The sequence below is a fragment of the Lycorma delicatula genome, chromosome 6 (genome assembly GCF_047948215.1).
Source record: "Lycorma delicatula isolate Av1 chromosome 6, ASM4794821v1, whole genome shotgun sequence".
In the NCBI taxonomy this organism is placed as follows: Eukaryota; Metazoa; Arthropoda; class Insecta; order Hemiptera; family Fulgoridae; genus Lycorma; species Lycorma delicatula.
This window is the reverse complement of record NC_134460.1, coordinates 2,581,058-2,844,034: the sequence shown is the minus strand read 5'-3', so window position 1 is coordinate 2,844,034 and position 262,977 is coordinate 2,581,058. Positions and strand designations below refer to the sequence as shown.

The following is a 262,977-nucleotide window of genomic DNA, read 5'->3' as shown; positions in this document are numbered from 1 at the left end:
GCCATTCCCGTCTGTCTAGGACTCCCGCAAAGTTTGTTATCTCATGGTTGTGGGAATAATACTGAAAAATAACAGAGTATTCAAGCTTTATAAAAATTTAAATTACGATTGTTAGAATAGTAGAAACTTTGGTAACATAAGCACAGAGACGTTTGACGAGGAAATTTAACAACTAATTTCTGTTTCCATAGTGACAGAAATTATTTAATTTTTTCTTCTTTTAATGAATATCTTTAATCAACAAATTCACTCCCAAGGAGGTTAGGATCTCGATGTATGTCTTAAAACTTTCTTTGGGATAACACAAATGTATCCTGCAAATTCGAAAGCAATCGGTCGTTGGTTCTCACGTGATGCGATAATGTACAAATAAACTTTTGGTTTTATATATAGAAATTACAATAATTTAATTTTCCCAGATAATTAAAATTATAACTTGGCAACCTATATTGACAATATTTTTAAAAACTTATTTAAAGATAATTTTCAAACCTTTTGTGTAGATTATGGCCTTTCAGATCAATTGCGTCAAATTGCAATATATTAATTTATTAATGAAAACATGAGGCGAGATAATGATTACTTTTGTTCTTTTGAATGGGTGATCAACAAAGATTCGATTGGAAATTTAAGAACTTTGTCGTCAGAAATAAATTAAGAAAGTAATTACAAAGTTATATTGAATGAAAAATTTAACAATTTTCTTAATGCTTTTTAGATCTTTTTAACTGCCCTTTGATAAAAAAAGAAACAACCTATGGATTACCAAAAACAATCTAGTTCTATGCTAAGAAATCTTGTGAATGTCTAATATAATTTCCAAAATTAATTGAAAAATTACAAACTAATTTATGCAAAGTTATTCATAATGCTAAAATATTATATTGCGGTAATTTAACATCTAATTAAGACAACAAATAGAAAATATCTATCAAAAGTAAAAGGCAGATTTTGAAGTAAGACAGGTCAGACAACTTCACCAAAAATACAAAAAGTAAAGTTCTATCAACCCATATCAGGTAGCAGAAGAATTTAATAAATTCTTTTCCAGTATTTCAAAACAATAAATTGATCTAATTCAAAAGTTAAAAATGTAAAAAGTTTATTAATTTATAAAGGGCTATAATTATTATTCTCATAAAATTAATTAACGAATCTTTCAACAACAGAAGATTTTCCAACTATAACTTAACACTTCCCTTATTCCCTCCATAGTAAAGGTTCAATACTCAATTTACAAAAATATAAGCGATTCATTTCTGTGTTTTTTTAAAGAATTATTAAATTAATATTTCTTGAAATAAATATTATAATATACTGACAAAATTTCAGTATGATTTTAGTTAAAAATTGTGTACTGATAGCCACTCACTGTTTTTAGAGAATATTTCTAATAGCTTAGAAATCAAAAAGTACAGTTTTTAGTTTTTTGGTGATCTCAGTAAAGAATTCAATTTAGTTTTACATTTTTTTACTACTGAAAAAAATTAGTAGTTATGGTGTCAGCGAGGGCTGATTACAACTGGTTTAAGATATCTTTTATCAATTGTAAATAAGTAGTTAAAATTTCATTTTTTGTCAAAAATGTACATCTAAAATATAGGTTCTTACTTCAAGATGTAGAACACGAAGTGCCACAGGGAAGTGTCCACAGTCCCTTGCTGTCGTCTATTGATTTTAAAGGCAGTGAATCTAACTTCAGCTGTTATTTTGAAAGAGTTGGTGTAAAACTGAAAGTAACAGTAAACTTTTAATTGAGAAATCCGATATCAGGTGGAAGAAAATTGAATATTTGCAGGTAATGGCTAAGCACAGACAAAGCAATGCTACAATTGTAACAATGCTACGATTAGTAATATGCAGTCTGCTCTTGACATCACAAGCTCATACATTGGCTGGGCCAAGTATAGTTACTTATTTAATCATGAGTATATATACTACTAAATTAATTAACTTTTTTATTAGATAATGAAATAGATATGTAATGCAATATTATGCAGACTAATCCAATGTTACTGTTACTGTTTGGGTCTAAATGCATTTATGACCACTCTTGCATTAACTCGCTCTTAGATTATGTATGAGGTGTGCTCAAAAAGTAATGAGAATATGTATTTTGAAAAAAGTTTTATTTATTCGTATACATCAATGTTATCCTCTTCAAAATAGTCCCAATTAGATGTTATACACTTATGTCAGTACTTTTTCCAATCCCTGAAACACTTTTGGAACTTGATCTTTATAATAGTGTTTAGCTCTTTCAGTGATTCGCTTTTAATCTTTTTAAGGTTCTCATTATTTTTGGAATAGAAAAAATCTTGGGCCATGTCTGTGAATATGGTAGCTGGGATATCATTACAGTGTTGCTTTTGGCTAAAAATTGACGAACAAGCAATGAAGTGTGAGCAGGCTCATTATCGTAGTGGAAAAACCATGAATTGTTTCACAAAAAATCCGGGCGTTTTTTTCTGATTGCTTCACACAAACGGTGTTGAACTTATAAGTGATACTCTTTGCTGATCGTTTGACCTTGTGGCAAGAACTCATGAAACACTATACTTTTAAAATCGAAGAACATGTGAGCATAACCTTCACATTCGACCATACTTATCGAGTTTTTTCAGTCTTGGTGATCCAGAATGCCTCCACTGGAGCAATTGAGCCTTAGTTTTGACACCATATCCGTAAACCCATGTTTCATCACCTGTTATGACACGTTTCAGTAGTTCTGCATTGTTGTTGACTTCCTTAGCCACTGTTTTTGTTTGAAATTCAAAAATTTTGGAACAAATTTGCTGTCACATGTTTCATACCCAAAACATCCAAAAACATTTCATGGAATGAGCCAATTGATATCCAAAAATCATCAGTGACTTCTCTGATTGTGATTAGACGATCATTCATAATCATTTCTTTCACTTTTTCCACGTTTTTATCAGTTGTTGATGTGCTGGGGCGTTCGTCATCTTCACAACCTTCTTGGAAACACTTGTAAATCGATTTGTAAATCCTTGCTTTACTCATAAAAGACTCACCAAAAGGAAAACTTAACATTTTTAAAACACTGCTACACTTTATTCCATTCTAATAAGTAAAATTTAATACTAATTTGTTGATCCTTATTTATACAAATAAAAAATAAATAAACTGGACAGTGGCTGCCGAGATATTATGGTGGCACCCCTCCCCAATTTCCAAATAGCGTCCTGGAGGCTCTTGAAAACCAATTTAATTTGGGTTGTTTTCCTCCTTCGTAACTGTATTACGATTGCGTTTAGTAGACAGAAGGAACAGGACTAAAGGATTTTATATATATATATATATATATATATATGTATGTCTTTATCGGATTACTGACAATAAGTAAATTCAATATGGATTACCAGACATGGAGATTTACATGGCAACAACCACGTGGACGTACCACACGTATACACATGATTGTCTGAGAACATTACTCCCTTAATCTCTACCTCAGTCCATCCTTAAGTATAAATACGGAGACAATAGCAAGGGCAGTTCATTAACAGTTCAGACATGATAAATGAACAAGTGATTGACTGCCTCATACAGACTGATTGTGAACACAGCAAGATGCTCTGCAATTGTGTGTACTATGAAAATCAAGATCAACAGTGCCTGGGTCGGTTTACTCTACTAAAGGATAAAAAATATAAAGAAGATGAACTAAAATACTTTTTTGACAAAGGAAGATCTTACGACAGCGTCGAAGACGAAATATACTGGAAGTACAGAGAAGAACTACAAGAAAAGGAACAACGAATATACAGGTAATCTTCAACAAATTATTTCTAAACATGAACAGACTGACAGAACTATACAGAGCATGGACATGGCCCAATCAGATGACAGACAAGATTACAATACCCAACAGATGGGGGACATAGATTTACATTGCTCTGAGACATTACGTGACACTACTAACTCTGAATCAGACAGCCACCAATGACATAAAACAAGTCATAGCAAACACCCGATCTCATTGCCATGGATCCACTGAGGGAACTGGATTCCATTTTCCAACTCCTGGTGGAAGGGAATGGGAAAAATATACTTACTCTTAGTGAACATGAGTTCTCAGATTATACGAAAGACAATTTGGTCGAATATACTAACAATTTTAGATCAAAATTATAGACCAACAATGACATGGATACAAGGACACACAGGTATTATGTTTGCAGACAGAAACGGGGGAGGAGACAATAACAAAATTGAAAACTGAGACATTAGGGACACTAAAGACATGCAATGTACTTCCACAATGGAAGTTCACGTACAAGGTTATACTTACATACTTAATGACAGACAAGGACAATCCTGCCCAACCCCCGGAACATCAGGTGTTACAAAGAAAATGTCCACTAAATGAAAGACAAAAAGCTCTACTGACAAAATGACTAAAACTAAATATAGAAAAATAGGAACGAACAATGACAGAACAACATAGACAAACCTGATGGACTCAGTGGACAACATACAACTGGAGGAATTGATGACGCAGAAGGAGAATGAACTGACAGAGATGATGAATGCAAATACACATTCATCATCCACCATAAAAACCAACAACCAGACTGGAGACGAACAAGCAGAGATACAGAAATGAACTGCAATTTGGACTATACGACTACAGTCACATTATCTATTTTGGAGACAAACGAGGAGGAAAGAGTACAAGAACAAGAGACAGGATTGGATGACATCTACAACTTGACCCTCTGGGACTTGCAGAAATGTATGTCATAATGCAAACAATTCACAACCTTAGTGTATACATTCTGTATCATCCACAACGGTATGGGAAGCTTCCATCAGTTTGGAGCTAAAAGAACAAATAGACTGATAGGGCTTCAAAGAAACTTACAAAACTAAATAAACGTAATAGACACACAAACGGACATAATCGACCACAAAAACTGTAAACAGTACTGGGAGGACAAAAAAGAAAATAAATAAATTGGTAAAACAAAAAATGTAAACGTAGTGGACATAATAGAAGAACTAATAAACAGACACAATATAACATCATGTACAGACCGGTTCAATAAAACTGATATTAAAATAAAAAGACAACTAATTAAAGAATTCGTACATAACATAGTCAACTACATACAAAAGATTATACATTACAACAAACACGAACGAGTAAAAAAATAAAAACAGAATCGATAACAAAAGTAATGACAAACATATACGAATCATACACATAAGACTTTGAACTAGAACAAGATGACTTGTTCAAAGCCAGGTGGATAGAATACATGCTACAGGAAAACAAAATAAAACCAACAGAACTAATCGCCTGGACTGAAATAATATAAACGAAACCGATACAAAAGAATAAATGGACTTGTACTATATGAACAGACTAATGCAGGAAAGTTGTTAATAATAGATAATTTAATAAAACTGGCAATCCGAGAGGAGATACCACGAGAACGTGACAATAGTGGCTTCCATCTAGACCAACTACATAATGCATCCGGGGCACTCTTTGAAGAACCAATTGTAACACCAATTAACATAGGGACATGAAAGCTACTATTAGAAGGGAAGACTGTAAAAACTGACATTAAACACACAAACAAGGAAGGGGTACAAAGATTATCTGTATATATATATATATATAACTACAGCAACACCAATAACTAACAATATAGACAGAAACGAAGAGATCCAAATATACCAAAGAATTAAACTGTTTACATTCGACAAGACAATTTACCGCAGACAAAAAATACACACTAAATAGACAAATAAAAATATCAAGAATACAAAAACCAACAGGAGTAATCAACCCGATCCACTTTGCCATTATATATATAATGTACGGTGAAGACAGTTTACAGAAGATAATAGACCTCGACAAAGTAAACACAATTGATGACAGTCACGACGAAATATATCAAGAAGAGGTAAGAATAACGAAATTATATACATTAATAAAAATATTACACAGCACATATATTTCAGTTCCCTCTGGCATTTGACGGTCAAGAGGAACTAGAGATATATAAGCTAATTTGTGCATAATTATTGTTATTCTTACAGGTTAACAAATTATTAACAATTAAGAAACAACTACTAGAATGATGGTAGAAAACAAAGAAAATAAAGGAAAAGCAGGAAAGTCAGACAAGCAGTCAGTTGCCATTGCAGGGGGTGGAGATTGCACAGGAGGAGAAGGATATGAACAATGAATGCCATTAAAGGTAAGCAAGCAATGTATTATGATTAGCAAAAAAATAATTCTAACAAACTAAATTACCAATAACTAACTATAATGCATCCGCTTTCTTAGGTACTAAACATATGTAACAGAGGAGGAAACCTTCTACAACGTAGTAAAAATCAGCCACTGCATGACTTTGGATTTTACAACAGACCAAAACCCGATTCCATTTCCATACCAATTCGCTGGATTTGGCCATCACTGTGGCACGAAAACAGAAACAACCAAACAGTAACATTGATGAACGAATTAAATAAACTAACATGGATAAAAGGGGAAATAATTATAGAAGTGTATAATGTAACTAGACAAAGACTATTACAACTGGGATCAACTAACTATACAACGATTTTGAAGGTTTACAAAATTTAGTAATAGGAATATACAATAGGTCACCACTAGTATTACAAACAAAAAAGAGGGAGGACACAGGTCCAACATATAATTCAACAGAAAATAAATTATTCAGTAGTGACTTAGATATTATAATAACTTCAGAAGAAATAGAACAAAGAAAGGAATTTAAAAAAAAAACAATTCATTTCCCACCTTTACATCGTAATTATTGCTACAAACCAACTACCTGAAATACTGAATGGTCAGGGTGTACAGATTAATAGATTAAACATAATACAGAAATGTTAGTAGATAATATAGTGGGATCAGTATTTAATATATCGGGACTGTTATACAAAATAGAAAAACATATTTGGGTATAGTATTAGGTCAACCCAAAGTAGAGGGTGAAACTGGTATTATGAAATTTAAATATTTTGTTAGAATATGTACATTATTATATTTAATACATCACATGAAGCTGGACAATAATAATATAGAAGTAGGAGAAACACTAAACAGACAAATTATTCTATTACCTAATATAACATTAAATAATAAAAATGATATTTTTAAACATGTTTGTATACCATACAAGTGGATAATAAATTAATTATATAATTATGTAAATTAGAATTAGATTATTTTATTATTGTATAAATTAAATGGACTATAAGATGTGGAATTAAACACTGTAAATATATAAAAACATTATGTAATAAATATATTTTAATCAGAGATATTTATTTGCTTATTTTCTTACTCCTGTTGTACTGATTTGTACGATGTAATCAATGTCTGTTATAATCCACGTGTTTATCACAAACTCAAGGTCCTAACAGAGGTTGCTTATTGTTAGTAATCCAATTGGATGATGACCAAAAGAAGTGATAGTGGTTGACCCTCATTGGGTCTTCCACTCACTTCTTTTTTTTGGGTTGGCTGAGTGCCTATTAAACACAACTGTAATACAGTTACAGCCAACCCAAATTAAATTGCCGGAGGCTCTTACCATCCGACGGGTCTGTACCACTGGAAGTGGATGAGGTTACCTTGTTATGGGAGTCAACAAAATTTTTCAGAGTGCTAGAACTGATTTTTTTTTTGTTGAGATATTTACGATTTTTGTTCAAAAATTCAGATCCGGTTAAAAAGTGGTAAATTTTCCCCAAACTTTGGTCGTGAATTTTAAATCCAAACTTACCGAAACAAGCTAGGTTATCTTTCACTAAGAAAATATGAATGTAAATGAGGTTGCATACGTTCAAGTGGCATTTTTTTTTACTTAGCAATGTAGGAGCATCTTAGCAACTTAAAAATGTTGCTAAACTATGTTGTCATCAGGAGCAAACTTGTATGCAAAATTTCAGAGCGAATGGACAGGTGGAAGTGCTACAAAATTCTACTGAAAGGTTCCGTACTATGAATCTGATACATAATCCAAAAGTGAGTTAATATGAGTTATAAAAAAAAATAATACTGTATATATACTGTAAAATTTATTATACTGTTTATATACTGTCTTCCACAAGTAGCATATTATAGCCCCATGCTAGATAGGCAACTGTCGTCTAGATAAGATCTGTGCCAATTTGGCTTGGACAAGCTATAAAAATACTGCTGTTACTAATGGTTATAATATTAATACTATAAATAAATTATACAATAAAATAAATTAATTAATTAATTTGACTAACAATACCAGATAAAAAGGAAAAAATATACATAAAAAATGAATGTACTCCGTTTAGTCAAAAAATTGAAAAAAAAGGTGTAAAAAAATTAACATAACACCTGCATATACTACAAATAATAAATAAATTAAATATATTAATAATAATTATAATAAAATATCATATAATAATGATGCTAAGTTTGATAAACAAGGGATATATAGTATGAGTTGTGAGGATTGCAATATGATATGAGGGTCATTCAATAGAAAAAGATAGAAAATCAAATTATTTTGTGTAGTTTTTTAAAAATTTTTAACATAATTCCTTTTAACTCTATACACTTTTTCAAGCATTTCTCCAACTTTTTTAAGCCGTCCAAAAAGTAGGGTTTTGGAAAGTTCTCAAAATAACCATCTGTTTGGATGATGACCTCTTCATTCAACATGAACTTGCCCGCCGAGCCATTTTTTCAAGTTTGGAAATAGAAAATAAAATCACTGGGGGCCAAATCTGGTGAATACGGTGGATGTTGTAATAATTCAAACTTTAATACCATAATTTTAGCCATCGAAACTGCGCAGATGTGCACTCATGCATTGTCTTGCTGGAAGAGGATCCTTTTCAAATGAGGACTTTTTTTCTTGATTTTTTCTTCGCTCAACTGGTGCAATAACGACACATAATACTCTTCAGTAATTGTTTGTCCTACTTTCAAGTAATCAGTGTAGATGATACTGCGTGCATCCCAAAAAACTGTGGCCATCACCTTGCTGGCTGATTTCACCGTCTTTGACTTCTTTGGAGCCCATTCGCCTTCAAAAACCTACTGTTCTTTTGTTCCTGGAGTGTAGTAGTGTATCTATGTTTCATCCACAGTTATATATCGGCACAGAAACTCATCAGGATTGTGACAGAAAAGCACCAAAACAGCTTCAGAGTTGACCACATGATTGTGTTTATTCTCTACTGAGAGCAAATGTGACACCCATCTTGCCAAAAATTTTTTCACACCCAATTTTTTATGCAAAATTGAAAACACTGTACCTTCCGATATGCCTGCAGCTTCAACTATTTCACACACTTTGATTTGTTGAACACTCAGAAGCGTATTGTGAATTTTGTCAATCGTTTCGGGGGTGGTCATTTCCACTGGATGTTCCGAACGATATTCATCTTTTGTGGATGAATGGCCACGTTTAAACTCATTTACCCAATTGTAAACAGTTGCAAACACAGGAGCACATGTGCCATGAACTTCATGCAATTCAGCTTTGATCTCTTTTTGTGTTAAGCTTTTTAAATATAAGTGTTTAATCACCACTCGAAACTCACTTTTTTCCAATTTTCTAAATAAACAATAGCTTGTTGCTTCGACTGACTATGACAATGAAACCACATGATGGATGCAGCTGAAACTTTAACTGGACTCTAGCAACAAATGACGCTTACTAAAAGCAAACTGTTTTTGATACTACGAGCGCCATCTATTAGATTTTCTACGGACTTATTGAACAACCATCATATATGGGAACAACATGGTCAGTATTAAAAACAATAAACCAGAAAATTCCTACTTTGCTAAACATATATTAAATAATGGTCATAATACTAATGGTAAACTAAAATGGTACTAAATAATGGTCATAAATAATATATATAGTCCTAATACTTTTATGAAAACCTTAAAACATTTCTTACAATTATTATAATAAATCTAATTTTGAAAAATATCACATTTACAGTAATCTTAAAAATCTAATAGCAAAAATTTTTTAAAGCTGAAAAATTGTTTAAACATGCCCTAAATTAGATATAAGAAATAATAATTTAATTAAATAAAATATAATTTCTGACAACATGGTTTTCTTTTTAATTACATTTCAATTCAGCAGAGTATCTTTATAATCTAACTGTTAGAATGCAAACAGCCATGACTGTAATAGTATTTTAACCTTTGATATTATTGTAGTTTTTTAACTTAATTAAGATATTTAACTCCTGATGATAGTTTTGAAATAAACCGAAAGATCTCAAGTCATACTTAATTTTCTGGTAAGGGTATTTTCATTTTAAAATATTCATTAAATATTTATTACGCCTAAATATATTCTTGTATAAAGAATAATGACATCTCTTGGGGCTCCCTAAAAAAAATCTGAATTAGTTTTCAAGATACAAAAATTGGCTTTCGTTTCATTGCTTGCCTTCCCAAAACTGTGAATCACTGATATTTAAATTAAATATAACTTATTCATGTGTTTAAATTTTTGAATGTTGAATCTTCAGTAAAAAGAGTAGTCAATTATTCTTAAAAAAAATAAGAATATTCATCTCTACTAAGTCAAACAACAAAACTGTTTTCATGTAACCCAACATGATACTTCCGGTTAGATGAAGTGGTCTTGTTATGCTTCCGTTGCCATTTTTAATAAATTAGTGAACTATTTAAAATAATCTTCCGCTGATTTATTTATAGTAAAGAAGATTTTATTTTTCAAACAATATTACTGTTGATGGATTTTTAAATAATACTAATTTAAAAATTAATAAAACCTTGGATTTTCTGCATTCCCTTCAATAGGTAAGTAAATTCCTTCAAATAAGTTTCATTAAAAAGCATGTAAATTGTAATATATTTTGTAGTTATTTTTTATGTTTAGTATCTTTATTTATTTGTCTTAATATTATTTCTTGTTTTTATTCAAAATAATACGGACTTGATTCATTTAATGTTTCCCTTAATCCATTCATGAAAACGTTGAGTGAAGTTTCTTTTGCATCCGTGAAGTAGAATATCTACCCACTGCTGATGGGTAGATATTCTCAAAATTCTTAGTTGACTATGAACTAAATGATGTATTATTTTTTTTCAATCAGAATAAAATATTTATTTGATTATTTTTGTGACATCAGTAATCCTAACATATTAATTACAACCAAAAGAATACAATTTTGATTTGTTAGACTTTAAAAAGAGTATAATTGTACAGTATGTCAGAAAAGAGGAAAATTATGATGAACAGGATTAACAAACAATTAAGGAGAACCTGTGTCTCATTCTCATGCTTATCAGATTTGGTTACTAAATACTGACAACTGGATGGCCGATTTCTTGAAGTAGTGGTCCTTAACATCATCAGGGCAGTGAAATCTGTGAGTCATTGCAACGCATCCTATTTCTTTTTTTCTGATGGCTGTTTACTGACGATTCTAAAATTGGAAACAAAGCTGTAGTTTTGGAGGAGAATAATTGACGCATTGCTGGAAGTTAGTAATGTTTAGTGGTTTTTCTAACTGTTTATGATGAAAAATAATCTCCACAATGTTCCTGGTGGACTCATGACACAGCTTCGATTCTGGGAATGTTTTCAGTTTTGAGTCCAGTATCGTGGGCTGATGATCATGCAGTGAGCCACTCAGGTTGATCTTGAAATCCAACTAAACAGCAATTCAAGCTTAAACTTTACTACGTAGAGCTATCATCTGCTCAGGCTATATCCTTTTTGCCACAGCAGGCCGGCTAATTACTGATCTTTGGAGAGGTCCTAAATAATATCCCGGAGGCAGTAGCTGATGCTTCCTATCCTGACCAAAGGGTGCTTGGGAGCCTTGACCCAAATCAGTAAGTTGTGTGGATTGCCAGCTTGCATGATCTTAATAGTACTAGCCCAAGAAGAGCAGCAAAATTATTTTCTAGTCACAGTGCTTAAAGCTGTTGTGCAATGCCAATTACTCAAGAAAGTTCACCTACCCTTTCAAATGCTAATAATTTTCATCTTGTCGGCAGAGCAGCACTCGTTCTCTAGGTACTGGTACTCTGAGTTTAATACGAATATTTATTTTGATTGTAACCTTTTGTTCGTAACTAAATTTGGTCTCTGTATTGACTACCACCATCCCATCTACACTTGAATGTGGCAAGTATGAGTATGAGTACGCTAATGTCAAGGTGCATTAGACCAAAGAGGAAATGCCTCACGCTGGTGAGACAGTGGATTAACTCTTTTATCAGTAAAATGCCAAAGAAAAGAGCAATAGTTAATGCTGTGGTTGAGAGTGTCTTCTTGCCCAGTCCAGTCCTCTTTACCTGCATCTTCAGTAGATGAACTCTAAGGACTGCCTCTGCATCTGCGACCACTGATGCAGCTACCACATCTTCTACAGCTTTGTCAGTGCTGAATTCTCGCAAATATCTTCTAATGTGGTAAGGCAATTGCCTCTCTCAATACAACATCTAATTCTTTCCAGTTTCTTCTTTAGAGTAGTAATTCTGCCATCAAATTTTCTCCTGTTGTGGAAGTTTTCTACAATCTTCTTATCAATATTAGGCAATTGATATTACCCGTTACAAAAATTATTAATAAATTCAAAAATCAACTCTAGATTCATACATCTTAAGTTCTGGGCTTGATTTTTAAAATGTGTGGAAAATTATGATTGCATTTGCAATCCTGATGTAACTGCAAATAATATTAATAATTGATTCAACTTGATAAAAAAAGGTTATAAAATTTTTTATTTCATTTATATATAATTTTAAAACATATTGTATATCACTAATAAAAAGAATAAAACAAAAAGCGACGAAGTGAAATATTAAGATATAAAATAAAAAATTAAAAAGATAATAAATAAAAAATTAAGATATTCAATTAATAAATGTAATTTATTAATATTAATAAAATCAGTAGCAACAACTACTGGCAAATGTCGAGATTTACAAGATGTCTCATTGTTGGACGACCATGTGGACAATTCTGAAACAAAAAATATTATTTCAATAAAGTATTAACAAAATTATGCATAGATTCATATTTTTATGTCAATGAGCAGATCTCAAAATTCTTATACTACGGTAAAACTACTAACAGCAATTTACACTATATAGATATGTACAATAGTAAACTAATGTGACTGACTGATATTCATGTAAAATATAAGTCATCTTCTCTTTTATTGATGTCACCCTTATCAGTAATGAGGACAGAAATAGTTGATAAGAAAAATAATCTAATTTCATACTATAAACTGAAACATCATGACTGTGGTTTATATGACAATTAGAATCTACCACAGATATCGACAAACTAATTTAAAAAAATCTGATGTAGCTAACAAATAATATTTTTACTAAGTAATTTACATAAATTCAGATATTAATTTCTGAATCTAATTACCGGGGCTGTAAAATACAAAATTTAAAGTCATAACTCAAGTTATTTTTTTTATTATATAGTAAAGAACAGAACCCTACAAACCAAACTGTAGGACACAATAAACGTTTTAAAGGTCTGATAATATTTTTTAATAAAATAAATAGTTTCTGAGATCTTTTTCACCCTTCCAACTAACTATCTGTAGAATAGCCTCTTTGCTATGACTAGGATGTTACTATCCTAAGAGTGAAGACATTGCTAGTAAGCTGAATATCATGTCTTTTTAGGTGGACCTCATATGATGATGTGCAACAGTATTATTTGGCACAAAGAAAATAACAGGAAACTACTTCACTCATCACTATTCTAGGAATAAATCAGACAAGAGATTCCTACTGTACCTGAGAATGCTTATGCCATTTTAAAGGAGTGACTGGTGTTTCATTTCAAGTTGCTTTCCCATATGGTAATCCATCTTAAATATGAGTAGATTAAAATAAATAAGTTATAAAATTAACTTACTAATGCTAATTTAATAAAAATTACATAATGTAAACATAATACAAACCCATGGTTGTTCAATCTCTCCCATATGAGTAAGAAGGGTTTCCATTTTACTTTGAGTTAAGGCAGTTCCAATCATCACAGATTTTCTGCATGCTCTTGAGGCAAACATAGCTCTCACACGAGATGGTCTACACAAAGTATGCGGACTATCCTAATAAAACATTAATACATAATTATTATAAATTATTTTTAAACACTTCATATCCAGAAGACAATCATGTGATGAAATTTATGACTGTTTGATATAGAAGCTAACAGAATCGACCATAAATATCACAGACCTTGCTTCTGATAGCAAAATTTATATCAAAATTAATATATTAATCTTAATATTAAAAAAAAAAATATTTAAAATATAATATACTATGATTAAAAAATTCTGTGTAACATTTCAATCAGTCATATTTCTCTAGCTAAAGTTTTTTTGAAATCGATCTAATTTTTCTAAAAGGTTTATTTACTCTTTTTAATCTTGTTCTAATTAAAGTTTGGGTTGATCAAATTTCATGTTCAACTTTATCAATAATTTTTCATAGAAAGAGAGAGAGGTAAATAACCCACTGGACCAACCTTTTACATTGAGAAAATATGAATAAATTGCGTTATGTTTCATCCTTCCAGGACCAATAGTTTTTTAGTTATGATTTTTTCTGTAAATCCTTACAATCATAAAAATAGGTGTGCGCACTGTAACAAAAATGGCCACCACAGGTAAACTGCTTAAATAAAAATTAAAAAAAAAAATTTAAGGTCCTGAGACATGTAGGAAACAAGTGGGTAAGTTTCAATTTTTTTTTGAATTGGTCAAGCAACCACTCTTGGAGTCACTTCCCAAAAATGTTGTAATCTGTCCAATTTGTACACATGCAGCTTTCAACGAATCTTGATGTTTTGACACCGAAGAACCCCAAAAAACCAAAAAGCCGAATGTTAATGTTTGTATGTACATGTGTGTGCATGCGCGCATGTGTGTGTGTTTGGGGTTGGCTTCTAGAGCACCTTGTATTGATAGCACCTCCAGAGCTATTGGATTGATTTTGACCAAAGATGATCAGATTACTTTTACATATGGGGCACTGAATTTTCAGCTTAAAAGATAAATGCGGCTGAGGCTACAAAGCAAGATCACCATCAGTATCTCAAGCTTTTGCCTAATTGAAACGTTACGATGTCAGTTCAGCAAGCAGGATCTACAAGACGTCAGTCAGTAAGAGCATTCTGCAAAAAGGTCAGTGAAGGAGCAAATTTTCAGTGTGAATTAAGTTTGACACAACTGAGGTGATGCCATGAGTAATTCCATATTTTTCTTAGGCACATTTGTTACCGATTAAAAAATAATAATAGTTGCAAAAGAAATGTTTTTACAAAATTGAATTCCTATCCCAAAAAATGTTATTGTATTCGTCTATGTTGTGACATCACAGGTGAGTGGTAGAACTAAATAAATAAATAATATTTAAAGTGTAAAAAAGTAACTTGGCCTGAATGGGTCTTCAACTTGATTGCCTGGTTGACTCAGTATCTGGTGCATTAAGCCTCATGGCTACACCAGTCTGTCGACTGCACAAGTGAAATTTGTTCGAAATAAGTTAGGAAATTACATTAGTTTAGTTAGTGCTGCTGCTAGTAGTGCCACAACTGCACAAATTAAAAATGGTATGCATATACGCGCTTATGAAAAAGTAAACGAAAAAATATTATATTTACATAAAATGATCAACATTTTAAATTAAGTTGTGTGTGTATGTAATATGTATGTGCCATGCATCATTAACAACCCACAGTTGTAGGACTTTCCTGACATGCAGCTAAAGCTGTGTTCCACGGCTTTAGCCACATGTCGGGAAAGCCCTACAACTGCATTACTAGCTTTTTTTATTTGTATTTCAACTGATTTTCTTTAATTTTGAATGCAACTACTTTGAATACTAGAATGAAACAGACCATGACTCATAATATGTTATCTGCCTGAAAGCAGACACCTTGGACCATATCCATTTCCATTCGCCTGTATATCTAATTAAAATTTTAATATCTTGTTAGCGATTTTTCTTTTTTTTGAGATTACTTATAACTTTTATTCTTTTCTGGCCTCCTTTTTGCACCTTCTACTGATCGTTATAAGTATTATTTCATTATAGTAATCCAAAACTAAACAGGTGACAATAAAAAAAAAAATTTAACTTTACATTACATTACAACAGATCTTCATACAACAAAATACAAAAACCATCATCAAAATCAGTTGTTAACACTTACATATATCAAAAAAAGAACATAAAATATGCTAAAACTTTTTGTTGAAGTCTACTGTATTTATATTAAACAATACATTTTTCTCTGTTTAAGGACTCAGGCAAAGCTGGTGTCATAAAAGGATGTTTTCACTAAATTACCATAATATATGACTAATTATTAATAATACATCACTAGCCTTATTAATTTATTAAATTCATAAAACTCAGTAGATAACAATAAACACAAAAAAGTTAAAATAATGAAAAATTAAAGGCGCTGATAATTTTATAAAACTAAGATTCATCACGGTTGATCGAGTATGAACATAACTGATAAGAGTTAATTTAAAATAAACAGATATCATACTTATTGAAAGGAGAATGAATTATAACATTTAACAATTTACTATTACCAAAAATACATAATTCCATTATATAAGCACATGGTTATAAGTCCAATGGTTTAATTAGAACCACATTGCAACTGACTGCAATGATCATAAAAAGATCTGCGGCCAATACCTAATATGAGTGCTGTTCAGAGAATTCTTGGCCAGACAAACAAAGCACAAGATCTTTCAGAAACTATTTTTTTATTTTTCAATGTAGTCATCTTGCAATTCAATACATTTAGACCAGCGACTCCAACTTTCTAAAATCCTCAGTACAATGCGATTTGTTCAGTTTTGCAAAATAAGTGGTTGTATCATCTCTGACTTCATCATCTGAAGTGAATTATCGTTAAGCGAGCCATTTCTTAGATTCAGGAAGAGAAAGTAGTCACTAGGAGCTGAATCCAGCGCAGGTGAAAGTGTTTCGAAGCTTAAGTCATCAAAGTAAAAAAAACCATAGCAAAATTTTTCTTGCAAATGTAACCATTTTTGTTTTCTTTGTCAAAGAAAGCAAAAATGGTTACCTGCTCCCATCCACTGTTTGGTCTCTGCTGAGTAACGCCAAATCCGTATTTATTTTATTATTAAATAACATAAAAGAAACTATTGAAATTGCATCTACATAAGTTTAATATCCTTGAGAAGTGTTTAGTCAAATGAATCTTTTTGTAATAAACATGACACTCATTGACCAGAAATCATTTTTATACTTAAAACATTGTGTAAAATGTAGTAGACACAATACGTCTACTGCAAAGGCAACAAGTTTGCATACCTTCAGTTGACAATAATTTAATATAAGATTGTGGATATTTTATGAAGATTCTGTCAAATACAATGGTTTTTGGGTGTCTTGAGTGTTCATCATCTTGAATGGATGTATACCCGCTATTAAATTCAGCAGTCCACTATTCTATCGAAAGAGAAGAATCCTTTAAAGTAGAATCTAACTCTTTTTGTAAGTCTGATGAGGTTAAATCTTTAAAACAAAGTACTTTTGATAAATGACCGAACATGTCCTCTGACCCTCTCTTTTTTCCCATCTTTTTTAGACTCCAACTTCAAATGTCAACAGTAGCACTGTCCCACATATAGCAGTCATATTAGGTTTGAAGATTTTAGCTCCAAGAAGCAATCCTGTTATAAACCCAAACAGACATCAAAACACATAAATGAACTAAATTAAAACCACTTTTTTCTTCACTTTTTGACTTTTCATTTTTTTTCACATTTCATGACTTTCCGAGACTAAAACCCTAAAAATGTGAAAAAGTGATTTTTTAAACTTTACTTATATACAATATTGTAGCTACAGATAAAGTAATAAAAGTGATGCATTGAAGTAGTTGAATTTGATAAACAATTTCTTTTACAATTTCAATTTTCCTCTTTTACAAATAGAACATTATACGGCTAAGAAACGCTTATAAAAAGATTATTTATTAAAAAACCCAACATAATAGTACCTGCAACATAAATAGAAGCTCATCAATATCTTCTTTACCAAATGTCCAAGTTTTACTCATAGGAATTGCTGTTAAGGATACTCTTTGAGTAGGTGGAGCTGAATCAATAATAAATAAAATTAGCATATTTGTTTAAAAGTTATTCTAATAGCAACACATTTGTTAAAGATACATTTTTTATATTGAAAGTTATTCAATTTTTATTTTTATATTACAGACATATGACCAACTTAACTGATTACTTATCTATTTCCAACTGAATTGGACAAATAACTACCTTACACAGACAAACTAAATTCAAGGCAAGTGCCAAGACTAGAAGCGTTCACTGCATTCTTGAGTAAAAAATGCCTAAAACTGAAATTCGTCTACCAAAAGTTTCAGTTTCACAGCGATGTGAGTAATTCAAACAGTTTTCAACTGGGTTATATTGCTGCTAGATCTCACAATGGAAACAATATTGCAACATTATTCATTATCATCATTCTGCCATCATAAAAGAAAATAAAACAGATTATTTTTAAATATTTAATTAATCAGTTCTGAAATTTATAATAGGTATCTATCTATTAATACTGACATTTTCAGTAGGATTCAAAGTTTGTTCAAAGTTGTTTAGTATCTGAGTTCTTGTTGTTTATGTACCACTTATCAGTAAAGTAATATAAAATGTAAACATAAAATAAAAAACTGAATAAAAAAATGAGAATCGGATATTACGCACCGATCAATAATTATATTTGTGCAAATTTATATAACAAAGATCAGTTTTAAAATCATTCAATTATTGAATTTATTGCTAATAAACAAAGAAAATTATTACAAAATGATTTAACTATTTCACTGAAAAAATATAAAAAAACTTGGACAGTTCTGCACAAGAAAACATACTTTTCGTCATTTTATTTTGTATAATATTTTTCGTACAAGGTAATTCAAAATGATAAGACTGAATTTTGCAACTCTGTATTCTAAATTAAGAACTAATGACAAATGTAAGTAAATTACATCTGATAATACTGACAAGTAAACAGATACAATTCATAAATATTCAATGTGGCCTTTTCGGCTGCATGGCACACATCTAAGCAGCAGCTGAACTCGTCCCACATGCGAGAAAGCATCTTGTGTTACTGAGTTCACCGCCGCAGTGATACGGTTCTGCAGATCAGCCAGATTTGTTGGTAGAAGTGATATGTAAACTGCAACTTTCACAAATCCACATAAAAAACGATCACTTGGCATGAGATCAGGTGATCTTGGAGGCCAGAACTGAAGATCCAGGTCTTTAGTCCAGATGCATCCTATCCTTCATTGTGATGGAGAATCATTCAGATAGTGTCAAACATCTAGGTGCCAATGAGATGGAGCTCCGTCCTGTTGAAAAATGAGTTTGTGAATCCTCATTTAGCTGACGAAAAAGGCAGTTTTCCAGTCTGTCCTGGTATGTTGTCCCAGTAACCGTGTGGTATGCAAAAAAGAATGGTCCATAAACCTTGTTTGTGATACGGTGCAAAACACATTACCTTGGGGAAATGTGTTTTCTGTCTCATGTTGTAATGTGTCATGGGGGTTTCATAAACCCCATATGTGAACATGTGTCGATTCATTTTTCCACTAAGATGGAACACTGCTTCATCGCTAAAAATTAAATGCCGAAGAAAAGTGTCATCCTCCATGTTTTCAAGCATTTGATCACAAAATTCAACACGCTTTTGGTTTGTCATCGCTGCAAAGAGCCTGTAAAAGTTGTAGGCAGTATGGCTTAAAAAGTAAATGATGCCTTAAAACACGCTACACAGTCGGTTGAGGTATTCCAAGTTCTGCGGGTTGACTTTCTTGGCCTTTGTACAAAACTTTCTTCAATTCATCTCACGTTCTCCTCTGCCACATGCAGTCATACAGAGACACTGTTTGTTCAAACTGTGAAACCAATGGTATATGCTCTTCCTTGCTGGAGGGTCAATGTTAAATCGGAGAAAAAATGCATGCTGCACTGCAGTTGCCGACTGAGATTTTCCGTACTCAAGATTTCATAAAACTTTATGCGGTAATGCATCCATCTTACTCACAACTTACATGTAATGGCGGTTCAAGCACTCTAGTGGTTGTTTACGCAACTACATGCTCACTAGCAATGTTATTAAAAAATTTCAGACCTACTCCCTAAATTACTACATACATCAGTCAGATACAATAAATAGTTCAGGTAATATAGAGTTACTAAACAGAGTCTATCATTTAGAATTGCCTCGTATAATTTTTTGTGCAAGAAATATACAAAATATAAATTAAATGAGTAAATTAAAAGAGGTAAATTTTTTTAAAATTTAATATCACAATATATTTTCTGTTATAATAAAATTAAAATATTATAATTGTAATTTGATGAAATAATTAAAAATAACAGTAGACCCTACACAAGTTTAAACTCACTTATTATTGTGGATCACTGTATAAGCATGTATGAAAAATGCACCAATACAAAGTCAAAATAACCTCAAACTGTGATTATGTTGTCTATTGTCAAACTTAAATTGATTTCAATTAAAGAATGCCTCAACCAATTTTCATCAAATTTTCACATGCACAACTTCAGATTCATTACTACAGCTTAACTAAATTTTAATGAAAATGATCTAGTAGTTTTGAAAATTTTCTAATAAAATTATAATCAAAATTTATATTTTATGTTATTTTTGAGATTTTCAAACCACAAAATTTTATAAATGAATGGTAGTTTCATAATCCTCATACCTCAAAACATTAAGAAAATTCATTTTAAACCTCCGATTCCACTGGGTAACTGAAACTAAAACCATTTTCTTTCTTTTTTTTAATTTGTAAGCTTTTCATAACATGTATGAAAACCTTTCACTATTTATAAGCAAATCTATATAGTAAAACAAAACAAGTTTTAAAATGAAAAAATAAAGGATTATTGGTTAAAAATGATTTTATGAATAAATAACTTATTTGATGATAAAAATTAATTAGACGTTAGATGAAATAAACAATGTAGAAAAGAAGAATGAGGTTTTTGGTCATATTTAATGAATGAGTGACAATAAACTTACAAAACAATTATTTAACTTTTACAAACATAGAAAAACAAAAATGGGTTGGCACTGGAAAATAAATCAAAACCTAGAAAAACTAAATAAAGATAGGAAAAAAATAATAACAGATAAAATAGTTTTGAAAGTCAATTGAGGATTCCAATCTAGAAGAAAAAGGAAAACTAAAAAATAGCTACAACACCAAGCACTCTCGGAAAGAATGAAAAAGTACTGGAATCTATAGAAAGAAAATGAACAAGAAAGGAAATGCAATGAGATCTAAAAAGGTCTAATCGAAAAAAGAAAATATGATAAAAACTGACCTTCATTGTCTATTTGAAATTCAAATCCATTTGCTTTGAAAATATCAATATTTTCTAATAGTACACTCTCATTAATAGCAGTTAGTTCTAATTTCTGTGGCCTAAAACACAATAAACAGTAATTTTTTATTATAAAAAATTTAATTATAAATAATTAAAGTAGTGCGACAGAACTGAAAAAGTATTCTGTCTATAATAATATTTTTTCCTTTCCTTATGAGAAAATTACAATTTAAAATTCTTACTGAAGCGGTGGATTTTACAACTGAAACTTTTGAAATCTATACTGCATAAAAAAACAACATAAATTATTCATAACTGTTAAAAAAAATATAATGATAATTAAATTAGGAAAACATTATACTTATATACCTTTTCTCAATTTAACATAACGTAGTGAAACTTTACAAATTCTTGAACACAATACGGTTCAACGTTTCAAAATTAACAAAACTCTAAACAGGAGTTGATTTCAAATTTATTTAAATAGATAAAAGATCATAAATAAAATGACCAAAAAAATAAGAATTTCAAAAATGAGGAATGTTCAGTAATTAACAAGACAAATTGATGTAGAGAAAAAACTATTCATTCTATGACAATGAAGCTTTTTTTAGGGTCAAGTTGGCAACCTTGGGAACACATTTAATCAGCTGTTTGATCGTAATTAATTTAAACATAACCACTTTTATTGATTCAGAAGTCTGCTTGAAACAAGTACGCCGAAACAGAAATGTTCAGCGATAAAATTTTGTTATCAGAAGGTATGAAATCGGCAGAAATTTACTCAAGAATGTTGAAACAGTACGGTGAAAAGTTTTAAACCGCAGTAATGAGAGTATAAGGGGGTGGAACAGTTGAATTCAAACAGAAAAAGTGTAACTGATCTCCATCACTCTGAAAGACCAGTTGAAGTTTTGACTACAACACTGTCTTAATGAATAAGATCATGAATAAGATGTACCTGTCTTCATGAATACGATCAGCAAGTCAAAATTTCCCAAATTACTAGTTTGTGTAATATTAGTGTTGGAACTGCACGTGCTGAATTATCACAAAACATGTTCGAGATGAGTTCCAAGACGGTTGACTTAAGCCCATAAAGACACCTGGATTCGCGTCCTGAGCTTGAAGCAGAAGGAAATGACTTTTTCTATATAAGAAACATGGATACCCCATTTCAAGCCTGAATCCAAATGGCAAAGTCTTGAGTGGAAACATCTGGATTCGCCCAGAAAAAAAAAATTCAAAACACGCGTCGCAAGTAAAGTAATTTTGAGTCTTCTGGGAATCACAAGGCCTAATTTTTAATGACTATTTAGAAGAAAAACATACCATGAACAATGAGCACTATTCTAACATGCTCCAACAGAAAGGCAAAAATGTCAACTGCTCTCTCAAAAGATGCTATTCTCTTACATGACAATGCACACCCCCATATAGGAGAAACACTCAGCAAGGTGTGGCCACATCCTCCTTACAGTCTAGGCCTTCCCCTGCTCAAGACTTTTTATGCAGTAAGAAATCTGATGACAATGAAGCAGTATACAAATGGTTCAAACAGCAAATTAAAAAGAATTATACACTGTGAGAATCAGAAAGCTCACAGAATGGTAGGACAAGTGTCTAAATGTTGCTGGAGACTGTGTAGAAAAATAGTGTAAGTTTCATTGTCACTGATTAATAGTTTTTCTCTACATCAATTTGTCTCATTAATTATTGAATACTGCATGTATTTTACTTAGAAGATCGATGGATTAATTAGTAAAAGGAATAAAGGTTCTGCCTCACCTAGCAGACATTTAGCCAGTAGTATTCATTTATGTGCAACCCCTGGATTAGAAATACATTCCTTGGGTACTTCCACAGGTAAACAGGGCACTTAACAATGCTTCAATAAACAAATGGACTCCAGTTCAGTTGGTACTCACAGCTCCGGCCGTATGCTGCTAAGGTGTAACCAAAATGGGTTACCCGGTATCTATGGCATTTTCCTAAGGAGAAGACATAAAGGAAAAATGTCTACCGGTCCACAAAGGGACTGCTTCAGATCAATCTTATAATAGGGTAGTTAACTGCCCTGCCCTGGTAATAAAGCAAAACATGTTCAAGACAAAAATGATGATATAAAAATACAATAGTAATTGCGATCATGTAAATATATTGTCGCGTGTGTGGTACTGGATATTGAGAGGTTGTTGACAATTATAATGTTTTTATGTTATTACAGTTTACCGGTTTAAAATGATCTTATTATGACGACGACGGCGGCTGCGGCACCAACGACAATGGTGATAAACACAATAATGATAATAATAATAAAACAATTACAGTGAACACAAATATTAATATGTAATTACAAACGCAATGAAATTCAGGATAATAGTAGTAAACGATAAGTACGTGACGTAAAACATAACATAATCAAAACAGTAAGCGTGACATAAAAACAGAGAAAAAATATATAATGTAATCAACAGAGACTAACAATCAAAATATTACACATCAAATAGTGATAATGTCAATAGTAAGTGATAAATACAGATTACACATAAGACAGGAGTTCAAAATAAATAATCGTTCGGAACTTATTCCAGGTATATAAACAGAAAACTAGTATTCAGACCGATTAACAAAAGAAACCGCTTGTTTTAACCCTTTTTAACCACGTCTTATATTAACAAAAAATCTTATAAAATTCACTTGCAAATCCCTTTTTGTTGTCTACCCTAACAGTTTATGAATGACGTCTATTGCATTATTTCTTTCACTTATACACATAGTTTTACTATAACTCTCCGATAGTATTTCCTATACACTTGGATTTACTTGTGGCGTCACCTTAATCATATCAAACTGGATACTCTACTCGCTGGACTGTTGTCGTAAAATGTCGCTAGACTGATTTGTAGAACCTCGTCGAACCCACACAACTTGTTGCCTCTCTTCGCTGAACTTCTTACAGAACTGTCTTTGTGGGTCCAACACCGTAATGGCTTGCAGAACTCTGTCGAACTCACACAACTTGCAGCCTCTCCTCGCTGAACTGCCCTTGCAGGACCGACGTCATAATATGTTGCTGGACTGGTTCGCAGAACTCCATTGAACCCACACAACTCACAGCCTCTCTTCACTGAACTGCCCTTGCGGGATCGACGCCTTAACGCCTTGCAGTCTGGTTCACAGAACTCCGTCAAACTGATTTTCAGCTAGTCTTACTGGACTATTTATACTGTTAGTGGCTTTACATGCCAGACCAGACTCAAGTTAAAGGTGAGAACAGTTAACCGAGGCTTTTGTTCCCATGAATTCCAAGCTTAGTCCCTTCTCACCGTACAACGGACCTATCTTTATAAAAAGGATTCTCCTTTTTATCCCTTTCTGGATTCTTTCCAATTATTACATTTTCTATTGATTTTATAATAATTGGTAGGAATCTGTTACTCAGGCCCGCTATACCAATCTTGTTACAATATCAAATTTAAACTTACATTATATGTTGGATACAATAACCAAACAGTTGTAGTTTATCAGATATGAGAAATTAGTCATTTCCAAAAATAGTGACATCATTTCCCAGGAATATTAAGCAACCTATACATAAGCTACCTAGGTAAAAGGGGGAGTGATGTAGGTTCTACTGGTTTATTTGCGCAACCAAGTATACTGTTGTGTATCAGCATACTAAATGAAATGCAGATAATAATCAGCCTTGAAACCTACATTTTCACTCAGTTTATCACAGGGAGTTGCTGCATAATGAAGATTAGTATCAGAGAAAATAACTGATTGTTGCTGTTTGTACACATGTGCTTTACAAGCATAACACCCAAAAGAAAGAATGTGTCAAGACAGTACAAACCGATAAATGAATATTCTATTTTATGCAAGTAACCAATATATTATTATATACTGTCACCACTTATTAGGAAGAAAAGTTAAGTAACAATGTAAAAATTTACCATGTGTACAATTTTACATCAGAAGGAATTAGAAAAAGCAAAAAAAAAAGGATTCAATAACTTTCCCAGCTTCACCCTTGACAGACCTTTATTTTAAACAAACATTGGGTTTTTAAATATTAATGACTATTATTTTTATTTAAAATCAATCAAATAAAACATGAAATACAAATAGAAAATGATTTTAAAAATAAATTTTAGATAATAAATCTGGTAAAACATTTTACACATCAGTTTCTACACTGTTCCTACAGTTTTGGCTGTATTTTACTAGCTGGTAATGAATTTAGCATTATTACCTCGCATAAAAATTAATAACCCATGGTGGTATATTTACCTTATAAGGAAAATATTATAAGAAAAATAATTAAATCTTATAAGAAAACCTTATAAGAATAATCCTTATAATAATCTTATAATTAAACCTTATAAGAAAAATTAATTAAATCTCGTGCATTAATATTGTAGTGTGTACACAGTTCAACCAGGATATTGAGAGACTAACACCTGTAAAAGTTTCTTACAAATACAATTTATTACCTTAGACATGAAAAAAACAACAAAATAACGACAATAATAATAATGAATAAGCGACATACAAAATAATAATTCAAGTAAGGACAAAATTTGATTAGACAGTTACATTACAGAAACCAGAATATAGCCTAATTTATTAAAACATTACAATGATTACTAGAATTTGATATTATATTAACAAGTTAATTCTAGAAAACTCTAAAGTTCATACAATTCTATCTTCTGCAAATATAATTATTTTTACTTTACAATAAAACTACTCTACGCTTCATGAAAGTGTAGAATACTGACACTTTCACTACTGTTTACCAATAACTTACTAGACAACTACCTGCATTCACCCACTGTCCAACCTGGAATACTTTAACGTAATCCTCACTTGTGGTTACCACATGCTTACTGATACTGCCGTCACTGCAACTGTGTTGAACTCAGGCTTGATAAACTACTCTGTTATTGCTTGTTATCATGATTATGCTGAACATGGCCTCGCAGAACTATTGGGTCGTTCACAGAGCCCTGGCATTATTTATATCCCCTGCAGAACCAGTACCTGCCTCATCCTTTTAATTATTGAAGCATAATAATTTTCATTGTCCATGACCTCAAATTTTTCTATAAATTCTTATTCCAGCCCGATAACCCTTCTGGCTGAACAACAGCTTTTGGAGATGCCATTGTTGGTATTACAAAGAACAGATAGTTAACAAAATTGTTACACTGAGAAAAGAATCCCTTTTAGTTCCTTCTCGATTTTTCTTTTCATTATTATTTTCTCTTTCTTTCTTTTTAATTGGAAGAAACCTTGATTCATTATGCTGGTCCTGTTATAATATAATATTTGTTGAATGATATCAGAAGTAATAAATGTGAAATCAGGTATACTTTACTTGTTTACAGGGGCACAGTATGGAAATTAAAGTCTGACAATTTTATGCCTGTTTTCATATATTTTCTTTCTGTGTTTTACTTAAACAAGTTTAGTAATATCGCAGCTATTTAACAATAAATTTGAATAAGTTACATGTCTTTCTGTTCATAATAAAGGGCTTAAAAATTTATCTGATAAAAACTATTTGATACTAATATTTATATAGTTATTAATGATTAAAAATCTAAATGATCGCTGTTTTCAATACAGTATTAACTAAACAAAAAACTAAAAAATTCAAAATAATGAAAACCAACCTCCCCTTTTTTAATTTTTCTCAAAATTTAATAATATCATCCTGACCCGTTTAGGGGAAGACATCCTGTGCCATTTCTTCCATTCCTAGCCCTAATGGGCTTTACTGGCAGTCATCTTCGAAATCTCGGCTTTTGACATATTCCAGTTCGCCTCGGCCAGGATGCGAATGTCACAAGTGACATTCCCATCGGTGTATTACTATTTAATGAACTCAAAACACATCTTATGAAGAAAGACTGAAAGGATTTAACTAAACAAAGGAACTGAACTACGTACCCACAGAAGGTAAAAGTGAGTTCAACACACACGAAACATAAAACCATTACATGGAACAATAACAACAATAACATTGAAACAAAACAAAATAAACGACAATAATAACAAAAAAAAAATTACTTATAAAACAAAACATCAACAAAAACATAATACAAGAGAAATCCAAGCAGAGTTCTAGATCCTCTCAGTGATCCTTTCTTTTGCTAAGTTACACTATAAAACTTTCCACTATTGCCGATTCGGCCTGGCTCCTCCAGTTTACAGAGATCCAATGGTGACCTGATAAGATCAAGCCGACAGATGGTGTCTGTGCAAATTAACTTGTACTTTGAGCATTCATAAAGAAGATGGTAGGTGTCATCAAATTGTCCACACTGAGGACACATCCCAGAATCTACCAAGCCGAATTTCTGCAGTCTATCCTAAAAACACCATGGCCAAAAGAAAGAAATTGCTTCAAATATTTATTTGGATGTACCCAAGAGGCATCCTGCAAACCAACAAGATTTGGAAAGAGATCATGCATATAATGACCACCCTGTGTCTCATCCTATCTGGCCTGCCACAAGGTATTGAAACATTGTTCAATTCTTGAACTTTATCCAAAGCCAACTCATCGGACTTGTTAGCAACATACCGCTGCTGCTTCTCAGTTGTAATGAAGTCTATCGGTTTCACATCTGCAATCACCAAGATTGCCTCTTGTGAAATAGTATGGTAACCGCATGTAACTGTTAACATATTAGGCGTTTAGCCCTTAATAATATGTTCCGATAGCTTTCATATTTTAGCCTATCTGTCCAAAAAGGCACTGCATATAACATATGCCTTTATACAGGATGCTCATGGTCTTAAAATTAGGACCCCAATCATGATTGACCACACGTCAAAAACCAAAGACCCACTTGTAGATATTTTTTGAGTCATTTTCAATGAATTTATTTTGAGCCAGTCTGGAGTATTAATCAAAATACAAGCTAACATACATACATACATATTCCAAAAATTTCTAAGGCATTTTTTTATGTTTTTGGGCTCAGGGAGAATAGACACCTGATACCTGAATAGACTCAGGAGAAAAAGATACTGGTATTATTGTGTATAAATTCCTAACCACCTCCTTTTTCTTACCTCTTAATAGATAAACAATTTTTTTTTTATGTCAAAATAAACGTGTGTTAAAGAGGCATTTGTATGATATTTTTTATATACAGGATCTTTAACAAATAAGTTTGCACACTGAATAAAATCTATTTATTTTTATTGCTATAGTTTTGGTATTTTTTTGGTGTCTTTAGTAAATTAAATATCTGATATTTCATAATTTCACATTTTAATAGTTTAAAATATTAACACTAATACTATGGGCCTGATGTATTGTTTGTAAAAAAAGGAGAAAAAAAGCCTTTACAATCCTTAAAATATGCACATATGCTAGTAGTATATATTAACATATACTAATATACTGACATATGCTAGTAGCTCCTTTAGTTTTTCTAATTTATCAAATAGGATAATGAAACACATATAAAATTTTCATATTATTAACAGAATTAATGGGAAAAAAATAACTGATAGAAAATCTGAATTTATTTAAATAATGAATATATATACTGTATATAATATACAGTAAAAACTAAATATTATATAAATCTGAGAGAGTTTTCTAAAATTTGAATGAATCTTGCATGATGGGGACCTAAAAAAAATCTCATATTTATTTAACTTGCATAAGACATCCTCTAATTGTGATAAACCGAAACATCTGACCAGTGATACTTATTTAGATATATAAAAAATAATAATTATGTATAAACAGAAAATTCAAGTAATTTAGGGTCATCTATGATCCCAAATGGTCTGCTAGTGGCATTCAGTTTCAATTTTCACTAAGCTTGTTGAATAACAGTTTTAATGATTCTTTAAGGATTTACACAAGCATCCACATAAAATTTAAGCAGTGCAGTCATTGATATTAGTCATTAATACTAGTGCAGTCATTGAGTTGATTGTATAATCTTTTATTGCCAACTCATGAATCTTCTAAACATTAATAAAGGTGTAACTCACAATATGCTAAATGCTAATAAGTGATAAATCAAATTAATAAGTGAATAAACAAAAATTAGACAACAAAAAATCCTCATGAAATGAACTAGTGATACTGCTGTATAGTAATAAAATCATTTTATGATGTGCATTGGCATTCTCTGAAATAATCTGGCTATATTTCTTTGAGAGACACTGCTACTGTCCCATAAGAACAATACATCAACAAATGACTGAAGAATCTCTGTCTCCTAAAATAACAGAGAACTTAAAATCAATCCAGATGAGAGATTTTAAGAGGATGGGATGGCTAGTCACAAGTTAGATGATAATTGAATTTCCAGACATGATATTCCTCAGCATGCGAGACATAGGATCTTACAGCATGGAATTTTTTCTTGTTACTTAAACTTGATTTGAAGCACATATGTGAACTGAAATAGTTACTACCACCTTCAGGATGCAGTGTTTGGAACTTGTTTTAAGGTACAAATAAATGCTATTGAGTAAACTGTCAATTTGTAGTAAAAATCTTTTATTAAATGTATAAATAAAACTTAAATTTCAAAAATTGCCTGCTTTATTAGCTCACTCATTATTTAATAGTAATTGTAGTTAAATTTGTATATTCCCGGAATATTCATATATTAATAACATTCATAAATATGTAAAATTACATCTGCTGCCAGTTGCTGTGCTTACTACTGGTGAGTGTGACGCTAGCTGGTAGATGTCAGGGGAACTTGCAGTTCACCTATCGGCCTGCACTTGTGTTCTTCCTGCCAAGCCAACTGACTGTGCAACAATTCCACCGGAGACACTGTGGCTCCATAACTTGCTGGCAGCTTTATAAGCAATGCAAGACAAAGCGAGAGTGATTCTCTCACAGGCCACCACCAGGAACAGACCAAGAAAAGGAAAAACAGAAGAAAGAAGTCTTCTGGCTGGCCCAACATGGGATCTTGTGGTTGATGCTGACATCTCAGCTGGAGCAGCAGATCTGGCCAGCTCACTGGCACCAGGAGGCATAGCAGAGAAGACAAAGCCATTTGAGCACTGCCTCGACTACACCGACTGAAAATGACCGTTGTCGACCCGACACTGCGGGGCTCCAGGGAGAAATCACTGTAGTGGGGGCCCAATTGCTGCTGAGGGAAAGCTCAGTTCGATTCCAATGGATGAGCTACACCACCTGCCAGGCTGAACTGATTTCACTGGAGACCAGCAATTGGACTCAAACAGCCCTTCTCAGGGCTTTCTTTCTTTCTCCTGTTTAGCCTCTCGGAATTACCGTTCAGGAATTGCTTCAGAAGATGAATGAGGATAATATGTATGAGTGTAAATGAAGTATAGTCTTGTACAGTTTCAGTTCGACCATTCCTGAGATGTGTGGTTAATTGAAACCACATCAAGCCCAAACCCAACCACCAAAGAACACCGGTATCCACGATCTAGAATTCAAATCTGTACAAAAGTAACTGCCTTTACTAGGACTTGAATGCTGAAACTCTCGACTTCCAAATCAGCTAATTTGGGAAGACGCATTCACCACTAGACCAACCCGGTGGGTAAAGCCCTTCTCAAGGCTACCTCATCAATTCACAAATGTCCCTTTTCAGAGCCACCACTACAAATCCCAAACAGCCTTTGCTACCTCAAGGTTACCAAGGTGCTATGTGTCGTTGAAACCATGCATCGACAATACACACCCATATGTGATATGTAGTATGATCATGTGTATTTTGTTTATCAGACTGATAAACAAAATACACATAACATAAATCAATATAACAAGCGCTTTTGAAAACGTTGGTTGGTCTAACCATTGTTAATCAAATCAAATAAGCTCAATAGCAACACTATTTACAACACTACTAGTGGCAATATTAACAAAGGAGGTTCATTAATACCTTCAAAAAGATATTCTAAATCATAACTTTCATTAACTTAGAAAGCAAGTTACTGTATTTCATAAGTTCCACCAATGAAATGTGTAAGAAAACAGCTACTTACATAACAAGCCTCTGATTATTAATTATTGTAGTTCTTTGGAGTGTTTCAAAATTATATTTTTCATCTGTTGCATGTTGATCTATAATAAATAAATCTGATTTAAGACGTGCTATGATAAATCCCAAATTAAACTGTCCAATAACCTCCATCTATAAATAAAAATAAAAAAATAACAATAATAATTTCAACTAGGAAGGAAAAATAGTAAAAGTTAATTAACAACTTAAAGAAGACAATCAAAAAATGGGGATGTTTATTTGACATGCATCACAATATAGAATTTATACAGGTGTAATGAAACAATAGTTGCATTTCACATAATAGGTTGCATTTCACATAATAACATAACAGGGGAGGGGTTAAAGATAATTGATAGGAAACAAAGCTCATGAGCTTTTTGCATTAAAAGTTCATGAGCTTTTAATACAAAAGCTCATATGTTAGCTTTTACATTAAAAACTAATATAATCTAAAAAACATAAATATGTTTAAAAAAATGTAAATATAACAGACACCTGAAGATAAAATGAAAGACATATATAAGTATATTACTTCAGCTGCTGCTAAAGGGAATTAAGATTATACTTCAAATTTAAATATTTTAAAATTGGAAAAAATAATAAGAGTTGACCCATAAGAGTGTTTATTTTCAGCAACCCCTTACATAAAGTAAATAGAAGACAAACAATTTTTGTTTAAATGCTTATTTCTAAACAAAGATATAATAATACTATAGTACCAAGTAAAGGTGTACAAAAAAAATCAGGGTTTTAATTTCTTATAATATGTTTTGCAGATTGCTAAATGAGAATCTGTAGTTGCAGTTAGATGTGACTACCATAGAAAACTTAACTGTAATTCTCCAAATGACACTTACTTTTACTTTCTCGTGTCCCAGTGATGAGACATTAAAACCTTTGTGACCAGTATTGTGCCACCGAAACACCAAAGCATTTCCTTGCCACAGATCTTCTTGTGTGCATTTGGTTGGGCAGAGGGTGCACTTTAGGAGATGTTCAGAGTCCTGAATCTCACCACACTCGGCAGTTCAGGTCATTAGGCTCTATTTGACGCCATCAAGTGCGGTTAACTCTGGTTGGTGCAACCCCAGTTCGAAGCTGGTTTAGTCACCCATGTTTGCCAGTCCAGGTCATGTCCTGGAGGTGTTGGGGCCCTTTTTGGGAACCATGGAGGGGGCTTGATAGAAAATCCCTTTCTCGATTTCAGTCTTGGAGGGGGTGGTCAATCCATCTGGTACATTGTATGTCGTGTATCGAAAGATTGTCTGAATCGTTCAATGTACGTTCAATGTCGGCTTCAGCTCGACGTATTCCAGGTTCCTCCATGCCCACTGCTCGGTGCAACTTTTCAATAGGAGTGGGTTTCATACATCCCGTTATTAAACGACAGGTCTTGTTCAGCGCTATATCAACCTTTTTGGTGTGTGTTGATTTGTTCCACACAGGACATGCATATTCGCCTGTTGAATAGCACAATGCTCTAGCTGTCATCGACAGGACGATTGGCTTAGCACCCCATTTACTGCTTCAGAGATTCCTCAGGAGATTGTTCCTCGTATTTACTTTCAACATTGTGCTTTGAAGGTGAGCGTTCCAAGTAACATTCAATCATCTTTTTGCTTCCCTGGTTTTCAGAAGGTAGGCGCATACAATTGTTTTCGCTGGATTTGGTTTTAAGGAGTTTGTTTTATAATACTCAGTTAAACCAATTAGGGCTGCGGTAAGTCTCTTCTCAACTTCTGGAAAAGTTTGGTCTTGAACAGTCAAGGCAAGGTCGTCCGTGGAAATCCAAGGTGGTAGCACTTCTCAAGCCGGGCAAAGCTCCTGAAGAACCCAAATGACAATAACATTCGTTGATGGCAAAATTGGTTTGAAATGACTGGATGTCTGTAAAAAGGGACGAGTACAGGAACAGAGATGTCTGAAGAAAATGTAGTACACATCAGAGAATCTTATCTCTGTAGTCCTAAGTAATCTGTTAGAAAAGCTGACTGCAAACTAATGATGCCATATTGAAATGTTTTAAGGAAATGCTTACAAATGCATCCATGCCATTTATAGTAGTTACAGGCTTTGAAGTCTACTATCTACTGTGCGTGGTGACTTAGAGATCAAAATGTTGCAGCATGAAGATGATGGACTTTCTTTATTATATTGTGTTCAGTGATGAGTCAACATTTCATCTTAATGGAAACATTAACATATAATGTATGTCCATAACTGGAAGTCAGAAAATCTCCATAAACTCTTACAATGCAAAAGGGTGCCCCCAAAATGAATTGTTTTCTGGAAGAATTCCCGGCCAGGATATCTCTCAGAAAATGTTTTTGTTAAAGCAAATGTAACAGCAGTTGCTAATTTGGATATGCTGTGTACACGATGGCTCTTTCCTCAATCCAACCTGACCCATGTGATTTTTTCCTGTAGGGTTCCTGTTAGAATCTTGTATATGTTCCTTTGCTATCTACTGATCTACCCAATTTGAGCCACAGGATTGAAGCAGCTGTCGCTTCCGTTATTTCAGACATGATGGTTAAAGTACGAGACAAACTCTCTTATCGGTTTGATGTGTGCCACATGACAAAAGGTGCTCGCATTGAACACTTGTAGGGAAAAACTGTAACTCTTTCATTTTATTTGTTATTCACTACTGAAAGTCAAAGTTAAGAGATATTAAATAGTTTTAAAACCCCAATATTCTTTTTTGTAAACTTTTCAAGCAGATAGATAGATAAGGAGTCTTGAATCTTATACATTACACTGTATCTTCTTTTTAATGTTTAATTTCATTTCATTGTCTAAAGTAACTACAAGCCTATGCTCAATTACAGGTCCTTATTCATATTTTTTTTTATGACAAGAAATGAATTGAATTCACTCATGTGAAAAAAATACCAATGGTTGGCACCTATTTTTTCTCAAGAATTAGAATTATAGTTTTCTATAAATCCTGGTGAACAAGTCAAACTTCATTCTGGTATAAGTTTTGGGTAATTAATGATGGATATTCTACGTACAAGGTCTATGGAGAAAATAATCAAACTTTATTTTTTTAATCTTTATTATTAACACTTTACAGATTATTGATCCTTGTCCCCTTCAAAGTACTTGCGTCCCCTATTTACACATTTTTCCCAGTGTGTTTCCACTTCATGAAGCACCTGGATAGTTCATTTAAAATGGCCTTCAATACCTGTGATGAATTTGCTTTAATGTCATCAACAGTCTCAAAATGGTGTCCTTTCATCACTGAATTTCAGAAATAAGAAAAAAATCTGGAGCCAGGTCTGGCAAATAGCGAGGCTGAGGAAGACAGTCATCTAATTTACGGCGTAAAACTGACAAATTAACAAAGCTGAACGTGTAGGCACATTGTTGTGGTGAAGGAACCATGAACTGTTTCACTAAAACTTTGGTATCTTTTTGCTGATTTTTTTCTGAAACTATTGTATAACACCTTAATAGTATCCACGATTCACTCTTTCACCTTGTGGCAAGAATTCAAAATGCACAATTCTATTAAAATAATAAAAAAAAAAACAGAGAGCATCACTTTGACATTGGATCGAAACTGACAGTACGTCAGTTTCGATCCTTCCATGCTTCCAAGAAAGTACTTCTTGGAGCATGGAGATCTTTTGCCAATTCATTGTGATAAATGAACTTTTATCTCAATATCATTGCTGTAAACCCAGCTTTTGTCTTCCATTATGATCCTTTGCATGATGTTTCATCATCACTGGCTTGTTAAAGAAGTTGCCAACAAATGTCCACTTGATCTTCTTTCTGATGTTCGGTCATCAAATGAGGATAAACTTTGCTACAAGTTGATGCATGTTCAATTTTTCAGTCAAAATGTCATAACATGATCCAATTGGGATGCTAGCCTCTTCTGCAAGTTCTCCGACAGTCAGTCGGCAATTTGCATACACATGCACCAAATCATTGATTTTCTGAACGCAGGTGTCATCAGTTGAACCTTTGACTTCAACAGAATAAAATATAAACAAATAGAAAATACCAAAATAACTCGTACGGGACAATTGCAAATTGGAATTTTATAATTTTTGTCGTCTTAAAGATTATTCTTTAACTTTTTTATCTGGTTTTACTGTTGTTATATTTTTTATTATACGATTGAAATAAAAGAAAAATGAAAATAAAATAATAAACAAAAATAAAATGCAGCATAAAAATATTTTATCTACTGTTATTTTTTTATTGTAATATTCTTTGATTCGATTCAAATATAAATCCGATGAATCTTGTGATGATTCGTTTGTCATTTTTTAACGTCATCTAATTTCTGCATATTTATCTTTTAACTTATTCTATTATTGAATAAAAAAACAAATAGTTAAATGAAATTTATTTTTATATATAAACTGTGAATAAAATGGTAAAACTATAAAATATATTAGTTAGATAAGCATCTCAATTGTATATAAATAGGATGTGATATTAAATTAAAATCAGTATTGTACATTAAGTCGTAAGGAACAATGGAATATTATACTAATATTATGTTATTACTGATAGTACTCATTGGATTTTCTGTTTTTGGTAAAATCGATTTAAATACAATTAATGATTTTATAAATTTAAAAAATGGTATTTATAGATATAAAATGCTTTCGCATTTTAATTTTAATAATTCAATATAAATATAAAAACAACTCAAATGTATCTATACATTATAGTTCTAAAAGTGTAACACTTCAAATAGATTCAACAATCAAAGAGTCAGCATTTATCATTACACTTGAAGATAATAATGGTACATGTATAAAGCACAAAACAAACATTAAAAATTATAACAATACCATAACTAATGTAACTTATGAAGATGTATATTGTGAATTTATTATAAATCATTACGAGAAAATTTTAATATCTGGATGTTATATGCCTTGGTATATAAGAGTTGATCCTGAAAACCATGCGTATGAACATATAAACTTTCTTGTATAATTTTTACTATATATGATGTTTGTTGAAGTTTGGGTGTCAAATGAACATTTAATATTGATTTTTAATAATAGATCAACACAAAAAACAAAAAATGTTAGTTTTAATGGATCTGATATATTCTCGGACACAGAATCATCATTTTATCATCGATTTTTCATAAATAAAGTTTCATCTACTGATGTTTGTGTATTATACGAAAAAATAAATTCTACTTGGTATCTATTTTGTTCTTGCAGACGAACCTAAAATTTCAGCATTACAAGCACAAAATATACCCGAGCATACTATAGATCATAAACGATTTTGTGAATTGTACGGCAGATGCAAATTGAAATAGAACATATAATAAATCATAGATTATGTTGCAAATTAAAATAGACAATTAAATCGTAAATTGATATTTTAGTTGAAAAATCTTCAAATAAATTAATATTTAATTTATTCATTATATTAATCCCACATTTAGAATATTCAATCATTCTCACAACAATTTCAATATACCGTTCTATATCGGAATACAAAGTATTAATTGTAGTTTTAATTTTGCATCGATAAGTCATTTCATGACTATAAAGCGTGAAAAATTTACAATAAACATTCAAAATAGATGTTATTTTGCTTTGAGGATCGAACAACTCAAATGGTAAATTCTTTTTTCTTATTACAAGATCTAATAGATTTTTAAATGTATTATTTGTAAATATATTTGGTAAATAATCGCATCCACTGCAAGCTAAAAGTACACACCATGCATTATACGAAAGTTGGTTTACTTGAAAATTTGACATATCAAAACAAGGACACGACCCAATAAGTGATTTTAAAGTTTTATTTGTAGTATACCAATAAATATTTTTTTTTGATTCCGTATGCCCATATTAGATAAAAAAGTATTATTTCTCCTATCGTAGAATACATTTTAATTTACGAATATAAAATAAAAATGTTAAATTCTAATAATCTATATAGAATGTAATGATAGATGATTCTGTATCTATTATAATTTTAGTGATTTTTATAGTGATTATCATAGTTATTTATCATTTTCTTTGTTCTTCGAGGGTTGATAGTTTGAAAACTCTGTTATTTAAATATGCGCAATCTGTTAGTCAAGACGCGTCTGCATTTACATATAAACGAAACAATGATGGTACATTTTCTAATTTATATTCAAAATATGATGATGGTGAATTTACATTTGTTAAAAAAAAACGAACCTCAACCAGTAATGACTAATGGTGTGTTGTACGTTAAAGATGAAAAACATGGCACTTTAACATTAACTGATACTGGTTTTATTGTTGAAGGTGTATTTAATGAATTTCCGTGTACAGATGAAGTGTTAATACGAGATTCCACAGGATGATGTACTATTCGACCAATTTGTGAAAAGGCAGATACGCACACAGGAATCAATATATATCAATATGAAGAATATACAAATAAATCGAACGCGTTAAGTAAACTTATAAAATTATACAAAATAAATTTACATTCTACCGAAACTAATTCCGAATCTCAATTGTACCATAAAAAATTATATGCAAAATGCGATCACTTTAAGATTCCTAGTATTTTTATATGTAACGAAAATGAAATGTTCGATGCATCTGTAACAGATTCTAGACCATGTAAAATTTACAATATATGCGTTGAATTACCGGATAATTATATACATAACATGCAAATAGATTCTACTATAGTACTTACAAATAAACAATATTACGTATGTCTTAATAAAAAATCACAATTGAATACTTGTGAATATGAATTGGTATTTAGTATCGCGGCTAAAGGATGTATAAATGTGAATCAATGTACATCGAAATTTGACTGAACTAAAATCAAAATAGATGCTAATCATTACATAATATGTAAAGGAGGTTTACCAGAAAATATATTCTGCCCTTACGGATTGGCTGGTTATGAATTTAAACAAACATTAACATGCAAATGTCCTAAATGCGGTCAATATTGGGTGTCGAAAAATTTCAACGGACCATTTGATACATTCGAATACCCTATAGAATTATATACGTGTCCAGAATACATTCCTACAATAAATAAAATAGCTCATTGTAGGTTGCAAACTGTAAATTACGATAAACTACCAAAATCTTCAATATTATTGAATAGATACACGCATTTTTATACTGCACCAAAATAATGACGGATAAATATATACAGTACACTGGACTAGGGTATTCTTCTGTAAATAATAAATATACAAATTAAGAGATTCTACGTTTGAAAAAAATTTCATAAAAAATAAAACATTTGATTATCATATGATTATTGTTTACCAATTATAAAAAATCAATGGATTTCTTGGATTGATCCAAACAATATAAAAACACTCTTTGATAGAATTTTATTTTCTGAGGGTTTTACATATTTCAATTATTTACGCATTATCTATAAATTGGATAAAATGTCAACTGTCAATCAAAGTGACTATTTTCCAGATGGAGTATCAAAACAAATATATAAATTGGATGCTGATGCTGATTTTTATTTATTCGATAAGGAACTTACGGGATACAAATATATATTTGTCAAACAAATAAAGAGTACATACAACACACAACGAATTACTAAATTTATAGGCGCTTGTTATCAAATATACAATTCAACTTTTTACAGATTAATATTATACGGACAATCAAATACATTATTTTTAATAGATGTTAAATCTAGTCTTTTTGACCCTTTAAAAGTTCGTATAACTTCAGATCAAATTCCAAATCCTAATTATTTACTTACAATAAATTGTACCGATATTAACAATAATAAATACGATTGTACGTTTTACATGAACATTAACGCATATCGTTATATTCAAAGTGATATTTTCAATAAAGGTTTAGATTGTAGAATTCCTCATTGGATATCTATTTTGAACGTAAAATCTAGTTAAGATCTTTTACATGCATATGTAATTTCTGCAGTTATACCAGTAAAACCCACAGACTCTTTTACATTTGATTTTCTTTCAAAGAATTTACAAGTAAACAATTTAATGACATATCCTAAATTAGACTTTACAACGAAGTTAGAAACCGTTGATGATTCTATTATTGACAGTTGCTATTAATTCAATCATAGATGAATATGACATTTACCGTATAAATGCAAATTATAATATAATTTGAATAGAAATGCTAATATTTTCGTGTTTAGTTTAAAAATGAAACCCATACATCCTATAGATTATTATAAAGAAAAAAACGCTGTGAATGTGATTTTAATAATATAAACGATAAAGATTCTATTGTACGATGCATTTTACAAATGTATTATAATTATTTAGTAATGAGAAATTTTAATCAAAAAAACATTTCATATATAAAAACTTTATTCGAGTATAAAACTTCAAAAAACTGTAAAATTACCTTTAATATAGAATATTCAAAATCAAATATAATATATAATCAAAAGGAAGACGGTATGATTTATATAGATTTAAATTTATTAAATGAAAATACATTTGATAACAGTAAATCCAATCTAATAAAAAAAACTGAGGCTTTATGTATTAAATCGATATTAATTTTAATTACCTCATAAAGAAAGTAAAATTATAAGTTACGATAATTATATGTGATTAAATTTCTTTTAAACACCTTTTCTAAAATTGTGAAAGAATTCGAGTCACAGACAGCTAATCTAGATCGCTTTTAGTGGTTGCACAATCATTATCTAAACACACACGTTTACCATACATCACTTCTATATAAATGAATAAAGTACTGCATAATATTGTATTTATATTATTAAATATACTACTGCGCACACGCGAACAAAACTAATTTACATTAAGGTCAATGCTATTGTTAATATCTATCTTTCATCGAATAAAAAAGAAAATAATGAGAAGAATTCCCTGACGTCATCGACAGGCATAAATACATTACAAACGCAAGATAGAGGATTCCAAGAATCAGACTGTTGTAAAAGATTAGAGAATCTCGTAATAAAAAAATTGTGATTGCAAAAGAGTGCGAAATATGTGAATTTTGCCTGTAAATGCTGCATATATGTAACTTTTTCTCTAAAACAGAGTGTGCGCAACTTAAGTAAGTTGATTAATAATAATAATTATTACAATCATTAATGAGAAAGATGTGTTTGCAAAAGAGTGTGAAATATGTGAATTTTGCTTGTAAATGCTGTTTTGTTAAATCGGTTCGATATAGTATTTGATTGCGAGCGGGATAAAATGTTCATATACGAGCTGGTAACGTAATCGTGTATTCTCCATTGATGTCTATACTAATTATTAGTTAATTAGATAATTAAATAATTATCAGAATCATTAATGAGAAAATGGTGTTTGCAAAAGAGTGCGAAATATGTGAATTTTGTCTGTAAATGCTGCATGATATGTAACTTTTGTCTAAAATAGAGTGTGCACGGCTTAAGTAAGTTGATTAATAATAATTAGAATCATTAATGAGAAAATGATGATTGCGAAAGAGTGCGAAATATGTGAATTTTGCCTGTAAATGCTGCATATATGTAACTTTTTTCTAGAATTGGACTAAGTCGCCTGCTCATTAACTTGAAAAAAGATGCTCGCAAAAGAGTGCGAAATATGTGAATTTGTCTGTAAAATACAGGCAGTTGGGTTAGGTTTGATGCAATTTTTTTAGGTTAACTTAGGTTAGATGTGATGCAAAAATTTGCGCTAGAAAATTTTGTTAGGTTTGAATACAATAAAGAATCATTTATATGAAAAATGATGCTCGCAAAAGAGTACAAAATATGTGAATTTGTCTGCAAAAGGCTGCATAATATGTAACTTTTCTCTAGAATTGGACTAAGTCGCCTGCTGCTCACTGATTGGCCCTTCTTAATGTATAGTAAAAATGCTGATTGCTGATTGGTCAGAAGGACGTTCATATACTGCAACAACCGACGCCGGATTCATTGTTGATTATTTAATGTATACCTAAATTGCCACTCATCAAAACCCGCTTTTACGTGTGAATTTGTCAGTGAAACCACTCTTTCATCGATAAATTTAAGGAAATAACCCTTTCATTTTGCGGAAAAAGGACCCTCATATACTGCGTGAGCCGACGCTGACCGAAACTGGAGGAGGTTCACGCAGTATATGCAGGTTTTATACTACTGAGAGCCAAGTAAGTATAAAATTAGTGAAAAAATTATCAATAAATAAAGAAATATACATCAAAATGGGCAGATGGAAATAAACTGATTGAGAAAGAACAGCAACTGTATACTTTTCTAATTTTATAAATCTGGAAAATAGATTATCTGATAATACATGTACTGATATTAAACTATGCAATGAAATAGTTGAAATTTACAATCTTCTATATTCAGAAAATGTATGATAAAAATATTAAAGAACAAAATAATATTTAAGTAACATGTAATAAAATATTACATAAATTCATATCAAAAGAGCAACATGGTAAATAGTGACTACAAAAAAAATTAATAACACAATATTTTTACTTCCTTGTATGAAGTAAAGGAAGTATTGTGTTTGTGAAAAATTTCGGTTTTCAGATTTCAATGGAAATATCCATTTTGACTAGTTTCGGCGTGACGTCTGCATGTATCTCGTGTAACTCAAAAATGACGGATTAGCTGTAGGATGTTGAAATTTTTCTTAGGACTATTGTAACATCTAGTTGTGCACCTCCCCTTTTGATTGAAATCAGCAACCAAAAGTGTCCAAAAAAGCCCAAAATCCCAAAACATTTGGATTCTGGACTTTTACTTAACTGCAGTAATAAGCCCTCATTGAGAGTTTTTCAATGATATATCATAAGTAGTACTTATTTTCACTGGTTCCAGAATTATAGTCAAATAAAATCTTAATTAATGAAATATTTGGATCTTACAAGGGAAGGGAGATCGATTCGAATCAGACCTCATCTCTTCTTTTTTTTTTTAATTTAAATATATTGATTTAATAATTATTAACCCATAAATGTAAAAAAAATTACAATAAATAATAATTCAATGATAAAAAAAAATCAGAAGTTATTGTGAAAAAAAATTTTATGTACTTTTAAAAATGTGATGTGTAATTTAATAGGCATTATTACATATGTGAATATGTATGTAATAGATTTCCTAAAACATCTGATTATGTAATATTAATTGAAAATTATAATTTTGAATCGTATTATTTTTGGATTTTCTAGTTTATTTCTGTTTAATTTTATTTAATTATTGAAAAATAGACCCTCACAAGAACAACATATACACTGATGCATGCATGCCTGATCTTTAATAAATTGCAAAAAAATTCTTGTTTTAGTTCATTACTCCTCTGATACTGTCGAACAATATTCTCCCTCGAGTTGATCATCATCTCGTTTATTTGTTTTTTGTTGTCAATCATTTAATTGCTCTTTGGTTTGATATAATTTTTCTGATCTTAATTTGTGTACATGTTCTCTAGTTTTCAAATTTTCTCTCTTATACAGGGTCATTTACGGGAACCGGATGTTTTTGAAGTGGGTTGTAATCGGGCGTTCGTGGTGGGAGGGGCATGCGGCTGGTGTCTGACGTTTCCTTTGTTCATAGCATTTGCATTTTAGTCATTGAGATTGAGCCGTGGATACTAGACCAACGCCTGTACGTGTATGACAGTTTTGTGCGAAATGACGAATCCGTAACTGCCGTTCAGCAAGATTTCCGCCGTCAGTTTAATATCCATCGCAATGCAAGTGTCCCTTCTCGTAACACAATATTGCGATGGGTAAACAACCTTCGAACAAGTGGTTCAATATTGGAGAAAAAGGCACCGGGTCCCCGACGAACTGCTAGCACTCCGGAGAACATCAAACGAGTAAGGGAAGCCATTGTCAGAAGCCCACGCTGCTCTATTCAGAGGCATTCAGCACCGCTTCAAATGAGCACAAGTATGGTAAGACGAATTCTGCATACAGACCTGCATTTCCATCCTTACAAGATAGCCGTCATGCAGCAGTTAAACGAGCAAGATTTCACGCAGCGATTACAATTTTGTCGACAAATGCTTACTATTTTAGAAGAAAATGAAAATTTGTTATTTTTAATGAGTGACAAAGCCCATTTTCATCTGAATGGCTTTGTCAACAAACAGAATTGCTGGTATTGGGCAGAAAGAAACCTACATCAGCTTCACGAGAGACCACTTCATAGCCCAAAGGTGACTGTCTGGTGTGCAATAGGAAAGGTTAATGGACCATATTTTTTTGAAGAAAATGACGCTGCCGTAACTGTAACAGCTGATCGTTACATTGTGATGTTGAATACGTTTTTCATCCGTGAGTTACGAAACCAGGGAATCGACTTTCAAAATGTGTTATTCCAGCAGGATGGAGCTACAGCGCACACAGCGAGGGCAACGATGGCTGTTCTCCGTAACTTGTTTCCGGAACGGATCGTTTCCAGATTCGGCGACACTCCTTGGCCCCCTCGGTTCCACGACTTGAGTAGTTGTGATTTTTTTCTGTGAGGGTTTCTGAAATTGCATGTGTACGGCAATAAACCGCGTAGATTGGAGGAGCTAAAGATCGCAATTCGTCATCACGTCACCCAGATTGATATAGAAATGCTGCAAAGAATTGAGGCCAGTTACCGTGAAAGGCTACAACAATGTATTGCCCAAAATGGACATCACTTGCCGGACATAATTTTTCGTTAATGAATAAGTAACAAATGCTTTAACAAAATGATTTAACAAGTGTTTCAGTACCAATATAACTTTTTTAAAGTAAATATTCAATTTTTTATGACTATTTTTAAAACATCCGGTTCCCATGAATGACCCTTTATATATGGCTGACTACCAACCAATTAAGGCTCCAAGCACTTTAATATGGTGGACAGGTACTTCCTGGCATTCAGCGACCTAGGCGTGGCAGCAAATTGCTGTCTAGATAAAATAAATTTTTATTTATGGATGTCATATATATTTTTAGTAGTTGACAGGGTGTGCCTGCCCATTTTAGTATGACAAGTGAGCAGATGGGACATGTAAGCCAGTGGTGTATGATTGTGTACTCTTAATCTTTTTATTCTTTCTTTGGTCTTAACATTTTCTTCCCCTTCATATTCATCTTCTTGTCGTCTTTTTCAGATATACGAGGTGCAACAATAAAGTAATAAGAATAATGTGAAAAAAAATGTTGCTTACCGTTTTAGTCATGTTTAGTGTTGTCTCCTTCAAAGTAGATCCCCTCTGATTGCAAACACTTATTCCAGCGCTTCTGTCATTGATGGTAACATTTCTGGAATTCATCTTCTGTAATATCCTCCAAGACCTTCGTCACAGCTTTTTGGACATCTTGTGTTGTTTGAAAATGGTGTCCCTTGACCGCCATTTCGACTCTTGGAAATAGAAAAAAGTCGCACGGAGCGATATCTGGTTAATAAGGTGGCTGTGGTAGTACTGAAATTTGTTTTGAGGTTAAAAATTGCTGTACTGACAGAGCAGTATGGGATGGCGCATTATTGTGATGCAGAATCCAATTATCGGCAATGTTGGCACGGACACGAAGAACTCGTTTATGAAGTCTTTCTAAAATTTCTTTGTAGAAATATTGGTTAACTGTTTGCCCAGGAGGCACCCACTCTTTATGAACAATTCCCTTGAAATCGAAGAAGCACACAAGCATGCATTTCACTTTTGACTTAGACATGCGAGCTTTTTTTGGTCTGGGTGATCCCTTTGAGCACCATTGCGAACTTTGGCGTTTTGTCTCTGTATTGTCTCGTATTGAAAAAACCAACTTTCATCACCGGTGATAACACGGCTCAACAAATCTGGATTGATTTCCGTTTGCTCTAACAGATTGGCTGCCACATTTTTCTGTGTTTCTCGCTGTTGTTGTGTGAGATTTTTGGGGACCATCTTTGCACAAATCTTTCTCATACCAAGATCTTCAGTTACTATTAGACGAATCGTTTCTCGATCGATGTTGAGTTCTTCTGCAATCATTTTCACGGATAATCTTCGATCAGATCATACGATTTCACGCACCCTGGTCAAGTTGACATCTGTCCGTAAGGTTGATGGTCGTCCACTGCGGTCTTCATCTTCAACATTCGTTCTGCCTTCACTAAAAATTTTATGCCACCGAAAAACTTGAGCTCTTGACATAACCTCCTCTCCAAAAGCCTTCTGAAGCTTACCATAAGTTGTCGTCGCGTTTTCACCCGATTTAACGCAAAAAGAAATGGCATACCATTGCGCAATATTTTGCGGTTTCATTTCTGTGATGAGAGACAGAAACACGTGTTCACTTATTACACCACAACTCACGACTGAGCAGTTGCATCAATGTGCCAATTGGACTAGAAGTAGCTTATAGATCAAGATCAAAGATGGTGTGCCTACGCAAGCTGCAGTGTTGCCACATCTTGCAAAGAGAAATCAGTCTCATTACTTTATTGTCGCACCTCTTATTTCTTCATGTTATCTTTCGTTATCCTGTACGATTGTTTCTTTTTAATTTTTGATTATTTACCAAATAACCCAATAATAAAAACTGAATATTTTACACTGTAAGGTCAAAATTAACATTTGTAACCAGTATATAAGAGTTCTCTAAATGGAATACTTTAAATATTATTAACTTTTATTTATATAACACACTAGAAATCTAACATTTTGTTAATCAGCAACTCATGAAGATATGAATAATACTGATCTAGTAATATGAGTAATAAAGGGACCTTTACTCTATCTTAATATTTCATGTAAATTGTTCCATTAACAATTGTATAAATATTTTATGTTAATAAAAATTAATATTCCAGCAATTGTGTAACTGTCCACTTTATTAAAGAATTGGAGGATTATATCTCACTTTCAACTGAAATAAGTTAAAATGAAGTAGAGCAAAAAATGTGTATTTGTAATTTAATAGGCGTATACAAGGAAGTCATATGGTGTCCAATCAAATTTTTTTAGAAAACGTAGAAGAAATGGCTATATTTAGTTATTATAATTTTTTTTTTTTGTAATTTGTCCAAGATGTTGGACAAAAATTAAATTAATTAACAAGAAGTAATAAAATAAAAATAAAAATTGAAAAGTAGCAAATCTTCAGGATAAGAAAATTTTCTAATTACCTGAGGAACTGCTATATCGGTAATTAGTAAATTACTAACCTTTATAATTAAATGTTCAATGATCATGGTTAGTGTTTTCAAAATATTTTAAAGAAGTTATCGCTTCCCTTTAAGATAAGAATGATGGGGATACTGAATATAGTACTATAATCTAACAAGACTTTTAGCAGCTTTCAAAATTATAAAAATTTATCCAGGTTAAAGTCGTAAACCATTTTAAAGAAATAATTACATTTTCTTAAAATTAGTTAGGTTTTCATAAGAATTTTCCGACATGTTCTGTTACATTTCACCATTTTTTTGAAAACATTCTACTGACACTATTAGGTCAAAGTTGTGATCTTAGTAAAGTCTTAGACTGTTTGAAACATTTTAATAATAGAAGTAAAAAAATAGACTTGTTTGTATCCTATCTAACTGCTGCAGAAAGAAGGGATGATATTATGTATATAGCAACTTTCATATACAGCAATACAGATGTACCATATTGATTCTGGGCTACATTTTTTAATTTACATTAATGTACGATTAAATGCTAAACAGAAAATGTTACTAGTTTTTTAGATGATATTATGGTTACCTGCAATTCATAATATCTGTAACATATTGTTTTAAAGTTTAAAAGCATTATTTGTTTTACTGATTTAAATGAATCGCTACAACTTAATAGTAGCATTCTGGAATAAGATATTCTCTCATAAAGGGGAAAAATGTAATGCAATAACACACTGGTAAACTGATTTGCCAGTCTTATGCAAATAACAGCATAACTGGCTTTAAAGTCAATTAAAAAAAATCATTTTCTAACAAGAAATAAGTAACATTAATATAAGTAAGAAGGAATGATTAACATTATATGAATTTAACCAACAACTATCTGATATGGATAACACATGACTTCCATGTACGCCTATATTAAATTACATTTACACATGTTTTAAAAATGATAATATATAAAATTTTATTTCATTAAAAACTTTGAATATTTTTTCTTTGCTATTATTGAATTATTATTCATTGTAAAACTTTTTTTTTTACAATGAGAGCTATTATTAAGCTCTCATTAATAAATTAATAAAGCTCTCATCAATTATTAATAAATTGATATATTTAAATTTAAAAAAAAGGGAGATGAGGTTTGATTTGAACCGATATGCCTTCCCCAAAGATCCAAATATTTGATTAATTAAAATTTTATTTGGCTATAACTCTGGAACCAATGAAAATAAGCACCACTTATGACATGTTTGTTGTTGAAAAGCTCTCGATGAGGGCTTATTACTCCAGTTAAGAAAATGTCCAAAATCCAAATTGTTTTGGAGTTTGGGGTTTTTTAGACACTTTTGGTTCAGGAGATTGCAATCAAAAGGGGAGTTGTACAACTAGATGTTACAACACTCATAAATCCAAAATTTCAACATCCTATGGCTAATCGCTTCTGAGTTATGTAAGATATATACATATGTACAGACATCACACTGAAACTAGTCAAAATGGATTTAGGGATGTGCAAAATGGATATTTCTGTTGAAATCTGGAAACTGAAATTTTTCACCATCACATTACTTCCTTTACTTCATACAAGGAAGTAAAAAAGCAATAAAAACGGGTAGAAAATTAATAATACATACCTGAGAAAACATATCCTTGGATATTTCTCTAGTTAGTTCTTGTTCAGCCTGTTTATTTTTTGATGGATCTATAAGTGCTCTAAAACGAATAGAGGCTACATTGCTCTGATTCTGTTGATTAACCCATTCCTTTTGTAATTTTTGGATATCATTTAAAGTAACATTAATTAGTTTACTTTTCTGAATAGTTTTAGTTTCTGAATACTTTCCACAGGAACTGTCAGTTACTGATGAATATTTACAGTCATCATTTTCATTGAAATTCTGACTAGCTTCAGTAGTATTATAACTAATACTGGTTTTATCATCTAACATTTTTGATTTATTGTAACTAGACATCTTTTCTTTTTCTTTCTTACATATAGCAGGTTCATGATTTAAATCATCAGTAATCAGATTTGTATCATTAGGAATACATTTTTCAAATTCAGAAATACAATCTATTTCTTCTTCTTTATCCACATTTTCATTTTTTGAGGAAAATTTTAAACTAAATAACTCATGTAATCTCTCTCTATATTTCTGTGCGTCAATATCCTTTAGTTCATTTATTTTTGTTTTTTCTTGAAATAGTTGTAAATTATTATCAATTTTCATTTCTGAAAATAAACATAAAATATTATTCAGTTTTTAAAATTTTAACATTTTGAAGTTGGAGTAAAATTATAAACAAACAACTTATCTTAATTTGGAACTAATACTGAAAAGTTGAAATTTAAAGAACTGAACAATATTATTCTTTAACATATTCTATTATTTCTATTAAAGTTTATTTTATTTGGAATATTTTCATTTTTTAAATTTATTTTAAATAAGAGTGGGCCATAGAAAACAAAATGAGAAAAACCATTTGCAAGAAACCAGCACCTTGATAAAAATGAAAAAGGAATGCAGAGGGATAATACTGAGTAAAAACGACAACTTTAGCTACATATATGTTAGAAGGAGAAATATATTATTTTACAATTTAATTTCTTACTAATCGTCTTGAAATATATGTAAATACTACTTGAATATCAGAATGACTTTAAGTTGTATTTGAAGGTAGTTCAATAATCAGAGACAAAGAGCAACAGCAGAAAAACTATTAATAGAATAAACTGAAACCATTTGCTGTTCAGGTTGGCTTCATGACATAGAAAATATAGCATTTCAAAAATAATTTCCTTTATTATAACCTCTTTTGTTTATTTCAAAATATTAGCTTCACGTAAAACAGGTGTACCGTGGAAGAACATTGTGCTGTGATAAAATTTTTATAATCTGAAGGTGTAAAACATCCATAACACATAACAAACTTTCACAATGGTTTTTAGCAAAAAGACATGCTTTATCAATCGCATAACTTGTGATGAAACTTGGATGTATCGTTTTGAGCTGAAATCCAAACATTAGTGCATGAAATGGAAATATCTGGATACACCTACCAGGAAAAATTTCAAAATCCATATGTCGGCCGGTAATTTTTTTTTTTTTTTTTTTTTTTTTTTTTAAGGGCGAAAAACGGTTGAACGTTATCATCGCCCGGAAAATAAATAAATAGATAAATAAATACATAAATAAATAAATAAAAATAATTTTAGGTTTTTCGATAAAATTAAAACTTAAAACTACTATCACAGAAACAAAATCCGGAATGGGTGTAAAAGGCCCATTCTCGGATAACAAAAACACTAATATGTAACTTAAAACTCTGTTAAAAACTATCACATTAAAAATAAATAAAACTTAAAGCTATGTTAAAAACTATCACATTAAAAATAAATAAAACTTAAAACTATGTTAAAAACTATAATTAAAAATAAATAAAACTTAAAACTATGTTAAAAACTATAATTAAAAATAAATAAAACTTAAAACTAAAAAAGGAGATAAAACTTAAAACTAATATCACAAAAATCTTATAACTAATATCACAGACGAATTTAAAAAACATACAAAAAAAAACAAAAAAATCCGATAGGGAGTGTAAAAGGCTCCCTACTCGGATAACAAAACAATACATAGGACAATACATACAATTACTAAAGAATACATACTTATTAAATTTTTTGCATTAACCCTATACTACGTAAAAATATAAACATGCGGTTTAAAACCTCCTTATCGTCACGCAAGATACCACGGATGTTACTAGGAATTTTAAATTTACGACGCAATGCCGCATAACATATGCAGTCCACGAGTATGTGGCGCACAGTCACGCGGCAGTTGCATCTTGCGCATAGAGGTGGTTGTCCTCTTGTAAACAGGTACTCGTGTGTGACTCTCGTGTGTCCTATCCGCAATCGACAGAGAACTACTTCCTCACGCCGGGGTTTTCTGTATGAGGAGTTCCATGGTAACACAGAATCTTTAATCTGACGGAGTTTATTATCAACAGTAGCTGTCCAATCACCTTGCCACCTTGTTCTTAATAATTGTTTTACATAGTTAATGAAAGCAGAAGTAGCGACTCGGGTGGTGAAAGGAGGCTGGGTACATGCTTCTTTGGCAGCGGAATCTGCATGTTCATTACCTGGAATCCCTACGTGGCTAGGGACCCAGCAAAAACTTAATTCTGTGTTGCGATTATTCAACTCAGCGATTGCGTTGTAAATTTCAATGACGATAGGATGTTTGGAATAAAAGTTCTTTAAGGCTTGGAGAGCACTACACGAGCCACTGCAAATAAGAATTTTTCTATATTTAGGGTTAATGATGTTTAGAGCCTTATTTATAGCATATAGTTCAGCGGTAAACACACTCGTAATACTGGGGAGACCAAACATATAAGTTCTCTCATTAACAACAAATGCACACCCAACTGTATCATTTTGTTTCGATCCATCAGTGTATACAACCGCGTCTGGTTGCATCTTGGAGAGAACACACTGAAACATTTGCTGAAAGACAATAGATGGTGTTGATTGTTTATTGCATGTGGTAAGGTCAAAATTAAAATTTATAAGGTTTATTCTCCACGGAGGATATGAGCAAGGATATATAGGAAAGAATGACGGTTTGTCAACATTTATATGCTGCAGCAGACGCCAGGTACGGATACCTACCGGTGCAGTACGACGTGGATGGTCCTCATACTTTCCTAGATTAGGATTTCTAAAGACAGACTCAAGAGCCGGGTGATTTGATTGTCCTCTGAGACGAGCAAAATACGATAATAAAAGCTGGTCTCGTCTATCCCAAAGTGATGGTTCACCACAGTCTACCAGTAAGCTTGCAATAGGACTAGATCTAAACGCGCCTGTGGCAAGCCGAAGGAAAGCATGATGTACACTATCCAGCATTTTAAGCACGGTTTGACGAGCTGATGAGTAGGCCACACAACCGTAATCTAAACGGGAGCGAACAAAGGAATAGTAAAAACGTATCATACATGATCTATCGGCTCCCCAGTTAGTGTTAGTAAGGACTCGCATCATATCTAGAATTTTGGAACATTTTGTTTTCAATTCTTTTAAGTGTTTGACCCAAGTAAGACGGCTATCAAAAATTAAACCTAAAAACTTAACGTAAGTAGAGATAGTAATAGTCTCACCGTTCAGAAAAATTTGCGGAATAGAAGGGTTTCGTAGCCGAGAAAAAACTACACATTTTGTTTTTTCGGGTGAAAATGTGAAACCAGTAATCCTGGACCAAGCTTCAAGGTGATGTATAGTATTCTGCAGTAGTCTCTCTGCTGTAGGTGCCGAACGGCTTGCAATGTAGATAGCAAAGTCGTCAGCAAATAGAGAGCATGAGACAGGAGCCTGAACACATTTGGTAATATCATTTATGGCTACAGAAAATAAGGTGGCGCTTAATACACTACCTTGGGGCACTCCATTCTCTAAGATGACACTATCTGAGAGCGAATCATCCACACGAACACGAGCCGTTCGGTGATTTAAGAATCCCCGGATAAAAGCAAGCATATTGCCCTTGATTCCCCATTTTTTGAGAGTGTTAAGAATACCACGTCGCCAGGCTGTGTCATACGCCTTTTTTATATCAAAGAAGATAGCGACGAGGTGTTGCCGATTGAGGAAAGCGTTTTGTATGGCTGTTTCTAGTGACACTAAATGGTCAATGGAAGATCGTCCTTGTCGAAAACCACACTGTTCTGGAGATAGAAAGCCATGTTTCTCCAAGTACCATGTAAGTCTGCGGTTTACCATTCTCTCCATTATTTTACACAAAACGCTTGTTAATGAAATAGGGCGATAGCTTGAGGGGTTCGTCTGGTCTTTACCAGGTTTTGGTACTGGTATAATAAATGCTTCTGACCAGCCGGGTGGGAAGACTTGTTCGGAGAATAAACCGTTGAAAATATTCAAAAGTTGTTGTAGTGCCGAATTAGGAAGGTGTGAAAGCATGGAAAGGCGAATGTTGTCCGGTCCAGGGGAAGTGTCCCGTGAATTTTTAAGTGCATGTAACAATTCTTTAAATACGAATGGAGTGTTTAATTCACCAACCGAATCACCAATGTTTAACGACAACACCTCCATTTGTATTTTGTACCGTTGAAAATCGTAATTATATGATGAGGTGAGAGACACCGAGCGGAAAGATTTTGCCAGACTATTTGCCACTTCCGATGATGATGAAAGGAGTTCTCCTTCATCAATAAGACCAAGAATAGATTGTTTTGGTGATCCGAAGATTGCACGAATTTTCTTCCATACAGTAGACGTGGAGGTAGTGCGTGAGATAGTGCTCACGTATTTCGTCCATGAATTCCTCTTAGCGTCCAAGAATACTCGACGGCACACCGCTCTAGCCTTGCGGTATAAATTTAGATGTTCCGTTGTAGGCCTACGATTAAATTTACGTAGTGCCTGCCGTCGATTCTTAATAGCATTTTTGCATTCATCGTTCCACCATGGGACGAAAGGACGTCTAGGATTACCCGATGTTTGTGGGATATATCTGTTGGCATTCTTAAGTATCATGGACGTAAAAGAAGAATATTGGTCGAGGATGTTCGCTCCATCGTCATACTGAGATTGGAATGCTTTACAGTATCCGTTCCAATCTGCCTTTTCAACAATCCATCTCCGTGGCCTTCTTTTAATCTCGCAGTCTACACCGAAACTAATAATAATTGGTCTATGATCACTGCCGTGAAAGTCATCACAAATCGACCAATTAAAATGAGGGAGTACATTCGGTGAGCATATGGAAAGATCCAGGTTAGATACAGTACCAGTTGATAAGGACATGAATGTATGTGATCCATTATTCAGTAGGCAAAGGTCAAAATCTTGTCTCAATTTATTTATCGTATTTCCTCGAGTGGAGCAGAAGGTTGAGCCCCAGGAAATATGATGGGCATTAAAATCTCCTACTATTAACGATGGAGATGGTATTTGTGTGAGGAGATTTGAGACATCTAAAGCACTGAACTCAGTGTTCGGTGAGAGATACAGATTGCAGATATGCAATTTGAAGGGAATAGAGACCTTTACTGCAATAGCAGGAATGACAGTGGTTAGTTGAATTCTTTTAGCTGACACCCCATTCTTCATGAAAATCGCTACTCCACCACTCTCCCTACTGTCTACCAGGCAGTCGTATCTCTCGCAGAAGTATCCTCTAAGTGTAATTCGGTCATGTTGTAGAAGGTGAGTTTCTTGGAAACACATGATTACTGGATCATGTGTGTGCGCTAGTACTCTGATATCTTCAATGCGGGACCGAATACCTCTAACATTCCACTGAATAATGTTCATAAGTGTAAAAAAACAAATAAAAAAAATAAATTTCAGAAACTATATAAATATTAGTTGTACGTGATTCGGTTTTTCTTTTTTGTATTTTTTATTTTAAAGAACTCCGATGCCCTAGGGTCGGGTGGTTCTTCAATCATATCCTCCAGTATATGAGGTGATGGTGGAGGAGATTTATTTGACTGGGATGCTGTAGTTGACATCCCAGAAGAGATAGTTATGTGGGTTCCCTTTATGGGGAGCTTATTAGGTGGCTTACTGCCAGCTGTGATAGTCGCTATTCGTGGCGGTACGGCTTTGGGAATAGGAACTTTCGTATGTATCCTACTGTTTGATTCACTAGCTGCGACGGAGGACTTTTTATTCATTTTTGTCAGCTCTGAGATAGTGGCTGTAAGTGAAGCTACTTGATCAGATAGCATCTGAACAAGTTTTTTAAGCTCATTGCAGGATCCACACTGCTGATTATTAGCATTTGTAGGAATTTGTTTAGTTGTAGCGGTGGCAAAAGATACGTCTGGTTTAACCAGGTTCCGTGAGTTGTTTATCTTTTTATATTCTCTACGTGCAGCCGGAAAAGATAGTTTTTGCTCCGTACAGATTTTGAGAATTGCCTTTTCTTCTTTAAAAGTTGGGCAATCTCGGGAGCGGGCTGTGTGTGGACCACTGCAGTTTGTGCATTTTTCACTTTCTTCGCAGTTAGTGTCATTGTGACCTTCTTTAGAACATCGAGCACAGATCTCTGTTTTTGTACAAGATGTTGTGGTATGACCAAAACCTTGGCATCTAAAACATCGCCGTGGGTTGGGTATGAATGGTCGTACCCGAACCGAGAGGTAACCCACTTTAATCTTCTCTGGTGGAACAGGGAGATTGAATGTTAATATAAGAGACGGTGTCGGTTCTTCTGTTCCGTTCTGCCGTTTCATTATACGTTTTACTTCAACAACATCTTGGTGGCAAAGCTCATCAACTATTTCAGAGATATCTATATCTAGAAGGTCTCTACAAAAGATTACACCCCGGCTCGTATTTAACGTTTTGTGGCATTCTGCACTTATATTTATGCCACCCATATTACGGAGCCGTAAGATAGATCGACTCTGTTCATCGTTGAATGTTTCAACCAGAATCGATCCGTCACGTAATTTCCTGATATTCTTAGGGGAGCCACTTACACCTGTTATGGTTTTGTTAATTAAGAAAGGTGAAACCTTTTGAAGGGTGTCACCTTCCTGACTATTTCTGAGTACAATGAATCTGATATTTTTATATTTTGATTTTAAGAAATTCTGTTCAGTAGGACTTTTATCCTCGTCAGACGAAGCTGATCGAGGTCTCTTCGCAAGACTTAAATTGGTGGTTTTTTCAGATGGACCACCAACCATCATAGTATTTATTATTGGAACTGAAATTTTGGTCCCACGAGTACCGGCGAAAAATGGACCACTCCAGCAGAGCGCACGCGTACTGGAGCTAGAGCTAAATACAACTGGGTTCGCCCTGGTGCCCAGAGGACATCGTTCGAGACTCACTACGTAGAGCCATTCACCCATCGGCACGATTTGTTCCCACCTTGGGTTACGGTTGCGTTTCGTAAGATGTCGCAACACCACCGAGTGTAAATGGAAGAAATATCAGTGTAGGTTGTTGTTGTGTAATTGTGTATGTGTGTATGTTGTAATTTATGTAGTGTTCTTGGTGTAGTATATGTGTAAAATGTAAAGTGTTCCGCAGCTCATTGTATAGTGGGAAGAAAAGCTGCGGAGGCTAGGCCCGTGGGGACGCCAACCCCCAAAGTCTTAAAGAATAAGACTCCCCGTCGGGGAAGTGTAGGTTGTTGTTGTGTAATTGTGTATGTGTGTATGTTGTAATTTATGTAGTGTTCTTGGTGTAGTATATGTGTAAAATGTAAAGTGTTCCGCAGCTCATTGTATAGTGGGAAGAAAAGCTGCGGAGGCTAGGCCCGTGGGGACGCCAACCCCCAAAGTCTTAAAGAATAAGACTCCCCGTCGGGGGTCGGCCGGTAATGGATGCTAACAATGTTTTGGGACTATAAAGACCCAATTTATTGTGAATGACTGATTGGTATAATCAATTGTGACATGCTAGAAAATAAAGTAAATCTCCAATAAGGAGGAGTCCTGGTTTTCTCTTACAAGGTATAACCCTTCTCCTAAGGCCACTGTACCACTCAAAAGTCACAAGAAACTATTCAAAAACATGGTTGGGAGCTATTGCCACATTTCACTTACAGTCCTGAATTTTAACCATTAGATTCTTTAGTTTGGTTTTGTTAAAGAATAAAAACGTGGCACCAAATTCAGCAACAATAAACATCATTTCCATTAAGAAAATGGAAAAAATCTACAGAACAACAAAGAACTGGTACAAAAAAAAAAAAAAAAAAAAAAAAAAAAAAAAAAAAAAAAAAGGTATATCCATACAAGCGAAGATAAGACATTACAACTCTGTCATCAAGCCAAAAGGATTATATGCCACAGAATGTTTATACACGAACAGAAAAGGGGATATCAAAGAGATCAAAAAGCAGGAACAAAATACTAAAATAAAATTTTAGGACCGCAGAAAAATAAAGGATAGTGGCAACTACGGAGCAACAAAAAATTCTAGAAGAAAACAGAAACTTTCACAACTATGGCAAGAAAACAAGAGCTAAATTTTATGAACACTTAAAGAGGATGGACACAACTAACTGATAATTGATCTTATTACAAAACTCGGAAACATAATACAGATTTAAGGAAATTCAGAAGTGATCTGGTGGAAATGGGTATCCTGGAAGAAGAGATGGTTGACGGGGATGTTTTCAGGAAAAAGATAGATAGTTGGAACCAATTTATAGAACAAACAGGTAGCCGGGATGGGTTTAAAATGGACTGATGAACAATGAACAGAAGGCTAGTAGTAAGCGAATCTGGGAAGCAAGAAAGATGAAACTCATCAAGCCAAGGTTCATCATGGTACACAGAAGACCTTAATACACGAAAAAAAAAAAAAAAAAAATTAAATGTAATGAAGATACTTAAGTTATTTTCTTACGTTTAGCTTTCTTTCCAGGTTCTGATAGTTCATTTGATGATCTTTTTGTACATTCATTATGCTTCCACATGTTAAAAGTGATCAGATCTGAAGATTTACTATCAGTTGAAGATTGTTTTAATGGTGCCTCTAATACAGTCTCTTGTTCAGTTTCATTTCTGTCTGTAATTTCTTTATCTATTTCTTTTTCATTTGTTGGATTACGTTCATTGACAATCCCTGAAAATTCTTCAACAGTTACATCATTTTCAATCAGCGATGTACAAATTTCCCTTCTAATTTCTGAATTTTTCTGTATAATAATATTTTTATCCTTTTGCATATTTGTATTAACATTTTCAGCAACAGAGTCGTCAAGAACAGATTTATCTGAAATTGTTGTAAATAGACTGTTCTGTTTTGCATTTTCTTTTAATTTTTCATCAGTAAACATGTTTTTAATCTGTTTAGTTGCTCCTTCATTACAGATTTTTTTTATTAAACTACTAGAGATATTATTCATGGAGAATGTAGATGGAATGTATTCATATAATTTTTGTAATGATTCCTACAACAAAAAAAAATATATATACCACAAGACGTAACAATTATTTCTATTCTCACAACTAGTAAATATCAGTATATCGTAAAAAATTAAGAGGTAATTTTGGATGTATACTCCAGGTACCTGAAAACTTATTTTATGTAACAACAGCCTTAATGGAATTCAGTACAGTTTGGCAAATAATCTTTCTAATCTGAAACATAAATCTACATAGGAATAATAAAAATATCTAACAATGATGCTCAGACATGTAGTAGTACATGCCAATCTTCAAAATAAATAAAAACCTTTGTTTTGGTAATTTTACATCATATCTAGGTTTGCTACTGATGAAAATGTAAAATAACTTTACTTAATTTCATAATAAAGGAGCTCTTTATAACACAATCTTGTAAGGAAAGCTTTATATGAAATGACCCATCAGAATATTTTTAAACTTTCTTTAAGAATATCCTTCAACATTGTTTTATAACTTAAAAAAACCTCTCTAAAGAAAATCTGCATGAAATTTCAAAAAACTCATTTCCCCCCAAACTTCGCTTTTATGATATAGTTTGAATCTTTTCCTTTCAGTGCAGATCCTCCCAACTAGCTCCAATAATATACAGGCTATTCCAAATCAGTCAGTTAAAGGCCAAATTGGTCAGTCAATTGGCCAAAAGTGCAATTTTGTTTTAACATTTATTAGAACAGAAAAAAATACAAAACATATTTTTCCTTTTCTATCTAGTCTCTATGAAGATCTATACATTTTCCCCAACAAATGGGAAACTTGTGGATCCATTCATAAAACATCTGAGGACCTGTCACAAACTAATTGTGCATGAATTTCATTACTTTGGTGATACGCCTTTGTTTACTTTACATATGAAGTCTGTTCAAACAATAACTGAACATTTTTAATTACGCGCCAATAGAGATATTTACTGACATGTGGTTGGCATCATTGTGATCCACATAACTTCCTCTGTAACCACATGTTTTTGGATTGTTGATATCTTCATTAGTTTTGTGTTGTTCTTATTTAAACGCAACATTTTAAGTGCTAGTAAAACTTTTACAAAATGTTTCAACTTTTGAAACAATCTTATGGGGATGATGCACTGGGTCGTAAGCAATGTTACAAATAGTTTTCATGATTTCATACGTTTAAAGCATCATCTGTCAATTGAAGATAACCCTCGACTAGGAAGGCACCCTCATCTTCAACTTATGACATCCGCGTTCAGAAAATCAATGATCTGGTGGGTGCAAATCACCGATTGATTCTCAGAGAAATAGCAGAAGGTTAGCATCTCAATTGGATCATGCCAATACATTTTGATTGAAAAACTGAACGTGCAGTGAGTTGCAGCAAAGTTTGTTTCTTGCTTGATGACCAAACAGCAAACAGAACATCAAGTGGATGTTTGTGGGCAACTTCTTGAACAAACGATGATGATGATTCATACAAAGGATCATAACGGGAGACAAAAACTGGGTTTACGGCTAGAGCATTGACAAAAGTTCAATCATCAAAAAATTGCACATTACAAAAATCACTAACACTTAAACACATTGCGCTTAAATAACAATAACACAAAAAATAAATGAGATATCAACAATCCAAGAACATGTGGTTACAGAGGAGGTTATGTGGAATACAATGCTGCCAACCGCCTGTCACTAAATATCTCAGTTGGCGCATAATTAAAAATGTTCGGTTATTTTCTGAACAGATCTCATACTGCTGTTGCAAGATCAGTGACCTAACCAATTCAAGGTTAGCCAATTTTAGTAATTTGCTTTTCATAACTCTTTAGGGGGTTTTATCATTTTAGATGCACTTTTGTACTTTTGAAGCAGTTTTTATGAAGCACCAACCTTCTTCAGCATCTTATGTAATTCGTCTTCCTCACACAGTATTGTATTGCTTTGTCTGTATGCTTTGTCTTAATATGTGTCCCATTTTATAGGTTGTGCGAAGGCTTTATTTTGAATGTTCAACTGCAAAATTCTTTGCCACCTAACCTATGAACCAGACTAGTTGCCTAATGTCTCTTGACCCTTACCTAACATGGAGGTCTGGCCGGCTACTTATGCTTTGAAATCAATTGCAATTAAAGATTCACATGAATGAGGTTAGTAGTAGTAGTAGCAAAGTATGAATAAGGTAACCAGGTGGTTTTGGAGTTCAAAATTTTGGAGTTCAAGCCCTTGATAAGGGGCTTGTAAAAGTCATGGCATAAAAGTGTCATAATGTGAGTGGTGACTTTATTGAAAAGAAATATAGATAAATAAATACTTTATCCACATAATAATGTTACTATTTTTACCAGCCAATTTAATATCACCTTAGAGTAGCTCTTATTATCTCTCCTCAAATTTCTTCATATCACATTCAGAATGAAATGGTTAAATAATTCCAGTAATTTTAGGTAGAATACATACTGAATAATACTTCTTGGAATCTTTTTCTAAAGTAGAAAAACTGACCCGTGTGGAATTGTCTTCCATCAGGCGCCTTCCCAGGTTGCGGATAGGGAAATGTTCACTAGATATAGTGGATATCGGGGATTATTAATAAGAACACTTTTTCTTTGCTTATAATACCTAAAATACTATATGTCCTAAAATACTATCTGTTCTTAGCAATAAAACTGCATTGCAACATAAAAATTAAAACTAGAGAATTCTAGACAACAAAAACGTGTAATTCTTAACAATAAGTAAAGTAATAAGTTATAAAAGCCCACATTATTAATATAACTTCATTTACAAGTATAACTCGCTTTAAATTAAAACGATACAGTAAATGTAAAATAATAACTTTAAAAACACTGTTATAATTCTGACCTTGATAATGTCAAGTAAAATTTTTTCCTGATCAAGAAATATCTGCCGTTTATCAGGAGTAACATTTACATCAACAGAATCTCTTGGTACTTTAATATTTAAAAATACAAATGGACTTTGATGAAGATTATACTGATGATACACCTCATTTACAACTTTAATTACCTGAAAAAATTAAATATTCAATAAATACACAAGAAATTTAAATACCATCAAGAAAATCAAAAAGAGTAAATAAAAATCTAGTTAAAATTGTGATAAAGTGCGTTATCAACCTAAATTTTAATATATTTATTTTTTCAGTTTCCTTTTTTTTACAAATCACTAAGGTAATACAGAAAGTAGATCCTATTTAAACGCTACTGCGAAGTTAATAAAAGTGAAAACTGAGCGGTGAGTGAAATGGGATCTCTTATTTGATTTCTTAAAAATATGCAAGTGTGCGATTTATTTTGTTAGGTTATGAAAGATAATTATGTTTTGGATGAATAAAGAGTGTGATGATAATACTGAAAAATTAATGCAGATGGAAAAAATTGCATCTCTGCATTATTAATGAACAGTGTATTCAGTTATCATTACAAATTTGTTCTGTCTTGTCATCTGTAAAATATTTCCACATGTTTAATTGTTTGTTTGTTTTGTTTGTGCAACAGAACAGTTACACAAAACCTTTGTATGTTGCACAATATTACATAAAATCACAGAAGAACAGCCACAAGTCAACAACTCACATATACATTAAAAACACAATATTCAAAATACAATAATAATAATAAAACAATAATAACAATTATAATCAAATGCAAAAAAATAATAACTAGAACTTTAAATACGGTAGCCGTGGAGTGATAATAAAAACACATAGATGAAAACATACAAAATCAAAAACACAATATTACTAATACATTCCAAATAAAACAAGTTATAAGTAATAATCCTTAAAAAAACAACAATAATTTTAAAATCATAAAAGTGAGAATTACACCAAGGATAATAATCCATCGCCACGTAACCCTCTCAAATTTTTAATGAAGGTCGTCTCATCTTCCCAAAAGCTTAGCTTATCCTGGAACTCCACTGCAACACTGGTACATCGCTCAATCGGAGACACGTAGAACCAACCGGTGTCACAAATTGTCTAAAAGATCTCACTGACCTAGCCTGGTTTCGTAAGACAACATGGTAACGCGTCGGAAGTTTATTGTGCAGAGCTTTATAAAAGAAAACCAAGTAAAACAAAGTACGTTCTTCTATCAGATAACCTGGAAAGGTCTAATCGCCTCAACATATCCTCTCTACTAGCGCCAACAAAACAATCTCTAAACTTAAAACGCATCCAGTTCAAGAATCTATTCAGACTCTAAACCAGATCAGAGGCAAAAACTCGTGTACTATTCCACACCACGGTTGAGTACTCCAAGCGACTCCTTACCAAAGATTTGTACAGCAGGTTACAAGTGGAAATATTGTTAAACCGCCCACAAATCCAAAGGACAAGACCAAGGTCCCGGCGTGCTTTATTGACAATCCGAGCAACATATTCGTGATAATACAATTTCGTGTCAAATAAAATCCTGAGGTCCTCAACCAATGTAGTTTGCGTAGGAAAGTCTTGGTATACTGATTGAAAATATTCACCAAAATGCTGACAACTCAACCGAGGATCAGAAATAGTCCGTCCATCGACAATAAGGGCTGGAGTTCTCAGAGAGTTAGACTTCTGTCGAGAAAGATATTTCCAAAAATTCCTCGGATTAGAACAAAGGTCAAATTCACACTTCCGAGCCCAAACCACTCCGGCATCCGCTATCGCGTACTTAACATCTCTACGCAGCCGAGAAAATAGAAATAATCATCTGACAGACCAGAAGATTTAACCCACCGGGTTGGTCTAGTGGTGAACGCGTCTTCCCAAATCAGCTGATTTGGAAGTCGAGAGTTCCAGCGTTCAAGTCCTAGTAAAGCCAGCTATTTTTCCACGGATTTGAATACTAGATCGTGGATACCGGTGTTCTTTGGTCGTTGGGTTTCAATTAACCACACATCTCAGGAATGGTCGAACTGAGAATGTACAAGACTATACTTCATTTTCACTCATACATATCATCCTCATTCATCCTCTGAAGTATTATCTGAACGGTAGTTACCGGAGGCTAAACAGGAAAAGAAAGACAAGAAGATTTAAACCTGTGATGAGCAGCCTTCTTCCTCTTGAGAAGATTAACAATGTTCCTATTGAACCAAGGTGGAAATATGGTTGACTTAGAACGAAAGGCAGGAACATGTTTATCAATCGCCGCAGTAATTATTTTCTGTAAACCCAGAACCGATTCTTCCAAATCGACGGTTAAGAGAATATTACACCAATCAGCAAACTTCACATCATCATATAACACATGATAGTCACCACGATCATAGCAAAAAACCAGGCCCATTTCTGCCACATCAACGGCTGTGACTTCAAGGAACCCAATTGCATATGGAGGATGGAACTTATCAGGGCAAACAAGAGCCTCAGCATCTCTAGTGAAAATCCTGCAGTTAGTCAAAATTAAATCCAAACCATTATTGTAGAAGGAAGGATCCATTGTTTCATGTGTAAAAACGTCCAAGTTCATCATGTCAACAAAATCAAAAACCAATCGTGCCTTACATTTAGCATAAAACCCAATATTTGCAGGAAGACTTCTAGTAGACCAGCACACTCCAGATACATTAAAATCACCTACAATACAAATATCAAAACATAAAATATCTACGTGCCTATACAGAAAATCAAAATATTGGTAGAGGAGAATTGAAGCTAAAAACGGAGCAGCATACATAACACAAACCAACAAATTCTTCATGCCTGGTCGAATTAGCTCAACCCACACAGCTTCAGGAAACATCTCGAGGTCCTTCCTCCTTGTACACCTAATGCTTGATTTCACAAGAATAGCCGAACCACCACCACGCTGAAGTAAAGAAGCAGCATAATCCCAGTCAGCTCGAAAAACATGTTAACAGTCTGGAAACAGATTGACATCACAGTGCTCATCGCTAAGCCAAGTTTCAGTCAAGGCAACCACATCGAAGTGAAAATCAATCCAAGGACACGAAAATTTCATCCTGCTTAGTCCTTAAACCACGAACATTCTGGTAGATCATCCTCAATTTATCCATCACTACCGAGCTGCAATCCATCCTCCCATGAACCTTTTTCTACAAACACTGCATCAGGCCTCAACGGACCATAAAATGTACTAACAGGCCAGACCTCAGGACGAACTAAGCTGTCAAAATCCGAAGCACAAACTTCAATGATAATAATAATAATACATGAAATTATTATTCACCCTCAACAGGATCGGTTCACAACTCAAGAAAGAACTAGGAGAATACCAGGGAGGTTTCAGACCCTGGAGGAGCTATCCAGACCAGTCTCAAGCTAATAATGGATTACAACAGGAAAATAAACAGAAACATGGAGATAACATCGGTAGATTTCAAGAAACCCTATGACTGCATCCACAGAGAATACTCGACTAAAAATTACAAGCTACCTCAGACTATAAACCAAATTAATAAACATGATAAAACCGACTCACAAACACTAAGTCAAAAGTAAAATTCAGAGACGAGCTCTCAGAATTATTTGAGATTAAAACAGGACTGCACCAAGGCGATGAGCTCTCACTGCTATTATTCAACTATGCTATAGAAATGGTAATGAGGAAACGGCTTAAAAAATGCCCCCAAAATTAAAAAAAGGCAGAAAAATCAAAGCAAACTGTCTTAGTTTTGCCAACAACTTAGCACTGCTAGCAAATGACATCGATGAAACTGAACCGCAGATATTAGAACTTCAAAACATTGCAAATAAAACTGGCCTCACAATATCATTCAAAAAGACAGAGGTTTGCCCCCAAAACCAACACGATTAAAAGACGTAAACATAAATGGTAGTAAAATCAAAATATTAACCCAATTTAAATACCCTGGAGAAATAATAACAAACAACCTCGAACCAAATAACAAGAAACAAACTAGCTAAAGCACAAAAATTAACCTGGTACACTTAACAATAAAAAATGCCTATCAATAAATGGAGAATTAAGGCACTGCAAAACAGTTACCACAGGTTAAAACAGTAACACTTATGCAGCAGAAACACTCCTCCACCTGAACAAACAATTAACAGACTCCATAAAATTGAAAGAACTGGAAGAACCTGCATCAATAAAAAATACCAGAAAGATGAGCAGTGGTGGAATGTGCCCAACAAAATCATGTACAAAGAGTTAGAACCCATCATTGATACCGTGCATTAGAAGAGACTAGGATTCTTTGGATATACCATGAGGATGCCAGATAAAATTAAACAAGAAAATCAAGAACAAAAACACTCACTTCACATTCACACGAAAAAACTCACAACGCAAACGTTTTAAATACTACAAAGGGCACAAAAGATTGGAATGTATGAAAAAGTACTGGGAGGACTGCAAGGCCCCTAACAGTCCCATTGAAGAAAATTGGATAACGGTCTGACTAAAGTGATCCTATGTGATTGTAAAAGATAATAATAATAATGTAACTTATAAATGTGGGAAAAAATTAGATCAAACATCTACTCCAAGCTGACACCGATTTTGTCACTTCTGCTAACTTCTGATTGCATGAAAGTTCGTGTATACTTGCTTGAATCACTATTAGTCCTCTCTTTAACTTTAGGTCATTCCAGCTCCATTTGAAATTCACAGGATGCCGAGCAACCTAAATTACCCGAGTAAAAAGAATTTTTTTCATGAGTGCATTTCTAATACTGAGTCTCAATCTTTTTGAAGTTAAAAAAGATACTTAAGCGTTGTTAGTGAGAAAACTCATCTAATCCAATTATGTATGAAATTCAACCTATTCAAGTGAAAAAATAAAAGTGAAAATTAGTAATTCATTAAAAAACTCTAAGCAATGTTGAATAAACTTATTTTTTTTAGGCGTGTCAATTTTTTCGACAGACAGGTCAAGTATGGTCAAAGTCTCGTGTGTTTTCGATTGAAAATAAATCGAGCAATGATGCGGGTTACTTTGTCGATTCCATTTTTCTATAGGGATTCCATTTTAATAAGAGATATATTTTTTATCCTACAACAAATTTTACAGGATAAATTCAGTAAAATATGAAACACTATTACGAATACTATTTAAAAATAAGTTGCAACAGATTTTGTTCATCATATCTCTTTCGTTGTGATCTAGTATATAAATGGTTTGCAAAAAACATTAGCTCATCGTAAATATGTTTAGGCATATAATAATAAGAAAAAATGTGTTATATTGAAATGTAAAAGAAACTTTACATAGTAGGAAAATGATCAAGTGAAAGTTTAGTCTTGACAAAATGTGTTTTGATTCCATTTTTTGCACAGAGTTGAAGATGTATGTGGAGGTAATAAAAATGATCTTATATTGAAATAAAAATGAAACTATGCAGAATGAAAATAATCAAATGAAAGTTTAAGTTGGACAGAATGTAGTTTGATTTTATTTTTTGCAAAGAGTTGAAGACAGAATTGTCCGTGGAGTTCCATGCACATATTCATACTTGCTCCTAAATAATCTTTTTTGTATAAAAAAAAAAATGATCGCTAAATTTGAAAATAAATTCAGACAAATTTCTGTTTTTCAAAAGCATGGTCATATGCATGAACAGTGTTCATAAATATTAAATAAATCATGAAACATACTTGAAGGGATGTATTTCATATACATATTTGACTATGTAAAAAATTTTGAGACTCAAAATTCTCCAAACTACTACATCAGTTTCATTAAAATTTACATGTGCATGTTAAAATTTGATTTAAATCAGTTAAGTTGTTCTTTACTGATCAGAATCGGTTGATCTTGGTCGGACCACTTTTGAATGCTAATCAAAAAACTGTTTTGCGCATTAGTTTACATTTTTATTCAGTATTGTTAAACACCACAATCATTCATAAACAAAACATTCTTATTTATTTAATAAAATGAATTTGAAGGTACAGAAGATGTCGAAAAACTCTATTTTAAAGATTATAGAACTAGTGTCGCTGCCTCTCTGTCAAGTTGTGATGCTTGCCAGAGGAGGGCTGGCGATCCCCCTCAATGTTTCAATTATTCCAGAAACACTTTTCTAATAAGCTTATGAGTACATCATGTTTTTATTCAGATTTTTAGTCCTGAAAGCACTGACTAAATTATTTTAGAAAATATGATAATTATTAAAAACTATTAATCAGTTTAAAACTTTGTAAGATGGCAGCGTCAAAAGTGTTCATTTTCTTATTATTCACTAGGGTGTTATGCCTTTATGATTGCTTGATCAACTGGATTTTCCCATCAACTGATTATTCTTTTCTAAAAGAATTATTTTGAAAAGAATAAATTATAATTTTCATTCTTTGTTACTAACCGATAAGGTGAACATCTTTCGTATCTTAATACAATCACACCATAAGAATTATGCATAAGTAATTTAATATATTAACTCTATCATCATGCAGTATTATATATTATAATTTCAAATCAATAAAACCATCACAGTCTACTTTATACAAATTCTTTTATTCATTCAAACACAATACTAGTATTTAATGATAGCAATCCTAGTATATTTCTAGGAAGATTGTTAACATTCTGTATATTAAAAAATATATATTTTTCAATATTTATAACTAAACAATACTTATAAAGCTCACTTTAATGAGCCTTAAATAGTTTAGTTAAAAAATGAATATAAATTTTACATTTAAGCTAACCGCATATAAAAGAAAAAAAAAATCATTAATGAAACAATCAAAATAACAAAATAATTTACGTCAAACAAAAACAGTAAATAACAAATCATACTTTTGATGGTTCACAAGGGCGAGAGTTGATATAAAAGAACTGTCTATCAGTTGTAGAACGTCCGTTTCCATGTGAACAAGATGATATAATGCCATCAAGACGAAATAACGATTTATTATCTTCAGATGGTACGTGCTTCCATTCAAGAAGGTTTGTCAACTGGAAAAACCCATTAACCTTAGTGTTAATAATACATCATACATACACAATGCTTTAACAACATAAGTAATAGGGATATTATTTCTGTCTTACCAATTCAATGCATATGTCACACACACTTTTCAGAAGGAATTAATTAATTACGAAATCCAGTTTTAACCAACAAGAATTTCATCCATTACGATTATTATGCCACAAACAGTCTGGTCTCTATATTATAGTGAGTCCAAAAGTTCAAACATTTTTGGTACGCAATAATAAGTGTTTGACCCAGATTCAAAGAATGAAACAAGAAAAAAGGTTAGAGAATAAGATAAAGAAATTACTAGTGGGAAAAGACAATCAAATCACAGAGAAACTATGCCATGAAGTAAACACCTCTAGTCAATAGAAAGCCTTAAGGTACCATATAGACATGGATATCCATCCCACCCACTGAAATCAGGAGATTAATAACCCAGGAATTGTGTTTGTGTAACACAATTCTGATACAAAAACTTGCGACTGATCAAATCAAAATATATACTACATCAAAACCTAAAACTTATTATCCTCCAGAAAAAATGTAACCCAAAAACAGTAAAAGAACTACTACAAGAACATACTTGCCCACCTCTTGAATTGTTTACTATGCTTTAAAAATTCTACTTAACTATAAAAATGTTCAGTTTACCTCTTCTACAGGGTTATTCTACAATCAATTTGACTCACTGAAGTCATTGTTATTATTATATTACCACAAAATGAGACAAGTGTGTTTTAAAATCAAAATTTGACAATATAATCAGAATTTCTGCATGTTGTAAGGTAGGAGCATACAAAATAATATACAATTGGGAAATTCATTAACAAGTGATTTTTAATCCAGAAAACAAATAAATATGTTGTAAATTTTTACAGAATTATGAAATGAAAAGTAAAAAGAAAAGACTATTTTATGATTATAAATTTATGTGCACGTCTGTGTGATTTGATATGTGCATGTGTGTATGTATTTCATTCTTTCTCTTTTCGGTTGTTTATGGTCTTTACTTTTGCTTGTAGTCATTTACAACCAGTTTCGTATACTTGCCCCTACTCTTGAAGAGAATAGTAAATAGGGTTGTGTTTTTTAATACTGATATGGTTGAATTTATTTTACTCGTGGTACAGCTTGAACAGTGCATATATGGTACTGTTTTTATTTTATTTTTGTTTAGCATTAGCTTTTCCTGAAAAGACATGCTAACAAAAAGCCTCAAAGACAACAATTTGTTTATGAATCAGCAAATTTGACAATTTAAAATAAATTCTGTACCGCAACAAAATTTGATGGTTTGAATCAAAAGAGCGATGAGTAGAGGTTATAGAAAAATAAAGAAGTGGAAAATCGTACGATGATGAAATACCGAGTAATAAGTGGAAACACAAAGAATCGATTGGCCAGAGCAAGATATAGATATAGAAAAAAGATGAAAAATACCAAACAAGAGTAAGATAAATCAGATGCAAAATGATTTAGTGATATTGGGAATGAGGAGTTGGAGGTAAGGAGGCCAAGATGATTAAGGACCACAACGATTAGAAGATATATTTAATTAATGATGCGCTTCAAAATATGATTATTTCAGAATAATCAATAATTATTCTTAATTACTGCATATGAAACCCAAGATGAGAGCACAAATTAATGAATTACAGGCATATTACAGACATAAGTATTTGAAGATAAAATTATAGAAAAGACTAGAGAAATGTAATTCCTAATCACATATGATAGCAGTCATTCCTCTCTCTCACATACTTAAACTAACATCTCTTGACACCAATGTCACATGAATTGTAAAGGTAATTCTTGGGCTTAAAATTTTCCTGGGTACTGATATATACAAGGTCTGTAAATAAAGAAATGAGACTAGTTTTTTTTATCGTATAGGTGACAAAAAACTAGAAAACTTTTGTGTGTATATAGGTTATGACCAGGTGATTTATATTAGGTATTAATATTTTTAGTCTATTGTTGCCATGTGAGAAGTAAACAAACTTTTCATGAAATGAGTTTTTGTTGTACGTTATATGAGTGATACTAATTATGAGCAACATTGTGCAATCAAATTTTGTGTCAAAACTAGGTGAGAATGCTACTGAAACTTTTTCAAAATTGAAAAGGGCGTATGGAGATGATGCTCTCTGTTATGAGCCCAAGTTTTTCGGTGGTTTAAAACATTTTCAGATGGCTGGGAATTAGTTGTGGATGATCCGTGCTCTGGAAGACCATTAACGTCAAAAAGTGACGACAATGTTGAGCAAATCAGACTTAATACAGAATGACCAAATAACTGTCAAAATGACTGCAGAACAATTGAATTTGAACCGTACCACAGTCCATAAAATTTTGACAAATGAATTGGACGTGAAAAAAGTTTGTGCAAAATTGGTCCCAAATAACCTGACAGTTGAACAGAAGAACAACAGGGTTGAAGTGTGTCATGATCTTCTAGGGCAAATTAAAACCGATCCTGATTTTCTAAAAAAAATGTTATTACTGGTGATGAATCTTGGATATTTGAGTACGCTCCAGAAAAAAATCGCCAGAGCAAGGAGTGGCACACTTCAAACTCACCACATCCCAGAAAAGCAAAAACAAGCAAATCAAAAATCAAAACCATGCTAATTTGTTACTTCGATAGTAATGACATTATCCACAAAGAGTTTTTGCTTACAGGACACTGTTAATCAATATGTTTACCGAGAAATTCTTGAAAGATTCCAGAAAAGAGTTGCCCGGATGAGACCACTCATCAACAACTGGATGGTGCATCATGACAGTGCACCTTGTCATACTGCACTCTCAATTAATGAATTTTTCGAAAATAAACACATTCCTGTTGTTCCTCAACCACCTTATTTACCTGACTTGAGTTCCTGCAACTTTTTCCTGTTCCCAACTTTTAAAAACACCTCAAAAGGACACCGTTTTGGAACAGTAGAAAACAAAAGAAAAATGTAACCGACCATCTGAAGGATATTCTGGTTTCTGAATCCAACACTGCTACGAAGAGTGGGAAAACCGTTTGAATTGTTGCATGGCTCCCGAAGGGAACAATTTTGAAGGCGATAAGAGTCCACGTATAATTGGATTGTAAATAAAAAGTTTTTCTGAACTAGTTTCTTTACTTTATTTACAAACCTCGTATTTTCTTAAATATTCTTGAATTACATTACCCGTTTACATCGATAACTGTTGCTTTAAAAACATAATATTTAAGGCAAAATGTAACAGCAACATAATACATTTACAAAAAATCTGCTATATCAATAATAAAAAATGTAATTATTCTTAATAAATAAAGTAGACTTAAGCAGATGAAATTCTTTTTAAAAATTAACTACGGTTTATTTTTTTATACAACATGCTGCACTGCGGGATCAATTGGTGCAGAAAATTCTTGACACTAATACCATTTATTTAATATATACCAATTTTAATTAATTTTTTTGTTTTATAAAATTTATCTAACATACAAAAGTTGTTTTCTTCAACCACTTTTCCAACTATTGCTGGGTATGAGTGTGTATAAATAGGCAAATGCAATTACCATTACTGGAGGCCTGATATAGGTCAATGTAAGTGTAAATGAAATGTACTGGTGAACATGTAGTCTGGAACAGAATCAGGTCGACTGCTCCTGCAATATGTTGTAAATTGAAACCCAACCACCAAAGAACACCGGTATCAACAGTCTAGCATTCAAATCCATATAAAAACAACTGCCTTTACAAGGACTCAAACCTTGCAACTTTCGACTTCAAAAATCAGTTAATTTTATGATAACAAGTAACAATATTCTGCATTATATATTATTATAAATGTTATGTTCATATAAAAAATAAAAGTGTTTGTTTTGTCCAGTTTTCGCTAAATCCCAGAAAATGTATGTAAATATACTTATGAATTATCTACTCTATACAACTATGGCAGGATCTGTCGAATAATATGCCACCTTAGTTCAATATCTCAATTAAGTTTAATTATTCTAAATATTTATTTGCTGGTCAATCAAATAAATAAAATTCTTTAATTCATTTATAATATAAATTATTTTTATTTTGCTTTGAACTTGTAATTCATATATATATATATATATATATATATATATATATACACACACACACACACGCGAGATGCTACCCAAAATTTCAAGGAATTTGAATTTCGCGCGAAACCATTGCTGGTACGACCTGCTGCCGCTAGATGCGGCTAACAGGATTCTTTGTGAATCAGTATTCCAACAGCTGTGACGGTGAGAGGCTGCATTGTTGAATTTTGTGCGGTTACGTAACGTTGTGTTTTACTGCTTCAAGGAAGTTGTAAATGGCAGATTTTAAAGAGCAAAGAACCTGCATCAAATTTTGCTTCGTGCTTAAAAAACCGGTGCAGAAACCCATCGCATGCTTTTGGAAGCATTTGGTGACAATGCTACGAGTAAAAACAAAACTTTTTTGTAGTACAAATGATTCAAAGATGGACGAACAACAATTGATGACGATGAGCGATCAGGAAGACCATCAACATGTGCAACACCGGAAAACATTGCGAAAGTGGAGGCTATTGTTGCAGATCGTAGACAATCAATCCACGATGTTTGTGCAATTGTACAAATGTCATATAGGTCTGTGCAACGCATCTTGTCGGACAATTTGAACATGAGACGCATCGCTGCAAAATTTGTACCGAGACTGTTGAACAGCGACCAGAAACAAAATCGCACAGCTGTCTGTAGCGATTTGAAAAATTCAGCAAGAGATGACCCTAACTTCATCTCCAACATCATAACCGGTGAAGAGACATGGGTGTACGGGTATGACCCTGAAACTAAGCAGTCGTCGCTGTGGAAATCGCCAAGTTCACTGCAACCAAAAAAAGCACGCCAAGTTCACAGCAACATGAAGTCCATGATGATTGTTTTTTCGACATCAAAGGCATTATCCATAATGAATTTGTTCCTCTTGGTCAAACTATCAATGGGATGTTCTATTGTGAAGTTTTGAAGCGGTTATGTGTAAGCATTAGGCGCAAACGTTTAGATCTGTGGGGTAACAACAGCTGGGTTTTGCACCATGACAACGCGCCCGCGCACACATCGTTAGCCGTTCGGAATTTCTTGGCTTCCAAAAAGACGGTAGCGATTCCCCATCCACTCTATTCGCCTGACCTTGCCCCGTGTGACTTTTTTCTGTTTCCAAAAATAAAATTTCAATTGAACACTTACACCTGTACACTTCCAGGGATGCATGGAATCATGGGAAAAACGCTGAGATCACTGTATCAATGCCCAAGTGGATTACTTTGAAGGAGACAGTGGAAATTATAAGTTATGGTAAGCTATTTTATTTTTATGGTAAAATTCTCTGAACTTTTGGGTAGCACCTCGTGTATATATATATATATATATATTTATTGTATCAATTAATTATACAATCGTAACAAACGCATGTTGAGTCTTTGAATCATGGAAGAAGACTGACAAAAATTAGGGCATTAAACCAATTCAAATAATAAGAGTAACAAAAAAAGTGAGAATTTATACAGAGTAAGAAAAAAGTGAAAATTTTTATTTTAAAATTTAAAAGTCCTCCATTAATAAAATTTAAACTTCCTTCTTTTAATAAAAAAGGAGCAAATGAAACCGGAATCTTAAGAAGAATCTACGGCTCTTTGAAATGAACCATTATCAAATTATGATTAAAATTTAGTTTATGATTTTAGAACACTTCATCCTACTTTAGCCATACTTAACATAGTTATTTATAAATTAATGGATAACTATTATAAAAATTATTATGTCAGAAATATCATCACCTAAGTGATTATTAGAATACAAAAATGCAAAAAAAAACCAAAAAAGTAAATTAATATGATAAAACAAAAAAACTTAATACAACAAATAAAAAACAAACATGATTTATTGAACACATTGTCGCATGTTCATGGCTTGATCAGGATATTGAGATTAACAATTGAAAATGTTTATATAATTACAATTTATTAAAAAAAATAAGACAAATCAATAATAACAATAATAATGACAATGGCAATAATAATAATAAATGGCAATAATAAGCAAATAATAATCATAGTAATCACAACATTAATAATAGTAAACGGTGGTTACATACAAAACAGAATTTAAAGTAATTGTCAGGATTTACTTACAGGTAGTTAAATACTGAAAACCAGAATTCAGTCCCACTGACAAAAGACATTAGCATGACTGCTATTTTAAACACTTTTAACCACTAGTCTTGTATTAACAACAATAGTACAACAGATAAGACAAGTATACCATTCTTTCACTGAAAATACCTTGGCTTTTCACACATAAAACTACCCTAACAATTTATAAATGAAATTTAGTACAGTATCTTTTTTTACTTATAGTCTAACAGGACTACCTGCAGGACTGGATGCAAGTCGAAGTGTGAGTAATGACCACCCACCCTCACATTTTCCCCATAAGATCCCTACACCGATCCAGTAACCCTTCTCATGAAACAACATCAGTTTAGGTGTGTCAGTGAGCAGTATTACAAAGGACAATTGTTAAACGGAACTGTTAGCTTTACTAAAAGGGTTTCTTTTAGCCCCTTTCTGGATTCCTCCAATTATTTTATTTTCTGCTACCTTCTTCTTAATTGACAGGAATCTGTTACTCAGGTCCGTTAAACTGGTCTTGTTATAATATGTTATTTCATTATTATAACAACATTTACTACATCAATAAAGTAATATACATTTACAAAGTAACATAAAGTAAATAATTGATATGGTCAGGTTTTTTGTCATCAAATGCTTACACTCAAGAATTCCAACTTAAACATTTTGAACTTTGACAAATTTCATCTAGAAATAAATAAAATTTTAATTATTATAGAAATCTTTTGCGAAAAACCAATTTCTGAAGGATGTCACAAAAGGCGAATGGTTGTTCATAATTGAATTTTACTGTTAAAAGACGGCTGGCTTCCCCCAGTTGTTTTGAGTAGCACAAACGAGATATGTGTGTCTTCTGCCAACTGATGCATGTACATCAGAACTGTTTTTTGTCCACAGCAGAGCTATAATATAATGTCAATTAATTAACTGATTTATAATGAAGTAAATAAATGCTCTTTTAATATTTTTATTACCTGTTTTGCACCATATACACAAGCTATATTTTCCCTGACTGTTTTACAACTTTGTGTTGAAACAATTGTAGATCTCTTTTCTTTTTTTGACTGATTTGTACAAGTAATTCTGTAAATAAAAATAGAAACAATCTATACCAGAAAATTAAAAATGTCGGTTAAATAAAACTAATATACAAAACAATTATGTTATGTTTTTGATTAAGATGTTTGAGGGTAAAAATTATTTAAAGCTATCAAAACTTTTGAAATGAGAACCGACACCAAATTTTATAAATATAATTCTCTTAATAATGTATTAAAAACATTTTCAGAAAATCTGGAAGCACACTGTTTCTCACTCTGGCATCAGCTGATGTTATGGCTGATGATATATTTGAGTTTAAAGATACATTTTGAATACAGAGGAAAAGAGTACTTAAACTTTTTATTTACCACATGCACACACACATCTGTGCCTCTATCAGCATGCCCAGTAACAACTACTGAAAATAATTTTATGAAATTTGTGTTTCTTAGAATGTAAGTCTACTCTAAGAAAGGATTTCTTGAAATTACGAGTTTAAGGGGATAAAATGGAGTAACAATGAAATCTACTATTTTTTTCATTTCTTCGTAACAAATGATGATATCAACTTGATTTTTGGTATTGTAATGTTCATGTGTGTGGCTAAAAACTAATTTTTAAATTTTTTAAAATTCCGAATATGAAAGGTTAAATGAATTTTGAATTGATTTTTGATCTTGACTATTTTCTTTTAATTTCTTGATAACAAATGATATCAACTTGATTTTTGGTGTCTTTAGTTTTCATGTAAATATCTAAAAATTAATTTCTATATTTTTTTGATATTCGACCTTGAAAGGGTTAAGAAAGGTAAAAAAAAATTCAGCAATGATTGCAAATTTTTCTGATTTCCACTACACTAAGCAATATATTCACTAGATTGGAGCTTCCAAATACTCTTGAGATAAATTTCTAAAATCAATTTTTGAGTTTTTTTTGGGGGGTTTTCATTTTTAAGAGATGCAACGGTGTACAGTGTGGCTACTCAAGCAACTCAAGGCACTGTTAATGTATTTGTGACATGACTGGCACCTACCCCTGATTACTTGACAAAAAAACCGAAAAACAAAATTTAATAAATAATGATAAGTATGATGACCTCCTAGTAATGTTTCTGAGCGTTCACAATCGGGCAAAATACATTTTTTATCCATACGAAATACAGATAACCGTTCTAACTAATATTTTAAGATGGGAGGCCAACTGTTTTGAAACCCAAATTCTTAGATGACTAAAAGTTTCAGGTCTTGCACTGACCGAAGTGTTCTCTAAAGAAATTGCAATACGCTGATATTTTAAAAAAAATTGAACAGGCTTTAATTTTTATTTAATCATTATTATTCTTACAAGCCTGAGTTTAACGAACACAGTGGAATCCATGAGGAATTAAAGCCCTCTGGCTAGATAGGATGGGTGAGTGAAGCGAACCATGACTGGCTAAATATCCCCTGACCACGACCATAACTATAATGGAAGAAATGAGGAAAGAATGGCAGATGCAGTGGGACACTAGTGATAGAGATGGACACACCGCATAATTGGAGACCTGAGAAGTTGATGCGAGAGGGCCTATGGCTCACTGAATTACTGTCTCACACAGTTTCTAGCGAGCCATAGGGGGTTCAGAGAATACCTTTTTAGGTTTAAGTTAGATCACTCTGCTAGTTGTCTGGTGTGTGTAGACGAGGAAGAGACAGCATATCGCATCTTCTTTCGCTGCCCTCGATTTTAGGATGCGAGGAGGAAAATATTGGACACCATAGATAAAAGGGAAATGTTCTTCTCAGAGGAACTGCAGCAGATCATGTTGGAAAGTGTGGAAATCTGGACGGTTGTAGCAAGGTTTGCTAAGAAGATCATGAAGGAGCTGTACGTCTGGGAGGAGTCTTGCAGAGGTAGATGAAGGGGTCATCGGAGTGTGCGGGGACAGACAGGCATGTGGCTGAAAACCTAGGGGGTTCCCCATACATGTAGGGATCGCCTGGGTATGATGAGGTCATTGGCACTCCACTCCTGCGTCCGAAGATGATCTGTGAGGTAAGTATACTATAGTGTTTGATTGTCTGTGAAGTGTTTGTTTATGTGATTGGATGTGACTGGCTTTGATGTGATGTGTGGATTGTGCGGTATGAGGCTGTTTTCTGAGTGATGATTGGATGTTGTGGAGTGTGTGATGAGATTTAGTCTGATGTTTGGTATCTTGTGGGTGTGAGGTCCGTCTCTGAATGTGTGCGAGGGTGTACTCTTCCTGGAGTAATGCACAACAGCTGTACCGGGAAGAGTGAGTAGCCAGGGGTGGAGGTTTAGTTGCTAGTGCACAGGAACACATATGGATTTAATAACATCTTGTGGAACCTGTTAGCGAGCCTGAGACTGCCCAGGCGCCCATAAATGGGGTTCCTCCACCTCTTTAAAAAAATAGTATTTATTTAGTGGCTGTTATAATTAATTTGTTTTATTAATGGACAGAATTATTTGCTACATTCCTATCCTTTAAACCGAAGATCTTTATTTGACTGGGGCTGGCCTTTGGGAGACTAGTTCTCCCAAAGAGCTAGTTGGGCTTCGTTCTCCAGGTGTGATTCCACTTCAGTCCATTCGCTGAAGTCCTTTTGGTGCTATAGTCTAGCAGGAGTGTACCTTTTTGGAGCCCTTGTGTTTGGAGGATGCAATGTGTTGCCCTTTCCAGAGGAGTTGCATGTGCTATTGGTGACATAATTGTAAGAATTAGGGAAGGATGATGGATGACTGGTGAGGTAAAGTTAGGGAACTTTCTTCACTCGGGCTGTCTTACGGCATTAAAATATTTACTGAAATTGATTTACATAAATAAAAAAATTTTTTTCAATCTTTAAAAAAAAATTGGGAGTTCACAGTCAAGGGGATATTAAGTTATTTCAACGACATTTTATTGTTTAACAAAATATGTTCTGAGAATTAAAAATTTTAAATTACAAATTTTTTTTTCAATTTTGGAAGCTCCCATTGACAAGGGGGAATATTTGGGTAAAATTAATTTTTAAGAAAACTATCCTTAAGCGGTGATAATAAATTTAAAAAACTTTTTTAAGACTGTTTAAAAAAGAAAAAAGCTACAGCTGTAATTCTACATAAACAAAGTTGTAATTTTCTAAGAGGAGGTACAGATTTTTGGATAATTTTTTCTTTCAAAAATACTAAAGAATAAGGGCTATTAAAAAATTAAGAATTTTACTAATTTCAAGTAATGGGTTACTTATGAGAGATGGATTTTAATTAAAAATATTTTTTAAACTAAAAAATACTCTGTTCCACAGATCATTGGAATGGAATGGAAAAAAAATTTATAGTGGTTTGAAAGCCAAGTGATGAGAAAATACGGATTCAAAACACTCCCATTAACTCATGTTCTGAAGCAATATGTAGATAAAAAAAATATATATATAGTCATTTTTTTGAGGAGGGGTAAATATTAAATAAACAATTTTGGTGATTTGTGATCTTGATTAAAAAAAAAAAATTTTTTTTACATGCCCCAGTAAAAATTTGAAATTTTATTTTGTAGCAAAATACCCCCATCCCTTTTCCAATTTTTGAAAAATTTACTAATTCTTTCCCCTGAAGGTATTATTTGTCTACAAAGTTTGAAGAAAACTGGTCAATGGGGTAGAAACGTAAAAGACCAAATACAGGCCAAGATACATATGTATATATATATATATATATACATTCATCTGACAAAAATGAAATTTTTTGGAATTAAGAGCATTGGAATAAATTTTTTTTGGAGATTATTTACAATTTATTTAAATCTATTTTTTTTGTTAATTTTTTAAAAAAATTTCTCCTTAAGGAACAAAACTAGAAAAAAGACCAATTTTTTAGATTGTATTTTGACTGATTTGTATACTTTGCCATTACAGTAATAGCTACGACATCAGAATACATCACTATAGCCAGGAAAGATATAAACGAATCTAAAACATCATCTGACAATATTCCCTAACAGAGGAGACATGTATTACAATGCGTTATTTTCTACAGAAAATATTAGTTTGTTGCTTAATATTATCTGGCTTAGGTTTTAAGACTGAGATGAATATAAATCACAGAGGCACAGAGTACAAATCAACAATTTATTTATCTGAAAGTAATGATGTTCATTGCATAGCACTAAAACCTGTCATAATGAATACAACAAAGGTATTACTTGCAGAACCAAGTGCCCAATTGTATTTCAATGGGCTTGGCATGTTGATGTCCAATAGTATGTTTGGATCTACAGAAGAAGACAGCGGGAAGCAACTCCTAACCTTCTTTAAAAAGTAAACCTGGAGTGGGTTACTGACTATATGATTTATCACTGTTATGATAAATCAAATCATAAATATCATAAATAAATGATATCACTGTATGATTTTTTTATGGAACAATTAAACCACTGTGGTTACAGCACCAAAAACAGAAAAATTCAACAATAAAACAAACATAATAATTGGTTGAATCTTTAACATTTTTATACTTACTTTACATCAGTTGCAACTAAACAGTACGCATTTAGTAAATGTATCATTTTTGCGAATTCTCGTTTCAAATTTCGTTGAAATTCTTTTTGTCTAACAGGTACTGTACTGAAAATATTTTTTAATGAAACAGTTGTACCAACCTAAAAAATCATATTAATTTTTTAAAATTTAAGCAGAAGCATTTACATTCTAAACAAGGTGATATTTCATAGTTAAGTTCTAAAACCAATAATGATTTTGGGTAAAATGTTCGCCATCTTCTACAACAAAAGCATGCAAAAAAGGAATTCCTCCAAAAATTATCATTGCACACAGACAATATGTGACTATTTTTTTTTTAGACTGACATTACAGCTATATTACTGATGTTATCTATCAGAGAACAATGATTTTGGTTAAGAGAAAATGTGTTTTTAAAGGGTGTGCTAATTTAAATTTGACTATTATACTTAGTCAAAAACAGTGGTGAGGTCCATTTTTTAAAATTTTGTTTAAGCTTTGAAATTAGCACAAAGAGCAATGATTAAACTTTATGTAAAATTATGTAAAAAATCTACCAAAACAATTTCAATGTTTTAAATTGCATAGAGTGAAGGATATTTATCGAGAAATACTGTGTTTGAGGCCATAAACAATTCAAAGAGAAAAAATCAGTAGAGGATGATAAACAAACAGAATAACCTTTCTGAACAAAAATTAGCATAACTTATTCAAAACGTATTGGCTGAAAGTCATACTTTAATTCATTAGTACCCAGATTTTTTTTGTTAAATTTCTGTTAATGTTTGTTCTAAATGTAGTTTTGTCCTTTAACTAATTTTTTTATTTGTAGTTATGTATAGTAAATTTTTGTTGTCTACAAATATTGACAGTGAGTGTAGTTGGGCACGTATTCTATATATCAACAGTAAGCATAGTTGGAACGTACTTATACCTCAACAAATGCCAATAGTAGTCTTGAAGGGCAACAGTGGTTATACAATCATGTCTTTATAATTAAATAAATTTTATTCAAAAATATATTATATATCCAATACTTTCACCAATAATGAAAATACAACTTTTATAAATAAATAAACTGAACTATTTCTACTTATAATTAGGCCACAATTTTACATAAAAAAAACTCACATATATGTAACACTGATATAGATATAAATACATTAATGTAAATAAAAAACATTGACAAAGATATAAAATACAATATTCTCTATAAAATTTAACATATTCAAACTCACTAATGAGAATGAATTAGTATGTTGCAATATATATGTAATCCAACATTGCATTCTTTGCGCTTTTTCCGTGCAGCCTCACCACATTGCGCACAACGAATTTGAGTAGTGCTAGTTTCATGGAAATTTTGCCTTCCATAGTACCAGACTTCGGGTAACACCTGAGAAGATACTTTTGTACTTGGTCGCCCTGCTATTGGTTGATCTATTGAGTATCCTGACCCATAGAGGAAGACACCTCCATGTGACGGTTTTGGTCACCACGCCTAAACCATACCTAGCCTTTATGTGTATCACATCTATTGAGTATGTTCCAAAATATGACCGTACAACTGATCTAGTAAATGTCAACAGGTTTAGGCTGTCTTCTTCCCCTTTTATCAGTTAATAGAGTAGCCATACAGTGTTCATCAAAGCATTTAGGAGAAATTCAATCATTGGCCAATACCACTTTTTGCTTCTCATTTTTATTCGATAACAGCTGACATTTCATTCAGTCTATCGAATCCATGCATGTAACTCTTAAAATAAAATACACACGATGGCATAGGTACTTGTATTTTCTTTTTCATTACATTGTTTCATCAATTTGTGCGGCCTAGAGGAGAGACACTATTCACTGATAATGCTACTGTAACAATATTGTTACTCCCCGACAGGGAGTCTTATTCTTTAAGATTTTTGGGGGTTGGCATCCCCATGGGCCTAGCCTCTTTTCTTCCCACCTCTGCAGCTTTTCTTCCCACTACACACTGAGCTGCAGAATACTTTACAATGTACAAATATACTACACCAAGAACACTACACTAATTACAACATATACATTTACTCAACTACACAACATCCAATTCAGTTTTCTTTTCATTTATACTCGGTGGTGTTGCGACATCTTACAAAATGCAACCGTAACCTAAGGTGGGAACTATCATGCCGATGGGTGAATGGCTCTGCGTAGTGAGTCTCGAATGATGTCCTCTGGGCACTAGAGCAAACCCAGTTGTATTTAGCTCTAGCTCCAATACATGTGCGCTCTGCTGGAGTGGTCTATTATATCGCTAGTACTCGTGGGAACGAAATTTCAGTTCCATCAGTAAATTCTATGATGGTTGGTGGTCCATCTGAAAAAACCACCAATTTTAGTCTAGTGAAAAGGCCTCGGTCAGCTTCGTCTGAGGAGGATAATGTTGCTACAGAAGACGAAGGTAATGTCAAGTGTAAGAATGTTCGCTTTGTTGTTCTTCGAAATAATCAGGAAGGTGGCTCCCTTCAAAAGGTCTCACCTTTCCTGATTAACAAATGTGTCACCGGTTGTATTGGTTCTCCGAAGAACGTTAGGAAATTACTTGATGGAAAATTCTGGTAGAAACATTTAATGATGAGCAGAGTCGCTCCCTGTTACGTCTCACCAATATGGGCAGCATAAACATAACTACGACATGCCACAAGAACCTAAACACCAGCTGAGGAGTAATTTTTTGCCGCGACCTTCTGGAAATGGATTTAAGTGAAATTGCTGATGAACTTCTTGCTCAAGGTATTATAGAAGTGAAGGGTATAATGAAACAGCAGAACAGAACAGAAGAACCAGCACCGTTTCTTATACTGACATTCAGTCTTCCTGTTCCACCAGAGAAGATTAAAGTAGGTTACCTCTCGGTTCGGGTGCAACCATTCATACCCAACCCATAGCGATGTTTCAGATGCCAAGGGTAAGGTCACACTACAACATCTTGCTCGAGAACGGAGATCAGTGCTCGATGTGCTAACGAAGGTCACAATGACACTAACTACGAAGAAAGTGAAAAATGTGCTAACTGTAGTGGTTCACATACAGCCCGAACCTGAGATTGCCCAACCTTTAAAGAAGAAAAGGCAATTCTCAAAATCTGTACTGAGCAGAGCTATCTTTCCCGGCTGCATGCAGGGAATATAGAAAGATAACTCACGGAACCTGGTTAAACCAGATGTATCTTTAGCCACCGCTATGTCAAAACAAACTCCTACAAATGTTAATAATCAGCAGTGCGGATCCTGCAATGAACTTAAAAAACTTGTTCAGATGCTTTCTGATCAAGTTGCTTCACTTACAGCCACTATTTCAGAGCTGACAACGATGAATAAAAAGTCTTATGTCGTAGTTAATGAATCCAACAGTGTAATTCATACAAAAGTTCCTGCTCCCAAAGTCCAACCGGTACGGCCAGAGACTATCACAGTTGGCAGGAAACCACCTAATAAGCTCTCTGTAAAGGGAACCCACATAACCACTCCCTTTGGGATGTCAATTGCAGCATCCCAATCTAATAAGTCTCCTCCACCATCACCCCATATAGTGGAGGATGGTTGAAGAACCTCCTAACCCGAGGGCGTTGGAGTTCTCTAAAATAAAGAATACAAAAAAGAAAAACCGAATCACATACAACTAAATTTTATATAGTTTCCTAAGTATATATATTTTATTATTATTTGTTTATATTTTTTTTACCCTTATGAACTTTATTCAGTGGAATGTTAGAGGTCTTCGGTCCTGCATTGAGGATATTGGAGTACTGGCACACACACATGATCCAATAATCATGTGTTTCCAAGAAACTCATCTTCTACAACATGACCCAATAGCACTCAGAGGATACTTCTGTGAGAGATACATCTGTATAGTAGACAGTAGAGAGAGTGGTGGAGTGGCTATTTTCATTCAGAATGAGGTATCGGCTACAAGGATTCAACTGACCACTCTTGTTCCTGCTGTTGCAGTAAAGATCTCTATCCCCTTCAAGTTGCATATCTACAATTTGTATCTCTCACTGAACACTGAGTTCAGGGCTCTGGCTATCTCAAATCTCCTCACACAAATACCATCTCCATCATTAATAGTGGGAGACTTCAATGCCCACCATGTTTCCTGGGGCTCGACCTTCTGCTCCACTTGAGGAAATATAGTGTACAGTGTGAGACAAGACTTAGACCTCTGTTTGCTGAATAATGGATCTCACACATTCATGTCTTTATCATCTGGTACTATGTCTAACATCGATCTTTCCGTATGCTCACCGAATTTACTCCCTCATCTTAATTGGTCTGTTTGTGATGACTTTCACGGCAGTGATCACAAACCAATTGTTATTGGTTTCAGTGTGGACCATGAGGTTAAGAGAAGGCCATGGAGATAGATTGTTGAAAAGGCGGATTGGAATGGATATCGTAAAGCCTTCCAATCACAGTATGTCGATGGTGCAAACATCCTTGAGCAATGTTCCTCTTTTACGTCCATGATACTTGAGAATGCCAGCAGATATATCCCACAAACATCGGGTAATCCTAAATGTCCTTCCGTTCCATGGTGGAATGATGATTGCAAATGTGCTATTAGGAATCAACAGCGGGCACTATGCAAATTTAATAACAGACCTACAACTGAGCATCTAAATTTGTACCGCAGGGCTAGAGCGGTATGCCGTCGGGTCTTCTTGAACGCTAAAAGGAGTTCATGGATGAAATATGTGAACACTATCTTATGCACTACTCCCACGTTAACTGTGTGGAAAAAATCCACGCAATTTTCAGATCACCGAGACAATCTATTCTCGGTCTTATTGATGAAGGAGAACTCTTTTCATCATCTTCGGCTGTAACAAATAGTTTAGCAAAGCTTTCTGCTCAGTGTCTCTCACTTCATCATACAATAATGATTTTCAAAGGTACAAAGTACAAATAGAAATATTGTTGTTAAACATTGGTGATTCGATTGGTGAATTAAACACTCCATTCGTATTTAAGGAATTGTTACACGCACTTAAGAACTCACGTGACACTTCCCCTGGACCGGACAATGTTCTCCTTGGTATGTTTTCACATCTTCCTAACTCAGCACTACAACACCTTTTGAATAATTACAATGGTTTATTCAAACAAGTCTTTTCGCCCGACTGATCAGAAGCATTTATTATACAAGTACTAAAGCCTGGTAAAGACAAAACTGACCCCTCAAGCTACTGCCCTATTTCTTTAACAAGCATTTTGTGCTATAATAATAGAAATAATAGAGAGAATGGTAAACCACAGGCTTACATGGTACTTGGAGAATCTATCTATCTTCAGAACAGTGTGGTTTCCGACAAGGATGATCTTCCATTGACCATTTAGTGTCAATGGAAACAGCCATATAAAATGCCTTCCTAAAGCGCCAGCACCTCTTTGCTATCTTTTTCGATATAAAAAAGTCATACGACACAGCCTGGCGACGTGGTATTCTTAACACCCTCAAGGGATGGGGAATCAAGGGCAATATGCTTGCTTTTATCCGGGGATTCTTAAATCACTGAACGTTTCCTATTCGTGTAGACGATTCACTCTCAGATAGTGGCGTCTTGGAGAATGAATACCTCAAGGTAGTGTACTAAGTGCCACCTTATTTTCTGTGGCCATAAACAGTATTACCAATTGTGTACAGGTCTCATGTTCTCTATTTGTTGACGATTGTTATTTACATTGCGAGCCGTTCAACACCCACAGCAGAGTGACTACTACAGAAAATTATATTTCTCCTTGAGGCTTGGTTCAGGACTACTGTTTCACATTTTCATCCGACAAAACAAAATGTGTAGTCTTTTCTCGGCTACGAAACCCTTCTATTCCACAAGTTTTTCTAAGCAGAGAGCTTATTCCTATCTCTCCTTACGTCAAGTTTCTAGGTTTGATTTTTGATAGCCGTCTTACTTGGGTCAAACACATAAAGGAATTAAGGACAAAATGTTCCAAACTTTTAGGTATGATGCAGGTCCTCAGTAACACCAATTGGGGAGCCAATTGGTCATGTATGATACGTTTTTACTATTCCTTTGTTCGTTCTCGTTTAGATTATGGTTGTGTCGCCTACTCTTCAGCTTGTCAAACCGTGTTTAAAATTCTGGACGGTGTACATCATGCTTTTCTTCGGCTTGCCACATGTGCGTTTAGATCAAGCCCTGTCATAAGCTTACTTGTAGACTGTAGTGAACCATCACTTTGGGATAGACAAGACCAGCTTTTGTTATCTTATTTTGCTCGTCTCAAAGGACAGCCAAATCACCCGGCTTTTGGCTCAGTTCTTAGAAATCCTAATTTTGGAAAGTATGAGGACCGTCCACGCTGTACTGCACCTGTAGGTGTCCGTACCAGACGTCTGCTGCAGCATATAAATGTTGATACTCCATCATTCTTCCCATCATATCCGTGCTCATATCCTCCATGGAGAATAAACCTAGTACATTTTACTTTTGACCTTACAACATATAATAAACAATCAACACTACCTACTGTCTTCCACAAATGTTTCAGTGTGTTCTCTCCAAGATGAACTCAGACGCGGTGATATACACTGATGGATTGAAACAAAACAATACTGTTGGTTGTGCTTTTATTCTCAATGAAAGAACTTATACGTTTACCCGGTATTACGAGTGTGTTCACCGATGAACTACTCACTATAAATAAGGCTCTATATATCATTAACCCTAAATATAGAAACATTCTTATTTGCAGTGACTCGTGTAGTGCTCTCCAGGCGTTAGAAAACTTTTACTCCAAACATCCTATCATCATTGAAATTTACAACGCAATCGCTGAGTTGAATAATCGCAACACAGAAGTAAGTTTTTGCTGGGTCCCTAGTCACGTAGGGATTCCAGGTAATGAACAACCAGATTATGCTGCCAAAGAAGCATGTATTCAGCCTCCTTTTACCACCCGAATTACTACCTCTGATTTTATTAATCGTGTAAAACAATCACTGAGAGCAAGGTGGCAAGGTGACTGGATGACTACCGTTGATAATAAACTCTGACACATTAAAGATTCTGTGTTGGCATGGGACCCCTCATGCAGAAAAACTTGACGTGAAGCATACCTCTGCCGATTGCGGATAGGACATACGAGGGTCACACACGAGTACCTAATGTCAGGAGGACACAAACCCTTATGCACACAATGCAACTGCTGCATGACTGTGTACCACATACTCATAGACTGCATATGTTATGCGGTGTTGCGTCGTAAATTTAATCTACCCAGAAACATCCGTGGTATCTTGTACAATGATAGTGAAATTTTGAACCGGATGTTTCTGTTTTTGCATAGGACTAGGTTACTGCAAAAAATTTAATATTGTTATGTATATTTTTTATGCTAGAAGGGTTTTAATAATTTTTTTCCTTACTTTCAATTTTGATTTTTTTGGTTCTATGTCTTTAAATTTATTATCTTTATTATCTCTTTGCTCTCACTATCGGAATTAGTTAAGTTTTATATAGTTTCTTTTTCTATTATTTTAGCTTTTATATTTTAAAGACTTTGTCTGTGATATTAGTTTTGAGTTTTATTTACCTTTTTTTAACCTTTGTTTTTATCTTAGTTTTAAAATTTGTATTATATAATATATATTAGTTTTAAGCCTTTACTTTTATTATTTTAGTGTTATTTTACCTTTTTATTAAAAAAAATTCTGGGCGATGATAACGTACAGGTGTATTTCGCCCCAATAAAAAAAAAATTGTTATCATTGTATCGAACTAAGTTACACCAGTTACACAAGGTGCTACCCAAAAGTTCGAGGAATTTGAATTTCGTGCAAGAATCATTGCTGGTATGACCTGCTGCCGCTAGATGTGGCTAACAGTACTCTTTGTGAATCAGTGTTCCAACAGCTGTGATGGTGAGAGGCTGCATTGTTGACTTTCGTGCGGTTGTGTAACGTTGTGTTTTACTGCTTCGGCAAAGTTCTAAATGACAGATTTTAAAGAGCAAAGAAGCTGCATCAAATTTTGCTTCATGCTTAAAAAACTGGTACAGAAACCCATTGCTTGCTTGTAGAAGCATTTGGTGACAATGCTGTGAGTAAAAGTAAAACTTTTTTGTGGTACAAACGATTCAAAGATGGACAGTTGATTCAAACAAATGACAGTTGATGACGATGAGCGTTCAGGAAGACCATCAACAAGTGCAACACCGGAAAACATCGTGAAAGTGCGAGGCTATTGTTGCAGATCGTAGACAAACAATCCATGATGTTTGTGCAATCGTACAAATGTCATATGGGTCTGTGCAATGCATCTTGTCGAACAATTTGAACATGAGACGCATCGCTGCAAAATTCATACCGAGACTGTTGAACAGCAATCAGAAACAAAATCGCGTAGCTGTCTATAGTGAATTGAAAAATTTAGCAAGAGATGATCCTAATTTCATCTACAACATCATAACCGGTGAAGAGACATGGGTGTACGGGTATGACCCTCAAACTAAGCAGTAGTCGTCGCAGTGAAAGTTGCCAAGTTCACCACGGCCAAAAAAAGCACGCCAAGTTCGCAGCAACGTGAAGTCCATGATGATTGTTTTTTTCGACATCAAAGGCATTATCCATAAGGAATTTGTTCCTCTTGGTGAAACTGTCAATGGGATGTTCTACTGTGAAATTTTGAAGTGGTTATGTAAAAGCATTAGGCACAAACGTTCAGATCTGTGGGGTAACAACAGCTGGGTTCTGCACCATGACAACACATCTGCGAACACATTGCTAGCCATTCGGAATTTCTTGGCTTCCAAAAAGAGGGTAGCGATTCCCCACACACCCTATTCACCTGACCTTGCCCCGTGCGACTTTTTTCTCTTTCCGAAAATTAAATTTCAATCGAAAGGCCGTCGTTTTAACACAGCTGGGGAGATTCAGGAAGAACCGCAGAACATGCTTCAAACACTTACATCTGTAGACTTCCAGGGATGCATGGAATCATGGGAAAAACGCTGGGATCACTGTATCAATGCCCAAGGGCATTGAAGGAACAGTGAACAAACAGTAAGTCCAACAGTGGACTTACTTTGAAGGAGACAGTGGAAATTATAAGTTATGGTAAGCTATTTTATTTTTTTGGTAAAATTCCCTCAACTTTAGGGTAGCACCTCTTATTGTTTGTAGCCTGGTGATAACTGCCACAAACCTTTTTTTTTACATAATTTTACATCAGGGAGGGGCGTTTTTCTATTCGGATGAGACGCACACTTCCAGTTGCATGATGGCTTTTCAGTTGCAATTGTGAGGTAAAATAATTCTTCCAGTGCCTAGTTCTGGAATCGTGTTTCCAGTTGCTGCTCCCTGATAAGGTTCTTTTTGAATAATAGACCCTAGTCTTTTACAAAGTGACCAAACTTTGAACCCAAATTAATAGGTTTCTCACACATACATTGTTTGGCACCATGTCTACCTAAATAAAGCACCACAAACTCATCCACAGATAGGTAGGCAAACATATAAAAACCAAAGATAAAACTTAATTCAAATATTAGCACCAAAACACTATGTACTCCCAGCAGCAGGAGATTCATTTTCAACTCGGCAAAGATGAGTGTACCTCCCTCAAGCGGTAAAATAAATCTCAAACAAGATATTTCTAATAACTGTCAACTGAATTGTGTAATACAAAGTCAAATTATCTTTACATGCTTGTATTAACAAACATTAAAAAAACTGTTCATCTAATTCACCGGTTGATAAGGCAAACCTTTACTAGTAAAGGAATGTAATTATTTTACTTGGGTTGCAGGTAGTGATGAGAATTAAAAAAAAATTGCATTTAATTAGATCTGTTCCTCAGTCTAAATTTTTAAGATTTTAACACCTCTCAACATTTTGTGATTGATGCTTGTGCAAGGAAATCTTGTAAGTTCCTATATTTATGAATAATAAATTCACTCAAATATACTGATGTTACATTAAAAGCTATAAGTTTTATTACGAACCATGTTTCTGCTCCATATGATATTTCATTTTAAACCTGTGCAATCTATCAGCCAAATGCCATTTTTTATTTAAATTGTAACATAAACATTTGTTCCATTTATGGTATCTTCTTGAAGCTATGGGACAGGTGCTACTTTAACGAAACTAAGTGTTTAGGTGGCTATATCTTCTACCTAGGGGTTTTAAAATACATTAAACTAATGGGTTTTTATTTTATACAAATTTAAATTGTAATTGATGATTAATTTTTGGTGTAATGGAATTCTGAGTCTACATAGTCATATTCTAAAACAGAGGAATTAGTTTGTTGATTGTAAATAAAACTAAAAAATAAATCTAAAAAGAAATAAAACTGAGCTCATCTAAACTGCACAACTGAAAGTCATCTCTAATCATGAACAAAAATAAAAATCACTTAAATACGTAATAAAAAAATTTCTGTAATACACTAACCTGTCTTGCGATTTGTTTAGCTGATGTTATAATTCCATTGGCATCAAATATTAAATGTGTACCGCACTGTGATGATGAGTGTCTTGTAATAATGGAAACCTCACTTAATGCACAAAGAGAACTAAGTGCTTCACCACGAAAACCAAATGTTTCCACACTAAGGAGATCGGAAAAATCTTCCAACTTTGATGTATGATGCTTTAGCGCTGTTAAAAAAAAATCAATAAAAAATTAATTACATTTATGTACAGGTAATAATCCAGAACACTATTAATGTATTCCTACTGGATAATAATATAGTGTATAAAGATGAATGAAAATAGAAAATTAAAAAAAGTGACTGATAAATAAATTGACAAGTGCAAAAAAAAAAGATTAAATAATAAAAACTAAATACATGTCTAAGATTAAGAGTGCACAAAGATTTTTGTTAATAAATATCAGTCATGTAGAAAAAGTGAAAGAATTGTTAATATCTAGGAGGAATAATATCTAAGAAAGTGGATTAGAGAACTCCACCGTAGCTGATAGGATTCATAGAATGCAAAGAGCCCATGATCTTAGAATATCTATAACAAAAAATTAAAAAATAATGCACGATAACATTGTTATTAAAACAGAATGTTTATAAGCCTGTTGAATGCCTATCGTTAAATAATAAATTAGAATTGTTAGAAGAATTAATAAGAAAATATTAAAAACCACTGATATGGACCATAGGGTCCATTAAAAACCAATGAAGGCTGGCAATTAAGAAATAATGATGAAGTATACAAAAACATACAATAAAATTTCTGAAACAATGAGAAGAAGATTGATTTTCTTGGAGAACTGCATCAAACCAGTCAAATGATTGAAGACAGAAAAAGTACGAAGTGAAGGAAGTATTGTGATCGTGAAAAATTTCAATGGAAATATCCATTTCAACCATTCCTGAATCCATTTTGATTAGTTTCGGCGTGATATCTGTATGCATCTCACATAACTCAAAAACAATTAGCTGTAGGATCTTGAAATTTTGGATATGGGACTATTGTAACATCTAGTTGTATACCTCCCCTTTTGATTACAATCAACTAAACCAAAAGTGTCCAAACATGCCCAAAATCACCAAAAATTTTTTTCTTAACTGCAGTAATTAGCTCTCATTGAGAGATTTTCAACAATATATCATAAGTGGTACTTATTTTCACTGGTTCCAGAGTTTTGGCCAAATAAAATTTTAATTAATGAAATATTTGGATCTTAGGGAAAGGCATGTCGATTCGAATCTCTATTTTTTTAATTTAAATATATCGATTTATTAATTATTATTAACTTCTAACTATAAAAAAATTTTTACAATGAAAAATAATTCAATAAAAAAAATATATATGACAAAATATCAGAGGTTTTTAATGAAATAGAATTTTACGTACTTTAAATTTTTTTAAATGTGCAAGCGTAATTTAATAGGCGTAAAGGAAGTCATGTGCTGACCACATCAGATTCTTTTATTAGACAGCTTTTTTTCATAGAAAGTTTTAATAAAAGTTCATCTATTCAAGGATACAGATGGATTCTGGCTGAAATCTAAATAACATTAAATTTACTTCTAATTAAATTTAAATGGCAATTTTACTAATGCAATTTGGTCATTTTAGTTGAATTAACAACACCGATTCAGCAGCCAATATATGCCAGAAACAGCTATAACTTAGAACATGTAAGTTGTGATTAACATGTGAATGTGATTAACATAATCACATTCATTTTATAAAATAGCTTTAATACTCTAATTTATTTTCTAATTCAAATTAAAATTTGAAACTTCTAATTAAAGAAAAAAAGAAAAATTAAACTAATTTGAAATACTGTTATTTCACATTAATAAACCAGCTTAAAACAATAATACTTACTTAAAAATTGAAAATTATCTGCGTAAACGCCAGAACCATTATCAGATACTTCAACAAGTTCACTTCCATAATCTTTCAATCGAACATCAATTGCTGTAGCTCCTGAATCTAAACTATTTTCGACAAGTTCTTTGACAGCTATTGCCAAATTAAGAACTACCTACAAGTAGATAACAATTATTACAATTTATGAACTTTTAATACATCATCATGAATAGTAAATTAATTCTAATGCTCCTACAACAACAGAAATTTTTCTAGTCAGTTACCAGTTAACCAAAGCCAGTAAGAAAACGGAACCTTAAATTAATAAAACTTTAGATATCTCATGTCAAGACGTAAAAGTCTTTTGTCAACCAATTATTTCAGAATTTATCTTTTTTCGTATGTTTTATTTAGATAATTAATTTTTTTCTGACGTCCCCAGAGAACTCCCTGCTGAATGATGTTCTCTTCAACATCATTTCATTTCTTAATTTTATTAGTTGTTATTAACCTAGTTGTAAATTAATTTAAAAAAATAATCAAATTATAAAGTGTACGTACATATTTGTTAACTTTGAAAACCTTCAGTGTTCATTACCACAGAATTCTTGATAAAAAAAATAATTTAACATCACAAAATAGTATTCGCATACTAAATACATCGTAAAAAAATAAATATTAGCGTAAAGCAAGCAAATGTTACCATGTCTAAACTAACCTGTCCGGAACAAATACGATGTACTACACCTTTGGAAATCGGTTTTATATAAAGGTTATCTTGCATGGCTAACTCCATTTTGACGCACAAGAATCATATATACTTAATTATAACTAAAATTACATTTTATTTCAAAATAATCATGAATCTATAATACCCAGGATAAATACAAGTGCCATTAGATAAACTGAACTGCCCATCGCACCAAGAACAGCTGTATCGCCTTAAAGTCTTCACAACAGTCACCAGAGGCGACGGCTGACTTTGATGGATCGCTAATCTTTAAATTTGCTTTGATTTGTGTAGTAGATGCCGGTAAGTTTTTTTTATTAATTTACGTTACATACATTAATTTATTTATTTTTTTTCAACTTTACGTGAATAGATTATACTAACAAATTTTCATTCACTTTATAACAAATTTTTTGTCCTATTTTACCAGTTGTATTTAATCTAACCTAAAAAGTGTCAATTAATGGGATGCCGTTATTATAATTTATTGATATCGGTGTTTCTTTTATAATCATTACGAATTTTAATTTCATACAGAAGAGAATCGTTGAGTTTTAATTTACGAATGTTGCGGTATTCCGTGAATTATTTTTCATTGGTTCTCGAAACATCTCGTTGATTGCCTTCATGGATTGATGATCCCGACATGCTTATTATTTTTTAATCTTTTCTAAATTTAGTTTTTCCACCTTAAAAAAATATTGATAAAGTATCTAGACCCTTCATTTTAAAAGTGAATTACACAATACGTTACTGATGCATGTAGGTTGTACATGATAATTAAAATTAAATAAATTATTTTCAAACAGATTGAATTACTATAATTTTCCCATTTTGAATCCGTACTGTATTAAAAGCGTTTGTTACTCTCTTATTTTTAGGTATTAGAAAATTTCGTAATTTACTTTGTATATCACTCAATTTTTACTGTTTTATGATGAAAATACATGTTCATTGAGCCTACACTTTTGATTATTTTATAAGAATTCAGTAACCATTACTTAAGATTTACCTTATATCTCTGAAAGTTTTAATGTTTATTTAAGTTTACCACTAATGTCATTTATTAATTGCTTCATATTATAGTAAAGTAGAACTGTTATATAATAAGAGTCTGCTTATTTAAATCTGTAGATCAGGAAATTAAAACATGAGAAGAAGTTGGAATAAATTGCTTAATGAAGTTAATAATCACCATTACAAATAATTAGAACAGATAAAGATAAATTTATTATAATAAGTTTTCATAAAGGTTGATTCATTAAAACAGTATTATTTTATATTAAAAAATAATTTATGAACTATAATCATATAATACTACTGTAGGCATTTCACCCATGTGGAGAGATAGAGTATGTACAGGCCGGTTTAATAATAGTTAGTAGACCTATCCCACCATTAGTGAGCGGTCATGATGTTAATAATAATTCTAATGTTTTAAACGGAAAAACCTACAGTTAATATTGTATTTTATTTATCATATTTTATAGAAAAATGTTGCAAAATTGCGCTCTATACTGTAAATATTTAGTCCAATGCAATTCTGAAATATCTCTGATTTAATGTCTAATTAAAATTAAAAACAAAAATAACTTACTACCAGGCAAATATCACACTACTCTTCTTCACTCACAGCTTCAGCACTACTATCCGGATCGCTGTTGTCTGTATCACTTTTGTTATTTTCGTCTAAAAGATTTTTCTGCGTTTTCTAAAATACCTAGTTTAACTTTATATTTATCTTCACATCATAAGTGATATTGAATTTTTAGTTTTCATTGTTCAGGCCCAATAGAACTAAATTTACCCACACAAAGATTAACATCGTTTTCATGTATGAAAGTTATGTTGGGTTTCTGACAGGCAGATGTGAGAAACTCCTGTTTATCACATCTCCCCTGTATCGGTTCAAAGGGATTTAGTTTGGGTTGGTAGGGAGACGATCTTAAAACTTCTTGATGTTTTTCTTTTAGTCTCGTCAATGGCATGTTTCTTGACGCGCTTTCTGTTTTCCTTGGAAATATTATACAACTCCACTTTCAAGCCAGTTTGAGGTATTGGAATTTTATTAAACTGAATCAAATTTTACCATAATTTCCTTTCTAGCATTTGAATTAGGAGCTTTATTAACTTAAACATTGTCATAAGGCACATTGTCTATCACAGTTACAGAGTTTTCAGGTAGCTTAACAAATAATTTATTTTGAACCCATTTAGAGAAGTTAGCGTAATTCATATCACGGTAGTAATCCTCTGTTGTCTTACTTGATCTCCACATCGTCAAGACAATTCGATTTGAATCCCATCATTCCTCATGCGTTCAAAATTATTTTCCTTTTGTTTTTATTAATAGTTTCTTCAAACATTCTGCCATATTAAATTTTCCAACCCGCATTAGTGTTTTTTTGCAAATGATTGCTATGAATGTACATCTCATCTACAAAAACTGTCGGTCGATTTGCTTTTCTGAATTCAGAAATTTCTTGTAAACACGTAAATCTTTGGTACTGAATATTAAACCTTACAACCAATATGGACTTATTAGACAGAATTGCAGTTCATTTATACCCTTTTGTTTTAAGAATCTTATTTAATCAGCTTGAACCATAAAACACATTATCAACCTTCAGTTTTTTGAGTATTTTATTAACAGAAGGTAAACATTTTTTTGAAATGTAAAAGTGGTTGATTGTATTACAGATAACATGGATATTAAGATCATAATGCCCTGTGACAGTTTTCAACAGTTGAAAAGTTTTCCTTGGTGTTGAAAAAGTCACTATGAACCTGCTGCAATTTTTTTATTAATTTTTTATGCGAGATCTATTTGAGACACTAGTGGCTGCGCTAACATGTTCTATAATTTTCTTAGGGTGAATTATAGTCATCTTTCTCTGTTACCTCTGTCATGAACTTTATGACATTAACCACAATTTCATGGGGGTGTGACAGTGAAGTCGTTTAGTTTCTCCAATTTTTGACATTTTAAATTTCATTTTCCAAATAAACTATTCAAATATAATATAACAATATTAATTCACAAAAAAATGGACAGCTGAAAATGGGATACAAAAAATGAACTGTTATAACCTTACTCAAAAAGTATACAGTGAAAAGGTGAACAAATGCTTGCAAATCACTGAAGCTGACAGTTGTGTGGAACAAACTGAACTGATTCTTAAGATTTGCAATATGTGATTTTAATACGCTTACGTTTGAAGAAATAGGCAATGTTTCAACAATGACTAATTTCTAAGTTTTAATTATTAAGCGAATTTTAGTTTCTGTAATATTTTATTACCATATCTTTTTAGCAATGAAAATAAGAATCAAAACAAACATGATGTAATTAGTCATTTTTACATGACTTAGTAAACAAGCGATTACAGTTATGCGTTATAGTTGTGATGATTCATAACTAGTTCTTATTTCGGATTTGAATACTAGATCGTGGATACCGGTGTTCTTTGGCGGTTGGGTTTCAATTAACCACACATCTCAGGAACGGTCGAACTGAGACTGTACAAGACTACACTTCATTTACACACATACATATCATCCCCATTCATCCTCTGAAGTATTATCTGAAAGGTAGTTACCGGAGGCTAAACAGGAAAAAAAAGTTCTTATTTCAAATTACTATAAATGATGGGCTGGGGGCATAAGGGAACAGGGACTAAGCTGAACAAACCATGCACCAAATGAAATGCCTGCAACTGTACACAATTCCTATTTAGAAAATATATTTGTTAACTAGCACATAAACTTTTATATGAGATATGGTGACGTTTGAAAATATACATAGTAAGTGTTGTGTAATATTAAAAGTATTATCTGATCATAACACTTAATACTTAATTTCTCAAACACGGTTACCGCTGATATATTTAATAAATATTTAAAAATGAAAATCCACCTTACAAGCAAAAATGTGACTCAAGATCTTTCAGTTTATTTCAAATCCATCATTAGGAGTTATAATATTATAATTAAGTTAAAAAATTAAAATAATATCAAAGATTAAAATACTTGTACAGTCATGCCTATTTGCATTTTAATAGTATAATAGTATACTTTCTTTCTTTTTTTTTATTTATCATGAGGTGGGGGAATACCATTTACTTACGCTCCGTAGGGACAGTGTCGGACTGGCAACGGGTTCCGCTAGATGTTATTAAAGTGCGTGTGTACCTACGCCCTACCGACTAAACTTAACCACCTCACCATCCCCCCCTGGTGCTGGATCCGCAGTTTAGCATTACTCAGCCCCGGGAGATGCCTTCGAGCTCGGGGGATCCCCGTAAATCATCACCGTTACGCATTTACACTACGCGGACGAACGACGGCTCCTCAGGGGTGCTGTCCTTCACCCCTTCGCTCTCCGATCCGGTTCTTCACCTTAGCAAGGATGTTTTAGGTGTTTCCTCCTCTCATCTTGGTCTTCTCCTGTGTCACTCTCGCGATGAAGTCGTTTTCCAGCTTCTTGAAGATAATGTTCTCCACCTGCAACTGACCCGTTGTTACCTCACAGTCGTATCTTGTATTCATCCAACGAGAACACTGAAATATCACATGCTCTGGGGTGTCCATATCTCTACAGTATGGGCATCCCTCATTCTCGGCCCGTCTCCTCTTATGCAGGTACACCCGAAACGCACCGTGGTCGGTCAGAAATCGGATGAGCCAATGGCTCAATTCCCCGTACCACGGCGCAACTCGTGGGATGAGGCCCAACGGTCTTTATATGAGGTATCCTATCTGGATTGCCAGTTTTCATCTTCCATTGGCATTTCTCCCGCCATCACGCCATTCGGTCGCCGTAAAACATTCGACCAAATGTCTGTGCCACAAACGGCTACTGGGCCTCGAAACAGTTTAGCGACCGGTATCTTAAATAGCTCGTAGAGCTTACCTAACAGCGTGAGCGGGCTGAGCGCGGTGCCATACACCACCGGTTTACGTGTCCCGACCGCTCAATTGTCATGTATTTGCTAAAACGGGTAGGCCCTCCCCGTCAACTACTAAAAATATATAACATCCGTAAATTAAAATTCATTTCGTGTAGACAGCAATTCGCTGCCACGGCTAAGTCGCTGAATCCCAGCATCTCAGCAGGTACGTCCACACCATATTAAAGCGCTTAATTGGCTGGCGGTTAGCCATATATAACTCTGGCTGTGGAAGTTAGCTTCCCGCAGCAGTGCGATAGGAGTCATTTCCCCTTAGGTAAACTACTGATGTTAGTCGAACAAACCAACCGCATCAAGGAACTCCAACGCGGCCCGACAATGCGGCTCTCACCACATTGACTCGCCAAGTGGCGTGAGTGGCCAATTTTCCCCTTGGCCTCTAAGTTCCAGGACGGCCCGGTCTCTGGCCTTCCCAAAGCTGGGCAGTCAAACATCAGATGTTCATTTGACTGGACCTCCCCGCAGACGCACTGCTCATTAGCTGCCAGGCGGAACCGAAACAGATATCGGTTCAAATTAACACGGTTGGTGAACACCTGGGCACCCGTTGCCCTTAAAAACGAACGAACTCGAGGCATACCATTCCCCCAGATTCCGTATAAACTTTTACAGAGATCTTCTCTTAGTAGTGGTGTCCTATTTCAGCCGCCATGCTTCCATCACGAGGCCCTGCAGCCTCTTCCGCAGGCGGGAGGAGGGCAACTGAACGAAATTTAGATCCGCTGCATTATTATCACCGTTCCGTTCCGGTACTGGCCCTGCCCGAAACCGCATCCAAACTAGCTCGGCCTCCCGGCTTCTTCGCAATCCCCTCATGGCTGCCCAAAGTTACATCTACATCTTTGTAAAGTTACAAAGCTACATCGATCGGGAGAGGCTTTCCCAATACAGTGGTAGTCTCGTAGAAGGTTGTTTTAAAAACCCCAGTGCATACAATTAAGGCTCTGCGCTGCCTCTCCTTAAATTTTGAAGAAGTGCTCTATTCATATCCAACCTATTCGCCCAAACAGGCGCCGCATAAGAGATCGTGCTTTCAAAGACTCCTCGGTACACCGTGTAAATTTGACGGCCAGACAACCCAGAGTCCTTCCAAGCAATCCTCCTAAGTTGGTGCATCACTGAGACGGCGTCCGCCGCTACTTGCCTAATGCGGTTGGTAAACAGCAACTTCTCATCAAACAAAACACCTAGGTACTTACGAACCTCACTCGGCTGATTATACAGCCTTTATGCTTAATGTGGGGGTTTCGACTGTACGATAATTTGTCTGCACTCTTGAGAAGCATAAACTTCGTCTTGGGCACAGAAATCTTTAAATTTTGAATGTCCATCCAGCCCTCCGCGGTTGACAAGTACCCTTGCCTCGATATTTCAGCTGCGGTCGTGAATTACCACGAACTAAAAGGATGCAACATGGATATCTAATTTTGAGTAAACTTGTTCGGCAATGAAAAAGAAACCTCCAGGCCATGAGCGAACCGTCCGTACACCACAGAATGTTCAAGCTTTACAAGATGCTGTCTCACGAAGTCCACATAGGTCAATCCGTCGTCTCTCAGCTTCTTTACAATCGCATAGTTCAAGTTTTCGAAGAATGTTAGTGAAGAACTTGAAATTCCATCCGTACAAGTTGCAGATCGTCCAGGAACTGAAACCGAACGATGCAGTTGTGCGAGCACAATTCTGTAATGTAATGATTGGAAGATATATAACGAAGAGTTTGTTCACGAACTGTGGATGTCAGACGAAGCGGATTTCCACCTCAATGAATTTGTTAACACGCAAAATTTCAGATACCGGGCACAAGAACATCCTACGCAGCTACACCAGCGTCCGTTGCACAGCCAGAAAGTGACCGTGTGGTGTGCTATGTCATCTTACGGTGTTATAGGCCCTTATTTTTTTGAGGATGACAACGGTCTTGCGATTACAGTGACGTCGGCTCGTTACGTAGAGGTGCTTGAAACCTTTGTTGTGGAACAACAAAAGAGATTTCCACCGATTCTTAACACAGCCTGGTTTCAACAAGACGGAGCAACGTCACATACTGCACGAATATCGATGGCAGCTGTATGCCGATTGTTTGGACAACGTGTCATTTCACGAAACTGTGACATTAGGTGGTCTCCCAGATCGCCTGATCTCTCAGCTTGCGATTACTTTTTGCGGGGTCACTTTAAAAGCAAAGTGTTCCACAGTAGACCTGCTACGACGGAAGAACTGAAGGCAAAGATCCGAGAAGCAATTGCGGAAATTCCAGTCGAGATGTTACGTCAAACCACGATCTATTTAACGAAGAGACTTCGTGAGTGTTTATGGCGAAGAGGAGGTCACCTGGAAGATGTCATCTTAAAAAAATAAACTAAAATGTATGTATCCTAAAACGGCAACATTTGTACAATTACATGAAATAAAATTCATTTTGTAAAAAAATTTTTCATTAACGTTATTTAATTTTTAAAATTTCCCGTTTCTTTGAATCGTCCTGTATTATAAATAAATTATTTAATAAAAGTAATACAACTTGCAATGTAAAATTATTAGCAGGCAAAAAGAAAAAAAAATACATAAAAAATGAATATCTCCCTTTAGTCAAAAAATTGAAAAAAATGTACATAAAAATTAACATAAGACCTGTCTATACTACAGCTAATAAATTAATTAAATATATCAATAACAATTGTAATAAAATATCATATAATGATGATGCTAATTTTGATAAACAAGTGGTATATAGTCTGGGTTGTGAGGATTGTGATATGATATATGTCGGTATGACCGATCGTAAATTATATATTCGTGCAAAAGAACCCACGGCCAGTATTAAAAACAGTAAACCAGAAAATTCCAACTTTGCTAAACATATATTAAATAACAGTCGTACATATCGTATGAAAATCTAGTAAAATACAAATAATTTAGAAAAAAATCACATTTACAGTAATCTTAAAAATGTAATTACGAACAAAAATTTTTTTAAGCAGATAAATGTAGATATAAAGAAATAATAATTTTATCAAATAAAATATAATTTCTAGTAACGTAGTTTTTCTTTTAATTACATTTCAATCCACCGGAGTATCTTTATATTCTTTCAGCGTACTATTAGAATGCAAACACTCGTGACTGTATAAGTATTTTTATCTTTGCCGTTAATTAATTTTTTAACTTAATTATAAAATTTTAACTCCTGTTGACGGTTTTGAAATAAATCGAAAGATCTCGAGTCGTACTTAATTTGCCGATAAGGTGGATTTTCATTTTTAATAATTTACTTCCTTGTTCGAATTAAATTTTAGAGAGGGAAATGTTATATGTGGTATTTTGTAATCGTTAACAAAATCATGTTAACAGCCGATATCAAGTTTAACACAAAGTTATCAATTTTTGTAAGAGTACTTGTTGCTTCATTTAAGGGAAAATAACCCTTATATAAAGTGGAGACATCAAACCAAAAAATCACTTTTTGTACGAATCGGTAAGTTAAATAAGTCGGTTTAATAAGTTTAATATCGATTAATTTTGTGTAATAAATTATTTAATTTGGTTGTCGATAGGGAATTTTTGTCAATAATTACTCGTCGTAACACATTAGATCGAGTTATTCTGTAATATACAAAAATGTTAAACGGTATTTTAATTTACATTTTTCCTGAATTTATAATTTTTTTAAGCGACGATTAATTTAATGATATTTTCTTGTTTTTTTCAGAAATGCCGTATGTAGTATTAAGAGGAAATCTTGGAATGGCAAATACTAAAGTATACGGATTACCCTTACAAGAAATAGAAAGAGTAAGTCCTCGTTTAAGAATCGGTCCGAAAAATGAATCGAAAGACGAGCTTACATTATATAATTCTGTCGTGTATGTAATGAATCAGTTGGAATATTTTCTCGGATATAGAGTTGTTAGTAGTACTTGTCAGTGGGATAACGGGCAACCGATGTGGACTTTAGGTCGACCGATCAGGCATCAGTGAGTATTAATATTTTGACCAAAGCGAGAAATAAATTACGTATTTTATTTAATAATCGGGCAACAGTTTAGTTTTGAATATTTATAAAATTCAGGTTCCAAAAGGCGGCGATACAAATCGACGACTTATTACTGTTGTTACGTAACTTATTTCGATGATTTAGGTTTATGAAAAACCTTCTTACAAGAATCTAAAACGTACGACGCTCGTATTAATTATTAAAACAAATTATATCGTGCCAAAAATATTTTGAAGTTTAATAATTATTCTGGTTTCAGGAAGCAGCGGTATAGAATATATTTTACGGTAATTTGTGTGTACAATATATTTTGGTTTTTGTACCAAATTCAACTTCGGAGGAAGTAAGCTTTAGCAGATAAGAGAAAGTGAAGTACAACGTTAATTTATTTTTATTCTTTCGCGCACTGATAAAATACATTATTTAATTTTTAGGAAACGTAGATCTTTTAAATTAAAACCGACTTAAGTATTTGGAGGTAAGGTATTACCGTATCGTCTTTCCAAAGTAAGATAAACTTATGTCATCGAGCACGATCGTTTTGGATTGAAGATTCTTATTTTATCATACGCGTACGGTAAAATAAGAATCTATGATTTTTTTTCTTATCGCGTATTAAAATGCTACGGATTTAATACTTTTATATACGATCAATTTTTGCACGTATCAATATAGCTTGACACCATATTTAAATAAATTTTTGGAAGACCGCTTGTGTTGGCTCTTAATTTTACACGAGGAGACTTGTAGACTCCTAAAAGGCAGATTTTTTTTTGTATAATTTAGATTCAACCGTATTAGAGGATATTGACTAACAATCCATACCTTAGAAGGAAGTGCTTCCTATCTCTGTCTGCTAACTCTTGGTCTGATGCATCTCTTTGATCTACTTAGGTTCCGTAAAACAGATAATAATCTTACAAAAAAATGTTTTAAGTAATAAAATTAGCTATTTTGAAGTTTGCATCAGCAATAAGCTTAATTTCACGATTCAATTACCTTTATTCTTTCAATAGATGCTTTATATTTATATATATGATTCTTATATAAATAAATTATTATTATTATAGAAATAATAATTTCACATTTATAATTAATTTTTAAATACGTTTCATCAATCTTGAAGTGCTTTGTTATGAAAACCTAAATTTTTATTAGTAAAAATTTTACTAGAATCTTTGTGATCGTACTTTGGTTTGGAACCTGAAATGTTCTATAATTGTAATTTAAGTGATGTTCTGTCATTATTTTATACATTTTTAATTGATTATTGTATCAATTTTATATACAGGAAAATGTTATGAATGATAAATATCAATGTGATGAGTGCGATTACTTACCGTTGTAATAATTTGTAATAAAAGTTTCATTTTACTATTTTTGTTTTTTTCCTACTTCCAATCTCCTCTTTAGGACACTAATATTCACAGAAAAATGAAAAAAAAATTACAAAAATATATTTTATTACATATAAAAAATTATTTTTTAAAATAGCTTTTATTTAACTTATATTAATATTAACATTAATAAAAAAAGGAAACAAATTAGAAAAACCCTCTAAAAGTAAAAAAAAAGAATTAAATCAAATTGAGAATTTAAAAAAAAAAAATAATATATTAACAAATATAAAAATGCACTGAAAAGTAAAAAATAAATTATATAAATATCTAATAAATAACCGATAAATAAATGTAATAATGATTAAATTAAAAAATTAACAGTTATGAAAATATTTAGTTAAAAGCGTGGCGCAGCTTTTATAATTTATTTAAAACAACACAACATTTATTTTTATAACAATTAATCTTCATTTTTATTTTCAATAACGACGCGAGGAAGCGGAGAGGTCTGCTGGAACCTCGCCAGTTGAGACTGACTAGCTACAAGTAACAATCTGGGAAAATGCACCCGCTCGCTTTCTTTGTACTTGTTCTCGCATAGTTGAAGTTCATCTTTGAATTCAGCTTGTAATCTAAGCCAAATTGAACGCACTCTTTCCGCTAAAAGTTTCATTTTAATTAATTATGAATTTTTATTTAACGAATTCATAATTACGATTACAATTATAATAACGATAATAATTAATAATTATTCATATTACCGTCAAAATGTAATAACTTTGTGCAAGATTTCTAAATTTATTTTTAATTTTTAATCTTATTAACCCTTAAAGGTCATCTCGGTGCAAATTTGAACCGTCAAAGAATTAAAACTTGAGTTATTTTATTACAGATAAATAAAGTATATACATATACTAAACAACCTCATTAAACAAAAAATATATTTTAAAATAAATACTATAAATACTTATTCGAAAAGATTGTTATAAAAACTGCGCCACGCTTTTATCTAACTAAATATTTTCATTACTTTTATTTTTAAAATTTAATAATTATTACATTTATTTATCGGTTATTTATTACATATTTATATAATTTATTTTTTACTTTTCAGTGCATTTTTATATTTGTTAATATATTATTTTTTTTTTTTAAATTCTCAATTTGATTTAATTCTTTTTTTTTACTTTTAGAGGGTTTTTCTAATTTGTTTCCTTTTTTTATTAATGGTAATATTAATATTAGTTAAATAAAAGCTTTTTTTTAAAATAAATTTTTATATGTAATCAAATATATATTTTTGTATTTTTTACATTTTAGTCTTAATGAACAATAAAGTTTTTGCATCCAAAAAACATGTTCTTAATAATATTTATATCTGAATATTATTGTTTTTGTTCAAGTTTGGTTGTTTATTAAGATTAAAAAGTAAAAATATTTATTTTTATACATCGAATTTGCATACGTGTACCAAATATCATTGATTTTCATACGATAGATCAAAAGATTTGATTGGTTGCAAGATTTGATTATAACTAAAGCGAGTTAAATAAAAGCTTATAAAAATTGCTGTCAGAAAATTTGTTTTAAAATTATCACACACGGCATCTCTTTTATTTCCTCTGCACTGAAGAGGGTACTAATATATGTAATAAAAAGTTAAAATTTGGCATACGCATTCCCTTAACTAAAATAAGTATAGTAACAAATTAATTAAATCTATTAAAAGGGAATGCAATAGTAGTGAGATTTTTCAGCATTCTAAATTTGTTAAAATAGGTTTATTCCCTATTCCTGCAGATTTAAATCGTATTTATGAATATATTTTATTTCCCTGATTTTTTTCAAGTAATTTGAGTCTATATTTACTTGTTTATAAATACATTTGTGGCCTTAGTACGCATCAATTTGGAACGTGCAAATACATTTATTTTCTATATAAGTGTAGGATTAACCCTAAGGAATAAATTTCAGTACATAAAGGTGAAATATTTACATTAATAAAGTTTATATAATATACATATATATATATTTTTTTTTTGTCTTCAGTCATTTGACTGGTTTGATGCAGCTCTCCAAGATTCCCTATCTAGTGCTAATCGTTTCATTTCAGTATACCCTCTACATCCTACATCCCTAACAATTTGTTTTACATATTCCAAACGTGGCCTGCCTACACAATTTTTCCCTTCTACCTGTCCTTCCAATATTAAAGCGACTATTCCAGGATGCCTTAGTATGTGGCCTATAAGTCTGCCTCTTCTTTTAACTATATTTTTCCAAACGCTTCTTTCTTCATCTATTTGGCGCAATACCTCTTCATTTGTCACTTTATCCACCCGTCTGATTTTTAACATTCTCCTATAGCATCGCATTTCAAAAGCTTCTAATCTTTTCTTCTCAGATCGTCCAAGTTTCACTTCCATATAAAGCGACACTCCAACATACACTTTCAAAATCTTTTCCTGCCTTTGAAATGAATTTTTGACGTAAACAAATTATATTTCTTACTGAAGGCTCGTTTAGCTTGTGCTATTCGGTATTTTATATCGCTCCTACTTCGTCCATCTTTAGTAATTCTACTTCCCAAATAACAAAATTCTTCTACCTCCATAATCTTTTCTCCTCCTATTTTCACATTCAGCGGTCCATCTTTGTTATTTCTACTACATTTCATTACTTTTGTTTTGTTCTTGTTTATTTTCACGCGATAGTTCTTGCGTAGGACTTCATCTATGCCGTTCATTGTTTATTCTAAATCCTTTTTACTCTCGGCTAGAATTACTATATCGTCAGCAAATCGTAGCATCTTTATCTTTTCACCTTGTACTGTTCCTCCGAATCTAAATTGTTCTTTAACATCATTAACCGCTAGTTCCATGTAAAGATTAAAAAGTAACGGAGATAGGGAACATCCTTGTCGGACTCCCTTTCTTATTACGGCTTCTTTCTTATGTTCTTCGATTGTTACTGTTGCTGTTTGGTTCCTGTACATGTTAGCAATTGTTCTTCTATCTCTGTATTTGAACCCTAATTTATTTTAAATGCTGAACATTTTATTCCAGTCTACATTATCGAATGCCTTTTCTAGGTTTATAAACGCCAAGTATGTCGGTTTGTTTTTCTTTAATCTTCCTTCTACTATTAATCTGAGGCCTAAAATTGCTTACCTTGTCCCTATACTTTTCCTGAAACCAAATTGGTCTTCTCCTAACACTTCTTCCACTCTCCTCTCAACATATATATATTTATATATTGAATATTGTGCTGCTGCTATCTATAATAAATTAACTTTTAATTTAACAATGCTATGTTGTACACACTGTTGAAGCCACAAGATGGATGAGTAATCATTGCTAGCTAATTTCATGAATATTTACATTTCGCTTATGTAAATGGTAATCATCATTAATTGGAAGTCTATTATTACACGATTACTATATCCCACTGTACCGATTGGTAATGACATGTATTAGAATACCAGATATAATATCAAGAGGTGAGAACACTTACCAAATTGTAGCGCTTTCAAAAAATATTCTCGTCGGTGAAAAATACGTATAAAAATTACGATAACATTAAGTTAAAAATATTAAATGTCAACTGGATCGGCTTTGTCGTGGTTTGTGGATTTCTATCTATACCTTGAATAATGAAATTATTAATTCTACAGAATCTGAAGGTAAAAAAATATACGTTAATTTAACAAATTTAGTGTACAACAGTTTACCGCAGTTAAATAAAAATACAAATGAAAAACCTTTAAAAATCTAAAAATGAATCTTCATATTTCTACAAAATGGAAATTAAATGTTTTTTACTTATTTTGAAAAAGGGTATAATATATTAGTAAAGAACAATTGTAAAAAAGGATATTTCTATATTTAAAAAATAAAATACTTCTTATGTCAATAATTGATCATAGGTGTTTTTTTTTATTACACATTCCTGTAATAAATATAACTCTCCTGTTATAATATAACGGTTTTAAATTGTAATCAAATTTTTCTTTACAAAATCGATATTTATTCTTGTGCCAAGGAACAAAAACTTTTTTGGGATATACAAAATAAAAATTACGAGCCTGATACACTGGATTTAAAAAATATATTTTCTTATCTATTACTTCCAATAAACTTTGTGTAACTATTTAATTTATTTCAAGGAAGAAAAATAATTCGCCTCCAAAAATTAATAATTCAATCTCCAAACGTAATGTTGGGTATAACAACGGAAAGATTTTTTCCTAAAATGTATTCGTTTATTACATCGATAGAAAAATTAAAAGTAATTCTTATTGCCGATCTATTTTATAGTTAATTAACGACATAATAGAGAGCAATTTCTGTCGCTAAAATTATTCGTGTTCGTGAAAGTTAAAAGCTTTTCTAAATATAATAATCTAATTGAAACGACAGTATTTAAAATTTTTCTTTTGTTTATATTAGCTTGAATTACAAAAAATATAAGTCTGTTTCTTTATACAGAGTGTCCCACGAAGAAACTGAGAAAATATCAGAACATGTTCTACTGGCGAAAATAATGAAAAATGTTCACGCAAAAATAGGTCTGAAAACGCTTTTTCTTTTCAAGTTACAGCTAGCGAAATATTTCGCTTGTATTTCAACTCTTGTAACAAAAAGAAGCGCTACTGTAATTTTTAGGACCCAAATTAAGGAGTGAGGTTGGTGGTTTCTTATGTAACTTGAGCCGGGAAATAGGATAAAACAGGCCCCACGACTGTAACTGTAGTAGTTTTAAGATATCCGATGTAAAATACAAAATTTGGTGTCGAAAAACAAGTTTTTTTAAGGTTTGTAATTACATAACTTTGTTAAACGATTGATAAACGCGGTAAAACGCTATTTTAACTGTGAGGAATGAAAAATTACGAGAAAACTAAATTGAAATGTACGTTACCTTAAAAATATTTAAAAACGTTTTATCGTACAGACTGGCAGTAATAACAATCGGTCAACAATGAAAACGGTTAATTCGTTTGAATATATTGTCGTAAATTATCATACAGTTAAGTAAGCGTAGAGCTATATCGTAGTGTAAAAATGCCGATTCAGTTTTCTAACGAGGAATATGCAGGTGTAATTTTTGCTTACGGAAATTCCGAAGCTGCTCGACGTGAATATCAGGAAAGATTTCCTGGAAAGCGGATTCCAAGTACGAAAACGGTTTCTTCGGTGTATCAGCATTTACGAACAAAAAGGGTCATTTCGAACGTGTTCGTTTTCTGTTGGAGGCCAAGTAAATCACGTGTTAATGATGAAAATCGTGTGGTTCAGCGTAGCCCTAACTTTAATACAAGGGGAATTTCATGTCGCACTGGTTTGTCAAAAAACTAAGTGTGCCGCATCCTATGGAAAGAAAATAAAATCTTTATCCTTTCCGCCTGCAGACGGTTCAAAATTTGAGGCCGACATATTATCCCCAGCGGTAAAACTTGTCGTTGATTTCAAGACAACGCTGATGATAAGGTAAATTCAATTTTATTTGCCGATGAAGCCACTCTTACGAGAAACGGACAAAAATTTTTTAGAATTTATTCAGTTTTAAAAATAGCGGTTTATGGAGGAAGGACAATCCACATGGCACTGTGGAAACCACTTTCCAATATAGATTTCACATTAATGTTTGTTGTGCCATTATTTATGACAAAATTTTGAAACCGTTTGTTTTCAATAAAAACCTACCGGACATTTTTTTCTTTTTCAAAATCGCTTTTGCATTATCATCGCTCAGGTTAAAAAATATCAAAAAAGCCCCTCCCTTCTCGAATATTAAAATAAGGTTGAAACTAAGATAATAATAGGATCAAAACTAAAATAATTAAAGAAACTTAACCGTCAGGATAAAATATACAACACGAATATCGAAATAAAATCAGATTTTATGGATGCTTAACGTTAAACTTTACGAAGTATATTGATTCTTCTTAGAAGTAACGATAGCCGGTCTAGTACATTCTTATAATTTCCTAGGATGCGACGAATGTCTTTAGGGCCACATAACATATACGGTCCACAAGGATGTGGCGCACAGTTAAGCGGCAGTCACATTGTACGTACAGTGGTGCGTTTCCTGCTGACATTAGGTATCTGTGAAAAGCGTCCTTATCGTAATCGGCATAGGAATACTTCCGGTCGGCGAATTTTTCTGCATGAAGAGTTCCACGGTAACACCGTATCTTATTTTATTATCTACTTTAATAGTCCAGTCGCCTCCTTCAAAAAGTATGTTTAATTGAATTAATAAAATCCGTAGAGCAGCTCGAGCGGTGAAAGACGGCTGACTTCGTGCATCTTTAGCAGCGGAATCCGCAAGTTCGTTACCCAGGATTCCCACACGGCTAGGGATCCAGCAGAAATTCACTTGTGTGTTATGACGATTCAACTCGGCGATTGTATTACGAATTTCGGTGACGATAGGATGTCTAGAATATAAAGTCTTCTAAAGCTTGGAGTGCACTACACGAATAGCTACATATAAGAATTTGACGGTGTTTTGACTTAATGATATTCAAAGCCGTAGTGATGGCGTACAGTTCACCGTTGTATAGACTTGTAATACCAGGAAGCTCAAACACATAGGCTCTGCCGTTTACAAGAAAAGCGCATCCAACGGTATCATTCTGCATCGACCCGTCTGTGTATAATACTGCGTTTGGTTTTTCTTGGATCGAAAATGGTTTGCGGAAAGACGAAAGGAGTTTTTAATTTTTTATTGTATATGGTTAGGTCATAATTAAAATTTATGGGGTCGAGTCTCTACGGAAGTGTCTCCCTAACAGGGAGAAGGTGTATCAAAATTTAAAGTTCATTAAACGCCGGTACGGACACTCATTGGTGATGTATTACGTGAACGGTTCTCGTATCGTTGGAAATAAAGTTTTACGAGGACTGCTATAAGAAACGGGTGATCTGGTTGTCCTTTAAAACGGGTATTGTAAGATACCAGCAGCCGGTCCCGTCTATCTCAAAGTGATGGCTCACCGCAATCAAGTATGCTTACGAAAGGGCTTGATCTAAACTCACCGGTGCGGCAAGATGAAGAAAAGATTAGTGTACAGCATCCAGCATCTTAAGCACGGTATGACGCGCTGAAGAACAGGCGATACAACCTTAATCCAAACGGGACTGAACTAAAGAATAATAAAAACGTAACATACATGATCGGTCATCTCCCCGCTTGGTGTTGCTAAGGCACGCCAAATATATCTACTTTGTATATCGTAGCGTATCTACAATTTTTAAACATTCGCTTTCAACTGTCGAAAAGTAAATATAAAGATTTAGAGATAGCAGATGGCTTGTGGATCTCGTAGACGAGAAAAGTTTATATATTTTGTTTTCTCAGGTGAAAACGTGAAGCCGTTGACCATGAACCAAGTTTCAAGGCGAGATATAGTGTTCTCTCAGCTGTAGCTGTTGAACGGGTTGTCATACTGTCGCGTGTTTCGCGGCTCGATCAGGATATTGAGAGGTTGACAGTTTAGAGTGTTGTATGGAATTTGGACGAGGAGATTTTGTGTATCTGGTGCATAAAACTCTGAGTTCGGTGAGAGGTGTAGATTGCAGATGTGGAATTTGAATAATATATCTCTATGGTAAGTTGCAGGGATGTGGGTAATTAGTGGTATCCTTGTAGCTGATACCTTGTCCTGCATGAAAGTAGAAAGTGGTGAGTGTTCACCATGAGACAATTGTATCTCTCACAGAAATTGCCTCTGAGGATTACTGCATCTTGTTGTAGAAGATGTGTTTCTTGGAAGCACATTACTGAAAGTTCTTGTGCACGTATCAATACCCTAACATCTTCAATCCGGGGACGGAGACCTCAAACCTTCCACCAGATAATGTTCATAAATGAAGATGACTATAGGTGTATGGAGGTATAAAATAAAAGATATATATATATATATATAAATTATTTATAGGTGATTCTATTGTAAATAACTTTGTGTTCAGATTGTTTGTCGAATACTATCTGGTTTTTCTTTTTTGTGTTTATTACTTTTAGGAAGCGCTTAGCATCTTCGGGCACTTCAATCCCCCCCATATCCTTGAAGAGACCTCAAGATGGTGGTGGGAATTTGGAAGCTGTAGATGCCGTACCAGATGTTGATTTTTTGATAGATCTCTATATAAGGGATCTTGGTAGTTTGCTGCAGTGGGAATTTTATTTGGCGGTGTAGCAATTAAAGTGGTTTTTTGGTAAACCATTGTCGGCCTTTTCACTAATGATACCCTTTTCCTTACCTGTACTCTTACTTAGCTCTGAAATAGTTGCCTAGAGTGGGGAAACTTGATTAGACGTCTAAACAAGATGTTTTAATTCATACCAGGATCCACACTGTTTATTTACCATTTGGCTTGATGTAATGGCAGCAAAAAAGACATCTGGTTTAACAGGTCAGTGTCTTTTTGTATTCTTTTGGTGCAACCGGAAAAGATAGTTTCTGTGCGGTACTAGTTTTGTGAATTGCTTTTTCATTTTTAAAAGTTGGACAATCTCATGAGCAAGCAGAATATGATCTTCCACAGTTAATACATTTTCTTCCTCCTGACATTTAGTATCTTTGTGGGCTTCTTTTGCAAATTTATCATACACTGCGGTGTTTGGACAAGAAGTTGGGGTGTGGCCTTACCTTTGACAATGGAAACATTGTGGGGTTAGGGAAATGGTCGTACTCTACCTGACGGGTATCCTTTAATTTTCTCTGGTTGCATGGGAAGGTTGAACGTTAAAATAGGGGAAGGAGTAGGTTCCTTCCATCCTATTCTGACGTTTCATAATTCTCTTCACCTCTATAACACCTTGAGAATGAAGCTCTTCAGCAGTTTCACTCATTCCATCTCTAGAAGATTCTGGCAAAAATTTACTCCTCTGCAGTATTCAAGATTTTATGACATACCGTGCTTATACTTATACTGCCCATATTGGTTAAACGTAATACCGATTGACTCTGTTCATCACTAATAGTCTCTATCAGTATCGATCTTTCTCTCAATTTTCTTACATTCTTGGGGGAACCAGTAGCTAATTATTAATCACGAAACACGGCATCTTATGAAGGGTATGTCTTACGCAACATCTACCTTCCTGATTATTCTGTAGAACTACAAATCTGATGTTTGCATATTGTAGATGTGATTTGTTACTATTTTAATTATTATTAATATTGGAACAATTATCGTCATCGACAAAGCTGATCGAAGTCTTTACACAAAATTAATGTTGGTGGTTTTTTCAGATAGACCGCTAACCGTTATGGGGTTTTTCTGTGGAATTTTGTCCCACGAGTACCGAGGAAATACAGGACCACTTCTGCAGAGCCCATGTGTACAGAGGCTAGAGCTAAATACAACTGGGTTCACCAAGGTGCCCAGAGTACATAGATCGAGACTCTTTACGTAGATCCATCCACCCGTTGGCACGGTAGTTTCCACATGGTTTACGGTTGCGTTTCGTAAGACATTGAAACACCACCGAGTGTAAGTGAAGAAGAAACAGTGTAGAGTGTTGCTGTACAGTATATATGTTATAATTTCTGTAATGAAAGTGCATAGTGTAAACTGTTCAGCAGCAAGGAAAGCTGCAGAGGCTAGGGCCGTGGTGTCACCAACTTACAGGAGATGCATACGTTTATTTCTTGAAAAATAATTTGCCAACTCTTTTGGAGAACGTACATTTATTTACAATCTAGATTGTAAATGATTTTCCAGCATGATGGTGCAACGCCACATTTTTCTTTAGTAGCTAGAAATCACCTAATTTCTTAAACTGGATTATACGTGATGGACCAATCGATTGGCCACCAAGATCACCTAACTTGACGCCACTAGATTACTTCATTTGGGGCCAAAACGATAGGATACAGACAAAAAATTAATACTAAAGAAGAGTTACTCATTAAAATATGAATTTCCATTGAATTTATATGAAACAGTACTGGGATGATAAGCAAAGCCACTGGAAATATCTTACGTCAGGCAGACTGCTATGCACGCGTACATTGTGAAGGAGGGAAATTCAAACAATTACTGTTTTATCTTGTTTACATTTTATCTTTTCAAAAATTTTCTTTTAGGAATATATTTTGTAACCTAATAACAAATAAAATTGTATTTTGTATACATTTGTTATGAAGATATTTAAATTTGTAAAGTACCGGACAATGCATCAAAAGTAAGTTTAAAGATTATTATACCTTCGCATGAGACTTAAGAGTCTCATTATAAATTATAAGAAAGTTCCAGAAATTAGATTCCTGTGATTTTCTTCATAACACATCAAAAATCATTTTAACTATTAGTGTATATATATATATATACATGAATTTATTTTTTTTAATGAGATTTTTTTTTAACCTCCGGGTCTATTATTAGGTATTGCTTCGGAGGATGAGACAAATGATTTGTAGCATTCGAAAATGCCGTGCCTGACCGGGATTCGAACCTGAAAGGCCGAGATGCTATCATTCGCACCGCAGAGGCTGGAAAATTACTATTATTGTCCATGCACAAATTACTGCTGCTGCAGTTTAAGGAACAAAACAAATCAAATTAAAAAAAAAGCAGAAGTGATATTAATATAAACAAAAGACAATGTTTAAAGCATATATCTGAGAAAGAAAACTAAATACCTTGTTAAGGCATTGTGAAGAAATCCATAAAAATAGAAAGAAAGCAGCTGGAGGAGATAAACTAGTTACTTCTGACTCACAATAATCAATATACGTAATATACATTTGCTAAAGTTTATAATATATATATATAAGCTAATTTCTAACTAGCTCTTTTAATTAAAAGTTCTATCTATAAGAATGTGATGAAACTATTATTTACCATTAAAGATGGTAATTATGTGTAGACATAGTACTGTATCAAAAGAGATAGTATGTATTTTTGTATATAAACAATAAAACTAATTTTTACATTGTGAAAAGTTTTTTTGTTGGCCATGTAAACTTTACTTTATTAGAAAAACTGAAGTTATTGCTAGAGATCTAAATGGAAGTTGGTAATGAAATGTGTTACCTGTTAGAGAAAGGAGCAATAACTTCTACAATTAAAAATTTGTCACCGACACATTATCTTAAAGTTAGAAATTAGAAACGCATAATATGTACTCATATATTTAATGAATCTTTAAGATTACAGAATAGAATGAACATTATTACATCTAAATAACTAAAAATTTCTAATTTGCTGCATATAATACTGCTTTAAAAAGTAATAAATCTTATTAATACAGTACAAATGTAACCCATAACTTTATTACGCTATATAATTCATACGTGTATTTATAAAAATAGAATTTAAAAATATTTTATGAGCTAAATAATAAAAATAAAATATTTTACATTCTAAATAATGCATAACCATTTAAGTAAAGAATGCATTAAACAAAACACATCTAATCAAATATGTACTCTTAAATACTTGCACTGCAATGTCCAGAAGAAGAATAGTCAGCCTGATATTCTTTGCAGAAACAACAAATTTTTGAACAATAGCTTCTTACTGTGAAACCATTCAAGTTCATGGTAGTGGTAACTGAGTACAAAGTAAATAATGCTTGGATTGAACAAGATGGTGCGACTGTGCATGCAGTCAGGCAGTCCACATGATTACTGCATGAGGCTTTTGTAGATCGAATCATTTGCAAGGGCTAGTGGTTACCTCATTCTCTGGACTTAAGCTTAATGGATTTTTACTTCAGAGTTTATGTGAAAAGTAATTTTTATCAAGGAAACCTGTACAGCCTTCAGAACTTCAAACTATTATTTATAATTTCACCAAGAACATTCTACATGAACAATTTCCATCAACTGGAAGGTAAGTATTGAGCTAGTGCATGACAGATGTATAATTACTTCTTGAATACGTAATTAATTTTAAACCTAAATTTTGCATCATGAAAATTAAAAAAACTTTGTCTTTAAAAAATTATACCATACCAAAGCTTATTGTCTTTAACTAAATGATGATATTTCAATTTATTTGAAGAAACCTTTATGAATTATGGTAAATAATACAATACCTAAACAAACAGTAGATAAAAAACTCTATCTTTAAATGAACTTAGACTAACATTTTTTAATATATATTCTCTGTAACAATAACATTAAATTAACATTACTGAGAAAACTGGAAATGGATTCCTTAATTTATTATACTTCCCACCAGTTTTCTTCAAATAAATTGAAACTTGCAGCAATAATACAAAAAAGAATGATTTAAATCTCTTTTACCTTCATATAGTTGAATAGATATGAACCTAACAAGGATTTTCCTTTCATTACCTAATTATGAAAACACCTAAAAATATCCTAAATTTTTATACACAGTAACTATATAAATGTTCCACTGAAACTAAAATATCCTGAAAATATATTTGAAGAGAATTATAATGCATTATTTAGATCTTATAGCTGTAAATGTGTGATGATCATAACTTATCTACTTTTCCATGTAATCCACATCAACTTCTCTACACTTGTCCTGTCTTTTTATGAGTCTTCTTATCCCCTCAGCAAAGAATTCTTCACCTTGATCTCGAAGCTAGTTTTGTACTTTTTCTTTACTTCTTCGTTGTCATTGAACTCGATGCCATGCAAAGTTTCTTTCATTGGACCTAACAGATAAAAAACCAAAGAGGCAAGGTCAGGGCTCTAAGGTCAGGATGAGGTAGGAGCTCCCAACCCAGTTTGTCAATTATTTCCAGTGTCAGTTGTGCCATAGGTCAAGTGTGAGGTCAAGTGTTGCCTTTTAGAAGAAGCACGCTTTTCCTCTGTCATCCTAGACATTTCCTCTTTAACAACAAGCTTGACTTTGTTCTCAATCAGTGCTAAGTTGTATATACTGTTGATAGCGCATTGCTCCACCAAATAACCACAGAAAATCGGACCATGGGCACTTCAAAACATGACCTTACCAGCCAATGGCTGCATTTTGAATTTCTTACGGACATGCGATTTAGGGTGTTTCCACTGCATGTTTTGACACTTAGACTCTGGTTCAAAATTATGCATTCAAGTTTCATCACAGGTTAAAATCCTGTCCAAAAATGTGTCACCTTCGTTATTGAAATGATTTGAGTTCAGTGATCTCCTCTCAGCTTTGTGATGAACGGTAAGCTATCTGGGAACCCACCTTGCACAAGTCTTATGGTAGTTCGGTTTGTTTTGAATGAGTTGTGCCAACACTTACTCAACATTTTTCAGCAATTTGTTCAACTCTAAGTACTTGGTATTCTTGGATAAGTGAATTAATATGAGAATCTAATGCCGAGGTCGTACCTGTTACCAGATGCCCGAAGCGGTACTTGTCAGTCACAATTTTGCTGCCACTTTTGAACTTTTCCACCCACTTGTAAAAACTTACACTGTTCATGCAACTACTGCCGTATTATTTTTTCATCGAAGAGAATATTTCTGATGGTTTTCCAAAAGTAAAAATCTAATCACAGAATGCTGTTCTTCAAAAGTGAGCAGACACGCCATCGTAACTAAGACTTAGAGGTTATGCTTACATAAATATTAGTTGAACAACTGATTAACACTCTTTGCAAGGTTGCCAACTAAGACTTACAAAATTTTCAATTGCCTGCAATTGAATCCTTCACTAAAAATGTTAGTCTGTTTAATTATTAATTGGCCATTATATATTTACCTTTCAGAGGTATCAAAATAAAAGAATAAGTTCATTACTCTGAAATATAAATAAAGTATTATGCAAAAAAGTAATTGAAATAAATATGGAAACAAGATTATAGTTAAAAAATAATTTAAACATTTTTTACTTAAAATCTAAAATTGTCATCTTGGTTTAGATTTGAAGTATATTTTTTGTAAACAGTCTTCAAGTGTAATCTTGTTTTTAAATGAAAAAAGAATTTAACTGACAATTATCTAAGTACTGAGCAAATAACTATTATGTATATTAAGTAGTACCTGAAATTAAAAATGTTTAAGTGGATATGTAAAAACAAAAATAGTTTGCATTACATTCAGTTTTTCACATGGGATTCTAGTTAGCTTTAAGAATGTGAGAAATATACTTGAAATATGATGAATTAATAATTAACTAAAATAGCTTTTAAACAGGTTTCCTGTGATGAAGATAGAGTTAAATTTCAAATAAAGATAAAGGAGTTACTTTTATTGGGTTTGAAAGATCTTTTCTGTTAAAAGGTAAAATTAAATGTTAAATATTCCTATACTTCTTACTCCTCTGCTGTAGATTCATTTTATAAAACAAAATCAACGCAGTGAATGGGGTACAAGTCCTGAGACTGACAAATATTGATTCCTGCATATTTGAATTTATGCGACTACAAAACATTGATTTTTTGATAAAATAAAAATCATCCCACCTTCGTGAATGTTATAAATGTTAGGATGCAAATAGGATTAAATAATGTAGTGAAAGTAAAAATAAAAAATGTAAAAGAGTTAAAAAGTCTAAATAGATAATGTTATTAAAGTAAAAAAGATTAATTAAAAAAAATAAAAAAAAGCTATTTGAGTTGGAAGTCTAACTACTGAAATTTGTACGATGTATAATTATAAAAATTACAACTAAACTGTCCTTACACTTTCATTAGTAGAAAATACTGCCTACAAACATAAAATATGATATGAAAAAATACATCATGAGTGAACTTGTTTATTGGTATTTTATTAATAAGATTTCATAACGAATGGATGGATGGTGTGTGGGCAAGTCTGTCAAATTTTGATTATACAGGTGATTCAAAGAAAAGGGAAATTTTGAAAGTTGTGTTTGTAGCCGTGGGCGATTGGTACCACTTGATAAGTGGCGCCAGCCTCTCTAACCTAACCTGCCATTTAGTTGTCATGGATCCATAGTGGTGCGCAACGTGCATTTGCTATCAAAGCGTTTTACAAAAACAATGACAGTGTGGAGGGAGCGCGTAGAGAATTTCCCCGTCATTTTAATCTGGGACGGCACGACCGTGTTCCATCAGCACATGCAATTAAAACATGGATATCTAATTTTAAGGAAACCGGTTCGGCAATGAAAAAGAAACCTCCAGGCCTTGAGCGAACCGTCCGTACACCACAGAATGTTCAAACTTTACAAGATGCTGTCACACGAAGTCCACATCGGTCAATCAGTCGTCTCTCGGCATCTTTACAACTGCATAGTTCAAGTTTTCGAAGAATGTTAGTGAAGAACTTGAAATTCCATCCGTACAAGTTGCAGATCGTCCAGGAACTGAAACCGAACGATGCAGTTGTGCGAGCACAATTCTGTAATGTAATGCTTCAGAAGATAAACGATAACGAAGAGTTTGTTCACGAACTGTGGATGTCAGACGAAGGGCATTTCCACCTCAATGGATTTGTTAACAAGCAAAATTTCAGATACCGGGCACAAGAAAATCCTACGCAGCTACACCAGCATCCGGTGCACAGCCAGAAAGTGACCGTGTGGTGTGCTATGTCATCTTACGGTGTTAATCCCTTATTTTTTTGAGGATGACAACGGTCTTGCGATTACAGTGACGTCGGCTCGTTACGTAGCCGTGCTTGAAACCTTTGTTGTGGAACAACAAAAGAGATTTCCACCGATTCTTAACACAGCCTGGTTTCAACAAGACGGAGCAACGTCACATACTGCACGAATATCGATGGCAGCTGTACGCCGATTGTTTGGACAACGTGTCATTTCACGAAACGGTGACATTAGATGGCCTCCCAGATCGCCTGATCTCTAAGCTTGCGATTACTTTTTGCGGGGTCACCTTAAAAGCAAAGTGTTCCACAGTAGACCTGCTACAACGGAAGAACTGAAAGCAAAGATCCGAGAAGCAATTGCGAAAATTCCAGTCGAGATGTTACGTCAAACCACGAACAATTTAACGAATAGACTTCGTGAGTGTTTACGTATAAGAGGAGGTCACCTGCAGGATGTCATCTTTAAAAAATAAACTAAAATGTATGTATCCTAAAATGGCAACATTTGCACAGTTACATGAAATAAAATTTATTTTCTAAAAAAAATTTTTCATTACGTTATTTAATTTTTAAAATTTCTTTGAATCACTCTGTACAAGATTGCAATTGGCAGTTGGTTAATAGGCTGCACTTTACAACTAAAACTTGTCTGAACATGTACCTAAATATAAATACTTTATATTTTTATTTGTCCTACAATAAGGAAATTATTTAAAGGATTCAGCTTTTTCACTATAAAAGTTTTTTTTCACTGATTTTTCAAAATGGTAAAAATCAATGGATTTTTTAATCGTTAGCGTTTGACACTAATGTTTTAATAGGTATTACAGAAAGAAAACTTTTATACCTCTCCACATTTATAATATATTTTACTTGCTAATTTCTATTAAGAAGATAGTTTTTGTTTCTTTCTTTTTATAAAGCAGACGTTTTCTGTGTTTTTAAGAATCGTTTTCTGAAAGAAACCAACAGTATATATATTAGCTTTAATACTCAAGATAAACAATTGATCAAGCTATAGGTGCTACACAAATTAAATAATGGTATTGCCATTTTAAAGATGGGAGAATAGCTGTCAAAAGTGATGATTGCTCTAGCAGACCTTCCACCAACAAAAATCCTAAATTAATGGAGCAAGTTCAGCAAATGTGATTAATGATTGTTAAATAACAATTAGAGCGCTTGAAGATGAAGTAAGAATTTAATTTGGCTCATTGCAATCAATTTTAATAGAAGATCTTGGGATGTGACATGTAGCAGTAAACTTTGTCCAAACACTTCTCACTCATGAGCAGAAACATCAACTGCAAGTTGTACAAAACATGCTGTTATGCAATAATAGTGATCCTGATTTAATGAAAAAAAGTATTAAGAGATGAAACTTGGGTCAGTGCCTATGACCCTAGTAGGTAAAGACACAGTCATCCTATTGGAAACTTCAAGTTCTCCTAGGCAAAAGAAAGCCAGGGGATCAGAAGGCAATGAGAAGGTCATGCTGACAGTGTTTTTTGATTATCAAGATGAGTTCTACATGAGTATGCTACTTTACAAACTGTCAGTAAAGAGTACTAAATTAATATTTTTTGCCAGCTAAAAGATGCTATTTGACACAAGAAACTACCTTTCAGACAGAGTGCTTTGGGAAAATGGCAGTTGGAAAACTCATCAAGACAATGCTATACAGTTCATCCATCCCAACCTATCCCTTGGTTTATTTTACTTCCGGGTCCGCAGTCAAGCAATTCATTCTGTAGAGGATGAGATGAATGTGTTGTAGCGTGGGTGAAAAATGCCGTGCCTGACCGGAATTTGAACCCAGGACCTCCGGGTGAAAGGCCGAGATGCTACCACTTGTGCGATGGAGGCCGGCATCCCAACCTATCCAGAAATTCTAGGCAGAACGTGGGCTTGAATAACTTCAGCAGGCTTTTTACCCACCAGAAATTTTTTCGGTTAAGTTATATATAGATTAATTTACTGAAATTAATCTTTTTAAGATTTATATTATTCCTTTGTACTGTTAAGTTATATTAAATAAACCACTAGTACAGAGTATTGAGGTAAGACATATCTTTCTTTAATTTTTCATGAAAGTACTTTCGCAGGATTCCGCATCCTCAAGTCATGATTGAAATAATTCTGTTATCGCATAATAAAATCTAAAAATAAAAATACTAAAATAATGAAAATCGCATATTAATTTAAACGAGTGCTGCTATACATATATATTTGTGTATTACAAAATAACTAATATATATATAGATTATTAATGCTGTGTAAAGAATCAGATAAAACAATTAGAAAAAAAATAATTCAAATTTGCCTTGTAATAATTATAACATATATACTTAGCTTCATAGAATGTAATTAGCAATTTTTACAGTGACTGTTTACAGTAAATGTTGATTAATTTCAACAAAGAACATAAGTAATTAATATAATATAATAATAAAATGTTAGCAAAAATAACAAATTGCTTTCCAATACAAAATTATAACTCAGAATTATTTAATAACTAGCAGATATACCACACCTTTCCTTAAGGGTTGTGTACTGTGTAGTCAATAATACATTACATATGTATTTTCAAAAACCTATTCACATTTTTACAATAACAAAAAATTGATCGGGCCAAGTCAAATCTTAAATAACTTTTTTAAATATACTTACCTTCTATAAAGAAAAAACAAGGTAATCGACAAACAATATTTCTCACTATTAAAGGAATGGAAATCTAATAAAAACCTTTCTTTGGTTATTGTTAATATAAAATATCATTGTTATAAAAAATACTCCTGTTAAAATCTATGTATAAAAAAATTAATAAAGAATATGAAATCTGTTAAAAAGAGTCGCTTAATAAAATGTCAGTTAAACTGCATCAAATAAAATTAAAATTGTAAAAGTCAATAAGACCATCACCAACTTTTAAGGTTAATGATTTAATTATTTTTACCATCTATAATCAAGTTCAAACTGTTTTATGTTGACCTACAATGCAAGATAAGATATTGTATAAGAATTAATGTTAATTTATAAACAATCCCTAAGTACTCCTAATAAATTCTTAATAAATCCACCTTGTTCAAGATTTATGCATTTTAAATTCACTAGGAAAATACTGATTAATTTCACTGTAGACAGGAACATCACTGTTTCTACAAGATGATCAAACAGGACCTTGCACGTGTACGGCAGATTTGTGGGCAACCACAGCAAATTATTAATCACACCATGATGAAATGCTTCAACTTGGTGATATTTAATATAAGGTAGAATTTAACATAATTTCAATTTTTTGTATTTTGACCGTATATTAGTACAGTACTATATTTTACAGTATGTTAAATATACATAAATAAAGTAATTCAAGTGAATTTCACAAATGTTTCCTACGAAAGTGGCTTAAGTTACATTTCCTTTAAATTTTATTCCTTGAAATTTTTAAAAATGTATCTTCAAATAAATAATAAGAAATATCTCTACTGTAAAAGGGACAGAAACCACTATCCAAAATTTAAAAAAGATATGATCCCTAGAAAAATTGAGAGATGGGTGAACCCAATATTAACCCAATATGGGGAAAAATAAATAATGGCTTTCATTTTATACTTGACAAAAAGAAAAATATGTAAGTATTTTAATATATGTATATTACAATATTTTAAATATGTAAAATGAAAAATTGTATTGTCAATGTATAATCACTGAAAACTATAAAAAGAATTTGCTATGAAAAATTAAATCATTTGCCTGCTCATGGAAAATAAGATTGTATGTAATGTTTATTATTTATGTCATCTCTATAACAGATTGACATAATGTTCTATAACAGGGTAATGTTCTTATTTTATAACCTATTTATATTATGGTAATTTTTTACCCAGAAGAATCCTTGTTAGAATCGTAATGAGGAATGACATTTTCAATGTACTAAATAAAAATTTATACAAACTTCATCTCGTCATAAAATACTGGTAGAATATAGCTATTCTACCAATATTGGACAGGAATCGGGCTTAAATTGTTATTGTCATTTATACTAACAAATAAGTAAACACAACTGATCTGAAAACTATCCATTCTGGAAATATTAAAATACTCAATAAGAACAAAGAACTGGAGAGGCTAGGTCAGTTTTCTGAGATTACACAAATCATTATGACTGAACTTTCTTAGGGTGTTTGTTCCTGCTATCTTCTGTAATCATAGACAAAAAAATAAGAAGTAAAAATTATGTAAATAAAAAGTATTAAGTATTTCAAATTCTCAAAAAATGCATTTTACTAGAGTATTTTTCTTCTTTTTTTTTTTTGTTTCTCAACTCAATATAAAATTTGCATAATGTAAACGTGGTGACTGCATTAACCTACATCAATTTCAATACACAATTGAGCTTGGAATAGGATTTTTTAAAGAAAATTTTTGGGTAATTAATTCTATATGGTTCAAAAAATCCTTTTTGGAAAAGATTACAGTATAAACAGAGTAAAGTAATTTAAAAAAATTACTGTTATTAAAATACACGTATTTTTACAATTATTTAATCATAAACATGTACATCTACATATTTTCATTATGCATTATATAATTTAAATATTAACAACCATAAAATGTAAAAGTCTCATTTACTACTAAATCTATATCACAATTAATTTTACAACGAACAAACACATAGATATATTATAAAATAAAAAATAAAATTACCAGTTACCAGTTACCTCTTTACTAATACAGTAATTATAAAATATTGATATATTATGTAAAAATACAACACTGTTCTACGAACATACAGATATAAAAATATTTATTATTTAATAATATTAACAAGATTAAATACCTAAAAAATAAATATTATATAATTCTGTACTTATACTAAGTATTCTATAATAGTTAAACCTATTAAATGCATCCAATTAATTACAAAAACTAAAATTACTGGAATGTTAGAGTTAATACTTCGTATTACCATGTGATCAAAAACGTTACTCAATCTAACAGATTAATATGTAATTTATATGCTCAGGTTATGTGACTTTGCAATCTCCCTTTTCAATGTACATCAACATTCATAATACATAGTATCCTAAAATAAAACTAATTTTCTTATTTGTTGCTTTTAAAAACTCCCAATAATATTTGATTTGATATAATAAAATACTATATCTATAACACCTAATAACTACATACCAGATTTTATGCAACATAAAATGCTTGAAATATGCATGAAGAATGCTTAAAATATACATGAAACGTGTCAAAATATGCAACTATAAATAATTAAAAAAATAGTAATTTTTAGTTTTTTTTTTTATTTCAAATCAGCATACAATTAGTAAGTATTAAGAATCGGGTACTGTTTCAAATGTTCAGTAGTAAGATTGTGTCTTCGAACACTCAAAATATTTTTATAAGTGGAAAAGGATCGTTCCACATCCACTGAGGATGTGGAACGTCAGTTCCTCAGTGTGTAACTGGGCAGTATTTGAATTTAGGTGCTATGTTAACACCTATTATTTCTGGCAAAAGTTCACCCGTCTCATTAATAAAACTATCAATTTTACACAAAGGTTCAAAGCCTGGGTTATTATTCAAAATGTTATCAAATTTTTCTTTAAGTTTACACGGGAATATCTCTGGCAATGCGGAATTTATTTGGTTTTTATTCATTAACTGAATAGATTCAGTCAATGCCAAACCTTTAGTTTCAAGCTTTTTAATACTCACAAGTATGTGGGAAAAATGAGTGTTAATCACAGCTATGTTTTTTTTTAATACTAGAATCGTTAAATGCTCCCTTGAACCGACAAACAGCCATAGTTTCTGCACTATCGAAGTCATTTGATGGCCTCGAAATGTTCATTGTGAAACAGTACAGCTTCAATCCATGTTTTCCATCGAGTTATCACTGGTTCGGAAGGTAAAGAAAGGCACATTTGGCAGTTTTTCTTTATAGGCCTTATTGCGAGCAGGTGCTTTAAGAAACACTTTCTTTATTGATGAAATTGGTTTATTTACATTCCCAAACGTGGATTGTACTTCTTGAGCGAATCAACATACTCAGTGAGCAAAGTATGTCAGATGAATCAAATTGGGATAAAATACTTGGAGGGCTTTGCTTGCCTTGATCATATAGGGAGCAGGAACTGAGAGAAATATAAACACTCTCATCTGCAGAAGTTTCAGGAAATATTTTTTTAATACACTCATTTACAAATCTGGCGACCGTATAATGATTTGTCTTTTCAAGGTCTTTGTAGGCCATCAGATAGGAAGAAGCAGACTCTAGGTTTATTGCACCGACAATTAAATTCACAATGTAACAGCCACAACTGTTGATAGTTTCGTCAGCTGAAATCCAAATAATGCTATCCTTGAATTCATTGCATATTTCTTCCAGAACATGTAGGTAAATTGTCGGTATGCAGTCTTTACGGAATGTCTGGTATATTTTAATTCAAGCAATATTTTTGCAGAAAATCTTTGAAGGTAGGATTTGTAAGTGTGAAGAGGAATATTACTTGTAAGCAATGCTTCACATAAAGCCATGCTGAAGTAGTTTTTTTGTTTACCTTTGGAAGTGAAATCACAGCTGCTTGCCGCTTTTATAAGTTGTTCTCATGGGCCTTTCTTTTGCAATCCTGCGATATGAAGACTTGTCTTGACATGCTGGCTTATTTGAAACTTTATTGTGCACAAAATATTTTTCTTGCAAACTTGACAATATAAAAAATTTCCGTCATAAGTAAATGTTCCAGGTAGTCTGCTATTTATGAAGAGGTACTTTTTTTTGGGAGGCATGGTACACATTAAACCTTGCTCAAATAAAAAAAAAAACTAAACTAATGGAATCAGTGCGTCAACAATAACTTGCATAATTTAATTGCTTAGTGGGAGGAGTGCAATGCAGAACGGTATTGTCTGTCTTTGTCTCACATGAGTCTGTGTTTTATTAGGCCTCATAATAATATTATCCTACCAAAACCATAGATGCGCAGCTGCTAAATTCGCTCTAAGAGCTGTGCGGCTAATAGGTTTGGCCGGCTACTACGTAAGATTTCATTTATTAACTAGGTTACCTACCAAAAATATTGTAAATATAGCAAAAATATGCATCATCTCTAGATTTTAAGGAAAATATAAAATAACCGGTGAGAATGGGCTTAATATGCAAATGCATATAATTCGGTCTCTACTAATAACAATATTATGTACATAAAAATATATCATGAAAATTTAAAATAATTTGATATAAATAAACAACTGTGAACAAATATATCTGAGATTAAAACGGTCTTTTAGTTGTACAGAATTAAGATTACTTAAAAACAAAAGTTATACTGAATGACAACTCATAGTCAAAAAAGCTATTTTTTATAAATTTTCACTAATAAACAATATTAAAGTATTGTGCCAGTTATTATCGATATATTATGTTCTGATTAACCGATTAAATTTTTAATATTGAATTAATTAAAAAGATTGTTATAATAAGCCAGATTAAATCTATAACTAGTTTAAAGGATTTTTATCCTTTATGTATGTTAAGAGCAATAATAAAACAACTAAGCGTCCTGATATGACACACCAATCACTTAAGAAAAGAACATATACATTCTCAGGAATAACTCTGATTATCAGTTAACTTTTGAGAAAGAGGAGTAAAGTGGTTTTCCATCTCTGGGCAGAAATTCTATGGCATATTGGTAAACAAACCAAGCCCGCTGAAATGCATGTGATATTTACCCTTAATAAATTTTATTATTCTGAGATAAAAGCGACTCTTAGTAGACCCGCTTTATCTCATATACTTAGCATATGTTGCAGTCATAAGAAAGACTGACAGAACAGCATAAAATAACATAATGAAATCCATTATGTGCGAAAAAATACCTTATATCCACTTGCTACACTCAAGAAGGGAATGTTAAAACGTAGTTTTAAATAAACAATTTAAAATATACAAATAATATTAGTGAGGCATAAAGCTATAAGAAAGACAGAGGAATGAGGAGTGTCACAGTCTTCGCAGCACATGAAAGTGACCAATTGAAAAATAAAATAGAAATAAATAAACTTAATTGTGTGACAAAGAGCTTTCCTTGGTTACTCTACTAAAAGTGTGTATCACTCATGTAAGTTATTTTAGACCAATTCTTTTTACAATTTTTTATAGTAAATTTCAAAGTTGCATAAATACGAAGTGTGGCTATTAAAAATAACGAGACTAATGCTGCTACAGAAGAACTGTGCATGTGCCAAATTCGTACGACCAACAGCTGCTGTGTATCGTGTGAAGTCTTCTCTTTCGATTGTTGCCACCCAGTTTCTGTAGACATATTAGTCTGGCTGTGGCCTTCGTTTGGATAACATGCTTTTTTGTTTTACTGAAAAAATGATAAGTATTTTATTACAGCAAAGAATTGTTGTGAGATTTCATATGAGACTTGGAAAAACTGCTACTGCAACTTATCTTTTATTAAAAAACGTATACGGCAATGAATGTTTATCACATGTGTGGATTTTTGAGTGGTTTAAACATTTCCAAGATGGCCGAGAAGACATTGAAGATGATGTTTGCCTAGGTCACCCTTCCACGTCAAAAACAGATAAAAATCGGTAATATAATCTGATCTGACCATCGGTTAACTATTTCTGTGATTGAAGCTGTAGGAATTGACAAAGAATGCCAAGGCAAATTTTACATAACAATTTTAACATGCAAAGTGTGCGTGAAAATGGTGCCTAAAATTCTCACAATCGAACAAAAAGAAGGTCGTGAAAATGTTTGTTCTGACACTTTGAATGCCTTGAAAATGACCTAAACTTCTTGAAAATAGTGATAACATGTGATAATCTTGGTTTTTCACTTATGATCCAGAAACTAAGCGTCAATCCATGCAATGAAAGGCCCCAACTTCACCAAGAGGTAAATAAGCTTGAATGAGCAAATCAAAATTCAAAGTGATGATGATTGTTTTTTTCAATATCATGGGATTGTGTACCTTCACTAGCTTCATGAAAGGTCAAACTATTGATCAACATTACTACCTTGAGGTCCTTGCTTAACTCCATGAATAAATAAGATAAAAACAACTTGAATTGTGGAAGAATAAGTCATGGATTCTTCATCAGGACAACTCACTGGCTCACATTGCATTGTCTGTCAAGACATTTTCAGCCAAGTATAATATCCCCAGTGTTAGACCATCTGCCTTATCTGCCTGACCTGGCACCATGTGACTATTATCTATTTCCCAAGGTCAAATCTGCATTAAAAGGAACAAGATTTCAGACTGTTGAAGCTGTGAAAGAAAAAGCGGAACGCGTCATGAAAGAACTTACAGAAGAAGACTTCCAGCACTATTTTGAGCAATGGAAAATTCGCATGGAGCGTTGCAGGGATAGAGGAGGGGTGTATATTGAAGCGGATAATAACTAAATAAGTATAAATTTAAAATAAAATATTTTACAGCATTATCTTTTTATTTAATAGCCACACCTTGTATATATTATCTATGGTCAATATTTCCAAAATTCCAGGTGATATTGTAATATGATTTAAAATGAAAAAAGTTTATTTCCCCATTAATTTTAAGAAAAATAATTACAAGCGCTAAAAATTTACAAAGATAACAAATAACAATTTAACAAATCAGAATGCTAAACATTTATGAGAAATTGAAATCTGAAATCAAGTATTATTCAGTTTATTGAACAGCATGATAAAATGTGGCGACACTTGTTTTCAAACTGCATGGAAATTATTCTTCCATGAAACTTTTTAATTAGCTAAAAAAATTGCTCTGGAATTCTTTGTAATTCTTTTATAATTTTTGACATTTTAAATTATAAAAAAAATTCTTTATGTTTCAATTACTAACACAAAAGAAAATCAGTTACAAAAAAAATGTAGCATTTACACAATATAAAAAATTTATTTAAGTAGTATAAATTGTTTTAAAGAAATTTGGATTTTAAATTTTGTAAAATAGTGAAAGCTTTTACATTTGATTTAATAACAACCTGATAATATAAACAGTAATAAACAAATTGACAATAATTCTGTTTCTTAATGTGCGATATGTGAATTAAGTTTTTTTTTTTTTAATGCTGAAAATAAATTTTAAGCCAAATTTTTTTCCATCCTTCATCTTTGAAAAATTCCAAAATTTTGATTTTGAAATTTTTATATATATATATAAATTTTTACACACACTAAACATTTTTATATATATATAAAAATTTTTAGTGTGTGTGTGTGTGTGTGCATAAATTTTGTATGCTATTACTAATAATTCATTTTATGAACTTTATTATATTTAATATTTTTGAGGACTGATGAGCATTATAATAAAGCAACCACTTTAAGTTTATGATAATATGTAAATCACATATAGACAATGGAATATTTGTAAAGAAGTTCATATATTTAAAGATAGACAAAGTGGTATACATTGCTACTATTTTTTATAGTACTTATTTATTCAATCTAAAGTTGGTAAATGGAGTGAAGTGAAAATGTACAAGAAAGTTAGGCCAGTTTTCTTTATGTGGTGATTTTATAAAATCATTAAAAAAAATTACACCTTTAATTATAAAATCTTTTGAATTATAATTTGGCTATAGGTGACCAAGATAGGACATAGGATTCTTATATAATATGTAGTCTTTTTAAGAGGTTGGCTAAAAGACCTTCCTATTTATCATCCAAAACATCACGTTACTAATATCTGTTTATTCCAACTAATACATCTAGAATTTCAATAATATCTTAACATATAGTAATTCAGCAGCAATCCATCAGCAATTCTACCTGAATCTTAAAATAAAGGTGTCTGCATTTTCCAAGAGTCCAGAAATATCTAATTTAAAAATAGTGGGAACTATGGAAGAAGGCAATAACAATATAGACTTTTGAAATAAAATTCAATAAGCCATATCATATCATAAAAGGATGTAAATGATTTGGTTAGGAGTCAAATTTATCAAAAAATGAAATTCAAGTTTTAGGATTAAAACTGCAAGGGCGCAATGTATTTCAAAAAGGTGCAAAGATCTCAATATTTCATAACCATCAGAAAGATAATCTTTTCAGTACTTTATTGAAGAAAATAATTTGTTTCTTTTTATAGATTAGTTTTAACTATGGTTTGGTTTCAAATGAAAATAATAAATACTTCTTTATCAGCCGATTATGTTATAACATGAAGTTGTTATAATATAAAATGTTATAATATGATGTAAACCTATGATGTTATAAAAACGGTGACAAAACAGCTTTTTTGTCAGGAAAACAATTTGGAGATCTTAAGTACTATTGTCCCTGTTTGTGGGATCGTCAAGCTCAGAATTAACATTACATCATTAAATATTACGGAAAAATACGGTAACTTATCTCAGGGTGAAAAAAAATTGCGCTTGAGCAGCTAGTTATAACTGAAAAATAATTTTTCCATGCCTTACATTAAACTGAAATTAATTGAAGAGTGTGTAAAACAATGAAGACGTATTCATGATTTCCTGTATGCAAGGCAAAAATTTCCAAAAATAGGTGAAGGAAAGATAAAATAGAAATATACTCATCGGTCTACAAGTAAGGGATCTAGGCTAAGATGATATGTTTAACTCCTTGCTGAACAATATAGAACTTATAGTTTGGACAGCATTTAAGGACACTTGCAAAAATTTCCCAGAAGCCAATAAATCAAAAAAATTATCAGGGTGTTGAGAACAAATTGTAACTAAGAAAAATAGTATGTAATATATCACAAAAAATTTATTTCTTGCTTTCGCAAGAAACTTCTCTGATATTTTAATGATGAAAAACTGCTGCATATATAAGTGGTGTAGAAATATGCTGAACAGTATTCTGGACATTAATTCATGGTGTACCCTGAACTAACTTAAAAAAGAGCATCTATTAGACAATTTTAATGTTAAGAGTACATGTTGATATCATTTACCGCTTTTAGTATGACTTTAAAATAAATTTTTAGAGTTTCATTACTTAAAAAAAGGATGATAGAAAATTTTACAATAAAAGGTAATAATCGTCACAAAAAGAAATAAAAAAATATATCTTGTATATCAGTAATAATTTCTTTGCAGATAGAATATTTATTCTATTTTAAAATCTAAAACATATACAAGTAAAGTGATAATGCCTTACGGCATAAATACGACATCTAATAAAAACTGGATTATAATAAAATTGTATAACCGGTTCAATATTTGACGCTAAACTGTAAATTACCAGGAAGATTAAAAACTAGTAATTTGTTATAAGCATTTTATGATTATTTTTGCCTTCTTTTCAAGTTAATCTAAATTTAGCACCTTAATTCTGAACAATTATTAACCAATATATAAATATTTTCACAAAAAGAGTATATATGTAAATAAATATAAAGTATACATTATTTAGGCCAGTAAATTAATAAACAACCTGTCTATTACAAAAATATCCATTAAACTTCTTAAATAACCAAACACTTAATATTGATAACAATATTTTATAAGGCAATTGAAACCTTTCAGATGGATGACATCCGGGTTGGACAGATGGAGAAGGTCAAATATCTATATATGGCTCCAGGCGAATAGAGGATTTGCTGAGCATATCCAGTAGGTTTTTGAGAAGGAGGGAAGATCTACAGAGGTGCTGGGCAAGATAATGCCCAGGACCTCAAGGAGGATGTTGATGTCAGGGACAGTCTCAATTATCTTGTATGCTATGCCAGCTGGAGGCTGTACAGCACAGGGTGGTGCTGTGTATAACAGTGGCATACAGAACGGTTTTGGGGCAGGCGGTCTGAGTAGTGGCAGGACTAGCCCCCTGGTAAAAGAACAAGCCCAAAGGCATAGAGCAGCGACACCGGAAGAAGCCAGGCAGCAGTTTACAGAAGCCTGGCAAGCCCAGTGACACACAGTGGAGAAGGGGAGGTGCACCTGTAGGCTCATCGCAGGGATTGCGCCATGGCAAAGAAGGCACGGGGAGCTGAATTACCATCTCACACAGCTCCTCACTGGCCATGGTGAACTTAGAGCCTATAGGTTCCGCCTATGTGCAGTCTCTGGGTGTGTCTACTGTGGGGAAGTAGATACTCCAGAGCACACCTTCGACTGTGAAAGGTGGGTGTTGTTATGATCTCAGGGTCCTCCAGTAGCATACTTAGCCACAAGAATCCTAAGAGAAGGAACAAAGAGAATAACTGAACAGACAGAGATGAAACAAGAGGCAGTCAATATGTCTAAGGTGCCATGGCTACACACACTCCAATGTGGAGTCAAGGCTCCCAGATGATGATATGTAGACCCTCTAGGAAAGCTCAAAGAGCCAGCAAAACCTCAAGGAATGAGGTGAAGATAACTGGACCAGAGAGCAAGGGAGAGACAGACAGCCCTCTGTGGAACTGGTGTTTGCTCGTGCTTGCATGGATGGGTGATGGTGATGATGCAGAGGGACTCTGAACACCTTGAGCTTGAAGGCACCTACTGGGGTTGACAAGTGCTTAAATGCGGTTCAGGTCTCGGTAGTGGGAACTGGTGAGGAGGAGGTTTAGTCGGTAGGGCACAGGCTACATACGCAACAACATCTGCGAAACCTGTTAGTGAGTCCAACACTTTGTCCGTAAATGGGATTACTCCCCTCAGCAGAGGAAGAAAATATCAGGCTGGTATGATAAAACTCATAGTGTGCACTCAATATCATCCGAATGCATTACTGTTACTATACATAACTTACAAGGATGTACATTTTCTAAGGGAATAGTTTACTGTTTTACTCAGGACTCCTAAAAATCATCTATTAATGCGTAAAAAAAAAAATCAATATTATACAAATGTTTTCCATTTTTAGTTATCTTTTTTCTGTGATGAAAATAAAATATCAGTTTGTTTATTTTCGTGAAAAATACACATTGAAATATAAGTTGTGTACAAATTTGTTTTGATTTGCTTCAATCTTTCTGTTATAAATAATTGTACTTTACAAATATTTCTAAAGTTTAACAATATTAGGAACATTTCTTTATACTAATGTAAAAGATATTTTTATGAATATTCATTAAAAATGTTAATAAGAGTCAACAATATTACAAAATTTTGCTGCTGGATAGATATAAATTATTTAATTAACAAAGCCCAAATGAAATCCTAAGATAAATTCTTGTAATTAATGTCTTATTTTTTTTAGCTAACATTTTTTTATCTCTGATAAATATTATGTTAACAACTGGGCAGCTTATAGCTTTATTATTATCACAATTTCATATTAAGTGAAAAAAAGTCATAACCTTTTTACCACCAAAAATAATGTTAATGTTATTTACAAGTAAGTTTATTGTTATTATTTTTATTTAATAAAAATATTTCAATTATACATCAAAGTCAATGAGCTGCAAAATTTCACATTTGTTAAACAAAACATTTAAAATAAAAATTTGATGGAAAAATATTACATTTAAACAAACAAAATGGAATATATACAATATATGCATGTATGTACGTAAGAAAATGAGAAATAGAGTATGTTTATACCAAGTGATTCAAAAAAGACTGCAAATTTAAATGCATGTAAAAATTTATTTAGGTAACTTAAAGCTTCAGTTGAAGTCTTATTTCATAGAAAAATACATCAAGTTTTGACTCACATAATTCATTAGTACCAAATTTGGCCACCAGTGTTTTTAAAAATTGATATATTTACTGGTGTAGATTGTGGTTGCTGTATGTTTTGGTTTCACTCAGTTCAACTTAATTTTTGTAGAGAATATGGTAGGAAGCCTATGGTAGAAGGCATACAACTTACTCTTGGCAACAAACCTTCATTGAGATAGATTATTTTGTTAAACATCTAAAATCACTAAGACACCTACATGTCCCGGAAGCTGCTGCAGAACAACTCAGAGAAAACTTTACACCTAGTCCAAAGAAATCAACTCGACATGGATCATGTGAGACTGGCATTCCACAAATGTCTGTTTGGTGCATATTATATAAAAGATTGCACTTGAAGCCATACAAACTAACCATGGTTTAACACAATACAGATGACGACAAAGTTGCTCGGCTGCAGTTTTGTGTGGAAATGATGGTTAGAATTGCAGATAACAACTATACATCTTTAGACAATGTAATTTTTAGTGATGAATCAATTTTTCACATCGTGGCAAGGTGAACCGCCGAATATAAGGTAGCAAAAACCCTTATGAAACTTTGCAGCACATTCATGATAGCCCTAAGGTGAGTTTTGTGCATGTCGTAGTCTTTGCCCTTTAAACATGTTTATCTGAACATGTTTAAAGATTTTCTAATTTCTCAGTTAGATGATGATGACCAAGATGAACGTCATTACTATCAGCAAGATGGGGCACCACCTAACTACCGCCTTGAAGTCCAAGATTTTCTTGATCCTCAATTTCCAGGTCGGTGGATCGGTCATGGTCAATTGCATGGTCCCAATGCTTCTCAGATTTGACCCCCACCAGATTTTTCTTGTGGGGTTTCATTAAAGATTGGTTTATGTACTACCTTTGCTTACCCATCTTGTGCTAAGACTTCGAATTAACGCCGCAGCTATAGAGCTAATCCCTAACTTGCTGGCTAAAGAGTGGAATGAAGTCAATTGCAGGTGGAATGTATGCTGCTTTACAAATGTAAGCCATATCGAACCAAAGTGAATGTTGGGTGACAAACTTTGTTTTTCTATGAAATGAGACCCCAACCAAATCTATAAGTTATCTCAATACATTTTTATTTACTTTTAAAAATGTGAAGTCCTTTTTGGATCACCAAGTATTTTTTCTCAAATATATAAAAATGTACATGCTAAAGTATAGATTTTATAAAATTATGTACACTACAATTGTAATATAATAGGCAAGTATACGATAATGAACATATTGAATATGGTATTTTAATTTACTGTTTAAATTTGAATAAACATTTATTTGTGATATAATTTTTTCATAATGTTAATCATAATTTATATATAAAAATATATAATATTTTATATATATATTGTTACAATTATATATTATATTATATACAAGAGTCATTTGAAAAGTTCTTGGTCTGATATATCGATGGCTCAAGTATGACCAAATGACTATGATTAATATTTGTCAAGTATTATCCGTCAGATGGTGTGCTATGAAGTTTCAGATGTGTATGTTTAGATGCTTGTTTGTAGCCATCAAATAAGCAAACTAATTTTTTTAATTTTCTGAAAAACGAATAAGGTTGAAGTTTGAGCTGTTACAAAATACTTAGTTTTAAAAGGTTTAACTCTGACAGACATAAAAAGAGTCAGATCCCACTTTATTAAAGGAGCTTGGTGACACTGCAAACATCTTGATAGACTGTCCATTACATTTTACTCAATGTTTTCGATAAGAAAATTCATTTAAACACCATTGAGAAGTGCGTCGAATGCATAAAGCAATTCAGCTGAGTTTCCTCAATGTTTATAGCAGTTATGAAACATGGATTCACCATTACCTGTCACAGACGAAACAGTGGGTGAGAACAGATGAAAGTGGAAAAATCAGGATCATCATGAGAGAGTATTATGCATCACTACTGGACTGACTGAAGGATGCTATTCAGGAAAAACGTCCACATCTGACCAAAAGAAAAGTGCTCTTTCACCATTTAATGTGCCTGCACACAAGTGCAGTTTGTTGCCCCAAAACTCCAGGACCTATGCTTTTTTAAGTGCTTCCATGTGCACTATATTTACAGGATTTGGCTCCCAGTGATTACATCCTGTTCCCAAACCCAAAGAAATAGCTCACTGGTGATTTCTCAAGTGCTTTGGATTCTGAAAAGCACTTGAGTGGTAAGACAACTACTTACTTTGCAGAGTTGGACAAATTGCATTATAATTGTAGTGTTAAAAGTTGGAAAATTGTTGGTATAAATGTGTCGAATTGAAGGTGACTATGTTGAAAATTAAAAAAGTTCAGAAAAATCTTCTGTTTTCATTTTCAGGCTGAGAACTTTCCGAATGACTCTTTTGTGTGTGTTAATGTATATAGAATAATTATATAAATATTAAAAAATAAGATTTATCAAAATAATACAGTATTGATAAATTGTACATTTCTTTTTCTTTACAAATACAAAATAATTATTATACTGTATTTATAAATCAGCCTGAAGCCAAATAATAAATAATATTTTAAGACTACTTAAAATACAGCTTAACAAAAACCTCACATGAAAAAAAATATCATAATTGTACTAGTTTATTCACAACCAAACCTCTATCAAACTTAAGAGATATTATACACCATAATCAGTAATGTGTAACAAATTACAGAATGAATAACATTCAATACACCTACAATTCCCTAACTATTTCTCAGTAAAGACCTCTTAGAAAGTACATCAGTATTCCTGTTCATAAAGATATTCATTTAAGAAATTGTATTAATATCACTAACACTATTTTTCTCAGTAATTATAGATTGAAAATTATTTCTTCATATATTTCTTTAACTAATTTTTACTTTGGAATGTAAAAGATATGATTTGTTAAAAAAGCTAAATTTGTGTAATACAGTAATCCTTGAAGAACGATTTACTATTAAGTTGTTTATTTATTTAGCTGTGATTATTAAAATAATCAAACTATTTCAGTTAAAAACATTTTTAAATGATTAAGACACCACAGCAGTTATGATTTAAAAAATGTAATATAAATTCATTTAGTGGAAGCCTATCCATAAAAAATAATATTTCATGCTGAACTCATTTATATAAAAATACATCATTTTCACATAAAAGAATCACCTTGGTGTTTGGAAATCAATGGGAAATTATGTAGCAAAGTAGATAGACCATATACTTCTGTCAACATGAGAACTGTTACACACACACACACACACACACACACACACACACACACACACACACACACACACACACACTGCCGTTTTCATAATAAAGGATGAAAGAACTTATGGAGTCCTTCATACACACAGTAGTATTTAGACAGGAGATGCAGTCATGTTGCTGCTATCTCTCCCGAGGACTGAACATGGCACCATTGCTGATCAGCAGTTTTTAAATACACCCTACAATCCATCAAAAGTAGCTGAGACTTCTACAGAGTCAATGGACTTCACTACATAAATTATGTAATTTTATAATTTAATTTCATTAAACATTATGAAATAAACAAATAATCTTATTTCAAAATTAGTTTTTTCTATTAATTATATTGTTTAATTTCTTCAAATTATTTTCATCACTCAATTTACATTGTTTTGTATAATTAAATTGAATAAAATCATTAAAAACAATATCTTCTACTTACTTGACTGTAACCGTCAACCTTTCCATAGATTGGATACTTTCTTTCATAAAACTGCTTTTTGTGCTGTTGAGAATCCTTCAATTGTTTATACAACTGATCAAAAGTCGATACACTCATTTTAAAATAAGTGAAAAAATAATTTTCATTATTCCTTAGATCACTAAAAAGGACATAAAAACAGCCATAACCTTTTCTCTTCATATTTATTAGATCAACTCATTGAAGTCTATTCCTCCTTTGTTTTTTTAATGCCAATATAAAAACATCATACTACAATGCGTTTGCACTCCATGTACAAAATAAAATGTGACTAACCGGAGTATGAACTGTCCATGTGTGGAAGAGCATGTTTACACAGCATATTATGTAAATGGCGCCAAGCTCATGTTTGAAACAAGCCTGAATCTCTTCATAAAAAAAAAAATGGATAAGCAGGGGAAATAAAATGAAAATGAAGAGGGAGAGAATTTACTAACAATTCATGAGGGAAAACTGCTGGAGGTTGAAAAATTATAAAGCCCTGAGGAAACATAGCAAATTAGTAGAACTTGTTCAGAAGAACTACTTCTAATTTGAAAAATTCATGAAATAGTTTCTGTAGTCAGAGAAAGTAGGAATGAGTTAGGCAGATGGAATTCACACTGGAATTATATGCCGGATACATATAAAGTGACAGGTGGGGTCAGAGGTATCATGTTTTCAGAATGATATATGAAATTCGTTCTTTCATTCTTGAAGAAAGAGTTAATCAATGTGTAAAAAATATTGCTGGAGTGTTGGTTAAGGCATGTAAGAGCACTACTGATCAACTTTTCTTTCGCGATAATGACATCTTTGTGAATTTTAAAAGATATGAAAATATCAACAAGATTGAATTTAATAAAATTTTAAGTGGACATGTTTTATTAATGAAGTTCATAAGAAAATCAGTAAAGATGATCCTGGAAGCTCATAACTACCATTTAATTGATAAAAATGTACGAGGAGAATTCTACTTTAATTACCAGTCCTATTCAACATAGTTTGGCAAAAAATTACTCATGAAATAGAAATGGAATCAATCATATTTTATAAGTTAACTTAAAGTTACGAATACACTGATGATGATCACAGCAGTCTGAATGGCCAATCATTGAAAGATATCATCATTCAAAGAATTGAGAAAGGTTGAGAGTGTAGAACAAGTTCAAATAAAACAGAAACCTCAGAACATCTCATACAGATTTGTCTGGTAAAATTGCTTGAATGAAAAAATAAAATATTTAAAAATCTATTCAATATTTCATAAAGCTGGAATGCAGTGTGATAAATTTGGCATTCACATATTATCAATTATGGTATATCTACATGCATTAAAGATTTAAGTCAAATTTTTTCTTTTTATTTCATCACATAACCTGCATCTTTATGTTTTTACTCAATGTTTTTAATTGCACAATTGCCTGAGTGTTTATTAATTAAACATGACCATTTTATTATTTAAAAAATAGTAACAAAAAAATGAAGGTAAACTGTAAAACTTATTTCTATTTTAAGAACATATACTTTAGTGATAATAAACACAATATTATTCTTTTAAAAAATTTAACTAAGTAAGTCATCTACCAAATCCAATAACACTTTGTGTGAAATAATACATATGGATCACAATTTTATTCATACACAATCTTGTTATACATTTCTAATTATCATTTATATAAAAATTGTTTACTTATGCAAACAACAAAGTAAACATTGTTAATGCAAGTGATTTTACAGTAATCTTCTAGCAAAAAACCATAATACTATAAAAAGAATACTCTTATTTTAAATAAATACAGTATATATTTAATACAATTTATAAAATGATATGAACAAAGACAATAATACTGAATGTTTTTCCTTTAAATAATTAAATGAGCAAATGTTATTTTTTTTTTTTTTTTTTTTTTTTTTTTTTTAAATTTTGATTAAGATATTCATATAAACAGAATCCACTAAAACTAAAAAGTTACAAATAGCACACTGAAAGTAAATAAAATTACACATATAACAAGTAAGTACATAATAAGTGAATAAACTATTCAGTTTTTAAAATAATCTCACACAAATACATGGAAATAATTATACTGTTACAGTGTTAGAAATTTCTAATTACATTTAAACTTAACTTCATCATATTTTTACAACAAATAATAAAAATGAAATTTTCAATGCCTAAACAAGAATAGAAGAGACAATGAAATATGGCACTAGCACAATTATTATATCAAATGTAGACTTTACTCATAAACTTAATTATTTTCTTAAAATTATTTAAACCAATTACATCTTGACTAAAAGAACAAAGAAAATTTTTTTTTATTATTAGATGATTAATTCACTATATAAGCTCAAGGGTTGTGCATGGAAATATGATATGAAATATTTGAATCCAGAACCTTGATAAATATGTTACCACTACAGCGCAAAGGCTGTACTTAAAACCAGATGGAATATGAGAAACCTTAAACAATAATATTTACAAATGGTTTAAAATAATAAAAGTTAAGAGTATGTAAAACAAATATAGTATTGAACATATCATCTTACAATTGGTTGTTAGATTATAGGTATGGGTAATGAGTACTGCTTGGAATTACATTTTCCTTGTTATACACACTGCTATGTGTAAAAATCTATTGAACTTCAATGGATTAAAAATAAAAATAAAATAAGAACCTGCTTAACCAACCTCAAGCATCAAATGCTAAAACATATTATATTTAAATTGACATTACAATCGAAATTCAACCTTTTTTTGATAGTTTCTAATGAGAAAGCAATCAGATTATTTTGCTTGGAAATTATTTCTTTTTAAAACTAAAATATTTTACTAAATGAATATTTACTATTCTTAGGGAATAGAGTTTTACTGCAATTCATGCAAAACATACAAAAACAAGCAATATAGTTAGGTTAGTATAGTAAAATATTTCTGTTACAATGGTATATCATTTTGCAAAATAATAATATATATTCTATATATTTTTTAATATTATTAAGTGATATTTGTAAAAGAAGACAATATTTAGTGCATTAAGTAACCTCCATCAATTACCACTAATTTGGAATTTTGCTTCCTTAACATACCAGTATATATTACTTTATTATGAAATACCTTTTCAATCTGAATGGAATTTTTTTATATCATTACAAGGAATAGCTGAACATTAACATAAATGCCTAATTTGTTTTCTGATTTTTTTAAAAGTTAAATAACCAATCTTTCGTTAAAATTAAATTCATTTATTTATTGTTTGTACTTGTTTTCAGCACTTATACAGAACTTAAGTTATAACCTAACATAAAAAGTTTAATTAAAAATCTACAACAATTTATTACTATTGCTTTAAATCAATTAGAAAATTACTAAAATCTGTTTATAAAATACAAACTGCAGAAACTAAGTGCCAAGCTCATAATAAGGCAATATCATTCGTTAGTAAGTTTATAATATCAAATGATTATAATATTATTATTAATAACAAATTAATTAATAATAAACAATAAATATTCGTAAAAAAATAATCTGAGGTTATACATAAAAAAATTAAAGCACATTTATATGAAAGAAGAAAAAATAAAAAATAATAAAAATTAACAAAATATCACATTATTTAATGAATTTGATGGCATAGAAATATTATAAGTTACCACAAATAACAGGTAAATAATAAATTATAATAAAGGAGCATAAAATTAAGAATATTATGTTAGTTTTATCCGAAATCAAAAGAATGTGGTTGTCTATGTTGCAAACATGTTACCACCCTGTCTCTGAATGATTGTAACAATATCTATAATTATGATGTGCTGTTCTTAGTACAGCAGCATTGTGCATTATGATCTGATAATTTTAAGTGATGACAAAATCCTATTAAATTAAATTAGTACATTGGATCAAAATTGCTAATTTGAGAGTTTGATATCAACATTCCCTTTAGTCTAAGTATGTTATTGTAAATTATTAACAAGGCCTATTTTTTGATTAATTAAATTTTTAATGAAAAAATCTAGCTCATTTATGAATTTAACAAAAAAAAAAAAAAAATTATTAAAACTTTTGAATGCCAACATCTGAATTTCCAGATATCAAATCCAAATACAAAACTTTGTGCATAAATTGCTGATATCTAATTTTTAGATGTATGGAAAATAAAAAAAATATGAGCGTGTTTTAGTTTTACATAAGTTTTGTTAAAAACAAACTTCTTTCTGAAATAACATGACAATGCTATATATATATCATGACAGCGTCATGGATGATATACTATAAATCAATTCTCAAGAAATAAGAAATTTCAGGAATAATATTTTAGTAGACTTCAATTTCTTTATTATGAAAATAGCTAATGGAGATTTGTATATTTATGTAAAAAATAAAATTCCTTTCATATTGTGAATAAATTATGCTAATTGTTTTTATTATCAGCAATAATCTGATGATTTTTAAGAAAAAAAATTAAATGATCGATCATGGAAAAGATAAACAATGAAATTGATGAATAAATAATAAAAATATCTTACAAATTAGAAGAAAAAAGGTTGGTTTTTTTTGGGAAAGTGCTTTTAGGATGATGCCTCGCACTTTTGGAAAATGTTTGACAATCAAAAGAGTTATTAAGATTATTGATAACAATACTTCAAAAGCAGAATAGAATGTTATAATAAAATGATAAATAATAATTAAATAAAATTACATTTTTTGTAAACTCTGAAAATAGGCGTTCCTAATATTTAATGATTTTTTTTTAGAATAAAAAATTTCTTAAAAAACAAAGGGGAAAAAATCACAGCCATATTTTATTATTATTTTTTAAAACAAATGTAACATGTAATTAATTAATTTAGGAACTATTAAAAATATACATGTAACACTGTAACAGCATGACAAAATACTAATAATAAAATAAATAATTCCAACATTAATGACAATAATACTTAAGATACAATAATTTAAGAGACAACACAACAGCGTCTAACTCTAGTATCTCCAATAACATTATCGCCAGTGTTACCTGCAAACCTTTTAACAACCGGTGAACCGATTTCAGAACCGGCATTTGATGAACAAACAGAAGACTGTGTTTGAAGTACTGATATATCAGGACTAGAATTTCTATTCTGAGCTCTTTGCTTTTTTAATTCTGCTAATGTACCGGCATTTATTGTAACAGATACATGTATATTTATTTTACCATTACCTTCTGTTGTGTAACTAGCTTCAGTGGGCAACTCTGAAAAAAAAGTAAGTAAACAATTAATAGATGAATAAATTTTTGCTATTACTTCAAAATGTTTTTGGTTGTCTTTACAACCATCCCCAATGACCGATTCTGCTCTTTTTACAATGGCTTCATGTCAATGCAGTTGATTTTTTTTAATGTAATTGAAAAGTGCACACACTTAAATTTCTCCTCTTGTCCGTAGATTCAGTTGCTATCAGGGAGTTTAATGACATGTTCATCGCATAGATTCTTTTTTATAATGATAATTGAAAGCATTAAACAAAGTATTTGAATCGGTTTTTTTTAGAAACCGTATAATATCCAAGCAGAGATCATAAAAGAGATTAATAACATCGGCAATGATGACGTAGACGTTTAAAAAATTCAAGCGGTATATTTCCTTTGAAAAATGGCTGAATTTCATTAGAGAATAACACATGTTCAATGTCCAATGTAAAAATTACTGAAGTAATTTAGCGATGGATAACGACTGATTTTTCAATAAAAGAGGTTATGAATGAAGCGAGCATGAAGTCTGACTTCAGTGCAACTTCTTTCTTTCTTTTTCCGTTTAGCCTCTGGAACCACCGTAAGGTATTACTTCAGAGGTTGATATGTATGAATGTAAATGAAGAGTAGTCTTGTACGGTCACAGGTTGACCATTCCTGAGATGTGTGGTTAATTGAAACCAACCACCAAAGAACTGAACCCAACTTCAGCGCAACTGATGTTGATACGCTATCTTCATATACGCTGTATCCTATAAAACTTCTATTTCTTCTCACATAATAGCAAAACTCATCTCCTGGTTGCCAGACACGGTAGAATTTGTTAATCAGCCCAAAACTTTCATTGACAAAATGTTTACTACTCGTGTATTCTCATATCTGTTTTAAAAAATTAAAATCGGTTTTTAGAATATAAAATGATTTGTCAGAATTTTGTTTTGCACCATTAATTACGATTCATGTGGAGTGATTCTTATAAATTAAAAATTATAAAATTTCTATACGTTTATAGTTATGAATACGTAACCGCTAAAAAGTCATTTATTCCTAATCGACAAAAATATTCATATATAACAAAATTATTTTCACGTTACATATTGTAATACGTCAGCGAACAAGAAAATAACCTTAAAAAACTTTACTTGTTCTTTTTTAAATCTTTTAATACTAAAGGATATTCAAAGCGATTAATTAAAAATTAAATTATAGGATTCATTTTTATAGAATCAACGCTAAGATAAATCTATATTTTAATGAATAATTGTTTGATAGAAATTCTTTTGATTTAAATAAATAAATAATATTTGCATACGCAAAACCAAATAACAGAATTTATTTTTAGTAGGAATACAGCATTTAATAGATAATTTTTGCATCTGAAGCACCTCAATATGTAACAGCAACATAAATAATCACTTTCTTAAGTGAAGAGGCAAAAAAAAAAGATTAAAAAAGGGAACCGGCAAGTTGTATTAACGCAAATTAATATACTAAATCGATCGAAGAAATAAGACAAAAGGAGTAATTTTGAAGTGTAAAGAGGAACTCTGAAAGGAGCTTTAACTTTATATTCATTCATTAATCGCACAACCTATTTATATAAATTTTACATTTAAATAAAATATAACTGATAATCTCTTTTGAAAAATTAGTTCCATCTCCTTCTGAGAAATGCTTCTACTGATGCTAATTTTTACATTCAATTATTAAAATTTCTATACCATAACTACAATGACTGTATGCGCATATGAATTTTATACACCTTACACTTAGAAGCCAAGATGTTTATAAAATTTAGTGATAATATTACATTAAAATTTTACTTTAATAATAATGAAATTAATAATCATACCAAGCGGTGGGGTTTTAGAATCCTCAAATTCAATAATGCTGCAGTCTTTCCCTTCTGGTTCTCTCCTAGCCAATGGAATGTCACCGTTTTCTTCTAAATTTTCTCTTGTCATTGGTTCTTGTGATGCCATTTTTACAGCTACATCAGGCAAATCAATTGGTGGGGAAATAAAAACCTAAAAAAAATTATGTTTAACAGATGTTTAACCAGAAAATTGATTGTGCACATATGATATTTTATGATGTTAGTTTAGAAGAGCATGTAAAATGACTGGTAGAGTCTATTTAACAGCTCAACTGAAGATATTAAATATTATTTGGAATCTTACATTATAGGTTGAGGTTTAACAGCTTTTGTAATAAAATAATTATTTTGCTTCAATTATTTACTCATAAATTTTCATTATAATTAGTCAAGAAAAAATGAGAAATCTGTACAGCGGGAAACAGATGATCTGCACCATTTAACTAACTTTTTAGAATCTAGGTGTTGTATTTTAAATATATATAACATACCACTTATTCACTTATAATTTTACGTTAAAAATATTTTTAAACCGATTAAATTTTATTAAAAATCTTTATATTAAATTTAATTTTAACTTATCGTACTTTAATTTTATATAAACAATTTTTAAAACTTTTATTTTAATTTAAATTTAAAATGTAAAAATATAATTAAAATGAGGTTAAAAATTAAAACTTTTAAAGTAAAAACAAATACTTAAGCAAAGCAAAACCATGTGCCAGCCATTTCACTGAATTTACTCTACTAACCATATTGAAAGAATAATTACTCAACATTATCATCAAAACAGATAGTGCTACTATCTACTGCAGTATTTATAATACAGTCATCCTCGTATTCTGACTGAAGGTTGATCATATTAAATTTATTCTTATGAGATTATACATATAATACCTTTCTAAAATGTCAAAACTCTTATTATTCCTATCCATATTGCATTTTTTAATTTCTAATATTTTTAAGTTTGTCTGAATATCTGATATTTTGTGCTGATTTTTAATCAAATGATCTGATAAATTTGAAAAACTCTGTTTACCTTTTAAATAACTTTTAAAATGTTCAATGAATCTAGTTTTAAAAGATCTAGCGGTCTTATAAATCTAAATATGGTCACGATCATTATATATGAGTTTATAAATACCACTCAAATTGTATACATCAGAAATATTATTATGTATATTACTTATTAAATGTTTTATTATGTGGTTATTTGTCTGGTACGCGGGTTTAAACTTATTATTATCCTCATAAACCTTTGTAATGTGTTCAACTATTTTATCAGTATATACACGTATTTTAAATATACATTTTCAATTTTTTGTGTTATTTATTGATATTAAATTTGTGTTATTTTTAATTTTTACCGTTTGGTTATTATAAATATTATCTAACCGACCTACTATCATAACCGTTATATTTAGCAATCATTTTATAATATTTAATTCTTTAATTAATTTTTATTTACGTTATTTTTCGTGTAATTAATTGCTCTATTTACCGTATTTGTAAAACTGCTATCAAATTGTTCCTTCTTTCTTTTTCCTGTTTAGCCTCTGGTAATTACCTTTCAGATAATACTTCAGAGGATGAATGAGGATGATATGTATGAGTGTAAATGAAGTGTAGTCTTGTACAGTCTCAGTTCGACCGTTCCTGATATGTGTGGTTAATTGAAACCCAACCGCCAAAGAACACCAGTATCCACGATCTAGTATTCAAATCCGTGTAAAAATAACTGACTTTACTAGAACTTGAACACTGGAACCCTCAACTTCCAAATTACCTGATTTGGGAAGACGCGTTCACCGCTAGACCAAGCCGGTGGGTTTATCAAATCACTCCTTTCAAATCACATAAATATCAAGGACACAGTAACTTAAAAAGTTACTTTAAAGAACAGCAGAATCTCATGTTCTTGAAACTGATCCGTTGAATGCCTAGTAATAACCCAGAAAATACCACTGGAAAGGGAAGCATCAAAGATAAGGAAAAGTATAGTCTGCTTATTGAGGAATTGAAAAACAAGAAATATAACATCATCTAAAAGAGGATTTTAAAATACTCTCCTGGGAATGGGATCCATCCTACTCACAATCACTCAGAAGATCATCAAGTATTAAAATATAATATTGAAACAGCTTACCAATATATTTAATATATTGTTAAGCTGTTTTAATTTTATATTTATAATAATTATATTTTACCAACGGTGCCATGTTTGAAAATTTTTATCAAGTATCTTTACTGAAGATGGGAGTAGTACAATACTGATCAATGATTTTGAGTAAATTAGCTTAAATATATGCTGTAATAATAAAAAATTGCTTTCTTTTCATACAATAAAGACTTTAAGTGAGTCAAGGCTTCTTTAAAGAAAACGCTTGCTTATCCCCAGAACTGTATGGTGACTGAACTATATAAACAGCTCAGCCAGATCTACACAGTAAAATGTTTACTATGTAATATTTTTCATCTAATAAGCACTTGATATTATCAGTTGAAAACATTTTTACTACGCTCAACTAAAATGAAATGAATAATACGAACCTCTTGTGCTTGTCTTCTTAATCTAGCTTCTTCAACAGCATCTTTCTTCGATGTTAATGTTTTATCTCTAATAGATGTTCTTCTAACAGACTGAGTTCTAGTATTATTACTCTGCGTCCTTTTGACTCTTCTTCTTTGAGCTTCTTGCAATTTCTTTGTCTCTTGTTCACTTCTCAGTTCTATTATTCGTTCTCGTAATTCAGGATCCTCACAGATATCTAAAATGAAAAATTTAACTTTAAAAAGAATAGAAATAACAAAACACTTGACTTTTGAGATCGAGTCGATGCTCTCAACCGGGAGAAAAAGCTTTTTTCAGTAATTCTGCACAGACTATGCTCAAGGGCCAATAGTAAAAAGCGCCTAGTTTTGTAAATATGATTCTGTGATCTCTATTATTCTCTAAGTTAAAAATATCGCTTAAAATTTTACTACACAAATGACTAGACATTAAAATATCCTGAGAACTGGCTTGTCTACCTTCCTACCATAGCGGAAGAGGCTTGAGCAACAGTCACTTCATTTCAGTTATGTTTTACATATAGTACGATTGATATGATCATTAAAAACCGAATAAATTTATCGCATCAGTTCAGGGTAATTATAGTCATGCACAAAATGCTAATAATACAAACATTACAACTAAAATAAAATTATCTCGCACATTTATCGCAACCATTTGTGTCATATTGAGCACAATAGAGGATGAAAACAAAAAACAAAAACTGCTGCCATATGTCTGCTTGAGTGGAAACTGTCTTTTATATGTTTTTAATTGCATTTACAAACTCGATTAATGGTCAAAAATCTAAAAGAGACTTGAATGTACTACATATTGCATCAGAAGTTATAGTAAATATAATATTAAAAAAAAACTCAGAAAAATTCTACACTAACCAGCTGGTGTTTCATTATGTTTTGTTCTTGCATTAAGATCAGCACCATTTTGTACTAACATCTCTAAGACTTCCAACTGAAAAAAAAAATACATACATGATAGAAAAACAATGAATGATTTGTTTATGACTATTTGGCAATAGTCATAAAGTGTTAAAATAATTACATAATTAATAAATACAGTATGCCTTATATCTATGTTCAATAAATTAAATTAAAACTGTACCATATAATTAATTCAATTAATATATTAATATTCGATTTTTTGACATTTGAAATTTAACAGATGCAGTTTGGACAACTGTTTCCTTCCAGCACCTGTTGTACAATGGAATATAAATCCCGTGAGAACCGTGATGAGTGTACAGAATGGGCGGGAAGTCCGTTTATGGTAGTTATGAATTATTAGGATAGATGCAGTTTACATTCTATGGATCTAAAATGTCTGTATGGGTTCCACTATGTTCAAAGCACAGCTGCATGCGCATCCATGTCCGGTTGTTCTTCCGCAACAGCATACAAGCTGTTCGACTGAACAGTGTCTTGGAGTTGCTTGTTATTGATATATCTGCATTTTTGGATTTCTTCTTTTACAAAACCCCAAATTGCATTGTCAGGTGTGGTGAGTTCAGGGTTTCCTCCTGGCCAAGGCTATGGTGGCAGTATTGCATCTGATCCATGTCTGATCCAGTGATTTGGAAAAATCTCACTGAGGTGTCTGTGGACATCCAAAGCAAAATCTGTTGGAGCACTGTCTTGCTGAAACATAATGATGTCGGTGATCCCTTTTGCCGTTAATTCTGAAAGTAACCGCTTTTCGATCATTCTCAGATAAATATGTTGCTTAACTCCACCATCAAAGAAATAAGGACAAAGGAGATATTCAGCTGTCATCCCAGCCCAAATCATATTTTCTCAAAAAAATGAGGATTGTCTTTCCCAGAAAAATAAATTTTGGTCATGAGAGCTTCGATAAATCGCACAATTGTCTGAGATGTTCTTTTTACTGCTTACTCTCGGAAAGGTTGTTCAAGCAATAATTGACACGCATAAACATATCGATGAAGGTCATTGCATTAAACTCATTAAATGTGGCTGGTCAAAAACATTTAAATTTCAAGTCCTTCCACATATGGTCTTGCATTGTCGATCTTGGAATGCCTAATGCTGCAGAATGTTTGCGCATTTTTTTCATCAGTGATCGTTGAATCAATGTTTCCACAGCAGCACGAAGTGTGTTTGGCCTCCTCTGTGCGGTGCACCAAGAACACTTTCCATTGCAAAAGCTCCCATGACAATAATATTTCCATGATCGTGACAATTTTCCAAAACGGTCAAAGAAGTCATTCGCAATGTTCTCCAATGTTTTATCAGTGTGTGGATGTTCATGGACCCACATACAAGCTAACAAATGCTCTTTGACAGTGAACGTACTCATATCTGCCATCGCTCCTCACTCAACTATGACTAAGGTCATCCAACTACGAATTAACACGCCGGACAATCCTCACTACAGTTTATCCATCCCATTTTTCCCAACAGCAGTGAGCGATATCAGTGGTGAGATTAAGCTGGATTTATTACAGTGTAAAGGGACTTCCTGCCCACATAATATAATGTGCAAATGGGCAGAACTGTCATTTGAATCATATATTTAAAAAAAAAACACATTGACATTAACTACATTTCAAGATATAATACATAAAAGAAGATATTAGAAATTTAAGATAAAGTAGATATGTTGGAATAAAAAAAATTGTTCTTGAATGTAAAAGAATGGAGAAATGCATCAAATCTCAGTCCAATGATTGATGATGCAAAATGTTGTCTTCCTTCTCTTTTCTTTTTTAATTTATAAAATATAGCAGCCATATACAAATCTTAGTATGGCTATATGCATATGAAAGCTGTAAAAGAATTGTTCTTTGCAATTAACAACTTTACTTTATGCTGCTCATCTACAATGCTGTATAACTAGAACAAATATAGATTAATTTTGGTAATAAAACATATTCTAATATGAACACGTTGTACCAATGTATGTGTAATATAACATCAGATGTTCTTTTTGAAATAAATTTTTTAATTAGACAAAGAAGCTATTGCAATGTATTTTATTACATTACAATAGTCTGATGAAGCCATTATTTTTTTATTAATAAAATTTTTTTCTCTTAAGCGTTACTATAACTTGTATTATTATTGTCATGTCCTGAGTTAGCATTTCCTACAATACTAAATGAGGGTTGTCGGCAAAGTTTTGAGCCTAACATAGAAAGCTGTATTTTTTCTGTCTAATATAGTTTTATTTTACAACAAAGTCTCTTTTCAAGTAAATACACTTTTTCCAGCGATGTTCTAACCTGTTTAACCCTTCCAAATAGTGGTTATTGTCTTTCTCCGCAAAATAGGCGCTTATGTATGTGATAAACTCCTTATCGGATCCAAGTGAAACTTTAAGGTTAGGAAACAAGAAAAAGTCACTTGAGACCAGATCTAGTGAATACGGTGGGTGATTAGTCAATCAATTTAAAGTGAAATTCGTGAATTTTAGCCGTGGTGACTGCTGAAGTGGTGAGCAGGCGCATTGTCCTGATGGAAAAGCACTTTCTTTTTCTTCAAATATGGTAGTGTTTTTGCAATTTCTGCCTTCAACTTGTCAAGTAATGATGCATAATACTGTTCGTTATTGTTTTCCTTTTTGAAGATAATCGATAAACAAAATTCCATTGGTATCCCAAAAAAAGAGTGACCATCACCTTCCGGCAGTCCACTGTTTCAAACTCACCAGGTTGGTCTAGTGGTGAATGCATCTTTGCAAATCAGCTGATTTTGAAGTCGAGAGTTCCAATGTTCAAATCCTAGTAAAGCCAGTTACTTTTATACGGATTTGAATACAAGTGTTCTTTGGTGGTTGGGTTTCAATTAACCACACATTTCAGAAATGGTCAACCTGAGATTGTACAAGATTACACTTCACTTACATTCATACATATCATGTTCATTCATCCTCTGAAGTAATATTTGAAGGTGATTCCCAAAGTCTAAACAGGAAAAAAAGTCCACTGTTTTGACTGTTGTTTCATCTCAGGAGTGTAGTGGTGGATCCACGTTTCATGTACAATTATGAATCGATGCAAAAAATTTGACTTGTTTTGCTTAAACTGCTCCAGCAGGGCCTTTTAAATTTTCATTCGAATGTTTTTGATCGAAGTGAGCAAACACAGCACCCAACGTGAGGATAGCTTACACATATCCAATTCTTCTGTTAATATATGGCAAACATGTTCTTTTGATTTGCCCGTAGCCTCTGCTATCTCTCTCACCTTAATTTGTCAGTCATTCAGTACCATTTGGTGAACTTTTTCGATGATACTGGTGATGGTTACGGTTACAGTTTTTGGCTGTCGTGAATGCTCATCATCAGCCAAGTTGGTACGACCATGTTTAAATTCAGCTGCCCATCTTTTCATGGTGGCAAATAATGGGACAGAGTTCCTGTAAACGGTGTCTAACTCAGTTTTAATTTGTGTAGGCGTATTGTCTTTCAAATGCAAGTATTGAATCACAGCACGATATTCAATTTTTTATATTTTTACAAAAACACTCACAATGACTTACTCAAACAATTATCAAACAACTGAGTGTCCAAAATGGCAAAAATTTTAGTTAGTACTTTTCAACACATACGTGAATACATTCCCTAACTTTTGTTGATGAGTACTGCCATCTTCATGTTGAAGCTCAAACTTTTAAACAATCTTCGTATTTATGAAAGCACATGACCAATAATATATGATAATTTCTAATATAATCAATCATTTTGATACTTTTTAATAAATCATTGAAACCTTTTTTGTTACATAATCTTTTTGAAAATCTTCTTCAAAATAGTTTTCAGAAAAAAAAAATTAAATCCATTATTGTGACAGATTGTTTACATGATGGCTTTACTACTTTTCTATCAATTTAAACATTTTTATAACTCCACTAATAGTTATCCATCATCAACAGTAATTTAAAAAACTACACCACTAAATACAGCAATTAAAAATTATAATAACAAACATAACATAGTATAAAAATGACCCTAGAGTCAATGTTCTGTTATTAACTTTTGTCGAAAAATAATAACAATTTCAATGTTCTGTACTTAAAATTATCAAAAGTTTTTTAATTTTTAATATATTTTACAGATGAAACTCTGCTCATGAAAAATGTGAAAGAATATTGGTGTCAGTTCTAAGTAATCATGGTATGAAAGACAATGCACAAGCTCTATGCAAAAAAGCAATCGTAAAAGAGTTACGTACTTTTTTACCATCAATTATTTTCTTTCCAGCCTTTCTTTAGCCTTCCCTATCATCTATTTTGTTGAAAATATAAAAGTTTTATGGAGATAGAATGTTATCCATCCTTTCAACATATTCTTCTATTATTTAGTAAGTTTTTGTTTTATCATGGTTACATTAAAATCAGCTATAATAAACATATTTTTTAAACACTCAAATCTGGAGACCTATTATTACTGTAACAGTCTCTTATTTTCACTATACTCTTTCATTAGACATCTATGCACTGTTTCTAGAGAGTGTTGAGGAACAGCTGTGATATATAACTCTGGCCGACTAAGCTTCAAAATTTATTCTTTAGAAGTCTATAACAGATCAATTTTTTTCAAATAAAACAGATAATTTCTTCCCTTACTTTAAACAAATGCTCAAACAGCAGTACATCTATTCTAATCTAACATAGGAAACAAAGCAACAAACTGGAGTTGTCTTACTCAGTGTAACCTGTCAAGCTGTTGAGTTGATGTGTTCTTACATTTTCACAAAAATATTAAAAGTTCACAAAAAATACCAAGATTCCAAACCCTTAAGGAAAATTACAGTAGAAAAAAAAGATAGCATTTATACAATTAAAAAAAATCTTGTTCATTTAACAAAATTATGAAATATAAAAACTCATTAAGAAATTTTTATCTACTTTATTCAAATTTATTTTTGATGAAAGGAATATTATTAAAGTGAAATTATTAAAAAAAAATCCAATGCATATGATGGTAAAAAAAATAACTTACATGACCCCAACATGCAGCTGCATGAACTGGTTGCCAGTCATCCACATCTTTAACATCTGTTGATACATGGTGATCAAGAAGGAATTCTACAACTCTTAAATATCCGTTTGCTGCTGCAATGTGTAACTGGAAATGCAATAATTATCAAAATATTTTTCCCCTTTCAATAAACTGTTTCATGAACTAAAGTCACAACTTATTTTTATTTTACAATGTCCATTCTCCAAACACTGTAGCCAATATATGAAAAAAACTAATAAATAAAGACTAGAATTTATACAAACTGTTCCTACCACACTCACTTTTTCTAAATATAATTGAACCTTTTAGGTACCCAAAAGTAGTTCTGTTATATTTAGTTAAAGATGATAAATAAACATTGTTATAAGAAACCGGGTATAAATAACAATACAAAATTAATTAGACTTACAGAATAATAAGGAAGACAATGACACTATGGTGACCATTCTACAAAATTGCAGGGATTTTATACATTTATACAAATATTTTTCTGATTTTAGAGGTGAACAACAGATGACAACCTACTTTACCAGAAACATGGTTGTAGTATTCTTTTCACCCTACACCAAAATACAAAATATAAACTAAACTATTTGAAATAAAATCATCAGATATTAATATAAAGAGATTTGGAGTCAAAAGATAAACTTATTAATGGATTTGAAGTCAACTCTTAAGTTACTAAAGTAGCATCATAACCAATCTACACCTACATTTATTTCTAGTAATACATTAAATAATTTACAAACCAAACAAATATCATTTCACCTTATTGTTAATTATTACAGATATTTTATGAATGAGAAAACTAACAGAACATTAAAAGTGTACGGTTAACAATCAGATGCTGAAAAAAAAAACAATGGCCTAAGTAAAATCTTAATGAAGCCACGTATTTTGAGGAATCAAAAGAAAAAATATTTTGAGGAAACCAAATACAGGACAAAAAATCCACCGATGAAAACAACTGAATTTATCAAAATTTTTCTTTCAGCTGGTTGGAAATGTTTTACAGTGGCAATCATATTCCACAAAAACTGCAATTATTTAGAGGTTTCCTTAAAATATACTCATAGATAATATAATATTTCTGTTTTATTAAACAGCTGATTTCACTTTATTTAGCGTTTATGTTATTTTATTTTTTTATACTATTGTTATTTTTTTGGATCACTTGATCAGTTTTTACCTCTCATGTCAAAGGGGAATGAAATTAGAAATTAACTTTAAAGTACAAGATTAAGCTTTAAATGTATTTTAAGATAGTGGATATGTAAATATTGTAAGATTTCCTTAGTCAAATATGTAATTGTTCTTCCAGAAATTTCCAGGTAAAAATTTAAATCCTTACAAGATGCATCAAGTAACAATTTGGTTAATTGAAGAATGGCAAAATTTTAAAGAACCTTACTCAGACATCTGACACTATATTGTACTGCATATCAGTTGATACCATATCACAATATGGATATCATATCAATTTTTTTTTAATTAGGATATTTAAATTTAATGGGATACATCTGATTCTATTTTTCAGAATTATACTACAGCAAGTTCTCAAAACAGCACCAGTATTATCATGTTCTAGTTAAATTATAATCATAATTTATTTAATATTTTTAACTCAAAAGTATTAATAAGTTTACTTTGTTACAATTACGAGTGCTATGGAATTTTGTAACTAACTAAAAGGATATTTTTAATAAGCATATGATACATGTATAGTTTATTTTATTGATATGTCTTTTATTTACCATATGTAATATATTTTACCTACATAGTATGCATACTTTGATCTTTTTTTCAAGAATTATGTTAAAAATTTATTAAATTGTTTTTGTAAATTCTAATATGCATAAAGCGACACTGGCTACTGTACTTTATAATACAAATAAATAAAAAAATTATATGTAACCTAATGGTGAACCAAAAAGTAACAATTTTTTTTTGTCTTCAGTCATTTGACTGGTTTGCTGCAGCTCTCCAAGATTCCCTATCTAGTGCTAGTCGTTTCATTTCAGTATACCCACTACATCCTACATCCCTAACAATTTGTTTTACATATTCCAAACGTGGCCTGCCTACACAATTTTTCCCTTCTACCTGTCCTTCCAATATTAAAGCGACTATTCCAGGATGCCTTAGTATGTGGCCTATAAGTCTGCCTCTTCTTTTAACTATATTTTTCCAAACGCTTCTTTCTTCATCTATTTGCCGCAATACCTCTTCATTTGTCACTTTATCCACCCGTCTGATTTTTAACATTCTCCTATAGCATCGCATTTCAAAAGCTTCTAATCTTTTCTTCTCAGATCGTCCAAGTTTCACTTCCATATAAAGCGACACTCCAACATACACTTTCAAAATCTTTTCCTGCCTTTGAAATGAATTTTTGACGTAAACAAATTATATTTCTTACTGAAGGCTCGTTTAGCTTGTGCTATTCGGTATTTTATATCGCTCCTACTTCGTCCATCTTTAGTAATTCTACTTCCCAAATAACAAAATTCTTCTACCTCCATAATCTTTTCTCCTCCTATTTTCACATTCAGCGGTCCATCTTTGTTATTTCTACTACATTTCATTACTTTTGTTTTGTTCTTGTTTATTTTCACGCGATAGTTCTTGCGTAGGACTTCATCTATGCCGTGCATTGTTTATTCTAAATCCTTTTTACTCTCGGCTAGAATTACTATATCGTCAGCAAATCGTAGCATCTTTATCTTTTCACCTTGTACTGTTCCTCCGAATCTAAATTGTTCTTTAACATCATTAACCGCTAGTTCCATGTAAAGATTAAAAAGTAACGGAGATAGGGAACATCCTTGTCGGACTCCCTTTCTTATTACGGCTTCTTTCTTATGTTCTTCGATTGTTACTGTTGCTGTTTGGTTCCTGTACATGTTAGCAATTGTTCTTCTATCTCTGTATTTGAACCCTAATTTTTTTAAAATGCTGAACATTGTATTCCAGTCTACGTTATCGAATGCCTTTTCTAGGTCTATAAACGCCAAGTATATTGGTTTGTTTTTCTTTAATAACAATAAAATAATGTTATAAGAGGTGGCAGAAATCTAATGATAAGTTGCTCATTACTCACAAATGAAAAGAGATAATCAAATGAAACAAATATGCCACAAAAGTAAATTTTATTTGCTACAAAAACTTATATTTATTTTTTTCATATAGTCACCATTTGCAGGGAGATATTTTTCTGATGGTGAACCAGTTTTCTAATTCCATCAACGGAGAATGTTCCAGTCTTTCCTTGATCCACAATTTTGTCACTGCGTCCTTTAGGTCATCATACATGGTGAAATAAATACCCTTAATATTGCTCTCTTTTAATTGTTGAAAGAGGAGAAAATTGTAGCTTCCAAATTTAGTGAATATGGAGGATATGGAATGGAATAAATTCAAATTTAAACCTAACAAGAGCTTTGGTGGTTGCACGTGGTATGTGTGTGTGTAGCTGAGTATTATTGTGTTCCATCGGCTCCATCGATTGTCAAATATGACACACATGTCTGCAAAGTGTTTTAACACCTCTATACATATCTCATAGAACTTACTTCAACCCAACTTTCAGGCAGTCGGTCACATACTTGAGTTAGGAATCCCAGAACACTGTCAAAAGATCTTTTTGCAGAGGGTTGTGTTTTGGGTATTTTTAATTATGGGGAACCTTAGTGCCAGTATTCCATGCTCTGATCTCAATGTTTCATCTCCCTTCACAATATTGAAAAGGAAGACACCTCCATTGTCTTGATAATGTTTCAAAAGCTGTTCGACATTCCTTTCATTGTTCGTTCTTTTCTGCGAGTTTGTGTAGTACCCTCCATGAACAGATTTTACAGTGATTTAATTGTGCAGTAACGTGTCCTACTTGTTCTTTCGATAAGCTTATCTGAATGGTGTGTTGTATGATGTGAAGGTCATTTTGAATCAATTCATTCACCTCCTTTTTATGCTTCTCATCACTGACAGAACTGCTTAACCGCTCCAAGGTTCATCTTCAATATTTGCCTTACCAGTTTCTGACAAACAAATGTTTTCGTCCATGTCATCTCATTGTAGTACATAGCTATCAACAATTTCAAAACCGTAAATGTCTTATAGACGATGAGAAATGTCACTATTATTCATTTTTTCTGCTGTTAAAAATCACTGCATGTTGTTTTGATGCAGCAACATAGCAAGTGCACCTGACATAACAACTGTGATTGATAAAAAATGAGAGGCACAGGGACTGTTAGTTGTAGTGGAATGAAATTACAAGGTGGCAGGACTTATTACTTTGCATGACATTTTGTAAGTATACAATATATATTTTTTTGAAATCAATTCTTTTAAGAATCATACTCCTCTGTACTATATACAAATATACCAGGTGTGTAAATATGAAACCGGAATTTACCCATGGATGGCCCTAGCTGTCAGTGTAGTTACTGTCAAACCGCATCATTGGTGTCATTTTTTTATTTTGACAGTTGACAAAGATTTTTAACTCACAACAATACAAATTTCATACAACAGCATAATTAGCGTTGAACATGTCAAATTTGATACCTACAAACTACGATTTACGGACAGCATTGATTTTCTGTTTCCATTTAAAGAAAACTGCTGCAGAATCACATTGAATGCTTGTTGAAGCTTACTATTGAAGCATGCTATTGGTAAATCACAATACTTTACATGGTTTAAAAAAAAAAATTCAAAAGTGACGATTTTGACAGTTAAACATTGTTAGATGAGGATGACGCTCAAATGCAATAACAACTTGCAGATCAATTGACTGTAATAAGAAGCTGTCTCCATACGTTTGTAAGCCAAGGGAAAGATCCAGAAGATGGGAAAATGGGTTCCACATGAACTGAATGAAAGACAGCAAGAAAACCAAAAAACCACTTGCGAAATGCTGCTCGCCAGGTACAAAAGAAATTCATTTCTCCATCAAATTGTGACAGGTGATGAAAAGTGGATATATTTCAAGAATGCTAAGCGTAAAAGATCATGGGTAACTCCAGGCAAACAAACATCGATTTCAAGGCCAAATCGCTATGGAAAGCAGATAATGCTTTGTGTTTGGTGGGATCAGAAGGGTGTGATCTATTATGAGCTACTAAAATCTGGTGAAACCAGGTACTGCATGTTACCGACAACAAATGATCGATTTGAATCAAGCATTGCATGAAAAACGACCAGAATATAAAAAAAGATAGATAAAGTAAGAAGATAAAAAGAACATAAAGTGATTTTGCTTCATGATAATCCATTATCACACACAGCAAAACTGGTCAAGGAAACGATTGTGACGTTCAGTTGGGAAATACTTACGCATGCGGCTTACTCAACAGACTTAGCTCTGTCTGACTACTATTTATTTACATCGATGGGACATGCACTTGCTGAGCAACGCTTCATTTCTTATGAAAATGTACGAAAATGGCTCGATGGCTAGTTTACCTCAAAAAAGCAACAGTTTTTTTGACGTCGCATTCATAAATTGTCAGAGAGATGGGAAAAATTTATAGCTCGTGATGGACAATATTTTGAATAAAATATTTTTTTCATTTTCATACAATAAACGTGTATTTTCTATACAAAAATTCTGTTTCATATTTACACACCTGATATTTATTTTACTAGATCAACCAAAGTACAGAATAAATAAAGTAGGATGACTTACCTTATTCCACTATATGTGCAGGAGCACTTTCCCGATTTACTGGTATAATCAGCTGCATTATTTATTCATCTCAAATTACATTACAAACTTCATAAAATATAATAACATATCATGCATTTATTTATGTTATTTAAAATTTAAAACCTATTCAGTTAAATTAAAAATTAAAACAAAATTTAAAAATATGAAAAAAATTAAAATTAACATCAAAAATTAAATTAAAATTAAGTTGTAAAAATGTTTACATACGTAAAAATATGATGTCAAGACATGAAATAAAATTAAAATTAAAAGTCAAAAATTAAAATTAAAATCAAATAAAAATAATTTTTAAGTAAAGCAATTATGTATGTTGTCCATTTAAGTGAATTTATTTTACTATCCTATAAATTAAAAAAAATAAATAGAAAGATTAAAGGTTTTAAATTTTACATAAAATAAATAAATTCATAATATGTTATTATATTTTATGAAGTTTGTAATGTAATTTGAGATGAATATATAATGCAGCTAATGATGCGAGTAAATCGCAAAAGCGCTCTTGCATATGGAATAAGGTAAGTCATCCTAATTTATTTATTCTGAACTTTGGTTGATCTAATAAAATAAGTAAATATATATATCTGTTTCTTTTTTGCCTCGCTTATTACTGCAATAAGCGAAACAAAATAAGCAAGGCAAAAAAGAAACAGAAATGCTATAAAGAAATCGGAGAGTTTATATAATTGTATAGTGGAGTAGGTGTAGATAAATGGGCTGTAGTAGGGGTTGCCATTGTGATAAGCATAAAACTTAAACAAAATATTGACTCCTAAACTTTTATTAATGAGTGAATTGTTAATGTTCGTCTAAAAATAGGAAAGCAATTTTTAATGATTTTTGGGGATTATGCACCAGTGGAAGGGAAGAAGAATGAAATGGAGGAGTTTTATAATGTCCTACAGTCAGCAATTGATAAGTTGAATTCCCATGATTATCTCATAATTGCAGATGATTTTAATGCCACGGTAGGTAACAAAGTGGTGCAAGGAGTCATGGAAAAACAAGGAGAAGTGACTTTAAATGTTAATGGGCAGGGTCTTATAGATTTTGCATCGATGAATTCTTTTAAAATCGTGAATACTTTCTTTCCACATAAGGATATCCATGAATACACACGGGCAGCACATGAGGGAGTAGCTAGATTATTGCTTATGTAATAGTGAATTATAAACTATTTACGTTCATTCAAGATACTAGAGTTTATCACGGATATGATCTGCAATCGATCACTTTCTTTTACAATCTAAAATTGCAGTACCATGTAGATGGAAAAAGCCACAGGAAAGACAACTGATTTCTGAAGAAACATTAAGAGTTAATTTACTTGAAGATCTAAGTATTAGCGATCATTACAAGAGGAGATTAGATGAATTCCTTCAGTTTACGCCAAGTAATAGTAATATTAATAAAGAGTGGGAAGAGATGACAGATGTATTTTATTAAAGGCAGCTTCAGAAGTTTTGGGGAAGTGGAAGAAGGGGAAGATAGCTACTCTTATACAAAATAAAAAAGCTGCTTAAAGTATTTACAGAACAGAACTCCCAAAAATGATAGCGTATACAACAGGAAATTGGTTGTCGTGAAGAAGGAAATATGGAAATAGAAAAGACAAGGACTGAGCGATTTGTGAGTGATACTGAACATGATGTACATGGAAGGTAGGGGAAAGCATATAAAATTTTAAATCAGTTGAACTCTGGTAACAGAGATACCGTACAAGTTAATCTGATATCAGAGGAAGTATGGTTGAATTATGCTGGAAGTTGGGAAGTGTATTGAACTCTTGGGCTGAATCTCCGATAGTTCCTGTTTTTTAAGAGGAGTAATAGGCAAGATAGTGATAATTATAGGAGAATAAACTTGCTGAATACTGGATAAAAAGTCTTTGCTAAAATAGTAGTGAACAGATTACAGAATATTGTGAAAGTAAAATTAGGAGAGGGACAGCATGGATTTCGCAGAGGACAAAATCTTGCATTGGGACAGCTGATTGAGAAACATCGCAAATTCAATATTCCAACATTTGTGGCTTTCATTGACTACACAAAAGCTTTTGACAAGGTGTCTCAAATGAAGCTGCGGTAAGTTTTAAAAAAGAAAGGTGTTCCTGGATATTTGATAAGGATAATTCAGTCTGTGTTATAATACCTGCATTTGTGTAAAGCTGAGTGAGCAAGTTACTGGAAGAATGCAGGAAATAGACGAAGGAGTCATACAAGGGTGTCCATTATCACCTAAATTATTTAATTTTTACACTGACAAATGTAATATAAGATTGGGAAGAAGTTCTAAAACGCTATTTTATGATCAGTGGCTTCCCTACGGACATAATGCTGTTTGCTGGTGACAAAGTGGTTTTAGCAAATTCAGAGGCAAATTTGCAATTGGCAGTTTTTAGGTTGCAATCCATACTTGTGGTTACAATTTGGAAATATCTATTAACAAAACAAAGGTTTGGGGCTTCATATGTGAGAAACCCTTACGAACAAAGACAGTCATTAATAATGAGATATTAGAATAGGTAATGACATTTAATTATCTGGGCTGTCATTTGTCCTTCTTTAAATCAGATGAAGTAGATAATAAGCTGCATAAATTTCAGATGCTGCTGGGTACTATCCAAAGGACATTGGTTGGTAAAGCAAAAAAGGAAACAATAATAAAACCAAGCTGTATCAATGTTGTATGAATCTGAGATACGGATTCTTACATCAAATCAAAATTGTAGAATTGAAGCTATGGAAATGAGATTTTTATGTAGAGTACTGGAAGTTTCAATGAACGATCATATCAGAAGTACTACAATATGAGAACAGTTGGGAGCTGGCAGTATTGAAAATATGATTGCAAATTATAGTCAGGGGTGGATGAGTCATTTAGATAGGATGGATAGGACTAGGATTGCAATGATTATCTGGGACTACAGAACAGTTGGTAAGAGTGGGATAGAATGGCCAAGGAAAACACAGAGGGAACAACTGAAAAACCAAGATATGTGAAGAATTTAATGAACAAAGTTTAACAAGAGAAATGAATTTCCAAATATCACAGGCTAAAGATAAATGATGTAACAAGTTTTTTATGCAACACACATATAATAATTTTAATGGCACATAATTTCATTTGTAATAAGTACAATATGACACCACTTACAGGAGTAGCGCCATTTTCATCAACCGGTTCTAAATCTTCTCCAAGATTTGCACAATGTTGAAGGTCATGTAACATCTGGGTTTCAGTAGCAGCCCTAGTTTCATCAATTAATTCTTGTGTAACACCTCGCCTTGCCATTTCACTTTCAATATGTTCTAAAGCTGCTTCATCTTCACAAATATCATATGCCATATTACCATCAGCATTAACTGCAAGTAAGTTGGCACCACTGTATAAAAAGAAGAAATCCTTTGTTAATTTGACAAAAACAAATGAATTATGCTGATTTATTTAAGATACATTACTTAATCACCAATTTTTTTTAATTATTAGATTATTGCAATAAATTAAAGATCTGATATTAACAATAAACAGATCCTAATTTTTAGTAAAAACAAGTTCTCACTGGATTTTGGATTTTTCAGTGATACAGACATCCAGTGAGGATTTAGCCACTCAGTCATCTGAAACCTGGTGTTATATGAAATAAAATGCCCAGATAAGTCACACCATACTTCATCTAACATGAAATTCAGCATCAGGTCTATCTGTCCATTGAGAATGTTTTCGAGAAGTCAGTCGCAATAATTAAGACGTTTTCATTTATCTGTTTTCTTAATTTGTTGCATAGTTGTTACACTGCACAAAACTTAATTTGCTAGTACGGTTTCAAATTTAAATCATGAAGAATCTTACTGCAAGAATTGTATTTTACACCGGTTTGTAATTATAATTTATTTTTTTAGACTGGCAGAAATTTTTGTTTAATTACAGACTACAGCCCCTGGGAACCTAATTGAAGGTCACCTATTTTGTTTTGCATTTGAAACCAACCCTGTTGTATATAATTTTTAACCAAATTGTGTATGCTATTCTTTGATGTGATACTGTGCTCAGAAATTTTTAATGCATTTCTTGAAAGGATCCAGAACGCACATAAGATGTAGCACAACCCTTTTCTTAATAAAATAAGGCATTTTATAATTACACAACTACAAATAATTAAATTATATTACAATGAAGCAAGAAAAATTAACAACTTACAACAATAAGCAACAGTAATAATGGTGCTAGTAGTAGCAGTATTAAAGATGATACTCAAATTACTGCAGTTCAGGCCCAAACCGATGAACCAATATTTTAGATATTGTTTCAGTTTATCCAATATAATTTAAATTTATACTTAAAACCAGTTTAAATCATATTAAAATTAAAAAAAGGAAAAGACTTAAAAATTGGGGTAGTAGTGAAAAATATCATTAATCTAAATCTTCTTTAGAATTTGACTCATTGAAATTGGTCCAAATTGAAAACTAACAACTAATAAGAAATTACTAATCCCTAATCTGTATATAACTTTAAAAAATTAAACTCCATAATATAACTGAAAAAATATATTCTTTTTTTAAATTCTTTGAGAAGTCTTTTTAAAAATATAATTTTTTTTAAAAAGCTTAGTCTTCTTTTCTTTTTGTTTAATTAAAATGTGAATTAGCCTAAATATATGAAAAAGCGATGATTACAAGAAATATAAAGGGTCAGAAACCTGTACCTTGATAAATATAAAAACAGAGAGAAACAACTGAGAGACTACTAATGGAAGAAAGTTAAGGAAGACTACTGGAATAGTTACTTTTGACTATCTATTGTTTTAATAGTTTAAGTAAATTTTAATACTTTATCAACTTACTTATTTTTAGTTAATGCTTATTATTAATTATTTAAAAATATACTGTATGACTAAAAAAAAAACAACCCCTGTCAAACTCAACTTTCAGTTTATAAGTTTTTTCATGAGTACAATTAAAAAAAAAATATAGTTTTTCAAAAACTTCCTTACAAATAAACATTTAATTTTTACTGATACAATAATATAAACATAAACCAATATAAATCAAGTGAAATTCATTGGTTGTATTCAAAGTGTCATACAATGAAATTAAATTATTTTGTTAGAAAAAAGTATTAAGTTAATATACTAGCAAGTTTTAACTGAATGAGTACTACTTTCTTTGATTATTTATAAAATAATAATTTATGTTTTGAAAATGCAAAATATATAAACTACAAAAATGCTCTCAAATAGAGATAAGGTTAAGTCATGAATAAACATAACCCTAATAAAATACGGTAGTAAAGAATATGCAATTAGTTCTACAATTATAGAGTAGAAACATATACTTTCTTAATCATTTCCCTGTTCCTTTGTTACATGAAAATTCCATTTCTAAACTACTAACAATAAAATAGAAAAAATCATTTAATTTGCATTCTATTAACGAACAAATACATCATGGAAAAGTAAGAAAAAGTTTTTACATTCTAGTATTAATTAAACGCTTTTTTAAACTAACCTCAGCACGTTTTATAAAATCATTTTTGTAAATAATAAGTATACCAAATAATAATTTAGAAAGCTTAAATGCAATTTATTATGCATTAAATCACCACACTGATTATTTTAGATAAGACGACAATTCTGCTTGTAATGTATCTCTTACTTGAATAAATAGTATATCATTAATATTATACAGCATTTTACCTTTCTTTTTATTATTTTTTCCTAATAACTGATAAAATGTGATTTGCTTTGCCTGATAAAAATAATACATTTTTTTTTATTATTCAATTTAGGTGAACTGTAATACCAATAAGTATACACACATACTTTACTCTGTCCTTGACTAGAGAATACTTTAAACATTTAACCTTAGATTGCAAGTCCAACTTTAATGCACTATTCATTTACTTAAACATTGTACACCCTTTCTATGAGAAAAATAATTATAGACATAAATGTAAAACAGACTATATTAAGTAGAGAAGGTATAAGAAAGTCTGTTTCGTTTATGTTTGGAACCGATTCAAATATACAGTGTACTTGATTATCGGCAGAATCCTTCAGCTCATTGAAAATGAGTAATGGAGTGTATCCCATATTATTAAATTAGACAAATATATTTTTAATACTAATGCAACATCAATTAAACTATCTATTAAGAAGTTGGTTTCTTAATTTTTCTTTTTGCTGCTGATGGCTAGTTATATTGGAAGGTAAATGATACATGCAGAAGGCTGTCAGCTACTTTAACTTGTGTTAGATTTCTCTTTTTCATCTTTCTCAAACATAAATGAAATGCACTAAACTGAAATTTGGTATAGTTAAAAATTAAAGGAATTTACAGTTGTAGTTAAAAATAATAAAGAAAAGTATTAAGCCAAAATTTTAAGATGTAGGTTTCAAGTACACAGTTTTAAGTGTACAGTTTAATCCACTCTAGAACTATCATCCTACATGTTTAAAATTACTGTTAACTAAAAGGTAATCCTAGAGATTGAAAATATAATAAGATAAGATCAGAAGTCGGCAACCTTTTTGTCAGTAAAGGTGCAGAATAAATTCAAAAGTTATTGGGAGCATCACAGTATTATTACACAATAAGCAGATACATTTGCCTGACGGGTTATTTATAAAATCTGTTTAACCAATACGATACGTATTTGATAGTGAAAAGTGCGACTATCTTGCATGATATGGTTACGAATAAGTAAATAATAAAATATAGTCAATAATAATAACACTTAAAATATATAGCACCAGAATACGGTAACATACTAGCAGATTTATCAAGCGAGAATATTCCTAAGTGCTAAGTAGGAAGTCTGTTTGACCTTGATTGCTATTGCTGACACTGAGCTTGCGCAATTATGTTGTCTTATATACACATGATGCTGATATGGTTAGTGGGGTTAGTAGGTGTGTAATATAGTGAGGGCATACAAAAATCTCATCAAGGGTGCCATGGCACCTGAGGGCTCCGTGTTGCTGACCCCTGAAATAGATGACAAATTTAACTAAAGTGACCTAATTATACAGCAATTTTTTTTATTTCCAGATAAGCAAATCATAAATTTTTTTCTATTACTTCATAGGTTTAGCCATTAAGATAAGATGCTGATACAAATATACACCAAGAAGTATAATTTTGGACAATAGCATCAGAGATACTGAATAAAGAAATATAAAGTATTAATACTTTCTACAAGCTATTAGTATTTCTATCTCTAAACAAACAAGTTGTAAAATTTTATGTACTATTTCAAAGGCTTAGCAATTAAAAATGTGTGGCGCATAAATATATAACATTAAACATAGTTCTATGTAATAGTAATGCGAGTGTGGAATAAAGCAATACAACGCAACACATAGATATGTACACAAATTACCAGTTTGGCAAAACAAACATCGTTTACCTGGCGATTAAATATTTAACTAAATGTAAATGCCCACATGTAGCTGCAGCATGTAATGGTGTCCATTTTTCACTATCTTCAGCATTTACATTTGCACCAAACTCTAATAAAAGTTTCATCATTTCTTCATTATCATCAATACAACACTGGGAAACACAAGAAAACAAAATTAACCTACGTTAACATGAAAGTAACAATCAGAAAACAGTGTTTAATATAATTAATGAATCTAATAAACATTTTATGACTGAAAGATCTAAATAAAACCTGTCATTGTAATGCTCTCAATGAGGGCTAATTATTGCAGTTAAGAAAAAGTCCAAAATCCAAATTTGTTTTTTGGATTTTGGGCTTTTTTTGGACACTTTTGGTTCAGTCAATTGCAATCAAAAGGAGAGGTGCAGAACTAGATGTTACAACAGTCCCAAATCCAAAATTTCAACATACTATGACTAATTGTTTTTGAGTTATGCAAGATACATACGTACATACATAAAAACGTACGTACAGATGTCATGCTGAAACTAGTCAAAATGGATTCAGGGATGATCAAAATGGATATTTCTGTTGAAATCTGAAATTTTTCGCAATCATAATACTTCCTTTACTTCGTACAAGGAAGTAAAAAAGACAGAAAAACCATGCTACATATATAATTAAGTATATCTTGCCTAGATAATTTTTTTTTACCTTTTAATGATAAAATAATTACACATAATTATATGTATTTACTGATTTATAAATAAACATAAATAATAATTCCATTAAATTAAAATTAAGTGTTATACAATACATAAAAAAAAAAATAAATTAACAATTTCCATTCTGCTCGTCAAGACCATCTTTATCAAGGAAGAATGACTCTGATGTAAGAGCAGTCATATTGTGGAACTATTACATACACAAAACTCTGTTCCACTAAGTAATTTTATTTTTACTTACTTTCATAAGTACTAATTATCTAGTCTAAATATAGATCCTTCTTCTTTTGTTTTGCTTTTTAGTGAACTACTTCTACCGTGCAATATTTCTAGTACATTCATTTAAATAATATATATTTTTTTTTATGTTTCATTCCAACCACTAAGGATTGCATTTACATAATTTGAACTTCTTTTTTTTCTAAAAAATCTTTGATTCTTTCGCTCAATCGTTGTTTCCTTCCTTCGGTTCATCAATTCAGGTATGTAACTTTTTTTTTTCTTTCTGGAGATTTAGATTATTGTATCAATTTTCTAAATTCTTCTGTCTTCAATTAAATCTTTAGAGATGTACAATGTTTTTAAATCTTTATACATTTCTTTAAACTGTGAGTCTCTGTGGTTCTGTTTTTGTAAAAATCAAATATTTATTTTGTCAATTTGTTGTTCATTCTGAAAAAATGTACATAAATCTTAATCTTTTTTGATTAAATCTGCAATTTTTTTCTGTATCTTTGTAAATTTCTTTTTCACATTTTAATTTGTAAATTCCATCTTCATATTTTGGTTTGTACATTTTTCTAAGAATTTTTTTCTTTACTTAGGTTATTCCTTTGAGTTATATGATAGGAATTTTTGTTGCACATGTTCTTCACGAGAAGATAAGTGTCCATTTTTTAATTTCTGCTCTTCATGTTATATTTTTCAATGACATTTGGTGTAATGCAATAAGATTAATAATTAATTAAGATTAATTATTTATTTTATTTCAATATAATAAAATAAAGTTTGTTTAGAAACTGGAATTCAGTTTAACCAATTTTGTTGTTTGTGATAATTACAAAATCTAACCTCCTCAATTCAAACAAGTCAATATAATAAGTTTATATCACTAAAAAAAAAAAAAAAAACAATTCTAACCCATGAAATCCGTCAAGTTAATATATTAAATATGTAGTATAAATTAGGAATATTAGTGAATTTAAACAATTCACAGTTTTACCTGACATTTACGTGGTGAAATTCTTTTATATTTTTGTGGTAATAATTTTTGATAAACATATTATCTTATTTAATTTTAGTTATGGCTACATATATTATTTATCTGCAATATACGTTGGATTTCCTTCAAAAAATTATTACATAATTTTTTAGGATATAAAAATGGGCTGTTTTATTCACAAATATGAATCATTTAGTCTGATATTTAGAAAATTAAAATTTCTAACATTACTAAAAATTTAATTATATTACAATTCTAATATTTGTATGTCGATGAATGCACTACAGTTGAAAATAAAAATATCTATTACTCTAAAAAAAAAAAAAGAAAAAAGAAAGAAAAATATCTACTTCCAGGTAACGTTACCATTTTTGCCTAATACTTCAGATCACAAAAAAGAGCCCTATTATACTATTTTAAAGTAATTACCTTAAGTGTTTCAGAATATTCAGAATATTTTCTCTTATTTAAAATTAAATTAAGTGATTTTTTTTTTTTCAATAAATACATAATATTACTTTGCTCTTCATTGTTGAGTTAGAAATAGTAAGAAAACAGTTAAAGTAAGAGACAATCAAATAACATTTTTAATCAACAAAGAAGTGGGTGGGGTGGATAAAAGATGTGTCACTGAAAAATCATTTTCAAGAGAAGCATTTTTTTTCTTCACAACTGGCAGTCCTTGTTTTAACTTTATTAAAGTTATCTTAATTATTTTTATTCATTTCAGACTAAGATGCCATCTTTTCTTGCATATTTACATATTTTTTTTTTACATCAAATTTTATGCCAAATCATTATTTTTTAAATTCTATTCTTTTTTTTAAAATTAAAAATAAGTCCTCTCTTTTTATCAGGAATCACATAAAACCAAGCAAGAGTGCAATAAATTTGGGATAGCATCAGTTGTGCTGTATCAATTTGATATAATTGGCAAAGAAATGAATACTGTTTCACTGCTGGTCACTTTACTTTCTTTTTAATCTGAGATTGTGTAGCTAAGTATACAACAACATTAAATGGGGAGTAGAGAGGCTAACATTTTGTCATCGTATGTTTTTCCACAACTGGTTATATACTTCCATAAAAACAACTGGTTATTATACATTATATAGTCTTGAAAGAAGTCTTTTGTTTAGGTTCTTTTAGTTTCAACTCTTTGAAATAGTTAATTTTTCTACTAGTGCATCTTCATCATCTGTGTTTTCTTAATTTCCAAAACTTTCAAAGTATTCTTGGAAATACTGTTGTCAAAACATGGAATTCTCTTTAAATATCTCTTACAAAAATATATTTTTTTTTCATTGTTTGTTTAGATCAGTGATATTAGCTTCACAACCGCAAAAAAAGTAAAAAAACATATATAATGAATCCCAACCCAATGAAACTTAGTTAAATCTATTTAGCTGCATTGATAGTGATGCATGTAAGAAGTATATAAACAAAAAAAATTTACAAGTTCCAACTTCATGTGAACATACTGCTTATAATTTGGTCTGCTTGCATAATGTTCGCTGTGAGGGTCGCGTTCAAACATGTAGGAGGTGTGGTTATTAAATAATGAGACTAATACAGAAGAACTGTGCATGCGTCAAATTCATATGACCGACAGCTGTACAGCATGAAGCCTTCTCTTTCGATTTGCCATTCCAGTTTCTGTAGACATATTAGTCTGGCTGTGGTCTTCATTTGGATAACATCTGTTTTTTGTTTTACCGAAAAAAATGATGTGTTTTATTACAGCAAAGAATTGTGAGATTTCATGAAACTTGGAACTATTCATATTAACTATATAACTATTCATATAACTATTCATATGATTACTGAAACTGTAGGAATTGACAAAGAATGCATAAGACAAATTTTACATAACAATTTTAACATGCAAAGAGTGTGCACATAAATGGTGCCTAAAATTTTTACAATCGAGCAAAAAGAAGCTCGTGAAAAATGTTTGTTCTGACACTTTGAATGCCACTGAAAATGACTCAAACTTTTTGGAATAAGTGACAACATGTGTTGAACCTTGGTTTTTCACTTATGATTTAGAAACTAGTCAATCCATGACTAGTGTCAAAGATAAGTGTCAATCCGTGCATTGGAAGGCCCCCAACTTCACAGAAAGCTAAAAAAGCTTGAATTAGCAAATCAAAATTCAAAGTGATAACGATTGTTTTCTTTGATATTCATGAGATTGTGTACCTTCACTGGGTTCTTGAAGGTAAAACTATTAATCAGCATTACAATCTTGAGGTCCTTGCTCAACTCCAAGAAAAAATAAGAAAAAAATGACCTGAATTGTGGAAGAACAAGTCATTGAATGTTTCATCAGTACAATGTACTGGCTCACACTGCATTATCAAAATGTTTCTAGCCAAGTATAACATCCCCAGTGTTAGACCATCCGCCTTACTCACCTGACCTGGCACCAAGTAACTTTTATGTGTTCCCCAAGGTCAAATCTGCATTAAACGGAACAAGATTTCAGACTGTTGAAGTTATGAAAGAAAAAGCGGCACACATCATGAAAGAACTCACAGAAAACTTCCAGAACTGTTTCGAACAATGGAAAATTCACATGGAGCGTAGACTCCATTTTGTAGAGATACAGGAGGTGTATATTGAAGGGCATAATAACTAAATACATATAAATTTAAAATAAAATATTTTACAACATTAGTCTTGTTATTTAATAGCCACACCTTGTATATGATATGTCTGAACATGTCATGTTCACAACAGTATAAAAGAAGCGAAGGGGCTGCAGAACATCAGTTAATTTTAAAATGCAACATGTGCATCTGATGCCTTCATTTAAGTTTCTAAAAGCATACCATTCAAAACAATAATAATAATTCCGCGGCAGAGGGTTCATGTTTTGGAGAACCTCTTTCTTTGGTAGCGAAGAGGAGGAAGAGTGTTGAGTTTAGTGATGAGGAAGAGTTTATAATTCTAGAAAAGAAGGATCGAACCAAGCTTCGACCTACGAGTGGAGGACCTATTCCTAAGTATTTAATAATAAAGAAAAAGGATGGTGACTTTTCTAAGATCAGCCCCTTTGTGATAGCGTGTGGCATCACCAAAGTGGCTGGAGGATTGGTTAAAGATACACGGAAGACTGCGATGGGATTATTTGTTGAAACCGTTAACGACTTACAGTCATCTCAATTATTAAAAGCAAAGAAGATTGGACGACTTACTGATGTTGAGGTTCTACCACACGGTACTCTAAATATCCCTAAAGTAGTTGTGTGCAGAAATTTGCTTAACTGTACTGAAGATAAAATTGTTGATGAATTTTATGGATAGGGAGTCATTGCATGTCAATGGCTAAACACTCGATGAAACGGAGAAGTCTTACTCTCCGTGTCACACATGTTAACATATAATAGACCTAAATGTCCAGAGAAAATAAAGGTAGGTTTTCATAGGCTTGATGTGTGTCCGTTCATAAAAAAATTGGACACAAGGCTGTGAGATGCACGAGGAAACAGATTTGCACGTCTGGCAACCAGTTGCACCCAGATGATCCGTGCAGGGACCTGCCGATATGTGTAAACTGTAATTGACAACATGGCCCAAAATCAAGGAATTGTCAAAAATATAAGGAAGAAATTACACTCAGGAAGGAAGTAAAGACCGTTTAGGACAGTTATTTTGAAGCTAGGAAAATCATGCATAGCAGAACGCCAAAGGCCACGACTTATGCACAGGGTGCTGCTCCTGCAGTCACTGTCAAACCTAAGGACGTGATAACAGAACTGGCGCCAGTCTTAACAACATTGGTTGAAAGAATAACTGATCAGAAATTAAAAAACCGAACATTTAGGGACAGCAGCCCAAAGTCGTCTAAAACAAAGGCAGACTTGTCAAAACAACAATGTCTTGCTTCACCGAAAAATAAACCTGAGACTAATTCAAAGGCGACACAAATTCAAACAAACATGAAGGAACCTGAAACTAAAGTTCAGATTGCACAAATCCCAACTCCGGGACCTGCGAAACCGGAAATACCAATCTAAGAATGGGAAGATTCAAGGAAAACTACAGTGGAGTCTCCGAAATTACAGAGGCCTTTAGTTAAGAGGGCGAGACACTCGGCCGCCCCACACGTTCTTGCATTGAGTATATCCAGTCTCAACTGTGATGTGCTTCTGGCTGGGCCAATGAAGCCGGTGTCATCCGATACCGGCAGCAGGAGATCCTCCGCGTTTTCCACCGGAGAAACTGAAGGATCGATCTCGGATGTATGAGACTCCACAGAATTGGGATATCTAGGCCTTCAGTAAAGTGGAAAAAGAAAAAGGATGGCCTAAAGGGAAACCAAGACGATAGATTTAAGCAAGAGAAAGATCAGATATCTCAATCGAGAATTTTATAATTAAATGTATTTTTTAATTTTTTATTGATATAGATTTTTGAGGTGTTAATATAAGTGTTTTGTGTGTGATGTTATATGGCAAGGGCCCTTTACACCCTTGTAATACTTTTTTTATTTTTCATCACAGCCTAGTTTCTGTTTTGAGAAACAATTTTCAAATAACACGAGCTTTTACACCCTTTTTATGTTGTGTTTTCGAGGTTTTCATTAGCCACTGACCAGTTTTTTAGATGCTCTTTTTGACAAGACTAGTCCTTGACTATGTCACCTGTCAACGCTAGCTATGTCGCTAGCGTTTTTTTTTTACCGGGAGGGAGTAACACGTTTTTCTTTTTAGTTGAAGAAGGGGCTAATGACCGCAGCAGTCGATGCCCCTAAAACTTAAAAAAATAAATAAATAAAAAATAATTCTCCGGCTAAATCCAACCCCACGTTCATGCAACAACATCTATGCACACATCCGGGGCGGGCAACGACATGTTACTTCGGTACCTGATCTTATGTGGGCCAACGGGGCAATGGTTTTCCTCAGGAACTCCTTTTGGAGTACGAGATTGGCAGTCCCGAGCTATCCGAGATGATTGCGGTTGTGCTTCTCGGTTTTGGTGCTTGCAGCGAGGGTGAGAGGCATGACCGTCACCTGTTTTGCCGACGTTGGATGGAGTGCGGACGGGGAGTGCTCATTCCTCTTCTCGGTTGTGCAGCTGGGTTGAGGGTGGGCTGCTGTAAGCTTCCTCTTCCGAAGTCTTAGGCTGTCTAGCGTGTGTCAGTCACTTCGGCCCTTGGCGGGGATTGTCCTAGGGTAAGGGTATCGGAGCCCTTACTGCTACGTGCAAGCCCTGGGATGTCGGTATCGTGGGTCAGGTAGTACCTGACCCCCCGGTCCGGGTTAAATTTGTGGGAGGCGGCTGACTGGGAAACCCAGGCAGGATCTACGATCCAGGGCACGCCCAACCGTCTCTCCGCACCTTACGACATACTGACTGGCAAAAAAAGATTTTTGTGGAAAAATCTATTTCCGCATTATGTGGCAGAGGTTCCGCACAAAACCCCTCGTCTTGGAGAACCTTTGGTTTCAGACCCGAAGCGAAGGAAAAGTTTCGATGTTAGTAATAAGGAAAAGTCGGATGGAACTAAGTTTCAGCCGAAGAGTGAGTCAGTGATACCGAAGTATTTGGTTGTACGAAGAAGTGAAAGAGATTTCACAAAAGTCAGTCCTTTCGTGATTTCGCGTAGAATCACGAGGACCAGTCAAGGAGGCTAGAAAGACAGCTGTTAGTCTGTTCGCCGAAACTGTCAATGATTTAGAGTCTACGGGACTTCTTAAAACTAAGAAGATCGGCGTAATGTATGTTAAGGTTACATCTCGTGGCACTTTGAATACCTCTAAGGGAGTAATCGTGTGCACAGACTTATTAAGCTGCTCTAAAGAAGAAATTTTCGAACAGGGTGTTGTAGCGTGTAGACGACTGAATACTCGACGCAACGGAGAAGTTGTACCCTCCGCGTTGCACGTCCTCACCTTCAACAAACCACAACGTCCGGAAAAGATACAGCGTGGTTTCCACAGACTTGAAGTGTGTCCGTTCATTCCGACTCCACTGAGGTGTTTCGGATGTCAAAGGTTTGGATACACGACAGTACACTCGGAGGTTTGGACACACGGTGTTTCGGAGGTTTGCTCTTGTGGATTTCCACTGCACCCACATGAAGCGTGCAAGGATCCACCCGTCTGTGTGAATTGTCATGGGCATCGCTCAGCAAGATCGCGGAATCGCCCGATGTACAAAGAAGAAGTAGCCATCCAAGAGGTAAAGACCATGTAAAAGGTCAGCTACTTTGAGGCAAAGAAGATAGTTCACAGCAGAATGCCTAAGTCAACGTCATATGCTCAGGTTGCAGCTGTTCCTGTAACTTCAATCAAGCCAAAAGACGTCATATCTGAGCTAGTATTAGCCCTAGCGAATACGGTCGAAAGGATTCTCAACGAGAAACTTAGGATGCGACCGATCAAAGAAAGTAGTTCTACGCCGGCACCAAAAGTTCAAGACGTAATTAAAGGAAAGACTAATCGACGAAAGCAAAAACCTACGGCCAGTAATAGCCGAAAGAAAATCAGGAAAACTTTAAAAACCGCAATTTAATCTGAGACAAGTCGAAGTTCAGATAGAAAAAGTCTAAAATCAGGTAAATCGGAAAGATAATGAGAAAGTGACCGAGAGAAAAGAGGTACAAGAAAAAGGAATAGAGACTTACAAAAGAGAGGGCGAGCATCATAGCCGCCCCAACATTAACCTTGGGGAGTCCATCAAGGATGGACTTAGATGTAATGCTGCCCGCTCGATCTGGGTCGGTATCATCGGATGCCGGCCGCAAAACATCCTACCCACCACCATCGGTGGCATCAGAGGGGGATGAAGAGATGGTAGAAGGCAATATCTCCGAGGCTGCGGACACCTTATCTTCAGAGGTAGAAGCTGTGCGAAGAATGGAGAAAATATTTAAAAACGGTTGCCCTAAGGGAAAATCTAAGCGATTAAACTTTATGTGCAAAATGGTCTGTGCAAACGAGTCGATCTAGCAGGAACATTAATGGATGTTTGTCGAATTTGAGTGAGTTACGGCTGCTAGTGAGAGAGCGAAATCCTTTATGCGCTTAAAAGGTTACAACATAGTTAAGCTCGATCAAGCACCTAATCGCAGATCAAGAGGAGGAGTTCGAAGAAGTTCATCTACTCACTGATTTACAAGCGGTAGGTATACGAATATACCGCTTAGTAAACGCGACATTATGCGATGTATATCTGTTTAAGTTAAATTGGAGAGAAGAAGATTTACACAACCTAGCGGAACAATTGCCCCCCCCTATCACTTTTGCGGGGAATTTCAATGTTCATAATCCTCTTTCGGGATCCAATCGCTTGGATCCTGCGGGAAGTTAAGTTGAAATTTTCTGTCGACTTACAATTTTGCATTATTAAATACCGGTACAGGAACCTTACATTATGTACCTGTCGCTTATATTACGTACACGGTCGGTATGTACTTATAAATTAATAAGTAAAACGTTTATAATAATTTTTTTTCTCTCGTAAAATGATTTCATTATTGTTTACTTGTAGGCTAATTTTACAACTCCCCTTTCATACGACCGTGATCCCCAGATTCAGAAACGCCGGTTTATATAGTCGCATAAACAATAAGAGGCATTAGCAAAATAAAAGTAACCGTTCATAAGTTATCGGGCAATAAATACCAAACATTAGATAACAAATACTGAAAACAAGAATGACCGACTAGAATATTTTCACTATGCACACAGTATTCTGTAAGGGATCTCGCGTAAGCAAAACCGCTAAATCGAGTTCTTCGTCCCGCTATTAAAGAGAACAGGTCGCTTTCCAGGTTTAATCGACGATGAATAGTCCTGAACATCGGGCGATGTAGGAGTAAGCGGGTTACAGACCGATTTACATTGCACACCTCACAGTTCTGTAGAGGAGAGCTAAATAGATGTATGCGAGTATGCTTTGTGTGCTCGATCCTCAGCCGCATTAGGATGTCTTGGTCTCTTCTATTGTTTGGAGTAAAAGATTTCTCGAAGACTTTCTCCCGGATTCCATGTATTGCCGCGGGAGGACTCAGCAGCCAAAACTTACCGCATTGACTGTGCAGTTTGATAGTCACGTCGTTTCCGATCAGAGGCTGATTCCGATCGAAAAAAATATCGTCGAACGGCTATTAAGAAAAATGCAATTTAATATAAAAAAAGTATAAACAAAATGAAGCGATGCGCGTAATTATAATATTATAAGCGGAAATAAAATAAAATAAAATACAACGAAAGACAGATAAAGTAAACGGGCTAGTATTAAAAGGGTACAAAACACTTCAGATTGAGATGGTGGTTCGTATAAAAATGAGACGATGAACTACAACGCATCGTGTTTAGTGAAAAGGCAGGATCGTATGGACTATGTGAATACGTTGTCAGACAACAGAAAATAAAATTCAAAAGAATAACATATTCTTTCAAGAAGGATTACTACACATCTAAGCGGTCTTGAAACTATTCTCCATCTTACCGAAACATACAATTGTTTTGAACGTTGAATATAAAGTGTAACAACTCTAAAGCTACAGAATGCTGTTGTATTCCCAGAAATATTGTTATATTTCAGATTTATTAAATGCCGTATAAAGATTGTAATATTAAATATAAATTTTTTTATAACTGCTAAACACCAGACACGGCATAAAAAGAGAAAATAACCCTGATCAAAATGTAGCGATTTCAAGAAGCCATCTCATCAGCGTAAAAATAATATAACGTTTCTGGAATCGCAGAAATAAATAAAACTAATAATAACGAAAAATAAATTTTACAGTACGTAAACATTTTCAACGATTCATAAACAAATGATTTTGCGATTAATAAAGCGGCCAAGTCAGCTAAATTGTTACGACTAATTATATATGTGCAACTAATATTATATATTTTATTTTAAAGTTTAAATCATTCCGTCATATTCCACGACATTAATAAAGAATTTTAATTAACGACAATATCAACTAGGACGATTAAACATAAAATTACTACGTTTTTTGTAATCGTGTTATTTTATAAAAATTTTACATTAACGATGAAAGAACTACTCGAAAGTACTAAGCTTTGCTAATTACACAAAATTTTAGCGTGTAGAATTAACGATTACATAATTTTAGGTAAACGACTGAACAATCTATTTACCTGATGTAACGCTGTTAAACCATCCTCATTGGTAGAATCTGGGCTAACACCTTTCATCAACAATCTACGAACTGAAAAAAAACAAACAAACGTTATAGAATCTGGAAAAATTTTAAATAAGCTGAAATATAAAAATTTATTCTGAGACATTCGTACAATTTTTTTTTAACCGATCGGCGTTTTAAATAAAATTTGTTAGTAATAAAAAAATATTTCAGCGCGTAATAATTTTATTTTATAAAAAGGCCATTCCGCAGCAGGAATACCAGGAAAAGCAAGTAACTAAGAAGTTTCCTGGTCGTTTCTTTTACTACAGACTCGGGTAAACTGTTGCTCGGTATACCAAGCCCACCAAAATTCAGCCTGACATGCATTACTTTCAATATTCGCTACAGGGGTTGGTCGTACGATTAACATCATCACTCTCTGTGAAAGGGACTTGGGCATTTTTTCTTATTGTAATTCAAGCGCTTTACATTCATTTCAACATAAGAACGACAGAACACAAATTAACGTATCGATTTCCGTTAAGAGACAACCTACATCATAAGGGTAAATTTTAATCTTAAAATGTTCAAATCGAAAATCTCAATCGATTAACTATTTTTAACAATTATTTAAGATTTACCGGTTTCTTTTACGAGTAATAAAATGCGGAAATACTTTTCTAAAGTAACAATAAAAAGTTTTTATTCGTCTTTTACTCTATATTTAAATAAATTTATAAAGTAATAATATTAATTTACAATAATTTAATCGTGTAAAAAACAATGCCATCAGACTATTGTGGCGACACAAACAACTTATTAGTGCTGAGCTTCAGCTAATTTAATTACACGAAATTGTAAACAAAACACAATAAACAAAATAAAAAACTATTTCATAACTATTGTTATTATCGTACTTAATACACCAGTACGACTGAACATCAAAAGTTTTTTTATTTCAATTATCGGTTTTTATCAACGTTCATCGGTAAATATAAACGGTTTTAGAACTCTTAAAGCGGCAACAATGAAATTTTCCTATACGTAAATTATTATTTTTTTCATTCTTTCGTCGAATAAGATTCACCTTGGTTAATACTTATTATTTGTTTTTAACTAAGAGCGGTGCCATACACCACCGGCTTACATGTACCAACCGTTCGCTTGTCATATATTTACTAAAATGGATAAGCGCACTCCGTCAAATACTAAAAATATATATGACATCCGTAAATTAAAAAAATTTACTTCATCTAGACAGCAATTCGCAGTCACGCCTAGGTCGCTGAATGCCAGCAAGAACCTGTTCACCGTATTAAAGCGCTCGGAATGTTAACCGTCTCTAACTTAGCTTCTCACAGTAATGCGGAAGAGTCTTTCCATTAAGTAAACTACTGATGTCGGTTGAACGTAGCAACCGTATCAAAAAACTCCACACGGTTCGACGATGCGGCTCTCGCCACATTGACTCGCCGCTTGTGAGCGTCCAATTTTCTCCTTGACCTCTAAGTTCCAGGGTGGCCCGATCTCTGGCCCCCCAAGAGCTGGGCAGTCGAACATCAGATGTTCATTTGACTGGACCCCCCCCGCAGACGCACAGCTCATCAGCTGCCAGGCGGAACCGAAACAGATATTGGTTCAAATTTACACGGTCGGTGAGCACCTGGAACCCGTTGCCCTTAAAAACGAACTCGTGGTACACCAGCCCCCCCCCCCAGATTCCGTATAAACATGTACAGGGATCTTTCCTTAGTCGCGGCGTGCCATTCTTGCTGCCGTGCTTCCATCAGCGAGGCTGTAAAGCCTCCTCCGCAAGCGGCAGATGGGCAAATGTTTGACACTTAGAACAGGTCCACTGAGATCACCGTTCCGCTCCGGTGCAGGCTCGGGTCGAAACCGCATCCCAAATACCTCGGCCTCCTTGCTTATTCGCAATCTCCACATGGCCGCCCGAACTTTCACCTCTAAATCGATTGGGAGTGCCTTTCCCGATACGGTGGTAGCCTCGTAGGAGGTTGTTTTAAAAACATCAGTGCATACGATTAAGGCTCTGCGCCGGGCGCTCCTGAAATTTTGATGAAGTGCTCTATTCATATCCGACCTATGCGCCCAAACGGACGCCGCGTAAGAGGCGTTTAACGCGTTTCTGATTGATTTGCATGGCATTTCTCCCGCCACCTCCCCGTTCGGTCGCCCTAAAGCATAAGACCGAATGTCTTATGACAAACGGCTACTGAGCCTCGAATCGGTTTAGCGACCGGTGTCCTAATCGGCTCCTAGAGCTAACCTAATTGCGTGAGCCGCACACCTTCTCCTTCGCGTCCCACCGCTCACTTGACATATATTCTAAAATCGGTAGGCGCACCCCGTCAACTACTAAAATATATATGACATTCAATAAATTAAATTTATCTCCTCATGATAGAATTTCGCTGCCGCGCATAGGTCGCTGAATGCCAGTACCGGTCCGCTAATATTAACTGTTTGGAGCTTTAATCGTTGATGGCCAGCCGTATCTCTCGGGTAGCTTCCCGCAGCAGCGAGGTAGAAGTCTTTCCCTTAAATAAACCACTGATGTCGGTTGAACAAAGCAACAGAATCAAGGAACACCCAGACGGTCCGGCGCCACATTCGCTCGCCGCTTATGAGTGGCCAATTTTTCCCCTTGACCTCTACGTTCCGGGGTGGCCTGAATCACTCGGAGGACAAAAGGCCGGTCATAAGGTCGGCGACCAACCGAGGGGCTACGTCACAAGCCCCTTGATCACCTCATCAGGCTCCGGGCCGTTACCGCTACTGAGCCTACCCGCCGCAGAGACGACCTCATCCGTAGTGAAACGCCTGATGTCACCCGCAACTAACTCTGCTCCAATTTCACCGACCGGGAACAGCTCCTCCACCGCCTTTTTCAAGAGCCCGGCCGGCAGAATGGGAAGATACCTCCCAAATTTACAAGTCACAATACGGTAGACGTCTCCCCCAGGGTCCCTGTCCGACTTTGGACCTTTTTTCTTTTCAGAGGCAATTATCACCGGTCTTGACGTGTTAGTTACAACTGTAGTCGGTTAAAACTCGTATCTTCACACATCAGTTAATTTTGTGCACCCTCAGATAAGACATCGACACCCAAACCTGCTCTTCCGGCAGGATGGAGCACCTTCACACTGGCATTTGGAAGTCCGGAACACACTGACAGACGAATTCCCGCAAAGATGGAGCGGGAGAGGTGGTACAATTCTCTGGCCACCCCGGTCGCCTGGATTTCTTTCTGTGCGGGTACGTTAAGGATAAGGTATACTCTATCAAAGCGACAACTCTGGAACAACTTCGTGAGAGAATCGGTGCTGCTATCGAGATAGTTACGATTCAGATGCTTCAGGCTACTATCGATTTCGGCCGATTTGGAAGTCGAGAGTTCCAGCGTTCAAGTCCTAGTAAAGCCAGATATTTTTGCACGGATTTGAATACTAGATCGTGGATACCGGTGTTCTTTGGCGGTCGGGTTTCAATTAACCACACATCTCAGGAACGGTCGAACTGAGAATGTACAAGACTACACTTCATTTACACTCATACATATCATCCTCATTCATCCTCTGAAGAATTATCTAAACGGTAGTTACCGGAGGCTAAACAGGAAAAAGAATGAAAGGCTACTATCGATTAGAGATTCTCCGTGCAACTCGTGGGGCACATGTAGTATTACAGACAGTTCAAATTAGGGCTTTTCGTCCCGGACACAGTGCGAGTATGAGTGTGTGTGTGTGTGTATATATATACTAGATTCCCGTCGCAGCTTCATTCGCGCTATACTTGCGTTTCCCGTAGCGGTCGATGTTTTTTAGTCAAGTAACCGGATTCAGATGCAGCTAGTCCCACAAACAGTAACGGTGTCAGTGGCTGTATTGGTTGAGCCACAGCACCGTACACCTTCGCACCCCTTAAAACAAATCGAAATTTAAAAAAAAAACCAAAACTGGTTTTATAAATAGTTTTCTGAAAAGTATTTACAAGCCCAAATCTACTGAATATTCCGTTTATTATAATCGGGATCGGGAAAATTTACAATCTTTGTTCAAAATCTTTTTTACTTTTCATCACCTTTCAAGGCCGAATTAAAAAAATCTAGCTCGGTTTATCGACACGAACATTACACCCACCAAAAATCGGTTGATTTCTTTATTTGTGACCGAGAGATCAGAAAAATAACAGGGTTCCAAAAAAAATTAAAAAATTCTTTTAATCATTGAAACTCGAAATTTCAAAAATCTAGAAATTGGTGTATAGACATTGTATTCATAATAATTCAGTCAAAAACCACACGGTGATACTCAAGAGTTCTCAATTCGTTAATTCAATTCATTGAAGTTTTGTTTTAACCCGCGAAATCTCCGCTACTACATATATATTTTTTTTTCGAGATAAAATATGTCTAAAAAATTTCTCAGTTACGCTAAGAAACACGGGTAAAAATTTGGTTGGAATTGATCGTGTCGTTTTTTTTGTTTATCCCGATCAAAGAAAACCCCTCTTCCTCTTTATATATATATATATATATATATTAATCAGTTAAAAATGGAAGGTTAATTTCAAATTACACAGAATGTACATCATTTCCGTGCTTAGCCCCCTACTACTCTTTTTTATATATAATTAAAATTAAATTTTTAATTAAATCATATTCATTTAATTCTTTTACTTAATATTTTCACACAAATTATCTTCTATAGGATGAAGACTAATTTACAGTTATAATAATATAGCGTAATAATACGTAAGAAAATTACAAAGAAATATTTTTCACGATCGAGGATGCTTGCAATGCATACATAATACACATTTATTATTAAATAACAAAAATCGGTGAAGTATTTTCCTGTTGATTTCTCCTCATTTAAATACAAACCGGACCGTTATACTGAAGTTATTGCACATCTTATAATAATCATTACTATATTCAACAATCCAAGAAAAAAAATTAATTATAATACAATTTAGATCGCACTAAAAATGTTATTTCACAATCGGTAGCTTTCATATAAAATATTAGAATTTAAATCCTACTAGGCTGTCTTCCATAAAACCGGGAAAAATATCAAAAGCACGTGTCCTAATCTCGGAAGACCGGATTATTTTTGCCCGTATAAGAAGAACGCCACCGATCGATGATTTTGCACTGACAAATTTAAGTGAAAGAATCACGTGTAAGCAAGTACGCACTCGTACATATCGTTAGTTTCATTCGTCGGTTGATTTTCCTAAAACTCAACAGACGGATGAATTTGAATGCGGTTTTAATCAAACGATTTACATTTACGTAAGGTTTTTGTTATTGAAATATTCAATTTGTTTGATCGATATGTAAAAAAGTATTTTTATTGAAAGCACGACATTTTCTTTTTTCGACAAAGTTTTGACGATTTATTCACCGCTAAACTTAAAGCTTGCGCAAAGGAATATCGAACGAACATGTTTTATAGCGTATGAAAAACGCCATCTCTGACTGGAATTCAGATCTACGACCTTTCAGACGAAAGGCTGAAAAATCGCTCTGGCCACAAAGGTCTGTTCGTATACGATGCTTTTTCAACAATTAAACCGGGCACCGATCGAGATGAACACTTCTCTTCGCAGCACGAATATCAATCTGTTTGCGTGCTGTACACGCAGATAGTTTACAGCGGTAACTAAAATTATTAAGTTTTTTTTTAATAATTACAGGCCATCAGGGATTATATATACATATATATTTATTTTATTTTTGAAATCGTTTATTAGGTTTACATTAAACGTTTCTACATTTACCGTAAGATAAATCGTATTTTAATTATTATACATAGCGACGAAATCTTATTCGATAATTGAAAAGGCAAACGACAACAGCGAACAAACTGAAACCGTATGACGATCCTACTTGAAATTCGTGAAAGTCTACTCGACTTTCTATCAGATCCTTAACGTATTTGAAAGTCTACTTGAACGTCTGTTCGAAAAAGTCTCCGTTGTTAAAACATATTACTTTATTTCAAACGTGTACTGCGGAAGATCGGCAAGCAGCGATAAGTTTTTTTTCTGAACGTGTAAAATCGGCCCGAATTCAATGGCGGATTCTAAAATACTTTGAAAATCGCATTAACGATTTAATTCGCAAGGACAGACCCGTACGAATTTGGAAACGCGCTGTAATTCGCAGTGCGAATATCGGCACTCTCCATTCGTTATTCGCGATAAGCAGAGTCGCCGTAAAACGTGTACGAAGTGGATTCCGAGGCTGTAAACTCAAAATGGCAGTCGGTAAGAGCGATAGTTGTAGGGAATTTAAGCGACGGTTTTTAGTTAAAGGTAAGCTTTTTTAAGGTTAAGTTCATCTTAAAAAACTCACGATAAAATGTGAATTCACCATTTTGTACCGGAATCCAAACGTCGGATCACGGAACGGAAACATCAAAACAGTTCGTCCGCCAGAAAAAAAACATCCTGGCTGTCTTTCTCTTTCCAAAGGCGTAATTCTTCTGCATGATAACGGCCACCCGCACACGCTCAAAAGACAGAGAAAGCTATTCAGAACTCGGGTCGGCAGGTGTTGCCGCATCCACCTTACGATCCCGATCTCACGCGATCAAATTTTTTTGTTATTAAAAAGTTCTACGCGCACAGAGTTTGGCTACGATAAGAAGATCAAGAATGCGGTAGAAGAACGGTTCGCACATTGAGGTGCCCGATTTTTACTACCGGAATAAGAAAGCTCAAAGAAAAATGGGACAAACGTCTAGAATTACGTCGAGAAGCAGCGTTAGTTTCACGGTCATCGAATAAATAATAATTTTTCTGCGGTTTTTAATTATTACACGATCCTCTTATAAACACAAAAATTTTAAAAAAGTGAAAAAATAATTTAGATACAACAAAGAAATCTTTTTTGTTTTACAAAATAAAATCAAATATCATCAAATTTGTGAAATACATTTATATAAAAAATTATTTATTTTACGTGCAGATATATTCTATTCGTAAATATATATTTATGTAAATCGTGTTTCGTCATGAAACGTTTCATTGTGGAATACGAACCGACTGTGTCGGCAAATCGCTCTATGCATTTTAATGGAAATTAAGCGAATCTTTACGGCTGTTCTTTTAAAGGAATGTTAACTAAGGTTACATTTCCTTTTACCGTTGAAAGAATGTACAATTTTACTTACTACCCGATGTTATAAATTAAATAACAATAACGATGTCAGAAAATCATCAAGTTGGGAAATATAGATGGATAATGGAAAATATTAATATATTTATTACATTTTTATTAAGTATAATAAATAAATATACATTTATTCCTAGAATTCACCAGTCATTCGCGTAAACAGAATAATAATAGTTAATCGATGTCGATAATAAATAACATTTATTATCGACTTTATTATATAGTTAAACATTTACTTTGCTCAATTTCCAATATAATAAACGTAACCGGATAAAATAACATTTTATTATTGTAACACGCAATTATAATGATTTCACTTTTACATTTCTTCAAAACCTTGAATAAATAAAAACATTTTTTTTATCTTTACATTTTATAATTAATTTTTCTATAAAAGACAGTAACACACACATACGTACATTCATTCAATGAAAAATAAATTGTAATGAAATACTAAGTTTATTTTATTTTACAGGCAATTTTCTACAGTTGTGACAGCTATTTCTCGCATCTTGCTCTACATCTACCTCGACTCTGCCGTTCTCATTTCTCCAAATATCTCAAGCGTAGCTATGAATACTCGATTTGGGCATCGCTTTTTTTTCAACTTCCTTTGTCGTTTCTACCGCCCTCATGCTTTCTGTCATAATCTCGACTCTTCCATCCACCCGATTTTACAATATATCAGGCTCAAATACCAAGAGCCATGTATTCGGTTTAACTAAAATTTACTTTACGAGCTACCGTCGTTTATCTTCTTCCACCCGTTTCTGCAGAAAGTAAACTAGGACATCTTTGTTGCCAGCCGAGATAGAACGATCGTCATCGAACGATAGTTATTTGTAAAACGGTCGATTCGCTTCTTCGCCTGTACGCTGGCGTTTTCTACTTCTATTTTTTTAAAACCTGCTGAAAATATATCTTATAAAGCGTAGGAGAAAGGTATCGACGCTACCTAACACCCGTTTCACGAAGAAATCCATCTGACAGCTTCCTTCCTACCCTAACAAAATTTATGCGATACCGGTACAAGGCTTTAACATCATTTATAATTTTATCGACGTAACTACATCGCGTAACCTCTCAAAGTTTAATATGAGGCGTGTAATAAGTATTAATAAAACATCTACTACGATAATATATTTAAAGTTAAGTACAAACCTTCAGCGACATCATTCCGCGAAGCCGCTTCTAATAGCATAACATTATCGCTAAATCTTATACCGGGTTTGTGAGATCGTTCTTTATTAGCCGTACGTCTATTCCATTCTTTTTCACGCTGACTCCATATTTTTAATTGGTGCGAACGTCTTCGTCTCGCAAGATGGAGACGTTCTTGAGTACTCATATGTTCTATGCGGCTCATTTCTCCAACCAATTCGGAATGCTCCATCCTTTGCTGGAAAAAAACAAAAATCACAATAACGTTAAAATAAATAGTCATTAACACACTTTAATATAAGAGTCGTTACACTTTTTTAACTTTATTTATTTTTTAATAATAATAAAAGAATTCTATCAGATTCTTTGGTCGATCGATTGTCTGATAACAATAAAGATTAACGAAGAAAGAAAAGGAAAAATTAGGGGTGTTACACATCTGAACAGAAGAAACTAGGTGGATGAATGAAGTATAAACTGATGCGATTATTGCGATGGAATCGAACGGAAAGAAAAACAGTATTTGATACGATTCACAGAAGTGAAAAAAAGAGATTATTTGTTACGTAATCTTAGTGAAAAGAGACAAAGTAAAAGATAGACTTAATAGAGGTACGATGCAGATGACCACGAGGAGGACATGTCTTTGTAAAACATTAAACAGTATCCTCTTATGAGGAGATTGTTTCCTAAAATGTGAATACTTAACAGTTACATCCTGAAATAAAAAAAAGCTATATGAAGTTAAAATTCAAACAAATACTGTCGCGTTTAAGTTTCCTTACATCACCAAAATTAAACACAACATTGCGATTTCTGTTTTGAAAGGTAACAAAGCTACTGCTGTAATACGTAATAATGATCCAACAGTCGATGTCATTATGTATTTTCATATAAAAAATTAAAAAAACTTATAAAAATAATATGAAAAATGCTTTTAGTGCTTGTAAAGCTTCTTAGATATTATATTTACTCCATATTATATTATATATTATTTTGTATTCAGTCATTTGACTGGTTTGATGCAGCTCTCCAAGATTCCCTATCTAGTGCTAGTCGTTTCATTTCAGTATACCCACTACATCCTACATCCCTAACAATTTGTTTTACATATTCCAGACGTGGCCTGCCTACACAATTTTTCCCTTCTACCTGTCCTTCCAATATTAAAGCGACTATTCCAGGATGCCTTAGTATGTGGTCTATAAGTCTGTCTCTTCTTTTAACTATATTTTTCCAAATGCTTCTTTCTTCATCTATTTGCCGCAATACCTCTTCATTTGTCACTTTATCCACCCGTCTGATTTTTAACATTCTCCTATAGCACCGCATTTCAAAAGCTTCTAATCTTTTCTTCTAAGATACTCCGATCGTTCAAGTTTCACTTCCATATAAAGCGACACTCCAAACACACACTTTCAAAAATCTTTTCCTGACATTTAAATTAATTTTTGATGTAAACAAATTATATTTCTTACTGAAGGCTCGTTTCGCTTGTGCTATTCGGCATTTTATATCGCTCCTGCTTCGTCCATCTTTAGTAATTCTACTTCCCAAATAACAAAATTCTTCTACCTCCATAATCTTTTCTCCTCCTATTTTCACATTCAGCGGTCCATCTTTGTTATTTCTACTACATTTCATTACTTTTGTTTTGTTCTTGTTTATTTTCACGCGATAGTTCTTGCGAAGGACTTCATCTATGCCGTTCATTGTTTCTTCTAAATCCTTTTTACTCTCGGCTAGAATTATTATATCATCAGCAAATCGTAGCATCTTTATCTTTTCACCTTGTACTGTTACTCCGAATCTAAATTGTTCTTTAACATCATTAACCGCTACTTCCATGTAAAGATTTTTAAAAAGTAACGGAGATAGGGAACATCCTTGTCGAACTCCCTTTCTTATTACGGCTTCTTTCCTATGTTCTTCAATTGTTACTGTTGCTGTTTGGTTCCTGTACATGTTAGCAATTGTTCTTCTATCTCTGTATTTGAACCCTAATTTTTTTAAAATACTGAACATTTTATTCCAGTCTACGTTATCGAATGCCTTTTCTAGGTCTATAAACGCCAAGTATGTCGGTTTGTTTTTCTGTAATTTTCCTTCTACTATTAATCTGAGGCTTAATATTGCTTCCCTTGTCACTATACTTTTCCTGAAACCAAATTGGTCTTCTCCTAACACTTCCCCCACTCTCCTCTCAATTCTTCTGTATAGAATTCTAGTTAAGATTTTTGATGCACGACTAGTTAAACTAATTATTCTGTATTCTTCACATTTATCTGCCCCTGCTTTCTTTGGTATCATTACTATAACACTTTTTTTGAAGTCTGACGGAAATTCCCCGTTTCATAAATATTACACACCAGTTTGTATAATCTATCAATCGCTTCCTCACCTGCACTGCGCAGTAATTCTACAGGTATTCCGTCTATTCCAGTCGCCTTTCTGCCATTTAAATCTTTTAATGCTCTCTTAAATTCAGATCTCAGTATTGTTTCTCCCATTTCATCCTCCTCAACTTCTTCTTCTTCCTCTATAACACCATTTTCTAATTCATTTCCTCCATATAACTCTTCAATATATTCCACCCATCTATCGACTTTACCTTTCGTATTATATATTGGTTTACCATCTTTGTTTAACACATTATTAGATTTTAATTTATGTACCCCAAAATTTTCCTTAACTTTCCTGTATGCTCCGTCTATTTGACCAATGTTCATTTCTCTTTCCACTTCTATATTTACTCCAACAGTAACAATTCTAACTCGAAAGATACGTTTCTGAAAAGAAACGCGTATATCTTTGTTGAAGAGATAATCGGTTTAGTAGTTTATTTGATTTAAGCGTAAGTTTTCAAATTTTCTATAAACGGAAGCAAGAAAAATGAAATCTTCGAGAGCTTATGCACACAAAATAAACTTAAAACTTCAGTAAAATCAACCTAAAAACGTATTTCATTTCAATTATTCTTTAAATTATAAAAGTTAAGCGAATTAAATTCAGATCATCGCTTTTAATTTTTATCCGAATTCAAAGAATCGGAATTTAATGAAGCGAAAAAAATACTATTTTCTTCTACTTTTAGAGGAACGTTTTTTTAAAAGCTTTAATTTTATTTAAAACCTAGTAATTTTGTTTAAAATTACTATAAGCTACAAACAACTAAAACCGTACAAAACAAAAACAGGCCGTATGAAAACAAGTCGTTCGCAAGAAACGCAAAGGCAAGAAAACCGTGTCAATAAAAATGAGAAAAGGGATATAAAACATACGAAAGGTCACTGCTACTGGTCTTTAGCTAAGGCTCTCCAGATTACGGTTAAATGAATTACGTTTTGCTTTAATTTTTCAATAACTTTTCTTACGAAATCTTAACAGAAAAATGCCGTCAGCGAATATAATTATTTTTATATAACAATTAATTTATTACTAAACAACACCGATAAAAAAAATAATATTTTAAATCGTGTAATTCTTTGTTTAAAAACCTTTCGCCGATAAACAGAGGATATTGCAGTGCAAAATAAAATAATTACCGTTAAAATTAATTCATTTGACAAGAAGTAAAACTTGAACGTAAATAACATTAAAGAATAGGGTAGATTAAACGCGTTCTAAATTTTTTATATAATAAAATTAATACGAAAAGTTTTAAAACCTTAATTAAAACCTAAGGCTAAAGCGGGACCGGTAATATGCAATATAATAATTTAGAATACTTTTTATTTTATCGTACGTTTGTTTCATAATTCAGTATCGCGAGCAAATAAGAAGCTAAAAAACCTAATTTTGGCAAATCGAGTAAAAGAATATTAAACGACAAACATTTTTTTAAATTAAATCACCGGTAAGCTCAAAATCTTGCTAGGAGGATACGGTATGGAATTTTTTTTTAGTACGCAAGAAAAATGTCAAGTGAGACTACGGTTTGAATGTCGGATCTTCCAGACGAAAGGCTGAGACAGTATCGATCCGTTACGGAAATAGTAAATTTAATAGAACGTGTGAAAATTTCACGATATTTATGTTTAATTACCGATCGTGTAACGTAATTTAATTTTACGATATAGATGCATTTTTGTTTGCTTTAGTAGGTGTAGTCGATCTCTAGATGAAACATAAATTTTCAGTAGAAATGTTTTTACTTGTTTTCGGTCCGATTTTAATTAATTAATTTGAATTTACCCGGTTTTAATTGAATTTACGGACCGAAAGCTTCTTTTTAAAGAAATAGGTAATTCTAAGAACGATAACTTTTTAAGATTATAACCGGTTAAAAGTATAAATAAAAAAAAGCAAACCAAAAAGCAGCCAAAAATATTACGAGTACTTTTCAGAACTTATTTTCTGAAGAATGACAATTTTTCTACGCTTTTAATTTGATAATTTTAAGTCGCATCGACTATTAAGATCGTTCGTGACTATGTTTCGGGTAACGGTATAAATCTTTCAGACGGTAGCTGTGAATCAACGTAAACAATATCATGGAAAAACGATATCGTCTGTACTACTAAAACGGTAAAAAATTATTTAATTTAGACATTTAGAATACATTATCCAAAACATCTATCCACCAGGCAGCGGATATATTATTAAACTGAAGATCACGTCTAAAAGATTTGGTTCATAGATATAATCAGAAAATTATAAACTATTATATCTTTTCATATCATTTTGAATCTATTCTAAGTAAAATCAATTTTCTCCCTGCATAGTGCTTACTAGTTTTCTAATCGTCATCGATATTACTACTTCTGCATTTCCTTTATCTAGTTTTTTATAACCGATGAATAATTTCCTAATCAAACTTTCTAAATGCCAGTAACTTATCCGTTTTTCCTAAATTATTTAATTTATTACTCTTACTTAAGTATTTAAAATACATTATACAATCCTTCTGAGAATATAACAACAATTCTTATATTTCCTAGCGACCTGCTTTTGAATAATCTTACGTGCTGATCGTATTGGAGACTGCTTAACCTCTGGAATGTTGCGTCAAAGAGGACACATACAAACCGAACTACCAGAAAGAGTAATAAATAAAACATCTTTGGAAAATAAATGTATAGTTTTCATCAGCTAAATCCTCGATATATATAAAAAAGGCAGAGCTTATCAGGCTTAAATTTCCATAAATCGCACTAATAAAATTTCAGTTACGTTACATTTGTAATTTAACTATATAATTCATCGATGAAGACCACCGATTGCAGGAATCAGTTCTTTTTTGGCTAGCTGTTTAACGACACAACCTCCTTAAAGAAAATACCACTTAGGACCACCCAAATATCGTTTATTTGTAGTTTTTTTCTCTTCTTTCGTACGTCTCTCAACTTTTCGGCACGGCTTCACTTTTGGTTGTCTGTCCGTTTTCCTTCTTTTTTCTGCCACAAGAACTTTTATATCGTAAACTATTCTTCAGATGTTATTTCTAAGCAGTGATTTTCTTCTTTCAAGTCTATCCTTTGGAGGTCTTCTTCCATTTGTTTAAGGTAATTTGTATCGTTTTTCACGTCCCACACTGTTCCACGATCCAAACGTTTGTTTATTTTGAAAATAAACAAGAACAAAACAAAAGTAATGAAATGTAGTAGAAATAACAAAGATGGACCGCTGAATGTGAAAATAGGAGGAGAAAATATTATGGAGGTAGAAGAATTTTGTTATTTGGGAAATAGAATTACTAAAGATGGACGAAGCAGGAGCGATATAAAATGCCGAATAGCACAAGCGAAACGAGCCTTCAGTAAGAAATATAATTTGTTTACATCAAAAATTAATTTAAATCTCAGGAAAAGATATTTGAAAGTATATGTTTGGAGCGTCGCTTTATATGGAAGTGAATCTTGGACGATCGGAGTATCTGAGAAGAAAAGATTAGAAGCTTTTGAAATGCAGTGGTATAGAAGAATGTTAAAAATCAGATGGGTGGATAAAGTCACGAATGATGAGGTATTGCGGCAAATAGATGAAGAAAGAAGCGTTTGAAAAAATATAGTTAAAAGAAGAGACAGGCTTATAGGCCACATACTAAGGCATCCTGGAATAGTCGCTTTAATATTGGAAGGACAGGTAGAAGGAAAAAATTGTGTAGGCAGGCCACGTTTGGAATATGTAAAACAAATTGTTAAGGATGTAGGATATAGGGGGTATACCGAAATGAAACGACTAGCACTAGATAGGGAATCTTGGAGAGCTGCATCAAACCAGTCAAATGACTGAAGACAAAAAAAAAAAATCTGTTTGGATTCAAAATTTAACGTTCTTTTCGTTATTGCTTTTTGCAAGTCTTCTTGATGTCGATCGATTTCGTTACATTTCTTTCTTCCTCTGTTACTCTAGGTCCGTAGATTTCCCTTAATAAGCTTCTTTCGATTTCGAGCAATTTTTCAATCGCTCGAAAAAAAAGGTGTACCTAACCGACCTTGAAAAATTGTTTCAGTCTATCAGGTTACCGGTCTAAATGCAGTTGAATGTCTTAATTTCATAATCTTGGAGAGAATCTTCTTGTTGCAGATGACATTGCTGAAAATCTTAGGACTTCCCGGTTTAACATTCTATCTACAATCGACGTATTATCCACTCTTGTTTTGGTAAATAATAATCTACTAATAATTATTATTATCATAATCAAAGTTTTTTTTTTAATTTTAGAAAAAAAAATATTTTTAAGTATATAGTAATCCTGTAATTCGTAAAGAGAAAATATAAACTATCGCTAAACGGCTTTAATAACTTTTAAAATTCAAAATACACTTAATTTAAAAACATCGCTTTACATAATTAACACTTATACCCGTATAGAAATAAACATCGGGAAATTCCCAAACGTAAAGAAATAGATTTCTAATTAATATGTACATGCGATAAACATTTATAAATTTTGAATTAGTTTTCAGTAATTATACTGTTATTATAAATACTTTATAACATGCTACTTTTCCCTAATATTTTAAAAGTTAAATACCACTTCTATAGTAAAAGAAAAAACCCAAAAGCAAACAACAGTAGAAGGTTACTGCGACAGAAATGGTAATAATAATAAATATTTCTGACAATGAAATCGAACCGGGATAATTTTACAATTTTGTTACATAAAAAGGTAAAAAAAAAAAAAATACATTTAATTTTACATATCTAAGCTATCATATCAGCAAAAAGGGAATGTTTTACTTTAAGTTTCACAGTATTCTTCAAAATACCTTTTAACCTCCTCTCTAGCGTAAAATTTATATCATTCAAGGTCACAAGTACGGATACATGAATTCTAAGCCCCAAAATTCTTAATCTATAATCAACACAATCAAAAAACCGATGTAAGTGATATTTCGTGTTTTAATATCTGTATTCATTGAAAGCGATACGTATATTTCTTATCTCGATTGTACATTAATATTGTACTTGGTTTTTTATTGTTTGAAATAGTTTGTACTGCACTGGATTCAGGTCTACTTGTTTGCCCTCTTATTTGCAATTTTAATAATAGTTACCAGACGCAATATGCGGTCTAATCCGATGTTAGAAAGAATATAAAATAAAAAATAAAAAAAATCTGATTATGGAACGTCGATATAATTATTTTTATTACCGATGTAAAGAACTTAAAATCTGGGGTATTTAAAATTTACAAACATCGTTTAATCGATTAATAATGTTTTTAAGTTCATTAGCAAATACGGTCGGTGGTTACTTCAGTAAGTAACATAATGCGGTTGTGGAGAATAAAACCGTATTCAAATTGCTGAGTAAGACCACCGCAACCTATCTGTAAGCGATTATAATATTAGGCTCGTACAATAGATACAGAAAATACGGCAGACTGCAATAAAAACAAACAGCAAGTACAAAAAGTACGATGGACGCTTCAATTAACCAGAATCCCACAAACGTTTTCTAAAATTTTAAATAGCAATCTCCTATATAAAAAAAACTTAAATCGCTTATGATATATTGTACAGTAAAACCTGAGTTAACGGAATTTCGCGGGAGGGAATTCCCGAAGGCTAAAACAGGGGGAAAAAGTAACGATTTACAGGGCAGTTTTAACACTCCCTGTATGTCTGTCGTTGCCTACTACGATTGGCTTTGAGTTGCTGATGTACACATTTATGTAGTGTTAAATGCGAATTTATCAGTTATAACTCTGACACGATTAATTTTTATTTTTGTTTACAAAGGGTAATTTTTAACATAGAAAGGTACAGTATACTGTATACAGTATACGTATTCTTTTTTATTTCGTGGGAAAATTTAGTACTGTACTTTATGTTCAGCATTAATCGGGTATGCGTATTTTTTTTGCATAAATTACAGTAGTCTACACGATTCTCAAAAAAAATTTCCGCTAACTATGAGATTTTTTTCCGTTTCCGCGTTAGCCAAGTTTCCGTTATTTCAGGGAAAATTAACATCATATCTCACGTAAAATTCACGGTACCAGGGAAATTTTCCGTTGTAGACAGCGTTCCGTTAAATTCAGGTTCCATTAACTCAGGTTTTAATGTAATTGTAAAATCGATCTTAGAAGAAATAACAAATTGCATTTTGGTTTTTAAATTGTTAAATTCATAAATTTGTACAAAAAAGAATCGGTTAATAAAATTTAAAGAGAGAAAATTGTTTTATAAAACCCTCCTAATTTTTTACGGTACGTTACAGTTTAAAAAAATGGGGAATAATTAAATTATTTTTTATATTCAAAATTCAGCCCGACATCGATCTCTTTCAAATTTTCAAAAATATATCTACCGTAGATGGAGATTACTTCTTAACAGAGCTTGTTCCCAAAGCTTATTATTCCTTAAGTTGGCTTATTTTCATATTTTATATATATATAATTGATGTTTCAAAAAGGACACTCATTAGAATACGGGTGCATAACTTAAATTTGGGTAAATTTTACTTTACTCTGATTGCCAGATCGCAGCACTTCACCGAAAGTTAGCTGCAATAACCTTGCCACGTACTAGTATCATTTCTGAATCCGTTCCTTTGCGTTGTGGTAGTTGTATTATTTTCTAAGGATGAGTATGTGACTATTGTACGGGCTAATAAGTGAAGATAAGTTTCAATGGAAATCTCTTCCTAAACTACGGTCTAGAATTCTTCCAATAATTCTCTACAATATCATCTCGTTTAGATAAAAATTTAGTGAGACTAGAAGTGTGTGTAGTGTGTATGTATGTGTGTGTGTATATATATATATATATATATATAATCATCATCATTATCATCACTTCATCCATTATCGATTCACTGCAAGAAGAATGTCTCTTCAGCGCATTTCCAACTAATACGGTCTTCTGCACTCTTCTGCCAATTCAGTTGAGCTTTTGGTTTTTTTCACGGGCATTTAACATCTAGTACTATCCATTCAAGTGCTAATTCAGTTCATTTGCCATTACAGTCCTTTTTGCTACATGGCCTAACCACCATAATCTTTTTCTTTAACTTTCATGACGATATCATGTACTTTCTTCTGTTCTCTGATTCATTTACAGGTTTTCCTATCCCGTCTGGTAACTCCAAGCATACGTCATTATACATCATTCCATATTTCTTTGTATCATTGATCGAAAACTATTTTTAAGGCAAAAGGGGAGTTTGTTCTTGAATACTCAGTTGAGTCTTTTGAAGCCTGTTACCCGAGCTTAACTCGACATTAAATTTATTTGATTGTATCACCTTCAGTTGACATCTGTTGGCCAAGATCTATGTAATGATCTACTTGTTGAGTTAATATATATATATATATATATATATTGTTACCACATATATGCCTAATTTAATATCGGCGGACGAACATTGTAACAACTCAGATGTGAGCTGGCGCACAGTACACGTAGACGCTGATACAAGCATCACTACCGCCGCGAGTTCTTCCACCATAGCGGCGTTGCGGCCCTCCCTACTCTCAGGCTCCGATAAAAGAGCGTGCACGAAAGTGAATTTTCAATTCATCGTCGACCACCACCTGGAGAAGACCAAGAGGAAGAAGACGGAAGTTCCCTGGCCGCCTCAACCTGGGACTTCCCGGCGGATGCCAACATCCCCGCCGAAGCAGCAGGCCTGCCCGGCCCGCCGAGGGAGCCGCTAGACGCGGACGCTACCTTCCCGCTCCAGTTCGCCGGGCTTTAATCGCCCTGGGCGGTGGACTCAGCGGCAGTAGCCTGCCCGGCGTGGAATCGCTCGGAGAGAACCGCCTCGGCCGCGCCGGCGAAGGACGACCGACGCCGACCCGACACTGCGGGGCTCTGAAGGTCACCGCTGCCGCGCTGTAATGGAGACCCAACTGCCGCTGAGGGAAAGCCCGGTCTGACTTCAATGGACGAGCCGCAACTCCCCGACTTCGCCGGAGACCAGCTTCCGGACCCGACACCTCTTCTCAGAGCTAACGCAAAAAACGGCCCTTTTCAGGGCTACCACAAGGTTATGAATTACGAGCCATCGAAGCCATTCGACGACAACAGAGTTACCATAAGTTTAGTAATTACAGTGAGCCGTCAGAGCCATTCAGTGGCAATATATACATAAATATAGGGAATTTTAACAAAAAATGGAAACGATAATATTTCTACAAAAAAAAAAAAAAAATGGAATTTAGAGTATGTTTTTACTACGAAATGATCTAATTTTCTGTATGCCACTACAATACCCTAAGCAAGGTATAACGACTCAAAAAATTTAAATGGAAAGGGTATGGTTGCAGCACATCATTCTAAAGATAACTGAAGAACACACCCGTGGTTCGGGTGTGTGCGTGTATAAAACCCTACACACCCGAACCCCGTGAGTTACAGTCAGCCGTTGTTATGTCGTGAGTGATTCATAATCAATGCCTAGAAAAATCTTCTATAGATAAATCTATGAAAATTTGTATACAGGTTTTTCTAACGGTATAAGTGCGCACTATGAAAGGATTTTATGAAATTCCGAGTTTAAATGGAGTAACGATGAAATTTACTATTTTTTTTAACTTCTCGGTAACAAATAAAGATAACAAACCAAACCAAAACTTGAGTTTTGGTGTGGTGTAATTTACATGTGAATATCTAAAAACTAATTCCTGGGTTTTTTAAATTTCAGGTATAAAATTGTTAACATTGACTTTTGATTTTTTTTGAAACCAGACTATTTTTTGAATTTCTCGGTAACAAATGAAGGTATGAATTTGATTTTCGGTGTGTGTAACCTTCATGTGAATATCTAAAAAGTAATTTTTAGATTTCTCGAAATTTAATCTTGAAAGCGGTGAATAAAGTTAAAAACTTTTGAACAACGATTGCAGATTTTTCCTATTTCCGACTGGACAAAAAAATGGACATATATTCATTAGATTTGGGCTTGCAAATACTCTTCAGATAAATATCCAAATAGCACTATCGGTTTTTTGATTTCGATTTTTAAGGGTGAAACCGTGTACGGCGCGGCGGCTCAAAGCCAACACAGCCGCTGCTACTGTATATGCAACGCGACCGGCCTTCACCTGCCTCCGATTACTCGACTAAAAAACATAAAAATAAAAAATACTGACCGCGTCGGGAAACGCAAGTAACCGTAAAGCGCGGTTGAAACCGCGACCCTGGATGTTAGTATATATTACTTTCCCGTCCAGATAGCGGCATATCAGAGCTACAGCTCTAGAAGGGAAAGTATTGTAATCGGCCGATTTGGGTATATGCGGTTTTTACCGGATCCTGATGTTTTGACACCTAAGGAACCCGAGAAACCGAATGGAAATTTTCCGGATGTTGTTCGTTCGTATGTACGCGTGTGTGTTCGGTTTCGGCCTGTAAATCATCTTACATCTCCAAAACTGTTGTACCAATTTTGACCAAACTCGGTTAGATTACTTCTAGGTACGGGGCATCGATGCCGTTATATCTTCAACTTCGAAGATCAAGGGGATGAGGTTGTATAGCAAGGTCACCCTCAGTCTCGAGATTTCGCCTAATTAAGGTCGTATTTTTCTTGGGCGCGTTTGTTAACGACTAAGAGATAACAATATTTGCCAAAACCTTTTTTTTGAAAAATCGCAACCCACCCGAAATCTGCTATTGTAGTCGTCTGCTATGTTGTGACTTCACAGATGACCGGTACAATTAAATAAATGAATAATATTTTTGAAGAGTAAAAAAGTAACTCGGTCCGGCGGTGTCTCGAACTAGATCGCCTGCTTAACTCGATACCTAGTGCTTTAAGCCTGACAGCTACACCAGTCTGCCGATCGTACAAGCGAAATTTGTTTTATGTAAGTTGTGAAATTATATTAATTTAGTTAGTGCCGACCGTCGCCGCTAGTATTCCCACATCCGCGCTTATTAAATACGGTATGCGCACGCGCTTTTGTTAGAATAATTAAATTAAATAAACGAAAAAATGTTATATTTAAATAAAACGATAAATATTTTTAATTAAGTTGTGTGTAAGCCGCGTGACGGGAAGTCCTACTACTGTGTTGTTGTCAGCTTTTTTACATATATATATATATATATACATATATATATATATATATATATATATATATATACATATATATATATATATATATAATTGGAGGTGTAAATACCACAAATATGTGAAGTAGTAGCTTAAATCAGTAGATAAGCCGATAGGTGCAAATTTTATCAGAAATTTACAAGGTAGTATATATAGATGAAATTTAACTTTTGATTAGGAGAAACATAAATGACATTTTACTATTTTTGTAAAGCAATATTGCAGTTAATAACTTTTAGTCCATTAAAATAAATTAAATTTTAAATAAATTACTAACTTTAATTCATTTAACATTCTACACGAGAGTAAAAAGAGATCGATAAATAAATACGAATAGCGGAAGGGCGAGAGGCATTAACGGGCAGTCGTACGTGTTGTCTCTCTTACCACCCTTGACTAAAATAAAAGAAAATGCGCTTAACTTATAATATGGAAATTCTTTTTATCGTTAAAAATTTGATTCGGGAGATCGATTTAATTTATAAATATTATTTTATACGTAAAATAATAATTTTAAAGGTTTTAATATAATAGGAAATCGATCGAATAAAATATTAAATGTTTATATACTAAAGAACACAGTAAAAGTAAAACGTAAATAAATATAAAAAAAGTCATAGCTTGAATGCAAAATCTTCTTTTTTTTCAATTAATCAGCAATGTAATTAGCATTTTTTAAATTTATTATAAAAATGAAAACAACAGAGGTTTACCTACCTTAACTACAGACCTTTAGGTTATATACATATACATCCTACATTTATTGAGCGACTAAACCCAAATTACAATAATTCACATTTAAATAATCCATTTATGGCATTATAATGCATTTTATTGAAATCGTTTTGTAAATTGTAATTAGGTTATTTAATTAATTATTAATACATATTAAAATTTTTGTTTAATTTTTTTTTTATTTGAGAACTAGTACAGATTAAAAACATTAGATATTTAGTATATATAAAGATGTTTTATAAACAAGTATATACGCACATATCGCGTGTATCACCCAGTTTATATCGTATCGATTGTAGTTTGATATATCGTCCTCTAAACTCAATGAATCGATGTTTTCGCGCGCAAAGTGCCACACCCAATACAATTAAAATATAAATTATCAATGTCTCTCGCTACTTAAAAACTAAAAAAACGTATTCTTCTTATTTGTTTCAGATACTGACGCTGTGTAACCGGTTACCGATAACAGCCTTACATAAATTTTCAAGTTTTCCATCGATAATTAAAAAGATATTAAATAACATAAATAACAAAACTAAACGCAATGTCTGTTTAAATAGAATACAAACAATTATATTTAATTTGCGTGTTTAAGCATGTACGAAATTTTTTGTTAGTAATAATATGCAAACTGAATATCCTATAATGATATCAAGCGGTAACCTCATCCGTTAACCGATTTTTCAGTAATTGTATGTTTTACAGTTCCATTGCACACAGATCAAATTAAAGAAAATAAATATATTTACGTTGCGTGTGAATAAATAAAACAAATCCGTGCTTCGCACAGGTTATATAAATACAATTCTGTATAGCTCTCTAACGAAACACGTTTTAAAAAATTCAAACAGTATTGTAATCTACACAAGCTAAGCTATAGACTACTCGTGCTTCACACGGGCCACACAAAATATATCTCAGGAACGGCATGTACGTTTTAGAGATTCTTAATTTATATCAACTACTTTATAAATAACTCATACCTCTCTCACTTTTTCCTGTTTAGCCTCCGGTAACTACCGTTTAGATAATTCTTCAGAGGATTGATATGTACGAGTGTAAATGAAGTGTAGTCTTATACATTCTCAGTTTGACCGTACCTGAGATGCGTGGTTAATTGAAACCCGACCGCCAAAGAACACCGGTATCCACGATCTAGTATTCAAATCCGTGTAAAAATAACTGGCTTTACTAGGACTTGAACGCTGTAACTCTCGATTTCCAATTCAGCTGATTCGGGAAGACGCGTTAACCACTAGACCAACCCGGTGGGTCAAATAACTCATACCTAGTACGAGTCATTCCAACCCCCGTAGGGGAAGATACCCGCCTTATGACGATTCCGGTCGCCACACCCCTCCCGTTACTAACCCTGATGGGCTCCTCCCTGATACGGGTCAGTAAATTCCATAACTGCCAAACCCGATTTAAAAATCATAATAAAAATATATACAAATGGAAAAAGCCGAACGAGACTGATTCAGATGGATACCACAGTTAAACAAAAACTTAGAAATCAACTCGTAAAAATATCCAGGAAGCAGACATATTCAGGATCAGACATTGAGAGCGACCGCAATTTAATGATAATAAAATGTAGACGAGTTTAAAAACCCGAAGAAAAGGTGCGAGATGAATCGGTGGAATTTAGAGAAGCTTGAGGAAGAGGAATTTTGAAGAGGACGTCGCAAGAGGTCCGAGTAAAAACTATAAGGTAGAAAATATAGAATAATGTAAAGAAGGAAGTTAGCATCAGCGAACTTAGGCGGAACAAAGAGAACCGGTAGAAAACTTTGGATATCAGAGGATATATTGCAGCTAATGGATGAACGTAGAAAGTATAAGAATGCTAGCGATGAAGAAGGTAAAAGGAACTATCGACAATTGTGAAATACTATAAACAAGGAGTGAAAATTAGCGAAAGAAGAGCAGATTAAAGAAAAGTGTTCAGAAGTGGAAAGAGAAATGATCACTGGTAAAATAGACGGAGCATACAGGAAAGTTAAGGAGAATTTTGCGGTACGTAAATTAAAAATCTAATAATGTATTAAATAAAGATGGTACATCGATTTATAATACAAAAGAAAAGGTCGATAGGTGGGTGGAACATATTGAAAAGTTAAAGGGAGGAAATGAATTAGAGACTGGTAATAGAGGAAGAGGAAATCGAGGAGAATGAAAAGGGAGATACAATACTGAGATCTGAATTTAACAGAGCATTAAAGGATTTGAATGGGAGAAAGGCTCCTGGGGGCCTTTCTGCAAGGCAGAATTACTGCGCAGTGCGGGTGAGGGAGCGGTAGACAGATTATATAAACTGATGTGTAATGTTTACGAAAAAGGGGAACTTCTGTCAGACTTGAAAAAGAATGTTATTATCGTGATACCAAAGAAAGCAGGAACAGACAAATGTGAAGTAGATCGATTAGTTTAACTACTCGTACGTCAAAAAGTTTAACTAAAATTCTGTACAGAAGAATCGATAGGAGAGTGGAAGACGTGTTTGTAGAAGACCGATTTAGTTTCAGGAAAAGTTTAGGGACAAGCGAAGCAATTTTAACACTCATATTAATAGTAGAAGGAAGATTAAAGAAAAACAGGCCTACATACAAGGATGTTCCCTATCCCCGTTACTTTTTTATCTTTACATACAACTAGCGGTTAATGATGTTAAATAACAGTTTAGATCTGGAATAACAGTACAAGGTGAAGAAATAAAGATGCTACTATTTGCTGACGATATAGTAATTGTAGCCGAGAATAAATAAGATTTAGAAGAAACAATGAAAGGCGCGGTTGAAATCCTACGCAAGAACTACCTCATGAAATAAACAAGAACGAAACAAAAGTAATGTAATACAGAAGAAATTTGTTATTTGAAAGTAGAATTACTAAAGATGGACGAAACAGGAGCGATATAAAATGCTGAATAGCACAGGCGAAACGAGCGTTCAATCAGTAATTTAATTTGATACATCAACAATTAATTTAAACATCAGGAAAATATTTTTGAAAGTTTATTTTTAAAGCGTAGCTTTGTATGGAAGTGAAACTTGGACGATCGGAGTATCCGAGTGCCTGATTGTTGTTGCAGGAACATGTCTGTAGAATACCGTTATAAGAAGATGAGACTCTGCAAGTCAGTCGGTTCACCCTTGTTGAAAACGCATTCAATTGCAACCTGTTTTCATACCTGAAATCGGTTGAATAACGATCAACCGATTCAGACAGCGTCGAAACAATTTCAACCTTTACAGAATTTAAAAGCGGTCGCATGTCCTCGTTTGTTTGATCGTCATTCTTGCAGTAGTACGGTCTAGACTCGCACGCTCGCTTACTAGGTTGGTCTAGTCTCGCACGGGGTGTCGTTTTGCTTCATCAAGCCTCGCGCTGGGGGTTCCCACATGCCGCAGATCACCCGGCGGCGTCGTTACCTCTTCAGTGATTACGCAAGTAAGTTATCTTCGCGTGAAAATTACTTGCCGTTTATTATCATTAACTTACGTATAAAGTAATTACGATTTACGAATTTAAAAACTTTTAAATCGTAAGTAGATATAATTTATATAAATTTTCTCCACAAACCCGGTTAATAATGTATCATACAGCACGCACACGGGCTAACTTATACGAATCGAGCTATGATAATTATAACAGAAGATTAAAACTTATAAAAAAAAGAATACATATTTTACAAGCCGATTAAAAAATGTCCTTGCAAATAAGTGCACCAAACTGGTTACTATGCTGGAAAAAAATTTCCTCGAGTTAAATACGGTATTAAAAGCCACTTGTACGACATCTAAGATTATTCTCGTAAGAATAAACCATAACTAAGAATAAATCAATGAAAAGTCTAGTATAACTTTCCCTAAGGAACATCATTATTATTAATTATATTTCTTAAGCGATTAAAGCTATACGAACAAAACTTTCACTACAATTAACAAAACTGTGAGCTATTTATTGTACATTAAGATCACCTAAGACTTTAAGGGATTATTTTTATGTTTTAATGTTCCCTTAGATCAGAATCTGTTACGATTAAAAAATTACACATTTTCTAATTTTACGTTAAACATATTTAAAAAAATCTGCTGGTGGCGGAAACGAGTTTGTTATGGTTTTAATAAATCTCTGTTGGAGTCCTACATAAGTCAAGTTAATATACTCGTAATTTATTTATGTCGTATTTTAGCAGTTTTACGGTATATATTTTTTCAATTATTAAAATCGTTTATCCGCCACTTTGTGGTCTTACATGGTGCGTTTGAACCGACTTGATAGCTTATAGCGTTATCGCGTAATTATTAATACACAATTTTAATTTTGCAGGCCATTCGTGTATTTTTTGTAATTCTATAACGATGCTTAATCCGAATCCGAAATTAAAATCAAAACCGAGACAAAAAGTGTTCATACAGTGATTGTTCGTTGAAAATCGCATAAAATTTATTAACGTTAACTTACACGTGTTTGAGTATATTTATTACAAAGCATAAAAATAAGTTTTACTAAAGATTTTGAATCCGCTTTAGTTTTAAGATCTAGGGATTTCAAAAAAGAAGGTCAATCAATGATCCTTTGACCCGTTGACCCGTAAAATTTCATTTTACAAATGACATGCGGATCAGAATCTCAAAGCGTTAAGATTATTGGTTTGGCAATGTAACGTTTGTAAGTTCGATTCTTGTTTTAGTACAGAGAAATTCTTGATTGTAACATACTGTGCAAGATGCTCCTCGGTGTACTTAGCGATTGTAGAAAAGCTTTACAGAAAATTTAAACATAACGAATGCGATAACCACAAAAGAGGTAAACCGTTATAGCAATTTTGATATGAGATTGAGAAGATTGAAAAACTTCAATGAAATTATTAACTTTTTTTATTTCAAAAAGGACGGTTTCCAAATATTGTTAATTTATAATAAGATGAACGACGGGAATTTTGAAAGACGATAAAATTTAAAGAAATATATCGGTTTGACTAAAGCCGATTTTGTTAGTTATTAATCAGGAAACGGTTAATTATAAAAAAATTAAAACAAAAAGTATTTTATTTTACACAGAATAAAATACATCAGAATAAAATGTTGCTCTTCTGCACTCGCACACATTCGCGGAAGCATTTAACAATTTTATTTCCTTTCCGATAAAACTTTTGATTCTATTTATAACATCAACCGAGTTTTCAATCTACACTTACAGGCGGTTCAGGTCATTCGGATTTGAAGAAAACACGTCATAGACGACTCTCTAGAATGGAAAACTGCAAGATATGAAATCGCATAAATACGGTAACCGTTTTTCTCCTCTCGGCTTGTTGTGCATTCACAAACGGTTTGTTCGTGGTAGTTTCTAACTCGAAGAATAAATATGAGGAATCGCCCCGTGTTGCTGACAAACATACGGAAAGCGTACTTCAAACACAGGTTATTTAATACTTCGGGAATAGCAACTTCTCGTGATACGAATAACCTGTAAACTTCCGTCGAGGAAATAAGTTCCTTCTACATAATTACGTGCGGATTTTCATCAAACCGATAAAGACATTTACGAAGCTTTTACTAGGGCGTTCGACGTGAAGCACGTTTCCTCAGATCGTATTCACTAGCTATAGCTTCACGCAAAATTATAAATTCCTCATAACATTCCATCTCTTTGTCGAAATCTCTTCACGAAGTACGCGAAATAATCTTGGAACGATAACATTTAAATAGCAATTCGTTAACTTTTTCTGTACATTTCCAGTAAAGAGGAAGCATTTGCGGTTGACGTTTGAGAGCCGTTTACTATTGTAACGGCAATTAAATGTATCTCTAAATACAGCTAGTTCTCGGGCTTACCTGATCGTGAAACGTTTTCAAAACGCCGTTAGTATTTAAACATTTTACGTTCGGCTTTTGCAAACGTTAAAGTTTCGGCAGTAGAGAATGAGGAAATCTCGCGTGAAATTTTTCACGAATCGCAGCAGCACCCGATTTCGATAATATTTTCTGCTCTTTCTAGCACTGTCACTCTAAGGTTCGTAGCGCCTGCATTTTCAAAACTGCTTGTAGCATTCTTAGTTTTGAGAATGGAGGTACTTCGAAGCGCGTCGACTACGATTGCTAGGAAGGGCAGAAAATAAACAAAAATCAATTACGATAAACCTAGCGGAAATATAAAATATTGTGAAAATTTTCGCAGCGGCATTCTTATTACTTATCTAACAATGAAGCGTAAAATCTCGTTCTTGTTTTGCGTACGTACAAGTAAACTCATTATTCTAAAAACAAATACAAAAAAAAATCAAACGATAATCGAACAGTAATTAAATAAGGGGACTATTATAAAGTGCTCGATCAAAATTTTCCACCTGTTAACAAAACTTAAATTTGCACGCAAGGGAAATCGACTAATTGAATTTTAGTTGGTTAATTGTTTTTTAAAAATATACAATAATAATTTATAAATAAATAGAAGCGGTGTGACTAAAATTTATAACGAAACATAAAATCAAATTTCACTCGAATCAAAATAAAATTTATTGAAGTATGTAAAAAAATTTTTTTTTTTCTATTAAAAGCAGGAAATTCTTAAATCGAAAAGTTAAAAAACCTCAATTACGTACAAAAATATTAATTAAACAAATTGAAATAACCGGAAATCAAATATTTTTCTTTTTTTTAAGTAGGTTTACGTAAAAAAACAATGCCCTCGATAGTTTTATTATAACGGTAAAACCAGTTGGCAACACAGAATAATAGTTTACACGCTTCATTAGTACGTTCTAAACTGCTAACAGCCCGATAGTACGACAAAGTCGTTACAATGGCGACGGCGGATTAATGAATTTTATCATATAATACATTTAAAACGAGGAAACAACCTTGTACTCGATTTATTAACAAAAAATATCTTTAAAAAACTGACGAATTTTTAACAAAATTAGCGACAAAAAAATTATGGAGAATAATATTTTTTAAGTATTACAAAATAACCAAATAAGCAAACACGAAACCGGATAAATTATATACAATATAACATAAATTAAATTTCCTATTCCGGGAATTTTAACAATTTTTTTGTCGTAAATGGCGGGCGACAAAATGAACTAACACGAAGTAAAATAGTGCTTGAAGCAGTTTTCTTCTTTTTTTAACTCCTGCAAAAAAAGACGAAGATTCATTACTACTGCAGTACTGTGCCGCTTATTATTAGTCGGTAAATTTTAACGGGTCAGGCAAACCGATGTGTTAGTTGCCGTTTCATTTTCCTCGTTACTCTCCGATTCTTTTACCGCCTGCGGGTTTAAAATAACCTTTAAATAATAACCTCGTCTCTTAACGCTTCCACGATAGGCAAGTTTTTGTCCAGAACGATCCGGAAATAATTCTAATTTCTGAAAATGCGATTAGCGTATCGCTTAAGGAACACTTTGAAGCCGCCGTAAGAATTTATATCGGTTAACTACAAAGCTCATCTATATTTAAAATTTTTTAATACCGTTTTCCTCCATAATAGCGGCCGTAATTTTTCGCTAACGAAATCGAGTTTCTTACGTAACCGAGAAATAGCAACGGTAAAACCACCAAGCGTTTCTGAACGTCTACGAAGCAAACTACGACAGCGGATCTGTGGTGCTACGCGTACCGAACTGCTGGACTATCGACCGTTTACAGCAGGTTTCTGTTTTTTTAAGATATATTACGAAGGGGATACTACAAAAGTAAACGACCGTGGTCCCCGGCTTTCTCGTTATTTATGAACGTTGAAAAAAATCGGACCGTCCATCGTTAACGTTTTCATAGACGATATCGAAACGAGAATGTATTTACTTATCGGGATTCCAAAATTTTGTTTAACGTTTTAAAAAACTAATCGTCCAACGAACGGACTGTAATTAACTTTAAATACGAGGGATGTTCGCGTCAAACGGGGACTTTTGTTAGAGTAGATTGTAAATGGAGATTCCGGCGCATCCTGTCGTTGTGTACACACAAGGTACAAGTGTCAGCTACTACCGCACCGCGCTGAAGTGAAGCAACGTTAAACAACAGTCCGTCGTAAAGAACATGGGGTCCAACGTAGCGAACGGATATGTGAAACAGCGCGTTATAATGAAATTTCTCGTGAACGAAGGTGTAAAACTGGATGAGATTTATTTGTTCCTCCTTGCACAGTACGGTGACGAGATTCTTAGTCGCAGTAAAACATTTGAGAGGCGCAAACGTTTTAAAGAAGACCGTACATCAGAACATCGGCGAGCGACGATACCGATCGAGGTGGTTCGGAGCCGCTAAAGTTACGGGCTGTTTTTTGGGATAAAAATGACCCGTGAAGTCAATTTTAACAGCGAGTACTAGTGCAAAATTCTTCAAGATATGCAAAATGCTCTCGACAAAAAAACAGCTCGGTGCAATCAGCGAAGGCGTTCTATTTCTGCAGGACAACGCACGACCGCCTACAGCCGACCGCACAACATGCACACTCCAAGATCTTATTGCCACGTCCCCCGCCGTACAGTACGGACCTCGCTTCCACCGTTTTTCACTTGTTCGGCCTCTTAATATTGTTCACGGGAGGCCAGCATTTCAACAGCAACGATGAGGAGAAACAGTCAGTCCTATCTTGGTTTCGACGTAACGACGAATCTTTCTACACTGCGGATATCCATATACTAGTGAAACGGTGGGATAAATTTATAAACGTCGCAAAGGATTTCTATCGTAAGCGTATTCTACATTTATTAAAAATTAATAGTCCCGGATTGATCTGAACGGTCGTCATATGTATAAAGTCGTATCGATTGGTTTTTCTAGTAGATTACTAATCACACGGATGATAGTAGTGTTGGTGTAAACTTATTTGGCCTGTAAAAATATCATTGTTCATCTCCATTATTACTAAGATAACGGTTGTAGGAAATTAAATCATCGTATGTTTTATATAGACCGTAGACCGTTCTTATTTTATTAAAAAAAATAATAATAATAGAGAATCTGAGTAATTTTAGCGGTGGGCTAAGTAGGCGGTCACTTTTCTTTTCCAGTCGACTAATTTATTTCGAAGGTTAAGATATAATACTGGTTAATTTGATTGACCGTTCACCCGTTTAAAAGTTATTGTTCGACACGCATGAAATCGCACGTATGAATATACACAGGTACACGCTGCAATATGAAGTATAAGAAATTAACTACATAAATAGCACGAAATAGAATATAATTCGTAATTTTAAATTTAAAAAATAGCGAGGAAAAATTCTACGGTAAAAGCAGAAGACAAGATTCAGATAATTCGTTAATTCACACGAAGTATTAATTTATAAAAATATCTTCAATGACATAACAAGGAAATCCTTGCGGGTAATGACAGGTAAATCACTTTTAAGGTCATTTAAAGAGAAAAACAGAAAGCGAGAATGATAGACAGATATATATATATATATATATATATATATATATATATATATATATATATATAGAGAGAGAGAGAGAGAGCGATACGCATGAAAAAAGAAATTTACATTAAATAATACACGGCTGTACGCCTATCATCTTTTCAGTATTATTGTTATCATATACGCGATTCATTAAAATATTTCTACAATGTCTTAACCGTATAATTATATTTTATATTTTCATTCGTGTTATTGTAAACGTTAAATTATAAAGATTTCAAGAGAACCTATTGTAATATTTAATTCATATAGCCCGCAGGTTAAAAGCGCGACTAAAAATAAGACCGTTTGTACATTAAAACGTTTATTCCTTTTTTTTATTTGCAGTTAACGGCAGAACGATCTCATACGGCTTTAATTTTTTGTTACGATTAATCGACACAAGAAATCTTACTTATGATAAATCAAATAAAATTTAATTTTACAACCGAATAAAGAGTCGAACGAAATTTTAAGTCGACAATTATACTGTTTGTATGAAAAGGAATATCGGGGTTTTAATTTGTAATTTATAATAATTTATAAATCTGTTGGACCGTAATATCTTATAATTCTTTACGGCTAATAACGTTGGAAATGGAGGCTGATATAAATGACCGTAGATCGATTCCCTATCTTTCTGCTTGACAGCGCCACTAGCAGAGACGGCGACTACGATTTGATAAATGTGAAACGCTAATTAACGTGCGTTCCGTAGAAAGATTAATCGTGATTGTCCAAGCGACAATTCTTCGATGGCATAACGGGTTTGAAACGATCGAATGTCTGCGTAAAGGGACGAGTACGAGACGGCAGAGGGTGTGTGAATAAAATGTTGTCTTTCCTAGTCGTTTTAAAAAATAAGTTAGGGAGGCCTTAACTGTGAAATGTACGGATATGACGAACGTCTAATTATTTGTGTAAAATATCGGTATATATTTTTATTTTATTGAATTTACTTCCTGCTGCTTGAGATAAAGGTAAATATCGCATACACTGATAAATCTTAAATAGGAAAAAATAATTCTAAAAGATTCAGCTGTCGAAGTTTAAACAACACACAGTAAAACCGGTTTGAATAAAACGCAATGAGACAGTTTTATTTCAAATAAAAATTACTTTTAAAATCTAATTCAAATAAAAAGGCCATAAGGCCTTTATTAATGACTTAATTATGCGATAATTAAAGTAAAATTGCAAAAAAGATCAAAATGCTTGATAAAATAATCTGGATACGATTTGACCCCCTTGACCAAACGAGGTTTTTATCAACATTTTACTGTATTTAGAATATATTCGCTAAATATATATAAATAAAATTTTTTAGTAAAAACTTTTGAGTTCCAGTTCACCAATGGCTCCCATACAACATACCGTATTTATTCGAGTACCCCCCGCACTCTTTTTCTTGGAATTGGAGAGAAAAAATAAGGGTGCGGGGCTTATTTGAAACAGCCTTTAGCCAGAATAATTTTTGTAAAGTAAACGTTTTCTTAGAAGTACCTAAATTCAATCGCATAAATATAGTTACAGTAGGCTTTCGTTTATCAATACCAGATGCCTCTTATACACAATACATCCTTAATTATTAACATCCTGTTCATATTATCGATAGGAACGAAGTTACGGTATTTTTATAAAACCGATTCATTCTGTATAGGCTGCATCCGGTTCTAATGACGCTACAGTTACAGTATCAGTCACCCATCGTCGTCTTGTCTATTCGCCATAGTCACTGTACTGTTTGTATATGTGCATTTTATCTGTTTAGTTTATCTTGTAAAGTGATTTATTTTAATTACGACATTTTTAAAACGAGTACAAAAGGACGGCGTCTACGATCTTTTACAGTAAATGAAAAACTGCGCGTTATAAAAGAGGCTGAAAAAAATTGGAAATCGGGCGGCAGGAAGAATATTTGACGTAGATGAAAGCCGCATTCGAGACTGGCGTAAGAAGAAACAACTTCTGGGTGAAAGGCGCCGGTAATAAAAGGGCTTTTCGTGGCTTAAAACCAAAATATACAGATATAGAAAAAAAATTGTACGACTTTATGGAAAAAAGGAAATGCGGTTATGCTGTCACGACAAAAATGTGTCGTTCATATGCTCGTGAAATCGCTAAATCGTTGAATAAAGTTGATTTTAAAGCAAGCCGAGGATGGATAACACGATTTTTTGCACGAAATGATTTGTCAATGAGACGAAAGACAACCGTTTCTCAACGACTTCCAGACGCTTATGAACAAGAAATATTACATTTTCACAAATACAGCTAAAAGATAAAGGCTATTTGCCTTCTAAAATAGGAAACGCCGATCAAACCCCCGTATATTTTTAAATGCCATTTGACAAAACCGTAAACGAAAAAGGTGAAAAAAGTGTTACGATTCGCACCGGTGGTAATGAAAAACAAAGTTGTAGTGTTATGCTTTGCGTTACTTCTGATGGATCAAATTTATCTCCGTACATTGTTTTTAAAAGAAAAACTCTTCTTACCGTACAGGTAAACGAAGTTATTATCGGAGCACAGAAATCAGGTTGGATGGACGAAACCTTAATTTCAGATCGGATCGGATGTGTATGGTAAAAGCGATCAGGAGATTTACTTAATAAAAAAACCTTTCCGAAACATATATGTACATGTACGCACATCTTCTGGAAATTTCTATAACTTTTTGGGTCTTTTATTTTGCTTAAGGAGATCGAGATTTGCATAAACCCCAAACCCAACATTTTGGCCGATCGCTATACTTTCCCTCTACAATTAAGTCGCTCCAGTCGCAATAGAGTTACAGTCAGTCTATGTTACCGAGATTTAGAATTATCATTCTGCAACTCCTGGCTACATATTAATATTTGAAAACTAAGGCGATCCTGAAAATATAGTGAACGAATCCGAATTGTTTATCGCCTGCACATTTGAGTATTGCCAGTCTGCGTTAAGCACCGGATTTTGAATAAGGTCGAGTAATCTGTGTTGTTGTTTGTTAAAATACGGTCTATCGATGAAGAACGTGTATTCATGACGGAAACTTATTTAAACACGAAATCTCATGCTGCGTATCGACGAAAGTTCAGATAGAAATTTGAAAAGGAAGCACCAGTGAAAAGCGTTATGCAGAAGTTACTCAAAAAATTCGAAACGGATTCGGTATCAGACCAGAAACGTGCCCGACACGGGTGAGTTTTAACAACGCAGGTCGTATAAGACATTAAAGCGGCAGTTACAAGATCTTCTCGTAATCTTCATCTTTGTGGGACTATGCCGGAAAAAGAACATTTCACTAGGGTCAGCCCACACTGCGGTGAGAAATACGCTGAAATAATGTTATCTATACGGAATGCAGGTTTTTCACGAGTCAACTAGTGCCGATTATGCTATAAGGATTTACTATTGTCAACGGTTCAAGAATTTCATTATCGGCAACTCTGACATTTTAAATCGTTTGAAATCAACTGACATTTCCACAGATGAAGCGTGGTTTCATCTTGATGAGGATGTTAATAAGCAGAACTACCGGACCTGGGGTACTGAAAATCCGCATATTTTCTTTGCATCTTCCGTACACCCGTAAAAAATAAGCAACACGGTCAAACGCATCGACAAGTACACAGAAGTGGACGGACATCATTTTCAACACCTTGTGTATATTATTACGTAAGTTTTTGCCGATAAACTACTATTATACACTGAACTAAGTCACGGGACCTCTTTTAAACGGAAGATTGTATAAAGAAAATCAACAACTACAAAATAATTCGGCTCAATTTATTATTCAATTTAGTTAATAAATACTGTAATAGTCTACTGTAATACTGTAAATACTGTAATTAGTCTTTACAAACACCAGACCTATTCAACAGACCATTAAGCAATTTTAAAGTTGAAATGAGGTGCGTAATCTCTTGGAATTTTTAAATCTTATCGAAGGTGTTTGAGAAAGGGCTATGACTAGCAACAATACGCATGACGTTACATGTTAGATACTTTTTAACAGTTAAACTCGCTCCGATTTAACGAATACGGAAATATTTTTTTTCAACAAGAGTTACAAGTCGTGCTACACGAGTTTTCATGACGGTTTCACAGAATTTGTTTTTAACCGTTATTTTTGGTTACGTCACTTGACCTTTCGGTATTAGATACCCTTGAGTAAGAAACACTCCGGAGATTTTTGAAAACTCAAATATTCAACACAATAACCCCTTACACACCTCAGGAGTCGAAACGTGGAATCCTAGTAAAGGTTAATCGAATTTCTAATGGAAACGATGCAAACATTATGTGTAAACTACGTAACAGTACGTATTGAAAGCCTACAGCGAAATCTAAAGAATGCTATTTTTTAGAAATAGACAATTATTGAAGTAATTTAAAGCGTTTATATGTAAAACTTGTTCGTATATTTAAAAATGAAATAAACGAAAGATTTTAGAGTACATACTTTATAAAAAAATCACCCGATTCACTGACCGACTCACCTTTTAAAAAATCGATAGAGCCGAGAGATTTTTAAATTTCTTCTATTCCATTATTTCCTTTGGTAACTCCCACGTAAATATTATTTTGTTAAAATCTAAAAACAGTACGCGCCAAATTTTCTTCTTTTCAATTCCAAAACCTCGATTTACACCATACTCTCAGATCAAAAAAAAAAAAAAAAAATTAAAACTAAATAAATCATTCTAATACGAACATGAAAACCAAATTTCATGATGTTACGGTAAACAGTATCCGAAATACATAATAAAATCGATAACGCACACACACACACACACACACACAGAAATATATATTTTTGGACGCAAGTACCTCAAATCACAAAATAACGAGAGGAGGGAGTAACTTTAATCGTTATCTATATAAAACAAAATAAATTACTTACTCGACAAATAATAAAATTTAACAAAACAAAAAATAAAAGATAATAATTACCTCCCTTTTTTTCATTCGCACACAGATAAATAAGTAAAAAAATATATATATAATAATGTGATTACAAACAAAACTAGTTATGATGAAACTCATTAACGACTTGTAATGTCGCAATCGCGAGTATTTACTATACTAATAACTTTTAACTACAAGTCGTTTTTATTTTTTGCAATTCTGATTTTTTTTAATACTTTAATGTTACTTAAACAGTAAGTAATATTGAATAATAATAATAATCGTAAAATTATAACTTGAAATATAGGTCTGAATAAATAGGAAAAAACCATAACGAACTGGTCGGAGGGAAAGGAATATGTAAAAACCGGTAATATAGAAATTGTTACTAAATATCGTGGAAAAGGAAAATAAATAACATAATGAACGGTAAAATAAAAGTGAAAGTCGCTAATATAATACAATATTTTTTAACTTACGTTTAAAATTAACTAAAATTTTACCGCTTAGTTTTTAGCGGGAGGGTAAAAAATGAATCCCCCAATAAATATTTACTTATTTTTAGTTGACTAAAAATCCGATCGCAAATTCGATATAGGAGTCTCATGTGTAAAGCTGTCGCTATAGTTATGAATACCCCCCGATCTTTTCAGCGGGCTTAGCAAGCGCTAATGCAATAACGTATTCGACTCGAGAAAAAAAAAGAAAAGTAGAGACGAACCGCTTCAATCCTTCTATCGTCTTTAGATAAGCCGGCGTGAGTGTTTGTTATAATTGAAAACGCTTATCCAATTTTCGGCGTTGAACTACGGTAATGTTAGATTACATTACGTTAGGGACCTAAGATAAATAGACAGCCTGCATATATTAAATATAAATGTATTATTAAATATAAGATTACGAGATACAATCTAGTACTTTTGTGCACTTTTAGGACCGATATCGATAAATTTTTGACAATTTGTCGAGGGAGTAGGGAGATATAAAAGGGGATGAACATTTCACAGGGATTTGGAGTAGATTTTATCTTATCTTTGCTTGTTATTTTTAAAAAAATAATATATCTGGCGGGCGGGAATTAACTCCCTATTGACAATTCTTTATAACCTTTTTAATACCTTACCGATTTTCACGAAACAAAAAGCATCGTATTCAACGCTTTTCAGAAATAAACTTAAGGACCGATAAATCCAAGTCGAACGTTATTAAATTTTATCTCCGAGAGCACGCGCATGACAGGAACCAAGGTTCTGCATCTTGGCGGGTCAGGTGAGATAACTCTGCTACTGTTCGTTACACGCACGGTATATTCCCAACTGTTACCGATTTGCGTTAGGTTAGATGGATTTCCACCGATCGGTATATTACACAATTCCTTTCAGGGGATGGTGCCTTTAGGGGAAGTTTGGCTACGTGTCGTTTAATAGATTCCGGCTTGCGGGGTTGACGATACAGCGGACTATATTCTCTACGTCTGTTCCCGGTACTAGGCTGAAAGTACCGGAGTAGTTAGAGAGCTTGAGAGGGTCCTTTCTGAATCTCAGAGTTAACCGGAAGGTCCGTGGAAACGGTCGATGGTGGCTGGTTTCCTCCGTTTTTTTTTTGCATCGCCTAAGTCGGCTGAGGGTGTTTAAACGGAGTAAGTTCCCGGGTGGCTAGGATTACGGCCGGGACATTTGATAGGTCGGGGAGGTAGGCGTATCGGCAGCGAGCCACGGTTAGTTCGGTTAGAACAGCGTAGCGGGGGGGATGACCCCGCTACCGAGAGCACGGTAGTCTATTGCCTAGAGCGGTCTTCGAGTGCGACAAAGTAAATGTCATTCGGGATTCGAGATGGAGCCGGGTGGGAGTAAGAGGTCCGTCCTCGACTCCCTTGTGGACCGGATTGGAGTCATTTTTTCTTAAATCGGTTAATCTGTGTATTCTGTAGCGGGTGATGGAATGCAGGTCTGAATTTCGTCGTTACGTATAACAAATTTTCGAGCGGTGCGAGTTTGGCGCTGCATTTGGCTCGTTACTTAGTCGATGTTTGAGGCGTTTATATTGTAATCGGGCTAGGGGCGGGGGTTCCTGCCTTCGTGAACTAGGTTACTTAGTTCAGAGGGTCGTGCTGTAGCCTAGGGAAAATGAAAATGTCCCTCGGAAGCCTAAAGCGAAGGCGGTAGCCGAGTTATTAGTTTTTACCGATGTAAATGTTTGCAGAGTCGTTTGTATCGGTGGCATCCCGACTTAGGCCTGGCCGGTGACTACGAGATGTAATCGGTTAGAGGGTCTGGACGACCTCCGGTGAAGCCCTTCAGGGCTGGTAACGGAGGGAGTAGTACGGCGACCGTAATCGCCACAAGGTGGGTGTCTTCCCCTACGGGGTTGGGATGCCACTTCCATCATTTATTCTAGAATTTAAAGTATTGGAAAGTTTATAAATAAAATATTTAATTTAAAATTGCCTTTTTTATATAAATGTACCTACCGACATAGATGGATTGCGTTTTATACGGGATATTCTGTATACTATATTACCCGATCTTAATATTTCATATACTGTTTTTTTCATTTTCGTCAGGCTTTTATTTTATTTTTATTAATTTTAAAAACAAATTTTTATCCTAATAAAAACTTTATATCGTTTAGAATTTCAAATAATACATATCTACTTCTGATAAAACTTAACGTTATTATTTTTTCATTTTTTAAAATATTATTTAAGATACACGACTTTAAAATTAATGGAAATAATAACTAAATCTTGTCTCTCTTCTTTTTTATTGGAGATTGTCCTTCTATTCTTGTCAAGGTTACTTGCTTTTTATAAAAACGGCAACGGTTCATAAAATAAATAAAAAATATAAATAAAGCTATTAATAAATTAAAATAAATAAATCAAAATAAATGTAAGATACACTAAGAAAAATATTTACTATTTTGCAACTAACAGCAGTAAGTGAAAAATTTAATCAGATCGATAGGTAATTATGTTATGTTATGTTATGTCTTCAGTCATTTGACTGGTTTGATGCAGCTCTCCAAGATTCCCTATCTAGGGCTAGTCGTTTCATTTCAGTATACCCTCTACATCCTACATCCCCAACAATTTGTTTTACATACTCCAAACGTGGCCTGCCTACACAATTTTTCCCTTCTACCTGTCCTTCCAATATTAAAGCGACTATTCCAGGATGCCTTAGTATGTGGCCTATAAGTCTGTCTCTTCTTTTAACTATATTTTTCCAAATAATTCTTTCATCATCTATTTGCCGCAATACCTCTTCATTTGTCTATGTTTTCTAAAGAAAGTATAATCGCCGAATCTAAAGATAATAAATAAATAAATAATTGTGTAAATTATATAGTAATTAACTAAATTAATCTTATGAAATAAGGAAAATAATTTAAAAAAGTTATAAGTAAAGAGATAACTTTTGAGAATTAAAAAATAGCGTATATTGTTTATTACGACAATACAGTTAAAAGTAACGAAGTAAGTAAATATTTAAAAAGTAAAATTTCTAGAACAAGATGAAATACCGGAGAGGAAACTGGTTTGTCAGGTTTTCAGATTTATCGAGTGAAATACTATTTATATTAAACACATTTAAATAGAGACAAAATACCATTATTGTAGAGAAAAGACTGATAATGTTATGTTAATGAAAGAGATTGAAAATTCTATTCACGACATAACAAAACAATCGACAAAATTTTAAAACGGAAATAATACAATAATTAACGTTAAGTAAAATCTATTTAATTTTAAATAAAAATCGGGAACAGAATTATTAAATAAATATCAATTATTGATTTTAATTATTATTATTAACAGTGAGTTTACCGATTTGACTGACCGAATACAGGAAGCAGATTTGATCCCTAATCGGGAAAAAGATAAAAATGATCAATAAAAGATTTTTTTGGATCGATTTGATGCAATATTGCTCAACAAGTCTAAAATAATAATAATAATAATAATAATAATAATAATAATAAGAAGAAGAAAAGAAAAAACGGGACCGTGATAATCCCTAGTGGATGGAGTCGGGCTAGAGAATATATTCAGCCTACACAGTTGAATATTTGTGCCAAATTTGAACTTTTTTGATCGACGAGTTTTCAAGACGATTGTTTAGAATTAACGATTACGTCCCGTTCGTAAATCCAACCGACTTAAAACTTTCGAATTTTAAATAATTTAATAAACACTTTTATCAAACTAAATGTAAATTTTCTTCGGCCACCATACAAAACGTCAAATATCTGAAACGGCGATAACTACCCGTCTTCTTTTAATCCAAAATTTTATGCTATCAATGTCCCATATATAAACATCTTTTGAGCAGCTTTCGAAGATTGTATGTTCAGCCGGTACTGAGATATCGATTAAAGTGTAGGCTATCAAATGTAGTTCTACCTAAGAATGTATATTTTCCAAAAATTTCTTAAATTTTTGAAAAGTCGACAGTCGCAAAAAAATATACAGTAACCAATATTTTTTCCGACGGTTTTACTTCAGCAGTAACAGAGCCGGATAGCAAAAAGCAGTGTAGTACAGTACACTGCTTTTTGCAGTGTACTATTATTATACTATACTATTACACTAGTGTACTATTATACTAGTATACTATATACTATTAGTGTAATAGTACAGTACTATTATAATACTATTAGTATTATAATAATACTATTATACTATACTAGTATACTATTATACTATATAGTATGCTATAGTATTAAGTAAAGGGTGTTCAAAAAGTGACGAAACCTTATGGAAAAATCGGTAATTTACAACAGTTGTTAAAAGGGTCCACCATTAAGCGATTCACATAATCGAATAAGACTTTGCACGCTCTTAAACACGCTCTTAAAGAGGAATTGCGGCGACACATCGTTCTGTTTCGCTCTGCAATTCGGAAACGACGTGAGGATGAGTTTTGTAAGCGGCATTCATAAGGTATCCTCACAAAAAAAGCCAGGAAGGGATAAATCTGGAGACCGAAGGGGCCACGACCCCTTCGAGATCGCTTGTCCGTGAAAATAATGATCCAAGTAAGTCGTACTGTTGTCGGCAGTAGAGCCGAGCATTAAATGCTACACCTCACGGGTGCATGGGGATCCACGCCCTCGGCAGTGCAGTCACCGTCCTGCCGACGGCGATACTTGCTCGTTCATTAACTGCTCTCGTCAAAACGACGCTACACCTCTCGGCTGCATGGAAAACCGTCCCGTTCTGAAGAAAAGAAGAAAGTTCGAATGGAGGTAGCCTTGTCGTTCTCAGTGACGGAACAGAGAGAAAACTTAATTTGATAATGATCATTTTTCAAAACGATTAATATAAAACGAAACCGATCTACAAGTAGCCGCCGATCGATGGAGCGACGTTATTCAGAATCTCCTTTAAATATTAATCGTCGTCGAAGTTTAAACATTACAAGGTGATAACAGATCGCTGGACCGGCGACTGCCTTCTTGCTACGTACGGCGTCCATTTCGGTACACGTACTACTAAAGTGTCAGACACTCTAGGTAAAACTACAAGCATCTGTGTGTTTTTGATTTCTGAACTTGACGAGTAATAAATCAAATCGATAATGAGAGCAGTTTGTAGAACCGGAAAGGACTTGCTCCTTATTTTCTCCAAAACGGTAATATAATTAATTCACAAGCTTGTGTCGAAACACGTAACCGACTCAACCGCGTATTAAAAAGTAAACTATTGTCAAATGACAGTTCGAAGGAATTCAGCTTCAACTCGAGCGCTGCTTAACAAAATCGGTTTGAATTTGATTTTTCGGTACAATTATTCAAATACGATAAATAACATTTGTTCATCTGCTGTTAATTACGACTATGAAATAAAACGTTTCTCAAACGATTTAATTTTTAAATCGATTACGAATAGGAAAAAACTACTATTAAACTGTTTTATCTTTTATTTAATTTTCATTCGATATTTCGGTATTTAATTTTTAAATTTCAAAGCTTAAGGATTTAACGTAAAATTATAACACATTTCTACCACGATTAGGTGTTGTTTCAAATAAACGTCAAATATTTAACTTTTCTGTTCTGATAAATTTAGTAACGATACTTATAAAATTTTATAAAGTTATATTTACGGTTTGTTATGCGCTTTGTTTATCGGCAAAAAAAAATTACTTTAAACCTAAAAAAGTATTCTTTCGAGTACAATTTTTTTGGAGTCGAAGAAAATTTCCGAGATAATCTTTGCAACAATTTTCTGGCAAATACTGGGGATATACATTTTATAAGCCGGATTTTTAAAAAAACTTGATTTCATAAATCATACGTAAAATCAAAAATTCTATAAACGGTGACGGAAATCCCCCCTCTATTCTAAATTTCTATCTCAAGAATTTTACTAAATCTCATTGTAATTTCGGGGCAGTTATCAGAGCAAAATTTTCTCATGTACAAAAGAAAGCTTTTCCGGACCCGTATCGATATGAATAATTTTTCTTAGTAGAACATATGCAGAAATCATTTCTGTCGGTTTGGTGAGGCGCTAGTAATATATAGTTATGTTTTTGTTAATGAAATTTTTCACGGATCTTGGGGTATCGATATTTATATTTATTAATAAAAATACTATTGAAAAATATTATCGACAGAATTGTACGACTTATTGTAAAATCACTAAAACGGATATAAGATATAAGATTCAAAATTTCATCACGTAAAATTAAAAAATAAGCGGATAAAACAAACACTGATGTAACAATCTATATACAATAAATTAATATTTTTTAAACGCAAAGATATTTGAATAAAAAAAAGACAGGAACACCTGATATATTTCTTAACAATAGTAAGAAAAAGTAATTACAAGTAAATTAAAAAAAAACAAACAAAAACAAGTTGAATACATAATGAACGACGTACAACAATAGTTGCGCAATACGATGAATAAATAACAGATATTGGTTACAATATTATACTTTTTCCTGAAAACATTTTTAACTATTTTAAATGCATTTTCTTATGCTCTTATAATCTACGAAGGAAATTAAAAGCGATTAAAAAAAATAAAATACGGTAACAAGGTTGCAAAACCTTCCTGGAATTTTCACACAGCTTCTTTCGCGATGATTTAATTTAAACATTACTGCTTATATTATCTAATAACGATAACGGTTATTATTATAAAAACACAAGTTACACTAGAATAATTTGCAACACTATCAAGACGTAAAGAAAAATATAACTAATCCGATCTTCCGCTAAGGTATTCTGGTTTTACGTAATATCGTAAAAAATAGTTAAAAACTTTTCAAATTAAATATTTTGAGAAAAAATTATCGCTTAGAAAACATTTAAAATTTTAATCGTTACTTAAAGAGCCGTTGAAAAGTTATTTTTACCCCTACAACATTTCGTTAATGTCGGACCGATATTCGAGGAAAGAAAATAAATACGATTAAAAAAGACTTAACGATGATTTCAATTTTTTTTTGCAGAAACCAAAAACGAAGGGCACAGATTTATCGCTAGGAGAAATAAAGCCGTCAATAAATAACAGTAAAACAAAGGTAACGAAATGCGACGTAAAGGAACGATTAAATAAAATTTAGCGATTACAATTAAATTCGATTACAGATCAAGGGATCAGATTCTGTTTTACGAATAAAAGAAGTCTGCTAGTACAAAGTGCAAAACTAAGAATTAGAAAAAAATTCTCGAAAATACGGGAAACGTGCAAAACAGAGCCTTACTACAGCAAGATGACAGAAGTTGACGGTAGATAGTTGTGAAGAATTTAATTAGACGAGCAACGTATTAAGGCATTCGGTAATAAAGGGATACGTATACGATATAATTACAGAGGAAGAAAAAGTTTGAATAATATTAAAAATTACGGACATAGGACGTAGTAAATACGGCGAGGTTAAAAGACCGGTACGGAACAAAAACATTTACAGACAATAGCGTTAAAACAATCGACTGGCCGATGACTCAAAAAAAAGATGATGTTTATTTGTAGCTGAAAAAAGGTCATTTACGGTTAAAAAACCACAAAACAATTTGAAAGTCAAGAAGATCAAACGGTTGACAGGACACAAATTGTTAAAGATGAGGTACCATCTCGTAATTGTAGAATACGGTACTTACCTACCCTAGTAACACTTAGAGAGAAATAGTAACAATAAATATTCTAATACGGTAAACGATCGCAAGTTAGAAAAATTAAATATTTACAGAAGAAGGGTGGTTTTATGAAAACTTTTTATAAAATAATCTGATGTTGATACATGCATGACATCCTCATACGCCTATTAAATTACATTTACACATTTAAAAAAAATAAAAAGTACTAAAATTTTATTTCGTTAAAAACTTCTGATATATCTTTTTTATTAATTATTATTCATCGTAAAAACGTTTTTACGATGAAAAGTTAACGATTATTAATAAATCGATATATTTATTTATTTTTTATTTTTTTGCTGAATTCCTTTATTCACAATGAAGCTATAAGCAAGTCGTACGACTGACCATCACGTGAAAGAGGACCATCCGATGATAACCCTCAAATAATACAAAAACAATAGTATAACGTAAATAATATGACGTTTGCTAGCGCCTTTGAATGTCCAGTCAAAATTAACATTAAAACGACAAAATAAATATTAACTTTAAAATAGAACGGTAAACGAAACGGTAAATTTGAAACTTCCAAAAAACAATAAACATGAACGCTAAGCCGCCAAACCGGATCGTCATAACGGGCCATCGACAAGATCAAGCACACGGAGCCTTTCTAGTCTCCTAACGTCCACGCTGTTGTCTAGCAGATTCAAAGCGAGACGGCTAATACGCTTATCCGATCTGGACACGTACCTTGAAACTAGACGTTCAACTTCCTCTCGAACGTATGGAACGCCTACGTAACCGTGGATCTCGGTATTCCTCGCGAACCACGGAACGTGGGTTACGTTCCGTAGAAGTTTGTTCTGAAACCGTTGAATGACCTCCACGTTGCTGTCAATGGCGGTTTCCCACAGTTTAATCCCGTACGTCCACATCGGTTTCAAGAAAGCCTTGTAGAGCAGAACCTTGTAGAACAAGGAAAGTTAAGATCTCTTACCCGACACCCGTTGCAAGTTTAATTTCAAGCTACTTCCTCTTCTCTATAATACGATCCATCCACGTCAAACGGCGATCAAGGTAAAAGCCCAGGTACCGTACCGTACTGACTTGAGGTATCCTGACACCGTATAACCGAACCGCAGGGCGATCTTCCCTCCTTACCGTGAACGTGACGAGGCTCGACTTCGCCGGATTAATCTTCATCCTTCGTGTACTCGACCAAACGCTCTCGTCAACCGCTAAAATCTCAGTGTCATCCGCGCAACCGTGACATCGGCTGGAATAGGCAGATCAGAAGTGTACATCGGGAAAAGAACCGGCCCCAGAATCGAGTCCTACGGAACCCCCGAGTTCTTATCGAAAAACGTTGACATCTCTCGATTGAAATTAACGCACTAGAAGCGACCGTCTAGATAGCCGCGAAGAAATGTACGTTGGCGGTAGTCGGGATTTCGATTTGAAAAGAAGACCTGGAATCCAAACTTTGTCAAACGCTTGCTCTATGTCCAGAAATGCCTCCGAACAGTACTGTTTCTCTACCAGACACCTGAAGATAACACCAGTAATTCCGTCGGCTTGTTCCACAGTCGAGTGACCATCCCTACAGTCGAATTGATGATCGGGTATCGCTCCTTCACTTTCAAACATTGGCCACAGTCTGCGCAGGAACAGCTTCTCAAAGATCTTGAATAAAACCGGTAGCAGACTGATACGACTGTACGAAAACACCTCCTGCAAAGGCTTTCAAGACCGTCGTTATTTGCGACACCTTCCGTTCAGAAGGGTAGTGAATTTTCCTAATGATTGCATTAATGACGTCCCGTATGTAAGAAACAAAACGAGCCGGTAGTGAACATATCATCTTATGCGTAATTCACTCAAATCCTGGAGCCTTCCGTACGCATCCGATCCTCTTCGATTCTTGTGCTTTCTCCACCTTCGAGAAGGTTCTCAAAGGTAGACAAAAAGGAATCGGGCTATTTAAGAACTCACTAACTTTCTCCTCGATACCACTGTGCATCTTATGCAGCCGAAACACCTTCCCTAAGTGCTCAGCAAACAACACGGCCTTTTGGCTGTTGTCACAGGATCACCCTTCAGCCGTCTTCAATGGCGGAAAAGAGACTGGCGGCCGCTTAAATTTTTCGTCATCCTCCACAAAGAATGATCGTCCCTCCTAAGGGGAGATGGACTCTCAACATACTCCTTGAACGACTCATTTTTGTGCATACGCAATAGTACTTTCAATCTGCGGGCCGTCCTGTCCTCAGGCCTTCCGAACCACTGCCACCTCCTTCTAAACGTTCTCTTTGAACCAAGTCCATAACCTCCCTGGGAAAGTCCGTACCTCGTTGTATTCCGTCCACCTCTAACAGAGTAGAGCGCCACGCAACTTTCTGCATGACAACGGTTAAGCACCTGATAGCTAAGTCCACGTCATCAGCGCACGTCAGCGCCACACGAAAGGTAGCTTCTTCTCCTCAATCCACCTACTATATGACTCCCAGTCCGTCCGGATGTTGTGAAGGAGCACTGATCCTTCCTTCCTCATGACCATCGTACTAACCGTCAGAAGAACAAGCGAGTGATCCGATGTAGAGTTGTAGCTGTTCTTCACGTTAGTACAGAAAGGCGAAACCCCGAGATGATATAAAAATCCAGCAAGTCAGGAATCTTCGTTGGATCCGAAAGCTAGTAGGTCGGTTGAATTCCAGAGATGACGTGCAGCCGCATCCTATCAACAGACACCTTTAGTGACCTTCCACGCGTAGTCGTAAGCCGAGATCTCCAGAATACGTTCTTCGTGTTGCAGTCATCTCCGAAATGAACCGGCACCCAAATGTGACAAAATACTCACGGAAAATGTCACTGGTTCTGGTGCGTGGTGTGACGAGGAGGACAGTAGATTGCTGCTAGTTTCAAAGATCTCAAATGAGGTCGCCTGAATGTGGGCGGTGCTGAACGGAGGTAGCTGATTTGCCGTAGCCAATGATGCGCCTGACAGCTAATGAGCTGTGCGTCTGCTGGGAAGTCCAGTCTAGTCGAACGAACACGTGATGTTTGACTGCCCATCTCTGTGGGGGGGGGGGGGGGCAGAACTTAGGCTACCCTGGAACTTAGAGGTCAAGGGGAAAATTGGCCACTCACAAGCGGCGAGTCAATGTGGCGAGAGCCGCATTATCGGATTGTGTGGGAGTTCCTTGATGCGGTTGCTTTATTCAACCGGCATCAGTAGTTTGCCTAAGGGAAAAGACTCCTACCGCGCTGCTGTAATAAGCTAACCGAGAGATATGGCGACTATCGGCCAGATTAAGGCTACAAGAGCTTTAATTTTGCCTCAGCGAAGGACCTTTTTTTCGAGTACACCATTAATGCAGAACGATATCAGGATATTTTATTTCGGTTCATCGCACTCTTGGAAGAGGAAGACAGACACTGCCGGCTACAACATGACGGTGCGACATCGCACTACGCAGGTTCAACTTCTGATTTCGTTGAGGAATTCTTTGGTAATCGTGTTATCGGTCGAGGCTTGTGGCCACCAAGATCTACAGATTTGACTGCGGCAGATTTTTTTCTACCTCAAAGAAAAAGCCTACAGCAACAAACCACGAACACTTGAACGATTAAAAGTCAATATTGAACAAGCTGTATTAAATATCCAGCCCCAAACTTTGAAAAAAGTTGCAAGAAACGCTGTAAAAAGAATTGAAGCTTGTATTCAAGAAGATGGCGGCCACTTCCAACATTTACTCTAAATGTACGGTAATGGATGGTAATAATAAAATTTACATTTACATTTACATTTACACATGCCTTTTTATTATTTCAATACCTACCACTATAAGGTTGGGTAGCGTTTTATATGGGACACCCTGTATTTGGTGTTTCAAACCTAACGCAACAGTTTGATATGTACTTTATCCCGAACACTTCCTTATTATTATCCTTAGGTTTCAGATTTACGAAAAAGTTTGCCACAGGTGCCTTCGTTACTCGGTGGCGAGCATTTACGATGCTCCGAACCTTGTGCCCCTGCTGTAAGCCCCAATCTCCTGCTGTATAACTGCAACTGGGATCGAATGGTAAAGATTCTTAAGTACCAACCGAAATGCCCTCTCATCACGCCTCGTGGAGGTATGCCCTATCAGATTATTTTCGCGAACAACAACAATTATCTTATTTTTTTTGTAGCTCTCAATATCCTTCGATATTTACTGGTTATTATTCTCACGGTGTAATCCGCCTTGTTTACCACCGATTCCAACAATTCATACAGTTTCGTTATAACCGAAATACCGTAGAATACTCTCGGAGGAGACTTAACCTCTTCCTTCTGTAGAGCAGCATCCTCAGTCTCCTCCACCGGCAGACCGACGAATCTATTCGAGAGAGGTATATCAATCTCAGGAGTCGTGTCAGCTACCGGCAACGTGCATAAAGCCGACACCATTTGCATTGGCGGAGGGACCGGAATCGAGTCTGTAACATCAGAGTCGCTGCTATTACCCAAAGAATCACTAACATTTTCAACGATCTCATCCCTTATTAATTTTCTCCGCGACGATTTCGATGGATCTCGGTTGGAGTAATTGGATGAGCCGCATTTTCTATTGAACAGCATGGTTGTTGGTTATAGTCTCGAAGCTGCCGTCCGCTGAGTGGTTGCTATGCGGTACAGCTGGAAACCGGTCCATAACAGCGCCGCGACCGCTAGGTTTTGTAGCCTAGCCTTGGCAAAAACTAAAAATACCTAATTAAAAATAACTTCAAAAAAACACTTGCAAATAAATAAAAACACAAACCTGAGGTAAACAAACACAAATAACAGAAGAAAGTAAATTCAAACTAACACACAACAGAAAAAAAATGAAAATAATCGAAACTAATGCGGAGCGACTTATCCAAATTTTTGGATTTTGGGCTTTTTGGACACTTTTCGTTCAGTAGATTGCAATCAAAACGGTAGGTGCATAACTAGATGTTACAACATTCCTAAATCTAAAATTTCAACATCCTACGGCTATTCGTCTTTGAGTTATACGAGGTACATACGTACGTACGTACAGACGTCACGCCGAAACTAGTAAAAATGGATTCAGGTACGGTCAAAATGGATATTTCCGTTGAAATCTGGAAACCGAAAGTTTTCGCGATCACACTTCCTTTACTTGGTACAAGGAAGTAAAAAGATTTAAGTCCAATTACATCTTTGTTAATTATATAGGAGTAAAATTTCCACAAGCAATCCCTTTAAATGTGGAACGCCTCGATATCTCCCGGTCTCCTCATCTGATAACTGAAATGATCGCCCGAAAAAACATCTATTATACTGAGGCCAAATCGTTCCTGGAATAAAAAACCGAATAGAGGCCAAGATACTAACAGAATTTATTAACCGATATTTTAATATATTTAGACTCAAGAGTAATAGGAAAATATTGAGAAATACAAACACCTGCGCGTAGAATTACCTCCCGATATCGATACTGGTATTTGGCCCGTACCAATATATTTTCCCTGATATATAAACAGCCGAGAAAGTAAAAACAAATCGTTAGATATCATTTAACGTCTCAAAGTAATTAAAAAAAGTTTTTAAGTAATAATGAAACGACTGTCGGTACGAATAATGAATATTTACTGAAACTGTTGTGATCGTAACAAGAAAAAGAAACAAATATCAGAATTAGAAACGAATGAAAAAAACTTAGCAGATAACTGCATTGTTAGGCCGTCAGAGTATTCAAACGGTATATGAAGATTATAACCGAGAGGGAGATAGCTTGTTTCCCCGAGCAATTACTAAGATCAAGCGAAGAAGTGTACAAGAGATGAAACAGCAAGTTAAGAATTAAAAACGAATAGAAAAATATTCAAAACGGCAAGGAAAAGAATAGTCTTAAATAGCCCTGCGTTTACCTAGCACGCTGAAAAGTCACAACGACGGTTGTTGTGAAACTGACGATAGGCTTTTACAAATAATACCTATTTCAGATTATATGAAAAAACTTGTAAAAGATGTAAATAATGTTGTAGGAATGTAGAAATTAATTTCAAAGTACTTAAATCAGTTTATTCTTCAATTTATCAATTCTTTGTAACGCTTTGATGTTTCTAAGCTTGACCGGTCAGTTTCCATTTTAATAAAAAAAATGAGAGGCAGAATTCTGTAGGAACCAGGCGTAAATTGATATCTGCTTCTGCGAGTCGATCTACGAAATCGATTACAGAATTGCAGATACGCATTATCAATGTTAACAGTATCTTTAAAGAAAATAGCGCCCGCAATATATTCAACCTGTACTCCAAATTTTCATTATGTACGATCATAAGCGATTTCAAAGTCTCTGTTGTATACTCTGGCAATTAATCTATCGTTAAAGTAAATCGATTCCAGCGCATCGACAATTTTTTTAAAGATAAACAATAACAAAAATTTACTTACGTGAAGAATAATAACTAAAGGTTATTATCGATGCCTGTTTTGAAGTAAACCAGGATTGAACTCGTACATCTGTATAAGGAAATAATTTTTTTTTATCTTTGTTAAACGTTTCCGTTAATTAAAAACTTGTAACGAAGATTATCTGTTAACGTCTAGCGGACGGTGACTTTTTGAATGCCGTTACCTTAACTCAAATGTAGGTGTTTCAAGAAATTTAACGCTACAGAAATTATTTAATACGATGAAATAAACATTTATTTTCAATAAAAATAGCGAATCGACTACGTATATTACATATACTGTACGTCGTATCGCTCGACCGTATCACAGCGCAATCATTTAAGTATCAAAAAGTAAACGATTCATTCTTTTTAGGCTTTCCGATACGAGAATCTTTTCAGAATTAAATTTTAGATCCTACATCGGCCAAATTTTCAAGTCGTTTTTCTTTTATCTGCTTACAGCGAATTCTTTTGCCTTTTATTTAATCGTATATAAAAAACGTTCTCAAATCACAAAATTACTGTACGGCGGGTTCTGTACAAAACCTAGAAGCAAATACCAAAATGTAACGCTGTACTCCGATTTTGGGTGAAAAGGTACCGGAATAAGATTATAAAAAGTATCGCCTTTTTTACGTAACGAATATTTTGAGTTTGAAGTCGAAGGGATTCAAAAATATTTAATCGTAAATGAAACGATAAATAAAATTTTAAAAAGTATAAGTTTTGTTAAAAGAATGCGATTACAAGCAAGAGGTACCCGGCCTACGTATGAAAATAGCGTCAATAAAACAACAAATGTTTCGATTCGATTAATATATTTTTAACTTTACCGTTATAAAGCGGCTTGTTCAATAGACTAATGAATTCGATGGAACAATAAGTTTTGAAATGTTCGTTTAACATACCAATTAATATCAGAAATATATTTGGGGAGCCTGGGGTCGAATACTTCTTAATATTGAACCCCGTAGAGGGGAAGTATTAGTCACAATTATTTTCGCAGCGGCGAACAATATGTTTGATACTGTTCAACATCGTGCAATTTTCCAAAGATCAAGTTGTGCAAGAAAGTCATTCGTACGATAACGAATAAAAACCGGTTTCTCCAAAGGTTGAACCGGTGGCCATCATTGAAATTTGATCAAATTTTTTCAGGAATCACAATTTTTAATAAAAACTATAAATATTAATAATAATGTGAACCGCTTGAATTATAAGAAAACTTCTTTAAAATAAATTTATACGCCGAAAAAAGCATAAATTTTTATTTATAAAGAAATTATAAAGATAACATGGAAATTTTATTTCGGTAATAAATAATTTTGATAATATTTATAGGGTTCTCGACAAAGCGATAAATCACGTTATTTACAAACGGTTCCGTACCGCTTCACGGATTTCAACGAGTATCGTTTCAAAAAATATATAAGCGCATACGGTAAGAATTATTGCCGGTCGTCAAAGTCACATGTAATACGAGTAAACTATTTTCCATAAATAACAACGAGCGGAAATTTTTCGTAAAAATGTACATTAACATTCTGTAAACTGAAGGCTGATCCTGGACGCTGAAAGGGAACTGAAAGCGATTACGGAAAGTGAAGTTAAGATAAAATTCCATCGGTCAAAACCAGATTCAACCAACCGGTTCCTGTAGATAAGAATGTCGGATGCTGTTGGCATTTTATTTAGTAGCCGACTGTTCTAGACCCGTGTCTCTTAAAGAAAAAAATAAAAAGAATTTGACGCCCCTCATAATTCTACATGTTAATAATATTAAAAATAAAAACAAAAATACGCATCCTTAAAAAAAAAAAACAAGAATAACATTTCTGGAAATTAAGAAGTGTAAATGTAAAATTCCAACAAACAAAGCGATAACCGGTTTATCGCTTTGAAGTTTATCTATTGAAGTTAAATATCGCTGAACTCGATGTATCGCTACATTCTCTTAGAATTAACTGTTTATTAGCGGCTAATAACAGTAACAATCGATATCGTAAAACAACATTATTACGAAAATCATGTGCGATTGTTAGTGCTGAAATCTACAGCTCTTAATCACGTAACACAGCTACGTTAAGCGCTCGTGAAATAACTTTTCTTTTTTTTTGTCTTCAGTCATTTGACTGGTTTGATGCAGCTCTCCAAGATTCCCTATCTAGTGCTAGTCGTTTCATTTCAGTATACCCCCTACATCCTACATCCCCAACAATTTGTTTTACATACTCCAAACGTGGCCTGCCTACACAATTTTTCCCTTCTACCTGTCCTTCCAATATTAAAGCGACTATTCCAGGATGCCTTAGTATGTGGCCTATAAGTCTGTCTCTTCTTTTAACTATATTCTTCCAAATGCTTCTTTCTTCATCTATTTGCCGCAATACCTCTTCATTTGTCACTTTATCCACCCGTCTGATTTTTAACATTCTCCTATAGCACCGCATTTCAAAAGCTTCTAATCTTTTCTTCTCAGATACTCCGATCGTCCAAGTTTCACTTCCATATAAAGCGACACTCCAAACATACACTTTCAAAAATCTTTTCCTGAGATTTAAATTAATTTTTGATGTAAACAAATTATATTTCTTACTGAAGGCTCGTTTAGCTTGTGCTATTCGGCATTTTATATCGCTCCTGCTTCGTCCATCTTTAGTAATTTTACTTCCCAAATAACAAAATTCTTCTACCTCCATAATCTTTTCTCCTCCTATTTTCACATTCAGTGGTCCATCTTTGTTATTTCTACTACATTTGAAATAACATAAAATAATTTTTCTCCGATACATGAACACAGGCGCGGCAATTAGAATAATATAATAAATTTTTAATTTGATAGATTATATAGCGTTAAAGTTACCGGAACGCGACTGATGAATATAAAATAACTGCTTTATCTTCTTGTACAATAATAATCGAGAAAATTTTCCATCCGATTAAATTCGGTGTAAAATGGAATTTGAAAGATAAAGAAAAATTAAAATTACAGTTAATTCGGCAGAAATAATAAGAAAAACGTTTAACTGAAAAACGAGTCTAAAAAAAATTCGTTTAATAATATGTAAATAAATACTGCGCTTTGAAAGATCGGTTAAAAGATCTATAAAATCGCATAAAAAAAAAAATAATGAAATCCAAAACCTGAATTTCCGTCAAGGATTTACCGATATAAATATTTTCAAGGCTGACAACTTAAAATCGACTGTTACGATGGAATTTTTTTCTTAAGAATTTAGTTGTAATGCGATCATCCGTAACAAACCGATTAAAAATAAATTACATATACGAGTTTAATTAGTCGTACGATTATTAAAACCAAATCGTTTTGAAAATCGCTTCGACAGACGTATAAATTTAAATTTGTACTTCTGGAGTTATAACACGGTCGATTTAATTTATCTGGCGTTTCTACTATTGGTATTCTTAAGAAACTGCTGCGCTGGAAACGGAAACCCTGAACAAATTCACAGGAGATTGTTACACTAAGAGATAATGCAGACGATTCGGGCTCTTCATATCACAACGGCCGCAACACGAACTTACCGGGATTTGATATACAAGCGCAGAAATCAAAAGAGGGAAGATAAGAAAAACGGTTTTTCAAGGATAAGAAAAACAGAAAGGACGATCTATCCCCAGAACTACAACCCGGGTTATTTGAATTAAGCGAATAATAAAAGTACAAACCGCCGTTTAAACTCTTTCACAAACGTAGAAATTACCGCAAAGTAATACGACCGATAGCGTGAATTTTAATCGGAATTCTTTTCCGAGTCTTCCATCTCATTAGCTTTGAAATGGCCTGACTGTGTCGCGTATTATACACGACAGATTATTTGTTACACTTAATACAAAAAGACGACTTAATCGTAATGCACATATAAACAGTAATTAAATGTATTATCAAAACTAAAACTATCCGATGAAGTCTTAAAACGGTAAAAACGCTTACCTAACTAGAGCGCTTTCGAAGTTTTCATCTTTAGGAGTCAAAATTACAAGGTAACGCGTAAAATATTAGCAAACATGTTTTTTCATTAAAAAAAATAATCTCTCCTTCGTGAAACACTGCATATAGTGAATGATAATACTTCTTAAAACTAACGGTTATGATAATAATACTTAAATAAACAACCGTCGTGTTCAGTTTCTTTATACGTTAATTTATAATTATTTTTAAATTTACAAATATAATATTTTTCTAATACATACATTTCTCTATTATTATTATTATTTATCTCAAATATCTATAAAGTATTATACACATCAGTATTTATGTGTATATTTTTTATGAGGTTATCAGTAAAATTTGAAAACTTAATATTGCTTCTTTTATAGACACTTAATTTAAGTGTTGTGAAAATCTCTTACTAAAAGAACTGGTGGTTTTTCCTATATACATTTATACATGTAAGTGTGTGTGTGTGTGTGTGTGTATATATTGAATCCGTCAAGTACAGAATTAAAGAAACATTTTTACCTCGTTGTAAATGTTTAAAATTTCTTAAAAAGTAACCGAGTGTAAAGGCGTTGAATAATAGTTATATGTGTTTCTGTAAATGAAGATAAATCAGAAAACATAAATGAGAATGGGCTTATGCCCGAAAGCGCTCTAATGTAAAGGAAAAGGTAAGAATGTTACTTGGTGGATTCACAATATATATCATATATAATTAAAATTTAACGTAAAAAGGATTACAGACAATAAAAAGATTAATTTAAATAAATCTATACGGATATTAACTTAAATGTAATTTATTTACGTTTATTTTCCTCTTGGTCGGATAAAATTAAATATAATAACGAGACGTATTTTAGTTAAAAATATTATCTTTATTAATTGATCTCTTGGGTTGACCGATCGACTATACAAACTTACAAATTAAATTCACTACGTTTCAGTTAGAATTCTCTAAGCTTCCTCAGGCGACAATACACATCATACAGAATTCTCTTGCGTACTGTATGCAAGAATGTATTACAGTATGCAAGAGAATTCTGTAAGATGCGTGTATGAGTGTGTATTGTCGCCTGAGGAAGGTTAGAGTATTCTAAGTGAAACGTAGTGAGAATTTAATTTATGTTTGTATAGCCGATCGGTTGACCCAAAAGATAATATTTTTAAGCAAAATACGTCTCGTTATTATATTTATAAAAACAGAATGTTTCTAAAACGGTGAGCCGGATACACTTTTTCGGATACTACTTGTTAAACAAAACAAAAAATACCATTGAAAAATGGCAATTTCTCCTTCGTTCTCCCGCTGACCGCCATTTTATTATTTTTATGTAAAAATTTACGTTTCCAGTTCGGATAGAGGAATCATATTAATAAGCGTCTGGGTAATAAAGTTTTAAAATTAGCGTAAAATCAGGACTTGAATACCTTCACAAATTACAAAATAGCGACCGTGTTTATTTTTCAGTCCGATTATATCTTATCAAAATGAATGTTTTGCCGAAATATTACGCATTTTATTTTGAACAAAACGACGTATTATTTTTTAAAATCGGTTAACGAATAGCCGAGTTACGGCAGAAAATTTACGTAATTTTATTTTACACAGCGACTATTACAGTAGATCAAGTCAACGATGTAAAAATGCAACGAACAATAATTAAAAATAAAACCGTATGATTTTAAAGAATTTAAACTCGTTGTTTACTTGCGGGCGTTTGTTTAACGTTCAGTGTCATCGGCTTATTTCTTAAGTTTTGTTGTTTTACCGTCGTGGAGTTTGAATATTCTTTTGCGGAAATGTGCGACACGGACTTAACGTACGGTTTAGCAAACCGCAACGGGGCAGAAGCGAAAAGATTGTACGAATACAGGTTTCCTATATAGACTTGTGCTAAATGAAAAAACCTTTGAAAGACTTCGCATACGGCTTAGGCAAACGGGTTCATTTACACCGGTACAGGGAATAATGACCGCGGTAGACCACGGAGTACTAGGATTATTGAATTAGAAGGAAGCGTTCTAAATCGTGCGGAAGAATTCCCCGATAAAAGTACACGTTTTCTGGCGATAGAAGAAGGTGCCGCACGACTGTACGGCAGATTTTAAACGGTAACTATCTTTACCGTTATCCCGTGCAACGCGTACGAGGGCTGACTACCGACGATTTTCCACGTAGATCGGGTTAATTGAAGACCCTTTATTTTCGGCAAGGATTCTGTTCACAGATGAAGCTTCTTTCAACTTCTTAAAAAACTATCACGACCGGTATATCTGGAGCGAAGAGAATCCTCATGGTACCTTCCAAAGTAGCCATCAACAAAGATTTTCCCTGACCGTAAGGGCATATATTTTTAACGACTATCTTCTGGGTCCTGTCGTTCTACCGAATCATTTAAATAGAGAAATAATATTCGCTCGTTTGACCGAAAATCTTCTCTACAATTAAGAGGAAATGTGCGGTTTCACACTCCAGCACGTTTCAGTCCGCCAGCAACAGATTAACCGCTTGAAAAATAGATAGGCCGCGGCCCGGCGTGCCCGATCATCTCGCTTAAAACCTATCGAGTTCTACCTGTGGGGCCATCTGAAACGTATTGTTTATTCGACTCCAATACTCGGCATTAATAATCTTCCACGAAGGATCCAAAATGCATTTCAAGAAATTAGGAATATTACCGGAATTTTTGAACGATTAAGACAATCTCTCCGAAAAAAATTGAGACTTGTATAATTTCTAACGGTGGACACTTTGAACATCTCTTATAACTTTTAACGATTGTTAACTGTTTATTTTAAAAAAAATACACCTAACGTTCTACAACAATTAACATAGGATTATCACAGGTAATCGTTTTATTTTTTAATTATTAGGTCTATTCTTGTGAGAAAATTGTTACTTAATCCGATACTAATTTACAATACTAAAATTAACAATAAATAAAAACAATTAATGTATAATCGAATCGAACACAGTGGAGGGCATCAAACACAATATTAAATTAATTTTCTGTCATACCTCGGCTACTTGTTAACGGATTTAAAAAAATAAAATGTCACTTTGTTCAAAATAAAAAGCTTAATATTTTAGCAAAAACATACATCTAAAGTTAATATTTATGGAGATATAGGATTGCAAAATAAACACGGCCGCCATTTTGTAATTTGCGAAGGTATTTAAGTACTGATTTTTTGCTAATTTTAAAACTTTATTACCAAATATTAATGCAATTCCTCTATCCGAACTTCAGACGTACAGTTTTATGTAAAAATAACAAAATGGCGGATAGCGGGAGAACAAAGGAGAAATTTCCATTTTTCCTAAGGATATTGTTTCTTTAGTTTTACAAGTAGAATCCGAAAAAGTACAGTTTGCACACCGTTTTAGAAACGCTCTGTATACTACTATCTACTAGCCGCTAATATACCGCGGTATACAGAAGAGAATTTATTTTACTTTAACGAGCAAAGCGTATTTGCTGATATTTTACGTGTAACCCGGTAATTTTAACCGCTGAAGATAAAGTAAGTTAACTTTGAAAGCGCTCCAGTTAGGTAAGTATTCTTACCAATTTTTGATTGAATTTGGTGGTTGTGATAATATATTTATTTATATTATTCGATACGGTGGATAAAATATATACATATGTATATGTTTGTTTCATTATAAAATACAAAAATTTAATCCTTTTACGGGGGGTGCCGTTAAATTATTAAATAAAAACTTAAACGATGACAATACAATTAATAACCCTTCTGCATAACGATTCACATATAAATAGTCACCTTGATAACTCTTTTCACAGCCCATCTTGCTTTTGCGTACATTTCAATTTAAAAATGAAAATACAAATCGACCGCAAAAAAATTAAATTTAAATTATTTAAAACTTCCACTCCGAGAAATTCGTGCGTAAATAATAAATTTAATCCACCGACTAAATCGTACTGAAACACACGATTTTATTTTTAAATTATCGGCAAAACATTATTATCTTTATAGTGATTAGATATAACCTAACCCTTAAAAATAAACAATTAAATACTTAAGAGATAGTTAATTCAAGTTTATATATATATATATATATATATATATATATATATATATATACATTTGTATCTGTATGTGTACGTATGTTAATGTACAGATACACCTAATTACATAAACCGTATGTTACATAGTTCAGTTTAAAAGAAAACTAGTTAATGTATTAATGCACTTTTCTACACATTTTCACTCCATATTTATATTTTAATCTTTAAAAACCACAATAATTCCTACAATACTTAGGATTTTTATACATTCTATTACTTATTTTAATATTTCTCCATATTTAATAAAAAATAAACCTTACATCCATTAATAACTATTTTCTTCATTTTTCATATCCTTCCCAAAAGTCATTACGATGACACTTTATATTTCTACATAATACTTTAACTAAATCGATATATTTTATCGACCGCTTTTTACGTGTTAAAAATCAGTCCGCAAAAAACAATCTTACGCTTTCATATTATTTTAGAGTTCGTCGAAAGAAAATATATTTTACAAGTATTAATAACGCATTCAAAACGTTGAACCTCATGTAACACAATATGAAGCGCGTATTAAAGAATACCTACTTGTGTAAATAACACGATATTTACGTCGATTCAGAATAAGAATTTTCTGCAAACCTGAACTCGTTTATCTAAATGTGCGGTCAAATATTCGCTACTTAAAACGAATGAAGATATTTGAAAATCGAATTAAAGAACTTCGCTAACGAATCGTATCAGTGAAACGCATTAAGTTGTGGTCGGCGATTTAAAAAATTAAGAGGTTCAAATGGTTTTAGCTACATTAATGCTTTCCATTTGTATCGCCCAAAGCGTTGTTATTGTTAGTATTTTTACTTTTATTCTAAAAATATTTTTAAAATTACTCGATTTACAGATTTTCTTATTTTCCTAAGCTAAGTTTATTTGCCGATCGATTATTTTTTTTCAGTAGTTTATTAATTTATTTTCTTATACGTACTATTTCTACGCAGTTTATTGACGGTGACTATAACGATGGAAACGGCCATTTATATTTAGAATTAAGTAGTAATTTTGTTAACGGTCTTTGAATTACAATTTATTCCTTTCCAAACCGTTATTTTACTTTGTATCCGTTTTATCGATCGATTATTATCCTAGCAAGCAGAGCGGTAGTGCGCCTGGCTTTCATCCAGAAGGTTCTGGGTTTGAATCGTCGTCAGGGTTGGCATCTTTTCACACTACGAAATTAATTTTTTGTCATCCCAAAAGAAAACAATACAGTAACTTTAATTATGCGTAGGCCTGTTGTAACCTTCAACCCGCCGGATCGGTCTAGCGGTGAACGCGTCTTCGCAAATCAGCCGATTTCGAAATCGAGAGTGTCAGCGTTCAAGTCCTAGTTAATGGCAGTTACTTTTATACGGATTTGGATACTAGATCGTGGATACCGGTGTTCTTCGGCGGTCGGGTGGTCGAACTGAGACTGTACAAGACTACACTTCATTTACACTGATGAATATCGTCGTCAATCGTAATTCCTCAAAAGTAATTCACGAACGGTAATTCCCGGAGGCTAAACAGAAAAACGAAAGGCCTGTTGTAACAGGAGAGAAAAAAAAAATTGAATCGCTATTATTTCGTGGAATTATTACGAATATAACTACTTTTCTTTCTTATTCGTTAACTTTTTATTTTATATTTTTTAGATTTTTCATTTCTGGTTTCCCGAAGTTTCCCCGTTAATCCTTCTAGGAAAATTCTGGAGGAGTTCCTTTACTTAATCCCCGGCTAAATTTCTGAAACTATCTGGTAATAGGTAATTATATTCTTATCAAAATAAAGTATTCGTTTAATATCTATTATGTTAATTACTGACGTTTACGCTCTAGTAAGTTGTATACGATTACCTATTTAAATAAATCGATCGATCAAGGTAAATCTGAGTACGTAGTCGCTAGACAACCCGGTATAAGAATTGATGTCGATGGTGATAAGATGTAACGATACCTTAGAACGCGATCGCTATATAAATGGTGCTGACGTGATTCAGGAAAAATGGGAATGCGTTAAGCGAGAGAGATTCGTTGAAGTACTACGACCAAAATTACCATCCGACACGACATACGGTTTTGGATTTACATTTCGATTGAGAAAAAAAAAATGATAGTCTTACCACCCGGGAATTCACCGATGTTGGTTCAGAGTGTCTAGAATAAACTATTAATAGATAATAGTATAAAAACGGATTGAAGGTTGAAGGGGAATACTGAAAGATAATAACGCTACAGCGTAGTCTCCTACATCATACAAACGATCGATACTCGCTAAAAACACTTCCAGACTGGGAGAAAATGGCAGAATATTTTCACGTAAAATTAATACAGGGCTGATTACATCTTATGTACGTCTGCAAATATGACCAAACGATTATATTTGTAAAGTATAACGCTTCAGATGTCTTGCTACCGAGTTTCAGATGCGCGAGTTAAGTAGCTTGTTTGTGGCGACCGAGTAAAGAAAACTTTAGAAAATTTTATAAAAATGAAGTTTGAAATGTAAAGCGCTCGTACTTTGTTTTAAAGGTTTAACCTCGACGGACATAAAAAATAATTATTCCCGCACAAAAATCTTTCCCCTTCGTTTTCGACGGCATAACATATAAACTTAGTCGTATATCGTTCAAGTTGATGAACACTTGGAACGCCCAAAAACGGCTAAAAGCGACGAAATCGTTTCAAAAATCCACACTGCAGCTCCCATCGAACGGAAAAGCTGCAGTGTGCAGTTCGACCAAAACAGTCGACCAAAAACGGAGCAGGTGAAAGTTCGCCAGAGAACGAGAAAATGGTTTTCAACAGCGTGAAAAGTCATAGATACGGTTTTTTGGGATTCTCATAGTGCGGTGCTCATAGGCTATCCGGAAAAAAGCAGGACCGTCAACAAGGAGTATACGTTTCATAGCCGGGCGAATTGAAGGGCGCTATACAGGTCAAACGTCCGTATCTGACCAAAAAGAAAGAACTTTTTCACTACGATAATGCGTTTTCATAAAAATCTCGGCTTGTAGCTACAAAACTGCATGACCGTTCGAAGTGCTTCCACGTGTGCCAGGTTCGACGGATTTGGCTCTCGGCGATTACTTTCTATTCCCAGACGTATAGAAATGGCTTCCCTTCAAATGATGAAGTCATTTGAAGCAGTCAAACGACTGCTTATTTTGCAGTTGGACAATATTATTATACAGAGAGTATTAAAAAGTTGATCCAAGCGTACGAATTTTAAGGTGACTGTTAAAAACAGAATCCTGATAAATCTTGTGTTTTTTGTCAGGCCGAGAACTGTAGAATACCTTCTCAAAAAAAAGAAGAAATTAACATACAGTCGATATAATCTAAAATAAAATTCACCGTATAACCGAACTCAAAATTTGAACTAGTGAAATTGGAAATTTTAAAACTTCCAGGATTTACCAAACGTTCCCGAAGGGAAAATTTACAAAAGAATATTATACTATGAAATAGTCAGGAAAAGAAAAATAACCGTTTGACTTCGATTACAGAAGGTAAATTTAATTAAACCGTAGAAATAAACAGTTAGTCGCCATAACCGTTACGGTTATAAGAGAAACTTCAAAAACGGCACAAAAATTTACAGACATACTCTTAACAAGAACCCATGTCAGGTTCGCTACAAGAAGTAAATATCGATGTCTTCTTGCCATCTTCACCAAATAAACCTTTACTTCCGATATACTTTTCTGCATCCAGGAATTAAAAATACACTAAGGGAGAGATGAATAAAGCATTAACTAAGCGTAATAGCACTACCAAAAAATACGCACCGATATGTGATGGGTTATTCAGGCTATTTTGGATTTAGAACTATCTATATAAACGTTTTTCTTAAATTCCACTTATTTCCAAAAAAAAGTCTTTAAGAGCTAGACAAATGAAACGTAGAGAAACTTTAATGAAATGTTTAATCTAATCTGAATCGGAGATCCTTTTGTTAGTTTCCTGAAAATTTTACGATACGATCAACCTACATTATGCGCATAATCTATTTATTTAAATTAACTGTTAATTTACGGGACTCGGGTACAGATTAAGATAAAGATTTCATTCAAATTTCTCTGCATTAATTTTGTTACGCGATTTAAATCCGAACATTTATATACATAAATCCAGATGTATCCGTCACAACGGTAATCGTATTCGAACGTACTGTTTTAGTAATACTGTTGCGTGTAGCTAATGGCCATGACGGTAAACAAATTTATCTTTCTCACTCTTTCAGGGCAGTCTTTGGTTTCTCAATAAACTACACCGCAGTAAATTCAAGCTCACCAAAATGCAGACGATATTTATCTGGCCGCACGATGAATATCATTACTCTTTAAGAGAAGAATTTCTGAGCGTCACAACTACAAGTAAGAAGTTTGTAAAACAAACAAAATAATATACACGAGTATCTAGCTCTTAGCGAAACAACGCGTAGTACACTTAGTCTATTCGGCGGAGAAAAATATAAATGAACGGTCAGTTATTTAAGAAGAAATAATAACGCTTGTAAGCTCGTGCAAAGAACGCGATAAACAGGGCAAGTTGAAAAAATAAATTGTTCGAGCCTAAAAACTTTGATTAATTTTATCATATTAAATCGATTATCGTAAAAGTAAACATTTTTGCGATAAATTTCCACGTAAAAATATCTAATAAACGAACAATTCGAAAACATAATAAAAAAAAATTTTAATGAATTTTTGTCAGAAGTTATTCGGAAATTAAATTAAAATTTTCCTAAATTGAAGATGCTACTCGACGTGCGCTCAAAGTTTTATTAAAAATTTTAATTAACCTTGACTTTTAATTAGTCATTTTAACATAATAAACTTAAAGAGTTATAATACGTGACGTTTCATCTACAGATACGAGTAGCATTTGAGAACGAACGTTATTATTATTTTTCAAGACGCATTATATTGAAATGGATTATACATGGATGCTAAAAACCGTAAATGTCAACAAAAGAAATTTATAACGATAAGACTTTCTTTTCTAGCCGGGAGAAAGTTCAAATAAATTATCGCAAACCGCATAAGTCATATTTCTAAGTATTATTAAAATATATTTAAACACCAAACTAAGTGCACCGACGTATATTAATAAAGAAGAGAAAATAATCGTAACCTTCCTTTACAAAGCAAATATACAACAGCATTATTATACTCGTATAATGTAAATAATGGATCTCTTCTTGATATGTTACTTTTTACTATCTGTCCCTCTCCTTTTTACGGCTGTAACATACACGGTTCTGAGACTACTCAAGTTTCTTTCTCTGAGAGTAATAACGTTAATTATACGGCCGGTAAATATTTTATTACTTGCAGAGCCGAATTTCATTTCCATTTAAACGTTTTAGGTATAGGCGATACGAGTTTATTCTTCGCACGATGAAGAAGTCAAAGGAAAACGATTTCATCCCTCGCTTTCGTTAGCAAACCCGGTACAGAACTTAACATTTTTGAGGATGTCCAATTTCAGGAGCGACTTGTGTCATATGTCTGGTCGCCTTATAATCTATTTGATTACATCGCTTAACATACGCATATCAACGTTAAGAATTTATAATATCGTATAAATTATTCTATTAAAAATATGAATTAATTACCGAATAAAAATTTTAATTAAATAGAATACGATTAAAAAAAACCGTACTAATTTATACCGTCGATAAATGAAAAAAAAACGCATAAATTACGAGCAACGTGTAATTTACCGACAGTAAAAACCAATTATTATTAATAAAAAAAACTCTAATGAAGATAAGATCGATGAGGTAATCGATTAAATACTATCATTTATTATACGCGCGTGAACATTTTGAAAGTGAAATTTTAGAAATTAATCGGTATTCTAAAATGAAAACAAACAAATAAATTTAGGCGCGCTAATATTAAAACAGGTGATTAGTAACGATACTGTAATTCATAATCGTAACAGACAATTCATCCCGTTAAAATGCCGATTAAATTTTTGTTTTGTTCGCCACAGGAACTGAACGTATATTGAATCTTATTTGGAACAGAAGTGTACAACAAAAAATTCAAATACTTGTTCCGGCGGAAAACAACGCATTATATACATAGCTTATCTTCATTAAGTAGGGACATAGCCCGTTATTTAAAACAAATAATAATAAATAGAAAAATACGATTAGCGCAAAATAAAATAGCGCTAAGACAGAGCGTGTGGAAAAATATACGAGCGTATAATTAAATATCTAATCCAAGCTCTAACAGATTAATAACTTCCTTTTAATTTTAGTAAAAAGACAATATTAGTAATATTTTTCTAAAGCCGTCTTTGTAGTCGCAGCCGATCCTAATCCTATTAATGTAATAAAACGCTTTCCGTTTGAATTAATAAACGAAAGTCGGCTAATTTTTATAATATGAATAATACTAGTACCGATCTCACATACTTGTTTATCCTACCCGCTTCATATTGAAAATTAACAGAAAGGTCGGGCAGTACGCATTACATTAAAGCATTATTACCCGAAAAATATTGGTTCTTGCATCGCAGAAGAGCACGCCAAAGAGAATTCGGTACGTTAACCCCCGATAACATCACGGGGCTATGCTTCAAAACGAACGGTTGTGACGAGCAGTGTTGAGGATTTTTTTGTCAAATTTGCACTAAGATGGCGGAAAGTCCTGAAATGAATATAATTTGGTTTTTCCTCGGGCTACGTTCACGATTCAAGCAGGTCCCGTCCCGACGAAAAGTAAAAGGATTAATCTTTTTTTCGCTTAACGATCTTTAATTTACAACTTCATCCTCCTTGGGGGCCAAGAAATAACGAATATTTTTAACATCTTAACCTTCAACGGAGCCACGGTTCTAAACCTCGGTCGACGACTTAAAAACCTTTTCTGGGATAACACGAATGTATCCTGTAAATTTGAAAATAATCGGCCGGCCGGTTCTCGCGCGATGCGATAACAAACAAATATATATATATATATATATATATATATATATATATATACACACACGAGGTCTGTAAATAATGTAATGAGACTAGTTTTATTTGGTAGCCAAAGCGGCAACACTGTAGGTTACTAGTAAACATACGGTTATATGAACAGCCGATTTATATTAGGTATTAGTATTTTTAGTCCAGTGTTGCCGCACGAGACGTAAACAAACTTTTCGTGAAACGAGTTTTTGTTGCCCGTTACAAAAACGAGCGATACCGATTACGAGTAACATTGTGCGATCGAGTGTCGCGTTAAACTCTGAGAGAACGGTACTGAAACTTTTTCGAAATTGAAAAGGGCTTATGGAGATGACGCTCTGTCATGAGCCCGAGTTTTCAGGCGGTTTAAAGCGTTTTCAGATGGCCGGGCGTTGCGGACGATCCACAACCTGGAAGACCGTTAACTTCAAAAAGTGACGACAACGTTGAGCGAATCAGAGACCCGATACGGTACGACCGTCGATTAACTGTCACAATGATTGCAGAACGATTGAATTTGAACTGTACCGCAGTTGGTCGTCAAATTTTGACGAACGAATCGGACGTGAATAGTTTGTGCAAAATCGGTCCCGAAAAATCTCACTGTTGAAAAGAAAAACAACAGGGTGGAAGTGTGCCGCGATCTTCTACGGCGAATTGAAACCGATCCTGATTTTCTAAAAAATGTTATTACTGGTAGAACAAAAACCTTACGTTCAGCCGCCATTTTATTTGCCGGTTCTTTATTTGATTTTTTTGGCTGTTGAATGAGTGAAAGAGTGGATTTACTGAAAAATTCATATAAAAACGTGCGTTTAAGATGCTCCTCAAAAAAAATATATTTAAGAACAAACTGTCAAAATGGCGGCTGAATGTTAAGGATCTCTTTACACGGGTTTAATATTAAATTAAATAAAACTTCAAAATACATTTCGAATCGAATAAAAATAGATTAAAGAACGGCTGCTTTCGATGATGAATGTGAGTTCACGTTAAATTTACACGTTGAGATAGTTGATTTACTGAAAAATTCATAGTAAAACGTGCGTTTGAGACGCCTCCCAAAAAACACATTAAAGAATTTGGCGGTTGAATGTAAACGTATTTTTTTCACGGGTTTTTTCATCGCATTAAATAAAACTTCAATCTACATTAAAGAATGAAAAAAAAAACCCGGCTAGGTTTCGAACCGATTCACTACTGCACGCGTCCGACTGTCGCTAAAGTTCAAATTAAACGATGTGCACATGCGCGCGGGCGTATAATTAAAACCCTTAATGATCAATGCGCAGTACAATTAAAGCGGATTCAAATGCAATTAAAGAAGGGATTAAGTTTTAGATTACTGCGGGTATTCGCGTTCAAACATACACACGCGCGCGCGCGTGTAACTAAAAATTGTTTCAGTAGATAGAGGCAGTGGGAAAAATATTTTGATTAAATTGTCGATCTAATGTTATTAGGGAGTTAACATTTTTATCGTATTATACACATCGTATTTTAAAATAAAACAATTTTACATTAAAAGTAATTCGTAACACGATATGTAAAGTTTAAAATCTAAAGTTAAGTTTTTAAAACGAATTCACTGCTTCTTTATACGACAGCAGAAGTCAATTTACAATTTATTATTACAGAGAAATAAAAAAAAATTGTTTAAACGTTCATTCTAAGTTAAAGCTAAGATTTATACATTAACATTCGTATTTCCGGTTTTATAATTTTTGTACTTTCTATTTATTATTTTTTTTTTTAGAAAACATTTTCAATTTCACTGACATGAAGACAAAAAATATGGATTTAGAATATTAAGTTTTTTTTTTTTTTAACGATTTGTTTGTCTTGAACCTGTTGAACGTAGTGTGTTATATATGTCGGCAATAAAAACAAAACAAACATTATTACAAGCGTACTTAAAAATTCCATTAAATCCTCATGTTCTCTGATAGTTAAAACTTGCATAAAGCAACAATAACGATCACGCCTGCACACGATTTAAAATTTATTTATTTTAACGTTATATAAAACGAAACATTATTACGTAGAATCAAAATTTAAAAAAATTATATAATTCTCAAACGACTTTAACCGAATGGGCAATTATGCAAAAACAACTCGCGATAACTAAACTCTATACAGAAAGGAATTAACTACTGTATAGAACAGATCGCATTAGCGAACAAATACCCGTTACTTAGTTACACGAACGATTAACACATTACTGTTAATCGGCGATTATGAGAGCATATTTACGATGTTGCAGGATCACGGTACAATAATAATTAAAGGAATGTTTAATTACGATAAAATTTCAACGCTCGTTTTATAAATAATCTTTTGGTTTAAGGTTTAATTAATAATACTGGTGAATCTGAGACCGGGAGAAAATTAAATTTAACCGATATACCTTGAAAAATCCTTTATTTGTGTTTCTATTATATATTAATTATTATTATTTAAAACCACCAGCACGAAGTACTGACTATTGAAAATTTGTATTATCTGATTTTTGAAAAAGAATAAATAGATCATAAACATTGTTAAGAGGGTGATGCAAATAATTATCCGGTGGATTAACAATATAATTCTTCATCTTTGAAAAGTGATCATCACTGTCGAGATGCCCAAATTACAATAGCGACAACAGATTTCCGTAGCGGTATTAGATTTGGTAGGAACCAAGGAACCTAAGAGAATCAACTACTTCAACCGAAGCGCTACACCACTGAAATTATGTTAACTTCTTCCTAAGCCCAAACAATCCTAATACTTGGATCTCAGAAATCCACCAAACCTCTGCGATCTATCAACATCTAGTCGATGTTAGAAACCGATGGAACAGTGACATCGACATTACAAGTGTTCGGTTTTTTTTTAATAAGTACGTTTAGCTATCTACAAACAACTGACCTGTCCGCGGTGCGATCTCAAATACTAGATTCGTCATTCTCAATCCTGGAAAAAGACGCGTACCAACAGTACGGAAAGGATTCCTCAGGGAGGACAAAGTGTACAATTATTACGATCTACAGGTTATTTAAATAGTTAGCAACACAGCTAATGATGTAACGAGTAATAACTTTGAATCTAATTATTATTATTATTGGTTTGCTTGGCATTTCTCCCGCCACCACCCCGTTCGGTCGCCCTAAAGCATAAGACCGAATGTCTGTGCCACAAACGGGTACTGAGCCTCGAAACAGTTTAGCGACCGTTGTTCTAAATATCTCCTAGAGCTTACGTAACAGCGTGAGCGGGCTAAGCGCGGTACCATACTACACCACCGGCTTACGTGTCCCAACCGCTCGCTTGCCATATATTTACTGAAATGGGTAGGCGCATCACGTAAACTACTGAGAATATATATGACATCCGTAAATTAAAATTTACTTTGTCAAGACAGCAATTCGCTGCCACGCCTAGGCCGCTAAATACCAGCAAGTACCTGTCCATCTTATTAAGGCGCTTGGAGCCCTAATTGGCTGGTGGTCAGCCGTAAATCTCAAGGTTAGCTAGGAGTCTTTCCCTTAAGTCAACTGCTGATGTCGGTTGAACATAGTAACCGCATCAAAGGACTCCCACAAGGTCCGACGATGCGGCTCTCGCCACATTGATTCACCGCTTGTGAGTGGCCAATTTTCCCCTTGACCTCTAAGTTCCAGGGTGACCCGGTCTCTGCCCCCCCCCCCCCAAGAGCAGTCAAACGGTTTCATTTGACTGGATCTTTCCACAGACGCACAGCTCATCGGCTGCCAGACGGAACCGAAACAGATATTGGTTCAAATTAACACGGTCGGTGAGCACCTGGGCACCCGTTTCCCTTAAAAAGGAACTCGAGGCGTACCATCTCCCCAGATCCCGTATAAACTTGTACCCGTGTACAAGGAAACTGCACGGGTACAAGTTTAAGGAAACTACACGAAACTTACAACTAAGGAAAGATTTGTATCTTTCCTTAGTCGTGGTGTCCCGCTCCAACTGCCATGCATCCATCGCGAGGCTCTGCAGGCGGAAGATGGGCGACTGAACGAAATTTACATCCGGTGCATTGTGATCACCGTTCTGATCCGGTACTGGCCCGGCTCGAAACCGCATCCCAAATACCTCGGCTTCCCGGCCTCTTCGTAATCTCTACATGGCTGCTCGAACTTTCACCACTAAATCGATCGGGAGAGCCTTTCCCGATACGGTGGTACCCTCGTAGCAGGTTGTTTAAAAAACACCAGCGCATACAATTAAGGCTCTGCGCTGGGCACTCCTTAAATTTTGAACAAGTGCTCTATTCGTATCCAACCTATAGGCCCAAACGGGCGCCGACCGTTATAATAATGATATTATTATTAAAGATACAAATTTTTAACGGTTTGTTTATCTGAAGATGTTATTAAATACTGAAATATCGATCTGACTCTCAAATAACATTCGCAGGATTTTTATCGATGCACTCGGTTGTCAGCCGAGGCAAATTCTTGAATAAGTGGTCACAGTATTTCCAGAGACTATTTCAAAACCGAGCCTTTTTTGAGAAGCCCCGAACAATGTCAACGGTCCACTAGGAGCATAATAGCTATTTATTTCAGAAACTAACGATACTCTATAACAAAGAAAATTAATCTCAGGGATTCTTTCTGTTAGGCGTACATTCGGATTCGGCGTGGAAGTTTATGCGGTTTGTTAAAGATTCAGAAGTGCGCTAAAAGAATCTGTAGGAAGGAGGACGTAAAAAAACATTTTATGTTACAACGCATTCACATGAACTGCCGTTCTACTTTTAACTGGATTTAGATCCGCTTATTGCCGATAACATTTGATCACCGGGATTCAATTAATGAAACTCTTTTGGCTTGGGAAAGATCAATTTTGAATGCCATAAGGCCGACTGCTAAACCGTATCGACATTACGAAATTCAAGTTATAAATATATTCTGCGTTAGTATAATCTAATTTTTCTTTTTAATAAGCAAGTAATCGTTTCCGGTTTATTGGATTTCAACATAAACTAAAATACAATATTAAACAATTACAATGAAACAATTACAAAAAAATTTTAGAGGAAAAAACAAATTAATGAAAAAAACAGTAAAAGTCTGTATATTACTATATAATAAAATAGCCAGTTTGAAGGGTGGAATGGTAGGAAAAAATTAAAATTGGAAACACCGATCCAGAAGACATGGCAGAGATAAAGAAGGTATAAGATAAAATAAAAGAATATGTCAAGATTGAAAAGTAATAAACGTGTTCTTACATGAGGATTTAATGTTATATAACACGATTTTAAATTAAATTCATGTAAAACTATTAATATTTACAGCATTCTATAAATATAGAGTAGTAGAATAAGATAAAAAGGGTGTTTATTTAACAATCAAGATTTTTATAGAATGCAGTACCGATGAGGAAGACTTTCATAAAGGTCAGTTTACTATATTAAAATAGACTAACAAGGCTTTTTATGTTATTCACAGATTTTATTGATAAAACAAATAAAAAAATATAAATAAATAAAATTTTTTTATTAAATCTACTTAAATAAATAATTGATATTATAGCAGAGCAAATTACAGAGGTCAACACAGAATTTGGAACTGAAAAGGGAGTAGGCGTTCTGTATAGTATTTTATATGCTGAATCTGAATATGTATTCCGAAACTACCCATCACGTAGCGTTCTTAAGTTACAACCCCTTAAATTTATTTATTCCATCGTTCGCGGAACAAACACAAATAAGTTAGTACGTCTGTACGTTTCCTTATTCACATCTGATATATATTGTGATGCGTGCTGCAAACTTGTATTTGATATATAACGTCGAATGATGTCGTTTCACGCCACGCCAGACGTGTATATACATGTCAGCGAGTCAAGTACTGAGTAATTCAACGCGATGAAATTTTCTTCAGTATGAGTTCAGCTCTCGGGATCGCTTGCTGTGTTCTTCAGCGGCAGTAGTGTATGTATAATAAATTTAGTGAAACATCTGATTATTTAACATTAATTGAAAATTATAATTTAGAATTATTTTTGGATTTTCTTAGCAAATTCTTATAAAAATCGTATATGTATTTTTTTTAAAATATTTTAATTACGTCACAGAAAAGAAAATATTTAAATGTTTTCAATTTAAAGTGATTGTTGAAATTTTTTTTTTCACTTGTGCGTAATACGCACAAGATTACTGGGGTGTATTTCAGATTTCTGGTGTGTCGTATAAATAAATATTAATAATGTTTAAACTATTACTCTTAGTGTACTCCTGTATACCGGTTACAAATAATAATTTTGACCTTACTATGTAGAATAATCGGTTTTTATAGAGTAATCAAGGGACTTTTACTCTAACCTATTCAGGTAAGATTGTTGAATTAATACTCGTATAAATATTTGATGTTAATAAAAACTTATATTTCAGCGATCGTGTAACTGTCCACTTTATTAGAGAATTGGAGGATCGTAACTCACTTTCAAATGAAATAAGTTTAAATGAAGCGCACCAAAAATGTGTATATGTAATTTAATAGACGTACAAAGAAGTCATGTGGTGTTCACATCAGAGTCTTATAATTAAATATTTCTGTAATATTTCAGTTTACTTTCATTAATGAAAAAATTTGAATTTTACAACGAATAAAAATCGGGCTTGTAAAAATTCTCCAAACATTTTTTGTTACGTTTACGGAGAATTCACCGCGAAAAGTCAACGGAAATCGGTATCGAATCTGCTGAAAACTGCTTACAAACATTATTTTGACTATCCCTTGGGAGACCGAGATAAATCCTTTTTTTTTTTTTTTTTTTTTTTTTCCCGACCGGATATCCATTTAAGTATACTCAGTCGGGGAGAGTGTCCTTTTACTCTAAGGGAGTGTCCCCCGCCCACCGGTTGTACACCCGGCACGGCAGGTTAGCTCCCCCGGTCTCGGATCTTTAATTTTATTTTATTCGCCTGCCTCTAATCCCCCGCCTCGGAGACGGGGTATGGCTACGCCACCTCCCATCCCCTTAGCAGGGAACCGGGTCTCGGTCATTATGTCTTTGCCTCTAATCAGCGGTACCGCCCCCACTAAGCGCCGAGGCACCCGCAGGAGCGGCACCGCCAACCGGGACTCGGTCTTTTATTTGTCCCACACTCCCCAGGAGTTCCCCCCCTTCTCAGGAACCCGCACACCACGGCGTACGGGCCCTCCACGGAGGGACTGTCCTCCCTACCCTAATTTCATAAACCCCTTCTTCTGTCCTCTTCTTCCTTGGTGCGTAAGATTTCCCCGGCAAACCTACGGAACCGATCCCAGTTATCGTCACTATAGACCATCCAATTTAAGAGGTTTTCAGGTGTAAGTCCGTTGTCCGAAATTTCTGTTCTATTTGGAGCCCATCTTGGGCATACAAACACAGTGTGTTCCGCATCATCAGTCTCTGGGCAGTACACACATTGTGGGGTAGGTCTTTTTCCAATTCTAAACAGATAATGGCCGAACGAGCCATGCCCCGTCAACAGTTGTGTCGTATAAAAATCTACATTACCTATTCTATTACTAGTCCACATATTTATGTTGGGGATTAGTCGCCTGGTCCAATCCCCAACTCTAGAGTGTGTCCATGTATCCTGCCACTCTTGATCGATTAGCCGTTCGATCTCATCTTTGGACATACCCCTATATCTAAATGTTCTTTGTTTAATTTGTAAATCAACGGGTAGAACCTTCGTTAGTATACACAACGCGTCGTATGACACTGTTCTGTATCCCGCGGCTACACGCAGTAAAGCAAGCCTGTGTACTCTTTTTAATTTTGTTTTGTTTCTCTGAATATTCATTGTATCTCCCCATATCGGGGCCGCATATAAAATTGCTGACGTGGTAGCCGCAGTTATCAGTCTCCTTATTACCATTTTCGGTGTACCATGGTTCTGGAAAAGAGTCCTCAATGCCTTAATCAACGGGGTGACCTTGTTACAAATCATCTCTACGTGTTTGCTAAATTTTAGGCTTTTATCCAAAAGAACCCCTAAATACTTTGCTTCTTTGACCTCCTTAATTCTCTCTCCTCTAATGTTTATATTGAGGTTTCTAATAGGTCTTCTACCTGAAAACACCAAACAACAGGATTTGTTAGGGGATATCTGTAGCATGCTTCCTACCAGCCATTCATCAATTATTCGTAACGCCTGATTTGCTTTATCCTCTAGGTTATTAACTTCTCTGTCTTCTACTAGGATAGCAATGTCATCAGCATATCCAACAACAAAAACCCCCTCGGGATAATCTAATCTAAAAATTTTGTCATAAAAAATATTCCACAGTATAGGCCCAAGGACTGATCCTTGTGGAACTCCTCCAAATATCTCAAATGTGGATTTTCCTTCTAACGTTTTAACCTCAATGAATCTACGGTAAAGGTATTGATTAATCTGGTTGACTAGATAATCACTTATATTCATGGCTTGTAATGCTGCGATAATGGCTCTCCAAGGAACAGATCCAAAAGCATTTTTTATATCCAACATTATAATAAGTGGGATTTTCCTAGTTCTCCACGTGCCGTTTCTACTATTTAATGCCCAGGTCTTAACTTTGTCGATCGCGTTTATCGTAGACCGGCCTTTTCTAAAACCATATTGCTCCGCATGTAAACAACCTTTTTCCTAGATTTCTTCTCTGAGTCGGGTTTCTAGTAATCTTTCGACTACCTTACCCATGCTATATATTAGTGTGATTGGTCTGTATCCTACTTGTTCTTGATTTGGTCCTATCTTAGGAATGAAAACAGTTCTGGCTTCTTTCCAACTATTGGGGAAGTTACGGTTTTGTAAGCCATAACTTGCAACATCCACTAATTCCCAGGGTATGATCCTGGCAAGGTCTTTAATGATGGCGGCAGGTATGCCATCCGGTCCTGGACTTTTTTTATTTTTTAATTTCATGATGGCTTCCAAAACCTCCTTTTGAGTGAACCTGCCAGCCTGACACTCAATTACCTCTCTATTGAGATCTTCTATTCTGGGAAATAGCAATTTAACCTGTCGTGCCGACATTTCAGCACTCAATGTCGGCAGTATCTTCCCAGGCGTTTGGTCACTATCCTAAATGCCTTTCCCCAGGGGTCTTCGTTAAGCTCTTCACACAACTCCAGCCATTTCTTTTTTTTAGCTTGTTTGATAAGGAAGTTAAGTATTTTCCTAGCTTGTCTGTATTGCTCTATCGCAAGACGACCTTCTTCTTCCGTTCTATTTCTAGCGCGTAATCTCTGAGCTGCTCTTTTGTATCGTTGCATGATTCTTCTCTGCTCTTCTATCTCTGCAGACCACCAATAAACCGGGTGATATTTATTGTTACTCGGCGGTATTTTAGCTATCTCCTCTTTAATTATATCCTGGAACGCCTCAGGAGTTATTTGTGGACAATTTTTGATTCTGTTTGCTGCGTTGTTGGTAACGCGGTGAATCTGTTGTTCTGTCATTCTACTGAAGATGTTTAACTGTCTTCTTCCTGGTGGGTACTCTCTAAGGGTGACTAAAATGGCCCTATGGTCACTAGCAGTTTCTTCGTTAAGGACCTCAAAGTCGATTGAGTCAGTACGGATCCTACTGTCGATTATAACCAAATCAATTATCGAATTATGTCCTCTTGCGCTATAAGTGGCGGTCCCGTCGTTAAGACAATTCGCGCCATTAGCCTCAAGCAGTTCCTCTAGTATTCTTCCTCTAATATTCGTGTAGGCCGCACCAGCTAGCGCTGTCTTACAATTGAAATCGCCTAGGACAAGCGTTCTCTTACAGGAGCGCGTCATGACTTGCTGTAAGTCAAAAAGTCTATTTTTAAAGGCTTCCGTAGTACAATTAGGACTAATGTAAATTCCTATTATTATTATATTGCTTAACTCTACGGCTACCATACCATCACCCCTATGATACAGGTTGTAGTCCACATTGCCAGCAATCCTTCTGATGGCCACATCCCCATTCCTGTCAGTCACCCAATGTCCCCTGGCCGCCAAGTACACATTTGGTTCCGTGGCCACCAAGAAGTCGGCATCGTACCTTGTTGCAATCTCCTCAGACAGATCACAAGACAAGCGACTTCTATTATTATTAATTAGTATTACTTTAGTCATGACCTTTGTTACAGCACGGGTTCCCGGTCCTATGTGAAGTGGCTCCACAGACCAGGCATACGGTCGCCTCCTTGCAATCTTTAATTACATGGCCGGGTTTACCACAGTTGAAGCAGAGGTTTGAACGGTCCTGGCCTCTGCACTCTCTTCTGCTGTGACCGACATCCCAACATCGATGACATTTCTCTATATCCGTCCGGATGTAGGCCCTGCAACTCACCCACCCTACTCTCAGCCTTGCTGCAATTAATTTCGTTGCATTCCTTTGACTTGTGACCACCGTGGCATTTTTTGTGTTTCCAAATGCCTCCCTTAGTGATGTGACCTGAAAGTTTTCTCCTTGTCCTAGTACCTTCTCTACCGCTTCCCTGATCTCTCGCTCAGTAGTGTCGCCTAGCATGTCTTTTACATGAACAACTGTTCTACGGTCTCCTCTTGTTCTTATATCCACCTGGAGATCCTCTGCTCTGTTCTTCAGCAGGGAGGAAAACTCCCCCGCCTTCTGCGCCCCACTAATTCGGACCTCTAGTTGTTGATCCCTTCCCTGTTTAATTGACAGTATTTCGCCGGCCTCCTCAACCTTAACCTTTTCTTTCATGGTTTTCAACAGATCGGCATAAGATTTACCGGGGGCCCTTAAAACGACCGTTTTACTTTCAACGACCGGGGGGGTTCCCCTTCTTGTTGATACCGACCTCGACCTTGCCCTCCCTTGTTCGCTCAGGCTGGGGAGTAACATCCTCGGCAAGGTCTTACCCTTCCTCATCATGTATATTACTATTTTCCTCACTATGATGCCCGCTGGACCACTGGGAACCACAAAGACAGCTGACTCCAGCTTACCTACAGCTCTTCGTAAGGCCTTTATAATATGAGAGGCCATTATCTTATCTCCTTCTCTAGAATCATAGATTACCGTGTACCTAGTTCCGGTATTTGTGATCTTTCCATCTTCGAGGATGGTGGAGTCTTGTAAGATCATTGCCCCAGGTGCCGTCCCAGCATACCGGCTGGATGGCTTTAATCCATTCAAATCGATGAAAAAACAGCTGTCATCTCCTGGTCTTAGATCTTTCTCCTGGGTCAGCCTGTTCATTACCCAATCTGTCTATCAGTTGTTCATCTGTCAGCTCTACATCTAGAATATCTGACATCTCGTTCCTGCCATGACTTTCGGTTTGCGTACTTTGGTCGACTGTGTCTGGAGTCTCATCATTTATTCGTTGTAAATCTTTATAAATTTCTGTCAGCTCCCTCTCATGAGCCTTGATTGCCGTTACACTGGCCTTGCCAGTTAGTTGCCTAAGCTGTAATAGTGCATTACCCAGCCTTTACGTAACCTCCTTCAAATTAAGGGGGGCCTCCTCTTCTTCTGATGACCCTGCTCTCGGCCGCTTGGCGGTTCTCCCCTCTACTGTCTTCCACTTTGCTTTTCCTTGATTTAATCCTGCAATGTCCATGTCTTCTGAGACTTCAGAAACACCATCCCTCTTTTCGGCAGTTCCCCTCGAGGGCCCAGCCTCTAAAGAGGCCTTATCTTCTATTGGAAGCGAGCTTCGTCTTCTCATGACTCGGATTAGAAATCAGGGGTTGATTCCGAGTCCTATGATACCCCACACGTGCGGGTACCCCCCAAACAATTTGGGGGGGGGGGTGTTGGGGGGGGATGTAAAATGTATGTGTCACCGAGATAAATCCTGGGCTCCAAATGTAGCACGCATCAAGTGCTACGTTAAACTAATCCGGTGGTTAAAAGCAAAAATTGATGTGGACACCACATCACTTACTTGTACGCCTATAAAGTGACATACACAGATTTTTTTTAAACTGAAAATTCAAAAAATATTATTTCATTAATAACTTCTGATATTTTATCTTTTTTTTTATTGTTATTACTGAATTATTACTTATCGAAATTTTTTTTACAATCAGATATTAATAGTTATTAATAAATTAATATATTTAAATTAAAAAAAAAGACGTTAAAAAAAAAGGAGATGAAGTCTCATTCGAATCGATATGCCTTCACCTAAATCCAAATATTTCATTAATTAAAATTTAATTTGGCTATAACTCTGGAACTAAAGAAACTAAGAACCAGTAATGATATATCGCCGATAAGCTCTCAACGAGGGCTTATTACTGCAGTTAAGAAAAAGTCAAAAATCCTAATTTTTTGGACACGTTTGGTCCAGTCGATCGCAATCAAAAGGAGAGGTGCACAACTAAATGTTACAACATTCCTAAATCCAAAGTTTCAACATCCTACGGTTAATAGTTTTTGAGTTACGCGAGTTACATACGTACGGACGTCACGCTAAAACCAGTTAAAATGGATTCAAGGATGGTCAGAGTGGATATTTTCGTTGAAATCTGAAAACCGAAATTTTTCGCGATCACACTACCTTGTACAAGGAAGTAAAAAGGTACAAGGAAGTTGCCTGTTGGCGTACTATTATAATTTCTTTCTTTTCTTTCTTTTTTCTCTAAATGTTTTAATTTTAAATATGTTATTCACGATCGGTGTTTATTTATAGACTCATCAAAAAGAATCTTAAAGAAGTAGCAGCATGGAAGCCATTCAAAGATGTCGTTATCGATTTTCTTGGAAAAACAAGTTGAAAACCACGATCGGCTTATAAATGAACTCTTAGTGAACGACCAAAATTTAGGCTGCAGAATGTCACTTGTAAATTCATTTTTTAGATTTTCATTTGGACTTCTTCTCTTTAAATTTGGATGACGACGACTAAGAAGGAGAAAGTTTTACCAAGCAACATTGCAGATGGAACAATGTTATTAAGGCAGACGGGATGAATCTATGATGTCTGACTACCGCTGGATGATAAAAAGAGAAGACTTCACCGAACACAAAAGGAAATAAGAAAATTCAGATGAACACAAATGTCTGCAAAATAAAGGTAGGAATTTTAATCGTAATTGTTATTATTTTTTGTATTCTATTATTCAAGTAGTTTCTCAATATTTTAAAGGGTCCTAACAAAACTTGAGAGTGATGAAGAAAACCCGATCTTATTTTACGATTAAGCATAAAGAACGCTTTCTAATTCACCTACTTTTATTTCAGTTCCAAATTAATTTTTTTACGTCGACCTGTTATTCAAATCAAAAAAAAAGTTCTATACGCAATACCGATTTTTACTTTATCTTTTTTTCTAAAAAAAATATAAAACTGCAGAAGGTAAACAATTTCTGAACGACTTAATGTACGATGTATTTTTTTGGCTTCTACAATTTAATTCAAAAAAACGTTTGACGCTTTGAAACATACATGTTTTGATGTACGATATAAAGGCAACAAACAGAACCGATCTGAACGTAAACCAGTAAGTATCTCTTTTCTCAATGAATGTTTGTTAACAGTCGGTGAATTTGAGATACTACCTTTTCGAGTACTATCGTTTACTTCGCTTCTTGGATAGACCGTGAAAGTCTGTAACCACAACCGTCTTTACAAAGTTTACCTTTATCCCTTCTTCTCCCTGGTCGGTACTCTTTTGGAATCTAAGCGAGCATACCAACAGCGGATTCGTACGGTTGATTTCTAGTTTTTTAAAGAGAAAAACATATTCAAGTCGCTTCTTAATTATTTATACACGGAAAATAAATTTCTGCCGATTATTTTGCGAATAGAATTTAATCCTTGTCTCATTCCTCGTTTTATTTTTCAAAGGCCGCTCTAAATCGGTTTATTCTTCCACTCTGTCCAGATGCAAACATTTCAATCTACTTCTTTTAAAAAGCGGTATATAGATCAGGAATAGAGGGCCCTGCATTACCTGCCCTAAGGTATATACCGGCCTGCTCATTTGGTATTTTCTGCATACAAGTGCAAGCGATCCGCTAATGAACCGGATCACATCGTCTAACTCGACTACAATAAAGAAAAGCTGCCTGCTATGCCGGCTAAGATACCGGTATAATAACAACATAACACTACTGGTGAAATCAGACAGCTGACCTGATCCCCGTGAAATGTATAAAAAAAAATTAAATAAAGCAGAAGGAGGAAGATACTCTCTGATCGATAAGAAATATCATGTTGGTGATGTAACGTAATGTAATTTACAGGCTATCTATATGTGATCCGCACAGATGTAATATGTAACTTAACATATTTAAGAAAAAAGGCAAAGTGTCACCAGCATAATGACAGATTTATTGTCACGAAAACTATTGTTTGATGATGCAGGACCAAAATTCAACTCTTCAAACAAAGATTTAATTATTGTTATTTTTATTTAAATACCAATTTTGATAGTAAACTTTGAACGTTCAAATTTCAATTATTGTACTTCACCGTATCAGACCTTAGCTTAAGTTAGGGAAATAATAATAGTCAAACTACAATTTGACGTTGCTGTGCTATAAAACAATACAATTATTAATAAAAATTGAAGACGGGTAAAAATAATTCATTTTTTATCTACGATTAAAATGCTTTATATGAATATAACAAACTTAAGTTTAGTTGAACGTTGCTATTATTATATTTTGGCTATTAGACTTAACAATATCGCAGTTCCATTTAGCAAACTGTTTGGTTGACTTGAAACATTGTCAATGTTCTGTCGCTACAACAGTTGTAATGTGTTGTAAGGTGTAAGTAAAGTTAAAATCCAGTTAAATCTGAATGATTATTTTCACTTCGATCACCATATAGTTCACCGGCTTATTAAACACATTCTCATGGGAGGGTTGACTTGAATACGGAAAGGAAGTATTGATTACATCTTATACAGTGAATATAATATATACTGTGGTAGAAACTAATTTGAAAATAGCAAACAACAATTTTTAAATTTTAATCTGTATTATAACTCATTGGAGGCGATCAAACTTAAATAAAAATAAAGTTACTATGAGATACTTTTAATATTTCTGAAATGTTAATTTTAAAAAGAAATCATCAAGTTGTATATACATCACGTTTATTTTTATTATACTTTTTAACAAAACTTTAATTGCTTTTACTGATATATGCAACACGCTACTAGAATAAAAAATGTATAACACTTCATGGTATTTCTAACCGATAAAGGTAATTAATGTAATTCAATTAAATATAAATCAGTGCAGTTTTACCTACTACATTTACTATTCTTTTATGTGCAATTGCTACTTACAAGTATACACATTTTATAACATTATTTGGTAACTGAAGCAGATATTTAAATTACTAATTCTAGAAAATAGATTATGCAAAATAAAATTTAACATTTCAGAGAATACCGACACAACAAATGAATATGTAATTAAAGAAGGTAGAAAGATTTCAAAAATTTTGTAAACCGAGTATTTTGAGGATGTTAATTTTAAATGTTTACCAAAATTAATTTAACTTTTTTTCTCATTTTAATTCTGTTAAAATGATTCCTCACTCCGTTTAAATAAAAATAAATTTTCAGAAATTTAAATTTAAGTTTGGTTATCTGACGACATACAGCAAAATATTAAATCCTTTATTCATTTACCTGCTAGCAATTGAGATATAATATTTTACATTACAACAAAATCAACTTAATCTGATTAACCGTTAATAATTTAATCACAAATAAATTGTGTCTTTAAGTTTTAATTCATATAAACAGCTAAATAAACAGATCTTATTGTTGTTTCTTTGTGATAAGTATTTGCTGGAATATAATACATGGAACATCAAACAAAACTACCTTCTCATAAATGTGAAATCTAACACAGAATTAATACATGTAGTTTACCGATGTAAAATTAAAAAAAGTATAATAAATGTAAACCGATAATATTTTTTATATATATGCAAATATATAATTTCAAGTACACATGTATAATATTATTCAAATATTATAACGAGCAGTAAAAATTGTATACACTGCAGTAGTCTATTTTAGTAGGTGATTTGCACTTTATCTGTCAAAGATTGTAAATTTTTATTTGTTTGTTTACCGTTTTAAAGCATTACACGATTAAAAAAAAACTTATTGATACCTATTACTTATAAAAAATAATTATTATAAAGACTCAGAGCATAAGATACTGTAAAAGTAAAATCGACTTCCACGACTTATAAATAATTTTTTTTGAACGCAGTTTGAAAAAAAATACTAGAATTTATTAAATATTAAATTTGATTGTTTGGTTTAATACATTGACACACTTTACTAAATAAAAGTCAAACGCATTTTCATGTTTATGGATTACATTAATTTAAAAATGTAAATTAAATTTTACATTAAAAGAGTTCATTTCAATAAAAGCAATACAAACACAAAATAAAAAAAGAACGAATTAGAAAGCAAGTTTTCTCCAGACAGAATCACTGGTTTTATCTACGATAGATGACAGGTTTTTAAATGGAAAGATCGGTTGACTCTTACCTTGTAAACGCATGGACCTACTTTTGAAAGCTAAAATTGACCAGTACACCTGTTAAATATCTTATATTAATAAAATAAGCGATAATAAAATTAATTAAAAATAAAATACATTAGAACTTACGGTTAATAATTTCCTTTGTTTTTAGAAGTCCACCATCAACACCTGTAATCTTACAATGGAATTGTTGAACCATGAAGAGGTTTACCGACTAAACGTTTCATAAAACATCGATGAACTAACCGAAAAACGACATTTCGCGATCGCTTTTTAAACATAATAATATAAACAGATTAAAGAAAATATATTTCTAACTTATATCACAGCAGATACTAAATATAATAAACACCGTTTAAAAAAATTAAAACATTAACGCACGCACATTCATTCACGGACGCAAAGTAACTGGACATAACATTCTAACCGAATCCAACAGATGTAATCAAGGCTAACTGAACTGCTGGAGTCAGCTGTTCCCACAGCAACAGTAGCGTTGTTTTGTTCCAGCACCGGTAGATAGCAGCATATACTAAATGTTTTATTAACTGTTGTGTAGATCACGACAGACGGTTAAATAAGAGAATGCAGGAGCAAAAAATTGACTGTCGTATATCTTCAATAAAAATTAAATATTGTTATTTCTCTCCGATAATCGATTAGGGCAACTTAAATTAGTCTTGTAAATCAGATTTTAAGATAAATCTTCAGAGGATTTTTAACGATTACCGTTATAAATTTATTTATTAAAAAAAAATATATGTAAAAAAAGCGAGCAAACTGAATCCGTAACGCTTAGTGCTTAAAAATTATTTTTTGTAATTGTAAATAAAGATATAATCGAAAAATCTTTATTATCACCGGATATTAACAAAAATTTGCCGATCGGAGAAAATGCACACTCGTCTAAAAATTTCAAGTAATTTTTGTTTTATAATAGAAAAACAACGTTAATAAGATGCCGAAAAATGATTTTAAAAAACAAAAACCGTTTCATAAGTTTTTTAGCTTCATTTTTAATCTACACAAAAAAACAATTTAATGTTATTTGAAAACATTAAACAGCTGCTGTGCTAAATTTTATTATATCAAATATTGTAGATAAAGCATTAAGTAATATAAAATTCCTTCTAAATTAAATTTATTCTCATTTAATTTTCTCTCTAACAGGAGCGCTCTTGTAGTAAACTAATAGTGTTTCAGACGATCATAGAAAAAAACAAACTCAAAATCTCTAAATTATGTTTAATTGAAAATTATCAACCACCAACGATGGTGGTAACGGTGATGAAAATGATCAAACACCATTAACAACTTCAGCAATCCTTGAATGATTCAAGGAAGGTTGTTAACCGGTATTAACAAAATGTAATTTGCAGAGAAAAAATATCAGATTTATGCAAAGTGTAGAAATAAGAATATCAGGTTTAAACGAAATTTAATAACATGTACGTAGCATATCCAAATTAACAACTCCTGTTTCGCTTACTTCAGGGAAAAAGAACGGCCTGTAAAATCGCCGTCGGATATCACAACAGAAAATATTTAATTTTGGGGAGCCCCTTTCATACTGTAAGAGTCGGTGAGGATTTTCTAACTCCAAGATACCGACATTATATGTATTAACTTTTCAATTCAGATGAAATGTTCATTCATCGGTAAACACAAGACGATCAAGAAAGTCACCGTTTTCATGCTGCACCGTTTCAATCGCGAAGTCGGCACACACAACGTAGTCAATAGGCTTCAAAGCCTGCAACAGCTGTAAACGGTACGGGCGTACACGTAAATTTCCTTAAAATACCCGCTCATCACTGGCATCGCTAGTTCGCGGCTGGCCTTCCTAACAGAGTTTTTAGGTTTTCGCAGGAAAGAATCCTTCATACGTGTAACGGATTCTTCAGACACCGTCGGTCGTCCCGAACTCTTTCCTTTACACAGACATCCGGACCATTTCAAACCGATTACGCCATCGACGAATGTTACTGTCACTCGGAATATCCCTATTAAACTTGCTACGGAAGGCATGTTGAACTGTAACTACATATTCACATTTAGCAAGCTGAATAAAGCTACGCCCGTATCGCAAAACTAAAACTGCTCTTTTTGCTCTTTGCTTTTAGCCTTAAATCAGTGTCGAAAATTTCGACCTTAATTTCGAAGCCGAAAATTAGCTAGCGTCACCTTTTAGCGCGATTATTTTTAAAAAGGTTTACAATGTTTATTTAAAAAAAATAATAATTTACTGCTCTTTTATTTTTTCTGATTTCAGGTATATTATTAAAAGAGAAATCGGTTCAGAAGAAGAGGAAGAAGCGAGTCGATCCATCTATGCGACAGAATTCAATGGAGAAAGAAAGACGATGGACGGACGAACAAAAATTTTTAATAAATTCTGTTCGGCATCCTGCTGAAAGATTGCAATCTATTAAACTGTTTATTTTAATTTATTACACGACTGCCCAAAAAGGAGTAGGGTATATGTTTGTTCCACCGTAGCAGCAGAACGGCTGAACCGATGTATGACCCCGCGTTGGAATCCTTATGTTACCGGGAGTGTCGTAGGCTACATAAATATGTATATCTGTTAAAATAGATTTAAGACATTTGAAAACAAAATTATAATATATAAAAACTATCACCCGCACGCCCTTTAATTATCCTATATTAAAGAACAATGTTTTTGTTTGGCAGTCGTGTAACGATAAGTACACATCGTTACTGCGATGTGTAACAATCGCAGTATGCGATCGTTACACATCGCATACTGCGATTGTAACGACGTTTAATGTTAACGTTACACGATAACATTTTATCATGTTACACGATAAACAAATTCTTAAAAAAGAAATTCGTACTAAAAAGTAAAAATGACAGTATTTTGAGCGATTACAATAAAAATTACGTAAAAATAAGTTACTTTCAATTATCTCTTATTATTCATTCTTCTTATAAAACTTGAGGACTATCCTCTCTTTAATAACGCCTTGTTTGTATAAAAATTTGATAATTTTTTAATTAATGCGTGTTTAAAGAGCGAAAAGACAGAGTAATCGATAGACGTTTTTAATTTTTAAAGGAAACGACAATATTACTTGTTTGATAATTAATAAATTAACCGCCACATAAACCGGAGATTTGTTCTTGGAAATATAGAATTGGAAATTTTGTCGAACGGGATTCGAATCCAGCACTTTCCGTATGAAAGGCGGGTAGTAGAAATACTAAAGGATAGCGCTTTTAATTTAACGCTGTATTTCTGTCGATAAAATTAAGTTCAATTCCCTACCAGAAATAGTATCCCGTGAATATCTACACAGTTCCTTTTCAGATTTAAAAAAAAAGAAGATTTTACATTATGCCCCTGTTAATAAATAATTTAAAACACAATACTGCTACATACGTTCAATGAGATACGAATTCGTATAAAAATTTGAAATCGTTTTCGTATAGTATGTTTAAAATTAGTTTTATATTTAATTAATTATCGTACGTAATTATATCGTTTAATCGTACGTTGAATTACTCCACACAAAATTATTATTTGCAACGTGTTGCTCTCACCTGTGAAAAAATACCTCGACCTTCAGAGCATTTTTTTTTTTGGAATGAACGCCTACTGTTGAGGCAAGGATCTTACATTTAAGCGGGATTTTTCGTCTTCACTCCCTCTTTAGTCTGACCACTCCTTTGTTATCGTCCACACTTTTCTCTTATCCTTGATATTTTAAAGAAAAGATGAAGTATTTTTTTTTGTGCATTTTTATCTAGACTTCTTTCGATTCGGGATTACTGGATGCGGTGCGGGGGCCTTTTTGAGTTACTATATCGTTTACCTATATGCGGTTTGATGTAGGCGGGTCTGGTTATAGACCTGTCCAGGGATTCTTATTTGTTTAATGACGGTGGAATTACAAACCCGCTGCGAGCTGGAACTGGGCTACCGTTACTAATCGGATTTTTTTTTTAACCTCTGGGACCGCCGTTAGGCATTGATTCAGAGGATGAGATGTACGATTTGTATTTATTAACGGGATTAGAATGGTTTTTTACCGCTATCGTAGTTATATAATAGTATCGGTATATTCACCCTATAGATAGACGCTTGTAGAAGAATCTGTCGTGTTTGTTTCTGTAAATTCATTAATTTTTCCGTGTTCTTGATTAGATGTCTTAAACGATATTTCTCGATACGTTCCAAAACATTTTAATTTTGTACTTTCGTTTAGGTTATCCGGCTCGCCGAGATTAGCTGCTGCAGTAAAACCGTAATTATTAATATTTTTAGAAGATATACTTAAAATAAGTGGTGTATTTTAACCGAATTTCCGGGTGAAGATTGAATTGATATTCGAAAAATAAGACGATGGTAAATCGGTTTTTAAATTTGTATCAGGTATAGCGTTACGAGAAAAACGCATAAGTACAACGATGATTCCTTTGTACGAAGGAAATCATCAGTAATTTGTGAAAAAAATTTTACGGTACACAAAATAATCAGAGAAATTTCAGTTGTATATGTGAATGTTCGATTTTGACTTGTTACATTAAAATTAAGAAATTACGCTTGTCTCAATGTGTATAAGAACGAGCCATCAAATATTAATCTCAGTCTCTGCTAAAAATAAAGGGGAAAACGTCTGACGAAAGATGAAACGAAATTGCGGTAGTTAGAAAAACAAAACGGAAGTAATCGCGCAAATAAAATAATTTTAACAATTTATCAGAGATCTTGACGCTCTGTAGATGACGCTAGAAATACGCTACTGTGACTGATCAAAAAA

General features: G+C 33.3%; 2 protein-coding genes across 3 annotated transcripts; both read right to left on the bottom strand.

The window, feature by feature from the left end:
• Positions 1-12,761: 12,761 nt before the first annotated feature.
• On the bottom strand, positions 12,762-92,476 carry Pms2 (mismatch repair endonuclease PMS2). Of its 2 annotated transcripts, XM_075368045.1 has the most exons (14): positions 92,207-92,474; positions 91,504-91,663; positions 89,606-89,811; positions 79,148-79,287; positions 74,576-74,684; positions 67,247-67,405; positions 60,371-60,535; positions 56,992-57,538; positions 48,221-48,819; positions 31,495-31,643; positions 21,469-21,569; positions 18,087-18,184; positions 13,993-14,142; positions 12,762-13,025 (listed from the first exon to the last, which is right to left on the bottom strand). In XM_075368045.1, exons 1-14 carry the CDS (start codon positions 92,282-92,284, stop codon positions 12,966-12,968), a joined length of 2,721 nt encoding a protein of 906 aa, XP_075224160.1. In that variant the 5' UTR covers positions 92,285-92,474; the 3' UTR covers positions 12,762-12,965. The 2 variants fall into 2 exon arrangements, 1 of the variants encoding a protein (XP_075224160.1); XR_012756640.1 differs by lacking the exons at positions 12,762-13,025; positions 21,469-21,569 and having other exon boundaries at positions 14,005-14,142; positions 92,207-92,476.
• A 48,381-nt stretch (positions 92,477-140,857) lies between these two features.
• Positions 140,858-258,575, bottom strand: MYPT-75D (Myosin phosphatase targeting subunit 75D). The gene is made up of 10 exons (XM_075369069.1): positions 258,320-258,575; positions 184,582-184,819; positions 176,230-176,300; positions 165,176-165,321; positions 160,922-161,150; positions 152,014-152,139; positions 146,931-147,006; positions 146,034-146,251; positions 143,460-143,634; positions 140,858-141,607 (listed from the first exon to the last, which is right to left on the bottom strand). Exons 2-10 carry the CDS (start codon positions 184,811-184,813, stop codon positions 141,327-141,329), a joined length of 1,554 nt encoding a protein of 517 aa, XP_075225184.1. The 5' UTR covers positions 184,814-184,819; positions 258,320-258,575; the 3' UTR covers positions 140,858-141,326.
• Between the last annotated feature and the right edge of the window lie 4,402 nt (positions 258,576-262,977).

Bases quoted from the DNA above. Each gene is read 5' to 3' on its own strand.
- Pms2 (XM_075368045.1), bottom strand. From the start codon at position 92,284: ATGGAGTTAGCCATGCAAGATAACCTTTATATAAAACCGATTTCCAAA. The intron at 91,664-92,206 runs GTTAGTTTAGAC...ATCTACTTGTAG, and splicing joins ATCGTATTTGTTCCGGACAG to GTAGTTCTTAATTTGGCAAT. The intron at 48,820-56,991 runs GTAAGAAAATAA...GTTTATTTTCAG, and splicing joins ACCTGGAAAGAAAGCTAAAC to AAATGAAAATTGATAATAAT.
- MYPT-75D (XM_075369069.1), bottom strand. From the start codon at position 184,813: ATGGAGCATTCCGAATTGGTTGGAGAAATGAGCCGCATAGAACATATG. The intron at 165,322-176,229 runs GTAAATAGATTG...TGTGTTTCCCAG, and splicing joins GTTTAACAGCGTTACATCAG to TGTTGTATTGATGATAATGA. The intron at 141,608-143,459 runs GTATGATTATTA...CTTTTTTTTCAG, and splicing joins TTCTAAAACCCCACCGCTTG to AGTTGCCCACTGAAGCTAGT.